Here is a 265,372-nt window from a genome sequence, read left to right as displayed (position 1 = left end):
GTATTTAAAATTTGAACGAATTTTAAAGAGATATAAGGTGTTCTGGGATTGTGTTTTATGGGAATTTTCTTGTGGTTTTTAATATATATTTTTTATATAAAAAAGAAATATTTTTTTAATCGAAAGACCTTCAACTTTCATTGATTTCTAATCCCCATAATATGTCCTAATATATCCCCTTCAATATGTGTATGACTTACCCTAATGGGCATCATTTACATGCAACATGCCCCATACTTGATGCCTTCTATGCCATGCCCGTGGCTGCACCAACGGATGCCCCATCAAAGCCAACAGCATGACTAAAAGAAGAATGGCTCTGTCCGCAGGCTGCAGCCTGCTGGCGAGGCAGCAATGCGTTAATAGATTTGCAGTGCCCCAATACCTGTTCCGTGTCCTGTGCCCCATACCAAATGATTGCATATAATCACAGGATACTCCAGTGATGGCGGCTCGGCCGCTTTGTTGTACTTTTTCTTGGCCAAAAAGTGGCCGTAAATTTTACTTCATTCATGCGAGCCCTGCACAAGGACACAGCGGCGAGATCCTGTGCACAATTTTTGAGTGCACTCGATGCGATATGTTGGCGGCCTGTCCACATGTCAGCCTTGCATTTATTTATTGAATTATGACTCTTGAGAGAGCACAAAAGGTACAAACAAACGGGGATTGTAAATGAAATACGACTGAAGAATGATGGAGAAAATGGCGGAGGATGAGGGATTCATTCCCAAAGTGAGGAGGAATGGGTAAATGGCTTTGTTTAGGAATTTAAATTTGTAGAGCTGAAAGATTTTGCTACAGGGGAGAATTCCTATTAATTTTGATGATGATAGTTTCCTCCCCGCCCCCAAGAAGATCTCATTGCAATCTGTGGCAGCCAACGGATCTGAATTTGGTTCACGCACTGTTTGTCCTCTATGTATGTCTCCCAAGAGTCAACAGACGCGAGGTGGCAGATGAAAGAACAGCAGCCCCAGTAGCGGCAGCAGCTGGCTTCTCTTCTCCAAGATTTTACACAATTTGTGCAAATATTTGAGTCGGCGCTGCCTTTTTAATTGTTTCTAATTTCAAATGTTGACACGGGGCCCACACATACACCCATCTGTCCTAGTAGGAAAATGTGTCTAACGCTATCGCACTGTTGACACACACCCATCCCCCTTCCGTAGGTGGGAGATGCATTCCGTTCCATTTAACCGAGTAGTTTTCTTTTCTTTTGTTCAGGTGCCGTGGCTGTTAACGCTTCACGTTTTTGAACAAAGATCCACATTTTAATTAACCAAGAAAAGAGGAGGGCTAAACAAAGTTTTTGAGTGGATTTAGCTCTGGGAATATACTATTTTCTAACTCAACCTGTTGACTTGGCACGCGATGCCGTAGGCCAACAAGCACTTGTGTGGTGCTGTGCGCTGCGGTGAACTTCATAAGACTCTTTGGCTGCATTGTTTTTCATTTTTAGTGGAGTGCAGTTTGTTCTAACATTTCTGTGCAATTAACTGTTTGATCTCTTTCAAAAGCGGTGTGTTTTTGAACTTTTTTTTATGTCAGAAGATTAAATCTGGTATCAAAGTAATTTTCAACACTTATTCAAAATAGTCTCATTAAAATGTTCAACAGTCGACATTTTTAGATGAAATACACTGAAGTTCTGGATGAATAATCAAGATTATTGGCTAATTTACATATTTTTATGGTCTCTGAGCATTAATTCTACCCGTTTTAGTAGAGGTCAAAGTTGTGCGGTTAAAAAAAAAAAACGAGTTTGGTGACCCCAATTAGTTAAAATGATACTTCTTGGTTGATTCCTGGAAATGCAGAACTTTTCTGGCATCTAATTCTGCATTTTTTCAAAGAATTTTCCTGATTTTCTCACCTTGAACTCTTTTAGATAATGAAAATCAAACCAGAAACAATTTGGTGACCCCGAACATTGTAATACGAGGCCTTTAAGGTTCGCCAATTTCATTTAAAAGCTTGTCCTTTTTTGGCCAAATCATGCATTGAAATTTTTCTTCTACGGACGCGTTTTATGTCATTTATTTTAACATCTGAACATTTCCGTGTCATGATTTGCTACGATTTTCGACGAGGAACTTCAAGACCAGTAAGCTTTGATCAACTTAGTTAAACTTTTGGTGACGAGGCACTGCGAAAAATAGTTACATCGCTGGTGAAGAACGATCCTCGTCTAAAAACGGTTGTTGTACCGTAAAAAATGAATGCTGTGCGGGATTATCATACGACATACCATGAAATAGAGGTATCTTTGGGCAATAAAGGGACCAAGATACATTCAACATTTCATGAACAGTTGGCCGTCAAGTTTGACATTTGCCCCTTTTTAGAGGAGTACACAAAAGGTCTTTGAGGATTGGTTTGAACGGAAGCAAAAGTATCCATCATCATGGAGTATATTTTTAAAAGCAGCAGAATCTTTTTTTATCATATTTTATTGGTCCTTCACTATCATGCTCGGACTTTAAAGGCGGTCTATGCAAAAGTTTATTTACAAGACTCTCCAACAAATATTTGTTTCAGTGTGAAACTTCACGCTATGCGGACACAATTCGTCACATTCCGATGGACAGATAAGCCACCCAAATCGATCGGTAGCTTAGCTCTGCTTAACTTTCAGATTCAGTTCTATTTTCAACGCGAAATGAATCACTCACGCGTGCTGAGGGCCACGAATATTGTACTCCTGCTGTCGGGCTATCAGATATATTGGCTGGACTCAAAGACCCAGCGTTTCCGACTGTCCCTGCCCGGGGTTGTCTATATCTTAGCGCTGGGGTGCATATATGCAGCCTGCTTTTCCCAGCACTTTGATGCATCTTCATCGCTGCTGACGATTCTGAAGAATGTATCGTCATTTCTTTTTGGATTGACAAGATTGCAACTTTTGCTGGGTGTCAAAGTGTTTAGTTATGCGGTATACTCATCCATAAGAGCTGTGGGAGTAATCAACCCATTGATGGAGTCTTTGGCTGGAAAGGCAAGTGGATTCCGGAAAGAAGAGGCCATGGCGTATGCCCTCTTGACCTCTACTTTTGGGATACTCCTCTGCTTTGGCTTCTACATTGCCTACGAAATGAAATTCGAGCTGCCTCCCCTTCAAGATGCCATGATTGGAACGGCTCTCCTTATACCACATCTTTGTCTTGCCGGATCCCTGAGAATGTACAACATTTTGGCCTGGCTAACGCGTGGACAGTTGAAGGAGATCAAAACAAATGTGGAGGAAGCACTTGATGCCAACTTAAAGAAAGATGACGAGGAAATTGCTTCCACATCTTTCACCGTGCCTGTCAGTAATTCCAGTCTGGACAGCCTCGAGAGTCTGCATAAGCAATTGGTGCTCCTTGGAACCCGATTTGGTCGTTTTTTCAAGGCCATGCAGCACTCTCTGTTGTTTCTGGTCACCATGAATGGCAATTGTCTTCTAGTTGGGATCTATTCTTACGTTTACTATCGAAATACCTGGTATGTGCTCTTTGAGGATCGCAAACGGAGAATCTTCTATGCGGCGAATGCCTCCATTTATGCCTGCATTGCTTCGGATTATGTGTGTCTTCTTTTGGTGCAGTTTTTTATGGAAAAAGAGGTGAGAAGTGTACTTGAAAATGTTCTCTGGAAATCTTGGCTTCATTTAAACTCTTTCACAGCGTCTTGGCTTTCTGACAAGCCTTGATTCTTTTCTCTCTCAAAGGAATGCTTTGTCGAAACGCATTCGCTGTCTGGCCAAGGATATTAAGGGCACTCTACTCAAAACTTTCCACCACAAATTTCTATCCCTTTGGCGCTTTGATATTATTCATTTCGTTTTGGTAAAGTCACATATGAAATTTAAAACAAGGTTTTTTTTAATATTTTTAAACATTTGTTTTTACAGATGCTATTGTTTCAATGCGTTATTATTGCCCTGATTGTAATGTATCATTACTTGAGTGATGAAATTTTACAATTGAAAGAACAATTAGATTCGGCAGATGATGAATAAAGAATATTGGAAAAATATCAAGTGAGGGCAGTGATTTCTGCTACATAATTCGATATCTACTCTATGCAAAGCCTAATCTATAAATTTATCCGTTCACCTGGGTCAAACAGTCCGAAGAAACAAATCACGATTACGATGCTAATAAAATAGGCCCTGCTCCCTCAATCAAAGTACAATTTTTGTGGCACTCGTTAGAGATGGCCAAACTTAAGAGAAATAACGATAGAACTAAGCAAAAGTTAATTAATAATTCGAAAATATATTTTTTTTTCTTAGAATTAAAATTCTGCAGCAGTATTTTGATCATCATGAAGGATCCCAGTCCCAAGGGGCCCAATAATCTTCTTGATGTGTGCCTGAAAAACAAGTCGTTTGTTATTAAAACGTTTACTGAGTATTTCCAGATCCGCATCCGCTTCAATGACCGATTCGAACATTGCCATTAAGTCATTAAGTATGTAAGTTAACGTACCCAATTCTATTGAGCTCTTATACGAGTTGTAAACAATCTTTGGCTTTCCAAAACGAAAACAATTTCAATCTTGGGCCTCCGCCTAATTGATTTCTAAGATGTACAATCTCAAGGGCTCCCGCCGCAATCCCAATCTTTGACACTCGCCTAAATGGAAAACCAATGTTTGCCCACACCCGGCTTCTCATAAACAATCTCACTCCCGGCTTTCTGCAGATCCTGCACTTTAGGCATTTTACAGTTCTCTCTTTGGATGACGAAATCCAATACTCGGGATGGCGAAATCAATTGAAATGTTTATAGAAAAACTATTCCCGAAAGGGATCAACGATGTAAAGATCAGAAAGTTCAAGTCAGTCTTGATCCAGAAGCGACACCGCAAAGTCGAGCTAAAAATTAAGATCGCGCAAACCCTTTGCCCGGAATCCTTTGTGACCCTCTACTTAAATCTATATCAGTGAAGTTAGAAGTAAAATAAAAACTTTTTAAAAACACAATCCGCTACCGCAGTTATTTAATTTGTACATATCCACCTGAAAACATAGGTAGCTCAGAATTTGTTGTTTGTGAGCCATGATGATGTTATTTTGTCCAGAATGTTTTGGTGGAGTGGCAGCGGCGTGTGAGTGAGTACACTATGCAACAAAATCGAACTTTTTTGACGCTGTTAACCAAACTGATATATTTGGGGCTTTAAAATTGTTTAATATTTTTAAAAAAATATTTCAAGTCTGGTATTTTATTTTGCTTCTTTTTTCAGAGATGGTGATTCTTTTTTTTAACAAACGATACCTTAAACTGGGCGTTAATTAATGTACTTAAACCAAACAATTACAAAAGCCTAAAGAATAAATTTATTCCAACTTTTCCCGAGTTTTAAAAGTTAATTTTTCGGGAAAAAAACTTAAGCTATGTGAAAAAAAGCACTACCTTTGACAAAAATTCCAGATCTCAAATTTTGTTAAATTAAGCTAAACTTTAAAAAGAGAAAAACAATTATTTAACCATTTTAAAGCCCCAAAATCTATCCAAAAAGTAGGTTTGGTTCGCGGCGTCAAAGTGGTGTTGCACAGTGTTATCAACCATCACAATATTTCCGCCCGCACCTGTATTCGGATTGTTGTCAACGGAAAATGGAATACCGCTTAAGCGACGATTTACAGAAGCGAGAGCGAGAATGAAAGACACAAAAAGTCAAGAGCCGCGGCTGCAGCTTTGCAGAGAATGAGAGATTCGACGCTTAAGCTAACGGAATCTCACACGGCCGCACTACCACTGAACTTGCACTTAAAACCGTTTTTTATTGTGCACCAAAGGTATTTGTTGGTAATTAAAGTACACAGCAACGAAAGTTTTGTTCAATTAATAGCGATTAATCAATGTATTTGTATCACGTCGGGTTCACCAATGTTTGAGATGCCAAGCTTTTTTGGCAACTATTTATTTCAAAGTTCGAAAAAAAAACAATAAGGGTTAAATATTATAATGTTTATTTATACCGGCGGCTTAGCTGATGCCGATTGCTTGCTTTTATGCCCTGCCAGATAAATGTTAGTACTCGAGATCGATATGCAATGATAATGCCGTGAGAGATTATCATAGAACTAAATTTGGGCCAGCACTGCAGATCAAAGCAAAAGACTATGCAGAGTGAGAGCAGTTCATAAGTGGTCCATTGTTGCTTTATAAATCTGTAAACTAATTATGCCAATAAACAGCAATCATAATGTTTTGAAGTTAAGATGATTCATCGGCCGCTGGCCCGAACAAGAAGAATCTTTGCAAGAATCTCTTACAAATATTTGTTTCAGTGTGAAACTACACGCTTTGCTTACACAATTCGTCACATGAAAAGATAAAGCCACCCAAATCGATCGGTAGCTTAGCTCTGTTTAACTTTCAGATTCAGTTCTATTTTCAACTCGAAATGAATCACTCACGCGTGCTGAGGGCCACGAATATTGTGCTCCTGCTGTCGGGCTATCAGATATATTGGCTGGACTCCAAGACCCAGCGTTTCCGATTGTCCCTGCCCTGGGTTGTCTATATCTTAGCGCTGGGGTGCATATATGCGGCCTGCTTTGCCCTGCACTTAGATGCATCTTCATCGATGCTGACGATTCTGAAAAATGTATCGTCATTTCTTTTTGGACTGACAAGATTGCAACTTTTCATGGGTGTCAACGTGTTCGTTTATGCGGTATACTCATCCGTAAGGGCTGTGGGAGTAATCAACCCATTGATGGAGTCTTTGGCTGGAAAGGCAAGTGGATTCCGGAAAGAGGAGGCCGTGGCCTATGCTCTCTTGACCTCTACTTTTGGGATATTCCTTTGCTTTGGCTTCTACATTGCCTACGAAATGAATTTCGAGCTGCCTCCACTCCAAGACGCCATGATTGGAACGGCTCTCTTTATTCCACATCTTTGTCTTGCCGGATCCCTGAGAATGTACAACATTTTGGCCTGGCTAACGCGTGGACAGTTGAAGGAGATCCAAACAAATGTGGAGGAGGCACTTGGTGACAGCTTAAAGAAAGATGAAGTGGAAATTTCTTCCACATCCTTCACGGTATCTATCAGTAATTCCAATCTGGACAGCCTCGAGAGTCTGCATAAGCAATTGGTGCTCCTTGGAACCCGATTTGGTCGCTTTTTCAAGGCCATGCAGCACTCTCTGTTGTTTCTGGTCACCATGAATGGCAATTGTCTTCTAGTTGGGATCTATTCTTACGTTTACTATCGAAATACCTGGTATGTGCTCTTTGAGGATCGCAAAAGGAAAATCTTCTATGCGGCGAATGCCTCCATTTATGCCTGCATTGCTTCGGATTATGTGTGTCTTCTTTTGGTGCAGTTCTTTATGGAAAAAGAGGTGAGAAGTGTACTTGAAAATGTTCTCTGGAAATCTTAGCTTCATTTATACTCTTTCACAGCGTCTTGGCTTTCAGACAAGCCTGGATTCTTTTCTCTCTCAAAGAAATGCTTTGTCGAAACGCATTCGCTGTCTGGCCAAGGATATTAAGGGCACTCTACTCAACACTTTCCACCACAAATTTCTCTCCCTTTGGCGCTCTATTCATTTCGTTTTGGTAAAGTCATATATTTGTAAAATGTTTGCTAAAATTTCTAAATAATTGTTCTTTACAGCTGCTATTCTTTCAAGGTCTTATTATTGCCCTGATTGTAATGTATCATTATTTGAGTGATAAAATTCAACAGTTGAAAGAACAATTAGATTCGGCAGATGATGAACTAATAGTATAGGAAAAATATCAAGCTCAAGGCATAATTAGATATCTACTCCATCTACAATCTCTATCTTTCTTTGGGCAACAACTTCATATTAATTATCTTCATATGCAAAGCTTAATCTATAAATTTATCCGTTTGCCTGGGCCAAACAGTCCGGAGCAACAAATCACGATTACGATGCTAATAAAATGGGCTCCGCTCCCCCAATCAAAGTAAAATGTTTGTGGCTTTCGTTAGAGATGACCAAACTTAAGAGAAGTAACGATAAAACTAGCGAAATTTAAATAATAGTTTAAAAATATATTTTTCAATTAATTAAATTGGTTTTCCTTTTGATATTCACTGAACTAGTTCTTTGTACAATTATTTTTCTTCTAACCAAAACTGAGATAACTATATTCTATTCGAGTGTCTTAAAGAAATCCCTACGAAAATATGTTTTATATTCGTTTAATGATAGTGGAATTTTTTGCAAAGGTTATGAATTTGGAAAGAGTTGGTTGTGTATTAATTTTTCTGCTTTTTCATTGCGAGCGCATCTTCCTTGTCCTTCTCGATGATTTTCACATATTCCAGGATGGCATTCCGGTCCAGCATTTTCAGCGGCTTGCTGAACCCCATGATGGCCACCTCCAAGTTGTTCTGGTTTGTCTGCGCCACCTCGAGCAAAGCGCGAATGGCCAGTTTGACGGCACTTTGCTCCGTGATCACATCTTCCTCGCGATAATTCTTCTCGAAGAATTCCATCACAGTCCTGGCCGAGCGACCCGTGGCATTTGCCTTGTATTCATAGAAAATACCAGAAGGCTCCGTTTTGAATAAATGTGGCGAGCCATCGCCATCGAAGCCGCCAATCAGACAAGAAATACCAAAGGGACGGCGACCATTGCTCTGCGTGTACTTCTGCTTCATCTGAGCAATGTAACGCGTGATGTACTCCACAGTGACTTGATCCTCGACATGAAGACGATGGGTCTGGCACTCCACTTGGGCACGATTAATGAGAACGCGCGCATCGGCGGTGAGGCCCGAAAAGGTCATGATAATGTGCTGGTCGAGCAGTAAAATCTTGCGCACTGTGCGATCCTCCTGCAGCTTGGGCACAGACCTTTTCTCCACGGCCAGCACCACACAGGAGCCGCCGCGAACACCAACCTAAGGAAAATAATTGTTTCTTGGGTAAATCCATGCGAATTACTGCTAAAGCGTGGGTTTTACCGCCGTGGAGCCCTTGCGGACGGCCTCTTGGGCATATTCCACCTGCAGCAAATGTCCGTCAGGGGAGAAAATGGTAACGGCGCGATCGTAACTTGAAGACATCTTTAGGAATTATAAAAAAAGCACTTGAGGATTATTATAAACTTGATTCGCTTGCACTGAAATATTTCTGTGCGTTTGTCAATGATGATGCTATTCTGTTCTGTTTCTCTGCTACCCAACACTGGTTTCTTCATTCCGCCCGTGCTGCACAACACTTTGTTAGACGTGTAATTGCCAGCTGATATGTATGTATGTATATGTATTTATTTTCCAGATAGTTACCTTATATTCCATCCAAATCGAACTCCTAGCCATCACTGATTTACAAACACTTACGCGTGGGCGGTGGCAGTGGTTTTCCTTATATGAAACTCCGCCTAGGCACTGTGGATAGCAGCATGCTAAACGCCGGCAAATGAACATAACTCGTATAGGGAAATCTACATAATATTTACAATGATGCCAGGCAGAGGCAGCACACAAACCACCCAGACACACAGACACACACTATCCTCCTTCCCCCAATACGGTGGGTGGCAGTGCCGGGGCCATGCATGCAACTCTGTGGAGATGCTGATGAGCAGATAAATTCATTAGGCAAAACCATGTAATTGTTCCACCAGGGCGACGACGAGGACGACGAGGACGACGAGGACTATGGCAAACAAGCAAGGATGCGGCGGACATTTGGCTCAGCTGGCAGCAGCAGTGCAACCCGGCCAGCCGGCAGCCCGGCGAAAGGCAACCCAGACGACCGCAGATCTTAAGTTTTGCTTTGCAGCGAGAGAGTTGGGAGTCACGAAGCGTTACTAAATACAAATTAAACAAATCCATAAATAATGTTTAATAATATTAACAAGGATATTAGCAGAGTATACACCCACACACAGAGAGAGAGAGAGAGAGACCGAGAGGAGCTACAGATGCGCTCTCAGTTATAGTTGTTCCTGTTTTGAGTTGTGCCCCCTCTGGCCCCCCCGCCTGCCTTCCTGCCGTTGCTCGGTGTCTGCAGTCCTTGTGTGGTTTATGGGAATGTTTCTTCTGCCACCTGGGCAGGTCATACATGGGTGTTTACGTGGCTTTCATCCCAGGCATCGTTATGGATTTATTCTTTGATACAATTCTAATTCCTAAGCAACAAAAATCTTTGGTTATTCGTTGCGTTTTAGTTTTTGAATCTGGGATCCAAATTAGATGATAGTTTCATCATCTTCATTTGTCGTAACTTTTTCGCTGCCTCAATTTTTTCATTCAAAAGCAAAAGCTTGTTTAGTAGGAACTTCTTTCGAGACTTTGATGCGTCTTCGGGTGGCGGGGAATCTGGTGGGGTTTTCGGCCCTTTTTTAAGTGTCTTCTCACGCCGTAAAGCACGCTTGAAGCTCGAATCGCTCGAAGATGCTGAATCGTCTGTGGCATTGTATGAGTTGCTCGATGAGGTGCTGATCTTTCGCTTTCGCGGTGCCATGTTCGATGCGTTTTGAATAGTTGGACGGACCAAGCCTCGGGATTGTTTGGAAGCATGAGGCGAACGACGTCGTGCGGGAGGACTGCGGGAGCGACAGCGTGCCAAAGGACTGGGCGAGCGACGGCGTGCCAAAGGACTGGGCGAGCGACGGCGCACGAAAGGACTACGGGAGCGACGACGCATGGGCGGGCTGCTTGAGCGACGGGAACGACGGCGTGTGGGATTCCCGTGTATTTTCCGTCGTCGACTCGGACTTCTCTTCGGTGAACGGGATGAACTGGTACTGGGGGAAAAGCGACGACTACGACTGCGACAACGACGGCGCTTGCTGTAGCCATATCTAGGGGGAGACACGCTGGGGGACAAGAATCTGGAGCGGGATCTCTTCAAAGTGATTAGCGGCGAGCGGTTTCTCTTTCGAATGCGTGGCGATGAGTCCCCAGAGATTGATTTCTTTCCAAGATTCGAGAAGGACGACGAACCCTCGGCCTCCTTCGTGGTGTCGCCTCCTGCGCTTTGGCACGAGATCGGTGCCCCAACAATTTCCGTGGTCTTGCGCGTATACGTCTCATTCCGATTGGGAGCCTCTGTCAGGTCAAAGGGCAATGACTTGATGAACAATGGTGTCGGTAGCAGGGGACCAATCCTCATATGTGACTTGGCCTGTGAGTAGAATGGATCTGCATCCGGCTGCTGCATTCCAGCTTTGAAGGCATGAGGCATTTTTTGTAGTCCCATCAAAAAATTGCTCGCACCTGAATAAATAAAACATAAGCAATGAATGATTCACGATGAGGAGTACGCACCTTCGAGATTCGGCATTGGCAGCTGCTTCTTCTCAAACATCCGATAGTTGTTTTCCTTGGTAAACGGCGTCGAATGACAGATGTCCTTTTTGCCGGAATTGTAGAATGAATCATCATCGTCATTGTCATCGGTAAGAACTTCTCCTTCTTCGCAGTCACAGTACAGTGCGTTACAAACTTCTCCTTCTTCTGCGGATGATAGTACTGTTTCAAGGGATTGAAATTGATTGAGATCCTCTAATGGCAAATCCACAGGCCCATCATTCATCACTTCTATGAAATCCTGGAGATCCTCCGATGATGTAATGGATGCAGCGTCCGGCATCTTCTTGTGATCTTCGAACGGAGGCACATCCCCCGCATTCTCATCGCTAATAGCTTTGTCTTTCAAATTTATTCCTTTAGCTGAGGAAGCATTCTCCTGCTCCAGATCCCCACCGTACTGCTTATTGTCGCACAATTCAGGGTCGTCATGTGTATAGAGCCCCTGGTTTGCATCCTCAGAACCCGACCCATCAGAGGATTCACGCCTTCCCTGTATATCTTTGGGCCACTGGCCACTGGAATCCCCTGACGGTTTCTGATTTGGTTGCTGAGTGTCGCCGCTTTCCAATTCTTTTGGTGAATTTTGGTGCCCCTGATTGGGAGCCTCCAATGATGGCAGATCGGCCTGCTCAATGCCTCCAATTTGTGGTTCTTCTGGTGCATCTTCGGGCCCCTGATTGAGAGCCTCCAGTGATGCCTGATTGGCCTGTTCAATTTCTCCGCTTTCTGGTTCTTCTAGTGCATCTTCGGGCTCCTGATTGAGAGCCTCCAATAAAGGCTGATCGGTCTGCTCAATGTCTCCGCTTTCTGCTTCTATTGGTGCATCTTCGGGCCCCTGATTGAGAGCCTCCAGTGATGCCTGATTGGCCTGTTCAATTTCTCCGCTTTCTGGTTCATCTAGTGCATCTTCGGGCTCCTGATTGAGAGCCTCCAATAAAGGCTGATCGGTCTGCTCAATGCCTCCAATTTGTGGTTCTTCTGGTGCATCTTCGGGCTCCTGAATGAGAGCCTCTAGTGATGCCTGATTGGCCTGTTCAATTTCTCCGCTTTCTGGTTCTTCTAGTGCATCTTCGGGCTCCTGATTGAGAGCCTCCAATGATGGCTGATCGGTCTGCTCAATGCCTCCAATTTGTGGTTCTTCTGGTGCATCTTCGGGCTCCTGATTGAGAGCCCCCAATGATGCCTGATTGGCCGGCTCAATGCCTCCAATTTGTGGTTCATCTGGTGCATCTTCAGGCTCCTGATCGAGAACCCCCAATGATGGCAGATCGGCCTGCTCAATGCCTCCAATTTGTGGTTCTTCTGGTGCATCTTCTGGCCCCTGATTGAGAGCCTCCAATGATTCCTGATCGGCCTGTTCAATGTCACTGAGATCAGGATCATCCTCTAAAACTTCGTGCCCCTGATTGATATCGTCAGACGATGCCCCATCGAGCTGCTTAATTATGTTGCTGCTTTCCGCTTTGTTTCGAGCGGAAGCGAGGAGAGCAAGCTGCCTGTCAAAATTTGCACGCGATTTCGGAATTCCTGTGGAAATATCCCTCGCAAAATAACGACTAATTTCATACTCATCTGTATGAGAAACAATATAGGTACCTGGCTGGTCTTCCTCCATCTTGGAACTTGAAAGCCAATTTCCCATCAAATATATGATCTCTAAAGTCGTCGAGGTTTTGAACAATATTAAAATACAATATCTCAAAAATCTAAATAATTAATAAAATAGCAAACCTTTTATGTAGATCCGTATGAGTTGTCTTTTTTTTTTGGTGGCGGTGGACTGAAAAAAAAAAAACAAACAAGAAAATCATTTGTTCTGAAAAAATGATGAAAACGTCTTCCCGATAACACATACACGAATTTAACAAAAGATTTCACAAATTTCTTTGAAATATTTGTTCCTTGAGCTTTGCGCACTTTATATTTCACAAAAATTCAACAAAAACGTATAAAAAAAAATTTTTTTTGCAATTTAATTCCAGACGGCGTGTTGTCGCTTCCCGGAATTTTTGTTCACGAAGCTCTGTGCAGAGTTGCCAGATTGCTGTAATTGAAAGATATGACCAGACTACTACAAATATATTTTTATAAGTCACAGAATCACAATTAATGTAGGGCTGGAAAACTTTTATAAATTAAACTATTTTGGTTTAGTTCAGAAACAAACCATTTCCATAACAGTTTTGCGAAAAGAAATTATAGTCTGACCCCGAAATCGGGGATTTGGGATCGCGGAATTAGTAACCAATGCACCAATTAGTAACCGTTAGATGTCCCAAAAGCGCTTGCTATTTCGACGATGCAGCTATCAGCACATTTTGCGCATCTTTGTTGCACATCTATTTCAGAATCTTAGCCCGAAAGCGGCTGCTCTCTCGCCACTCGTTATTATGTCACTCGCCGGTCATAGTTTTCAACGATTAAACGGGGACATGGAGAGATGCGTCAGCAGCATCGCTGTTTACAACCGATTCAAATTGGCATTCCAAATCAAATCTCTAAACAGAAAAGTCGTACTAAGGAGTGCTCGTACGCTGGGAATCGTATGAATGTATCCTCGTTTCTCTAGTCTTCAGATTTTGTATGCTTTATATCTTTTATAATCTCTAAAAAAACACAGAGATATTTGTTCTCTGCAATATACGGGAGGATTTTGTCCACGTTTTTATGTTGTTTTCTTAGGATTTCTTGGGGGTTCCACGCGGACGGCTAACATGATGTTGCCTCTGCTAAAGGAGACCTTGTAGATGGGTCCCTCGTAGCTGTCGTACGATTTTAGTAGCAGCTCTTCTGATGCCAATTTGGAAGACGAGGATTTACGGGATCCAGACTGCTGGACGAGGCGGTCAAAGTCCCAGACGGACAGGCGAGCATCCCCGCCGGCCACAACCAGGAGATTATTGTCCATGTCGAATACGGAGGAGTAGATGGTGGCCGTGTGGTGACTCAGGTAACGGATCATTCGCTCGGCGGGCAGGTCCCAGACAATTACCAGATGATCGTCGCCTCCTGAGGCCAAGTAGCTCCCGCACGTGGAGAAGGCCAGAGACGTGACTCTCGCCTTGTGGCCGCTGAGCATACGCACCTGGCGGCCCTTCACTACGTGCCAGATGCGGACAGTGCAGTCCGACGACCCGGAGGCCAGGTAGTACCTGTTCGGGTGGAACAGACACACTTCCACGCTGGCCAAGTGGCCGGATAAGAGGCGCGCTGCTTGCTTTCTAGTCTGGGCCCAGATACGAGCCGTGCCATCCGCCGAGGCGGTGGCAAAGTAGAAGCCCAGGGGGGCAAACACTACGCAGTAGACTGGAGCCAGGTGACCCGTATAGATAACCATACAGTTCCAGGAGCGGAGGCACCACAGCCGCACGTTGGTGTCCCTCGAGCAGCTGATAATGTAGCGGTCGTCGGGGGAAAAGGAGCAGCCGTAGACAGCCCCCTGGTGGCCGTACAAGGTGCGCTTTCCCCGCTTGTCCGACGCTCCCTTTTCGAGCGTCAAATCCACCAGATGCTTCGAGGGATCCACCGAGAAGACGTGCACCACGGAGACGGACGTGCCCAGTGCCAACATGTTGAACTCCTCGGAGAAGGTCGCACACAGAATTTTCTCCTGCCCAGGCATGGCCGTGTATAGGTAGACCGAGGGCAGATGTTCCCGACTAAGCTTCTTGCGCTGCTCATCTTCCTTCCGGCGCTTAATCTCATCATCAAGACACGGAGGGGGCGTGTACAATTGTTGCAGATTGGCGTTGTGCCGGCGTCGAGAGTGCTTCAAGGGCTCTCCGCGCGTCCCGGGAAGAGTCCACAGCATGGTCTCCAGCTGAGCATGTCCCAGGAGGTAACGTTGCTTGGGCAGCTCCTCGTCGTCGTATTTCCGGAGGCGGATGTGGCCCATGATTTTGTCCTGTTGCCAAAACGGAATGCGCGCCAAGTGGATCAGGCACTGCGTATAGGCGTCCCGGGCCATCAGGATGTCCACCTTGTAGTGACCGTTCAGCAGCCCTTGCGCTCTGGATGGTACCTCCGCTGGCCTGAGGATTTTCTTCAGCGTTGCAAGCCGCGGCCTGTAGGAGTCATCCAAGTACTTGCCGCAGTTCTTCACGAGGGTCGCGGCCCCGTCTACGTTGTCGCTGGCCACCATTTGCAAATAGGCCAGGACCAGCAGAGGATACAGCAGCTGCGAGATGTCGTATCTGAAGCGATCGCACACCGCCTCAACCATGGACTGCACGGCGTGGAAAGCCTGCTCGTACTGCTCGAACACCTCGTTCTGCTTGATGACCTTGAAAACGGGCTTCCCGGTGGGTTCCTGGCAGTGTCCGGTGGCACTGTCATCGTAGAACTCAGTTGCCTGCCTGCCAACCGTCTCCCTCCCACTTGGGGTCGATCGTCTGCCAGCATTCTTCGAGCTGGTATACCCAAAAGGCACCTCGACTGTGTGCAGCGGCAGGTGCAACCAACTTTCCTTTCCTTTTCTGCAAATAGGATAAAGACTTTCCTCCTTGTCCTCCACATCACTGAAGTCGAATTCCCAACTGTGTGTGTCGTCAGAAAAGCAATGCAAGTCCTCGTCATAATCCGTGCTGGGTTCCTTGGGAGGTTTGCTGGAGTTTGATTGAGTAGAGGTGATAAAGATATCCTGGTGATATCTGAGATATTTAAACTGAATTGCGTCCTCATTTGTGTCCTCGAACAGAGGCATTGACGGCATCGAGCCACTATGCTCGTCCACGTCCATGGACGACGATACCCCAATTAATTTTGCAATGCTACATGAAATTGGAATCGTATAATACATATGTATCTCGTAAATATGATCTGAAAACATTACCCCATCGACTGTCCTTCACGGGATGCTTTGTCACGTTTTGGGGAAGAGCCCAAGTTGGGAAATGTCAGCTTACTCCATTCTTGAGGTTCATCTTGCATTTCGGACTTGCCATCGGAGCTGGATTCCAGTGAAGTGCTGTCGTGATCGCTTGAGAAGTCAGATTCTCTTGCGCGCACTTTGGCTTTCAATTTTTCCATATTCTGATTGGTTTCAATATTGTTGCACTCCATCTCGAAATCCACCTCCGGCGCTTCTCGGACCTGTTTTTTCGCCTTGGACTTCTGTACTGACATTCGCTTTAATCTAATCCATTTATGGGATCTTCTTTTCGTTTCGCTTTAACAACGGAAAATGCCAGAGTCATTCCCACCAGTGTGACCAGGAATTATGGTCTCAATAGGGGTATTCCAGGACGTATTGAATCGTTGAACTTTGGGCAGGAGAAATTTAATCAGTCTAATGATATTTGAAAAACATTTTAAATGATGCAGAGGCGCATTCAGGCTGAAAAAAGGGGCGGAAAGCCGAGCTGAGCTGAAGAGGCTTTCAAAATTAAGAGCTTAGCTGAAACATTATCTGTATCTATATAAGCAAGGTGTTCTATGCAAAACTTTTTTTGTTTTTTTGTTTTTTTAATATAATCAGCTCAAAAATTCCCATTGGGTAATTAGTTTTACAAAATCCTAATTATGGATAAATATGCACAAATACCTGTAAAGCTCAATGAAGTACTACCACTAAAAATATACCCTTCTTTTAATAAAAAATAAATAAATATTAAGCCCCAAATCTATCCGAAAAATTCGGTTTGGTTCGTCGAGTAAAAATGCTGTTGCATAATGATAGAGATATGTGATATCGTAGAACCTGCAGAGGCATAGATGTCTTGTACTTTAAATACGATTATTATATAATTATATTTTATTTAAATAAATATTTAAATTAAAATGTAAGCAATAGTGAATCCTTTATCAGACTACACTAAAACTTCACTCACTTACAAATGTCATTTAAGGGAATATTTCGTATATTTCAACAGCATTTCTGTAGCACTTTCCCACACCATTATCTCATCTCAAATGGAAGACTTAACATTGTAAAATCAAATGACAGTGGCGCATAGCATACCGTTTTTGTACACACATTTAAATGCTTATTAAAATGCATGTTTCCAGATGAAAATTAGACAACCCCACACCAAAATGCCAATCCTGGCAATGGTCAGAGTGGGTCGTGGGGTGGAAAAACGCTTGGAGCAACAGCATCAATTTCCGCAAAATTGCGCCACTAAATTACCATAACGGTTTGGGGTCCACCGAAACCACCTCAAGCCACCCCACATTCCCTGCCTCAAAGCAGCCCCAAAAACCAAACGAAGACGAGCCAAAACTAACGGAAACATATTACGGCAACTTGAGAGAACCGAAACCCACAAAAAGGCGACAAGTGAGAGACAAAGACGAAGACGGAGACGAGGGCTCCAGACAAATGCCGAGGAATGCCCAGAAAAACCGCCACAAACAAAGAAGAACATCGCGGAAAAACGCAAACATCAGCGCAATGCGGCAATGGAGTTACCTGAAGCGCCGCCACCGCTACGACAGATGGAATGGGGCATGGGGATGGGTCCTGGGTCCTGGGCGATGAGGTAGTGCTGGTAGGTGGTGGCGGGAGGGTATGTCCCACAGGACTTGTAAATAGCAACATGGCAAACAAGTTAAAAAGTTTTCCTCTTGTTCTTTGGCATTTCTTTATGCCACACGGATGCCACGAGGGCCCCCGGTCCCCGGCCCCCGGCCCGGGCCGAAAACATAATCGTTTCTCATTTCAATGCTGGCGGTACACCCCACATACCCCAGATCCTGGTCCTGTTTTCTGGTCGTGCTGCTGGCCCCGCAATTTAGTTTTGAGCGTAATTTCTTTTAATAGCGCCAGTCGACAGATAAAATTCAGCAAACCCAAAGAAGATGTCCTGTCCTGACACCTGACATTGCGCCCAGTGCGCCCAGTACGCCCCCTCCTTGGTGGCAGGTCAAAGGTGGGGGGCCGGGGCCGGATATCGCAAGTAAATTGCTTAATTTTGGCCATGTCTCCAAGGTCTGGGCGTTAGGGTTTTTGTTTTGTTTTATTGGAGGGCAGGAGGCCGGCGGCAGGCAGCTTGACGTTTTCCGGGCCATGACGATTTCATTTGCATTTTATGATAATTGAACTTCATAAATATGTCACGCGGCAGCATCTTAAAAGTGCCAGAAGGTGAAGGTAAGCGACAAGAACCCCAAGAACCCCATTCATTGCCTCCTCACCCCCCTGGAATGGTGTTGGTTTTCGTGTGGCATGTGCTTCATAATTATTTTGAAGTGTTGCCATTAATTTGAAATACTTATGGTCGTGTGGGAGGCCGGACGATAAACTGCTAAACAAGAGTGGATAACGATGGTTACAATTTAAATATGTTAAATAAGTATATAATATGTACGAAGAGGGTGTATCGTTACCAGCGATCGTTAAGTTGGTTGACACTCCAGTCCACTCCAGTGGTGGTTGCCCCGAGAGATTAACTAAGATTTGAATAAAGGTTTTGCTTAGAAAAAAGGTCGCTCTAGAAGTGACCTGGGGGCTGGCTTCGAAGGTACCACTGAGATCCAAATCGAAGCTAATTTGGGATTCACTTTAGTCAAGTATCCTCTATTAACCTACTTCCAGGAAATCTCAAACCGAACACCACTTCAACGCTGAGGTTCCCATACAATATGTCCCCCACAACTCTTTGTCAAGGAAAAAAGGAAACATTTAACGCCTCATTAGAATCAGGACAGCCCGGCAATCCAACGAAGCAACGGCAAGGCATCCATCTTGAGGCAAACACACACAAAGGGGGATCGGGGGCCAGGGACAATGAATAAACTCTGGCATAAACAGGATATATGGAGGAATCCAGAAGAGAATCCCAGAGTGCGCGCCTGGCAGTAGCACGGCAATGAATATTAATGAGGTGTCATCAGTCTTTCGTCAAATTAAAACGCACAGCGCCAGCGGCCCAGAACAAAGGAGTACGAGAACGTGAACGGTGAGACCTGGAGACCTGTCAGGCGAAGCAGCCGACGCCACCAGACGGCAAAGACATCTCTCTCCTTGAGTCCTTGGGTGCTGTGTTGTGTTTTGTGCACATCCTGCGGTAACTTTTCTAATTGTTGCCAACACAACGCGAATAAATCAGCAGCCCAGCCAGAAAAGTGCCTGGAAACTAGCTCTACTCCACTCCAGGGGTGAGAGGATTTTAAGCAATTTGTTTTGCCAGTAGTTGAGTATTCCATCAGTGTGCTGTCGGGGGGTGGAAACCAGAGGGCTGCACGGAGTCCGGGATAGGTAAGAAGTCACGGCTTAACCCTTTCCGGGGCCAGGGCCAGGGCCAGGGAAACGCGTCGTCAGCAGTCAGCATCATCGTCACACGTCAGCGCACTATCATCACGCTTGTTTACACGCATAATTATGTGTGCCGGGATTCCGGGAATATTCATCCATCCAGCTCCAGGAGACACAGGGGCACAGGAGCACAGGATACTTGCGGCTTTTGGGGGCTGCCTCAGCAAACGATTTAATGCCTCGTGACAGATTTCTCACTTGAACTTAAGATGACGGGCGGTGTCACAATTTGAGGCTGATAATATGTTAATGAGGTTTGTTTATTTGATTTATATTCCCCTTGTCACGCGCCCTGCCTTCTCGTGCAAAAGGTGTCGAAGCCCCAGGGCAAACACAGGAGGGTCCTCGTTCTCGTTGCGGTTGTGGCCCATTGCCTCCTGTGACTGATGTTCATTCAAATCACAGTCAAGTGGAAGTTAATCGCTTGTCCGGTAGAGATTTTCCCACTCACAATTGTATAAATAAATTTATAAGATTTTGTTATGGTAAATAATGTGGCTTTTCCACTCAATGATCGAATGGGAGCGCCCTGAACGGGCTTCCTAATCGATGAAGGGAATCTATGTAACTGTATCTGCTTGGTACCCCTTATGTTTATTATAAACGAGTGCTTAGATAATTAACAAATGCATTATGTCTGAATTGAATCTCTGGTAGTGAACATTTTGTGTCAGTGTGGATTATGAATTTCGAATATTGTACTCTCAGCCGCGCCCTCCAGTGTATGATCTCTAAAAGACCTCTAAAAGATCTTGCATATGATTTTTGGCACAAAGCGTATCAGGGCACAGGTCAGAACAAATAAGAAAATATTTGCTTGAACTTCTTTTTTGGCCACCTCTTCGACCGCACGCATATCAGGCTGCAAGGGGCGAATCATTTTGATTGTAGAACTGCAGAATATTTAAATTTTAGACCACCATTCACTATCATATATTATTTTTGTACTTACGTTTGAAATTTTATTTCAATCGAATTTTAGTTGTATTTTTAGTTCCGAAGTTCTCTGTAGACTTTGACACATAAAACTGGGCTGCCTTATACCAGGGATACAATTGAAAAACGATGTTTTTGGATAGGAACGTAGGTTAGAATAGGTGGGATATGGAGCGTACTATTTTTACTCTCCATCTGATGCACCTCCAAGTTGAATAGAGAAAGAATATTGCGGAGCTGAAAATTAATGAATATTAATTGTTAATAAAGCCAATGCGGACCCACTTTGAACAGAAATATACTGAAGTATTAATTTGTATTAACTGGCGAGGAGGTGTGCACTCTGTTCCTGCAACTCAAGTCAGCTTGAGTACATCCTTTGATTTTGTAGCACCTAAATAGACGCCCAATAAAGAAAATATGATGAATATGTAAATTTAAATTTTCCAGAAATTATATCTAATGCGCATACAAATCGGGTATGCTGGATTGTTTGGAATTGTTGAGAAGATATTTGTCTTTTATGCACGCCCGCTCCAGTTCCTTGCCTGACGGCCTTTTTCTGAACAGGGTCATCTAAGAAACACTACGGCCGTTTAGGTATCTGGTTATGACCTCCCTGAGTTCCAGCAAGCCATACATAGTGGCCAAATCGAGCAATTGCACGATAGCATCCGTATCCAAGGATAAGGGCACAGGGCCCGAGTAAACGTAGCGCAGTATTACTTTGAATGCCTCCAGCGGCACCTCCAGCGGAATCAGTTTACCCTTTGAATTGCACATGCCACCGAAGAGCAGTTCCCCGAAGTACTGACTGCGATTCGCTAGAATATGGCGGTGCGCCGGCAGGCGCTGCCCCTCCACGAGGAAAGACACGTCCGAGAAGAGATTGTTCATGCAGAGGCTCTCCATGTGATGCAAACCATAGATGTGCGCCGGGTCTGGCTCGGCGATGCGGCGTCTCTCATTGAAAGGGGCTATGTAGGCGGCCCAGTCGTTCATATTCGTTGCTGAATTTCTATGCGAACGGACCGGTAGTGTAGTTGTCATTTAATTTATTTTGTTAACTTACTTTTCTCCTGTTCTTTACTAATTCTTTTTTTTTAAGCACAATTTCACTTGGCCCTCTTCGATGATAAGTTGGCGGTGCAAAATATATTGATTGAACTTATCGATACATTGAATAAACTGCGATAGTATGTGCATACATTTTAATAAATATTTATAATGTTTTGATCACCTGCTACTCTGTAATAAACTCCTCAACAATTGTTGCTTTTTGCATTTATTATTTACTGCTTTTATTTTATTGAATTTAAAATACTACACAGATCTCTATCGCAAAACCCCCATCCTTATTTATGTGTTGTTCATTTCAGAGACTGTTTTTATTCAAAATTCTAGTCTATCGAGTCTTGTTGAGAGAAATCTGCATCTTTGTGCGATCCTCGCAGGAAGAACAAGTTTCTGGAGATCATTCGAGTTCCCCTTTTGGCCGAGGCCTAAGCCAAATATCATGTTCTGCACCCATTAGTCCAAGCAGATTCCAGTGCACATTATTTCTGGCCAACGGCACGTGTTTGGACCGCAAACAGATGAATTCCTGCAGCAGTAGAGCACACAGGAGAGTGGTGGACCTGGAAGGACAACGAATTATGAGGCAGCAGGCAGCAGGCAGCAGGCAGCGGCAGCGGCCACTCAGAGAGCAGTTGCGCATTCCGCCGGGAGGTCGGACTGGGGCTCAGGCTCCAAAGCAAAACTGCAATTCGTCCTCGGGGTCTTTTTTGTGTTAATAATAAATAAACGGGCCTTGCAACCGCCCCGCCCGTAGACGAGGCTGCCTCTGGCTGCTGCTGCTTGTGTTTTGGACACACCGGAGCGCATTTTAATGGACGAATGCAGGCGGCAGTGCAGACCCATAACACAGGCCCAGGACCAGGCCCAGACCCCGGAGCAGAGCACACCTTTGCCCGGGGTGCATGTGTGACACCCGTAGTCTGTAGCCGGTAGCCGTACCGTACCGTACCGTACAGTACCCCTCTGCGGCCAGGACTCTCGCTTGAAATACGGCATTTGCTCGTCCATCTTTTGATTTAGCACCGACATAAAAATGATTTATCAGTGACATTAAAATAATGCACACTGTGGCGCATTTTATGTGCGAATGGATTTTCGCGCCTTTTTGTTCTCGTTGCAAGTCCGTCGTCCTCTGCAGCAGCAGCAGCAGCAGCAGCAGCGGCTGGTGGGTTTGGGGTCTGCTGCACATCGCACACATTTACCACTAGACCTAGAGAGCCATAGAGCTTTCATACACAGGCCACCAACCAACCCCTGCTGCATCCGCACTCATAGTTGGCCCTCTCAAACAGCTGTCCGTCCGTCCGTCCTTTCGTCCGCTCGTGGGGTCTGTGTCAGTCTTTGTATGCTGCCGTCAGCCGAATGTTTTACGGCCGAGGTGTTTGTGACTGAGTCTCCTCCGGGTTGCCGAGGGGGTGCGGCACCTATCCGAGAAGCCCCTAGCCCCTGCCCGGGGGCCTCCCTGCCCCGCTGCTGCCGCTGCTGCTGGAGCATCATAAATGTAAACTTTTATGCGATTATCGCGCTCTCTTTCTGGCTGCCAGGCCAGGCGGAGTGTGCACCGCCAGTGTGTGGACGGTGCACTGGGGAAAGTCTTTGGAAGACTTGAAGAGATCTGTACAGCCTGGGAAGGGTAATTGTGATGAGAAAGGGGATCTATAGAAAAGAGCTATTTGTTTCTTTTGAATTTGAACTGGGAATCGGTTTGGAAATTCAAAAATAACGACAGATTTTCTGTCGTTAGGTACTCAAGCTCAGAAACTATAATTAAATCGAAATCTGGCGTTAAAGAACAGAGATTATCAAAGTATGATCCCTATTTAGGACTTCAAATTAATGTTCTGATACGATAAGGATACGATTTCTTCAGGCTTAAATATTTCGTATCTTCTGGTATCATTTCTACTTTCTTCATGTTTAAAGTTTGCTTTACATTCTTTTCAGCAAAGATCCCTTGTAAATTTTCTCTCAGTGTAGTTTTTGTGCTATTTGAAATGTGCCATAATTTGCACCCAGATGTGTGACACAGCAGCAGCAGCAGCGCGCGAGAGACGGCTGGCTGGCTATCAACTGGAACGCGGCTAGGGTGTGCCACCATGCCACACACACACACACACAGACACACACACACACGCGGAATAGACGACAACATATGCCCCCGTGCGGAGCCTGGAACTCATTAGAGCGGGCGTCCCTCATCCTGCCCCTCTCCCTTTCCCTGTGTGTGTGTGGGGGGGTTTAATGAGGACACAACATGAGCCATGGAGACGGCGCAGGCGCCTGCACACACAGAGAGAGGAGTAGCAGCAGGACGGACAGTAGATAGGACATGGACATGTGCATGCACATCTGCAGACGTCGCTGATTGCCTGGGCTCCCAATCTCAGTGGCCCATGGCCATTCCCCATGCCCGAGACCAGTTGGCAGCGTCAGCATAATTTCCTGATGCTAAATGCCAAACGCAGGACGAACAGGACGAACCAACGAGCCAGCCGAGCACTTAAGCCCATCCGCCGCCGTTTGCCATTCGACGACTCTCGACTGACCGACTGCCACCGCACCGAAAACTGGGGAAAAGTACGAGTAGATTGGGTCTGGGATTGGGCCAGGGCCAGGGATTGGGAGTAACCCGAATGGGAACAGAGGGGGGGGGGGGGACAGGCACAGGATAAGGGCAGAGGAACAGAGTGATAGCCAGCCTGCCTGCATGCCTGCTGTAGTTGTAGTTGTGGCTCTGTGTCATTGTCTCGCTTTGGGGCACAGGAGCACCAAGAGGAGGCAGACGGAGGGCGGGCAGGACCCACCAGCATCAGGGCAATTTAGAGAACGGCGCACACACACACCGACACACCTGTTTTTGGGTAATTTATCTCGAAGAATTATTATTTCAAATATTTTGGTGGGCAGGAGGCGGGAGAGCCGAGAGATCCCAGAGAGAACACAGAGACGGTAGGGCGACGCACCGAAATAAAAGGATTTTAAAATGGTCATTTGATATGAATTATGCGCGTTGGTGCAATTACAGGAACTCCCAGACCCAGACCCAGACCCAGCCCCAGACCGAGACCCCCGCTGGAATCCCATATACTCGCATAGAGAGACAGACCCTTAGCCATGGCCTCCACCATTCCTCACTTCATTTCCTCCCCCACCCCCACCCACTCGGGTTTGTGTGATGCCTTTTGTCTGACGCTGTGATGCGGTTGTCTGACGCTTAAAAGAGGCGGATCCTGCTCCTGTTTGGCTTGTTTACTGGCCTCGTCCTCCTCTTCCCTCCCAGCTGGGTGGCCGCGACTTGGACTTCATCGTTAAATAATTAAATCAGCTGCTAGACTAATATATTTCTCTTAATTGCGAGTAGCTCATGGCCGAGAGAGGGAGAGCGAGAGCCATTTGGCCACCCATTTCTGATTTATGTGCCATATAAATAGCGCCAATAGCTAATATCGCTGATGGGATGCATATGCAGGCGGCTGTAATGGATTGCTAGGGGTTGTTCTAGGGAGCACATAATGGGAGCCATAAAGAGGCCAAGTGAATGGAAAATCTGCTAATATTTTGGGTTTTGTGAAAGAGTTAGAAGGTTTTTTTTTTAATTTTAAGCTTAATTTTTTTTCTCTACTTTTATGAATCTTTAATTTGGCAAAACTTCTACTCAAATCCGAAATCAATGAAAAATCAACAAAAATGTTAAAAATAATTGCCGCGACACCCAGAATTTCTGTCCTCCCCACGAAAATGTCCTGCCAAACGGGTGGAAACAAAAATAGGAAAAAATTGAAAAAGAAGGAAATGTAAAAATAATCGGCAATAAATTTAGCAAAAGTGTCGAAAACGGCACACACACACTCACAGAAAGACCAGAAAGTAGAGAGTGAAAGGAGTGGAAGGAAGTCTCAAACGGAGCAGAAATTCGGCCACGCCAAGAACTCATAGTTCAATGTCCTGGGCAGGCGATGCCTGATGCCTGCTGAATCCTGCTGGCTTCCTGGGGTGGAAGCGTACTGGCGGCAGGGGACAGGGCACAGGCGACAGGGGCCAGGTTCGGGTTCGTGGCAACCGCATTTATAATAAATTGAATTGCAATAACTCAACTTCAATCAAAAATCATAATTCATGGCGTTCGACAGGCCAGAACCAGAACCGAACCGAACAGCAGACTGAGAGAGAGACGCCTTCGTCGACGACGACGACGACGACGACGACGACTGGTGGCGAATCCTGAGCTCTGGTTCTGGTTTTCGATCCTCCTGCTGTCCTGCTAGAGGATGTGTGTGTGTGTTTGCTTACGTACGAGTAGTTTCTTTGCTTTTTTATATACACTTTCTATACGGTATTATAACTTTTGGTAGAAGCTAGAACTATCCCTAGGTCTGGTCTTTGTCTGGACCTTTCTCGAGGAATCACTGGATCTTTCCAGTGTATCCCAACCTTCGGTCCTTGAAACATAGCCTCCTTGTTGCTCGTTCTTTTTTTTATTGCCCCGCAAGTTGCATTGGCGACGCAGCCGAAAATTATAAATCTACGATTTGACATGAAGACGCGCGCACATGGTGGCATGGTGGCATGGTGGCGGCATGGGTGCGCTGTGTGTGTGAGGAGTGGTTGCAAGACATGGATTTATAGACGAAGACATAAATACAAGTGCCACATCGGAGCAGGAGCTGGAGCTGGAGCTGGAGTGGAGTGCTCCTGCATCGAATCGACTGGCCAAAGACACTGGCAAAAACATTGAAAGTGCCTGGCCCTGGGCCCCTCCCCACCACTCGCCCCCGGCAAAGGCGGAACACGCTCAAAGCCCATAAATATCCTGCCAGTTTTCCTCCTGCAACCTCCCAGATCCTTGCCACTGGGAGGGGGAACGCATTTTAGGTGAAAATAATCACCGCTTCACATGAAATCATTTGGCCCAGAACCGAATGCCAAAAAGGAAATGCAAGCGGCGCCAAAATGGGATACTACCAAGGACCATCTACCATCTACAAGAAGAGTGAAATAAATTCAAAGTTCGCCCCCATATCAAGGGCAAACAAATCAAAAGTGACAATTTTCTGCTTTCTGTGTGGGCCGGCCGGGGGGGGTGTGGAAATCGTTTAAATGATTTTTAGCCTTGATTTGTGGAGAACACAAGAGGAACGACATTTTAATGTTGGAGTTCAATGTGTCCAAAGATTGTCCCAGCAAAAAATTTATGAGGATCTCCCCAGGAAGTTCCTCGCAGCAAAAGGCGATTTTGATTTGGAATAGTTTCTCTTATTTTATTTGGTATTCATGAATCATAAACATGGCCAAATAAATCTTTAACTATCAACAAAAGAAAGGAAAGAATCTCCTGCTAAAAAGAAATGTGGAATATTTTAGTGGGCAAAAGAAGTACGAAAAGAAAGAACAATTTTGTCAAACTTCCGTTGGTTTCTTGAATGGGAAAAAGGGCTTTAGTTTTTGTTCAACGAAGTCTGTATTCTCTACGGTTGAAATGGGTGCAAAATGGAGGGTTATCCAAGGATTATAACCCGATTGGAAAGGTTCCTCAAATGAAGTTAATGAATCTATAGACTTTAAAGTGTATTCTTTATGATTTTTAAACACTTGAAGCCTTTCACATATCGCTTCCCCTGCTTCAGTGTAGCGTTTATTCTGTCCCTTATTCTGAAATCGTAATAATTAAATCCTTGCCAAAAAGTAAAGGTTAGGGTAACGCACATAATGGCAAACAAACCATTTTTCAATGTTACCCAACTTTTAGCAAACATAAAATGTTATTACATATCTTTCTTTTTTTGTTGATACCCTGGACTTGTAGAGTTTGAGGGTGTACGCGTACTTTAAGCGTTCTTTTCAGATGTAAAATATTTTAAAAATCTTCAACAAATATATGTATATTAATCTTGTTTATTTCATTTAATTTAATTGAAATCAAAACTTGTCCCTTGGTGGCGTTCGATTTCAAAGATAATCGGCACGAAGAGAATTAGGGAAACTGCGAATATCATCCATGAGGCGTTGCACACTTTCTTGACGCCGGCTGCGGTTACTTTGGCGACTGTAGAGATCGCGTTACGAAGCGATTCCGGCACCAATCCCCCGCTACGCTCTCCAGCTGACTCGTTGTGGTTCTGCCGTTCATCGGATGCATTTTCCACTGGTTCGGACATTTTCTTTTAATTTTACAATTTGGTTTACTGTCTACCAAAAATGTCTTAATATTTGTAACAAAACAATTGAGGAGTGTTGTCAGAATTTTGTCGAATCCATAACACAAATGCTCGAATATAATTTAAAACTCGAAGGTAACTTTGTGGGAAAAATATCAATAGTGGATTTATACACAATATATAAATATCTGTCTATATATCCAATCACGGTTGCCATATGACAAAATTGGAATTCACCAAGAAATAAAATAAAGTTCGCAAATTTTACTAAAAAATTATCAAAATATTTATCTTTCCATCTTAGTAAGGATATATTAGTATTAATAACGTCGTGTCCTAAAATTCACTCTTCTATGAGACTGGGTCAAACACTATTTATGTCCAAAATCTTTCAAATCTGTAAAATATAAGGCCTGCAGAATTTTTCAAACTGGCCTGCTTTTGTTTTCCAGTAAATTAAGTTTACTTAATACGTTTTCCAAGACGTATTGAAAGTCAATATTAAGTTTAGGTAAAGCTGAAAATATAAGAAGCTGAAGTGGCTTTTGAGCGCGTTTCAGCAACAATTTTAGAGAGCCTGGAGCCACTGTCAAATGCCACAAAAATGTTTGGCCGTTACTCTTCTTGCTATTTATATTTTCTTTTATTCAAAGGGTATCCTAGAGTCCCAAGACTGTTCAAACTTTTATTTTTTTTACTCAGTCTCCAAAGTATTTTAATGTTTATTTATATGTAGATTTTTTTTGTTGCTGTATTATTGCAAAAAGGACGCGACCCCAAAGGGGAATTTTGGTCAAAAAGGTGGCGGATGTTCGTCGCCGGATTTCGGGATACTCGTATATTTTTTCTAGTGTCATAAAAAAAAAAAAGGAAAGCCCAAGCCCAAGTACGCAACACCTTTGGCCCTGAAAGGACATTCAACAAAAGAGCAGGCGGAAGTAATTTACAATTTGGTAAAAGAAATGAAAATCAGACATAAAAGCAAACACAGAAGCGGGCAGGATCACAGGATGTGTCTGGCCGCGACGTAAATTGACAAGATTTATTTTCAATTAAAACAAGCGCAGCGCATTATCCTTTTTGCAGGAGGACGACGACGACGACGACGACGGCACGACGACGTGGCTGCTTCCAACACTTTTATTGGCAGGCAGCATTTTATGTTTCATCTCAATTGACAATAAATCAAAAGCAGTCGACGCATTTCAACATTTTGCACATTTTGGGGAAGAACATTTTATGCGCAAAAGGTGGCAGGGAGGGGGGGACGGGACGCCTGCCACCCCTAAGCCGCAACCGCATACACAGCGGCAGCGTTGATGAATGACGAAGGACATGCACATGCAGGCCGAACCGGGCAGCAGGCAATGTCATGTCAGTGTGTGTGCGCGTATATACGAGTATGTGTGGCCGCAAGGACACGCACAACGATTGGCTGCACGTCGACGTGCAATAATTTCATATGTCCTGGCGAGTAGCACCCAACAAAAGAAGCAAGAAATGAAAGTGCCATCCCTTGAAAGTCGAAGTCGGATACCCTTTGTAAGCTTTTGCTGTCTTTTTGACCAAACTCGAGGCACTGCCAACATATAGGGGAAAACATACTACCCCCTGTAAGGGTATGAAAAACAGTATAAAAATAAAAAGAAAAGAGAGCACACAGTGGCAGAATGGGAGGGAGGGAGAGATGCTGAGGTGGGATGCAGTGCAGCCGCCTCTCATTGTTGTCCCTGGTTATTTATGGCCCATTAAGGCAAGCGGCAATTGCACATGTGTTCTTCACACTGACAATCCACCGCGTGCGCCACTCTCCTGCTGCCACCGTGCCTCTCGTGTGTGTGTCCTTCTTGTTCTTTGATTCGAACTGCTTTCCCTTTTAATTGTTTCGGCCCAAGAGAAGCAGCAGCAGAAGCAGCACAAATGTTAATAATTACACCTTCCCAAAGGCTAACTGCAACGCCTGATTCGGCATGAGTGTTCAAGGGGATGTCCCTTTGTCTAATAACCATAAGATATAATTCATTTCAAATCGTGTTTCTCCACTGGAATTTATGACAGTTCCCCAGCCACATCTACATCCACATCCCATCCTCCTGTCCCGCATTCACGCACGCAAAAAACAATTATGACTCTTACTCCTACTGCTGCCACTCTCTATGCCCCATTCCGTGGCACATTTAATTGCCTTTGGCCAAAGGATTCGAATGGAGACATTAGAAAAATCTGTCGCCGTCAGGACACAGGACACAGGACACACGTCGTTCTGCTCAGGCTGAAGGTCGTTAAAATGTTTGAATTACATGGGGAACGTAAGGCGGAAATGGATCCATGGATCGTGCTCTCATACAATGTGTGCTCCAGAAGTTTATTGGATTTGGCAGCAGAGACAGCTGGTAGTAAGCCATTGATTGGCCAGGAATGAAATGGATACTTGGCCTGAAGAGGAGACTGCAAGTCATACTCCCAACATAGCTACAGAATTTTGAAAGTAAAGAGTTTTCCTCCTATACCCAAGTCCCAACCACCTATCAGAGTCCTGGGAGCCCCTGTTACGCTGTTCAAATCATTGCTAAATGACAGAATAAATAACAAAGTAAATAAATTTGACCAAGAGACAGCGACTCGAAGGACATAAGCCACTGTAGTCTCCAGTCTTGCAACGCTTTGGTCTGCCCCGTCCTGTTGCAGGACACAAATTTATGCGACATCCAAGTGTAGCGCAAGCTGCGTTTCACTGTCGTGACACAAGGATATACCCAAGACGGCGAGCTGTCCTATGCATTATCCTTGTCAAGTGTGTGGCCAGGAGACAGACAGTCTAAAGGAGCACATCAGAGGCACTCCTTTGAAGATTTCCTTAGAATGAAAACATGCTCCAGGCTCCATCCAGCTTGTATATCGATCAGGCACATCCAGATCAGAGCTAAAATACCGACTTTTATTGAAATGAATCCCTGAACTAATGGAAATGGATAAAACTTACCATTAGAAGGCTGTTCGGGTAGGTAGTCCTTGCTTTCAGCCTCCTTGGCGCTGAATGTTTAATTCTGCCAGCTGAAAAATGCATAAATACCATTTTAATTAGAAAATTAGCTGAAAATATGCAGCTCACGTTAATCGCATGACATCGTTGTCGTTGTTGTTGCAAAATGGAGCTACCATTGCCAGGGCGAAATGGAAAAGAGGTTGCTGGCTGTTGGGTGCGGGGTTCGGGGTTCGGGATGCTGCTGGGAGCTCATGCAATATCCAGGAGACGCGACAACAACCGACTGCATGGCTCTGTTCTGGTGTGTCCTCGCAAACCCATTGCCTCGTCCTGACACTGGAAATCATTGCCACTCGCAGGAGTGGCTTTGGGTTCCTGCCTCTGTGCCGCTCTCTGGCTGTTTGTTGCGACAAATGCCGTTATAATTATTTATACCGTAAGCACATTTTATGGTGTCGCAATTTTAAAATGCAATTAGAAGCGCTCACTCTCCCGCTCTAGTATAGAGCTCCCCCTCCAGGGGAGGCAGAGTGCCAAAACAAAGCGAAAAAAGGGAATCGGAAATGTAATAAAAGGTTAGACGGGAAATTGTAATTCTTAATGGAGTTTTGTCATTTTAGTCCAAAACAACAAAAAAAAAAAGGAAACCAAAATAAGGATGTTATGCAGGCATCACCTGGAGCTCTTCCACTCATCCCAGGTGTATCTACCACTCATTGGCTTGTATCTTTATCTGTGTATTCCCCACTCTAGCACCTGTATCTGCTCTGCTCCTGGCTTATTGGGTTTCCTTATTGAACAGCCGCCACACACCTTTGCCATATAAAAACTCATCTCTCCGCCAGCGGAATCGTTCGAATCGAATCGAACGAGCGGCAAAACCAGCAGCTGTCGCGATTCTGGAATATTACAAAATATGTGTACAGTATGTTGCAATTTTTATATTTAGTGAAACTTACATACATTTTCGGCAGTGTTCCTTCCTACTCGTAATGCTGTGGACATCTGGAGGATGATTGAACCAAATTTTACTATAAATTTGCATACAATTTGGTTGGAAATTGGGTAGCGGCCTGTGTTTCATCCCAAAATATAAGGCATTTCTGTGAAATATCAAAAAAAAATCAAACATTTGCATTAGAAATGAATTTTTAAACCCAATTCCGTACCAAAATCTATCGCTTATTGAGTTCCAAAGGCAAACCCTAGCATTTCTCCTATAAGTAAATGAAATTTCTTTTGTCCAAAAGATTCCAGGCTCCATCCCAACTACGACAAACATTTATCGGCTGCGGTCGTAAACCATTTGCAGCAATTATCTTCGTTAAGTTCGTTCGATGCCTTCGGGGAAATATGCGGCAAATTAATATGGGATGGGGGCCCCCCTGCCGGACGAAAGGAGTCCCGTAAGAAAACCCTTTCTCGCCTGCCGAATACTGCCAATGGGTTTTTAAGCGCAAGTTTTGCTTAATTTATAACGAGGATTACAATAAACAAACTAATCTACGGCAATAAACACTAAAAATCCCCCGAAAAACTGCTGTCGCAGTAGCCGAAGCCCAAGACAGGACCAGGACCAGGGACAGGGACAGAGACAGAGACACTATCACGGGGCAGGACTCTTGGGCATTGGATTTGCTTCGTCTTGTTTTTTTTTTCTTTTATAAGTTAAATCGCAGGGAATCCTTTGGCCTTTTAAATATGCCATTTCCGTTGTGAGATTATTTTTCGATATCGTATGATTCGAGATGTTTACGAGTGTCCAGTGTCCAGTGTCCAGAGGGGATCCCGGTCCCGGTCCCGGATGCGGCTGCAATGACCACCACCAGATAGGCATCGTCAACCCCATCGCCACCACCATCGCATCGCTGGACGGGCAGAGGGTTAATGTGCGTGCTTCACCCGCTCGAGCCCTTTTTCTATTAACAATAAATTTGTACGATTTTTATTTTCGACCGCAATGAGGTTCTGCTTAAGGCTGAGGTGTGGAAGGGACATTCTTCAAGGAGATATAGAAGAGACAAGGGAAACCCGCTCAGATTTCATCAATCTGAAGCCCATAGTTGTGGTTTTTCAATGCAGAAAGGGTGTTCCCTCTTTAAATGTATTTATTTTAATAATCAAAATATGAACAGAAAGTACAATATGCTCCGAATACATTGCAAAACCTTTGCTAACTTTCTTTACTGCAATTTTCCTTCAAGAAACTATAATATTTTCCATGTTCCATGTTCCATGATCTCTTCAGCTTCTAATATGTAATTATCCAAATGCAATGCCTAAAGAAAAGTTTAGAGGCAAAGCTATCTCTTCGTTCCATCATAGATAGGAGAGTACTTGTGTACTAAACCCATGACCAATGGACCGATGGACCATGGGACAGGGATTGGGATTGGGGCACAGATGAGGGACAAAACAAATCGACAAAACGGGATGCGATGCGCGTGATGCCCAAAAGGATGCCATTAAGGACAACGGTTACAATCGTTAGTGAAGCCATTAGTTTGTAGCGCCAATATGCGAAAATCACACACCCAGAAGGACACATGGGGCAGGCAGCGTGCGGTGTGGGAGGGGGGCAGAGCGGACGGACAATGTTGCAGAGTAAGTGTATAATTGCAAGTGGCACACACAGCTTTTTCGGGGCAAAAAGCGAGATATAACATGTAATAACTTTGGCAGGAGAGAGACCCACAACCGGACACGGGACACGGGACATGGGACGGCACAGAAATGTCCATCTTCCACTAATGTGTCCCGGGCTTGGATTGGATACGAATCTGGACAGCAGGATGAACGGAGAAAGAGAGTCCGTAGTGAGAGTCACGAAGTTGGCAACGACAATGGCCCCAGCAACGAAACAATAACAATAAAACAAAGGCCGAGGCCACTGGGCAACGGGGCAACGGGGCTGGCAACCAATGTACGAGTAACTGAAAATAATTTCAGGGATATTATCGCCACCGTCGGCAGATGTCCCAAGTGCGATATGAGGAGAGTCCAGTCGGCCCGAGAGCCGCAACTGGATCTCGATGTGGAGTTGGAGTTGGAGCACAGCTAAAGGACACGGGCGCATCAACATAATGTCTACTTTACAATGTGGATAAAGTTGCAAAGAAAACGAAATCACATCCATATCGTCAGAGAGAGAGAGGGAGTTGGTGGGAGGACAATCGACTCAGCCCACACCTGGAACAAAACTCCGGGAGTGGAGTGCGACAGGACATCCAATTGTCTGATGGTCGAATCGAAGCACAACCCCCTTTGGAGCACTCACTGGCCACTCGCACGCCACGTTGCAATAAGTTACCTCTGCCTTGACCATTACGACGATGCCACGGATGGTGCTGCTCCCTGCTGCCTGCCTGGGTCCTGGACACTCTCCACTGGCATGGCACAGCCGGAGACAAATCCGAAATCCATACTCGTAAACAAATGCAACTAATCGCCGTTCATGTTGAACGTGTTCACGGCTAGGCAAACGTGAAATTGTGGTCAGCCACAGTTCCAGCTTCCACAGCCCACAGCCCACATCCCAAATCCTCATCCACTCGTGGATATTCCTTCCACTTGCAGCATCCATTTTGTACGGGGCTTATGGCTTTGATTTTGATGGCAGTTTTTAGAGTGAAACAAGCCAACATCTAGCCCAGCTTAGGCCACAGATGAATTATGGCTTAAATAAACCAAGACATGTATACAAGGCGAGAACGTTGAAAAGCCTTGGCTTGGGTTTTTCTTTGTAAATTATAAATTACTACGTTATTCGCTGTTCCAATTTCCCACAAGCAAATAGACTCTTTTTCCATGCGAATGACAGGAAAGACTTCTTCACGCTTTTCTTTGCCAAGAAAGCCTTGAAATTAATGTCTTATATTCGATTTACGGTTTTGTGCCACGAAATAAAATATATTTCATTAGTAATCCTGATTTTCAAGGGATAACAGCTAGGGGAGAAACGTTTCTATAATTCCCAGGTAATATTTTTTGTAAATTTGATCTTCTCCTAATCTAAATTTCAAATACCACAAGTTAAAATGTCGACAGAAGACTTGGACGGCTGGGACGATTTTGAAGCATGGTTGGCTAAGCAGCATACCAATGATGATGCTTTGAATGAAGATGCCGCGGATCGTGAATGCCAGCAGAAGGGGGAAGAAGAGCTTCAACAGAGCAAGGAAATCCTGCCAAAGGCCGATGATGGCTCTGACGAAAGTGATTTAGATGTGGCGGAGTTTAACGACCCCTCACAGATGACACTAGAGCAGCTGGAGAAGGCACAAAGAATATACTTACGCCGCTTGAAGCGCGAGGAATCTAAGGAGGGAACTTGCTTGAAGCAGCAAGAGTGTCTGGAGCAGAAAGAGTCTTTGGAGCAGGAAGAGTCTTTGGAACAGGAAGAGTCTTTGGAGCAGGAAGAGTCTTTGGAACAGGAAGAGTCTTTGGAGCAGGAAGAGTCTTTGGAACAGGATGAGTGTTTGGGGCAAGAGCGCTTCCAGATGCGTCGCATAAATCTGAAGCGCCAGCGATCAATTAATGATGGTACCACTGCCCTCCAGCGCTTGCACAACGATCGTCTTCAAACATCAGAAAATAAACCCAATGCCCAGCGCCAGAAGGACAGAATCTTCAAATGGTTGGAAGATGACCGCCGGGATCGGGCTAAGCTCAGCAATAACAAAAGGCTTCCGCGAGTGTCGAAAGTGAAGCTAAGGGCATCAGATATCTACTCTGACAACTCCAGCGATTCGTCCTCGTCAAATGAGGCAGACGACAACGAAAAACGGCAGCCCATGAATGCCAGTCCAACATTGCTCAGCACTTTGGATCAGCTTAACAACGTGGTGCTTAAACGTAGCCAGCTAATAAGTTTTGTCGACAAGCCCATATTCGGGCAGACGGTGATCGATTGCTTTATACTAATGCACAATAACAATCTACGGTCGACCATCTACCAGATTACTGGCCTGGTTCACACGGATGTGACGTACCAACTGGGCCACAAGACAACGGATTACCAGTTGAACGTACGTCACGGTAGACTGGAGAGATCGACCCGCTTGGGCGCCGTTTCCAATAGTCCAGTACCAACTGTGGCATTCCGAAATTGGATTGATAGCTGTGCGAAGGATAACTGGATCCTGCCGGAGCTCTCGCTGATCACGAAGAAGGAGCAAGACATCAAAAAGGCCACCAATTACATTTTTACCGAAGACGATGTGGCTGATATAATTAAAAAGAAACGCGAGTCGGGCCTGAGTCAGGAGAAGGTCGCTGTGCGGAAAATACGTCTGTTCGAGGAACGCGACTTGGCTCTTACCAACAACGACCACGAGAAGGTCGTTCGCTTGGATAAGGAGATTAAGGAGATCGACCAGGATCAGGACAAGGCGAATTTTGGACAGAAGGTGCCACGATTCGGGGGTTCATTGCGTAGTGGTCTTACCTCATATGTTCCAAAAAATCCAGTACAAAAATCGGAACAGCGCCGTGAAGCCGCTCTTGTTCCTGCGTTGCAGCGACGTCAAACAGCTCCTGTGCGCAAAGGCATCTCAGCTGCTGCTGGCCGTCCACTGCCTTTGCCTGCCAAAAGATGCTTTCCTGAGAGTGCTCCCAAGCCACTAGATACCAGTCTGGAGCGCTGTATAAAGCGCAAATACAAGAAAAGTGCCCTGGGGAAACGCAGTCCAGAGCCCGTTGCCCAAGTCCCTGAAGTTGTGGCGCCGCAGGAAGCGAAGAAAGATCCCAGCCTTTACGATTTGCACGATTTTCATGTGGACGTAGATACCTCGGCATTAGGTAGGTAGTATAAGAGAAGCGGGATATATGTATATATATGTATACTTGTATAAGCCTTGCTTTATTTGTAGCTCCTTTCGATTCGCTGTTTGGAAAAGAGGAAAGTCCGGACCCAGCTTTGGAGTAGCCTACAATTTGAGACCAGATGTATAATATATGCTTAATCATTAATAATATTACCAGCTTTCCAATCCAGAACGAAAAAATACGCTTCCTTCGGAGTTCTCCCGCAGTAGATGCTAATTGAACAACAAGTAAGCCAACAAACTAGTCCTCTCTCTATCCTTCCAATAGACACGCCGCAGCCTGTCAACACTGCTGCGTGGTTGCGGTGGGACGCTGCTCCGAATTAATCCAATCGAGTGCGGTTGTTAGGCAATTGGGGGACTGGCTTCATGGGCAGTCTACAATGGGCGTTGTTTTTATACACACTTTTAATTCACTGATTCCCTTGCGAAGCGCGATTTCGATAATGGAAATGAATATCGATAGCCCTATCGAACCTTGGAAGCTTGGAATGTTTGCCGATGTCGGTATTGGAAAGGAGTATCGATAGGTAGTTATTTTTCCATGCGCTTGAGCACGCGGCTTTTTTTAATTATCTGTGATTTCGCGTTTTATAAAATAATAATAAGAAGAATTACCCATGAGTGATTAGTGTTTAAATATGTTTTTTATTGTTTTCAAGTCTGAGGTTTTGGTAGCTTAAATCGCGCGTGTGTGTGTGTAAGTGAAATGAGCAGCAGCCCAGCAACGAGTTTTTTTGTTGTTTGTTTTGATTAAAACAAACACAAACAGATAAAAAGGGGTTAAAATATTAATATTTAGTGGTTTTGTTGCAATAAAGTGTGCTTTATTTAATGTAAAATGATCAAAACACGTAAAAATTTGATGGCGCAAGGGGCCTGTATGTAATAACTGTGTATATACATACATATGTATACAATATACATACATATGTACTTCCTGTACGCATTAAGTGTGTATTTGCATATAAAATCAATCTTCCAACCACTTGAAGGTTGATTTTGATCATTTTTTGGCACTTGCGGGACTTGATAGATGGTTAATATTACATTTGTCACACACTCCCGCACACATACTATCATCCACTATATGAAGAGAAAACCAGAGGTAAATATCACCAGAAGAACTGAGAGCAGAGCAGAATCATTAATAATACAAATAGGAACTCATTCATAGTCTGTGCATCATCGACGACAACGACTGCCCCGGCATCAGAGGGCATCAAAGTGGAATTGGATTCATCTGAAAGAGGTGGGTCATAATTGAAGATATGATGCTCCATGCGCCATGCCCCATGCCCCAGCCATGAGCAAAGGTGACACCAGAGGAAAGAACTTCGACTGGCAATAAAATAAATGCCATTTACTGATGAGTCATCAGCATAATTTTTACGATTTGTCCCATTCGATGAATAAACAAATAAACCAATGGACACGGGAGCTGGGACCCGGGACTGAGGACCCTCTGGATTGGACTCTAGTTTGAGCGTGTCACGAAAACATTTCGCATGCATTGACTTTTTATGGCAGCCCCAAAATCGAGTGAACCGAACGCACGAATCGAAAAGCCACATGGACCGACGAAAGAGAGGCGGAGAGGGGCACTGGGTATCCACAAATAATGCAAAATCATTTAGTGGAACTCCTAGGCACACACACCGTACAGATGCTCGCACCCCTCCCGCCTTAAAGTCATAAAATCCGGCACCGAATGAAATTCTCATCAAGACGCAAGTTGGCACAATTTCAGTTTGGCGCTGAAGCAACTTGAAAACACGACCAAAATGAGCCCGAATCGCAGTAGGAGTCGTTGCCGCAGCCAGGACTCTCGGCAGTGGTCAGGCATGGGGCCAGCATCGTGCTTCTGCTGCTGCTGCTACTCCTGCTCCTGGCAATCGCGCGTGACTAACGTAATCAGCTCACGTAACGCCTGAATGAGATGAGATGAAATCAGCATACACTCCGGGCCACGCAGGACTATGCTCTCCTACGCTGCCGTCGCTCCGCACCGATTCCGACTGCATAAATGTCGAATTTATACGAAAATGAAGCGGCGCAGGCCATTCGACCAGCTGCTGGGGCATCATTCACACGGCCACCAGATGCTTTGAGGGGTAAGTACTACCCCCCTAACGAAATGTTTTGTAGATCTTTGACACGCGATACTGGCCTGGCCTGGCTGTCTTTGGTGGGTGTTCGGATGGTAATGCTTTCATTGGTTAATTTACAAACAAATGGCTTCTAAATCTGTTTTCCATAAACATAACATTTCAGCAAAACGATCGTTGGAGCTGGGGATCTTGGGAGCTTAAAGGAGGAACAATGGAGAGATCTATAAATGGGATTCTTGGACATTAACGAAAGAGGAGATTTGTAAATGGGAACCTTTTGGAAGCCTATAAGATATATCTAATCGTATCTACTGGCAGGACTCAAGTACTTATATGATTACTGCCTTCGAACAAGCGAGCAGAGCGGATTCCATTTAAATTCAAAGACCTATCATTAGTAAGTGAACCCCGGACATAAAAACGTAGAGAACGGCTAACCCAATGAGACCGGAGACCAGAGACCGATACCGAGAACCCTGCAAAACATCACGCATAAGTTTCATTTTATTTTGATTTTTATGACTGCACCATGGACTGTGACACTGTCTCCGACTCGGGCAGTGTCCCACCTGGATCACTTGCTAAATAACCCACAACAACAAAAAACAAAAAAAAAGAATCACCAAAAACAAGAGGGAGGTACATGGGTGGCCCTCTGGGGGTGTGGTGTGCGGTCCGAGGTAGATGATGTGTCCATGAGAACTAAAGCAGGGAAAATGCCTATTTACGAGCTTGCATGCGGCCGGACAGGACAGCAGGCAGGCAGGCAGCAGGACACATGGTAATCATATATTTTGGTCATATCTGTGGACCATAAAACCAGTGTCCTTATGTGCCTGTCAATGAGTTGTTTCATGACATTTATTTCGCTTGTTCCCCCGCACACACACACACAACCATCCCCTTCGTCCTTTTGGATACGGGACATGGGCTCTCCTGCGTGCAGATGGAAAATATTTTAGTGTCCATTTAATGTCCAATCTAAGATGAGCTCGTAACTTTTGATCGAATAAACGGGCAGCCCACACACATCCCACGGCCCATAGGTAAAGGTCAAAAGGAAAGGTAGGAAGGGTTCTGTTTTTGGTTCTGCTTCTGGACACGCACACCTCTTGCGGATGTGGGGGTCTCTTGGGATAATTCTTTAATTTTCTCACCGCTGTCAGCCGCATCCCAGTGCCATCGGACCGATAAGAGGAAGTTATTTCCTCAGATATTTGCTTATTTTATTAGTGGGATTTTGCTCGTTCGTGCTCTCGAAAGCCCTTTCTACAGCCCGTACCCGGGAGTCATAAATATTTAATTAAAATCAAAATTAGTTTTTCCAACTTGGCCGCCCCCCCCCCCGTGACCTGGCGTCTTGCGGATTCCATCAAGCGATTCGCGTGGCCTAGAAATAATGTCATGCCTCCGACTTTCGACTAAATGTAAAAAGAGCTTTTCGCCGAGCACCTGGCGGCTTGTTTAAAAATTAAAATCGCACGCTCTCTACGCCTTACCGCGCTTTCATATGGGACTCAAGCACCCCCTCTCCACCATCCGCAGGACTCTTACATCTACAATTCCCCAACGCGCGCGCGAGAGTGAGAGATCAACAATTGTGGTGGTTTCAGCGGCGATTTAAGCGCTGGGCACACGCAATCCCCTGCCCCGTCCATGGAGAGCCTGCCCTATAAAGTAGATTTGCATGCGACGCCCCAGAGACCCCTCTTGGCTGTAGGGGGGGCTGGCATCCCCAATTGAATGGGGGACTGGCGCGAATCCGTTGATGTGATGACAGGAGTGGCTGCAAATGGGGAAAAACGCACAGAACACAAGGTAAAATGGAATACTTTTAATAGAAAGACTTGCATTAATATTGCATTGTATTTTCTCTAGAAATCACTGGCGTGTCGTCCTAGCAGGCTGTTTACTGAAGCCTCCGCCGAAGTACTGCTGAGTAGCGATGGATCTCCCGCAGGAAGGCCTTCAAATCTAAGACCTGGATATCATGATTGTTGCTTGGCCAGCGGCTCAGGGCAAAGTTGTTTTCCGGATCTTGGATACATGGCATTTCGATCCCTGCCCACGACCACCACGCGGCACAAATTCCTATTGAGGTTGTAGAGATTCTTCTGTCCATCCACCATTCATTGATATCTGGGATCGTGGCTTCCAGCAGAAGAAGGGCAGTGATGCCTGCTCCTAGCTCTGCTCTGCACAAAGAAGTCCAAGCCAAGACGATTCTTGCAGCACCAGCCCGTCTGGATCGTGGATCGCCAGGACCAGGGTATACGGTGGCTGGATGTAGGACGGCTTCACAGACATTGGCTCCTCCAGCATTTTCCGAGAATACTGCAGGGAAAGCCACATCCTCTCCAAGTATTCCCAGACCCAAGGCAAGTGACTAAATTCAAACTCGATGGCAAGACCATGCTGATCCACCTCTGGCTTTCCCAATTCGTAGATGGCCCAAAGACCGGCGCTGAAGAAGCTAGTGGCCTTTGGATCTTCAGATTTGAATAGCCACCAAAACATTCTTTGTCCTTGTTAGATTTCAAAGCTTTGCTGGCATGCCGCAACGTTTCGTCCCACTGTCTCTTTCATGCAAATACTTGGGCTTAATTTTCACAAATTGCATTGCTGTTGGGGGTTGAGGGAGGGCCCCTGGAACTGGTCCCATCATCATTTAAATGCCGCATTATCAGTGGCCAGCAGCGAACGGGCCAGTCACCTCGTCGAATTGTCATAAACAATCAAAATCCATTTAAAATTGTACATGCAATTTGGTCGAATCGAGTCGGGAATCCACCTGCCAGCCAGACGCAAGCGATGGAGGAGGACGAGCACCAGCAGCAGTAGAAGGAGTTGCAGGACGAGCTGCCAGATGCCGACACCATCAACGCCTCGTCAAGTGTGTGGGCGGAGTACTGGAGTATGCTGGAGTCTGTTCATTGGCTTGACTCCCATCCACAGACCAGACAGAGAGAGAGAGAGAGAGAGAGCAGCGCCACTTGTCAGCCATGTGCCATGTCCTGGGCATGTCCTGCGTGCCAGTGTGCGTGCATGTGCCTGTGCCGGTGCCTGGGCCTGGGCCTGTATATCGTTGATATGATAATTGGCATGAGGTAATAATCCACTTGGATACGTTGACAATCGTTTATATCGCAATCAGTGTCATGCCGTCTGCCTTCTGTATGGCTCTGCCTCTGCCTCTGACTGTGGCTCTCGTCCTGCTGCTGCACCAGCAATCCAGTGTCCTGCCTGCATAAAGTATAATTTCCCAGCCATGTTCTCTCTTCGTTGCTGTGGCTGCTGCTCCATGCCACTCCATGCCACTCGGGCTCTGCTCCATCGACGAACAGTACGGCGACATATTAAATAACAATGAACTGCAATTGCCCAACGAGTCTCGTAATTCGTTTGTAATGCGTGCAGACGCACAGATTTTGAGTAGTCACAGGCGCTCGCTCTGTGTGGCACCCATCCACATGTCCTGCTGCATGTCCTTACACACAGCTCTCCAACTGCTCAACCGCTCTATGGCTGGAGTCGGTCTCTCGTGTCTGTCCGTCTGTCTGGCCTGTTTCTTTGTCACTTGTTTTGTTTTATGTCCTCTCTCTCGCCGGGCAATTGTCCTTCGCATTGCTGCATATAATTCCTGATTTCCGAGTTTAACTCCGTTGTCGGCTGTTAAATTTAATCACTTTTTGGAATCGTTTCGGTCTGCATCGACCATATATGGGGGGAATTGAGAGTCTGGTTTGGGGAAATGGAAAGCGGAAAGTAGAGACAAAGTCAATTTTGTGGAAATGACAAACCCACGCGGTAAAATCTAATTGAAAGGATTTCGATTTCGTAGCATTTATGCTTTTACCTGCTTCGTTCGGTGTGTTGTTTGGGAATATTATTTAGAAAAACAGAGCGTGAATTTTCATTAGTTTTTTTTGGTGTGTTTTTTAAGCAGTTCCTAGAACAGGAGTGGTTCTGTCGGGGATTTGGAATACTTTTGAACTTGGAATAATAAATATAATGATAGTACCTGGAAATATCTAAAAATACTTAAAATATAATGATTCGAATTTAATTACTTGATGATTTCTAGTTGTATTTAAAAATTTGTTTGACTATTGTTTCACCTTAAATCGCTCTTATTTTGAAAATTCATGTTTAATTAGGTTTATGATTGAATTAATATTTTTTTAAGCTGTTCCTAGAACAGGACTTGTTCTCTTATGGATTTGGTTCACTTTAGAATTGGGAATATATAATTTAAATTTAATGATAACACCCGAAAATATCTCAAGATACTTCAAATATAATGATTAGAATTTTATTACTCGATTATTTCGAGTTTTAAATTTAAAATTTTAATTTATTTAAACGAATTTTCGACTTTTGTTTCACATTTATTCGCTCTTATTTGAAAAGAAGCGTTAGGTTTATTTTTGAATCCATATTTGGAGTTGATTTGCCTTTGATTTGGAGTTGAAAGTGTAAAAAATGAAAGTGTTAGGATTAGACCGGAAAATATTGAAAATATGACGATAAGAATTTCCTTGCTAGATGATTTTGAGTTGTATTTAAAGAAATCCTCTTCGTTTCTTTCACTATTTTGATTTCTAAATAAGAATTTGATGAGGAAAGATGTTGATCTACGAGTGACAGCTCTTTTTTTTACAATAAAGCTGGCCAAAAGTAGATCCTTCCCTGGTTTAATTCAAAAATAATCATGTACTTTCTCTCTTTTATTCAAAAAACAAGAGAGAATGTTCCACTGATTGGTTCCACTGTACCCTTCTGCCTCTTTATTTTGTTCAAACAAATTATCATCTGGCTCTTCTGGCCAGCCCACAAAGAAGACAAGAAATATATTTCATTAAAAACACTGCAAAATCAGATAAAATAATTATTATTGAAAGGTTTGCCAGGCGGACACCCCAACCATTCCCGAGATGAGCAGAGAGGCGGAGAGTGTGTTTATTATGGGAACAGCAAACCGTATTAGACAAACGACAGCACACACATGGAACTGTGTACCAGCCAGAACCTCCTCTGGCACCACATTTTTCGAGGACACTTTGCGATGCAAAGAGGCGAAAATTTATGCGCACCGAGCGGCGAGGAGGCGCTCTTTAGATGAGGGAGGAGCAGGAAGCCAGGAAAGCGAGGAGGTCTTTAGGAAGCCGGAGGCTGAGGGCGTCAGATGGACATCCGGCTGGAAGGAGCGCGGCACTTTCACGCTTGACCTCACTCCCACGGCCTGCTTAGCCTCTTGACCAGGCCCTAAATGTGGGCGGGGAATTACCAGCGTGTGGAACCGACCGACCCGTGTGTGGGCGCCTCTTGTGCGTTACTTTTTTTTTATTATTATGGTAGCCACCACTTGCAATGAAAGCATTTCCGGATCCGGCAGCGATGCTTCCGAGGCACAGCCATAACGCGCCAGCGGCAGCGGCACCCAAAGCCAAAAGGATCCCAAGGAGCCGCTGGCCCCAGCGTGGAGTCCACTTTAATTTTTGTTTTGTTTATAATTTACGCGACACAACATCAATTAAGTGCTTGGCCGGAAAAGCGCATACTACTCGTGCTACCTGCAGCTGAAAAAAGCAGTCATAAATTCTCGCCCTAAAGTGTTGGCGAGTGTCGGTCGGAGTCGGTGTCGGAGTCGGAGTCCCCTCCAGAGGTGGGAGGTGGGGCGTACCGGTACACCGGTCCACCGACAGACCAGCTGCAATGTCCTGGAACATAAATAGCCAACGCCATTTTGGTATGCGTTCCTTTTTTTATGTATCACACAAATCATTTTATTGAATACACACTGTATACGGGTGTACGGTGTATTTAAGCTCTGAAAATGTTACAAAATGGAGAGGTAGGGGTGAGAGTTGATCTTTTGGGTTCTTTACTATAAGAACTGAAGGGAAAAGTATTCGATGGGGCAGTTTTTTGGGACCTTACAGCAATATTTGATATATGCTTTGAAGCCTATACCAATTATTGGAAATTCCTCTTGGTTTTATTTAAGTATGGATAGTTTTGAACCAAGATTTGTAGCTCTTTTTAGAAACTGATTACCAGGTATCATGGTGTTGAGGTACGTGTGCCTCGATATAATACTATTTCCACTGGTTTAAGCATTTATTGGTGCGAAATTTGAAGTTTTCTTTTCAATGAATATAAAATGAGTTTTAGATCGTTTTTTGTATCTATAAAATACCATAATTCATCTTTGAAAGAATTTATGTATTTCTGTCACCTTTTAACCCAAAATCCCTCTTCCCTGTGGACAAATCTATAAATTTATCAGCTTAATAGCAAAATGGAACCCATATAAATTCTAGACCCTTGAATGGAAATCAATTTCCAACTTTGAAACCAGACGCGAGCCGTAAAAATGACTGCAACGAGCACGGGCATACGGGCAGCAGACACACTCGTATGTACGTGCAAAGATGCCTTCTAATTGGAATTAACGAAAACAATTTATGGTCCAAGTTGGTGTGATTTGTTGGAGTGACATTACGATGCGGTAAACGGACGATGGCCCAGACTCGGAGCCGAACGAACGAACCCCCAAAAACGGTTAACGATAGCAACGCCAAGTGCGCCATAAACTCTACGGAAGGAATATGGAGATGGGTCTTGGACAAGTTTCTGGCTCTGTGTGTGTGCGTGTGTGATGGCACTTGCAGACGCAATTTGTTACAACAAAAAAGGGTCCAAGAAGACATTAGACGGCAGCATAAACAAAACTCCAGACGGACCCTCGAAACAACCATTGGGAGGGGGTAAACACACACACCCACACACATAAGAAAGTGCCCACCAAGTGTGGGGAGGGGGTGAAGTTACAACTCACTTAAAGTTAATTTTTGTGGAAATAAGTGTCTCGGATTAAATTGGGGGATAAGTCAATTGATTGAGAGACAATTGATTAAGGATTAATGTGGATGGGTACTTGATTTATTTCGAATACAGATTGAAAACAATTAAGACTCATCTATGCGTCTATCGATGTAATAGTTGTATCGGCCAGGACATCGATTAGTTTCGATAACAAACGATAGATGAATCTTTCTTAGCTCTAAGTCGACTCAAGAGAAATTAGAGGACAAGGATGGGTACTTGATTTAGTTGGATTATTCTTCGGTGGATCTCCGGATTGAAAATCATTAAAACTTATCTATTCGTTTATCGAAGTGCATCGATTAGTTCCGATAAAAAAGGTGGTTAGATCTTTTAGGTATTGCTAATTTTCTTAACTCTAACTCGACTCCAGGGAAATTAGAGGATATGGATGGTTTCTTAATTCATTTGGATTATTCTTCGGTGGAAGATTCAATTAAGGCTTATCTATGCATCTATCGAAGTAATAGTTGTATCGGCCAGGGCATCGATTTGTTTCGATAACAAACGATAGATGAATCTTTAAATTGTTTGTAATTTTCTTTTCTCTACATTGCCTCAAGGTACTCTAATATTTATGTACTTAAATCTTTGTCTTAACAAATTATGAAGCTTTTATGGTCTTCAAAGCTATGGCTATCGATACAAGGCAGCAAGTCTCTGGAAACGTGTCCTTATTGCCCAAAAGAACTCGGTTTCTCATTCCTTTTTAACGCTATTCAGGTCCAGCCATTCAATTAGCAAATAATGCAGTGCAGTTCATTGTAAAATAAAACAAAAATCAATCTTAAGCTCGGAGTGGGGGCGAGTGAATTTATTTATTGGCTTAGCCGTGTGCAGTGGATGCGACATTCAAATGAATCGAAATGAATGTTTTGCTGCATTCATCCATTTATTCACGCACCATAAACTAAGGACGAATTTATACCAAAGGACATAAAAATAATAAAATTAATGGGGGTACCATGGCGGGGCTATGGCCCGAACCCGAACAAGTGAGAGGCGACTTTTATTCCAATTCCAATCGGGAGGAGAGGCCAGGCCGGGCCCCCATGGATGATGTTCAAACAGGTATTCGACGCGACTCTCTCTCGTTTCAGAATTAAATATACATTTCATTTCAAATTGGTTCACAGAATGAGCATTTTTGGACAATCGGAGCAGGAATCGGAGGAGACGGAACACGGCGGGGGACACGACCGCGACCAAAATAATTTCCAACCATTTGCCAGATTTTGAATGCAGCTGCCGCCAATGCCACTGCCACTGCCGCCTCTGCATAGATTTTGGGCAATGCATTGTAATTTACGCGACAATTGCAATAAACATTAGTTCATTTGTTACGCAATGTACTGCACCCAGAAGTACCCTTCTGGCCCGTGCCCCATGCCACATGCCCCACCTACTCGCTGGCTGTGCTGTTTGTGGGTTTGCGGCTGGCACATTAAATTAATTACTCATGTTATTATTTTGGCCGAAATGAAGTACGCAACAATTTATAATCGGCGGCTACATGAGATTAGAAGTACCTGCGGTGCATGGTGCAACTCCTGGGCGCTGCAACCATTTTGCTTTATTAGTCCAAAAACTGCATACATATATTTCCAAATCAAAATTCCACGAATTTTCCACGAATGCTTGCCTCTGTTTGCAATAAACGCTAATTTATGAACAACTAATTTCCACAAAATGTTGCGCCTCCAAATGGTTTGTCTTTTTTGTCATTGCAGGACTAACGCTTCCAAAAATGGCAATTTCCATTCGAGAGAGATCGTAGAGGGGGTCAAAGGAGGATCTCCCCGTACTAACAGAGTATCTGTTTTTGATGATTATCGACTCTTTAATGTACTCTTATGATTCCATATTTCATCATCTAACTAATTTCCATTACTATCTCTATTTCCTAGTCTTAATCCCAAGGATTTCTGTACACTCGGAGAGCCAAGAATCCTAACAACTGCATTACATTTAATGCCCCGCCCGAAGGCGACTAAATTTAGTTGGAAAATTTATGGCAATTGCTCAAGCAAAGCATTAATCCCATTTAAATGTCCTCCGACTTGTGGAATCAACAGGCGGTTGCAACACAATCACAACCTAATGCATCCGCCGAGGCAGAGAGAGAGAGAGAAAGGAAGGAAGGATGTACCAGAGCTGCAGTCGGTCGTCCCCCTCCTGTTTTCTGGGGGGGGTTCCTAATGTATGATTATGTCCGAAACACAAAGCATACGCCAAGGACAACGAGGAGGAGTCGGAGGAGGAGGTGGCAGGGTGCGGAGTGTGGCTGGCGATTGGTCAACGAGGCGAGGCGAGGCGCTGTGTTGCATCCTCCATGTAAGCAAAGTACCGTCCGCCCGGTTCAGCCCCATTTATTTGCATCCGAAATTTGCACATGTTCAAATCGAGATTTACGATGGCGAGTGACATCATTAATCAAGCGCCTGATTGGTGATCCTGTTCCTGTTAATTAATACAATAATGGATAGCGTGGCTTCTACCAGGGGACGACTCTCTTCGGAGTCCTTCGAAAGACGACAAAAGGCTGCTGCTTCGCAGGATTTACGGCAAACGGAGAAGGCAAGTGCGCACCGCAAGTGCGTGTAGCCGGCCAAAAAGGATAAAAGCTAGAACTTACAGGACAGCAAAGGAAAAAAGACTAACGCATCTCCGTCCCTCGCCTGAAACATTGATTTAAAATTTACAACGGTCATGGCAAAGGTTGCTGCAACATGGCCATATGTTGCATTGATTTATCATTGGGATAGGCGATGTGGCAGCCAAAATGGAAATCTGTTGCAGCTGCTACCGGTACAATGTCTCCTAGATAAATTCTCAGCCAAAACAAAACATCAGAGCAGGTGATGGGATGGGATGGGACGGAATGGGATGGTGGCTGCCTCCCTCACACACAAATTTCAATTAACAATTTTACCCTTAATTTTGGACCAAAAAAGCCACACAAAAATCAGCCAAAAAGTCAACAGGGGATGAGGTGTTTTTTGGGGGGGTTGGGCCAGCAAACTAAATTACAATTTTGTTAAGACTAAGGACGGTAGCTGGAACCCTCCTCTATCCTATTTTTGGTCTATGCTCTGGAGCATCAATTATGATTATCGTCACGTTTTATGAGACGTTCACTCGACAACTTTATGACTTGGGCCACGCCACGAGGCTTGTCAAGCGGCAGAAAGTATGCACACTCGTATAATGAATATTGACAAAGGATACTACTAGCTGCCCCATGCCCCGTGCCCCATGAGGTATAAGGGCGGTGTGTAGGCCAGGTAACACTTTGTTTGCTGTCCTCATTTATTCATTAGGGGAACACATTTGTTAGATGAAAGAAGAACAAACGGTGGGTGTACGTGAAAGCTAAGGGGAATCCAACGCAATTCGGATCAAATGCAGAGTCAGCAGGGGGCTAAAGTTGGGGGAAAAACTAGGATATATTCAAGAACTACTTCCAAAGTCTTTGACTTGCAATAAGCCCAACACTCGAGAGATACAAGCGCTGAAATTTTAATATTTACACTAAGATTTAAAAATGTAAACCAAAAGATATGCCCCGAGTGTGGAGTCTGCAAAAAGAAAGTGTATTCCCGTATAAGTAAAGTATTTAAATATATTTAATTTTTAAAATAATTATATTTCATATATAAATTAAATATTTTCACGCATATATTAAATACATCTCCTACAAATTTAATTCATTAATATTATATAAACGTTCGCGACCGATACCTAACTCAATTTAAAAAAACATTAGGAGATTTAATTTACTGTGTAAATACTCGTTAGAAACCTACATTAATCCTCTTTTAAAATAAATTTACTGATTTGGAATATTCTGTTCCGTTTCGTAGATTTTTCCATTTTACTAGATTAAGCCAAAGTCGACTTCTATTTCGCGTATCTTCGCATCCACATGTTTATTGCTATTATTGAGAAAACTAAAAATTGGATGAACCCCATCTTTTGTACTAAATATAGAGCTAACCAAATTCTATCGAATCGTCTAAAAAACCTGGGTAAATTTTTGTTTTATTTTTTTTGCCCATATTTAAATTAAATAATAATGAAATATTTAATTAAATTCATATTAAGATGAAATATATTTCCTAAATTTATTTTAATGTGATTTTATTTAGATCAAATATAATCCATATTAATAACTGTTACATTTAGTAAATTTATGCTGAATTTTATGATAATTTTAAATAATTCCACTTTTTGCATTTAACAACCAAATATTTAATTTAAATATAGTTTCCTTCTGTTTACCATTCCAGTTTTCTCTGAGTGTATAGATAATACAATATAATTATAATATAATAGATATTTTATAATATTCGACGAGTCAAAGCTAAATAGCTTAGCAATAACATTATTGCACTTTCAGTCAAAATTCATAGTTATTTGAATTTTAATCAAACTTAATCAAAACTTAGACTAATATTGTTTTTAAATATAAGAAACATATTGGAGACCTATTAGAAATGCAGAGATTAGAAGTATTCCCTTTTTTTAAGGGAATTGCTTTTTTAAATTATGTACTCTCTACGCTTTACATTTAATATTTGTATCTTGGATAAGCATATATTTTTACTATTTTATAAGTTAATATTCTTTCACAAATAGTTTTCTTTAAACTCTATTAAAATTCATGTGGAATTGTCTTGATTATAGTTTATTGGAGAACTCACGTAAATCCTTAAATAATACGTTGTTTCAACCAGAAAAAGATTGATTTATCTAAAGATCCCATCAATCAACACCGAATGTCAAATTTTCTTTATAAAAAATGATTTTAGCTATTATGAATTTAGACGAATTAGAGCTTTAGGCGGCTAATAGTAGGTGGCTGTGATGTCAAGCCTCTTATTTTTAGGGTTTTTCTCCTCGAAAACTCAAAGAAAAAATCCCACCAATCCTAGCTCTCCCTACAGGTTCTCTACTTGGCTTTCAAAAATCCCTCCACAGTTGCTTCTAATTGTTCTACACAAAAAAATATTAATAAGCAAATTTATAAAAAAAAAGGGGTAAGAAAGGGAAAACCTCCTCTCCAATCTAGAAAAACCCCAAGCCCCAAGTCCCAAAAGCGGAGGACAATTACAACCCAAAACGAAATTTCAATTAGCGGCACTTAGCGTCAGCTGCCAGTGGAAAAACCCCAGCGGAAAACTGCCAAAAGAAAAGAAAAGGAGTATCTAATAACAACTAAATGATATTAGAGATGAAATTAGCTGTGGCTGTGGCTGCAAGAGTCAAGAAATTGAAGGCAATGCCACAAACCGCAGCCAAAAGAAAGACACTTCTGATGATGTTTTTTTTTTTTTGGTTTGGTGGCACATTAGACAGAAAAACAATTTTCATTTGCAAATTGCGTGTGTTGTTCCGTTCAGACGCTTTTTGTCTGTATTTTGCATTTTCCATTAGATTTTTACATTCGAAATCGTTTTTTGAATCGCAATTTTGCTTAGTGATTTCTTTAGCATTTTCTAATTGCTGCGGACAAAACAGCAAAACTACTGCAAATATGCACGAGTATGTCTGCAATTTGGTAAAGTTGTTTTCGGGTTAACCAGAGCTTGGAAAATTGTCTACTTAATTGTTATTTAGAGCAGTGATATCTGGAAATTGTCTAATTATAGAGTGAGTTTTGTCTAAATGGGGCTTAGAAAATCGGTTTACAGAGCGGCAGTTAACTAAAATGAAAGGAGAGTGCTTAAGATTTGAATGGAGAAGAGTTTGAGTTTGTTTAAGGAGAGAGAATTCATAAAAGAAATGAAACTATAATTATTTATAAATGTTTTTACTTTGGATGTATATTATTTTAAGCAAAATGGTTCTTGGAAATCTTCATACTTATTTTATTAATTAATGTATCTTTTATTTATTATTCTTATAATTCATTATTCATTTTTATTGATTTTATTAATTAATGTATCTTTTATTTTGTTATAGATTCATATACAATGGTGCAATGATCTATTGACATCAGTTAAAGGATTCTCAGCATCAGGGTAAGTGCTTTTGTGATTCTAAATAACATTCAAAGAGCTTTTATATTTTATTTCATTGATAAAATATATTGAAATAAAAAAAAGCCTTAAACGAAGTCAAAGAACTCTATAGAATATTCAAAGCAGTTCAAGTTTATTGTGAACAAAAACTATTTCAAAATTTAGATTTATTAATTTATTTAAATTCAGAGCAAATTAAATATAGGTTTTTGCTTAAAGGTATTTTTACTGCTGTAAGGTATTAATTTGGGCTAATAATATTAAGTTAAATTTTTTGATTTACTTTATTTTATTATTTTATTGATTTCGAATTAATGCATTAAATTTCTTAGAAGAAACCATCTCCTAGAAATATTATTTTCAACCAGATAAAGCTCTCAAATTTCGTATAATTTTCAAAAATATATATTTGAATATATCTGCAGATATTTTTCTATATTTTAATTGCATTTCCCCTCTATAAATACCCTGCACCGAAATTATCTCTGATTTGAGCACACAAAAATCTCGAATCCTTTCTATAACTCTTTTTATTTTGGCCCAAAAGTTTTTGGGTTCAAACATCAAAACATTCCATGCCATTACACAAATCCAAACGTATCCTTTATGAAAGGATACCCTGCCCTGGCTTCCTGTACTGCATTGCCCCCCTCCCTGGCCCGAATGTTGACCGAGTATTTTGGATGATTGTCGAGCATGTGAAACTTCTTGAAGATAATAATAATTTAGTGCTGTTGAAATGACTTTTGACCATCACACACAATTGATACGATCCCCCGGCTCTCCCTACCGCCCCTCCCTTCCTCCCACACACACACACACGAACACACGAACACACGTGTGTGCTCAAATAGGTTCGTGCCACAAAACCTTGGAATGCAACTGCCGCAGAGTCGAGTACCGGAGTACCAAGTCGACTCTCGGAGTAGTAGTTTGCACAATCAAAAACTGGCGGAGGAGAGAGAGGGAAGCAGGGGCGGCAGGCCATTTGTTCGTTGCCGCATCTCAAAGAAATAAACAAAAGGGGCATGCCGCCAAAATGCCGGAAAATCCACACATCCTGCAGCATTAAGGGAGGGGGGCATGGAAGATGGTGGGATCTGTGGCAGCCACTTTGCATGCAGTCCGTACAACTTTCAAGCCACTGTTTTGTTGGCGGCTGGGATTCCTCTCTGGCAGGGCACAAGTGGAAAATGAATTTGTAAAAATTCACTCGTAATAATTTCTCGATTTTTGGTAAATTATTTGATTACACACACGTGTGTGTGGCACGAACCAACACCCAAGGATCCCAGCTCCAGCACTGATGCAATGTCTGGCCGGGAAGAGGACTCCCGTATCCCATATCCCCGATCCTTCTTTTGGCCCGGGTGCCAGGGTCATAAAATAAACTTCATCTTCAGTTCGTGCCGCCTTGCACTTGGCGTTTGTCTTGTACTCCTCGGCAGTTGGGATGCGCATTCATTGGCAAAATTCACAAAACAAATAAAATAGTTTGTGTTTATCCCCCTCCGAATACTCGTGGCATCGTGTGGCATCTAGAAGGCGATTATATATGATGTGATTTGCTGGAACAATGGCTGAGGATTTTATCTTTTGAGGAGAATTCGATTTGGTGGAAGAAGAAAACTTTTGAATTTTCACTGGCGCAGAGATGCAAAAATAAAGGAACAAATAGGAATAGGAACAATAGGAAAACATAAGACTTGGAAAGGATAGATATAGAAATCTTTCCCATAGATATTTCTATTTATGATATATCGATAATCTTAGATCGATAGGTATAAAGATTTGTGCATAGATATATAGATGGATTTATGGTCGAAAGAGAGTTAAATCAGAGGGAGCCTGAAGCCACTTTCAAAAGCCACTTTCTCCATATATATAACACCTTCAGTGAAATATCTATTGAAGAAAGTTTTCTAGTAGATTCCGCTCTTCAAGTCCCCCTAGAACCCACTTACAAATCCCAATTCTAAGCCACTGTCTCGCCTATCCCCCATTCGGGCGGTGGGATGCCTTTATTAGCCATCTCTGAAAGCAGTAATCATATCAGGGCAAGGTTCTGTCTCTTCCCCCTCTGGCAAATGTTTCTTGGACAATTTTCCATATTAACCGCATATTTTTATGAACCAATTTGTTTGTCCAGCCTCCAAATGGAGTTCCACTGCAATGCCATGGAAAAAAAGGGAAAGAAAAGTGTACGTTTTGGAATTAACTTAAGTTTTGCGTATAAATTTGTGTATTTAAAGATTGCAAGGATCGGCATCGGGGATTGGATGGACGGAAAGGGAACCCCGAGACTGGCTCTGGTCTACGGCAGGAAATAGATTAAACTGAGGCAACACTTGCGCTATTTTGGTTTCCTCTTCCTTCCGCTTGTTAAATATTCAGAGGGAGAGAGAGGGGGAGAGAGCGAAAGGGGACGCAGGTCGTTGAGGGTACTCCCCTTTTGGCTTCATCTTCGCACCGCATCGTGACAGCCAGCGGCATAAACTTTTCGAATCTTATTTGTAGAAAGAGAAAAAAATACCAGGACTACTGTTGTTGCGGTTGGCCCCCGTCCGGCATCGGGTAACAATTTCCGCAGCCAGCAGCAGCTCCCAAAAGGCCCCCATAGGCCACGACACCACCAGACCCCACCTCACCCCCACCACACCACACCACACCCTTGGCTCTGGTGTCTTCCCGACCTTTTGCCTTAAATAACTTTCAATTTGAGCCAAGAAGAACCGACCCGCGGTGCGGTTCTGTGCCTATTAACCGTATGCCAGCTCTCTCCTCCTCCTCCTCTCTCTGTGTCTCTCCATCAACTCCTGGGGTCGGGGAGGGGGCTGTGCGGTGCACAAGTCGACAATTTGTTGACTCGGGTTCCGGTGTGTTTATTAGTTCTTAGCCTCGGACTCACTCGCGAATGCAAATTACATGACTCCTCCTGCTCCCCTGCCCCCACCCAACAGATGGAGTGGCGACCTGGAGATCCCAACATGCTGCCAGTTTTCTTTTCTAAACGGAAATATTTTTATGAGAGGTGAAAGAAGAGGGGACAAGTTGATATAAGGAACTATTTTTAATTGGGACTGTACTTTTCAAAGAAGAAAGAAACAGTACCAAGGCAGTAATATAGATAGATCGATCTTCAGCATTTTTTGTGACTTTTAAATCTAATTTTAAAATATGAAATCTGTCCATAGAGGATTAGTTTTCTAGATTTAAGCGAAAGGTTCAATGAAACGTGAAACGTCGATAACATTTCACCACTATCGATTTTTAATCGAAATCAAATAAAAGGTACGTATAAATAATTCTCTTATTAGTGTTAATCCTTCCATATTCCTTCCCGTTCTTCGTGTATCCCATTTTAAAAGCCATGTGACCTCCACTAAAAACTGGACACTCAGAACTTTGAATGGGGATGGATCCTTCATGACAATGGAAATTGTAAAGATGAAAGACTGAAAGCGTTTCTTGAACCCCCAAAAAGTGCAGTGAAGAAGGCGGCAGCAGCAGCAGTGGCAGCGGCAGCTGCAGCGGCGACAATGGCCAGAGATATCCTGTTTAAGGACGCTCCCTATTCGCTCATATTTGGCTTGTCGTTCCCCGTATAGAAAGTGGCGGTGTCATAAATTAAAACTTAAACTTTTGGAAATGTCAAGTATAAAACGGTAAATCTCCGCACACACACCACACACATACACTCTCCTGCCTCTGCCTGGAAATGAATTGCAGTAAAAGAGAGGAGCGAAGAGTGGGAGAGAGAGCGAGAGAGATTTGGGGGACTTGGAGGAGGCTTCGGCTTCGGCTACGGCTACGGCTGCCACCCATTGAATGCGCATGTTTTAGTTGCGGGCTGCGTTTTTCACTTGCTGTTGGTGCCACACAGTCAGGGGTTGGGGGGGGAGAGGAAAAACTATATGGAGGGGCAGTGGCAGACCCAAGAAAAAGCACAACAACAGCAGCAGCAGCAGCAGCAGCAGTGGTGGTGGTGGTGGTGGTGGTGGTGGTGGTGGTGGTGGTGGGGTAATATATAGGGAAAACTCCACCCGTTTCACATAAATTTGGGCAAAAGGCAAACTTACAGATTATCCGCATTTAGTTGTAAAGGTTTTCCCAACCCCCAGGCCCCCACCGCCCACAAGCCCCCCTTCGGACAAAATGTGTTGTATTTCATTTTTGGCTCCATCTACCAGCAGCCAGGGATCCTTCCACCTTCCATCCAGAGGAAAGTTTGTCTGGGATCCAAGGACTAGCGCCCTGTCGATGATTTACATTTGATTTACTTTCGCTGGACACTGGATTTACCTCCCCCCCTCCCTCGCAGGGTTCCTCCCACTCTAGCGTTTGAGTTTTTCCTCATTTACAATAAATTCTCATTCTCTAAATTTCTAATTTCTAATCATCATAAAATCTGATTATCATTTGCATAACTCCACGCCACGCCACGGCACGCCACTCCGCCCTTGGCCAAGCACAAAACTTTGACACATTAAGCAGTCGGGCCCACGGAATCGACAAATTTAAGAACAAGAACCCAAAAAAATATTTAAGTTAAATTTATGAAAATTAAAAAACTGGCAACAACTTTTCGGTCATTTGAAGAAATTTAATTGATCGCATAAATTCCTTTCGAAGGGCAGACAACAATTTGGGGAACTCCAGAGGGAGGAAGGGGAGGGGAACAACAAACAATTTATGTCAAATATTCCAAGGGGGGAGAGAAAAGACTGCAGGTCCAGGTGAAGGGAGGGTTTTGACATCAGGATGAATGAAGTGTAACCTCGCGGTTATAATCAAATTTCCAGCATAGGTTTCCACTCCTCGCCCTCTTGGGGGTTTCCCCCTTGTAGTTGGGGGAAATTGCCATCTTAATTTAAAAACAATTTTGTAACTTGCTTTTGGCTTGGATTTCTCTTATTTTCTGTTGCTGTTTTTAGGCCATTTTTACGCATAAACATTCATTTCCCTCGGGGCTGGCACAAAAAGTTGTGACCAAGAAATATATAACAAAATTCTAGAGGAATACAGGAAAAGTCTGGTGGATTGTCTGCTTATTGTTTATTAATTAATGGATACTTAAGGGCAGTCGATAATTGTAGAGTTAACAGAGAGTTATTTAGTAAGGATCGAAGGAGGGAAAGATCTGGTGTTCCTTCAATGTTTCGACTATTACATTTATAAGGAATGGCTCTTGGATGATAATGTTAGATGTATTTAGAAGTATTTGATTCGGAAAATCATTCCAACTAAATTAGGAAAAAATAAAAATAAATTAAATGAAGATTTTTGTTCTACTAATAAACATGCTGAAAGCATTCCCCCCTAAGTACGCCCTTGTGCTGATGTATTTTCATTCCATAATTATGTATACTTCAAGGAATTCTTTGTAAAGATTTGTTAAAAAAATACGAATTAATAATTCATTGTTTGTAGCATTAGGAGCATTTTTTTCTATCAAATTATACCTAAAACGTTTTCAAAAACCTTTCAGAACCTCGTAAGTTGATTTCAATAAATTATTCTCATTCCACAATGAGTTTTAAATAAATCCCCATTTAATCCGCATATAATAAGCTTACAGTTAGAGAATGATTCCCGATCCTACTTGGCAGACTTCTTTCATCACCGAAAATTCTGTAATTTACTAATGAAGAGTGCTTGAAGCACTAACACATCTTCCAAGACCCAGGGGGAGTCCACATGAAAGCCAAATCCCTTAACTCTTGGTCACATGACCAAACAGAACTCCAATCCCTGGCTACTGGCTCCGCTCCCTGGTTGCCACACAGTCAATGCCAACACACAAAGATGATGAATTTGGACATTTTGTGTGCGTTGCAAAGTCACTTGCTTAAAAGTTATTAGGGATTAAAGAGTTGAGGCAGCGGCAGCGGGGGGAGGCTGCTTCATTAGAGTGGAGGAGGGCCAAGGATTCGGACTCGGGGATTCACATGTGGCAAACAGACGGCAGAAGGCAGAAGGACACCCCAAGTCAGGGCCTGTGCAATGTTTACTTACCTTTGGTGCAAAGTTTTTGAAAATCCTAAAAGGAAATCACTTTAGACGCGTCCAAAGAGATGCTGTAAAGTTTCGTTAAACCATCTCTGGCCTCTCACCAAGTCCAACTCCTCTGCTCTCCTCCCCTCTCCAGCCACAAAGCCAAAGTTCTTCCATACCCTGAGCCAGAGAGAGGGAAACAGAGAGGGGGAAGTGTGAACGATTATGAGGAGCTGATAGAAGAAAGATGGGACTGGGGGATTCTCTCTCTTCTTGGGATGATGTTTTAATGTGTGCGGCCCCCGCTGCCGCCCGTTTGGAACTTTTGAGACATCTTAATTCCTTTCGAGATAAATCAGAAATTTCCAAAACGAAAACCTCCCTTAATTTTTCTTGTTTTTTTTTTCCACGAAAATTTGTATTTTTATTTACAGTATTTTCTCTTTTTTTTTTGCGGAGAACGAACTTATGCATTTTTATGAGCTGCAAGGATCCCGCTCTCCCTCTCTTTCTGTCTCTGTCTGCCTCATTCTCTCTGTGGGTGGGTTTTATCCTTTCATAAATGGGTCCAACGGCAAACTGATTTATGCCACCGCAAGCTGCAGCTCTCTTGTTCTTCTGTTGCAGCTTCTGGCACTCTCGCCTCCTGCACACCGGAGCAGCTTTAGCTTTCCTCTGGATGTCGACGGCGGTGGGGCAGCAACAAAATAGCAAAACGACAAAACAGAAATTCCAGAAAACAACATAAAACCGATTGATTTATTTTGACAATGCTACCATGCAGTGTCGACCCCTATCCCAGGACTCATGGGCCCCATCCCATCCCATTCCCAGAGCGTCGCCACGATCCCCCAAGCGGTAGAATACCCGTCCGACGGCGGCTGCCATTGTTTGCTCCCCATCCTCTTGTCTGTGCATCCGTCTCTTTCTGCTGTCTGTGTCCCCAGTCCTCAGTCCCCACTCTCCACATCGACATGTTCCGTTCGCATTTCGGACTCCCAGCACCCTTCTCCGGCCCCAAACCCAATCTCTGGGCAAAAAGTTGTCCTCGTTGTCCGCTTTGTAAAATATTTTATTTGCACATCTTTCTTATTTTAATCCTTCATTGCATTCTGTTTGGTTTGGGGGCCTTGAGCCTTGGAGCTCAAACCTTCTCCTCCTGCTACCGCTGCTACCTCCTCCCCCCGATGCCTCCTGTGGGTGGGTGGAATCTGTGATGTGGTAGTGCTGTCGGGTAGGGTATGTGGGTGCTGGTGGCGCTGCGTGTGTTTCTATGCTGTGGCAAATGGCCATAAAACACACGTTAATTACCCTCAAAGCAGCGTCAACTATTGCTGCTGCTCTTCTCTCTCTCATCTCTACAAGTGTGGCTCTTTGTAGAAAGAAAGGACAGAGAGATGTGGAGAAATGTTTAAGATCGAATAAGGGATTATACCTTTCGAGGTCCTTAGAAGATTTGCTGAAAAAAAAATGAAGAGACTACAATTCTCTTAAGATACAAATTGGTCTAAATAAGTAAAGAATTTTCGGAAATAAAGCTAGGATTACAGGATTCCCAGATTCCAGATTTTCTAAACAACAAAAACCACCAATCAGATAGAAAAGAAATATTTAAGAATGTTTTCAACACAAAAATTGAATCATAGAAGATTGATTTCAAAGAACCCAAAATATTTCTTTAAATTACGTTTTGAAAAGGTATTTGACTAATGTCTGTGCCAGGAAGTACCCCTTTCAAAGAGGAAGCTGTACTTCTCTTAAGAGAAATTCCATTGGTGCTTTAGCTTTTAAAATGGCTTCATATAATGGGTTCCACTATATCTGGTTTTTCTATAAAGAGTAGATTTTTTTTTTTATTTATCTGATGTCAGGAACCACTTACAAAGCCAAGTCACTAACAAGCCAAGTTTTTTCAGAATACAGCATTGCAGTGTTATGCTAATAAATTCGTTATATAGAAGACTTCGTTGTACGGAAGTACGTAATAGAGAAGCTGTAGTACTAGTTTCCGAATTCATCGACTAAGGAATAAAAATTCCATCAATTGTTTATAAGCAGATAAGATATAAGATTCAAAATCTATCATTCAAAACACCAACTAATTTCCTTAAATCTCTTTGCACATTTAATTTATTTTCGAACTAGTACGATTTGATTAATTTTGATTCTACAATCAAGCAGCTAATCATCTTGTCAAATGACTTTACCAAAAGGTTCTACGTCGACTACCACGAGGTCCAGCATTTGGGTTGTGACCTGCAGAAGACAAAGATCATTACAGATCGATCTCTTGAGATGCCGTTGAGGATGACTTACGTTCAGGAACGGGAAACGTAATACCAGCATCGCCGCCACTGAAACGTGGGATATCATTAGGGGCACTATGGGTATAAGGCTTGGATTAATGGATATCGCATATTAAAGGGGTTTCTAGGACGACTTACTGCAATCCATTGCGAGCCAACATTTGACGGGCCCGCTGTTGCATGATGGCCATTCGGCGGTACTGTTCCGGGCTTATGGGCTGACGGAACATTCGGCCATTGGGATTGGCACGGAAGTTGTCGGAGAGGTCCTCCAGTCCCATGGGAATATTGGGATCGTTGTGGAAACCCATCGGATTGGGATTGCTGAAGATCTGTCTGGGACTTCCATGGCCTTGGCCAAAGTTGAGACTTTCTTGAGGGAAATTCATGTTGTTTTGATGGCCAAAAGAACTGTCATTAACGGTGCCTCCCTGACCAAAGTTCGCGACGTTTCCCTGACCAAAGTTCGCGACGTTTCCCTGACCAAAGTTCGCGACGTTTCCCTGACCAAAGTTCGCGACGTTTCCCTGAGCAAAGAGTCCATTGTTTCCTTGATCCAAGTGCCCGGCAAGTGGCATGCCGCCCATCTGTGCGGGTGGGTAGAACACCTCAGGGGGCAGCAGGTTCATCGAGTCCGTAAGCTGGGCGTATGTGGCAAAGTCTATCTCCATGCTTTGGTTCATAATTTGTTATTCAAAGAAAACAAATTTTCTTATTTTAAAACTACGAAAGATTTTCGAATATATTGTGGAAATTTGTTCAAGATTTTTGAACGTACGGAGGGTTCGAATTGGAATGAGAATAAGCTAAAACTGTGAGAGTGCAAAGAGAAAGGAATGCTGATGTGAATAAAGTGAAACAAAGATGAGGATACGAAAGAGGGAAATATTTTCATCATGTAGGCGAATGGAAAAATGTCAAATAGAAAAATTCGTCAAAAAATCGTTCCTTTTCAGAGGGAAGAAAAGCAGGGCAGTCTTTCCACAGAAGACCAAGAATGCACGTCTAAAAGAAGCCCAGCCCCTTCGTAAAGTAACCTTTGACAAGAAATTCTACTTAGATGCATTATTTAATTGTTAATAACCAAAATATCGAATACAATTTCCAAAGACTTGTATAAAAGCACGGCAGTTCTAGCTTTTTTTTTTTTTTAGAAGTACGTATTGCCATTTCCTTGGGACTGATGGTAGCCTTGGGACTCGTTACCGCCCAGACCAGGCAAAGAGTTGTAACCGTAGTCGCCTTGGCCACTGCTTTGGCCGCGACGCTGTTGTTCCATGGGAGAACTGCAAGAGGGGATAAAATAAACGTGGGAGCTGGTAAATACCCAAGATCCCAGACTTACTATAGACCATTGCGAGAGTTCATCTCTTTGAGCATCTTATTGTATCGCAGGGGACTGCGATAGCCGGGTCCACCAAAGGCAGCGCTGCCCGCCTGGCCGCGGGACTCCTCCTGTCCATAGCCATTGGACTGGACATACTCCTGGCCACCTCCCGACATCTGGCCCATGCCATCGAAGCTCATGCCGTAGCCCTATGGACGGGATAGATTAGGGTTTCCCTGAAGCGCAACCTTCGGGTCTTACCTCCGGGGGCTGGCCATCGGGAATGGACATGCCATAGCCCTGCATCGATTGGTAGTTGGTGCCGTTACCATTTCCGTACTCCATGACTAGTATTTTTTTTTTTTTTTTCGGTAAAATTTACGAAACTTTTGTTTTGTTACTAAAAAATTTTGATGTTTTTAGAATTTTATCTAGAGGTCTTTACACTCCGAAATCTGGATTACGAATGAGCATTTTTGTTACACAATTCGGTTGGTCGAATGTACGGAGAGTTTGTTCGATTTCATGGATGGTTTGATGTGGAAATTTTGACGAAAAATATGGTTTCCTTTTGACAAAGTGTTTGAGAATTTCTTTGGGTTTACTGCTGCCCAAAACGAGATAAAAGTTCCTCAAGAAAGAGGTGAATCCTAACCGATTTGGACACCTTATCTGGGCCAACCACATTGCAGACGAAGTTTCTACTGAGCAAAAAAAAAAATAGTGGAATCGCCATAATGGAAATCAAAGCAAAGGGAAGCGACCTCCTACCTCCAGGAGCAGCAGCAATGAATATGCAAACGGCTGAACGTCGCCGAATAATTTAAATCGAGAAGCAGCCGGAGCCTTGCCTTGCCGGTTCTTTGCTAGCCGGATTAGAGATACCGGCAAACACTTTACGGCGGACAATTAAGTGCGCCTCCGTAATCTGTCTGTCGTAATTATGGCGACGCGGCGTGTATTTATCTGCGGCAATTAACGCCAAGTCCCAGACCCAGACCCAGTCCTAGCCCCAGACCCATTCCAAGCTTCTGGAAACTCCTCGCATATTTCACATCTCCGAAGATGGCCCCCAGACACTTGAGAACTTTAATTAAAACTAGATAAAAGACCATTGCAGCGGCAGCGAACATAGTTTATTCAACGTATTGCTGCATTCAAAAATGATTCATTCATTCGAAAGGCTTCTGCACCACAACGATGAAGAAATTCTCTTCGGGTACAATCATCAGCTCGTGGTTGAGGGTGCGCAAGCGTAGAGCTGTCAATTCGTTCGAGGAATCCAGGTTCTGGACCATCTTGGAGCCCTTCGCCAGCAGATTGTTGGCCAGCGCAGCATAGTGAACGGTCAGGGTGTACTCCATTGTGGTCTTGATGGGTATGGCAAACGAATCCACGATAATGATGCCCGACACATTCGGATAGTTTGAGTAGCGCTTGAGGATCTCCTCGATTTCAGCCGACATCTTGTAGGAAAATATATATATACATATATTATTTAGGGGCTCGACTTAGACAAATATCTGTCCATTGCTACGATTTCGATTTTCTCTTATAACTTTCCCCAATCTAGCAAGCCTTAGATCCCATGAAAACCCATGGAACCAGCCTCCAAAATGACAACATTTTTCATTCGCAAACGTACAATATTTCAAAATTAGTACAACAAATTCGAAATATCGTAATATGTATTTAAATTTGATAGCTTGTGTATATGGCTTTAATACATTAATCTTTTTTTGGTCCGAATTCTTTCTTACTTTTAAAGTATACAATAAAATCAAAGTCGGGTTCAGCCAGGTAATCAACCCAACCCAATCTTTTGTTATCCAAACATAGAAGGCTCCGCTGTAAGTACCGATGTATGATCATTCTCTTGAGGTATTCTTAATATGGCTTTCCTCATTGGACCTCCTCATGCACCCGGCTATCACAGTTCCCTGAGACTCTCGTAATGGACTCTAGTAAGTGGAATCTAGTTAGCATACTCGGGGATACTTGTATTTTTAACTTTATCTCGTCTTTACCTTAAGTTCAGCCCACCAGTTGCTCTTAGAACTGCATGCAATCACAGAAGAAGTATAGTTCTTTACCAGTTATTGGGGACCATGTCGGACACAACGGAGGAGCAGCTGCCGCTGTATTTAACGCACTCTCGGGGACGGCCTGCAGCAGTAGGATCTAAAGCTTCTCGAGATCCATCTGACGTGGCGATAAGAACTCTTGCAGCAACATTTATAGGGTCTCCATAAAGTATAGGAATGAGGATGGGAGGAATGTGGAGACATCGCTGATTGTGAAATCCATGCAGGAAGAAAAGTAGGCCATTCTGGCCATTCTGCACGTCTACAACAAGGAGACTCATAAAACAAAAGCTGAAGACGCTCATGTGGGGCAGAAACGATGCCACAGAGCCCTGGACTCTGGGTGCCAGGTGACATATGAGACAGCCTCTTCAGCGCTTGCAGATCCTTTGATTTCCCTTCATTTGCAGCCACTCAGCCGGAGCACCGGAGATCTCTGCTTTGAGGGATAACAATTGTAATTCTCTCAACCAGGCCTGGACATGGATCATGCCACGCTGGTGAAAACTAGCTCAATGTCATGACCTAACCATGGTGATGGCCGAACACGAGACGAGAGACCATCATCGACCGCTATCCCTCTGGACTCCTGCGCATGGATGCCGTCAATTCGGGGCCATTCTTGCTCCTTTGGAACTCAACTCCTGAAACTGCCAGCTCTCGTGGGCGATAGCTCGGGACTTGGTGCAAAAACCTCAAAGCTTTATTGCTGCCACGAACACTGTACAGTGCGGATCCTCAAGTCAGTGTAACTTTTGAAGGGAAATCTGAATATATACTTGAAATACAATCGGAAATGCAAAGTGGACCAGGAGAAGATTGTAAGTCATCGCAGATCGATTTCCATCTATGGTTAGCTATGGCAGCCTGAGTTTAGGCATCAACTTCTTAGCGAACAGCCACCTGGAGCTAGAGGTGCTTCGTAGCGCCTCATCTACTTCGAGGCTTTGGTGGGGTGTTTGGAGCAGCTTCCTTGGTACAAGCTGGTGTCTGTTAACCTTTTTAACGGCAAGAGCGGTCTCGATCATGCTCTCGTTGAATACGGACGCGTTCCAACATCGCTGTGAAAGACTTTGCAAAAGCAATAAAAACGGACAAGCCCACTACAGTGGCAACAACAAACAACTTACTTGTGCGAAAACGTTTAAGCTCGCGGTACTCGTGAAACTAAGTGCCGCTCGTGAATCTAAGCGCGCGGTACCAGTGGGACTAAGCGCCGCTCGGGTTCCTTAGCGCGCGGTACTCGTGTTTGGCCCCGTCGCTCGCGGGCCCCCAAAGCGGGCGCGACCTACGGTCAGTGCACGCGCCTACAGACTAGACCTCAACTTCGTCTGGGTTAAACGCCCAAATCTACCTGACTTAAAAATGGAACTACGTTCATCTAAGTCCCTTACTAAAGTCTCTCGTAGCATTAACAAACCGTCAACTGCTGATCCAATGAGTTCTGCTACTGCCTCAGCTCTTAAAGCCCAGCTCACTTCAGAACTGACAATACTTAATTCTACGCAAAAGCAAGTTAACGACCAACGTGCTACGGATGGTCCCAATAACATTCCCCACTACCATGCCCCACAGCCAACTGACGACCCTCATGTTTCTTGGCAGGACAGAGGAGCTCTCCCTCCTCCAAAAAAGAAACTTCACTCAACTGAACGCAGTCTCCCAAGTAGTCGAAACCCTTCTTTCGCAAACTACTATGCGCCACTCGCGGACACTGACGACTCAACTGCCGACGGTACCGAAGATATGGACCTCAGCCCTCACAAGGAATGTAATGAATCCCCTATAACCAAACGCAACCCTCTGCCTCCTCCAATCATCATACCCGGGGTAAACGACATCGCAATGTTCTGGTCAATGCTGGATACGTTGGCAAGCCCCGAAAATTACCGTATAAAAACAAGCACTGGAGGACAAATTAGACTCCTATGCAACGACTCAACCACTTACCGCAAAATCGCCTCCGCGTTGATGGCTAAAGGCGTTCTCTGTCATAGCTACCAGTTGAAAGAAGAACGGTCATATAGAGTAGTAATCAAAAATCTTCACCACTCCACCCCAACTGATTATATTAAGCAAGATCTCATGGCCAAGGGGCATCTAGCCCGATTCATCCACAATCCTCTTAACAGAGCGACCAAGAAGCAGCTCAACTTATTTTTCGTGGACTTAGAGCCAAATGAAAATAATAAAGAGATTTTCAAAGTATCAGACCTCTGCAGACAAAAGATAACTGTTGAGCAGCCACAACGCAAACAGGAGATATCACAGTGTCACCGTTGTCAAGAATACGAACACACCAAAAGATATTGCAACAAAAAATTTGTTTGTGTTAAATGCGGGGGTCCGCATGCCACCATAGAATGCTCAAAGCCACCAGACGTCGAGCCCAAGTGTGCCAACTGTCTTGGCTCCCACACTGCCAATTATAGAGGTTGTAGGGTCTACCAACAGCTTCTATTGAAATTTTACCCACAACCACCACAGGTAAATTGGGAAAACACTCATCAGGCGCAACCTAGGGGAAAGAATACTTCCGGGCGCACCCAGAAAAACTCTCGCTCGCTCTCGAGAAGCAGCAGACAGAGGGACATGCCACGCAACGATATGTCCATTTCCCAGCCAAAAAGTCAGGAAAAACATATATCCTATGCTGAAGTCGCTAGAGGAGCCCAGCACCGATCAAGGAGTATAGCAAGAGAACCAGGAAACCGGAACCCATCCCGTACTCGTACCCAACCAGAATCACCTCACAACACGCCTCTTGAGAACAAGCTAATGAATCTTGCAGATAAGCTAGACCAATTCATGCTAATGCAAAACAGGCTTATGAAAATGCAAGAGCAGATCCTCAACATTCTCTCAGCCACTAGCCTCTCAAAATGCCTTACCGTATAGGTATTTGGAATGCGTCGGGCATAGCCAACAAAAGCCTAGAACTCAAAAACTTCATTGCATCGAATCAAATCGACATAATGCTTCTCTCGGAAACGCACTTCTGCAGCAGAACAACATTCAAACTAATAGGATACGAACTCTACACTGCAAATCATCCCTCCGATAGTTTTAGAGGAGGATCTGCTATCCTCATCCGCAGCAGCCTCAAGCACTTCCCAATCAACCCCATTACAGATGGCCAAATTCAAGCCGCTAACATGGTGCTAAGCACCTCTCTAGGAGAAATAACTATCTCGGCTATCTACTGTCCTCCTGCTACCTTATGGACAAGTTCTCAGTTCCGCTCTTTATTATCTAGTTTTGGGCCAAAATACATTGCAGCTGGGGACTGGAATGCGAAGCACCAATGGTGGGGAAACCCTCGCTCCTGCCCTAGAGGTCGCGAAATCCACGACTATATAGTCTCAAGTGGAGCCAACATTCTTGCCACTGGCTCTGCAACCCACTACCCATACGACTCCAACAGATCGCCTAGTGCCTTGGATTTCGCTATCTACAAAGGCGTTCCCCATAGATTCCTGCACATACAAGCGAACTTCGACCTTCCCTCCGATCACCTACCGCTTCTCATAGAAATGCACTTATCCCCTGTCAACTACCCCACTAAACAGAAGCTCCTGCACAGTCGAGCAAACATTGAGATTTTTCAAACCCATTTGGAAGATCACATCCGACTTAACGAGAGATTCGAGTCTCCAGAAGACATTGACGCGGCTGTACGCTCGCTTAATAGCCTCATTCAGGAAGCAGCTCTCTCCGCAGAACCACCCACGTCCGAGGAGCGCTCGACCCGACCTGCTGCATCACCTGACCCTCACATCGAAAACCTTGTGCGTATCAAGAGAAGACTAAGGAAAGCTTTCATAAGAACTCACGACCCAGACACTAAAGCTTAGATGCACAGAGCGGGCAGAAACTTAAAAAAGGCCCTCGCTGAGAAAAGCAGCAAACACTTCGACGAAATGCTAAAAAGAGCCGATACAACCGAAAGTAGCCAGGTCAATCTCTGGAAACTCACCCGTGGCATCAAGAGGCAGCCACTGTGCAGCTTTCCATTAAGAAACGACAACGGTACCTGGGTGAAGTCTGACTTGGAAAAAGCAGAAGCGTTCGCTAGAAATTTAGAGACCAGATTCACTCCAGCCGATGTAGCACCTCAAGATCACACGCGAGCACTCTCCTGGTACTTAGAAGCGCCCCTACAGATGTCGATACCAACCAAGCCAGTTTCACCTTCTGAAGTCCAAGCGGAAATAAAAGCTCTTGTGAACAACAAAGCTCCTGGGCACGATTTAATAGATGCCCGCATCGCAAAACTGCTTCCACGCAAGGGAGTTATGTTTCTAGTTGCACTCTACAACGCCATCCTCCGCATCGGCCACTTCCCCACCCAATGGAAGTGTGCAATGATTGTGATGATACTAAAGCCAGGTAAACCAACGTCAGCCCTAGAATCATACAGACCAATAAGCCTACTGCCAGTTTTCTCCAAGATATTCGAAAGAATATTCTTGAGCAGAATGGTGGCTGAAAGCTGCGTCAAGGAAGCTATTCCACAGCACCAATTCGGTTTCAGAAGACAGCACGGGACTCCGGAACAAGTACACAGAGTGGCTCAACACATCCTCAACGCTTATGAAACTAAGCAATACTGCTCAGGGGTGTTTCTCGACGTGAAACAAGCTTTCGACAAAGTCTGGCACAAGGGACTTTTATATAAATTAAAGATGCTACTACCCGCCCCCCAGTATTCAGTCATAAAGTCATTTTTGGGAGAAAGAACGTTTATTGTCACAATCAAGGACGCTATTTCAGACATAAAAATTATCAGAGCTGGAGTTCCACAAGGCAGCGTCCTTGGGCCAATCCTGTACACATTGTTTACACGCGACATGCCGCTACAGCACGTCAACCCAAGCAACTTCCTGGTCGCCACTTACGCTGACGATACTGCTATTCTTTCGTCATCCACCTGCTACAGAGCCGTTGCTGAACAACTTCAAATCTACCTCGAATCCGTGGAAAAATGGGCAAAAAAATGGAACATCACAATTAACGAAACAAAGTCAGTTAACGTAAATTTTACTCTAAGAAGCAAGCGCCCACCAGACCTAACCTTCAACGGAAATATAATTCCGCGCAAGAGCAGTCACTGCTACCTCGGTGTCCACTTCGATAAAAGCCTAACTTGGGGACCGCATATCAGAGCTACAGTCATCAAATGTCAAAACAAACTCAAAAAGTTGCACTGGCTCATGAACTCAAAAAGTAAGCTTCCCCTACGCAATAAAGTCATATTGTACAAGGCAATTATAATCCCTATATGGACATATGCCATTCAAGTCTGGGGATGTGCAGCGAAGACGCATCTGAATAAAATCAGAGTCATGCAAGCGAAGGCTCTAAGGGCGATGACAGGTGCCCCGTGGTTTGTTCGGACCACAATGCTGGAAAGAGATCTCCTCATCCCAAAAATTGGAGATCAAATAAACCATCATAGCAGTCGATACAACGATAGGCTCATTAACCATCCAAATGAAACAGCTAGAGGATTACTGCACCTCCAAATCCCACGCAGACTCAAACGTCTCCACCCATTGAACATAAAAAATAGAAAAATTTGCTGAATAACACATCATTAAAATGTATATATAAACCTAATCATTAAACTCTTATAATATGTAGTAAGCCAATGTAAATATCACTAATATTAGATCATAGTTTAAGTAAAGCTGATTTCTAATAAAATAAAATTAAAAAAAAACAAAAAAAAAAAAAAAAAAAACGGCAAGAGCAGTATGTAGTATGTCCAATTTTCAACCAGGAAATTACAGAAGTCTTTAGAAGAGAAGTTGACACATTTTCTTCGGTTCCACGCGGTTGCTAAGTCATTCCGGAGCTGTCTTGCCTTTGAAAGTCCCTGAAGAAGGAAGAATTGCAGCACATTTCGAATCAAAAGCAGACTTCTTTGTGCCTTAATTTCAATTTCTGTATGCTCTCTTGGTGGAGATATGTGTGTATTTTGTTGTTGATGTTGCTTTGAAGAGCTATTCCTTGGTATAATGGTATTTTTTTCAATGAACTTTCTTTCAAGAGAGTGGAGCATTTATAATTCTTAAAGATAATTTGTATTTGTCTTAGTTGCAAGACTTCAATCACATTTTGCATTAATTTAAATCGTAAATCTATTTCAGAAGTTTGGATCTATTCCCTGCCCAAAGCGAAAGGATCACTCGCCGAGGTCTTCACGTAGAAAATGCCCCTCTTATGCAGCGCTGGTTCTCCAGCCATTTGGACGGTCTGTCGCTGGCTCTGGTCGCACTGCCACCGACCATTGTCCCGCGTGCAGGGCGTGCCCCAGAATCCCTTGGGGGAATTGATGGACTCGGCGAACATCGCGTAGGAGCGGATGTGCGAGCATCCCAGATAGTAGCAGCTCGGCTGAATGGTGCCATGGTTCGGATAAAAAGTCGCACTGCCTGTGGGCCGGCGGAAGCCGAAGTTGACACTCGTGTGCATGGACTCCACGTATTTGGCGTCCGTGGGATCGATGCGGAACTCGGCGCTGCGATGCCGGAACTTGGGACCCGCCGGATCCAAGGCGAAGATGGTGTTGACCTGGTCGGGCTTCAGTCGCTTCCCCGCGGATCCGGCAATCTGGGCGCCCAGCGAGTGGCCGATGAGGTACATGCTGTCGAAGCTGGCGCCGTACTGGCGGTTCAGGTTCCTCGTAAACTGCGCCAATTGGGCGCCAAAAACCTCGATTAGGCCCACCACCGAAAAGTAGTTTACATTCGCTGAAGAGGCACTCCAGTCGGCCACAATCACATTGTATTCTCCGCGCTTCAGATAGGCGTTCTTCACGTCCCGATTGAAGGAGCCACGCGACTGACTCATCCAGCCGTGAATCATCAGCCTGGTGGGCAGGGAGGCATTGAAACCGGAGTGGCGCCACTTCTTCTCGCTGCTGAAGTCCAGCTCTCGGCCGCACTCGGGAAACTCCCGCTTGAACAGGTAGAACTGCATGCGGGGCTTGTGGCTGCCGAACGGGTTCAGATTGCCAGCAATCTTCTTGATGAAACTCAGATCCAAGAACGATCCAATGCCCCGGGACTCACTTAGATCCTTGTCGCAGGTGTTCCACTCACAGTGCTCGGCGCCCTCGTACTCATCGTCCAACGAGGCCAAGATATCATCCGATTCTGGCTCCTCGGAGAAGGACGATCGCGAACCGATACCATCTGGCATTTCATCCTCCGCTGGCAGCATATCCATAAATGTACTCATCTCCGTGTCATAGTCGCCCCCGAGCTCGTTCTGGCCGATGGAAGGTTTGCCTTGAGCTACAGATCAGATAGGTTAGCATATTGCCTTTCATATTCCCACGCAGATAATGCTTACCATATTGTGCTGCCAGCAGCAGTACTGCAAATAGTTGGGTCCACATTCTAAGTCGATTTATTAGATCAGCTGCAACGATCGAAGCTATTAGTTCCACTGACAATTGCACTCTGTTGCTCGGCTCTAATTTGCCAGTTCGTTTTATAGGAGTGTGCCTCCATCGCCAGAGAGAGCCCCGATGCATTCCGATAGTTCAACACGTCACTCCGCGACATTAGCATCAGATCAAATCGATTGGGAAAAAGAGCGCCAGCCCAGGTTAATGGCAGTGCTGTGGTCTGAGAAGGGGGCTTTCGCGAGGAATATTGAAAGGTTTATTGCAATAATATATTTACGGTTGTTCTTAATGGCTCCCTCTTGAGTCCTTGGGAGAGGGAGAGAGGTTTATACCTCTCAATTTTCATTGGAAAAGACTACTGCTTACCCATGGCTAGTCGAACGAGCAGACCCCCTCCAATGCAGCCACTGCCTAACGTTTAGTTCCCAGCTGTTCTGAGGCATTGCCCACTGATTTTTTTGTAGCATTCATACTCTAATGGCACGCGTTTCTTCCCATTCAGTAAGCTCAACGATAACGTGTTCAGCTTTTTGTATTACCGGTTCCACATGCATTTGATGACGTAGCACTGGGCACCAGATCGTATGGGAAATTCTCAGCGAACTCAAAAAGTAGCTGCGAAGTGGGCAAAAAAGCGTCGGCTATTGGCAATTACAATTATCATCTGGGCGTTTACATCCACTGATTATAGAATCACATTTTCAGAGTCACCTAACTCGCAAAGTGAATTGCCGCTATTTAAAGTCAATTGCGCGGGTCATCTAATTGGATTATGTACAAATCGGGGAAATATCACTTGGGGCGCTTAATTAGAGTGATATTTCGTCTGTGAGACTTGGGTATATGTCACAGATTGCATTGTATGTTGTACTTATGTGCATTTGTATATGTATTTTGATTGCAATTTTAGTTTATGGCGATCATTTACCGAAAATATCAAATATCTGCTATCGAGATCTACCGAAAAATGGTGGCTACCAACATTAGTTGCTTTTCTCCTGATAGAATCTATGTAGATTTAGAAGTTAATCTGGAATTAATATACACGGTGTCTAAGCTGGAAATTGTTTCTACATCATTTTTCAGAAACACGCGCAAACATCTCCAAACGCAACTCATTTAAATTAAACAAATCGGAATACAATAGAAATTTATTCGTATCTAAAACAATATAAAGTCTCTTCTAAAAACAAACCTCAAAAAACCTAAAACTCTTAAAACTGGAATGGGCACGCTACCATCGGGACGATCCACAGGACATACCGGATGAGCAGCCAGGGACAAAGGAGAAGTGAGTTGGCGGTGGAGAAAGAGTCGATGGCGCAGTGGGATTCTTCAAGGTGGACCAGGCTATCGTCTATGATAGATGGATGGACATCAAGTGCAATTATTAAGGGCAAGACTCCCTGAGCTGTACAAGATTATCAACATCAAGAAGGAGGACCTTTAGGCTAAACAGGAGAAAATTATGAGCCTGGGGATCTAGCGGAGCACATCATACAATACCTGAACGTACAAAAAAACAATCACACACAGCGCTGAAAACCTGCTGCCTCTAACAAAGGAAATATGTGACCATATCATTGTAATTGCCTTTAAATAAAAAGCGCTATTACAGCCTATAGGGTATGAGCAGTAAATAAGCGGATGATCTTAAATGCAAACAGTAACAAATTTTGCGGAATGGTAAATAATTACAGCAATATAAATATTTATTAAAATGTACGCACACACTATCGCAGTCTATTCAATGTATCGATAAGATCAATCGACATATTTTATCACAGCCAACTTAACATTGAAGAGAGTGACATGAAATTGTGCTTAAAATAAATAAATTGCTGAAGAAAAGGAGAAAAGTAAGTAAACAAAGTATATGGAATAGAAATATAAGCAAACATCTACACTACCGGTCCACTCACAGAGAAATACAGTAACGAAAATGAACAACCAGGCAAGCCACGCAACCTCTTCGTCTTCCGTCGCCGCTAAGAGACGCCACACCGACGAGCAGGTGTCGGTGAACATCTTTACTAAACAACTCGTGACTGACATGAAGAGCCTCTGCATGGACCAGCTCTTCTCGGACATCACTTTCCTCGTGGAGGATCAGAGCCTGCCCGCGCACCGCATGATTCTAGGAAAGCGCAGCAATTACTTCTACGGCCTACTCTACGGTGGCATGTCCGAGTCAAAAAAAGATCTGATTCGGCTGGACGTGCCGTTGGAGGCATTCAAAATAATCCTGGGCTACCTTTACTCGGGCACTCTGCCCTTATCCCAACTGGACCTGAATGCCATTTTCAAAGTGCTCGGTTTGGCCAATATGTATTGCTTGCTGGAAGTCGAGAAGGCCATAGCCAAACATCTGCACCAGAATCTGGACGTCAGCAATGTGTGCATGATCCTGGATACAGCGCGCCAATTCAATCTTGCAGACCTGACCATGAAATGCCTCGATTTCGTGGACAGACATACGGGCCAACTGTTCGCGCGCGAATCTTTCCAAATGCTCTCGAAGGAATCGCTTGAAGAAGTCCTGCGACGGGACACTTTCCTTGCCCACGAACTGCAAATTTTTCATATGGTATGCAAATGGAGCCGCCACAATCATAGCGTGGACATCAAGTCGTTGCTCTCGCTTGTACGTCTCCCTCTCATTTCTGTGAAAGACCTGGTGAATGTGGTGCGTCCATCTGGAATTATCCACCCGGATGCAATATTCGACGCCATCAAAACAGCGTTCAATCCTTCGAATCTGGCCTACCGTGCCGTCCTACATCCATGGTTAAATGTGGCCTCAGGAACCCATGGGGCACGTAGTTTAACTGTGAGCTCGTATGAGATCTTAATCAAGCTGAAGTTCTGGTGCATAATCAATAATATCAGAGTCGTGAATACTCTAACTGCATTCTCGCTCAACTGCACCGTACTGATCTCTTGCAACTTTACCCACTGGGTGCGCATGGGAAATATCAGATTTACAGCATCAAAACCATCCCACAATATCCGCTTCACGCGCAGGCCTGTTCGCTACATTCGCATCGTACATTCAGAGAGTGGACGCAAGGACATTTTAAAGAATATGCGTATTTCAGCCATTTTGAGCCCCCTGCTTGCAATATAACAACATTTCCTAGATGATCGATCGACCTGAAGACTGTTGGAAGTAGCGACCCCTGACTGAAGATCTAACGACTTGTTCCTTTTCTTTTTCCTTTAAATGGATTTTTGTTATTTTAACTTACTTTAACTTTAATTAATTTCTCCCAATGGATTAAATTCGTATAACTATAGAGATATACATACAGCATTTTTGTTACTTAATATAAGATTTGTCTTGTTCGATTTCCAAGAATGCGAGGAAGTTGACCCACACCCCCTCCAAGTCCTATCGGCATCGTAGGACATTTTTATTTATTTATTTATTTATTAAATTAACAAATTATCTGTTAATAATGGTAATTAGTTACTAAAGGCAGAAAAAGATAAGTTAAAAGTTAACTAAATTTAAATGATTATAAATATTGCATGCAATTAGTTTAAGAGACAGTTCAGGGGATAGGGTTAGACAGAGGGAGTTATAATTATGGCATAAAACCCTAAAAGGTTCATGATCGGCATAATTAGACCTACATATGGGTAGACGGATAGGCCTAAAAGTACGGGTAGGTCTGGATGGAACGGCCAAGTCAATCTGACCCAAGAGAGTTTGGGAGTCAACAGTCCCAAGAAGGAGCTTGTGCACGAACATTGCGCCATTGCATATTCTGCGATGGTGCAACGACGGCAGGTCAATAAGATTTAGCCTAGACCGGTAGGGTGGCAAGATTCTACCCGAGTCCCAGTTAAAGTTCCGAAGGGCAAAAATTAAAAATTGCTTTTGCACGGATTCAATAACAGCCTGCTGCTCTTTATACTGCGGGCTCCACACACAAGAACAATACTCCAATATAGGACGTACTAACGAGATGTACAATTGTTTCGTAACGTACGGGTCGTCAAACTCCTTGGACCAACGCTTGATGAACGCTAAAACACCCTTAGCTTTATTTACAGTTGCAGCTATATGGGTGTTGAAACACATCTTATGATCAAAAAGGACTCCGAGGTCATTTGAACTCGAAATTCGCTCAAGGACATGATTTCCTAGAACATATGAGACAAAATGAGGAGCGCGACGGTAAAATGTCATAAGTTTGCATTTGGAAAGGTTCAGAAAAAGAAGATTAGTTGAACACCACAATAGTAGTTCACTTAGATCAAGTTGAAGGCGTGTGTGCAAATACCAATCAGAGTAAGAAAGACAGATTTTGACATCATCAGCATACATTAGTGTAGTAGAGTATGTTATAACTTGAGGAAGGTCGTTCACAAATAAAATAAACAGAAGCGGGCCCAGATGACTTCCCTGTGGCACACCTGAAGTAACATTAACAGTATTTGACAACACGTTAGAAAACAAAACACGTTGAGTACGGTTAGAGAGATAGGACAAAATCCAATCTAGAAGATTCGTTGGGAACCCTAATAAGGAGAGCTTTTGAATAAGCAGAGCATGGTTCACAGAATCGAATGCCTTGCTGAAGTCCGTAAAAACTACATCCGTCTGCAAACCAATTTGAAAACCACGGTGGATTAGGTTAGAAAACTCAAGAAGGTTAGTCGATGTTGAACGATGTCTGAAAAAACCGTGTTGCGACGGAGATATCAAGCTGCAACAAAGATGTTGCAGTTGCCGGGTGACCAGGAACTCAAGAAGCTTCGGGATGGCGGAAAGCTTTGCGATACCACGATAGTTTTCAATGTTTGATCTTGAACCTTTTTTGTGAAGCGGAATGATGTAGGACTCATTCCAAATTACTGGGAGACAAGACTGTGCCAAGGAGAGGTTGAAGAGAAAGGTCAAGGGTTTGCAAAGGGACTGGGCACAGTGTTTTAAGATGCAACTTGGTACCTTATCTGGACCCGCAGAAAACGATATGTCCATAGATGACAAACCTTCAAGAACAACGCTTTCCTCGAAAAAGGGCAGAAAAATACTGTTAGCTTGAGGTAGCTGGTACGGATACGGAGTGGATGCGTTGTAAATATGAGACGAGTACGTTGTTTGGAAAAAGTTAGCGAATAAATTTGCAATACCAACAGCCGAAGCTTCTGTTTTGTTCTGGTAATGAAGGGACGGAGGAAAAACGTTTGACTTGCGCTTAGAATTAACGAACGAATAGAATTTTTTAGGATCACTACGAAAATTACTACTACATTGTGAAAGGTAATGATTATAACACTGACTATTGACGGCAAGGAACAGAGAGCGAGCGGAGGAGTATAGAGCTAAGGCCAACGTGGAGCCCGACTTCTGGTACTTTTTATAGAGCCGGGATTTATTATTTTTTAAGTATGACAAATACTTGGAGAATACTTGGTTGACATTTTCTTGTGGAGATGAATATGTGTTGTCAATGGCTGCGCTAAAGTATGTCAAAATAATTTGCCATTAATACAAGAAATAAATTAAATTACAATCTTATTATTTTATATGTTTACAGTTATTTCGCCCATTTTGTTTGGCAACGGCAACGAAATTATTAATTACTAAAACGTTTTCCTATGTATGTAACTAGCTAAAACTACTTTAAGTTATTCACTACACCCACTACTCTCCAAGACAGTCAAGTTCCCTTGGAACTCCTTTCGCGATTGCTACAGATGGCTGCGGATGGCCTCTTCTACAGCAGCTGAACTAGGGGCCATGGATTGTTTGGCCTTATTTTGCTGGAAAGTATGTCAGGTCCAGGTGCGGAACAATGACCGTCAGCCGAGCAGGTTGGGCAGTTACCAATACCATCCAAGATCCAATCGTCTTCACCTGTTGCCTTGAGACGCCTCCAAACTGTTTTTGCTGAAATTTCGAAGGAACTTTTTGGAACGCCGTCTTACTTGTAATTTCAAATCCCAACCGTACTTCCCAATACGCCCGCAAAATCCGATTTGTATACCAATCAGCTGTTGTGCACTAGCACTAACAGGTGCTTTGTTAGTGTTAAACGCAACGCTGTTAACCTATATCAGTATTTATGTGGTGACTGTTAGGCGCGGTAATATATGGTTTTTACTGGCTAAGGGGTGTCGTTTTACAGCACTCGTTTTCTCGTACCAACAACAACATAAACAAAAACAAAGAACGATTTTCCAGGGAGATAGCCGCAACGCAACGCGGCTGCCAAATCAATATAGAAAATGAGCATAGACGACGTCATCTATGTAATCTGCCTGCTGGCCTGCATCGGGGCCGGCAATTATGTGCGGAAGGTGCGCGATGAGGCCCAACGCAAAATGGTATCTACGGCACTGGGTGTGATTGTGGTGGTCATTGTGTCGGGCCCGCTCCACAGCCTGCATTGCATTGCATCCTTGGCCTTGGGCACCGCCAGTGTGCTGCTAGTGCATCCAAGGTGAGTTTCTGCATAGATAAACGCATCTAATTATGATAATTACTTGGGAATTTATCCTCCAGCAAATGCCATTTGGTTACATTTCTCATAATGTTTGGCTACCTGGTGTTCTTCCGGCTGTTTGACTTCTACTGGAGCATTCCTGGGCACACGAACATGATACAAATGATACTTACACTTAAGGTTAGTTGCATAATAATGAGGTGATTGATTTCACGCTTCACTTTCTGCGCCAGGTCTCGGGTATTGCCTTTGAAAAAACAGCCGCCTGGAAACGCATACGCGAAAAGGATGAACAGGACAAGAACGCTCAGCGGGACGTGAACAGCGAAAGTCCCATTGAGATCACCGACTACGATCTGGAGCTGCAGCAATTGACAGCCGCTGAAATAGTGCACTATAGCTTCAATTACATCGGGGTTCTAACAGGTAGAGAACATTTCCAATCATTTGAATTCACTGTGTGCTGATATCAAAGTCCGCCTTATTGAGTGGCTGCCGCAATTACTGATAGAAAACGTGTATCTGGCATAAGAACACGACTTCCACAAGTGCTGTAAACGATGATCAAACGATAGACTAATCTCAAAATTCTTCTTACCAGGCCCCTACTATCGCTATCGCACATATAGGGACTACTTCGATATGCCATTTAAGACGCATGCCCCGTGCATTGATGCCACCATTGAGAAGCTCAAATGTGCCTCCTTCTACTGCGCCCTGTATCTGGCCACCAACTACGTTTGGCCCCTGGATGTGAGTCCTTTTACGCCTCTATTCACAGCCCATTTAATACATTTTCCCCTTTCCAGTATGCTTTGAGCGATGAGTTCTACAATGATCGCTCATTTGTCTACCGGCTGCTGTATGTGTGGCCCACCTTCTTCACATTCCGGGCACGAATCTACACGGGTCTGACCCTCAGTGAGTGCGTCTGCACAATGGCCGGGTTTGGGGCCTATCCGGACGAGGCTGATGCCAACAATGGCGAGGGACCCCGCAAGCGCTATCAGCACTTGAAACGCGATGCCGACAAGCATACCTACAACTTTACCACGATTGTCAATACCCGAGTGATGGAAGTGGAGCGATGCTGGACCTTCCGCGAGGGCATGAAGCACTGGAATGTCTGCGTGCAGTACTGGCTGGCCGTCAATGTCTACAAGCTGTTTCCCAGCAAGAAGTACAGGTGGGTGATGAGGGTTCTGTGGTTATATGATGCTATGAAAATGCATTGGTACTGTTCCAATGATAATTTCATAGCGCTGTAGACCGCTTTTGTGGCTTTATTGCTAGTTGTATTGTATACTCGCTATTGTAATTGTTCTTTCCATTGCCACTGATCGCAGGGTTGGCAGGTATTCAACCGTAGTGTTGATATTTATAGATCTCTCGTTCAGTTTCCGTATTAACATGCTCTCGAAAACCTTTTAGAACGGGTGCCACTTTGCTCTGCTCGGCCTACTGGCACGGATTCCGGCCGGGACACTATTTCTGCATCATGGGCGCTCCCTTCTATGTCTCCCTGGAGGATATGTGGAACAAGCTGGTGCGCAAGGATGCCACTGGCCCGGTACGGACCGTCATCGATGTGCTCTTCTGGATATTCAAGTGGTTCGCCTTCAGCTACTTGGGCGTGGCCTTCCTGCTCTCCTCGTTCGGCAACATTTGGCGTTTCTATAGCTCTGTGTATCACATTGGATACATCTGCTGGGCGGCGATGATTGGACTCGGCTTTATCCTCACAAACCAAAGGAAGGCAGCCGAACGTCGCAGGCAGAAGCGTGCAGCTGGTGGAGACACTGCTGCAGTGGAGGAAAAGAAAGCGCAGTGATTTCTATTGGATTAGCTTTAAAAGGCAGTTCAAATACAAAAGAAGTCACCCAATTGTTAAGTGTTCCATTAAGTCCAATGGTAGAGACTGCAAACGTCTTCGCCACTACATGGCTAAATATCTATTATAAACGACACCGATCAAGGCACCATTTGCTTGTTAAAGTTCTAAAGTTATATTCAACAATATCAGGCCCAACTATGTACATTTATGTAACTACTTCCATGTCTAACAGTTGAAGCCTACCTTCCATATGCATAACCATCCATATTTTATCCGGGAAAAGATGATGATATTAAATGAAATTAGTTTGTAGATCACATATGTTAACCAAAATAAAGTGAATCCTAATGTAACAAAAATCGCTTCTGCTTGGGTTACCCCAATCCATAATCGATTTACTCATTATTTAGCTTAAGTTCTCTTCTTTTTTTTATTGAAAATACTCGTAAGTAAGTAATTCTATGATTTTACACAAGTCTTGCTTATCGAAAAATTCGAGATTTACACAAATGGATTTGTTTTTGCGGTCAGGATAAAGTTAAAATTCGAGAGTAAATTTAATTAATTTTCTTGGAAATTTTAGGTGTAAGTGTAACTATAATTGTAAAATGATTTAGGGAGCCTTTTTGTGGGTGTGTGTATGTGTGTGTATTATATTCGATACCAGCTCGAATTTGGTCTAAATTCAATGCGTTACGATTTCAGTTTGTGTGTAATAACAATTTAGTTCGAATATGGGTAGCATGGCAAGAGATTTCCTGTTGCTGTTGTTGCGGATGGGGCTGCTGCGGAAGGATATCATGCCGAGGATGGCTCATCGGTGACCAGAGAGAGGCGACGCTTTACATCCTGTGTGGTGTTGTAGGCGCCGCAGTGCACGCACTTGAGTCCGATGAAATGAAATTTGGTTTTGCAAGTCTGCAATACAAAATAGAGATAGAGATATCCCTACCTTAGGTAGACACTCGACGCTCACCTTGTGACAATCGTTGCAGAAGATATGCACTCGCTGGTTCTCGTACTTGAGCGTCACGGGCATGCGTAGGGCCTGATCGTCCAGATACTCCCACAGCGCCGTCATGTCGATCAGCGAGGTCTGGCAGGTGGGGCAGGTGTAGTGGCCTGAGGCCAGGAGCTGATCGAAACACATCTTGTGCAGCAGATGGCCGCAGTCGGGAATGTGGCAAGGAATGCGCGAGGTGTGTATGTCGCCCAAGCAAACAGGACAGTGCGACCGGGAGATGTTTTCCACGCACTGGAAAACAAAAACCAAAACAAGGAACGCTCCATTAATTAAAGATTCAAATCTTCAGCGAATTGCTGGCCAATTAATTAAGTTATCTGTTGAACAGTTTTGACATTCATAACCACTCAACTAAATCGCGAGCCACAAAAAGCAATTAGGCAACCGGTTTCGGCTATGAATTGACACAAAATTAATATGCAAGCTGGCGATTTCTTTAATCGGCTTTCAAATTACGCGGAGGTCAATCCACATGTATCTATACTTGGCGCTGAAAGTGCTCTTAATTTGGGGGAGTGGACTCACCCGATGGCCATCGATCTTCAGCTGGATGGGCAGACACATGTTGCAGACCTCGCAGTGAAAGAAATTGTCAGCGCCGCCAATGCGACAGATGCCACAGCCATGACAATGATATTGCTGCTTGTCCGCGTCATCAAATAGATTGCATATGAGGCATGTATACTGCAAAAGAGGAGCATGGTTATCCAAGGAATCACTTAGAGTAAGGCACAGCCAGTGAGTGACCCGTTACCTTGCCAAATCTCACGCCACAGTTCTCGCATTGCTCTTGCACCGTCTGCCGCGTGTTGCACTCGGAGCAGATGAGTTCTGTGAGTGTCTTCCGATCGAAGTGATGGGTCTCGTTCTCATCGTGGCAGAACCGGCACTTGTAGAACTTATTGCAGCACGGAGTCTAAAAGAAAGCGAAGAAATCGATTATGGAATGAAAAATTAGTTATCCTACAGTAAATCTGAAAATATTCCGCCTTGAGTTTCCACAGTCAAGGACTGAACAAACATAATTCATTAGCAGGCGTCGCGGTGACACATGTACTAATTCTCAAATTGAGTTGCTAATCAAAGAAATCTGCCTGGAAACGGAGCACAAAATGAGTGACGTCTGAGGGCTTAAAAGCAAATCAATCGTCGTTTGGCGTCGGAGCTACTGGTCTGCTCTTAGCATTATCATAAATATTGCAGTCGAAAGCAAAGGCTCTCCTGCGTTGTAGGAATTATGGAGCCCTAATCAAATCACTTGTAAAGACCCCATACGATACCCCAAAGCTACCCGTGTCGTCGGTTCATTAGATGTTTGCTAATTGATTCGCCCGACCAATTATCAACATTTGGTTATGATAAAGATAAAGACCAAACGTATTTGGTATTTGTGTGTTCATATGGATCAGGTTTCGGACTTTGTCGTGGAGTAGGGTTAAAGATGGATTTAATTTATAATTTATCTGTTATCTACCCCTCGTCACACGTTTCTACGTGTCTGCTCTGTAACTTACAAAACCCAAGAACTCTTGCATTTGTTCTATTTATACTATGTCAAAAGTGAGACGCCCACAATCGTAATGCTATATCTGGTACAGCTCTCCACCTCGTACTATCTTTGAGGATTATTTATAACTTTAACAACCTTTTTTTTCGTATATGTCTGTATGTATTCTGGTATTCTTTCAACTTTGCTGTGATGATAACACTTGAAATACAGAAAACGGAGTAGAAGCATCTTTAAATCCGGTTTCTTTGTGTGTTTCTCCTCCATCCCAAAAAAAAAAGTGGGATTTTATGGCTGTGTTTCACTAATGATCATATTATTTCTTTCCAGAATACATATATTTGGCCCAGACAAAGACAGAAGTTAAGTAACAGCAAGGTTCTATGATAAATTAATACAAGATCTCTGAAGAATATATACAGACTCGTACTCGTACTTTTGTTTGAGGGGTAAGTAAAGGCGGGCATTGCTCCACTTGTGTTCTTAACATTGAGCTTAAATCCACAGGTATGCATAAATTAATTTCACGCATTGTTCAGCTTACAAAAACACACACACACACACACCCACCCAGTATAAATATTAAGTATTTAAAACAAAACAAAAACTCCACCTGATTCAACATTTCAGTAAAATGCAAATACTGTACGGCTTCTCATACGTTGGAAAATTCTGTCTCCTGGAATATTACGAGTGTTAGTATCACATTATTCCACTGGTTGTAATACGTGTACATACAAAAGCAGAAGTAGATCGAAAGACCCTTAAAATTGTGAGATATTTAGGACAGATTTGGGCGCAGTACGGCTATACGTGACTTTTTTTTTAGGGAGCTATAAAGCTTGGAAGTAAATTTCTGTTATATCAGACAAAATTCTTCATTTTTACGATGGGTTGTACTCAGGAATTTGTATAGCAATTTCATGTTTGGAGATGCTTCTCTGAATATTACTTGAAATTGTGAAGATCTCCCCCCAAAATCATGATGATCAAAAACTTTTCCATTTCCTATACGTGGCATTTATTTAGAGAGCTATAAAGCTTGGAAATAAATTTCTGCTTTATGATGAAAAATTATAGTGTACTACAGAAATTTGTACAGCAATTTTTATTCTTGAAGATGCTATTCTGGATCTTACTTGGAACTCTAAATATCTCCACCCTCATTATGATCATCTTCCTAATTGAATTTTGAAAACTTTTCCATTTCCTTTCATATTTTCCAAAATTTTCCTGCCTGTACTTCTACTTTCCCTTGCATTGAGTCATTTTTTCTCCATCGCCTACATAAATATTATCGTATATCAACTGTACGAGTATCCCATACCCTACTTATCACCTCTCAATAATTATGTCTCTGGTGCCTCCTAATTGGCAGAGTAAAGACCTGGGATATTACCGGGGGAACGATTGCTTTATGTGCATACACAATTTCACATTGTTCATAATTTCTTAGACCCACCAGCAACAACTACAAAAAGTAAAGAAGATATACACGCATTATTTGCCCAGATCAATGGAGAATGGAGGTGTTAAATGGGCGCTCGCCTCACTTGCCGGCCTGCCCAGTGGAAATTCTTTCACTGTGAATCGGAGCAGACGGAGGGCCGATCCGGTTTAATTTGTTGCCAGACCAGTGTCTACTTATATCCGATAGACAGACCTTCCCCCTTGGCTGTCCGCGCCATTTCCGTGCAAATAGTAATTCCATTCAATTGAAATTACATCAAACACTGGAGGTACTCGTTTCTGTTTAGACTTCAGACACTTTATTTGCTTGGTTTGTTTAAAAACATATAAATAAAGCTTTGAATACCATTTTGGGGGCTGGAGCTACAACAGCACTTGGACGACAGCAAAAGTACCAGATGGCTTCTGGCGCCAAAATTACTTTCCCTCAAAATGTGCGAAATTCTTAGACTTTTAACGGGAATTTGATGGGAATTTCTTGCCCGCAAATATATAGAAATGGATATTGGGAATAATAATAATAATTCAAATGGTTATCCATGGAAAGCCGAGTTCCCCGAAAGAATTCTCGATAAGTAGGGGTATTTTTATGCCATGGTTAATCCCTGGGAGCCAAGCTCTTGTTCAATTCTAATCGAATGACTAAGAGCACCCTTTGATAAAGAATTGTTTCAAAATTCTTTGGTAACTTTTTTTACTGTCGCGTTAGACCCGCATATTGAGTCAATTTATATTAATGTGAATCGCATTTCGTTATTAATACGGATAGCGTGGGGAAATATTTATTGAGACATTTATTTCCACTGAGGCCTAACGAATTTTCCTCTTCTAGAAAAAGTGTTCTTTTTATTGAGCAACAGGGAATTCCATTATATCTAGAGAGTTGTTTCATTTAGAAACTTTTCTTTCAGAGGTTTCTAAGCTCTTCATCAATCACTGGCTCTGAAGACCCTCTGAACTCTAAAGTATTCTTTCAGTTAATGAAACAAAAAAGATGAATGTATTCCTTACTTTCTGGGCATTTTTTCCACTAGCAATTCCACTATTTCGTTTGGTATCTATTCTCTCAGAGATTCCTGAACGTGTTCATAGTTTTTCGAATGATTTTTTTTCCTCTATAGTCAGTATGATAGAGACACTTACCACAAACATGGCACGTCGCTTATAGTGTGCACATCCAAAGCGCAATGACTCCGGTGTTGTTGGCGTCGCATTGCTGCACTTGTTGTTGCAACTATCGTTATTGCCGCTGCTGGTGGTGAAGCGTGAAAATTGTTCATGTTGCTGGGGTTCCACTTCCATGCAGTGGCTGCTGTCGACTGTAGCGACAGTTTCGGTAGCCTCCGAGGCGGTTTTTGGCTGGGAGATGATGTGGCGACGCCAGACAATGGCCGGCGGCTCCTCTTCGAGAAGGAGACTTGGCGTGGACTTGGATTTTCGCATCTTCACGTATGTTGGAAAATCGCCCGTCATGATTGTAGGCGGCATAATCAGCTGTAGACGTTGCTCTTGTTGTGTTGCTGCTGCTATCTGGGAAACAGGAACAGTAACAGGCGGGGACAGAGACGGAGACGGAGACGTACGCGGAGCATCATCAGCAGCAGCAGCCTCCAGTGAGTTCGCTCTCGACGACAGCTTTGACGATGAATTTAAATTGACTTGATTGGGTTCTTTTGTATTGGTAGATATTTGTACATCAATGTGGTTGTACTTGTTGTGGCTTTCATTGAGAGATATTCGGCGCTGCCTCTGGCGATTCTTCATTCTGTTGCAGGAGCACGGAATCGAAATCTACAGATACTTTTGTATGTATGTATGTATATTGTATCTTCTTCTCTTTGTTTTCCTACAAGTATGCTGCCGTTGCAGTTGTCTTTGTTAATTGTTGCCTCTTCAATTGCTGCCGTAGCATTTAAATTATTTTCTGCTTCTTCTGCTGCCGCGGCTGCTGTTGTGACATAGACTTTGTATCCGCCTCATCGATGGCCGGCCGCAACGTGAGTGGACTCCAATCCTCTCTCTCTCGTTCTGTCTGTGTGTGCTATCCACTGGTATTATCCAAAAACTTTCATTTATGCAACAGCTCCGCTCCTCCTTAGGCATGCAAAGCGCGTAGTTGTCAAATTTTTCTGCATCTGAGACAGTGGTTGGTTGGAAAGCGAACGATGATTAAAAGGTTTGTGGGAAAGTGTTAACTGCCTGTTATTTCCCCGCCCCATTGTTTAAGCACAGATTAAGCAAATTAAGCAAAGTGAAGCGTTCAAAACCACAAAAAATACTAGATTGATGTATTCATCAATCGGTGAATCCCCGCGGGACAACTTTAATGTTTGACTAAATAAACGTATTACAAAAAGCGTAAAAAGCAATAAATCTAACTTTCAATGTTTCCCAGCCCCGTATTTGTATGGAAAGGCCATCAAAATTAGATAAGAATTATCTTGATTTTAGACGCTTTTCTGTGGCTTTACGTAGTATATGCAAATGGAACGGGGACCCTGAGCCATGTGAGCTCTGGGGGATTTAAACGTCTAAGCTAAATGGGTTTTTAGATATTTTTCACACTGCCTTGACACACAGTGCAGCTGTAGGGATCTCGGATCGGGGATCCATACACCAAACACTTGTTAACATAAACCGGCGCACGACTCTGCAAAACTTTCGCTCTGCTAATATTATGCTACGGCTGAAAGGAGGAAGAGGCACGGAAAACACTACACCGCCAGATGAGCTTTTAGTGGTGGTGGTAGTACTATCTGGGTGTGCATCTGTATCTCTCTCGCCCTCTCTCTCTGCCTGTGGGTCTCTGTTGTCATTATCGTATTGTGGTTATTCCTATTTGCATAGCCGCTGAGAGCAGAAAAATCGTTGTTGAATCTCTTGTTTATTCAGTTTGTTTTTCGCAATTATCAAAAAGGGGAGCACAGCCGCCAGCGACAATAAATATTGAAAGTGTGCGAAATATTACACACGTAAACCAGTCCCGCCAAAGAATCGCAAAACGAAAACGAAACTCTAAACTTGATTTTGGTTTTCAATTATTAAACATTTCATGGTTTACGCACGAACACGCACAGTAGACACACTCACACACACACAATTGACACACAAATTGCAGTCGATCAAACAAGACAAACGCATTAAATAAATGGTCACGATTTCAATGTAAACGGTTTCCAAAAGTTTCCAATACAATCCAATCCGCAAAATCCAAATCGCCTTCAACATGAAGTTTGGCAGTACATGCGAGTACGAGTACGGCTCTGAATGCGTGCAGTATATATTGGTTTTGTGTTTTTTTTGAAAAACCGATTTCTTGTCTAACGTGTTTTTTTTTTTATTTGATTCGCGACTTCTTCGCTTAACCGCTTATTGTGATTTTTGCTGAAATTCAGCCTTTAATTATAATTTTGCTCATTCGTTAATTATAATTAATTAGCAATAACAGATATACTTGAAAGTTAGACAAAACGCACATCACAGCACAAAACAACACACCACACAGATCCGCAGATCGTCAATTGAATTGAATAGCCACGGCGACGGCAACGCCAACGGAGACGGCACGGCGACGACAGTAATACAGATCCGCGTTCAACGACTCCCGCAGATCCGCTTCGAGCGCGGCGAGCTTCGATTCTCTACTGAACAGAGCCGCCACGCCACCGTGGGGCTTCAAACACACTTGTTGCTGCGTCCCGACCGTCCGTCCCCACAAAAAAAGCTTTCTCTCGCTTCGCTTGTGCTTAAAGCTACATGCGTTGCCAGCTTATGTTGGGGTATATTTGAAAAGATCGTTGAAGGATTAAAGTGCAATATATATTGAATATATATATATATATAAATATACTATATATGAGCCTCTGGGCAGGTTGCAGGCTGAGTGTGAGGTTGTCGTTAAAATCACAGCTAAATGCTTAGGCATAGACTAAATAGTAATTGCATTAATTATGTCATAAATAGGTCACTAGCAAATGCCAAGCCGTGTTCTATCCAGTGTCCAGACTAGATCTAGACCTTCTCAATTTGTACAAATCTCTCGCGCTTGTACTGATCGTAATAGCTGCCCACAAAGTTGAGGCGACCCTCGTACTTGAGATGCATTATCGTTTTAACCAGCGGCGGATGCTCGTTGCCCAGCTCCAGCCAGAGTTTGCCCCCGGAATGCAAATGCCGGCAGGCCAGATCAAAGACCAGGCGAGCCACTCTCAAACCATCCGAGCCGCCATCCAAGGCATTGAGGTTCTCATACCTAACAAGAGAATGAAAGCTATAGCTTTATATAATCATCATTAAGCTGAGGCTTGGACTCACACAACCACTTCGGGGTGGAGAAACTGAAACTCCTCGGTCTTCACGTAGGGCGGATTCGATATGATCAAATCGTACTTCTTGTCCTTCAGTGGCGCTGGCATGTACTGGTCCTCCTCCATGGTGTGATTGTGCACCTGGAAACGGTCCTGAAGACCCAACAACTTGGCATTCTCCGCAGCCAAAACAGTGGCCGCCTTACTCCGCTCAATGGCCGTGGCCTCAACCTGCGGCAGTGCATGCAGCATGGACAGTGACATGGCGCCCGACCCACAGCCCACTTCCAGCATATTCACATGCTTCACATCTTTGTAGTTCTCAATGACCAGACGCACAAACTCCTCCGTCTCGGGGCGTGGAATGAACACAGTGGGCGCTGTCTTTAAGGTAATGTCTAAGAAATCCCATTCGCCGATAATGTGCTGCAGCGGCATACGGGCACAGCGAGCCTCCAGAAAGCGCTCAAAGTCTGCCAGTTGTTTCTGATCGAATTGCAGCTGGGAAAAGTTGTCGGGAACAGTGTTCTGTGAAGGGGGGGATAAGTGAGGTTAGTTGTGGCCATCCAATGTGTCTTGAATGCTATTTTCTGACTGATACTTTACAAATTTACGCTTCAGCACATGCGACACAATACATTTCAAATTGAATTCGGTGTCTGAGACGCCAGCGTCCTGCAGCTTCTGCGACCATCCCTCCATAGCCTTGGTTACGGCAACCAATTGTCCGCTAGTGGAATTTTTCCCACTTCCGCTGGTGCTGCCGCTGCTGGTAGCATAATTATAATGCGTGAGTGCCCGCGAGGTCAGGCGCACTGACCGTGTCAAGTATTTAAACATAATTTAGCCTTATTATCTAATTTCTATTTTATCAACAAATTTTGACTGCAATGCAGTCCAGTGTTACCTTATCGATATGATATACGGTCCGACCCTCAGAAATACGTCTCATTTTTAAAATATTCCGTAAATATACTGACGAATTCAAGTTCTATTTTACATATTACTCGTTTTTGATCTTCCGTGGAATATGACTAGCTATATAGAATATTTAGCCATGCCCACATAATTTTATCCGATTAAAACATGAATTTTCTATTTGACTGGACTACTTTAAATAATTGCTTTTATTGCATTTTGCGTAAAAAAAGGTTTTAGCGAAGTAGTTTTAACTTTTCATTTACCAGCACTGGTTAGTCGTTGATGTCTTTTCGATTTCTTGCCAGTCGGCTGACAACCATCATTAAATGTGACCGTACTGCAGAAGGTAGGGCTGTTTTGCTGAAACTATTGGAACAATTGGTTAATGGCCGTTATTTTGTTTAATACAAAAATCGCATTAAATTCGCAATATCCTTTGAAAGGGTTTTATAATTTGTCAGAAATAAACTTACTTTACAATTGATGCCTCCCCTATACATTCTTTTCCAAGGCTGATAAAAATTATGGATGGCAATTGTCAAGTGCAATATTTATTTACTCTATGATCAAATAAACCATTTAACAGCGTTGTAAATAGTTAAAGACACTTGTGCACACATATATATATGCGGTCGGTGTAGAGTGTAGTTCCGTTTCATTTACACTTCCTATCTCGATTGATTTCCAGAGAATTGAAAAACGTATCTTTGTTTTGCCGTACTTATCAGTGTTTATTTTACAACATATTAAAATATTCATACCATTATATGTGTATTGTATATATTCACATTACTATTGCACAATTTTTACCGAAAAACGAAAAAACAACAGAAAAATTAAGCAACAAAATTTTACAAGTTTCCTTTAAGTACTGAAATTTTATGGAATTTCCGTTGCTGCTCTATCTGATTGATGGAACGCAACATTCTAATTGAAACGAAAAAAAGAACGAAAATCTATCATCCTCAGTCTATATAGCGATGCTGCGCAGTCAGAGATGTCCGTGCAGGGGATCGCGTGTGTCCCTCAGATAAACAGGACTGGTGAACGATTTGCCCTCGACCTGCGAGGCGAGATTCTCCCCGGCGTACGTGACGAACGGCGAGATCTCACAGATGTCACCGTGCACAATGCCGCCGGCGTTTTCAATGTACTTCTTGTGCAGGCGGTGCAGGTCCGACCGGGCCGTGCTGGGGCAGTCCTTGCCGGCCACATCGGCATTCTTCAGAGCGCTAAACTCCTCGTCACGCGGCACTTCCATGGCCACAAACTTTTGGGCAAACTCGAACACATCGAACACAAACTTCTCGATCTTTATGCCATTGGGCTTGTCCGGGGTCAGGCGCTTCCCGGCATTGTCCACAAAGGGGATCTTCTTTTTGGCCACGTGCAGCTTCAGCTCTTGCTCGAATTTGTTGCCGATATCCTGCAGGAAGCTCGAGCTGAAGAAGTGATTGCAAATATTCCCAGCACTGAAGGTCAGCCGTCCGTCTGAGTTGCGCATCTCCGCTGTCTTGGCGGAGATCTCACTGTACTCGACCACCTGGTACTTGCCATCGACAATGGCCACCACGCCCACGGGCTCATTGGGGGCTGCCTTCTCCACCACCTTGGCAGCGCAATCGGCCTTCTCCTGCACACAGAAGCCAATGAAGACGGGATCGGCCACCTTGATCAGTATATTGTCGACACTATGGGCATGCAAGTAGAGCACTCCGCGCTTCTGCAAGTCCTCCAGTATGCCCTGGCGCTTCATGGCCCTGAAGATGCCTCCGTTTCCGTCCGGGGCACGTGCCACTCGATGCTTCTCGTCCAGAATGATGCGTCCATCGTATTCGAAGCATGGAAGTGAGCCCTGCTCGAAGAGCAACACATTCTCCGGCTTCAATCCGAAGAAGTTGTTGGCCACAAAGTAGTCGTACGTCGGCTGGACTGTGTGCTCCGACGTCATGATATACCAGATAATGTGTCCAAGCTTTCCGTTCGCCTCCTGGGCCAACTCCTCCAGCTTCAGAATGCGTTCGGCCTGGATGCGGAACAGAGATTTTCTCGACTGCAGTCCAACATCGTACATTCCCTTGGGATGATCGAAGCCAAGTCGTGTGCCTGCAAAGAGTAGTGGGAAGAGTATTAGAAAGGGAAACTCTAGACATACGAGGAAACCTGCCTGATCCATCATCCAATAACAAGAAGTGCAACATATTCGATTTCCTACCCTGTTGGCCTTAAAAACATGTTTCGGTTTTTTGGGCTTTACGCTTTGTCTTTTGTCCCAACATCACAGTCACACTCGAGCCACATTTGTACACCCATTTTAACATTTAAGCGGCTCCACAGAAGGTCAGCCCCACTACCGGTTTTTAATTATCAGTTGATATAAGCAATTTATCGGTTGGCGAACCATACATACTCCGCCATGGACTCCTCTGGGGAGTCCATACCAGCCAGAGCCCGGGTTCTAGCCAGGGAATGGCAGCATTATTCCTACTCGTACGAGCAGTACCGTTGAGCGTTGTCTACGTGCAATAAATACTACAAATATAAGGTACAACGCCCCTTCCCCTACCACTGACGCTGCCCCGGCCAGGCTTTTATCTCTGTTTCGTTTGATTTCTTTCAAGTCAATTACGTGATTCGACTGCACCTCTTTGCTGGGGCTTTCTGCTGCTTGCTTTGGGGCTCGGTTCACTCCCTCGCACACACACAAAACAGGAAAGGAAATGTCAAATGCCGCTAACATTTCAATATGGCGCTTGGAACAGAAGTGCCCGAGCCAGAGCAAGGTAAAACGAATAAGAACGATGCAGCCCAGACTTAAGGAATACCCAGTACACAGATTCATCTGTTGTTTATTGAGCGGAAACGATCTTGTGGTAGAACTAATCCCTCAAAGGTCACTCTTTAAAGGAGGGAAAATGATTGCAGAATGCATTGAATTTATAGCCATATATGGCTCTTAGTGACTTTCGAAATTCGATTATGGTTGTTCCTTCTGGCTGTTTCACATACCCTTCTCCTCTAGGGTACTACTACAAAAAAAAAGAAAGGCAGTGACTGGCCATAAGAATGGCTTACATTTTGTTGCAGGAGGCGTGTGGTTGTGTCTTGCACATGGAATTACAATTACAACAAAAGCCAGCAACAATCATGCAGCTGCTTGAGTGGGCAGCTGATTGAGATTGAACGAACCGCGTGCGTCCCTCTATGTCTGTATTCTGTATTCCGCGCTGTGCTGTGGCACGATTTTTATATCAAGTTAATTAGTTTTTTCACACCACCACACAGACATATCCCGCACTGACAGTGCTGCTGCTGTTGCTGCTCTGGTCTAATGTTGGAAGTTGTTGGTTTTTCTCTTTATTTTGAGTTTACATTTTGTTTATTGCACATCAAGGCAGAAATGTGAGTGGAGTGGTGTGTGGGTGGGAGGTATGGTGGTCTGTCTGATTAAAAACATCTCATATCAGAGGGAAGCAAATAGAACAGAGCAAATTTCTCTTAACATCCAGAAAGGGTTAGTCATCGCTGCTGCTGCCCTTGAGATGCAAAAGTTTTGGTGGAATTTCAAATAAAATAAAAATAAAAATTTACACGAAAATATCCACTATTTCTGTATAATTCTGTAAAATAATTGCCACATTCTATTTAATGTTTCCGAGGCAGTAATCACAAATCTGAATTTTCTTTCATTAGAGCTGTCATTGTTCCTGCTTTTTTAAGATAATTCTTTAGGCAGATAATCCATATAATCGACAAAGCCCAAAGGACTGATATAAATACAAACATTAATGTTTATATTATCATTCCAAGCCAAGAAAAAACACCTTTGGCTAATCATTTGTGCTAATTAAACACAAGTGTTTGTTGGGTTCGTTGGGTCTGTTTGGCTTTTCCCCCCTAGCGCCCCCTTTGTGATTGTGTGACCTTCACTTACCTTGTCCGCCCGCCATAAGCAGCACAGCGACATGTCCGTTGCTGATCTGACGCAGTCCCTCATCCCGATAGGAGGCCAGCTTATCCTCAGGGGTCCGTGCAATGGATATCACCTTGCCCTCGGGTATGGGCTGAAGGCGATCGTCCAACTTAATGCCGTTCTCGTTCATCGAGACGGTGGCCCGATCGAAATACTGTTTGATCTCATCCAGATTCAGTTCCTCCATGTCCCGCACCAAATCGGCGCGTTTGTCAGGTGTCAGCTCGTCCCAAAACTTCAGCAGATGCTCCTGGTGCACCGGGTCGAGTCGCATCCTCAGCGACTGGTAGTCCGTCATGGTTGGTGTGGGTATTACTGGTGTGGATTTTGTGGTGCCAACAACGCTGGCTGGGGGAACAGAGATCGGGGTAGATGGGGAGCAGTTAGTGGATGTTGATTTAGCTAATGGAGTAGTAGTCGGGTGGAGAAGTGGGCTGGCTGGTTCATGTACTTTTCTGTCCAACTGTTGTCTCTCCCCCCGTGTTCCGTGAGTGAGTGGAGTGATAATATGACGAGAGAGTGCGATAAAAAACAGCAGAGCCAGAGCCAGAAAACGTTTCGTTTCGTTTCAATCTGGTATGGGTGGTTTTTTTTTCGGGCTTCAGAGCGCCTTCGCGAACCGTTATACGTGGTAGCCAAAGCGCAACTGAGAGCCAAGCGATCGCCCTCTGTGGTTTTTCTTGTTCAAAGTGGAGCTGCCCCAATGCCTCGGCCTTCCGTCTGTGTCTCGTTGTCTCTCTGTCTTTGTCGCTGTCTTTGAATGGCAGGCGCGCATGTGTCTTGGTTTGTGGAATGTGCGAGTGTTTGTGTCTCTGTTTTGACGTATTTGCAGGCGCGTTATTAACATGGCTATGGCTATGGCTATGCCAGTGGTTAATGATACCCTGTAAAACTATGGGATTGAGAAATGCTGCTGAAACAGTCATAAGAAACCCAATAATCTTTTTGGTTCTTTCTCACAAGTAAATCTTCTTCTAGGGCATTCCACAGCCCATCCTCCGATGGCCTCGTTATGGTTTTTGGGCACTACTACTGCAATCGTCTGGCTGCGGGGCAAAATTTGCACAAACCTCCCTCCCTCCCTCCAGAGTGGTGTTGCAAATGCAAAACCAAACGGCCCTGAACGAACAGTGGCTCAAGTGAAAGTAAGAGGTGCCCCTGGGCGCCAGATACCACCTCAATTGGCAACAAGGAAACACTTAAGGGCAGGCGGGCTGGCCAGTTCCTGATAAACAAGTTCCCACTGGAGGCCTACAGAAACTAGTTGAATGGGTTAGGCCGTAAGTTATTGGAAAGGTTATGGATATGGCATTTAAATAAGCCAAGAATTGACCAAAAATGTTATACGAGCCACTCGACGGTGACTCCGATCTGCTCGTTTCGTTGGCCGGTTTGTTTGGTTTTTGTTTTTGCCACGAAGCGAGAGAGCTAGAGTGATCCAAGGTATATTAAACACAAGGCGAGGCGGAGCATGTATTAGCCACCGTTCTCTCGGAATGCCTGACCTGTCATGTAATCTACTTTGGACTGCTCAGCAGCTCAGCTGCTGCAGAAATACACACGTAGCCATAAAAAACAGCAAATACCCCCACATACACAGGCCCCCAAAACAAAAACAAAAAACGGAAAGAAACGGCGATAGCACACAATTTGTTTTCCGCTGCTGCGGACTCTTATCGCGGACGTTAGGCCTTGCCGTTTCGTTTTATCATTATCAATATATGTATTCTCCACTTTTTATATACTCACCATTGCGATGGCGCCGCACATTAGTGTGCTGGTGCTGCAGCAAATTGTAATTGTGGCGACCCATTTATAAAGGGAGGCACTTGACACAGAAGAAAACAACACCCTATATTATGGTGGAGCTTGCACTTGCACTTGCACTGCCCTGCCCTATGCCAATATCTTGCTATGCAGTTGCTTTCACTGGGTTTCGCTATGCCATAATTTTGTGGGACATGTACTCATTCGCAAATTCACTAATTTAAAACCTAATGTGACACCAGGCCCTCTTTAAATTAACTTAAAAATAAAATTTTTGGAATAACAAGACTTGGCCCGAAGCAGTGTGACCCGCGCACTTATTGATTAAATATACGGTCTGACCCTCAGAAATATACCGTCTCATTTCCAAAATATACCGTAAATATACCGATGAAATACAAACTTAGCCCACTTAGCCCCCCTCTATTTAAACAAGTGAACAACTTGAGTTAAACCGTTTTTAAATTGTTCTTGTAGATCCATCCTGCCTCTTTCTTTAGAATCAAAGTTTTTACGATATCTTTCACCTGATCTGCGATAAAGTTCTCAAAGTTTCATCATTTCGTGGAGTGTTGTTCAATATCCACTGGTCGACAATGGGCTAATCGTACTCCGCCCATGATCGGAAATCATATTTCTTGATTTTGATATTCGGTTTAATATTACTACTAATAGTTTAAGCCAGGTTCCTTTAGGACTATCTTGCAGCACTGCTTTTTTGCAAAACAAAATTTTCAAATTATAAAATTAAATGAACTAAATTTTTTTTAATGCTAAAATTAGCTAATTAAACTTTCTTGGATCACTCTAATTTATACAATTGTTGGGGCGTTTAAAAACAAAAACTCTAATTGGGTTTTTGGCTTTTTTTTTAAATATATTTACAATTATGAACTAAATAAAGCATCATTTTCAATTACATGTAAGAACTACAACAGAAAGTATGCATCTATGTATAGGCTCTAGTTATTCTCAAATTTCCTGGAAGGTTTTATCTCTCATATTTCACGGTTCTTAGGAGCACGGACCGCGGTGTGCGCAGCAAGCAAGCGTTAATTCAATCTAAAGGACTCTACAATTTCACGAACGAGCGGTAATTACAAGAGGGGCGAGGGGAGGTACGTACTTGATGCAGAATCATACAAAAATGGGGGTAAATCATTAATTAGATCATTCTTTTAAATATCAAAAAAGTTCGTATATGTTCAAAACGAAACACTGTCTAAGCCGATGACGACGTCGTCGGGACGTCGTCCAAGTTAATTAGCGTGGCTCCACCATCTTGAGGATCCGTTCGAGCCGCAGCACCGGTGCCATCTTTCAGTGGCGGAGCCGGCATTGGTATTGCAATGGTACTCATAGTGCTTATCATACGCGGCTCGGCCCGCGACGTTGTGATGGGCATCTGTGCGGAATTGCTGGCTGGCTTGAGGAAGTCGGGCTGCGGTGTCTGAGCCGGCCCAGGGCCATGACTATGACCAGCTCCACTATGACTATGACTGTGTCCAGCTCCGTGGCTGTGATGCTTCTGCTGCTGGTGATGCTGATGCTGTTGGTGTTGGTGATGCTGCAGCTGCGGCTGCTGGGGATAGGACTTCGGCAGCTGGGAATGCCGCGTGGAATCGGTGGCCTTCAAGCGTTCACTCAAAGCCTTCAAAGCAATTTGTCTGGAAGCGAAACAATATTTAGAACAGTTTGAGTTATCGGCATCGTCGTTTCACTTACCGCCTGCGCTCAATATCATGCGGATCCGCACCGGGCATTTGCACTGAGATCGACGTTAGACTGGCCGTTGATATCGTGCGCAATGGCGTGGGCGTTTTGACCACGCCTGCCCGCAAACAGCAGTTGTAAATGGGATTAACCAAAACGCTGATAAACGGCTGCGAAACGTTCGGAAAGAAGCTAACAAATGTGAAGCTTTCAGAGCTGTCGCCACGCCCATTCGGATGATGCTGATAAAAACGCAAGTAGATCCAGGAGACCAGAGAGCCCGAGGCAAACATGGCCGGATATGTGCCATCCAGTAGACCGATAGCCCAAGAAATAATTGCCATTATGAGCACGGTAAGAGGAACGTTCCTTTAGGAGAAATATAAACATTAAGAAAATCAATCAGCATTCAATCATCTTTTGATTACTCACCTATTGGTCAGACGTCCATAGCGGGTCTTGAAGATCAAATGATCGGGCATTATTTGTCTCACGGCCACACAAATGCCAGCCACATACCCGGCCAGGCCATGTATATGCACATCGAATAGAATGGTTGGATTCTTGGTCACCATATAGTAGAATAAATAGTAGATGGTGGTCAGCAGCGAGACGCCGAAATTGCTCAAGGCGAAGAACTTGAACATCTCCAGTTGGCCCCAAAGCGGCTCGAGCATCTTGCCACACAGCCCGACAGTGACGACATCAACGGCCACCTCCCACCAGTGCAGCTCGATGAAGCAGAAAGTGAATGCAGTCCATATCCAGAACTTTCCATTGGGTAATATATAGCCCGGTGTGACGCTCAAGAGAAGGATTGCCTGGTCCGAGAAGGAGAGCAGGTAGCCGAACGTCGTCACCACACAGATGAGCGTTATCACCGGCGAGGTGTTATGAAGCAGGGCGTTCAGCTGTTGCCATATATAGGGCCAGTTTCTGGCGAGTGGAGCTGACATGGCAACTCGAACTGCGGCTGGAGAGTCTGATGATTTTTTTGCCTGGAGAACTTCAATTGTTGTCTGATCTGTTGTTATTCAGCCTGCTGCATGCGAGTCCCGATGCTGTGGTGGGTTAAATGCGTATCGGGTTTCGTGTGAGTCGCGATTCAAGACTTTCTTGTGGCCCCCAATTTGCACAAATTTTGTTTTATTTACGATTTTGTTTCACTTTATTTCTCATTTTGTTGCACCAGTGTGACCAATCGCTAAACTACTCAGAATACCTCCAGTGATGACCTTATTTTTTTAGTAAAATACGGCTAGATTGAATGAATAGGAAATCCAAAAAAAAGGCAGGAATTATATACAATTAAATGTATGTAACTGCCAGAAGGATATTCCGATTCCTTAAAACATATAAATTCTTGATCAGCACAACAGCCTTGACATATCTCGCGGCCGACTTCTCTGCTACACTCCATCTCCTTCCATCGTTCAATGTATCCGCCCCCTGGCTATTGAAGGGACAAAAACTTTGACTTTGAAACGTAGTTCTGACGGAAAAAAGCTGGCTTGGCAACACTGAATACTATTGACATAGTAGCTATTGACACCGATAATCTGGTAGGGCGCGTAGTTTCCGTTTTAGCTTCATTCAAAATAATTCGCATTGATTGATAAAGAGACCTTTTTAATTAAAAAAGTTATCTAATTTACGTTTTATTATGACAATTTGTATGCATGTGTTCGTTTGATGTACATCTTCGTTTTAATAATTTCAGTAATCTCCCTCTTGTCTTGGTTTTAAATATAATGCATTTGATTTAATATTTAAACAATTATTGCATTGACATTCAATCGATTCGCAGAAATATTGAACTCAAGCAACGTAGTCTCACAATTGAATAAAACTAAAAACTATTCAAAATAAAGTTTCTCTCGTTATATACGCTTCGGGTAGGAAACGCCTTTAAGGTATGCTGATTGTGGGAATTCGGACGTAAAAAAAAACAAAATATGGAATTTAGATTGTTTTTTTTTAATGGGCGTGTGAGAAATATGATGAAAAATTGGTTGATTGCATTTCGGATTGACTGCTTAGAACAGCAGCGTGCCCATGCCGCCCATTTCAGATTGTTCCTTGACGAAAATCTCAAAGTACTGATAGATGATGGTCACAGCCAGCAGGATACCCGTGCCGGAGCCGATGGCGCCGAGGAAATCGGCCATCACGGACAGTGCACCGATGCAGAGACCGCCGAAGGCAGCCGCCGTCGGGATGTAACGATTAAGCTCGTGGATCATGGAGTTCTCGCGATGGCCGCGCATCACCATGTGCTGCTCCTTCAGCTGCTTGGCAACCTGCAGAGAGCAAAGAAACCACGTTAGTTTTTCCTTGATTAGGAGTGCCAAATATCAGGGATACTTACATCCTTCGCTGAGCTGCCGGACACATCGATCCAGGTCTTGGAGAAGAACGCACAGGAGCCCAACATGAAGACAATGTAGAGCAGGGCATGAATGGGGTCAGTGAGTATATGGCCGACGCTCTCAGGCGGCGACAGATAGTAGCACAGACCACCGATGGGGTAGGAGCGGGCTGGGCCGCCGCCTCCAACATCGGCCCACACGCCGAGCAGATTGATGAAGAAGTTGCCGTTGAACTTGACGGCCAACATCTGGGAAATCACGTACAAGTTGGAGACCAAAGCCGACTGCAGAATGATGGGAATGTTGGAGGTGTAGAACAGCTTGATGGGATAGCTGCTGTACTGGCCGCGGTAGCGGGCGCTCTTGATGGGTAGATCCACACGGAAGCCTTGGAAGTAGATGACGACAGCGAACACCAGAATAGTGGCCAGCAGGTTCATCAGGTTGGGCAGGTTCTGGCGGTAGAAGGCCTCGCGCAGAGCACGAACCTTATCGTTCCTGGTTGCCATCAGGTGGAACAAGGCAATCACAGCGCCCTCGAACTCGGTGCCACGTCCCGTCGTCACCGTGGTGGGGGAGAATGCCTTCCACACGATCGTCTCGCAAATGTTAGTGGCAATGAAAAGGGAGATACCGGATCCCAAGCCATAGCCCTTCTGCAGCAGCTCGTCCAGCAGCAGCACAATCAGACCGGCGGCAAACAGTTGGATGATGATGAGCAGGCAAACGCCAGCTCCAATTTCCGCTGGATCACCGTACATGCCAGTCATCACATACACGATGGCCTGGCCAATGGTGATCACCATGCCGAACAGCTTCTGGGCTCCGTTGAACAGGGCGCGATCCTTGGGCGTGTCACCGACCTCAATGATCTTCGCTCCGGCCAGCAGCTGCATGATCAGGCCCGAGGTGACAATGGGCGAGATACCCAGCTCCATGAGGGTACCACGGTTGGAGGCCAGGATGACACGAATCCAGTAGAAGGGATCCGCAGAGTCGGAGCTCATGATGCCGAATAGTGGGATCTGACAGCACACCAGGAAAATGAACAGTGTGATGGCGGTCCATAGTACTTTTTCTCTGAATTGGATCTGGGAAAGGAAACGACGATAATTATTAATTAATTATAAACCCTTTCATTAATTAGCCTTGAACCTAAACTAGGCAAACACTCGTACAATTGCCGCTATGTTGACCTAAATGTGCCGCCGGCGTGTATGTACGTGGGGCAAATGTTTAAACAAAATCAGGTTTACTCATCGGCATCGTCATCGTCGGCTCCCTTCCCCGTCATATGTTTAACAACAAAAACACACGAGGCTGACGTCGACAGTGCTCGGCTCGCAGCTTCGGCGGCCCGAAGTTTGACGTTTCCACGTAGCGTTTGTTTTCGCTGTATGCGCGAGTGTATGTGTATGGGAAAAGTACTCTGGCAACAAGTAGCACGCGAAAGTAGTGGCCGTGATAAGAAAAGTAGCAGATTCGATGATGTGGAAATTGGACGATTCATCAATGAAAATGTTTGGCAAAGTCAAAATAATTTAAGGACCTTATTCAACACAAACTCTTTTTCCAAGATAATTAACAAGAATACGTTTTAACCGATTCTGTTGCAGACTAAGACACGTTAAAGTCAAGTGAAAGGTGGAATTTGACTTTTTAAAGCATCTCTGAAAACTTGCGAGCTAATTTCAAGCATATTATTTGCCTTTACCCATCTTTTCTGTCATTACTTTATGCAGAAGCAAACTGTTTGCGTGGCGCTTTGCTTACATTTTTTGACAAGTGAAAGCCGAACGCGTGCGCTGGCAACACTGGCAGCCGACCAATTGTTTAATATGAAAATTAAGCTAAAATGAAACAAATCACTTTCATTCCACTCCCCCCACATTGAACTTGACTTAAACTTTAGTTACAACTATATTATACACACCTTGCGCTCGGGCTTTGCAATTTCCGGCAGTATACTGCAGAAGGGTTTAATAACTTCGAGGAATTTGACTGCAAATAATGAATGGAAAGGGCTGTGGTTAGACGCGAAACTCAACTTTCAATTCAATTGGTGGCTTCCACAGCACACAAATCACACAATAAGAAGTGCACACCGACATTTTTTGTATACGTAAGCAAAGAGCCACCCCCGGTGCTCGCGGTGCCCCTGGAAGCGGCACTTTACTTTTACAAAAATCGCACTCTTTTCAAATATGCAGTAGCTATAAACGATCCACTTACTTCCCATTGTGTTTCACTTGTCTTATGTCTGGTTGAACTGTTGCACTTTCTATACAAAAATTACAAAGTTATACTATTTATCTGCGCCACGAGTGAAAACCGAATGGGAGCCGAACAATTTTTGACACGACGACTAAAATTTTACTGACACGACGTGCAAATATACCAAAATATACCGAATAATTTCAAAATATACCGTAAATATACTGAAGAATTCAAGTTCTATTTTACTTATTCCTCGTTTTTGATATTCGGTTGAATATTACTATCTATATAGAACATTTAGCCATGCCCACTCAATTTTGTACGATTTATGAATCAATTCTATACATGATTGGCCTATTCGAAATACTTGCTTTTATTGGATTTCTACATAACATTGAAAATAAAATTAATATTAAATGTCAGCGATGTTTTTTGAACTAGAGTTGGAGAACTATCGATTGCACTATCGATAGTATCGATGGTTTTGCTACTATTCATGATACTATCGAGCTTGTAGCTGTCGTTTGCCCATTTCTACTTTGATTTTGTCTATTGTATATATATATATGGTAGCTGACATCATTAACAAAGTTATAGGCTCTGCACACTGAGCCCATCCCGGGGGAATGGTGGGATTTTTTGACAGATGTGAAACTCCGATTCACACTGCCACCATCCACCATCCACCATCCGTCAAAAACAGCTGATGCCAATAACAAGTTCATTAAATTTGCGCGGAAGATTTATTAATTCTTGGTTCTTATAATGGATGATGAAGATATAGCAATTATTTCGGCTGTGGTTCAACAGCAAAATATTTTCTTGCACCAACTAATAATGTTGCTGTCAATGAATAATGATGATGACTTTAACATTGACGAGGATGAGATGACCCAGATGACTGCCATAAAAACACAAAAGCCAGGAAGATTATGGTCGTTTGTGACTACTTCTTCTAACTTCAACCATAGTTTAAAGTACAAGGACATATTTTATGGTTTTAGAAGCGGTTCGGGACATTTTGGGAGAAAGATGTACCAGAAAACAACGAGGCGTTTTTCAAAGAGAGTTTCCGAATGGAGAGGCCCTGCTTTGATATTTTAGTGAATCGGCTTGAAGTGCTGCGAAAGAAGGACACCAACTGCCGAGCTGCAATTCCTTTGGAAAAGCGCATCGCCATTGCGCTATACACTTTGGGCTCGTCCTCTGAGTACCGAACAGTTGGCAGGCTTTTCGGTGTAGCTCCAAACAGTGTGTGTAATATCCTGCACGAGTTTTGCAGAGCACTTATCGACGAGTTTTCGAAGGAGTACATGTCCTAACTTCCGACAAAATTGATGAGTGCGTAAAGGGATTCGAGGCAATTGGGTTTCCTCAGTGCCTAGGTGCAATTGGTAGGAAATCAATAAGAACTTCAGCAATATGTTTACATATAAATTGGTTTTTTAACTTCCTTTTTATTCTAGATGGATGCCACATCGAAATAAAACCACCAGCAGCTGAGGCAGTAGACCACCATAACTATAAGGGCTGGTATTCCACAGTCTTGTTTGCCCTAGTGGATTATAGGTATGCAAATATCTTGCACAAAAATATGTATTTAGCAAGTTGGTTTAATGTCCTAAATTATTTAAATCCGATTCTTTTTAGATACAGATTTACATATGTAAATATCGGCTCTGCAGGAAGGTGCAATGACTCGATGATATACCAGAAGTCAAGCCTTGCAAAACATATCGAAGCATCGACATTACTCCAAGAGAAAGCCAAGGAAATAAGCGGAGTAAACATCCCTGTAATGCTTATCGGGGACTCGGCATTTAGGTTTTCTAAAAAGCTGATGAAACCTTACGCGTTTTCCACAGTCGCCTCTTTGGAACAGCGCACGTTTAACTACAACCTTTCCAAAGCTAGGCGAGTGGTGGAAAATGCATTTGGGCATTTAAAAGCCAGATTTCGAATAATCGGAAAAGGTCTTGATAGCCACCACAAAAATAATAGCGCCATAATAATGAGCTGTTGTATTTTACACAATATATTAAATATGCACAACAGCGCGATTAATGAAAATTGGGAGCTTGCAACAAATGAGCGGACCATCCCCGAAATGGATGGTGGATGGTGGATGGTCGTCAGTGTGAATAGCCTATTACGTTTTAATTTGAACTTACTAATATGAACTTATCTTGGAAAATAAACGTCATGAATTTATATTTTCAGACTGATTTATGAAACATTTCTTAGTTTTTGAGTTTTGAAAAGGAATATTATGAATAAAACGTTTAATTTTGAACAATTTTTATTTAATTTCGCTTGAAAAATAGCCGTTAAAAGACTTTTTCAATATTAATATATGAGCCCGATACTATCGATAGTATTCGATTTTTTAAACCATTCCATTCAAAACTATCGAGTGGCGCCACTATCGATGGTTTGACAGCTTATACCAATATACCATCTCATTTAAAAAATCTACCGTATACTTATTCATATTCCTCGTTTTTGATATTCCATTGAATATTACCAGCTATATAGAACATTTAACCATGCCCACATAATTTTATCCGATTAATTAAACTATTCTCAACTTGACTGGCTTATTTTAAATACTTGCTTTTATTGCATTTTGCGTAAAAAAAGGTTTAAACAAAATAGTTCAACAAAAAAAACAGTCGCAATGTTGCTAGTATTTGAAGACATGATGCGTATAGGCCTTTGTGCACCCTATTTTGTTAATTTTATATGAAGATGAAACGTGATTTATAAAGACCTTTTCTCAAATTGATATTCTTTAGACATATTCAAGTATATTATTAGTATCTTGTATATATTTATAGCGATCCTGATACCTACTGAGCCTTGTAAGACAAACATTTTCACAATTCTATAACATCCATTTCCCCCAGGGTATGTGTGCATGGAATTAGCAACATGTTTGCGTATAGATTGAGACTCATTGTTGCAATAGCGAAACTGCGGCGAATCGGGTATTGCCTATATTTCAAGCTATAGATGCCCACTTAGCTTTATCCCATAGATAAATGCATTTTCTACAAGATTGCTTCTTTTAATTACCTTTACGTAATTTATTTTGACTAAAATACGGTTTTCAAGGAAATGTTGCCGCAACAGTGTGTATGGAATGTGCAACATTGTGTATGGAACGAGACTCATTGTTGCTAAAACGAAACTGCGGCGAACTGCGGCGAACTCAAATTCGATTCAAAAAACGACCAATTCTTTGTTCCGTTGAATAATACTATCTATATGGAACATTTAGCCATGCCCACTCAATTTTGTACGATTGATGAATCAATTCTATACATGATTGGACTATTCGAAATACTTGCTTTTATTGGATTTTTATATAACATTGAAAATTAAATTAATAGATGACAAAAATACCATTTAGCACTAAAAAACACCACATGGGAGCGCGGCGAAAACCAGTTTCTACAGTATGACCCTCAGAACAGCACCGAAATATACGGTCTCATTTCAAAAATATACCGAGAGGTGCGCGCCAAATCTAACTTTTTTGAATCTGAGCGACAAGGATTTAAATGTTGTCAACCGGGCCTTTATCTATGCCCACATAATTTTATAATTAATGAATCAATTTTCTACACAATTGGTTAGTTTTTAGTCCTTGCTTTTATTGTATTTTGACTAAAAAACGGGTTTCAAGTAAATGTTGCCGCAACAGTGTGTATGGAATGTGCAACATTGTGTATGGAACGAGACTCATTGTTGCTAAAGCGAAACTGCGGCGATCTGCGGCGATCTGCGGCGAACTGCGGCGAACTGCGGCGAACTCAAATTCGATTCAAAAAACGACCAATTCTTTGTTCCGTTGAATAATACTATCTATATAGAACATTTAGTCATGCCCACTCAATTTTGTACGATTGATGAATCAATTCTATACATGATTGGACTATTCGAAATACTTGCTTTTATTGGATTTTTATATAACATTGAAATTTAAATTAATAGATGACAAAAATACCATTTAGCACTAAAAAACACCACATGGGAGCGCGGCGAAAACCAGTTTCTACAGTATGACCCTCAGAACAGCACCGAAATATACGGTCTCATTTCAAAAATATACCGAGAGGTGCGCGCCAAATCGAACTTTTTTGAATGTGAGCGACAAGGATTTAAATGTTGTCAACCGGGCCTTTATCTATGCCCACATAATTTTATACGATTAATGAATCAATTTTCTACTTAACTGGCCTATTAAATACTTGCTTTTATTGGATTTCCATACCCTTTGAAAAAGAAATTTAATAGATTGATGAAATTGATCAAATATTACCATTTTATACCGATATACGGTCGGCTCAATTTTGACGTCAAAAAATACCGGTAAAAGTCTGACACGTTGTGACGGTTGCAGTGTCACCGTATTGAAATATTCAGTATGCAGTTAAATACTTAAATCTGAATTCGATAAAATATTTTTCTCAGCTGATTTGTAGCTCGATACACAAATAAAAACTCCATTAAAAGGACTCGTTACGCATTGTTTTTACATTCCGGAGCAAGCTTATTGGGAAAATATACCGTCTGACCGCCAGAAATATACCGAAATATACAATCGTATTTCAAAACATATCGTAAACATACTAATGAAAACAAGAACTTATGCAACTTAAGCCACCTTTATTTAAAAAGTTTAAGTCCGTAAGCTAAACCGAGAAATAAAAAACTTTGTAAATTCATCAAGATTCATAATTTTCGTGAATATATTTTAAGCCCCACTGGTCGACAATGGGTAAATTATTCTCTGATCAGAACATATTCCTTAACAAGGATTTCAGGTGCAGAAAATATTATGTATCAAATGTGGTACCAGCATCTAATAACAGTACGCGGATGACAGTTTTAAAAGCACAAAAATAAACATATTTTATCATTAAATGAATTTGGTTAGTTTAAACCGTCTTTCATTATTGACTACACTACCTATTAAATTATCTTTAAATAATATACAATTTTATATGACCTTTGGTCTTATCATCATTTGAGTACTTATGCCAAATAAGCCAATGAATGCCGTGAGATTGACCGTTACTCTTTTACCATCTTCATAATATTTTCCATTGAAGAAACTGTAACATTAAGAAAAAATCTTCATATTACACTTGACTCTCACACTGTCGACTCGAAAACAAACAGAGGGGAATGGATCTGATGTTCATTTAAAAGTAAAAATTCTTTCTATGTTTGGAAGCACAATTAAAAGAGTGCAACTGATAGCACATTCATGATAAGAATTATCCCTACCGCTACGGTGTGATCTCAAACTATCAACTCAGTGAGTAATATTCTCTGTATTCGTTATATCATTATTAAATTTGCATCTTTGACCCATGCAATCTATAAAAAATTCACGGGAACTTCTTGAGATTGCAAACAAAATCCGTAAACCATTCTGTCCTTCTACTCTTATTATTGGTAATAAAATCAAGAAAAAAAATAATATAATAAAGCCATAGAAAAGTTCTTAAAATCAAAATCAAATCTTTTTAGAATTAATTTCAATTTTAAAGGTAATGTGTAGAACATAACGTCCGCTCGTGCGAATTTTTAAGCCCGCAGTCATCGATCCATGAGCTATATCGATAGATAAACTATAAATTGTACAAATTATGACATTTGAGTTTTTAGCCCCAAATGTATTGCGTTTTTTTCTGCCCACCTCCCTCTTGAATTAACTGTTTTAGTGTTGATATTTTTAGTGTTGCGTTTTCCGATTATTGTGTTATTTTATTGTAATTGTAAACTAATATTTATTTAAGCCTCTTACTAAACATATTATTAAGGATTTCGATTAATTATAATAAATTAATTAATTAATAATAAATGTAATATTAATTAACCCTTATTTATGTTCCCTAACCTGTTTTTCAATTCGGTCCAAGATACCTCCGTAGATATCTTCGTAAATATTCGTTTCTATTCCATTTAATTAACATCTTACAAAGTACATGACATGACATGACATGACATTCGACACGTTTAAACATCGCGCTTACTTCTCTACTTACAGTTAAAATATTCGATATCAAAATAGACGAATATCGAATATAGTATCGCCATGAGACTCAAAAATGACACGGCAACGCCGCAAATGTCAGAGCTATCCAAGCTCTCCACACTCTCCAAAAAACAAATGCAAAGCAACAATACAAACACACACGCACAGGCAATTTAAGCAGGCGTATATATGGATCGTCATATAATAGAGAGCGTTCAGTCGACACAGACACAGCATACACATATGCGTGAAAAACTAGCTGGCAACAACGATAGTATGTCAAGTAAAAACTATCAAAACGCTGAGAACAGATATTATAAATTGAGTGCAAGTATTTAAAGCAAAACCATGGCTGCGTCGCTTATCTGTGTGGATATAAGCTCGGAATCGGAGGATGAGGTAAAGCTATAAACGGTCGATTTTGTGTGTTGAAAAGTACAGTTGTATTTTAAATAGGGTTTGTGCGTACGTGTGTGTGTGTATTACAATGTATGGGAAATAAATTTTTTTCGCGCTGCTTTTATTGAGAGCGAAACACACATACCAGTGCAAATGTGCAGAGTGCTGCCAGACCAGGGGTGTAGAGTTTTGATGTCTTGCACTTGCAATGGGCCCAATAATGTTAATTACGTTAGCTAAAACCAGTTGATTGTGTGCGTGCAGTAGTCTCTCTCTCTCTCTCCCCCGGAGTAACTTTATTTAAGGCGTAATTTATGAGGAGAACCCTCGAATCCGCGAAACAGTTTCGGAATTCAAAGAATTGCACATTACGCGCGCTTTCTCACTCTACACAACTCATACAGTCACGTTGTCACGTCACCCATACGCACACATCTGAAAGCATGCTCAACACTGCATCCGGCGCCAGTTCTCTGCGGGTTTGTTTTCAATCAAAATTTAAAAACTCCCAGCCAACAGGTAGCCTAATTCTTAGGCAAGGTCTTTTTTGGATCCATCTAATTCAACCATTTAACACTTGCAGTCACCCCCTGGTGCCAAGCGACGACGCCTGGAGAAGCCCCGGAATGGGACAGCAAAACAGAACCTGCCGCAAAAGCTTGCGAACCTACCGAAATCGTCCGTGTCGGGAGGCGGAGGAGTGGGCGGCAAACTGGGATCACTGGGCGGAACAACATCAGTAGAAACAGCATCCACTCCGATCGAATTGCACCCTCTCAAACCTATGCACATACCCAGTGGCATAACAATCACAAAGCACGGCAAAAACGCTACCGCCAGCAGCAATGGGATGGTGATCACTTCGATTGCCTCCATGCATGAATTTAACAACAACAGCAATATCTTTAACAACAATAATAAGAATAAACCACAGAAAACGCCAATGGCTCAGAAAGCTGGCTGGCCGCCGAACAGCAAGCCCCTCGGACAGAGCATTATGATAACCAGTGTGCCGCCCAATCACCAAGTGAAGCCGGCAACGCCCACTCTGCCGGTGAAGATTGCGCCTGGTCAGCAGGTGAAGCTGACGACCGCCCAACAAGTTAAGCTGTCGCCCATTCACCAGGTGAAGCCAACACCTACGTCTACGCCTTCGCCTAACCTCCAGGCGAAGCCAGCGCTCGGTTACCAGGCGAAGCCGACGCCCAATTTCCAGGTGCAGCAGACTTCCATTTATCGCATGAAGGGGACACCTCTTCCCGGCTACCAGATGATGGCGTTGCCGATAAACCAGGCTAGGATGACGCCCACAAACCAGTTGAAACCGATGCCCAGTAATCAGATAACAGTTTCGGCAGTGGCCCCCAAGCCAATAGCTCACAAAGCCGTTGCCCCCAATCCAGTAGCGCCCAAGCCGGTGGCCCTTAAGACAATAGTCCCCAAGCCAGTGGTCTCCCAACAGCACTTGGTAACGCCCCAAAAGCAGTTGCCACTGGCGGCTGGGCCTCCAAAAAATCAGCTCAATTCCACGACCGGCCTCCAAGAGAAAACCACGGTCAGGCTTCCGCAGCAAAAGATGACGTTGGGACAAATGCATCAACATCTGCAGCAGCAAAAGAAGCAGCTCATGGCTCAGCAACTTCAGCAGGCTATCCTGAGCGGTTCGCAGTATCAGACGCAGCGGGTGTCCATGATTCAACAGCAGCAGAAACCACAGCCGGCGTCTCCGCCGGCTCAGAAACCGCAGGTGACACAGAAACCACTGCCCACACTGCAGAAGGCGCCGGCGAAAGCAGGAACGCTTCAGATGCAGCAAAAGCAACAGCCGCAGCAGATGCAGCGGGCGCCACCACCTGCTCATCTCGTCCAGAAGAAGACACCACCGCCACTGCAGATGATTTCATCGCCTCCCCCGCCAGCCCACAGTCCTGCGGCCAAGATCAATCCACCAGCAGGCCGAGCTTCATCCGCTCTACAGATTACACCCGTTCCCCGTGTTCATCCGGGCCTCACAATGAAGCAAGTACCCAACCCGGTTGCCAGTGCCGCTCGCACGTTGCCATATAAGAGCTCCGGTAGCAAGTCAGGCACGCCTCCGATGACATCCCAACTGCAGTCGTTTACGGCCAGTTCCGCGCCACCGCAACGGCTGCTGGCCACACCACCGCACTGTCCAGCGTCGCTCAACGAGCCGCTGCTGGTGAATCTTCCGCCCACCACAAGCATTACGCCCCAGCTAACGCCGACAACCACACCGCCGCCGGCAGCGACAGCCTTGCAGCACCAGCAGCTGCCGAAGGGGTCCGCCTTTAAGCTGAACTCCCTGCCAGGCGCGAGCATCTCGCCAGTGCCCGCTAAGCCGGCTAACAACATCAAGCGAATCCAGCCGATCACTGTGCTCAAGAAATCCGACGAGGACTGGCGCCGGCATCTGGCGCAGCAACAACTGCAGAACCAACAGCAACTCCAGATGCAGCAAAGGCAACGCGACCAGCGGCCGGCGACTCCAACCATTGTTCTGGTGGAGTCACCGCCCACCACGCCGCCCACAGAGAAACAGGAGATGGAAACCAGAACAAATCACACAGAGAACGCGCTGATACAGACAATGACGGCGGTGCAGAAAAAACCGATTTGGATTAAGCCAGCGGTCTCCAGACTCAATTCCCCAACAGTCATACCAACACCACTAAACCAGGTGAAAAAGGCTACTCCACCCGCGGAAATAGTCGTCGACCTGGACGAGCTGCCTGAGACGACATCCACTAAGCAGCCATCCGAGAAGAAGCCATCCGAGAAGCAGCCATCGGAGAAGAAGCCAACACCACCGCGAGAGAAACCTGCAGAACGTGATCCCTTTGTTCCGGAATACGCGGCACTTCTTAAACTCTGCGCAGAAACGGATAAATCAAAGGAAATGACGAAACTTATTGAAACAAAGCTAACAAAATATTATTACAGTGTACACGAGAGTTTTGTAAGGTCGCGCGGGTTCCGGAAACTACTAGAATCGGCAATGGAAAGGATCAAAGCCGAGTCGGATCTGGTCTATATGCACCTCAGCGGTGTGGTGGATGAGCTAAAGGCAAGGCGCAAGGCGAAGGTGGTGACTACATCAGAGCCAGAGCCAGAGGAGGCTCCAGTCAAGGAAGTCGCTCCAATCAACCCGTCCACACGCGCTACGCTCGAGGCAGGAAAAGAGTCAAAGCAGGAACGCGAGCAGCAGCATGAACAGAAGCCCAATGATGCTGGCCAAGAGTCTGTATCCCCTGCCATCGACAAACGCACCGATGAACGCATCAGGAGAATGAACATCGCACTGCATAGGATAAACAAGAGAATCCAGGCGCTGGAGAACTCTGAAGTAGACTGGGATGATGATGACAACTCCAGCTATTTGACGGTGGAGCGCTACAAGAAGCGCGCCTGCGAAATCTATGAGAAAATCTGTGATCTAACCGGCGAGAGCAAGAGTGCCTTTCGCCAGCTGAAGCAACCGATCCGATTCGAGGATAGTCCCTACCCCCAGTTCAATCGTATGCTATCGTCCTTTGTTAATCGAATGCAGGAGTTCCCCGACTACCACGACGTCTTGCAGCTGCTCGAGCACTGCAACAAAATGAATGAAATGGGTCTGGCCACCTTCGAGATGAAGCTAATAGGTAAGACCGCAGACCGCCTCAAGCTACGAAAAGTCTGAATCTCTATCTCCCTTCGCTCGTTTCCAGCCAGTGATGCCTTCCTTTCGGTGGGACGACTGCTGCAGTCCAAACGCAAAAGGGATCTGTACGAAACCGCTAACCACTTTACGGGCAGTGTCAAGGATCCGGCTGCCACGGACCCGGAGCTGATGGCCAAGCTAAAGGAGAACACCAAGAAGCATACCAAAATTAGTGATGTACTGGCAAAGTGAGCAATTCGAGTAATACCTTCCTTCCACTTTCGTTGCTAATTCGGAGAGATATTCCTATTTTTAGATATTCCCGGGAGCAGGATCTCAATGCGGACAATATGCGCGAGGCTCGTCTCAAAAAGCAAAAGGAAGCGGCAGCTGCTGCAGCTGTGATAGAGGAAGACGATGACAAGCCATGTACCAGTGCCCAGGCAGCAGCCAAGGCCGCCTTGCTCAATGGTTCTTTAGAAGGCCCCCCCGATGCTGCTGTTGCTACTGCTGCCAGCGATGATAAGGATGAGGCTGATAACGATGATGAAGAGGAGGACTCCGAATCGGAAGAGGAGGAGGAAGAGGATCTTGATGATTTTGTGGAAAAATTCAAGACAAATGGCGACATAAGCGATGCCGATTCGGAGATTGAAGCGGAAACATTGACTGAAACAGCAACTGAGACAACACCAAAGACAGATGCGCCGGTGGGTTCGAAGGATGTGATAGATATAACGAGAGATGAGACTGCCGACAGCGATGTGAAGGCAAACCCCAAGTCCAATTCAAAGCCCAATGATGTCCCGCCCAATGGCATACTGAAAATTATATCCGTTTCTAGTTTGAATGCCAGCGTCATCAACGAGAAGGCACAGGCACAGAAAAGCAAACAAAGCTCGAATGCGTTACCGAAACGCGTTATTGCCGCTGAGATTATCATTTCCGATGAAGAGTCATAGTCCCGTTGCGGACGCGCATCTGCAGGACAGCCACAGCCGCCTGCCACCTAAATTTTGTTTATTATAAATAATTTATTCGTTTTAACACCCCCAATATTAGTTGATTATTTTCTAATTCTTTTCCACTCTTACCCAGAATGGCATTGTATTATAAATTATATTGTATGTTCTGCCCAGCCCCCCTGGTACACCCTCACTTTCCCGAGGTGTATGGTGTTTTTGTAACCCGCAGCAACACAAAATCCACAACACATTGTACATATTTACGAGAGCATACTATTAAGTTAAGATTGTTTTATAAAAACACTAAGAAACAATAATTGAGAATAATTCACTTAGGAGTCGACCTATCTGTTCAAAGTTTAAGGATCTCCTGCAGATTCTTGGCTATAATCGAGTCATCGATGGCCGTTTCCTCGATAATATCAAAGTGATCGTATCCCTGCATCACCTTGAAACTTGTGGGAAAGCCAGCCTTCTCCAAAACCTGCTCAAAGACGCGACTTTGTTCAATGAATGTCAAGCTTTCGTGCTCTGCGGCCATCACATGGAATTTAATGGAACTCCAAGACTTGGCATCCGGATATTTCCACAAAATGGGCGACAGGGCCGCGGCCTTTTCCGCGTTAAGGCCGAGAATATTATTGGGATTCACATTTTCCAAGGACCACAGCTCGCGTAGATCATAGACACCACACATGAAGATCAACGAGCGGATATTCCTTCGCCTCTCGGGGGTTACCACTTTGGGTGCGTTTAGAATCTGTGCCAGCATATGTCCGCCCGCCGAATGCCCAGCAAAATGTATCTCTGTGGTCTTTATAGTCTCGGCATATGCGAAAATCCAGTTAAGGAAATTGGTAAACTCCAGCATCAGCTGTTCCAGGGTCACCTGTGGGCACAGATTGTAGTCCATGACAGCCACGCGGTAGCCACGACGCACCAACGGACCGACAATGGAGCACGACTGGGTTATGTTCAGCATTTGCCAGTAGCCCCCGTGAACATACACAAAGAGGGGAGAGGAATCAGTGGTGGAATCGTTGTAGAAGACGTCCACGATTTGACGATCGTCTTGGCCGCCATATCGTAAATGGTCCACTTTAATTCCCTGCTTGGTAGTCAGATCTTTACCCTCTGGAATGGTATCAGCATCGTTGAATAATATGATCATCATTTAAATCTTAATTAATTTCTCGATTGCTTACGTTGCTCTGTTAGCTGTAAGAAATGGTCTTGCACGGCCAAATTAGGTGCGGGCTGGTCCTGGAACCGTATGGTGTGATAACTGGGAAAGTAATCGCGTTCCAGGTCAGTGCTTTTGGGATTATACATGGTGATAAGAATATCTCTCTTCTCGGTTCGAGGTCAAATGATAACTGAAAAAGTACAGGAAATTTGTTTCGCAAATTGTCGATCCAAATTGAGTGTTATAATGCAGATTGCTTAAGTAATGTGCAGTTTTCAGATTTGAGATGTTTTTAGAACAAGTCTAACCGGCTTTGAACTTCAAAGATTGCATTGAACGTTAAATTGAGTACTTTTGTATGCCAAACTGATCCCAGTGGAAAGTATTTTACAGCCCTGGGAAGATCTGAGAAGAGTTGGCGTCCCTGAAAAACACCGATACTATCGATGTTTACATCGATGTTGAGTCGATTTTCTCTGAATCGTTTCTTTATTTTAAAAAAGATCGAAGAATTGTTTCGAGATGCATTCTTTTTATTTCTCAAGAACATTCTGCTTTAATATTTAAATCTTCATTAATTTAATTTTCTTTTTCCTGTTTGTCGTTTGAATTTCTTTCGGTTTTCACTTTTTTCCATTTCCAACTGTCAAACAGTGCGAGCTTAATAGCACTTGAGTTGTTTTTTTCTCGAACAGTGCCATGGAATCCATGATTTTTTTTGCACGGTTTCAATGGTTTTTCAAAATTGATTGAATGATGCGAGAAAGCCGGCTAGAAGGCAGTCAAATGAAGTATTTTTACATAGAAATTATAATTGATTAGTTTTATTAATCTATAAATGACGTGGTATAAATTCATTTTAATTTTTTGATTATTTTGTGATTATTAGGCTTAAACATCTAGAAAAAGGAAACATCATACCTTAGTTATTTATTTTCCTTATTTATCCAGTTTCCGCGTCTTCGAAATCAGACCGAAAAACTGTGGATATTTCATTTATCATATCACTAGCTAGCAAACTTCGACCAAACTTTTTAAATGCAGTCGAATTTGCTCTCTTCACGAGATAGCTTGAAGCACAAGCTGCTACATATGCGGGATTGGGCTGATTGGATTGCAGTGACCAATAAAAAAACGTTGCTAGAGATCCGCTAAGTAAGTCCCCTTGACCTCCACATCTGCGACCAGAACCGCCCGTGGGCATGGAGTAAACTTCGTTGGTGTGAGGAATATGAATCTTATCATTTACGCCCTTTTCCAGGACCACAACACCATCTCCCAAACAGGACATTTTTTGACGCACAGAATTCACGTCCTCTCCAAACAGTCTACGAAATTCCATAGCGTTCGGGGTCAGTATGATATTCCGTTGCCCGCTCACCAGGTCAATATTATCATTCAGAATAAACAGCCCATCAGCGTCTATTACAATTGGCTTCTGTAACTTTGTGCACAATTTCAGCACATTTGTTACAGTCTTCAAAATAAGCGGTTCTCGACCCAATCCAGGGCCAATAACCTTTAAAGCACAAACATGAGAATATCAATCAATTAATTTGAAACAACATTCAAGGATTTACTCACAATCACGTGTAAACGCTCTAACCACGGCTGAATTTTATCAACAGCATCTAAGCAGTCCAATACTGGATGAACAATCAAGTCGGGGCTGTAAGATTTAATAACTGGGGCCGCGTTTGCTTGACAGAAGACATGCGATAGGTCAGCTCCAACTTTCATGGAACTTATAGCCGCAAAGAAGGGGGCCCCGGTATATTCCAATGAGCCTCCGATAACGCCAATTCGACCATATTGTCCTTTATATTTGTCGTTTGTCAGTTTCGGCACAATTGTCTTGAACAAAGTCAGCAATTTTGGCAAATTTACAGGGATCTCTTTAATTGCTGACATTGTTTTGACTTTCTTCATATACTATTTATAAATGGGTATCGATAACACAAAACACTATTAAATCGGTACTAATCATTTTGCAATCAGCTTAATCACTAACCATACAGATGGATGTGTCATAAGGAACGAACACTTTTCAAAACATTGTTGTTGTTAATTATGTTGGATTATGTGTGAAATTTAAATCCGATTCCCAAAAATAGAAGCGATGTTTTCACAGAAACCAAAGAATGACATCGATATTTATGCATCGCTATTTCCCACCTCTAAAAGCCAACTCAGAGGTTTACATTTTCAATTTTCTGTCAAATAAATCCAGGAAAATCTCATCAACATGAGCAGGGGCCAGCAAAACGAAGAGGATACCAATGCGGTGCTGTTCGATGCCCGAAACGAGTACTACATTGGCAACTTTATGGGCTCCATCAACTTTGTACTGCCCGAGCAGGGAACGGCTGGAGCGGAGCTGCTATCCTACATGTACCTGTCGTACCTGGCCATTGACTCGGGCCGCATCATTGCCTCGGACATCAAGGAGGGAAGCTCGACACCGCTGCAGGCCTTGCGTCTGGTCCACGAGGCCTTCGAGCAGCCGTCGCGGTGCGAGGAAGTGCTGGAGAAGCTAACCGACAAGGTGGCCGGCGATGAGGATGAGACCAATCTCTGGCACATTGCCACCGCCATTGTGTACTGCTACGACGGGCAGTTCGAAAACGCTCTAAAAATCCTGCATGGCTCCACTAATCTCGAGTCGATGGCTCTCTCTGTGCAATGCCTGCTGCGTCTCCAGCGTGTCGATCTGGCCAAGCAGCTGGTGGCCAAAATGCAGGAGATCAGCGATGATGCCACCCTAACACAGCTTGCTCAGGCCTGGGTGGCCCTAGCGCAGGGTACGGAACAGATGCAAGACGCCTTCCACATCTACCAGGAGTTCTGCGAGAAGTTCAAGCCCACGCCGGCACTGCTCAATGGCCAGGCGGTGGTCCACTTGGGCCTGGAGCGCTACGAAGAAGCCGACGTTGTTCTGCGCGAGTCACTGATAAAGAAGCACAACGACTACGACACTCTGATTAATCTCATGGTTTTGTCGCACCTGACGGGCAAGCCCTCGGAGAACATAACGCGGTATCTGGAGCAGCTGCGTCAATTCTACCCAAAGAGCGACTTCATCACGGACCTGGACAAGAAGTCGACAGAGTTCGATCGCCTCTGTCTGCAGTATGATCTGGGTGCCGAGGAGAAGCTCTTGGCCGTCTAATAATTCCAGGTTTATATCAAAACTTTCTATGTGTATTCATTAAATTACAATAAAAATTGATTAGAAATGTATAAGAGGTATCCAGTAGGAGCAAATTAGTAGCTGCAAAGGGAAAGAAATGTTATTAAAATCACAAAGATGGGGATTCTTTTGGGATAATTACTTTTGTTTGAAGCCATATTTCTTTCGCTCGTAGAACAAATCAGTCTTGGAGCTGCCCAGATTGACGATTTTGGGGCAGCCATCGCGCTGAAAAGAACACACCACACAATTAATGAAACCCCCTCCCTATCCATGAATTGCAGGTTCTACTCACATCCTTCTCCTGCATGGTGCAGGACTTGCAGTAGTAGGCATCGGACACTCCAGGTCCTCCGCAGATGACACATCTTCCCTGATAGGATCCGTAGTTACACTCATCGCAGATCCGCACCAGGGTGCAGGGACGCACATAGGAATCGCAAATCACGCATTTTCCATCATCCTTCTCGCAAAGGCGTCCAATGGCTGCCGCGCGTGGTAGATGAAACATTGCAATTGCACAGGAAATGGCTATAAATCGAAAAGGTCTTACCCACGCCAGGTTGTTTGCGGCAAAAAATCAAATCGGGATGATGCTTGGCCATGTTTTATTTACGATTTTATTAAAAATTCGATTAAAAACAATTTTAGCGAAAAAACTAGCGGCGTTGCAGTGTGACCGTTTCGATTTTCTTCTTTTTGTCATTCTATCGGATGTTGGCTGCTAGAGGTGGAAAAACATCGATGTTAGTTGTTTTCGATGCAATTTATTTTCTGTATTCGCTTTGTTAAATAAAAAGTGCAAAAAACAACTTAAATATAACAGATGTAACCGAAACACACCAAGAATCCTAGAAAATGTCACAGGCAGCGTCTACCACGCAGAGTGCAGCTGCTGCACCGGTGGGTGGCGGCAGTCGACGGCTGCCCAGCGATGGCGTGGGCGGCGTTGGCGTCATGGGGAATACCATTTCTGCGAGATTCGGTGAGACCGAATGGGAGGCCCGAGAGGTGAGTACAGCCCAACGACAACAAGTTTTCCATATTAATGATTTCCGTTCCCTTCGGAAAAAGTCGCAACGCCAACGCGAACTGCATGAGGCGCGTGCCAGGGCGGCGCAGATGGAGAAGACCATGAAGTGGTGGTAAGTGGAGAGCCAGAGAGCTACTTGCCGACCGTCTGTTAATCACTAAACTCTTTTTGCAGGTCTGATTGCACTGCCAACTGGCGCGAGAAATGGAGTAAGGTAATGGTTGCCATGGCGGCTGTTGAATCAATAAGCTGCACGGATTTGTTTGATAACAAAAAACATTTCTTTCGCAGGTGCGCAACGAGCGGAACAAGGCCCGGGAAGAATCCAAACAGTTAAGCGTTAAACTGGACGTCGCCATGAAGGAGGCACATTCGCTGAAGCGCGAGAAGAATGATCTTGAGGTGCAGATCACGCAGCTGAAGAAGGAAATGGAGAAGGTGCACACGCTGATGATGAAGCATGCGGGCCAGTTCCATCGGGCCGACACCAACGAGGATGCCGAAGCCAACGGACGCGACGCCAACTGCTCGCCGGACATTTCTTCGGATGGCCTGAAGAATATCAATAGCGAGGATGGTTTGGTCACCAAACTAACCAACGATGTGAAAGATCTGGACATTGAGGAGTTTGCCATGAAGGGAGCCATGCCCAAGCATTTGACGGATCTGGATGAGGCCGCGGCCGCCGAAGAGAAGCGTCTGATACAGCAGTTGTCCAAGGATGACTTTGACGAAGATTACCTGCTGCAAAAAATATCCATGCTGCAGTTGCGACTCGATGAAGCGCAGAAAACTCTACAGGCCGAAAGAGAGTAAGTCAATAGATGGCCTCCCCCCTTCTTTTTGTTTGCTGAAACTTTGGTTTTTTTTACCAGTGAAAAGCACGATCTTCACAAGAGCATTGAGAAGCTGACACTGGAGATACAGGACGTGCGCGGACGTCACGAGGAGATGCGTTCAGCCAAGCAGGAAGCGGTTCGCGAGCTCTTGACACTACAGGAGCAGCATCGGGCAGAGATGCGCATCGTGAACAACTCGCTGCAGGAGGAGATTGCGGCACGTGAGAACCTAGAGCGCCGTCTCACAGAACTGCGAACCGAACTGGAGCATCTGCAGGCAGAAAACGCCTCCGAATGGGGCAAGCGGGAGCGCCTGGAGTCTGAGAAGTTGGCGTTGGAGCGCGACAACAAAAAGCTGCGCGCCGAGCTGCGTGACTATCAGGAGCGTTCGGATCGCAAGTGTCGCCCTATGCAGGCCAACGATGTGGAGCTTCGCGCGCTGCAGCAGGAGCTCTCGGAGCGCAACAAGGAGATCAGCGAGGTGAAAATGTCGCATGCCAAGCTGAAGAAACTGTTGGCCGAGACCAACACGGAGCTGAGCCACGCAGTGCGCCGGGCAGAGCAATACGAGGCAGAGGTAAGTAAATCTATACCTTATCTGATGATATAAATGATTATGGAGTAGCTGTAGCTGTAGCTAGAACGAGATTAGGCATATCAGCTTATCAATGGCAAGAAAATTTAAAAGTGAGATGTTTATTTGGACAAGGGAACATTTTTAGACAAAGATACTTTTATTCCATATGACACGTAACAATCTAACGATTCTGTAAATGCAATTCTCTCCATCGCTCCGTTCTCTCCATCAATCAGTTGGCAAAGGCCGCCAGTCCGGTGATTGCACGTCCGAGAATCAGAGCGTGAATGTCGTGGGTGCCCTCGTAGGTGTTGACCGACTCCAGGTTCATCACATGCCTGATCACATGGTACTCATCGCTGATTCCATTGCCACCCAGCATGTCTCGCATTTGACGAGCAATGTCCAGAGACTTGCCCGTATTGTTCCGCTTCAGAAGGGAGATCATCTCGGGTGTGTGCAGCTTCTGGTCCTTGAGGCGACCCACCTGCAGACAGCCCTGTAGGCCCAAGGCAATCTCTGTTGTGGCATCGGCCAGCTTCTTCTGGATCAACTGATTCGCCGCCAATGGGCGTCCGAACTGTTTGCGATCGAGGGTGTACTGACGGGCTATCTCCACACAGGCCTCGGCGGCGCCCAAGGCTCCCCACGCGATGCCATAGCGGGCATTGTTCAGGCAGTTGAAGGGGCCACTGAAGCCACTTGCCTTGGGCAGCAGCTGCTCCTCGGGCACCCGCACATCGTCCATGAGGATCATCCCAGTGGGTGAGGCGCGCAGCGAGAATTTGCCTTCGATCTTGGGGGTGTCCAGGCCCTTACCGGATATCTTGCGATCCACTAGAAAGCCGCGCAGCTTGCCATCTTCGCACTTGGCCCACACAACTAGCACATCGGCAATGGGGGCGCTGGTGATCCATGTCTTGGATCCATTCAAGATGTACGTCTTCGTTTTGCTGTCGTACTTGGCATTGGTTTCCATGCCGGCCGGATCGCTGCCATGGTTGGGCTCGGTCAAGCCAAAGCCCCCTGTGGGGAAGAAGAAACAAAATAGTTATTCCGTTGTAAGAAGGCAGTCCCCCTGTTTGGGCACTCACCTATCAGTTTGCCCTGCGCCATGCTGGGTAAATATCTCTCTTTTTGCTCCTCTGAGCCGTAGTCGTAGATGGCTCCCATGGCCAGCGAGCTCTGTACACTCACTGCCGAACGGTAGGCGGAGTCAACGCGCTCCACCTCGCGGGTGAGCAGGCCATAGGCCACACTGGACACTCCGGCACAGCCGTAGCCCTTCAGGGTGCATCCCAACACGCCCAGACTGCCGATCTCCTCCATGATCTTCTTGTCAAACTGCTCCAGTCGATTGGCCATCTTCACGCGGGGCAGCAGCTCCGCCTGGCAATAGCCGCGGAAGGCGTCGCGAATGGCCACCTCCTCTTCGGTCAGCTGGCTCTCCAGGTTGAGGGGATCCTGCCAGTTGAATTTGGGAGCTGCAGCCTTGCTGCTGGCCAAGCGGCGAGCACACGGATTTATTAGTTTTCCTATCACACTTTGCGCAATCATTTTTCTATATTTTGCGTGTTTTGCTTTCCTTTTCGTACGAAATTCGCAGCTACAGCTGCTCCGGTTGAATAAATGAATTGAAATGAAGAAAGCTCCCAAGAAGCTTCGAAGCTTTCATAACAGCTGCAACAGGTTTACTCTCTCCAATCTCGGGTTTTTTCAAAGTTTATTAAAATAGGGTTCGACGTGCCTGAAGCTTGCTCTCAATTTAGGCGGCATATTATCTTTCACATGGCGAAAACGAGTGACCACAATATAAGCCACTCGGAGAGCGAGAGTGGCACACCTTGGGACTTGTTTACCCCGAAAATACTGTTGTTGTGACCGGATGATCATAATCTGCGGCCCCTAAATATTCGCACAATCATACATTTTATTTTGGACTTGACGATAGAACCTAAACATAACGTGGAGCTAGAAAAGTTTCCAATTGTTATCGCATCTGTCCTAGCGGGGGTCGGAAGCTTATCTGCGCACGCCCATTGTGGTTATATTTAAGCATGGATCGTGGAACGAATGGAATAGTGATAGTGGGGCGTGCATGTTTGTGTAGACTGGAATGGAAACCCAATTTCCAATGCAACGGACAACATCACTTATCTCTTTTCCTCCTTTCCAGGTCAAACGCCTACGGCAGCGCGTGGAGGAGCTAAAAAGGGAATTAGCGGGCGCCGAAGATGAGCTGGATTCGGCGGTGAATCAGGTGCGGCGTCTGCAGCGCTCCAACGATGAACTAGTGGGCCAAACTGAGGGCTTTCAGGTGCAAATCCAACATCTACAGAACAGGTGAGACTCGCACAAGAACAAGCATACCCAAGTACATGTAAATATTTGTAAGTCTTTCCCCTAAAACAACTAACTTTTCATTGGTGCCGGTGCCTGCTAATCTACTCTACTCCACTCCTAACACCCTCTCGTAACCAACTAAACTACAGACGAGCCCCCAGTCCGCAGCTGCGCGGCATGGGTGGCGTTCAGTTGAGGAACAAAATAGCCGTGGAGCTACCCAACGATTGTCTGCCGAATATCAATGATCTGCGCCAGATCTTTGATGATTCTCAGGCGGGAATGCGCAGCTCCCACAATGGCAGCGACGCTGCTGTCCATCATGCGGCTTCTGTAAAGCGTTCCAGTCACACGGAGCGCACGCTGCTGCAGCAGCAACAGAGCAGTGCAGCTGCCTCGGCTGCGGCAGCGGCGGCGGCAGCAGCGGCCTTCTACGATGCAAAGCCCACGCATTTGGAGGAGAACATCTTCGAGTCAAAGTCCCGGAACCTGGAGTTTGAGCGGGCCAAGCAGAAGTTTGACAATCCCCATGGATCGCATCACCACCACCAGAGGCAGCGGTCCGGCAACGGACATGGCCGATATGGTAGTGCCGGGAGCAGCAGCAACTGCAGCAGCGCCAATCGCTCGAATCTCGTGCTGCCCCTCAAGTGCATGACCAATGGGGGTACTCCTTCCTCGGCGTCCAGCAAGGACGAGATGAACAGGCAGCTGTACGAGGCGCACGAGAAGGAGCAGGGCTATGCCAGGAATAGTATCAATCTGGATGGTCTCAAGGTATCCGACGATGAGGTGAGCCGCACGGAACCATGTTCTCTTCGCATCTTTTACTAACTTTTTTCATTTATGGTATTATTTTGGTAGTATTTATTCCGTCTAGAATTGTAGAGTGGAGGACCTAATTTCTGTCTTTTATGTTTGCAGACTCCGTAGCTATGGTTCGACAAGCTTACTGCTGGACGATGAGACCGAAGGAAATAGCGATTGAAGACAAATTCGATTGAAGGCTATGGTATTAAATGCTAGTATTAATTTCACCCCAAAATGCGTAAGTACTTTAAAGTTGGTGGAGCACAGGTCTCAACGTACAATCCATGATCCTAGGCTATGTTTGAGGACCACCATCAACTTGTTCCTTAGTTGATTCAATTCATAAGTTTACCTAAGTACTTTTATGTGAACAAGAGGTAACCACTCTTTCGGCACACGAATCCTAATAGATCAGCAGTAAACTATGTCATTTAATAAGCTTTTATCTTCACAAATATTCCATTTATACTAAGCATTACTATCAGACATTTTAGCTGGCCATATCTCGTTTCTCTATGAGCTTAACTCGCAGATAATACAGTTGTTAGGATCCCTTACATCTCAATCGCCATTGGAATCCCTTGCCTTCTTGAACAACATAGACTAAACCACATTAACAGACTTACTACCAGATTTATATACGTATTGACTCATAATACAGGTTCGATTTTTGAGTGCCAGAAATCCCATAGGAATTTTACAAAATTTAATCGGAACAGAGTCCAGTATGCTGCTGGCTGTGAATCGGAAATAATTTAATATATATCAAAATCTCGAGATCTGTGCGTTTGTCTAGTCCCAAATCCTTTTCGCTTATTTTTCCAAACGATTGCACTTTGATTCGCAGCAGCGGCATATTGAATCTTATCTAGAATATATAGTATATACATATTTGAAAGAAGAATATTATACGTATTATAATTTAGCAATATTAGTATTCTAGTGTTTTAAAAATACCAATTTATAATTAACTATTAAAATTACATAAATAACAAATATTTATACATATATACATATATAACGAACTACAACTGATATTCCAATAAAGTTTTTGGATGTTACCATTGATTGAATACTGGAGTGTGTGACTGGCAGATCCAGCGTTTCGGCATGTTTTTGGATTAAGATATTATTTGTGTCTAAGAATTGAGCGGACCATTAAATACATAGCGCACTTCGTGTCCTGCGACCATTCAATTTCCTCCATCAGCGGTAAAAAAACAAAAAAAGAAAAGAAAATATGTATAAACTCAAATTTAAAAACTTGTGTGAACTCAGATCACAGTCGACTTTTGCCCAGGCTTTCTTTTTCATAGTATTCTACGTAAATCATTTGTGAGAACACTAACCAGCAAAAGTTTGAGATTTATACAAAATTTTTCTGTTAATCAAATAAAAAATTTTTAGTTTTCAATCATGGTTCAGTTATCGCGTAGTACAAAATTTACCTGCATTTGCTTTGCCATCTATTTGTCGTATGCCGTGTTCATATTCCTGCTGTTGCCCATGCTGATGCCCGATCCGGTGACACTACAACGGTCGATGCTCGCCTACAAGACCCGCCACCTGGGCAACTTGACCAAATTCACGCTGGAGACAGGCGGTGAGCCTGTGCGCTCGCTGCTGGTCACATTCCGGGGCTCGGGGGCCCTGAAGCTGCTGGATAACTTGTCCTTTCAGCCGGGCTGCTATCAGCACTATGCCCCACTGATTGCCTATCAGAACCGTTTGAATGCGGGGCAGAGGTATAAGGAGGCGCTGGAGGAGATGGTGGCATTGTACAATTGCGACTACAACAAGTCGGCGCCGATGCTCAGCTGGGGCCTGCAATCGTCCACCTTCCGACGCTTCTATGGCGTGCAGTGGAAGAACAGTTTGATTTATCCGAGCGAGGTCTGCTGGGACCCGAAAGTCATGTCCGATATCTGCAAAATCTATCCGTTCCTCAATATGGCCGTGTACAATCTGAGGCTCGAGTATCTGAGTACCCTGCTGGAGCGAGAGGAGTAAGTACATCGAATACCTTTGAATGATTTCGATATTGATTGGTTTCTTCCCCATCCCACAGTCTCAACATAAAGATTATGTTGCTGATACGCGATCCCCGCGGCACGATGCACACACGTGCCAACAGCGCTTGGTGTGCCAACAATCCAGACTGTATGCCGGCGAGTCTGTGCAGTGATATGGTCAGTGATTATAACACGGCTCTGCGTCTATTGAAACAATATCCGCATCGCTTCGGGTATGTCTTTAATTGTACACTCTAAGCATTCAATAGAGCACACCCAGAATGTCCAACAGAGTCATACGATACGAAGACCTGGTCCATGATCCCGAAGAGATCATGCTGAATGTTTTCAACTTTTACGGTCTGCCGATGAAGCGGTCCAAAGAGGTTAGCCGCGGTGTCCATCCACGCATTGCTCACCGTGAGGGCGATGGCTGGGAGTTTCCCTGGAGGCATGCAAATGAACCGGCCTACGATTGGATGTACAACATGAAGATCGAGGATGTGAAAAACATTCAGAGTGTCTGCAAGCAAGCAATGAGTGTGTGGGGCTATCGTATCATCAAAGACTTTGAAGGCTTCTTACCCGAGGCCTTTGAGCCGTTGACCGCCCAGAATTGAATTTCAAATTCGAAATTTATGCGCCAACACTTGACCCAAAAGTGCTATTGTGCTAATCAGATGTTGTACCACCATTTTCGAATAGGAATATGTATTTGCATTTATGGGATGAGATAAAACCGCAAAACAGAAATTATCCTTAAAAGTAATATTCTGCCACTGCTATTAGTTAGGACCCCCTCGTTCTGGTAGCAAGTTCAAAGTTTATTTGTTAATAATATTAAGTTTCGTAATGTAATAATCGATAGGCCGAAAATTGAGGGAATCGTCGTATTTGTTGAATCGGTAATGGCCCGGTTGACAACATTTTAATTCTTGTCGCTCACATTCAAAAAAGTTAGATTTGGCGCGCACCACTCGTAACCAGTCGATAGTATCGATAACCGAACTTGAATCGGGTAAGGACCTCTTTTACCCGATTGACAACAATGAGTCCCATTCCATACACAAACATGCTGCTAATTCCATGATACCCTGGGGGAAATGGATGATATAGAATTGCGGAAATGTGTGTCATTCCAGGCTCTAATTAATGCAGAAACTAGATAGTCTCTGTTTTAAACGATATTTAGCAGCTCATCGTCTGTCTACAGAGACCAAAAACTGGTACTGGGATCAGGATTTATTTACAAACACCTAATCAAATGCATGAATAGACCAAAAAAATGCAATCTAAGATAAGGTCTTTACTAATTACGTTTGAAAGCAGGTTGGAAAACAGTATCTTTATATAATATTCACGAAATAGGGTATACAAATGACCACACTCTGGTTGACAAGAAATGAGTCTGCAAATACCAGCAACATTGACGTCACAACCTGCGACTATTGAACATTTTTGTTGAAATTGTGTTTTTGTCAAAACAAAAAACATGAAAGTACTTAAAAGTAGTTAATCCTGATTAAAATTGATTCAACAATCATATAAAATTATCTGGGCTAAACTGAGAGATCTATATAGCTGGGAATATTCGACGGAAGAAAGAATAACCAGGAATTAGTCGTCATAACCGGTTGACAACAATAAGTCCCCTTCCATGCACACATACCCTGGGGGAATATGTTAGTCATCCCAGGCAAAAACAATTTATTTTCAATATATTTTAATATTATTCAATATTATTTAATATTATTTTCATTATATCAACGATATTTTAAAGCTTATTGTCTTCTTGTAGGGACCATGAATAGGTATCAGGATCGAGATATATATACAAAGCACTCATCATATACATGACTAGGTCTTAAAAATGTTAATTTGAGAAAAGGTCTTTATTAGTTACGTTTTATCTTCATATCAATATTTATACTTTCATATAAAATTAACAAAATAGGGTATACAAAGGCCTACACGCAACATGTCTTCAAATACCAGCAACATTGCGACTGTTTTTTTTGTTGAACTATTTTGTTTAAACCTTGTTTTAATCAAAATACAATAAAAGCAAGGACTAAAAACTGGCCAGTTAAGTAGAAAATTGATTCATTAATCGTATTAAATTATGTGGGCATAGACAAAGGCCCGGTTGACAACATTTAAATCCTTGTCGCTCACATTCAAAAAAGTTAGATTTGGCGCGCACCACTCGGTATATTTTGAAAATGAGACCGTATATTTTGGTATTTATTTGAATCGGGTAGAATCGGTAATAACCGCCTGACAACAATGAGTCTCATTCCATACACACTGTTGCGGCAACATTTCCTTGAAAACCGTATATTAGTCAAAATAAAATACATAAAGGTAATTAAAAGAAGCAATCTTGTAGAAAATGCATTTATCTATGGGATAAAGCTAAGTGGGCATCTATAGCTTGAAATATAGGCAATACCCGATTCACCGCAGTTTCGCTATTGCAACAATGAGTCTCATTCCATACGCAAACATGTTGCTAATTCCATGCACACATACCCTGGGGGAAATGGATGTTATAGAATTGTGAAAATGTTTGTCTTACAAGGCTCAGTAGGTATCAGGATCGCTATAAATATATACAAGATACTAATAATATACTTGAATATGTCTAAAGAATATCAATTTGAGAAAAGGTCTTTATAAATCACGTTTCATCTTCATATAAAATTAACAAAATAGGGTATACAAAGGCCTACACGCAACATGTCTTCAAATACCAGCAACATTGCGACTGTTTTTTTTGTTGAACTATTTTGCTTAAACCTTGTTTTAGTCAAAATACAATGAAAGCAAGGACTAAAAATTAACCAATTGTATAGAAAATGGATTCATCAATCGTATAAAACTATGATGGCATGGCTAAATGTTCTATATAGCTAGTTATATTCGACGGAATATCAAAAACGAGGAATATGTAAAATAGAACTTGAATTCGTCAGTATATTTACGGTATATTTTGAAAATGAGGTGGTATGTCACGGTATATTTCTGAGGGTCACACTGATCGCTATATTTTGGACCCGACCGGACGTGTGCTAACGGAGAGTTTTGTTTAGAGCGCGTAAAAATTGTTAATAAAAGCGTCTGCAACAATAACAATTGCAATGTCCTCCAGCTAAGGGGGCCCGCGGTATGTGCGAGTGCGAGCGTGTCAGGGGGAATGTGTAAAGTGTCCGAGTGCAAAGTGTGTTTATTGTTAAATTGCCAGCAATTAGTGGAGCATTAACTGCCACAAATGAGCACAGCGGAACTGGATGCGGACTTGGAGTCGTGTGCGCTACTGAACGCTGGTGATACCACCGTCGATCCTGGCAGGACACGCGCTAAGCAGCGCGTCAGTTTGAACTCGAAGCGTCGACGCAGCAGAATGTCGCGGCGGGCGAACCTCATTGGCATCTGTGGCGTGGGCAGTCTGTGCATCCTGCTGCTGATAGCCACCACCCAGCATCGTCCTCTCACGACGCCCTTCAACCAGGGATCGGGCGGCGGACCGGCGGGGGCAGCGGCCTCGCTCAGCCAGGCGGCTGCCTATGGCGTCGATGGAGGTCCCTCCAACAGCCTAGGCCGCAACTCCTTCTACGAACGCCTGCAGCAGCAGATGCAGCAGCAGCCCTCGCAGACTGTCGTCTACAACCTGACAGCTACTATAGCGGATGTCCTGTCGGCTCAACGGTCGCGCATCCTCACCGAAATGGAGAACTTCGAGTACCCGCGCGGCGGGGCCGAGCGGCTCAGCGACATGACGCCCGCCACAAACGGCACGCCCGTCCGCAGTGTGGTCGTCACCTCCTGGCGGTCGGGCTCCACCTTCCTGGGGGACATACTCAACTCCATTCCAGGCAACTACTACCACTACGAGCCGCTGCTCGACTTTGGCATCAAGCAGGTTCGCGATCCCGATGACCAGGACCTGGCCGTCCAGAATCTCAAGAATCTCCTCAACTGCGACTACGCCGACATGACGGACTACCTGAACTTCGGAAAGACGCACACATATCTCTTCGAGCACAACACCCGACTGTGGGACGTCTGTCGGGAGTATCCGCGCTTCTGCTGGCGGCCCCACTTCCTCACGCGCTTCTGTCGTCTCTTCCCCATTCAAAGCATGAAAACGGTGCGGCTGCGCCTGTCGCAGGCCGAGAAACTGCTGGAGGACCAAAGGTGAGTGCTCCACGACACATACTATTGGGGGAGGCCAGGCTATAGAAAGTGAAAGGCGATAGATAACCAGGCGATATATAATGTCGTGATGCGTTTATGCGGTGTCCCAAGCTCGTGATGAATGGAACAATAGAGAAACTGCAGTCGTACTGTTTGGGCACTTATCTTGATACAATTTCTTTGTGTGCTTCTCTCATCTACATTTCATTTCATTTCATTTCGATTATCTTGGAGCAGGCCAAGGCTCCCGCCTTTTGTGATAATTACTGAGGCATACATTCAGATTTTGTTATGTGGTTTTTCTAAGTTTCTCCGCCTGGGACTTGCTCAACTTGTATACTGCTTATCGTACGAGTATTTGCTGGCATATAGAACCCTTGAGAGCTTATCAAAATGTTGCGGAACTTTGCTTAAGACTGAAGTAAAATGTGAACTATTTATCACCGAAGAATTTACAAATTAATGGGCTCTACAAAAAGTGGTTTTAGATACGATTGGTCTATTAAGGCTGATAATATATATTTTTCGAATGAATCCATTGATAAACTGATCGGCGGATGGCTCGGCTGCCATATCAAATGTTGGCTTCCTGACACTCGCCTATCTTACCATTTTACTGCCGCAATAGATTCTAGAGACTACTTAAGCGCGTTTAAACAGATGTTTACCCGAAGGTAGTAAAGATTATACAGGTTACTGGGTTACTCGAAGCGGATACTCCATACATTTATGACGTTGGCTGTCTTATCAGCGGTATTCCCGTCACATTCACTCTGAAGTGATTGCTCAGACTCACTTGAGTCTGGACGAGTATTCCGCTTCCATTTGCACTCGAGGGAAATACCTGGAAATCAACCCAATCTTTGTCTAGTGCTCAGAGCAAATAACATATTAGGTAATTAAGTTATCTTTGGGTTGAAAAAAAAATATTCCCGAACTACATACACACAAATATTTCACATTTATTCCCTTCCTTAATGCAAGATAAGATTTAAATCACTTATGTTCTCATTAATCAATCAGCAATTACGAACATTTGGTAGGCTCATTGCAGTTCCAACAATTGTTCTTAAAGGTTTCTTGGGCGGATCAACTTTCATCGCCTCACCATAAAAGCGAAGCCCCAACAAAGTGTCTCTCTCCTTCAAGCTATTTACTCGAACATTTGGCAGCGTGGAAAACCCTTTGGCACACACAGAGAATCGCACAAGTCCAATCCTCTGCCAATAGTTGAGGAAATCGAATCCCTTGTAAGCGTTTCCTGCCCCCAAAAAGTTTCATTTACATAATTTCCCATTTAAAATGTAAGCCAAACAAACAAACAAGCCAGCAAACAGCAGCAGCAACAACGGAGCACAGAAATCGATAAAATTAGTGTATAGAACAATCTCTGGCCAAGCAAACAGAAAAAGGAAAATGTATTTGATTGATGTGATGGTGGGGTCCTCCCGTTGCTACAGCCCTGCTCTCGCTGCCCCTGCTACTGGCTTTTGTGGTTTCGATTACATTTAGAACTGCCACTGGCCCCCCAGCTCCACCTCCGGCTCTATCTCTCTCTCGGTCTGCCTTTTTCTCTATAAGGACATTAGGGATTCTATGTATTGGATTTTGGCTTTTGTCAATGTTATGCAAAAGATTCCATCCCCCCCCTTGCCCCATTCCCCTCTTTCACCAAACTAAACAAATTTCAATCAAATCGAGAGGGAAACTAACGTTTTTGTACACAGAATTTCGGTTCAATAAATAAATAGAAACCGAATCGACGGAGATGTCATTTATGGGCATGCTCTCGTTACATATGTCCCTATGTCCCGTCCCGGGGCTTGTAAATGTCAAAAGAAAATGCTTGATTTCCCCTAATGGATGTTCTTTTGAGTGCTCCTCCTGGGTTGAGCTTTCACCCGCTCTCCCATCTCTGGCTAAAAACAATTAACACACTAAATCATGAACATGAACCCGGACCAAACACAAGAGTAACTTAAGACGGAAAAAGCGGTGGGGCCTGGCCAGCTAACTAAATTAACAGACACTTGAAAATAGAGCTTGCGGAATAGTTTCTCTTACATTTTTGCAACCTTAAGAAGTGATGGGGTATGTTCCTGGACTGTAAAACCAAAATAACCCCCGAGACTCCTTTTAAGTTAAGGAATGATAGAATTTCTTTATTTATTTTGGAGTTATTTTGAACTAAATCGAAATATCATGCATTTCTTACCATTTTTCCCCACTTAAATCGAGTTATTTTCTCATTATTCTTGACCATTTTCGGGGGAGAGAGAGAGATAGAGAGAGAGATGCCAGTAAGTAGCTCTAGAAAGGGCACTTAAGCTTCGTCTGGCACATAATTGTTGGCCTGGCCTGGCCTTCTTCTCCGCTTGCAGCAGCAAACATTCTTTCACACTCTATTAACGCAAAGTCTTGCCACAGTTCCCGGCCTCAGAGTGAAATGCATCAAAATTCCGGAAATGTTGCCCAGCACTTGGATTTATGGCCCTAACTTCTCCTACCCTCCCACCCTCCCCCGGCCACTGCTTAAGCACGGCTTTTCGACCACAATTTGGGTCAGAGCGCGCATTGTGTGGGGCTGGCCGGAGTGTGGAGCGTGGAGTGTGGAGTGTTGGCTGAGTCATTCGCTCAAACACTCGCTCTCTAAGCGTCCCGCTAACTGGGCTTCTAATTGTCGATGGGGACTGTCCACGAGACTGGTGGTCGGTCGGCTCTGGCAGCTCTGGATGGGTGTGCCCAGAACACAGCACAACCTCTGGCCCAGGCTCTTAAATTTAATGCCAAGTAGGCATTTTATTTATAAATCACACATTATTTTTATGTGATTTTTCATGGGGCCGATAAGGAAGGGAATGTGCTGGATAATTAAATGGAATGGTAAATGGAGGGCATTTTTGTTTATTTTTATATATTTTATTAAGGGAAATAATAGAGAATTCTATTAGAGGAAAATCCTATTTTATAGGCCTCTTTCTGGATGGTTTTCTATGGTAAAACTAACCCGCAATCTCTGTGCCTTATATGCCTTATATTTAGTTTCCCGATAGAGCCACCCCGCTCTGGTTTTTGTGGCCGCTAACTTTGTGCGGCTTTTCCGGCTTGAAGTAGATTAAAATTTGTGAAAATTGAAAGGCACCCACAACGGCAGCCACACAATGGAGGGGCAGCTCCTCCTTCGTCGGGCTTTTGCCATAGAAAAGCCATAAATACCGCAGCAGCCACAAAGAGTTTTGGCCGTTAGTTGGCTTATAATGAGCCAAGTGGCCATTAAGTCGAAAACTTTCCTCAGCTGCGTTTCCCAAAAGCGGGGGCAAAGGCAATGCAAGATAGAGACGACTACCCGCTGGATGTCAAGACCCCCCGAAAGCTTCTTTTGAAGCGTTCTGAAGCGATTATTGCACCATAGACGACCCCCATTCAGGGGCTGGGAGTGGGGCTGGGACTGCGGCCTGTTTAACATTTTTCGCTTGTGAACTTTTGACTTGACAGCTTTGACAATAAACCAGAAACCAGCAGCAGCCAAAGGAAGGGGGGGAGGAGGGACCAGGTACTCGCAGATAGAGCCATCGTGGGTTCAGTGAACGTTCAAGTAGCATAATTTTCCTCTCAGTGCTCTCAGTGCGGGTGTCCTCCTCCCCCCAGACGTTGTCTCTGGCTTTTGCATTCGAAATAAAAAGCGAAACTGGTTTCGGTTGTGAATTGGCGATAAACCTTCTTTTTTTGTGCGGAATACCCTAACCAAAGAGCGTACTATACATTTGAAGAAGTAATTGGAATAGAATGGAGAATAGTCAGTAATCGTGGGTCTTCCTACAGTCCATTTAAAGGGTATCACAAATTAGCCTTCTTTTATTTTTTTAACTATTATTTACGTTTGTTTTTGTGCTTTGTGGTACGTGGTAGAGATTGGTTTTGTGGCGTAAATGGATGAAAAGCAGCAACAAAAATTGTCGGCCAAGAGACAGAGAGAGAGACACCAGACCCAAAGCCAAACCCGAATAGACTCCTCTACGGCTATGACAAACCTCTCTCTCTACGGCCTGGCCGGCAGTGAAAGTGATTGATTTTTTTCGTACCTCTTTCTCCAGAGCGGCAGCAGGGGCAGTGGCAGTGGCAGTGGCAGGGGCAGCAGCAGTAGCTGGTACTCGAAGTTTCGCTTTTTTCTGTGTTTGCTGTTTGCTGTTTTTGGTGTTTGGGTGTACAAATAATTTCTAAAAAATGTGTAGCCCCAAGACGACTGCGTTTTGGTTTGTTTTGGGGATTTTTTTTTTGCGCGTTTTTATGATCTTGGCGTGGAAGTCTGATGATGGCGTTGGGTGGATGATAATGGCACATAATAATGATAAGTATAGAAATTTCGACTGGAAACCAGTTAAGCCAGAAAACCAGTTGGAGTCGCAGACAGTCGCTGGCCCATGCATGGCATGGCCTGGTAAATAAACATTGAAACATTAGCTAAAAATCCATCCAATTAAGAGGAAATATTCATTTGATTGGTACTGTTTAAGCTTCTTGAAAATTCCCTAAATATCATAGAAAAAGTGTTTCAAAACCTATAAAGTTATGTCTTTGTTTTAAACCTTTCAATTCTTCAAAGAACCCAAAGCCCGATCACAGCCAACTGCTTTGTGGCTTTCTTCATTGGTTCTGCCAACTCTCCTTCAATCATAAACCATTTTCCCCCTTTTAAGTTGTAAAAACCAGAACAAAGGCCCAGTCCAGTCTGCAACGCTTCGGGGAGCCGGAGCCTCTTCTAATAACTCTGTGATCTCTGGGTACGAGTGGCTCCCCCTTGTTCTCTGGGAGCGTGTGAAAATTACAATGATTTAGTGGCTGAAAGCAGGCCCATCGATCAATGGCATCGATCCGTCTAATGCAGCTAACGATGCCGCAGTCGCAGTGGCAGTGGCGGCCTCTGATGCCCCGAAACGCACCGCAAATTGATGAGCCATAGATGGAAGAGGGTCTACAGTCTGCACTCCAGCAACCAGGCCCAAAACCACAACCAAAACGAATGTCATAAAGCTGCAGTGAGGTCTGTCCCCGCCCCGTCCCCCGCCCCTCGAAGAAGTGGTGGGCCAAATCGCATTAGGCGATGCGAACCTTGTCTGTGGGGTATGGGGATGGGGGATTGGGCATGGGGCATGGGGCATGGGCTACTGCCTTGACTACTTAAAGATTTACACCGCGACGCTCCGGCCATAAATTCTGCCCAGTAATTGTGTAGCAAAGAAACAGAAACGGATTCTGAAAAGTACAAAAACCAGAAAGCAAATAGTTCTCCTCAAGGCTGATCGAAGTTCTGGCCAACTGGCGAGATACTCGTACTTCTTCTGCCATTCATTCTGCGAGTATCTTTTAGATACTTTTTTCTATCAGCGTTTGCAAATACCCAAACAAGCGATGATTGGATTGCTTTGGTTTGGTGTGTGGCCCAAAAAAATCCCTGCACCATTATCTAATCGGCAAGAAAAGAAAATTCTGTATTTTACGAAAAATTAATAATGGGAAAAACATAAGGCGTTTAACAAGTGTTTTAATTGGGAAACTAATCTTAAGATGGACCCCAGAAATAAAGTAAGAGAACTACAAGTAAAGAGATAGAGATTCCGATATTTTATCCCCATTTTTTCTTCAGAACATCCTTGAACCGTGTTCTCCCAGCCATGGCTTTAATTAAACTAAGCCAAAAACTTTGCAAGCCCCCCATAAAAACGGGTATTTAACAACTTTTTCGTTGCTCCCGTGATTCCTGGGCTGCTGGCTGACCTTAGCCCTTTGCCACGCTGGAGGGCGCTGTGTGGACTCCGTTTTCACACCTAGGCCCCCAACGCCACTCACCTCCTGCTTTCGGGTGTGATTTAATAAATATGTAATTTAGTGGAAAACCAGAGGATGACACCAGGCTGCTGGTTGTTTCAAAGTTTGCTTGTTTGTGGAATTTGTGATGTCTTTTTTTAGACGCTTGAAAAATTAATTTTTATTGGAGTTTCTTTCTTTCTTGTAGTCTCTCTATTTTAAAAAATATTAAAAATATTTAGCACATTTATAACTAAATAAAAGTGAATTCTATTTAATTTAAATTGAATTTGAATATGTGTTTCCTTCTTTTCACTATGCTCCTTTTCTCTCAGTGTTATTACTTTATAATCGAAGTTTCAACTGCAATCCTTGGACTCGTAAAACTTTCAGGACACATTTCCTGGAGTTTCATTGGTTTTCCCTTTTCCTTTGCCTTTCCCTTTGCCCTCCACATCTGCCATTCGAACCATTAACACGTGAGTCCGTGAGGGAAATGCCTCAACCATCGCCATCGCCATCGCCATCTCCATTCGATAGTAAAAGTATTTTGTTTTACTTTTAATGACCGGGAAAAAGTTGTGCAGTTTTGTTTTTGGTTTTGTTTTGCTTCTTTGCTGCTCAATTCCTCACCTTGTGCTGGCTTTTAATTTCCTATAAAGAGATACAGAGAGAGACAGAGAGAGCGAGCGAGAGGGAATGAAGTGCCGGTAGAAAGTCTTTAATTTCTTTTCTGTGGAAATTTGTAGCGGGAAAATTGCAATCGTCAGTGTCATTGTGTTCCAAGCGTTTGCTTTTCTTTCTGCTTCTTTCTGTTTGTTTGAGTTTTTCCCCGCGATCTTTCCTTTTAATAATTGTGTGAATTTTCGCCGAGAGTTGTTAAGTAAAGTTTTCTTTTGAATCTATCTAAACCAAAGCCGGAACTTTTCTGCTTTTCTGCGGCTGCCTCCAAACTCGAACAATTTTCACTCTCTCAAAAGTTGTTTGCATCGTTTATCATCTCTCTCTCCCCCCTCCCCCCCCTCTCTCTATGTCTCCTTCTCTAGCGAAGGCTCTTGGTGGTTCTCTGTTTGAAGAAATTGATAGTTTTTATTCCCGCTGTTAAAGTCGGTTAACTGTGGGGGGGCCTGTGGGAAAGTTTTTCAATTGGGTTTCGGTTAGGTAAGATTTTATGGGCCATAAAAACAGCAGTAGAACTGTCGTTTCGGTTCTTTTGAAGATTCGCAGGCAACTGCAGTGAGACGGAAGCGCATCGGGAAATTAACGATGAATCTGAAGCATGGGAAATGGTCTGAAAATTGTGTCTAACAACATGCCTAATTGCCATGTAACTGCACGGCCACGACGACTGTGAAATTTACAAGCGTTGCACAGCAAACAGCTTCAGCAGTGGCGTAGCAGTCAGCATTCGCAGGATTATATCAATGAGCTTAAACAGTGAATAGTAAAACGTTAACAGTGGGAGCACTAACAGCGGCATTGGAGAATTTTTTTAACACTTTCACAGAAAGGATTGGGAGTATTATGACATTCAGCTTGGACAGTGTCAGCTGCCAGCTGCCAGCTGCCAGCTGCCAGCTTTAACAGCGTCATAGCAGACGGTGTTAATAGTTTGTAACAGTGTCACAGCAGCTAGCTCTTAGTGTCACAGCAGCCAGCTCTTAGTTTCATAGCAGCAAAGTTGGAATTTTAAAGCTTCTATTAATCTTCCCAGCCCAAATATTTATTATTTATTATTATTTCATTCTGCTTTTTCTTTAAATTCTGTCCATCAGAGGACACTCATTAAATTTCGTGCCATTCAAAAACATTTAAATCCCAACAATTCCACATTTTACGTTGTGAAACTATTTATTAGTTGGCTGTAATTCAATCTAATTTCCCACGGTAATAAATAATGTGTTTACGTTTCTGCCATATGGCTTCCATATGCGAATGTAAATCATGGCCTAATTCCAGGGATTATTTGGGGAATTAAACAACCAATTAGCAATAGATTGTAGCACGCATTGATTCCCATCGATCAACTCTTTCCCCCCCGTCCCCTCTGGGTATCCATAATAAATAAACATTTTCCACAGAAACATTTTGTGCTGCATAAACATTTTGCACTTTTTTTTCGTTTGGGAACTTTTTCTATTTCTGTTTTTTTTTTCCTTGACTCTATTTCGGGCAGGGGGGGGGGGGGTGGGGGAGGCTCTATATAATTCTTTGCCGTGCCCTGCCATTTCCCATATTTCCGTAACATTTTTGCTAAGCTCATTTTTTGTTGTTGTTTTATGCTTTATAGCCCCACCCCCCTGCCTCAGTTTAACTTTTTAAGGAGCCAACGCGAAACAAATTTCCTGTCTTCAGTTTTCGTTTTTGGTAACTAAAGCCCAGTGCTGGCGGAGGTTCTGTTCTGTCGGAAGTCCGCTGCAGTCGGGTTACAGCCACCCACAGACACATCCGACCCCGCCATCGCCTCCCGCCGCCCTCCTGCGGCCCTCTGCTCCCACTGCTGGTTGTTGGAACATTTTAAGTCGAGTCGAGTCGAGTCTGTGGCCATTTATTTATGCATGTGGAGCAAGTTTTTGCTCGCTCCTCCACTTTTTAAATGATCCTTGCTGTTGGAGAGAAGGAACGAAAAATCCGATTCGACATTGTCTGAGTGGGGGTGGAGTGGGTGCAGGGATGGCCTGTCCGCCATGTGGGCGTCTCCTATGGCAGGCTTTCGACAGAGTTTTACGTAAGTAAGAGTCGAGCCGTAGTTGAGCCTCGCAGAGGGAGAGAGGGACACACAGAGAGTGCCGTAGTCGAAGCAACGTCAAGTGAAGCGTAGTGAAGTGCCTTTGATTGCATAAGAACATTTTCCCAGTCTGCCCCCTGGGTTAAAACCATAGTTAAAACAAGAGACTGTAGAAGCAGGAGCAGGGAGCAAGTTGCTCAAAGATTAATGGCCACTGGCTGAATTATACTCTTGGCATAAACTAAATGAAATAATTGAACTATGTGTGTACCTGTACCAGTCCATGCAAGGACTTAAGGTGCTTCCAAGGGTCCTGGACTATGGATAAACTTTCAGTGGAGGCCCCAAAAGGCCCCATTTGGAATGTGAGAGAGGGAAGCCTTTGAAAGTGGCTTCCCTTAACAACTAGAGCTATTTCTACCTCTGCACTACATCTATAATCTCCCTCCATAAACCATAAACCATTCCATCGTTATGGTATATCACTTTTTTGCAACATTCTCTTGTATCTAGAGCTAATACACTTATCCCTGACCCCGTTAGCTCTTTATACCGTCCAAGTAAAAAATTCCTTGGGCTTTCGTAGACACATTAAAGGCAAGAAAAGGTGCTCTAAGAGCTGCCTGCCCCCCCTAGAGGCACTCATTTCATAGAGCTACCCATCTAAATTACCACCAAATCCCAGATGCTCTGCCCCCCGCCCCCCTTTGTGCCCGGCTGTTCTTTGACAGCTTTGTGGCTATCATTAGCACAAGGTACAGATCCTGACCTCCCTCACTGGCACTGGCACGGCCACTGCCCCTCTCAGATGCCCCAAAAGCCACTGTTAAAGACTGTAATCTGTTGGCTGCACTATTTTTGCCGCTCTGGCTCGTACCTTTCGGGTAGGAGATATATTAGCCTAATTTATGCGCGAAAGTTTCCCGTCCGCTGCTGGAGGGAGCCCCAACAACAACAAGTCTCTCTCAATGGCTGGGCAATTTGAGCGTCCATGACTGTTAATGATTGAGTGGGGAGTGTGGAGTGAGGGGTGGGGAGCGGAGAGTGGAGTCTGCTACAGTGAAGGGAAAAAATAGACGGAGAAGGCGGAGAAGCAGGCCCCAGTTTCGATTGAAAGCCGGGCCAACTGCAGGCCGCATTATAAATTGTTTCTAGTCATGACACGCATTTCTACCTCTCCCTCCAACTGCAGTTACCTTATCCCTCCAATCAGTCAGTCAGTCAGTGAGTGGGGGAGTGGGGGTATTGGGGGGAGTGGGACTTTCTCTTTTGGGGCTCTTCGTTTTAGGCCCGGGCTCATTAAATTCCGTTCACACTCTTGTACTCTCGTACGACTTCTGACTGCCTTTCGTACGACTTCTGACTGCCTGCCTGTCTGTCTGTCGGCCTCTTCCCTGCCGTCTGCCGTCTTCTGTCTCGTGTCTGCTCTCTGCTCTCTACTGTCTCTTCTGCAGTTAATCACAATTTAACTCGAGCTTTAAACTGGGTTATGGTGATACGAAGGAGTAACAGCAGCAGCCAGCAGCAGCCAGCAGCCATGTGAAATCTTCTTTCTGTCACTGTGGCTCTGGCTCGGGCTGTCTTTGTTTTTAATTTTTCCATTTTCCATTTTCCATTTGCCATTTGCCATTGCCTCGAGAGTGCGGTATGTGTGGTCCGGTTCGTTTTTCTCTAATATGCCTCTCTTCTATGTAGCTTTTGCCACTGCTGCCACCGCTGCCACTGCTGCTGCTTTCCTATTACCAACTTTAAAGATTGTCATGCCGCGCTCGTTTTCCATTGTTGTTTAGATGTTTTTGCACTCGTTGTTTGTATCCGCTTACATCAAACAGAAAGAGCATCAAACGGGGGAACACAACTAACATGATGGAGATCCTGCTTGATATTGCGACTGTGGTATACCCATTCAACCGATTGTGGCTGGGGGAAGACTTTGAAACTACAAAAGAAATGAGAGAATAATACTTTTAGGAAATATTGGGGCATTCAACAGGGCTACAATTTGGTCCCTGATCACAGAAATACATATTTATTTCGGAGAAAAAACGAGCTTGAGAGAAGGAAGATCTTAAACAAAGTCAAAATACGAATAAAAAGAATACTTTAAGTACAGTGCGATGGTAGGGAATGCAGCAAGATACCTGCTACATGATCACTGATACGTTTTCCTGGTGGATGTGCCATTGCTATTATGGATTTTCGATTAGATCTCTGGTCTCAAGATCCTTTTTATGATATTTTGATATTAAATGATATCTGGCTGATTGGTAGATAATAGATTTATATTAAACTCCACGGAATATCAGTTTTATAGCTTGGAAATTGCGGAAATTACATTGAAAATGTTTGAACCTCTATCCAAGATCTCAGAACCTACTCCTCAATCCTCAATCCTTACCTTAACCGACTGTTCATTCAGAGCACGATCTTCAGTATATTCCCCATATCTTTCTACTACACAGCACACCCTTGCCTGCTCCGCGATTACTGGGTATCCGAAAAAAAACAACAATAGCAAAAAGTACAACAAACACATTGGAATACTTCCGTTGTAACGGCTCTAGATACTCGTATTTTTATGCCCATTCTTCTTTATGCTTGCTGTTAATTTTTTCTGCCCCCCTCCCGCCCCTGCTTCCCTGCTCCGCTGCCTTTGCATACACACACACATACTTATGCTCAAAAAGCATAAAGATATAGAAGAACTTCGGCGGAGGAAGGAGGGGGGTGTGGTGTAGGGGGGGCTTGTAGTCTCTTCGCGTCAGACACACACAGTGGCACACAAAAGTGTGTCGCCATGTTCATTAAAAAGCAAATGGGCAAGCACTTGTTAAATTAATAAACGACAAAAAACGCCGACGGACGGAAGAGCAGACGACGAAAAGCAGAACGCGATGGATGCCATGGAAACCCTGCTCTCAAGGAAGTGCTTTCCTCTCCAACGGAAGGGCCGGGGGCACCCAGTGGGAGATGGAATTCCTTCTGGGACGGGGACAAAGAATGCTTTTATGTTCCTTCCGAACTCCGAGCTCCGAGCTCCGATTTCCATTGTTCTTTTGCTCATCAAAACAGAAAAATAACTTCATTAATTTTGATTACTTTTTTAAGATGGATAGAAAATGTGAAATGGCAGAGGAATATACGCTTAAAGTCGGGGTAATTCTAGAGAATAACACCTTTCGATAGTTGGAACAACTTTTTGGTAACTATTTCGCTCAAGAAGTTTTGATTCTTTTAATTTCCAAGAATTGTCTGTTCGTTTCCATAGCTTTTCTTGAATACTCTCCACTATTCCGCTTTCAATGCCAGCCCAAAGGTTTTTCCTTTACTTTTTTCCCCGTTTCAGAACCAAAAACTTCTTTCTCCTGCAAAAGTACTCTCCATTTCGGCTCACACCAGCCTTGACCTTCCACAGGCCCCCCCAGGCAATAAATTGATTTTTTTTTCTGTTGTATTTTACAAGCTGTTCCATTTCGCTGGCGGATTTGCAAAACAGTTTGTCCACATTTAACCTCCAAACGGGGGAGACACAAGGATACCTGCTCCAGATCCTGCCTCCGGAGGAGGGGAGGGGCATCTCCTGCCATGCCCCGGAAGATGCACAACATTCCGGGCTTTAGTTTCCGTGGAATTTGGTTTGTCAACGCCGCCGGTCGGTAATATATATTGTTATAAAATAATACAAATGCCGGGAGCGCTTCTGTGGATGGATGCGGGGGGAGGGGGGTGTGGGTTGGGTGTCTGCTCACCCCGCTCTCTTTCTCCTTGGGGCTGGCCTGATGCCGTGGCCTTTATATTTTTTACTCGGCCTTTTGGCTCTTGGCCAAAAAGAAAATGTTGTCTTTGCCACACGTTTTTTCGCTTTTCTTTTCTGTCTTTCCTTCTCTGTTGTGTGCGTGTGCGTGTCCGTGTGTGAGAGAGAGTGTGGCGTTGCCCCCCGCCTAAAGCCCGCACTTGAACCACTCTGCCCCCGGATTCCATGCCCCATACATATTTCATTTCGTTTGCGTTTTAGTTTTTCCTCCTCTCTTTTTTTGCGGCACACGCAAAGCAGGAAGGAAGGAAGGGATGTTGTGGGATGGGGGGGAGGGGCCACAGCCTACTCCAGGAACTAATTCCCATAACTATAAGACCGCCCCACGCCATATGCCATATACATATACATCTGTCGATCGCACGTGTGGAGGTCCTGACCTGACCCCAAGGCCTGTTCCTTTCCTTTTCATTCTTCACAGGTAACTGAATTAGCAGGCAGGCCTGCCCCACACATAGATACAGATACAGATACAGACATTAGCCAGTACATATATTATGAGGTTTTGAGTGGCTTTCGTAGTCTGTAACTCTGTCATACATTTGTGCGGATGTCTATCTTGGGATGTCACGACATTTTCCAGCTTTTTAAATATTGAAAAGATCTAGGGGATATGCAGATGTAAGGAAGCCACCTATTGAGGTTATTATATATTATTATTTTTTATTTTTATACTTTTTTTATTTGTTTTGTTTAGAGAACGTGGAATTTTAAATCCTACACCTATTTGCATGAAATATTTATTCTATGAAAGTGTGGTAGCACTTTCCATAAAAATGTATCAATTGTTTGCATAAATCCAGTGGAAACAAAGCTATTATTAAGGAATTTTTGAGAGAAAATACTTCTGCATACTGCTTATCAGATATAACGAGGGGGAACGTTGTGAGTTGCTGCGGACACCGCAACTCTACAGTTATACCCGATACTAAGTCAGTATGGCTCTCCTCCGGCAGACGCCGCTAATGTTAAACGACACGACAAAGAGTGCGTGCGAGAGAGACAGAAAATCAGTCTGAGCGTGACGTCGGGCGCTGCGTAGCCAGTGCAAATTGATTTGTTCCTATTGGCTATAAAAATGATCTGATCTGATCCAGATTCAGCAATCTGATAGATATGGTCATTATCTATGATTCTGCGTTTTTAGTTTTCTCTAATGTGCAATATTGTGGATGCAACAGATTTTCGTCCTTTGTGTGGGCGGAAGGGGGTGGGGCGAAATTTTGAGATACTCGTTTTATAGTAAGATCTAACAGGAGTGCGGATACTAAATTTGGTTACTCTAGCGTTAATAGTCTTTGAGATTTGTGAATATCCCCAGATTTTCGTCCTTTGCGGGGGCGGAAGGGGGTGTGGCGAAATTTTGAAACAAACTCGTCTCGGTCCGATATATTAGGAGTGTGGATACCAAATTTGGTTGCTCTAGCTTTTGTAGTCTCTGAGATCTTGGCGCTAATGTTTTACTCTAAGCAAAGCCGCCTATGCTACGTGTGTGTTAGAGAGAGACAGGGCGAGAAAAAATGAAATTGTTTTCTTGATGCTGGCTATAATAATAATACGATCCAATTCAGATTCTGCAGTCTAAAAGATATGGTCATTCTCTACGATTCTGCGTTTTTGGTTTTCTCATATCTTTAAAATTGTGGATGCCACAGATTGTCGTCCTTTGTGGGGGCGGAAGTGGGCGGGGCGAAGTTTTGAAATATTTTTGTAGCAGTGACATATCACAGAAGTCTGGATCCAAAACATCGTTGCTCTAGCTCTTATAGTCTTTGAGCACTAGGCGCTAATAGGGACGGACAGACGGACAGACAGACATGGCTCAATCGACTCGGCTATTGATGCTGATCAAGAATATATATACTTTATGGGGTCGGAAACGATTCCTTCTGGACGTTACACACATCCATTTTCACCACAAATCTAATATACCCCAATACTCATTTTGAGTATCGGGTATAAAAAGGCTATGGAGCATATTCACAGAAAAGATACAACGCTTCCGAGGTTGGGCTATAAGTCTTTATAATGCAATAACTACCTCCTTCTGTGTACTAGTACTCATCGGATAGTATTTGCATAAATTGTGTTTTAGTTAGGCCATAAAGTATATTTCTAGAGAGGATATGCCACGGTAGGGAGTTACAAAACGCTGCCAGGGATATGCGATCCTACAGCAGTAGGAACTTTAACCATATTTGAGTTTCCAGTCAAGAATATTATTAGATGTTTACTCATGGTTTATCATTATAGTAAAATAGCTAAATAAATAATAAATATGAATATAATAAAAAAAATATATATAATAAAAAAATAAATATAATAAAAAAAAAAAAATTTAATAAAATAAAGAAATATAATAATATATAAATAAATAATAAATATAATAAAACAAATAAATATAATGAAATAAAAATAAACAAATAATAAAATAAAAATAGTACACAATAAATAATAATTAATTCAAGCTCCAGTTTCTATCTTAAAAAAAAGAAATCTAACAAATTTCATAATTTACTCTTGACCCTGTCTGGCCCTCTGGCACCTGCTTTTTGGCCGCGTTTATAGCACCTAGTTTATCAGTAAATTTATGGCATTCCTCAATAGATATTTGTATTGGATTTATTTATGGCATGGGCCTCAAAATAAAAATAGTACACAATAAATAATAATTAATTCAAGCTCCAGTTTCTATCTTAAAAAAAAGAAATCTAACAAATTTCATAATTTACTCTTGACCCTGTCTGGCCCTCTGGCACCTGCTTTTTGGCGACGTTTATAGCACCTAGTTTATCAGTAAATTTATGGCATTCCTCAATAGATATTTGTATTGGATTTATTTATGGCATGGGCCTCAAAATAAAAATAGTACACAATAAATAATAATTAATTCAAGCTCCAGTTTCTATCTTAAAAAAAAGAAATCTAACAAATTTCATAATTTACTCTTGACCCTGTCTGGCCCTCTGGCACCTGCTTTTTGGCCGCGTTTATAGCACCTAGTTTATCAGTAAATTTATGGCATTCCTCAATAGATATTTTTATTGGATTTATTTATGGCATGGGCCTCATGCCATGAATTTAGCACAAATTTTCTCTTCTTTTTTTGTAGCACCTAAACAAAAAGGGAAGCCTCGTACGTAAACAGCTGTGGTTCCATCTATTACTATTACTTTTGTATAATTAGTTGTGGCTTTCCACCGGCCATAAATGGGTCACGGAGGGAGACCCATCTTTGGGCCTTTGGGGGGCTCCAGCTTGTCTCATTTCTCTCGCTCATTTCCACTCTGTGTAAGCCTTTGCGATGACAAGCTGCTGACAGGCTGCGACTCTCCAGCGATTTTTCGTATGGGCTCCGGGGTGCGGGGTCCGGGGTCTCTTAGTTCCGCCACTCATTATGTAAGCCTGCCACATGGCATTGCATAATGGCGCACTGTGCCTGAGACCTCGTCCCTCCCGTCCCGCCTTTTGTTGCTTCAAATTAAGCATTTAAGCATCGTCGAGCGGGACGATGACGCTCTTTCGCTGTCAGGCGTTGCTCGTTAGTACGTGTCAGCCGCACTATGCCCTCCCTGCGCCCCCTGAAGCCCCTCCGCCTCCCACGACCCACGAGAGTATCTGCACAGAAAATCCTCAGTTGCCTCCCCTTACAGCCGCCTCCCAGTCACGTCCTTTTGTTGCAGAACCACAAAATCTTTGGAGCTGCGACGGAGGGGACACTAGTCTAACGCTCCTCCTGGTGTGTTATTTTTTCCTGTTTGCAATTTCATTATTTCACAAAAATACTCTGTAGTCAGCGGAAATATTTTGGCATCGCGATAGGGAAAGGGTGGGGAGAGCTTCCTTTGAGAAGGATTGGAGTTGAGAGAGAACTATCTCTTCCAGGAAAATCTCTTTCAATTAAAAGAGAAGAGAAGAGCAGAAGAGAAGCTCTTGTGTCCATTGCACTAGACGGAATCCCCTTCGAGTGAGCCATCTTCTGGGGATAATCTGCCACCAAATACCTGCACCATGCAGGCATCTCCTCCTGCTAGAGTATCGCCACAATCGGCAATGCCACAGATTTGTCTCCTCCGTTCATTCCTCATCCACTTTATGCCGAGACACACAATTTGTTTAAATATTTCAAGCAGCCAGCAGAGAGAGACACGGAACGTACAACTTTTGGCATTCTATCCATGGAAGCAGGAGAACGCTCCTTGGAGGAGGTGGAGCCTCCCTGCCCGTTCGGCGGGAAACTAGTTTGGTTTTACCTGCGAAATTTTCCATTTCATTTGCTTTGGCCAACATTTTGTTGCATGTTATTTGGGTTGCTGTTGCCTGCCTGCCCTGCCTCTTGACGGAATGAACAACTGGCACATTGAGCTCAAATTCTATTAGCCAATAGTCCGTGTTGCAATTTTCTCCGACATGTTTCGCTCAAGTTCTCCAACGTCTGTGTGTGGCACGTGCAGCCCGGGAACAGCAAAAAGATAGCCCTGAACTAATGGTCGCAACTCTTCAAAGGGAAAATTGGAAAGATAAAGCCACCATTGGGGATTGTTTTTTTTGCACTATTACAAATTATTTAAGCCAACGGAATTGGTCTCAGAAAGCACAGAAAACTGTCCACTAAAGGGGGAAATATCTAATCATATTTAAGGAATGCTCGTTGAATATCTCGGATAAAAGTCGATCGAATCCATGCTCTGGAATGGGCTTAATAGACCGCAACTGTGGCCTCGATCTCTCGGCTCTCTGAGGAGGCTCTCTGCACTCCGCAGTCCGCACTCCGCTTCCCGTATCGAATTTCAGTTATAATGGATCCGCAGATCGCCGCAGAACAAGGTTGTCATGGCTCTGGCTCTGCTTCTGGCTCTGTCGTTGTCATTATTGGCTCATTATAATTATCAAGTTGCAGTTTCTCGTTGCTCGTTGCTTTCCGCTCTCCAGACAATTCATTCTGCTCTAAATTATTTCCCCCCCACCCCCCTCTCTCTTGCGGCTATGCCACACGCCTTTGCCGTTGGCTGCAACATTCGAAAACTGTAAATTGTTGCCACAATAATCGCAATAATTAAAAGCGAGCCACGGCCACAAATCATGAAAAGAGCAGGAGCTGCGCAGCGTGAAAAGCAGCCGAGGGGAAAGGCGTCAGCGGCACTGGAGGAAAATCTAGAACGGAGCGCCTGGGAGCGCCTGGGGAGGCCGGGGCCCAGGGATCGTTGTGGGGCGTTCTTTGTGAAAGGGTTCGGCCGTTCGGCCGATCCGCAATTAAAGTAAACGACTCGACGGCACTCGGAGGCGCTTTCCTTTTGATGTGTGCCATGGATACTCCTCGAGTGAGTGTCTGGCGGAGGAAATTGCATTTGCTCGATAAAACCGAGACATTGAGTGCCGCCAATACGGAAAGTGGCAAGAGGAAAGGTGGCCAGAGATACGTTCTCTATATGTCTCCCATTTCACCCGAATTTCCCCCCCCCTCCAATATGCCATTACCATTACCTAATCACGGCCAAAAGCCGAGGAGAGATTTGCATTTCGAGGTAACTTTTAATCTCGTTTTCGCTGTCGACTTTTGTGGTAAACAGATGCCCGGAATTTTTTACGATATTCATACATATATATTCGTGTATTTTGTTGCTGCTTCGGCTGGGGCTTATCTCCCCACTTGGAGACTTGGAGACTTGCTTTGTTTGCCGGAGCTTTCTGCCACTTAACCTTGGGATTGGCGCCCAACGTGACTTTTGCTTAACAACCCGAACCAACGGCAGATGTGGCACTGTGGCACTCCCCCCCCTCCTTAGACCTGCTCCTCACTGCGGCAACAAAGACAAACAACAGTGTCAACTCGTTGGGACGAACACAGCAGGTGGGGCGGCGGATGGGGCACTGCGGTCGCATAAAAAGTTACGCAGTTCACTTTTCCTTTTTCCGTTTTCTGGGGATTTCTTGGCGGGGATTGTGAGGAGATTTTCGCAGAGTACAAAGAAAGCAGGGATTTATCTTGTGCCTGCCAAGGCAACAGTCGGCGGGAAGGCCGTAGTATCCCCCCTTGGAGTGTATAGAAAAAAACAACCTTAAAGGGTATTGCCAGATTCGTTACGAGAAACTCTCCTTCCTTCGTCGCCCTGGGGTGTGGGGGCAGAAACCGGTACCGGTGCAGAGGCGTGACACCTGGGTCTGGGGCTGAGTGTGTCACCAAGTGGCTGTTCCGCCGATTGCTCCTCGAAGTTTAATTAAGGCGCAAAGTCAAGGATTCGCAGGCATTCAGAAAGGGGAAATGAATACGGAACGAAGAGGAAAGTAAAAAGAATAAAAACCCGGTTGTTAAATCGAAACCGAACATGCAAAAAAGTGAATGGAAGTGGAATGGAAAGTTTCGGATGAGTCAAGGAGAGGCATCGCGAAAAGGCATTACAAAATGCATCTCTGTTGTTCCAACTGCCGGTTCGTGCACATATAAAAAAAAAATAGTGTCTCGATCATGTGGGGTCTCCATTCTTCGCCAAACACTTGTTGCAATATCATCACCAGGTCGTGGCTTCGAGCAAATATTTAGCTATTTATTTTATGTCAGGCCTTTGCTAAAAGGTTCTTAAAACCCAATGAAGGCTTCCTGCTTTCGCTTGTCTCTTCCACGGACATTCCGTCAGAGTATCTCCTGCGGCCATCCCAAAGAAACCAAGAAACAATGGGAGTACGAGTATCTATCAGATACAATCTCTCTCTGGCTGAACATGAGCACAATGCAATTGAAAAGCGCCGACCAACCGACAGACACTCATCAAATGCATCTCCTATTGAGATTTGCGGGCAGGGAGGAGGCGAATGGAGACTGGAGGCTGGGCCGAGACGTACATACAGTTTATTGTATAATTTTTATTACCTTTGCAACAGCTACAGAGCGAGAGCTTGAGGGGAAAAAGATACAGATACAGCGTGAAGAGGGGAACGAAACGGAACGAGTGGACGGGGCAGGGGCAGGGGGTAGGGGTTTACGGATACAACCTTGCGCCGCATATCTGCAAGTTGTTTAAATTAGTTCTATTCTTGTGCAATTTTCTACGTGGCACCTTTTGTGCGGCATCGTCGTCGTCGTCGTTGCTGGGGCTATGGCTATGTCTCTGGCAGTCGCATTCTTCGTTGCATTGTTAGCCACGCTTTCCTCCAACCCATCCCCCATGGCCCGACCCTGCCCCTCTGGCCTCTGCTGAGGCATCGGACAATTGCATTCGCCAGTACGTTTTGTATCTGTATCTCTGTAGCTGGCGAAGCGTGCCCGCTCTTCCTCTGCCTCATCGCGATATGAATGCACTCTAGTACCTATGCCTCCCGCCCGTCCGTCCCTCTGTCCCCCTGTCCCCGTGCATTGTGTACTGTGTATCTATATAATTTGCGCACAGTTTGCCGTCTGTAATAAACGCGAAATTAGTTTTAGCTCTGCCCGATTCTTGCTCGTTCCAATGGGAAAATAATGTACTCAAAATTGATTTTATTATGTGAAGATTTGATTCGCTTACCGCCCGCCGCCCCCCACCTGCATCTACCCCCTTCCTTGTGGTATTCCTGGATGATGCTGCAGTATTTTTGCCTGCAATGGAGAGGCGAGGAGTTCCTTTGTTGCAGTCCGTTCTTTTTACCACGATATTTGTCCATAAATTGAGTGTGATTATCCTGTCTTTTCGAGCGAATTGTAAAGCTGGTATTTACCATTTACCATTTACCCTGCTATTACTTGGGGTATTTTATATGGAAATATTTTTGGTATTTTTTTCTTGTTTTTTCATACGAGATTTTCTTTAATATGTTTTTTTTGTGTACTATTTTGAACAATTTTTAATTTAATTTTTAATTTTTTGTTGTATCTGGTATATTTGTTAGTATTTTTGGTATTTTTAGTATTTTTCTGGTATTTGTTAGTATATCGTGAACTTTCTATTTCCAAGTATGTTTAGTATTTTCTAGTATGTTAGGTATTTCCAAGTAAGTTTAGTATTTTCTAGTAAGTTTAGTTTTTTCTTGTACATCTAGAAATGTATAGTATTTTTTTTATAGCATATTCAAGTATTTTTGGTTGGTATTTTCTAGTATTTACTACATTTTTAGCTGTTTTTCGTTTGTGTATAGTTTTGCCTTGGTTTCCTTTAAATATTCCTATAGATACTGTTGAAATATTTGCCTTTCCATGTGGTACCTGCTACGGGCTCCTTGTTTCTCCTACTTTCTGTTCCAGTTTTCCCTCCCAACTGCAGCTGCATTCTTGGGCTGCAATTGCAGTTCCGTTTCGTTCCCTTTGCATTCATTTTTCCTGTGGTTCGCCTTTCACGTGGGTCCGGGGCTGGGGCTGGGGCTGGAACTGGGGCTATTTGTCACAGATCTGCAGCAATTTATCGCTCGCTTTTGCTCCAAATAATGGCAACGTCCACACGGGTTACGTTGCCCTTTCGTGCTCCATAAACAACGCTGGTCACACTCCAGCGCCCCACCGCCCCGCCGCTGTGTGCTGGCCCGTACCTTCTCTTATGCGAGGCCCCGTACCTTCTCGCATGTACACAAGTACACATGTAGTACCTTCTCCTGCCACATGCAGATGTGTCTGTGGGGCTCTCTGCGTGGAGGAGGAGATCGGAGGAGGACCAGACGTGCTCTGCATTGATTTTGGGGCAGACCTTGGCTCGGATTCGGATATTTATGATTGTTTTAATTCATTTCCGTGGGCGTTTCCCTTCTATGAATTGGCCCCCAATTGTAATTGCCTTTCCCTTGGCTGCAATCCGACTTTATTAACTTTATTCCCTTTTGTATTTCCAGGTATGGTACCAAGAACGAGCTTGAAACTAGCTTAAGACTCAAGATATTCGTGGAAAGTGTTTACTGATCAAGATATTTAAGTGCCCATTCGCTCGAGTAAGTATTCTTCAGAGAAACCAGAAACAAAACACAAAAGGGAAGATAAGTAAGCGTTGGCTTTGTTTTATCAGCTGTACTTTATCTGTGAGATACAGTACTCGTCGTACTACTTGCTTGGAAACGAATGCAATTTACACGAAAACTTCATTAATAAATCACAGGGACAGAGAGAGAGAGAGAGAGCGCACTAGAGCCGTCCAGGGGGTGTGGCGACAAGCCCACACACGAAAGAGGGATGGGGGAACATTTTTAACTGAAATAAAATGAAGTGTCAAAATGTAGGGAGCGGCCACGCCCCAGCATGTCGAGAGCATCGGCGTTTCCTGACAGCAAGTGCTGCAATTTACTTAAGAGCCGAGGAGACGGAGCAAAAAAAGGGGAAAAAAGTTACCCATTTACATGAGAATCAGACGACGGGGCGGGACTGCCAGAGAAGGTTCAGGGAAGGTTCCATGCACTCCATGTACTTGTAGTTGTATCCCCCAGCGGTGGGTCTGTCTGTTTTTCATGATGTTATTGAATGCGGAAACAAAAGGACGAAGCATAGGGAAGTGGCGTGCTGTAAGGGCGCCTCCAAAGGGAGTTCTCGTCTACATTTAATAATATTTTAGTTCCCAGGAGCATATTTATTCCAGCATATAGTCTAGAGCTACGCAAACATCTATGTTCATGCACCTCTGCCTTCTTTTAAAGCACTTCCTGAAGCACTGCAAGCTAATTCTGCAAAAGAGACTGCCCGAAAACAACATACATTACATGTGCATGACGCGGTTTCAAAGAAAACACAAAACCTCGCAAAAAGTGTAGACCATTTTCCACACTTTGCGCGATCTCCCACATATTTTTTGTATGTACTCCTCTCCGGTTACATTTAATTGCATTTTGGCCTTAGCCGAAGGCAAAGTGAGAGAAAGGTCTTAGATCCGACTGGATTTATGTGGGTGATGCGCGTACAGTTCTTGAATACGTCGCCCTCTTCACTCTTGCGCCGCTGAATATGAATCGGTGTTGCGCTCCAGCAGCGGAGGCACTTGCCTGCCAGCTGGCTGCCACTCGCGCGTCGAGTGGCAAAAGTCTTTCACTTTACGCTTTCTTAGCCGCAGCCCAAAAGTCGCTTCGAGTCGCGCAGCCAGCGAGGCATAATGACGGCGATAAGTCATTAAGTAGCTCAGCGCTGGAGCGGGCCGAACCGACCATTCAGCTTAGCCTCTCAGCTCCTCAGCTCCTCGACACGGAACAGAGAGCTAGCTCTCTTCAGATGACGTCGTTAAGAGGCAAAGCCAAGTCAATAGATGGAAAAGGATGAGGAGGATGAGGAGGAGGCATCCATTGAGGAAAGGAAACTGAGAACGCGAGGCCCTATTCGTGGGAGAACTTTACGGAAATCAATAGGCAGAAAAAGAGTTTAGAAACTGCTGAATTGGCAAAGAAAACCTCCAGGAATTTCCTCCTCCGCCCTAATCACTTCTGGGGGCATCCATAAACAAACTTTCCACCGCTTGGGCTTGCAGTTTTCCTGCAAACAAAAACCTCTTCTCTCTCGTGCATAAATCATTTCACTTGATTTCATTTGCCATAGGCCCTGCCTCCGCGCCCCTCGGCGCCTACGAGTGCGGGTATTCCCTCGATTTTAATTAAAAGTTTCAAGTGCCGCCTCACATAAATTCCAATCAAGATTTTAGTGTCCCTCCAGTGGCTGCACTCGCAGGAGTACGTAGGAGTGTTTTCCCAGGAGCAGGCGCTGTGCGAAATTCAATTAGATCAGAAGTCAATCAGGTTCAGGCTCTGCCATTAAAGGACAATTTCTGAATGCACTAATTATTCCCTATTCCCCCGTAGAACTTTTATTTACGGGGGGACTGGGGGAGGGGGCATAATTGCACAAGTTTTTTGGGAAATTAGTTTGATAATCGAATAAATTACGGCCAGGCATTGGACTGATGAATACCGATTAGAAAGGGTCGCATTAGTGTGTATATCGTATATATTCTATTTTCGGCAAGCAATAGAAAAGCTTTGCTTAAGTCATTATATAATATACATATCGTAGCCAACAAAATGCCTCCCCCGACCACACAATGCAGCGTCCCCTCCGTCATCATCATCATCATCATCATCAGCAGCAGCACACACCCGGGTTTTTGGGGCCCCTTTCGGGGCTTTCGGGGGGTTTTCTGGGGTTGCCTATCAAAAGCATCGCCCTAAAGGCTTCATGTCAAATGCACGAACCCAATAAATTTCATACTCTGCTGAAAAAACAGGCAAAAAGTGTAGAACAAACCTCCACAGACAATGGGGAGCAACGGCACAGTGGGTCGAAAGATGTGGCGAAATGTTTTTAGTTGGATTTTAGGGAAATGAAATTTCATTGGAATTTCGGGGATTACAATTCAAATAAAATCAAACTAAAAGAAATTGATTATAAAATGTTGATAAAAAATATAAAATAAAAAAGCAATATAAATAATATATAAATAAAATAATAAATCATAAAAAATTATAATAATAAAAAATAATGGTAATACAAAATAATAACAATAAAAAATATAGATAATAATAATAACAATAAAAAAAAATAATAATTATTATAAATATAATAAAATCTATTATTAATAAAATAATAAATCATAAAAAATTATAATAATAGAAAAATAAAATTAATACAAAATTTATAAAACAAAAGGAAAAAGTAATACAAAATAATAACAATAACAAAAAAAGGTAGTAATAGATAATAAAAATACAATATAATAATACAAAAAATAATAATGAATGATTAAAAAGAATAATATGAATTAATAATTTGTACACAGTTAGTATGTTTTTATAAAGTGAAAGAAAATATGCTTAAAAGTGGATTTAAAGACTTAAATGTTTTTTTTTTAATGGAAATGGTATAGAAATATGTTAAGGCTCCTATAGTTAAAGCCTTGAAGTCTTCTCCTACATTGTGCTACCATCCTCTGGGATACTTTGTGCTTCTTAAACTCAACTGTTTTAGATCCCATTCAAATCTTTAAAGTATACTACCAAGAATTCATCATAAATGACTTCAGAATTAAAATATTTCAATAATAAAATATATCCTAAAAAGTAAATAGTTCTTGGGTCACTTATTTTCTGTTTCTCAACAATTTCCATCTCGTTTTTAGTTGAAACTCGGACCACAGTGGCCCCCACTCGGATTGGTTTTGGTTCTGTTCGGTACCGTTCCGTTGAGTTCTTTCCGTTCCCATACCCGTTGCCCGTTCCCGTTGCCGTTCCGTCAACGTGCCTTGCGGTTTGTTTGCCGAGAGACCTTCAGACAGTTGCCTGTCATATGTTCGTGCCCCGCGTGCCCCCCGTATCCCCCCCGTATATTGGGCATGTGTGCTCTGCTCTGCGGATAGGCATATCCCTGGTGTTATGGACCTCCTCTGCTTTGTTTGTTATTAATGAAGTTTCCAGGCGGCTTTTTGCACCTTGGCTCCTTTAACTTCTAACGGGAACCCCCCTCCCCCCACCCCAAAGGGGCAGGCTCAGTGGATAGTTAGTGCACAACGCCCCCGACAGCCCACTAGCCTACGACTGTGGTGCTGCCTCCAGGTCCAACTGTGACTGCGGCTATGACTGTGACTGTGACTGCGACTGTGGTTCCATCTCTCCCAGCATTTCTCTCTGGCTGCCGCCTTTCTCTTTTGCCACTCGAGTTGGCTTTGACTCTTCTGACTGCCGCCGCATCCCCGGGTGACTTTGATTGACATTTGCTGTTGTTTGCATTTGCCGGAACAATTTTGCTTTTTCTGCTCTGTGCCTCCTCTGTCTCTGTGCTGTGTGCTGTGCCATGATTCCATTTCGACCACCTTTGGGTGGCCCATTGGCTGGAAATTGATCAGCTGCTGCGCTTTGTGCCGCACCAGTGCTCTCCTCTGGGCTTTGACCCACTTGCGGATCACACAAAACACAACGAGGCAGAACATTATCCTTGGGATTCCGCCTCCTTTGATTCCTCGTAAGTCACTCAATTTCCCTTCGTGGGTGAATGGGGGAGACAACTTTGTTTTGGTGGGGCCTCTGAAAGGTTCCGAATAGCTGGATAGAGGTACAAGTTGTGGCAAGTTCAAGGTCTTTCTGGTCTGGCATATCCTAATGGGCTGTTATGGGAACTTAGTTCCCAATCGCAAGTTTATCTGAGGCAAATTTGCCTTCCCTTCTCTTACAGCGCTAAAAGCTTCCAACTTTTCAGTGGCTGGCTCAGTGCCGGACATCCCTTGACCCCGTTTCCCTCCTTGGACAAGAGATCCTCCAGATAGACATTAAAATAATGCACTTTGTGAGTTAGAGCCGGCCTCAACAAGCTCCCTAATTGCCTCTTAGAGGGAGAATCCCACGCTGCCCCCACGCTCCCCCACTCGGTGGCATGTCGCTTGTAATTAAAGTTGAAAATTATTACTTTTCGGAGGCAGTGGGTGGACCCGGGAGAAACCCGTGTACTGTCATTCCGAAATCAGAGTTAAAGCTTTCTTGTTTTTTTCCCTTTCAGGCGGGACTCATTTTCCGCATTTTCTGACTTCATTCGAGGGAGCCATCGCTCTGGCGATTTGCATGTTTTTCCGAGTTTTCTATTTGTGCTGTTGCTGCCACTGCCACTGCCGCTGCCACTGCTGCTGCTTCTTGTTGTAAACACAAGAATTGGGCGGCCATCAGTGGGTGGCATTCTGCATACTTCTGGCCGGGCACTGGCTAAAGTTTTGCCTCTGAAGTTGTTTTCTGTGTTGGCCTGACCTGGCCCTCTGTGGATGTACAGAGTGGGCCAAGTGGCTAGAGAGAGAGGGAGGGAGAGAGGGGGACTTACGTGCCTGCATTTCTGCGTTTTGTTGGGCAATTGTTAAATCGATAAAAATTCTTTCTTTTTTGTAGTTTATTTCCCAAAAAAAAACACACAAATACATTGTTGTCCCACATTCTGTCTGGGTTTCTATTGTAGTAATGTAGGGCACTCGTTTTGGGGGACTTACTTGGGGATTATCTTCATTTCTCTGTATTTTTTGGGGATTTGCATAGATTAAATCGTGCCTTGCCTTATAATTGAATATAAATCAGTTTTATTAGCCTTTTATTTAATTATTTAATCAGTTTGTTTGTAGTTTGTGCGGTTTTGATTTCATTTTAAATTCAATTAAAAGTTTTTGCAGCGTTCGATTAAATTAGCAGTAATTTGTTTTTTGTTTTAATTAAATTACGACTGGAAATCTGTCCATCTGCGACCACAGTTGATCCACTTTTGTGGATGCAGGCGAGCCCCAATAAAAGAGTTTGTACTAAAAAACTCCTTTCTTTATATTTATATAGATTATATATTGGAGAGTTCCTCAGAATTAGAGCTAGGATTGAAGCCTTGTCTCAACATAGCCCATTAAAAACTACAATAATTGTACCAGGATATTTTACAAAATATTTTAATAGCCTTGGGCTCACAAAAATGAAGAAATCTCATAGAAAATTGATTCATTTATCTGCTGAAATTATATCCCTTTTGAAAACGGCGATAAATTCGCACTTAAAATATCAGTAGACTGAAATTGTATTACTTTTACCTAGTATATCGTTAAAATATCACTCGTGCCCCATAAATACTCGTATGCATCATATTTATATGAATATTTTCTCCTCTTAAAATGGCAGCCATTTATGGTTGACCTCCGTACTCTCATATTTTCCTACCTTATCCTTCGCTGCCTTCGGGCCTTGCATATATTTCTAGGTAATTGCCGAGGCTCTGCTGAATTTTTAATTTAATATTTTGGCAATTTTAATTTTCGGCCCTTGGAGTGGAATAAATTTCCGCCATTCTCATGGTTTTTCCGCCTCTCTTTTTCCCTCTCTGTGTGTGCTTTTCCTTTCCCTCTCTTTGGTTTACTTATTTTTTGTGTTATTTTAACAATTTTTCGAAGCTGAAATTTTCATTGTTTTTTATTGACGCTCTTTGTTCTGGCTCGTTTCCTTTTCGCTCTTTTTCTGCCTCCCTCCACCCCTCCCCCCTACCGCCTCTTTCTCTCGAGTGTTTTTTAACCCGCACGCGACAATTATGCATATTTATATAAATAAATATATGTACACACACACACATTCGCGCATAACAGGCCTTTGTCCAACGGAGCGTATGCGTAACATTTTTTCCAGCTCTTTTCAAAGTGGCTTTCCCCTCCTTGTCCCCTCCCCCGGCCGTTGGACGCTAAAAAATGCGATGAAAAAATTCTTGAAATATGTATATTTTTTTGCGCTTTTCTATATATAAAACATTCCCCTTGGGGAAGAGGCAAAGCAGCTGAATAAAAAGGGATGTATGTAGCTTTTAAAAATTGCCTAATTGATTGAAAAAACTTGTGAAATTCATGTAGCGTACGCGGGAGTCCATTGAAATTAATTAAGAATAGTTTTCCACAGGGAAAGCGGCGAAAAAGAGCCATGAAAAATCCGCTAGTGTGATCGCAGAAAGAAAGAAAGAAAGTCTTCACCCTAGGCACTGGGTGGAAAGCCATTTCGGATTTTCCTTTCCACTCTCCAATCCACAAGCAGTTGGCTTTTCCGTGGCGCCATTAATCAACATTATCGGCTTATGTCCGGGCCTAAAGCCTCGCGGAGACCCCTAAAAATAATTACCCCGTACTTAGCATGAATATGGGAGATTGAGGAGACATCTGCACACGCATGACAGCCAACAGAACCCCATCCAACCGCCAAGCCAGCAGGCACTCGAATGGGAAGGGTAATGGGACTTGGCCAGGCCAAAAACTGGCACAGACAGACAGACAGACGGACAGAAAAGTTTATGAAAGAGATTCGGGTAAATCGCTTAATGGGTCACACAGTTCCCATTGGGCCATTGGGGAACACTTTTGTGGCGGATCCACATACAAAACCACTAGGAAATCTGTGCTGCGGATTGACTAATGATTCGGGCGCCAAGAAGTTCATCTCCGTCCACGAACACGGCTCGGTTCAAGGCCTCCGAGGTGCACACGTGAGCAACTTTTACTTTTTTTTCGGGTGGACGGGGGGAGGATTAGAGTTATGTAAATACGTATTGGTTTGGGGGTCAGTCGAGTCACCGAATCGGTTATGGATGGGCCCCCGAGAGAGCACAAAAGAGGGGGACCGGACCGGACCGTAGCCATTATATTGATTAATCGTCTCTGAGGTTGAGGTTCGCCGCTGCTCTCGCATTTGGCTTGACCCCGAAAGAGTCGACAAAAGTCGACAAGAGAGCAGCCGTAACGCCGCGTCGTCTTGTCGTCTAGCGACTAGCTGTAAACGTATCTATCCATCATCATCCAGCCACATACCTATACGAAACCCATTTCTGTGGGTATTCCATTGATTTGGGGCTTCGCTCCAACAATTTTTACGTATTTTTTGTGCAAATTTTCTCCCTTTGATCTGTGAAAACTGTGTCAGAATGCCGCAAAACTGCCGCAGTCCAAACGAATTTCGAATACAAATAAAAACAAACGAATATGACTCAGAGATACAGATACGGATACACACGTCTACTGTAGATACACGGATACTTTGTGTGTGTGTGTGTGTGTGTTTCAGTGGCAAAAGCCTCTGTCAGCGGGTCAAAGTGTTGGTTGTGTTTGTACTTATCTCTTGACAGATTCTTTTTCACTCTTCAGATCGCATCAGAGTTTCGGTATTTTATAGCACAATATTTGTCCAGGGTTAAATGCATTCAACAAGCTCTGCTCTTGATATATCTGCGCCATTTAGCCATTAGCCATTGTCCGTTGGCCATTGGCCATTAAAGTTAAATTAAAAGCCCTCTTAAATTATGGCCAGCAAGTGTTAAAGAGGCTCATTGAAAACATCGGCCACAGATGAAATGAAAATAATTGCATTCATTAAATGCCACGAGGCGGCAGCGCGACATAAATAACAATTAAAAAATGTACAAATTTAGGGGAAGCCTTTCTACGATGCCATTGAAGTATTGGACTTTCTTTCTTGTAAAACAAAGACTTTTATGAACTTTTTCTGGACCAACTCTCTGTCGAAATCCACTTGACATCCACTTGAAGAACTCTTCATCGCGTGGGACCTTATGCAAAAACTTTTCGGGCATATTTATAGCCCTCCCCCCCACAAGTGCCTGTCGATCTTTTATTTTCGCATAATTACCGAATACAAAATGAAAAGAAAACATCTCGAGTTACTTGGCCAAATCGAAAGTGAAATTCATGGCCTGGCCTTGTGGCCGAGTTTTACGGGCTTCCATTATTGTTTGTATTTGTATTTTATTTTTGTATTGCTATTTCTGTTACACCATCTGGTCCGGTCCATCGTCAAGTGCACTTTGTCGTAAATTATTCAGCTTGAAATGCAATTATAAAGAAATTCATTTTCAACTCAATTTCTTTGTGATGTAATGCCGAATGTCAGTTCGGTTCGTGTCCAATTCGCGTTTTCCACAGCTCTGCGCTACGCTGTTTGCTCAAAACTGATTAGCATATATTTCGAATTAGATGTATACACAATTTATACGAATTTGTACATTCGTATATTTAGACGGAGGCTCTGTCAATGTGTCATAAATGATTGGTGGCTCGTTGGCTTGGTTTTGGGGAGGGGGGGAATATTCGAAACTGTATGTCCCCACGTATTTAAATCCAATTTGTATTTATAGCATAATTAGAGCGCATGAATATGTTTCGAAAAATGTCCACAAAATGTGTTCCAAATTAGTGAAATTTATTTTTATTTATTTTTTGTATTTTTCCTTAAGTGTATCACAGCGCCATAAGTTTAAAATTATTATTATTGCGCTCTTTCTATTTATATTATTATTATATTATATTTATATTTAGAATTCGTGTATAAATTTATTTTCTTAAATCAAATACTTAAACTTAAAATTGTAATAAACTTTTTTTGTATAAAACACTGCAGTATTTTTAATTTTAAATCAAATAATTCAACTTAACATTTTCATTCAATTATTTTTTATAAAACATTGCAATATTTTGGTCCTCATACAAATTTAGCACAGTTTAAAAATGTTTTCTTTTATTTTATTATTAATTTTATATTTATTAATTTGATTTATTGATTTAAATCAAAATTTCACTGCTTAGAAATATTTGTTTTTGTAACTCAGTAATTTTGTATTTATTTATTTAACATTTTTTTGTTTTAGTTTTTACAAAGTTGCCGAAACCTAAAACTATTCACTCAAGGAATGTTCATGCAGAAATGCCAAATTACAGCCCAACTATTTATTGGTTTCGTGGGAAGAGTCCTTGCTGGGCTGCAGTCGTGTGTGGCATGTACCCCATCTGCCCCAATTCTCGTTCTGGAACATTTTATAAAAATTAAAGTTCGCGGAATTCGGTTTCCTTCTGGTTTTGTTCTGTTTGTGGCTTTGGAAGAAACTTTTTTGGTATTCGGAATTTCTGCAGCTGTTGCTGCCTGCCAGTAAGCCATCGACTATGGCTTTGACTGGCACTGGGTCTCTATGGCCGTGGCAGTGGCAGTGGCAGTAAAGCCCCCTGTTATTTGTTAGTGTTACGGTTATTATTTTTTGCCTGCCACACAGTGTCGGCTACAGCCCTTCCTCCAAAGTAATTGCTGGAGCATCAGCAGCAGCTGGCAATCTTTTTTCAGTTCTGTGCAACGCAAGGTTTCATCTATTGTTCCGATATTTTTGCAGCTTAACGACAAGCGAACGGACAACTTTATTCGAATGTTTTCCCTCGTTTCCATTTTACCCATTTTCGAGAATGAACTCTGCGGAATGGAATGCACGTTTCCATTTATCACATTCGGGTGCTCGTTGCGGATGCGGATACGGATACGTATAGTAATACTCTGTGTAAGCTGTAGATGTGGCTCCGTATTATGTATGTATGTATATCCGTCTGTAGATGTGGCTGCCAGATATACATATGTACATATGCTTGGCGCTATATACTCTACAGGGCTTGTGCAGTTATAGATGTTTACATTGTTTCCAATCCGCCACAAACTCATTAGCATTGTGGTTAAGTGGGTGCAGAGGAAAACCCCTCGGTGGAAGGAAGGGAAAAGTGTTTTCATGCCCTGCGGCTGCCTCTGCTGATGATGCTCCTCTCTCTGGGTGGGTGCTGGGGGGAGTTCATGATCTGAATATATGCATGGCGGCTGTTGGTTTTTGGGGAGTGCCCTGGAGTGCCCTGGAGTGCCCCCCAGACAATCGCTGCTAATGAAATTTGAAGTGGAAATGAAATTTAACAAATTTAATCAAAAGATAGGAACTATTTGTCGCATCCTATATATTTACTATACTTTTTGATTAGATCATGTCATTTGCTGAAAACTTTCCGCAGAAAGCCGGCTAAATGATTAAAATTTATTGCCCCTTTCCGTTGAGATAACTTCATGTGGAATCTGCTATCTATCGCTGACTTGTAGGCCCCACTGTAGCTGTTGGTTATTTTAGGCAGCTCTACGGCCGGCCCTCGGGTCCGCAGTACGACCCCATTAGCGACCCCCAGCTTCAGCTCCAGCTCCAGCTTCAGCTCCAACAACCACAATCAACAACAACCGACCACGTACCCTCGCCGTTTCCGCTGCTGCCATTTTATCAGCATTATGTAGTATCCGCTTAGGCAAAACATTTTCATGAAATAATTCAGCAAATGCATTTGCCAGTGCCAGTGCCAGTGCCAGTAGCTGGAGAGGATGGAGCATCGTTTGAGTGTTGTAATTAGAAACAGTTTCCAGTTGGCGGGATACGAAGATAGATTACATTTGGCTGGAAACCCATCTGGAACCCGGCTCGTGCTGGGCTCCATTAAAACACTAATTATGCGGCCTTTATAGAAGCTTTAATTCGATTTAATTGAAAGCCAATTTCCGACTCCGACTCCAAGTCCGACTGCGACTCCAACTATTGTTATGCCAAAGTGAACTTCACGGCTCCATGCACAACTATTACGCCAGCAATTATACATCATCCTACCATATGATTACTGATTCTATCATTCTATCTTCTCCCTCTCTCTCCCTCTTCCAATAGTCTGTCCAATGTGCGGATTGTGCTGCTGGTGAGGGATCCGCGCGGAACGATGCAGTCGCGACGTCATCGCGTGTGGTGCGCTGGCCACGAGGACTGCGAGGATGCGCGACTGGTGTGCCAGGATCTGCAGGATGACTACAAGACAGCCGAGCTGCTGCTGGAGAAGTATCCCTCGCGTTTCAGGTGAGTCCATTTGTGGATTTCCCCCAAACTAAACAACTAATGCCAGATCGTTTTTGTTTCTGTAGAACCCTACGCTATGAGGATCTGTCATTGAATCCCAGTGAAATGACCCAGGACATACTGCAGTTCTATGGCCTGCCGTTCGATCCCGCTGTGGAGGAGTTCTTGGATACGCACACCAAGGTGAACATTGGCGGCGTCAGCTCCACATATCGTGATTCCAGATCAGCGCCATTCCATTGGATGCAGGATCTAAAGCCCGACGACGTGAGTACCTCATGGATACATTTTCCGATCATTACTCACACCTCCCTTCGCACAGATCAAGCAAATCCAGGATGTTTGCGTCGAAGCCATGGATCTGTGGGGCTATCGTCGGATCGATAGCTTCAGCAACTTCTCCAGCCTCCAGCAGACCTTCGATCCGATGGTGCTGCCGCCGCCGTTCACGTGAAGCGTCCACGGCACTAGTGTTAGCTGATCTATCTATAGCGATAACTGATAATGATAACTAATTCTTCTACTTGGTACATTTTGTTGTGATATCGTCGTGTTGAGCGAGCAAAAAGAAAAATAGGCAAAGAGCGGAAGGAACGGAAGGAGGGGAAAGGAAAGGCGAGGCGGGATTAAGGGAGGAGAACGCATTGTGGAAACTCGATTCATAGCTGGCACATTTTTGCAAGACACGCAAACACACTTAACTGAGCAATAGTTATTAAAAATATATACTGAATATACAATATGAAATGCATAATTTTAGTAATTGGCGAATTTTGTGTAGAGCGTAATAGCGTAAAGCGTAACAGCGTAACAGTCGAATATCAGATTTACACTTAGGCCTAGCATTTAAGCTAACCAATAACGGAGAAGAGAACTTAGTCTATTTAGGGCTGCGTATTGAGTATTGTTTACCTGGCTTTTTGATGTAAATTATTTAGGCAATGAACTTTTGTAATTCAGCTTGACAAGTGCGTAGAGAATCCAGTGATTTAGCGTCTAACACAAAAACAAACACAAACACAAACGTATCTAAACGTATCAGCATCGGTCGGTAACTAACTACAAAAAATACAGATCAGTTCAGTTCAGTTCAGTCCGGTTCTGTTCTGTTCTGGAGAGTAGACAGGAACTGTATTATACAACAACTGTTTGGCAAACACAAAAATTGTGCAATATTATAATCAAAACGTAACTCACGCTAAAACCAATTTAGACACGAATTTCCTTAACTGATCAAATGAAAACGAAACAAGAGCAATGGGCACTCGACTCCTAAGCATAAGTTTCCCTAGGCGTACAATATATTATTTTTATGGTTATTTAGTTGTAATTGTAATTAAATTGTACTATACTTTACTTGTCCTTAATGTCTACAACTAAGTTCGATTCGTTTTCCTTTTCAAAAACGAAGGCCCAGTAACGTGCGCGATCAAATTGGCAACAAGAAAATGGCTACAAATTGGATAATTTGATAAACGATAAAGAATCCAGCAATATTTGCATAACTTACACTTATTAAGCAAATTACCAACTGAATAAACAATGAAATTTAAAATTAATTTAATTAACGATTTCTCAATCGCAATTTGTATGCAGATTAGGTATAAATGTATATACTAAATGTATATACTGTATATACTATCAAATCAAGGACATTCCCGCGATCACAGGAAGTTATTAAAGTAAGTGGAAACGTAATATATAATATTCTTTACCGCTTGATACCAGATTAAACAACACTCTCTCTAATATGAATATTCTAAGGTGCATTTATTGCCAAAAAAGTGGCCACACTCGACAAAGGGATTCTGCCAAAATTGGGAAGCTTTCGGCCAAAAGTAGAGAAAGCTGTTGACTGGAATGACACTCAAATGGGGCATCTTCGCTTCATCCACGAGGCCCGCGCAGCGTTCTCCTCTCCGTCGACGTTCTTCTTTCTTTGACGGACCTCTGACGAGTGGTGCCACTGGGATTCAACTTGCTTCCAATTTAGTTACCACCAGAAATGTGCCCAACAAATACTTCGCCAACATGTCCGTGTCATTGGAATAACAAACTGCTTTTTTGTTTTGATTAAAGCTTGGAATGGTCGAGGACCAGGGATGGAGTGTTTTATCGAAGAGTGTGTGCTCCGTCCTAGCCACTCCTAGACCAGGGTGAGCGCTAGTCCGATCCTAGAAGCCACCTGTGGGAAGTAGAGGATAAGCAAGATTACGGGATGCGGATACAGATACAGGTAGAGGTCCATGCCTAAGGCGGACGAGAACTCACATGGATAGGTTAGCGGGGTGTTCCAATAGTTCCAGACCCGTGGATCGGGTATGCCGCCCTCGGGCAACGGGGGACAGCAACAGCCCGGCGCCGGAGAGCATGGAATGGGCGAGGGAGCTCCGCATGGGGGACTGTGCGGGCCACAGCACGGACAAGTTGTTCCACAGGGACCGCATGATCTACAGGGTCCGCAGGATCCACAAGGGTAGCACATTTTCGATCCGTAAAATATTAAAAAAAAACGAATTTTTTAATTTTGTGAGAAAAGTCACTGAAACCCGAAAACCAAACCGAAGCTCTAAAACTAAACAAAATTTTTTGTTCCGTGCTAGTCGGAGTGTGATGAGCAACTGAAAATATACAGCAGTAGAAAATATTACAAGATCTTGACAGCTATATTTGGTATTCCTAGGGTAATGTGATTGGCCCAACATACAATATAAATAATCGAAACCAATCCATCAAGTCATCTGTGATAATTTCTTAATTTTCGCCCATTCGTGAGATCTAATTTTCATACTTTCTTTGCAGCCAAATGATTTCAAATTTGATGATTTGATTTCAAATTACCCGTTTGTCTGTTGCCGGATCGATACTAAATCCACGATCGCGTGCATCGCGCCAGCAGCTGATAAATTATTTATTTACCTGCACTTCTTACGACGTTTTTCTTGTTTCCCACCTTATTCATCTATTCCATTGACTGTTTTTTCTTGGTTCTTCTTTTTTTTTTTATTCCCTCCAGCTCTATTGGCCGACACCCTCTCTAGCCACAAACGGCTTACCCCTCCAGGTAAAGCTATCAAGTTATTATTTATCCATTTACCTTATTTAACTCTTCCTTTCATTTTAACAGACCGCTCCTTCAGGTGGCCGCGGACACCGATATGCCCACCATCGTTTACCAGCGGCTTCACCCATCTGGTCTTCCGGTTCATATGCTCGATGCGGCGTCCACTCCAGTCGCCTGACCGGCTGACATCGCAAACTCCCCGCCGGCTCCTGCGCTCCTGTGGCAGCCACTGGCTGCTACGAACATGCTACGGGCCACAGTCGACAACGTGGCGTCCCATCCGCTGCAGCAAGGACCCGTAATCGACGGCGGAATTGTTGGTTCACGTCCACGGGATATATTGTGAGCATGCAGCCTCTTTATACGCCGAATCAAACATTGAGTTTCATCTTCGACACGCGTAGGTGAATCAGTATATATAATTGTGGATATATTCTAAAATATATATATCTTCCTTCACAGAGGACTATGTTTTGCCACAAACCGGATCGTGTCCGACAGCAGGACAGAAGCGCACCCCTTGCACCATCGGAACCTAACAATCCATCTTTATTCTTCGACATGGTAATCGACAACAAGGACTTTGACTATGGCAACCAATGAAGAAGCTACGCCGGCTACTAGACTCCAGATAGATATCGTTGTTGTTAGGTTTAAGGATATAGGCACCCATATATTTCTATAGTAGATATAAATGTTTTCAACTTGTTTATTTATTAAAGAAGAATAATCCTTGCTGTATCCTGTATTAGGAAAACTATCCAGATTACGACAAATCCAGTTACGGAAAAAACTAAATATTTTTGATTGGAGAAAAGGTCCTTGATCCTTGATAAGGATTCCATTAAATCAGGGACATTTTTCCAATCAAAGGAAGCCGTCGCACGTCCCAATCGGGCCGCAAATAGCCGAGTTAACTAAGTATGGATGGTGCGTGTTTTTTGAGTCCTTACCGAAGGATCAAGGATATTGTTCTGATCACGGGGGGCCATGCCGCGTCCCGATCGGGCGACAAATAAGGGAGAAAACAAGATATATATGTCTGCAGTAAACATCCTTGATCCTTGGTCCTTTATAAGGACTTCATTAAACCAGGGACATTTTTCCGAGCACAGGAAGCCATCGCAAGTCCTAATCGGGCGACAAATAAGGGAAAAAAAGGTATATATGTCTCGAGAAAACATCCTTGATCCTTGGTCCTTGATAAGGACTCCATCAAATCAGGGACATTTTGCCGATCACAGGAAGCCGTCGCACACTCAGATCGGTCCATAAATAGCGGAGAAAATTAATATTTTTGATCCCTGATATCCTTGGTCCTTGAAAAGGACTACATAAAATCAGGGACATTTTTCCGATCACAGGAAGTCATCGCATGTCCCGATCGGGCTACAAATAAGGGAGAAAACAAGATATATATGTCTGGAGTAAATATCCTTGATCCTTGGTCCTTGAAAATGACTCCATCAAATCAAGGACATTTTGCCGATCACATCGGTCCATAAATAGCGGAGAAAATGAATATTTTTGATCCCTGATATCCTTGGTCCTTGAAAAGGACTTCATAAAATCAGGGACATTTTTCCGATCACAGAAAGCCATCGCATGTCCCGATCGGGCCTCAAATGACGGAGAAAACATAACGGGTTTGTTATTTGTTATTTTTGAAAATGTAGTTCACGAAATCACCGATAGGAGCGCCACCGTACAAAAAAATAAAACTCGCGTCAAATGGCCAAAATCTGGATGGGATACCAGGCAAACAGAAATCAGCAGCAAGCAACTGTAGCAAATGCAAAAAAAACATTGTGGCATACTTTTGGGGGACAATAAATTTAAAAAAAATTCAGTTACCTTCTGCTGATTTCTGTTCGCCTGGTATCCCATCCAGATTTTGGCCATTTGACGCGAGTTTTATTTTTTTGTACGGTGGCGCCCCTTTCGGTGATTTCTTGAACTACATTTTTAGGGCCAGTTACAAGCCAGTTTTTTTTCTCCGTTATTTGAGGCCCGATCGGGACATGCGACGGCTTCCTGTCTTCGGAAAAATGTCCCTGATTTGATGGAGTCCTTATCAAGGACCAAGGATCAAGGATGTTTACTCCAGACATATATATCTTGTTTTCTCCCTTATTTGTCGCCCGATCGGGACGTGGCATGGCCCCCCGTGATCAAAACAATATCCTTGATCCTTCGGTAAGGACTCAAAAAACCCCCATCATCCATATATAGTTTTCTCTGCTATTTGCGGCCCGATCGGGAGGAGCGACGGCTTCCTTTGATTGGAAAAATGTCCCGGATTTAATGAAGACCTTATCAAGGATCAAGGACATTTTCCCCAATCAAAAATGTTTAGTTTTCTCCGTAACTTGTGAATACTCTAAATAGTTTCCCTGATACAGCAAGGATTATTTTTCAATAGTTTTATTCATCATATCTTAACTTAATATAAGCAAATAAACAAGTTGAAAAAATGTATATCTACTATATAAATATATGGGCGCTTATATCCTTAAAACTATCAACAATGATATTTATCTAGAGTCTAGTAGCCGGTGTAGCCCCTTCCTTGGTTGCCATAGTCAAAGTCCTTGTTGTCGATGGCCAGGTGGACAGATGACAATGGCTTGTTAGGTTCCGATCTTGTAAGTGGTGTGCTTGTGTCCTGCTGTGATAGGCGGGGGAAAATCTAATCCAGAAAGTTCGCTTGCGACATGTTCAGTGTATGAACTGCCACTTCTATACACTTTATTGGTACTGGCAGGACCAATGCCATTCTATAAATAAGGTAAAGTTTGATTGTTAGTGAAAGGATATTACTAATTTGCATTTAAATATACAAAAACGTTAAGTTTCTTTTCATTTTCATATCATGAAAGTACTTTTAAAATATAGTTTTAGTACACCGAACTGCCGCTGACACCATGAGGGCGCCACGTAGATGCCATGTTCAGTTTCATGACGGCGAGCTTTTGTCAGAGTGACATTCGATATTTGTGTGTCATGCCTAGAAATATTGAATTTTAGTCTTTTCTCAGTAGGCGCGATGTTCAAATGTGCGGACTATGTGTGATAACTGTGCACCCCTGCTTGTTTTCATTTTTTTTTTTAAGCTTTTAATACCCTTTTTGACATCGCCATTATTTCGGTGTCAGATAGGCGAAAACGCAAGAACAGGACGATTGTTGTTCCGTTGATATTGATGCTCCTTTGGGGTTGGTTTTGCTCTTTTATTAATGTTTTTTATATTTTAAATATAGTTTAATATATGCAGCTATATAATAGTTATTTAAAATTTGAATACTACAGTTTGTCGAATTATTTATAATTATGTTTACTCCGCCTCTGAAGGCGTTTGCTTTAAACTAAGGACTTTAAACTAATTTTTGTTGTGTTTGCTCCGATCGATCTGCGAGGCTCCTGCTACTTACTTTCTCGATCCGATCCGCTTCGGTCTGGTATTGATTGCTACTCTAAGGTGCTAGATACGTATATCGTTAATTCATTAATTATACAATTGAAACAATTTAGTGCGGCTGCTTGCCGGCGAGAACAGAACTGCTGCGATCGTTGATTAGTTGTTTTTTAAAACTATATAATACAATAAAGTCTTGGCGTTAAAATATAAATTGTTTAAACAAAATAATTAAATTATTTTGCGCTGGTTTTCTTATCTCACACACATGCACACACATTCAATAAATTAGTTAAACATTTTTCTGTTTGTACTCAAAACTGCTTCGAGCCTGCGGCTGCCGGTGCATAGATACAGATGACAGACAATATCGATTCTGTTTCCATTTCCATTTCCGCTCCGATTCATAGTTTGGCCTTTCATAAGAAGCCCATGTCGAGGGCAGTGTATAGGGCGCGTATGTCGCTGTGGGCGGAGATGCGCCAGAAGGGGAAGTTCATGGCCTTGGCGGCGGACTCCTCTTCGGCGCCATCGCCAATCACCACGTAGGTGCTTTTGCGCCCGAAGCGTGTCACGATACGCTCGTAGCAGGTTTCCTGGCCTACAGCAAAAAAAAAAAAGAAGACTGGCTAGTACTCGATTCCACTTGGAATGAATCCCTCTCTCGCTGTTCACTCACCGATTTTGTGCGCGCTGTAGATGTTCTCGATGTTGAAGATGCTGCCCAGACCGAAGAGCAGCACCTTGGCCAGCGCCGGGGCCAGCTGTGTGGAGGTTACCAGCACGTTGACGCAGTTCTCGCGTTGGGAAATCATGCTGAGGCACTTGAGCGCCAACGTGGCCCAATTGTCGGTGGCCACCTCGATCTCTGAGCGTATCTGCAGCCAGGCCTCACGCTTACCGGGTCCCAACAGCGTTCCGACACTGCAATAGAAGGGAAAAGATTTTGCGTAAGTGAAAATTTCCTGTTAAATGTGGATAATATTGGACTCAAATCGATTACTTACTTTCCCCTGTAGCTATTGTAGATATCCTTGATCTTGCGATAGCGAAACGCCAGCTTGCGCATCCAGTCCACGCCGCCGCGTACTCCCGTGGGTAGGCAGAGATTGGGAGGCGCTCCCGGAGGAGTGCCCGTGTGGAAGCCGTCGGTGGCAAAGTTGTAGGCGCTCAGGTCCTGGCCGTTGTCGTCGGAGCTGACGTCGTCGATGTGCACCTGATCGCACTCCTCGATCTCGTTGAAGAAGAAGTGCGTATCGGCCATGTTGAAGACCATTTCCTCCATGCGGAAGGCGATGGTCATCAGAGTGCTGTGGTCTTTGGTATAGCGATTCGCGTAGCTGCCCGAGAGCAGTGTGTGGAAGATGATCAGGGTCTCGTCCAGGTCCCAAACGAACACCCGCTCCGGCGGCTTCACCGCCTCGCTGTTGCCCGTATCCGAGGCTGTGCTTCTTGTGGGGCTCGGCTGCTGGTGGCGTCTGCCGCGGGCACGTCCCGTCTTGCCGGTGGGCGTGGTCTTGGTGGCCGATGCATTGGAGGAGCCCGCCGTGCCAACGCTGCTTCCCCCGCTGGAATTGAGAGCGGCTGCGGCAGCTGCAATAGCCGCAGCGGAGGTGGCCGTACCGCCGCTGGCCAGGCCCGAGGCGGCGTTGGGTGAGATCGGCAGCGGGGAGTGCGGCGAGTGGGTGGCGTGGTGCACGGGAGTCGTCGAGTGCGTGTCCGTGGGACTTTCAGAGAGGTTGGATGAGGCGGCCACATGGAAGCCGTGCCCGTGGCTGGCACTCGAGCTCGGGGAGCTAACGGCGTACGGCGAGTAGTTGGCCGGATTGTAGTAGTTCCCGTACTGCTCGTTGTAGTATCCGCCGTAGTCCTGCTGCGCGAAGTTGTTGTAGCCCGCGTAGGGGTTGCTGTACAGCTGCGAGTTGTTGTTCCCCCCGCTGGCGTAGGTGGGGGTCAGGTAGGCAGCCGCCGCAGCTGCTGCTCCCGGCTCCATCTTGGCCTGGCGGGCAGCCGTGGTAGCCGCATAGGGGGCTCCGTACCCGGAATAGAAAGGCGGCGGCGTATACTGCTGCATGCTGTTGTAGTAGTAGTAGTCGTGCTTTCCGTCGTACACGGCCGCAGCCGCGGCGGCCACTGCCGACGAGTTGACAGCCGCCACCGTGCTGCTGTCCAGCGGATTGGAGGCAGTGCATCCGTAGAGATTCGGTCCGCTGCTGACTGACGTCACCACGCCGTTGTCCAGCGCCGCATGCACTTGGCCGGGACTGCGGGACTCCGACTTGACAGCTGCTCCCGATCCACTGCCGTCGTGCGTCCAGTGCGACATCACAGATCCTCCGGTGACTCCATCCTCGACTCCAGCCCCGCCGCTGGCCTGCTGATATGTGGAGAAGCTGCTGCTGGCCGACTGGGCGAAGCTGGAGGCGGCCGCCAGGCTGCAGCTGCTCGGATTCGGATTGGGGTTCCCGTTCACGTGCGGATTACTGGCCGCGTAGTGGCCGCTCAGCGAGGCCAAGGAGCTGATTGTCGGCTGAAGTGGCTGGCTCTGGGGCGGCAGTCCGAGCGGACTGCACTGTCCTACCACGCCCACACCCACCCCAACGCCGACACCCACTCCCACACCGACGCTCATGGTGGCCCCGGCGCTACTGGGTCCATTGCTGGCCAACACGGTGCCGGGATGTGTCTGCTGCTGCTGTTGGCTCTGTTGTTGCTGTTGCTGCTGTTGCTGCTGCTGTTGTTGCTGTTGGGTGAGGGGCTGGTTCTGCTGTTGTTGTTGCTGTTGCTGTTGCGAGAGATTGCAGAGTCTGTAAAAAAGATAGATGATGGGGATAGATGATGAGTAAGGAGAGCCATTGATAGATGGGTATCTATGGGGAGTTCCAAATAAGTGGCAGCAGTTTCCTTCCACTCTTTATCCCGAGATACCTGAGCAGCAAAAGAGGGAAAGATAATCTTAGAGCAGAGTTACGGCCATAGATCCTTCAATCCCACTTCAAGTAGAGCTGCTAAAGATTCTGTAATGACTCACAAAACCTCTCAAAACATGGAACCCCAACACATGTACGTATACTCGTATGAATTCTGGATATCCATCAAATGCACATCCAAGAAAGAGAGGGAGGACGAGGGAGAGTGAGAGCCCCCGAACGAACCTTTGGCTCGTTAAGGAAACTCATAAAATGATTTCCAATAATCTTTAAACAACCATAAAATTAACGGCACGTTGTTCGTTGTTCCCTATGGGTATTGCCTGCCCCATAACCGAAGTCAAGTGTGTCCCAGTTCCAGTCTCAGTGGCAGGGCCAGACCCAGAGTCAGTCCCAGACTAAAGAGCTCTTTAAAATCTTGTCAAGTGTTATAAATATTTTTCTACGATCTCTCGCTGGCCTTTTTGCGTTCTGTTCTGCGTTGTTTACTTGGATTTGTGCAGAGAGGAAATCGTTTTCGGGATGCCTTTTCGGGGCACTTGAGAGGCTCGTTCTTGCCGCCTCCGCCTCTGCCGCTGCCCTTGCCCCTGCCCCTGGCATGTGCGGACAATCCCCGGACAAGTCCCGTTCATCTGCGTGCCCCTACGCCCCCACCCCTTGCCACGGGGACATGTGTGCAGCAAATGTCGAATGCCCAAAAGAGTGGCGACAAATATTTTCTTATTTTTTATTTTACGATTCGTGTTCTTGTTGTTTCTTCTGTGTTTTCCCCCTCCTCGCTATTATTATTTGTATTATTATTGTTTAAGTAGAAACGATTGCCGGACAAACGAGAAGTGCACTAATTGTAAAATCCTAAAGGGCCCCCAATAAAAATCAAATAAAAACCGAAAACTGAAGAATAAATCACCGAAAAAATACAAACACAACGAGACAATCAAAAAAATTAAAAATGCTCAGACACACAAATTATAGAACAACGAGTGGAGGAGGAGTAGGGGCAGTAGGGGGAGCGATGCGATAGACAAATGGGGGAGTATTTCTGGTAATACAATCCTTTTCGTTAGCAATTAAATGGAGTTGCCACCGCCACCCCCACTCTCGGCCCCACCCGCATACCACACAAAACACCGTTATACGACAATCAGATGGGTGGACCAGAGAGAGAGAGAGATAGCGAGAGAGAGAGGGGGAGAATGTGGGTATGTGTGTCTGTGACCTCTTCTTGTCATTGGAAGAGATTCACTCTATCGCAGTTCTTTGTGAATAACTCGTATGACTCGTATAAGTTCCCATCACTTGTGTGTAGAATGCGTTTCATGAAATTGTTAAACATTTAAGAGCTAGATGATATATTCCATGCCAAATGCTCAACGACTTAAACGATTCTTTAAAGAGCTCTGCTGAATAGGTTCTTAATTTTGTTTGCAAATATATCTACTGCCCTACTAAATATTCCTACAAATATCTTTAATATATTTAATTATCCCCAATTTCCTTTAATCAAAACTTCTTCTGTTTCAATTGAAAATCTTTGGAGCATACTTTATATAATAATAAAGAGATGATTTGGAACCCCTTTCTCATGAATTTACATCATTTCCAATTCTTCTATTCTTTACCCCTTATGTTGTCCCTTTTTTGCTTCCGCCGTAACAATTTTTCATAATTTTAATAGGAAGGTAAATTAAGTGCCCAATTTCCAGAGGAATCTGACACCTCGAGATGATTTTCTTTGGTGGGGCGGCCAGGGGAGGGGAGGGGAGACATTTATCTTGCGAGCAGAAGACGTGCCCAAAGGGGAGCAGCTGGGGAAAAGCATATTTTCCCTGTGAAAAACGACGCGTGCGCTGAGTTTGTGCCGGGGGTTTGAGTGCTCCCACATTTTGAGTGAATTTTCGCCCTCCGAATCTTGTGCGTTGTTGGTGTGGTGGCCAATGGGAGATTTACACAAATTATAATGAACATCATTGAAGAGCCAGAGAGTGGGAGGGAGGGGGGCGAGGTCTTTAAGATTAAGCCGCAACTGTTGCCGCCCCGAAGCCCCTTTAAGCAGTTGGGCCGCAGTGAAACCCCTGCTCTGGCCAGGCCCTGCCCCTTGGCAAGTGTTAAGTGCTCTGACACTTTTCCGCTCATCTTCTTTGTCTCTGGGGTCGGCTCTCTTCAGAATCACATCTGAAGCGTGCACCGAATTCCTTGAATCGTTCGAAACGAGGCATGTGTCAGGTTGTGAGGGCCACATGCAAAATACTTGTGAGCGTATGCCCCTGCCTCTCGCCTCGTTTCAATTGAAACCAATTGAAGATGGTTTTGTCCCCGTCTCCGTCTCCGTCCCTGACCAAGTGTGAGGGGTTTCCTTTCCTTTCCGCTCCGTTCTGTTCTGTTCTGTTACAAATTGTCTACGCTTACAGCTGCGAACCTTTTGGAGGTCCTCGAGTGGGAAACAGTTGTGGGAGGAGTACCTACCGATTGCGATCATGTGTATCCGTGTGCTCTGTCTTGGGACGTTTAACCTGCAAATCAGACGGGAAAAATACTCAAAATTTAGTTAAGAAAATACACAGAATAAAAGAATTATTTTATCTCGTACGAGCTATATATAAAGCGGAATAATTGTTTATAAACAACTCTCCACCTCAGACACTGATCGGTCTGGTCTGCTGTCTGTTGTCTCTCCTGTTGCCAGCAAATGCTGACTCCTGCACTTCCAGCAAGTGAAACTTTATTTGGGTTATATTATGGACTGTCTTGACCGAAAAAAACAGCGAATTTTACATAATTTTCCACCGCCACTTGCTGCCGCGACAGCGAATTTCGAATTGGCAACCCCAGGGCCAACGTGCGTGGGAAAAAGTTTTACGGGCTCAGAATTTCCTACTCAGAACTTGTCGGATGTACGGCGCCATTTAAGGGGCAGCACAAGAGGGGGAGCGGTAAAGAGTGCTGGAGCAGCAGGTGGTGCGACAGATAGCATGGGCAGAGCTTTCGATAAGGAAATGTCAGAGAAGCACATAGCTTTAGGTGATAAGAAGTGCGCAATGGCAGGAAGTGTTTGGGAGAAGGCAGAGAGGATAATGATGGAATGAAGAGGAATCTTTAAGGAGAAGAAGCTCGAGTTTATACAAGATATACTTCGAGGAGTTTGTATCGAGAGTAGATAGGAAAGTACAAAGAACTGAGAGGTTATACGAGGAAAACTGCTGGACTCTCCAACCCTAAAATAATGGACACTCCATCCCTTAAAAAACTCAAGTATTAAGCGGCTAAGTAAGTTTGACAAATGCCAAATACAGCGAAAGGAAGTCCGAAGGCAAACAAATTTATGCAAATCGAACGGAAGCCAGATAAATCTACAGACAGAGCCCACTCCACGCCTTCCCCGGAGCCCCGACCCAATCCAGGTGCTGGAATGTGTCCTGCCCTTCCGTCCCACCCTCTGAGTGTAGCAGCAGCAGCAGCATTCCAAAAAAAAAGTTGAGCTCCTTTCGGCTGACAGCTTCTCCGGGGCGAACAGATCTCCCGATGGCCACACGCACGCACTGTCCATCATCTGGCGATCCGTTGGTGGCGGATGGCGGATGGCGGATGGGGGATGGGGGCGTGCAAATTTGTCGTCGGGCAACACGCGCATGCGCGACGACCGCTCCAACGGTAGCGTTTCAGCGCGCATCGCCTGGAGGCCGACCCGTGAGCATCGGCCTCGAGAGCATCGAGCATTGCGTGTTGCACGAGCATCCGAATGCGAATCCGAATTCGAATCTCAATCTCCTTCTTCGTATGCAAAAAAGGCAGAAAGGAGTGGAAAGGGGGGAGCAAGGGAGAGGTGTTGTGGGGTGGGGTGCTTGCAGGAGATGAAGAAAAGATCCAAATGCAACCTTTTACTAAACTAATTTATGGCACAAGCTGACAACGTAAACATTAACACAGACAACGGACAAGAGCAGAGAGCAGCGCTGGGAGTGCGCGAGAGCCAGGGGGCTGGTCAAAGCTGGAGAGATCTGCAGAGCGAGCGGGAGAGACACACATACAGACAGAGAGAGAGAGAGAGGGATAGGGCGAGCTCTCTGTAGACCTGTTTTCGAGCATCTTTAACGAAATTCCTGTGATCGTAATCTCTTTGTCTCTTCTGCTGCTTTAGAAGAAGATTAAAACACACACAGACGGACGGACAGGGAGACAGAGAGACGGATACAGAGAGGAACAGGCACAGCCACAGGCAAACAAAAGACGACAAGAAGACGGCGACAAATTTTTTATTAACCTGGCCCTAAGCCTGCCCCTGCCCTTGCCCCCGACCCTGATTTCGACTCGACTTCGACTCCGACTCGGGGGATGCCCCCATCCTCAGGGCCGCCTGCTCGATAAGCATCAAAATTTGTTTCTTCTTCTTCGGGCCCTATCCCCTATCCCCTAACCTCACTGACCGACCATCCTTTAACACTTTGGCACGTTAATTACGTTCGGGGCCACAATCGTCGCATCGTCGAATCATCGTATAATCAACAATCGCCAAGTGTCAATCGCTGGGGCCATAATCAATATTTTGACTCTCCAAAGTCCCCTCCTAAGCCCAGCTCTTCGACAGAGCTCTTCTCTTTGTCATAAATTACATGCAGCGCGTATTGTCGCAGTTGAATTATGGCGTGTTAATTTTTACGATTACGGCTTAAACTTAATTAAAATGTGATTAATGTCGCTGCTCGAGCCGAAGCCCAGCGTCCGGCTTTTGTGGGCCAGGCTCTTTAAATTCTCATAAACCCAGTCCCAGCCAGACCCGGAACACAGAGAGCGTGAGAGAGAGAGAGTGGAGTGGAGTGCGAGTGGCAGGGACCTGTGCGAGTGCTGTAATTTATGCTCTATTAATATTTCTCCTTAAACATTCAACATCCAGCTGTACTTTCTGTGGAACCCCCTGCCTCCACTCCACCAATAAACCCATGGAAGTCGTCTACGTTCGACGTTCGTGATGTTTCCCCAAAGATTTTACTTTGTCTTAGACCTAGGCTCATGCCTCCATAAAAGCTGGTTGATACTCGTAGTATGTCTGGTATGTGGTTCCATTAAATCTTATTGAGATGCTGATTTGGGAAAGAGTTATGCCTATAGGAAATGTCGAAACGGGATAATCAACAGATGATGTTGTTATTGACAGATCTTCAAAATTGTAGTAGTGCCATAAAGAAGATTGCCTGCTTTTGAGGGATATGTATATAAGATCCCCAACATGACTAGAGTTTTTATAGTTGTCACATCCCAATTTAAGCCGATTATTGGATTGTATGGTGGTCAGGTGCACAATGTATATAATCTTAATCCCCATTTAGGTATTCCTGGACATCATCGAGGGAGTCTATTAAATGCTTGTCTTCTTATAATCGGGATTATTCTCAAAGAATAATAAATATTCTATAAAAGGGTGGATCTAAAGGGTTGTCGAAGTCTGTTTAATCTTTAAGAAGTATTATAATGGGAGTTATCTCTAAAAAAGTCATAAAACTAAACGATGTCCAAACATGTTCTAGCATTTAAGCTAACTTTGATTTATGTGTCAAGTTTTCCATGACATCTAACCAACTAATAGATCACTAGCCCCCCAATAAACAACCTCAAACTCTTGGATCAATAACCATAACCAGTATCCACATCTCCTTTGAAAGCTAAAGTTGGTTACTCCACGGCTAGGGGAAGCCCCACAATCGCACCACCAAGGAAGCTGCCAATAGCAATAATAACAAAAACCATAGCAATGGGAATAGCAATAACATTAACATTAACCGACGGCACAGCCACAGACTGAAAGTGGTTTTCCACATCACTTGTAGAGCTTCTCTTGTTCATAGAGTTAGTAGTAGTAGATGCTTAGAGATATTGGAAATCTCAGCAATATGATTATTTGATTACCTTTGGCTCGATCATTTTGTCAATTAATCCGCAGCGCGGGGCTGCATAGTTGTAGGGCATGAGGGTGACCATTCTGAAGAACTTTCACTAGGAACACACACACGAATATTGGGAGGATTCCGATGATCCGGTGATAAAGATGTTTTGGAATCAAATGCCTTTTCAGTGGATTAACACGAGGCACAAAGCACACATCACAAGAGGAGAATTAGTGGAGGTATACACGGGAAATATCTATTCGATTTTCGGGTTCTAGAGACTCGACGACCACCGACTCGACCGGTTCCCGTAGCGTACGCTTTGAATGGCTCGAATCGAATGAATGTGAATGTGGATGAAGCACCACCAGCAGCCCCGGGGAAACACTCAGCACTCAGCGCTCAGCACTCAACCGCTCAGTGCCGATGTTTGAGTGAAAATCGCAGCATTGGATGGCGGCGGGCACTCGGAACGAGTTCGTGCGAGCAGTCGGCGCGCATATGGCCGACTCTTTTCCGCACACACACGCTGCTGGGCAGACTCCGCCCCGTCGGCACAGGGGTGGTCGGCCGGTCCTCCACAGCCAGCAACCACTTTTCCGTGCGTAAAGTTTTGTTTGGAGTTTTTTTGGAGTTTGGAGATGCGGGCGAACAATGCCCATTGTCAATGGGGATTTGCCGCTGGCTCTCCAGCGCCATTCGAAAGCCGTGTTCCTATGCGCATAAATTAATTACCAATACGAGGGCCTCTCCGGTCCCTCTGGTGCTCTGGTGGGCCATCCATCCATTGCGGCACATTATACAAATTAATAAACTAATCAGATGAGTATTCCGAATACTCCCATTTTCAATGGGAACCGACAGCCATAAAATCATCAACAACAAAAATCTCGGGTAATTCAAGACGCTCCAAAAAGTTATTGGTTTCGGCGGTTTCTGTTTTTTGTTTTTTTTTTTTGTGTGCCGTTCAATGCGGACGGATCCGTAAAGTATTAGAAAAGGAGATCCCCGAATACGAATAGTATTAAATACAGTCATGTATGGGCATGTAAGGCGAGACGAAGCGTGCTGGCTATGGCCAGCCGATACACGATATCTCCTCGTACTCTGTCGGGTATGTCTGATGTCTGACCCGCGAGTGCCACAAAACAAATTGGCATCTAATTAAAATCACAGAGAGGCTAAACCATTCGTGAATCACTTTCGCTGATAATTGGGAACCGCAAACAGGATGGCAGGGTTTTAAACTAAAGATGGGTTCAGCTTTAATTTGTGTGGAATTTTGTGGGATATTTGAGACTATAATTGAAGATATATTTCCCTTTAAAGCATGGCTATCATTGGCTGTATGCAAAGATGTATCCATAGACCAGATTGCATGGTTTCAGCAATGAATATCGACCCTTCTCATAATCAGTTCTGGGTACAGTTTAAAACCAAAGCTTAAAGCCCTCAATATAACATTACTAATCCAGAAACACTCCTGTGTCCTATCACACACAATCCACAATTGCACGTTTATTTATATACAAAAGCCCGACGCCGTTGTTCCAAGCAAGTTGCAAACGATTTTTATTGATTTAACACTTAATTTTTGCTCCGCTCAATCGTCTAAACAAACATTGTCGGGGAGTCCAGTCGCCTGAGCCTCTCGCCTCTCGCCTCTCGCTCCGGGCGCCTGCAGATGAGGTTTCACGTAAACACAGAAGCAGATTGCAGTTGGAAAAACAAAATTCGACTCATATGCAGTGGAATTCTGGCCAGAAGCTTACTCACTCACTCGGGAGGAAAAGTGAAAACAAAAGTCGGGCGAAAGTAATTCGAATCGAAGGGCATCAAGGGGCAATCTTAATTATCGATTTCAGGATGGGAGGGTATCGTTTGTATCCTTTGTTTTTCCTTAAAACAGCTTCAAAAGTGTTTAATGGCGCAGGACCCCCGATGACCTCTTGAGGAAATGGTTAGCTGACTTGGGCATTAAATTTGCCTTAATCGCTTTAGCACGATCGTGAGACAACATGTCGTCAATTATATCTACGATGATCAGCAGCGCATACCCTGCTCCTACTGCTGCTCCTGCTCCTGCGCCTGCGCCTGCTCCTGTCCTCAGTATAAACTCGTATCTCCCCCTAAATATCCCCCCACTTTGAGCATCTTCTGTAAACAAATCTGCGCACAATTTGCTGCATTTGCAGATATTTCTTGCGGCCTCGGTCTGGTATGGTCTGGCATGTTGCTGAGACTTGCACATTTGTCGTGGACCGGTTGCCGATCGTCCATCCTGTTCTCCTCCATAGAGACCCCTGCCTCTGCCTCTGCCTCTGCCCCCTGCCCCCTCCGTTTTGGTTGAACGTGCTGATCGTGCGACTGCCGCACAATGGTGGCTCAGAGATCGGCTAGGGGGGGCTGGGCCCGAAAGTGTTTAAGATTTACGTTCGGTTTTGATCGGCCTGGACCTCCCCGAGTGTTGTATTAATTTTACACAGCTCTCGGCCCAGAGGAGGAGGCACTAAGGATTGGCTCGGAGATCGGGGATCGGGGATCGCAAGGCCTGTTGCGGGCGCCATTTTAATGCCAAAGTTTTAACACCTGAGTCGAGCACATTTGTTGCCATGTTCGCATTCTTACAACTTGATCTGGGCCCTGGCTCTGGCTCTGGCTGTTCCTGTTGCACATCTAGATAAGGACTTCAGACTCTAAAACATTGAATGGCTTGTTTCTTGTCATTTTGTTGTGGTCTCCCTGCGCAACGCTAGTCTGCCTCTTCTGTTCTTTTTTTGCTGTTCTGATAGATTTCCCAGTTCAAAAGTCAACGGGGAATGCGTCATTCGAGTTGGCATAAGCCTAGGAAGTGGGTCAATTTTGGCTGATTACAGAGACATTTTTTATGTGTCAGCACATGCCAATGTTGTGAGGCATCCATCCATTCATTTGGCAATTTTTCGAGTGCACTCCACTCCAGGCGAATCGCTGAGCCATGGAACCACACAAAAATTAAAAAAAAAAGTAGAGAACAAAATGCAGGGAGCCACAGAAAAATACTTCATAAATACTTCATTTGCATGTTGGCACGAAGCAAAGAATTATTCCATTATTCCACCGCCTCCTCCTCCGAATAGAGTAGAACGTTTATGCTGATTCTTTGCTTGGGGTTTCTTCGTTTTGTCAGGGAATTCTCTTCAATGAAAAGAACAAAAGATTGTGTAACCGAAACGCTTTATAGACAGAATCAACAGAATACTGTATGCACTTCCCCTTGATCCGCTTTCCACACAGTTCCATCAATTCCCCAGAAACTTGCGAAAACCCATAGCTTTGCCGGTACATATTGTATTTTCTTTGGAAAACACACACATATTTTCCACTTGTGTAAATATTGGTATTAAAACACTCACTTCTCCAGTGAAATCTCAGACAATCAGCTGTTCAGCCGATCGGCCGCTGATAAATACGATCGTAAATCATTCAAATGTTGTATGTCCGGCCGCTTCCAGCTGAGAAATATATAGATTTCAGATTTGAGACAACTATTTTATGGTCGGGCGATCGTTAAAGTGTGGATATAACACTGGGGCCGCCAACTACTGTGCTGGTTCCATAAAAAAGATGAACATAAACTTTTCTTTAATGAATAAAACCCCCAGAGGAGGAGAATGAAAACAAAGACTTGAACTGTGGGCGTTTTGCTGGTTCTTGCTGGGTCCCCGATAAAGAACAAAAATAAACCGCGTCAGGAATTGCATTCTACGATTCACTTGCCCCCCACCCCAATCCCGATCATGAGGCTGATTGAAGCTGATTATGATGATGATGATGGCCACCAGGGTAGAGCCCGAAACGGTTCGTTTATGCTTTCATTCTGGAGAAAAAATTATGCGGAACCTGTGTTTGTGCTCCGGGCACGTGCCGATCCGGGAGTGTTACAGATGGAGGTCATGCCCAGGGGGGAGCCGGGAGGGGGTTGGGCAAGAGAGAATCGCCATGGTGACCCAAGTAAAACAAACATTGGTCAGGAATTTCATTAAAAGCCAGACCCCCACACCACATAGCTGCTTCGGGAGCATAACGACTCTATGTGGCGTTCTCTTGGCAACCAATCCCCTCGCTCCCCATCCCCTCGTGCCACCCAACAACCTGCTGGCCCACCCACAGAGAGAAGTGTGTCGCCTGTCACTGCGAATGAGCATCAAAACTCTTGGCCTGGAGTATGGGGAGAGCAGGAGCAGGAGCAGCAGCAGCAGCAGCAGTACGGTAAGGTACGGTACGTGATGGAGTGGTGATTGCTGTGCGGTGCGGTGCGGTGCGATAGAGTGTGGGTGTGGAGTGGAGGGGTGCAAGGGGTGTACGGTGCACTGGTGTAGGTGTACAGCACGGTTTACCTGTGGGAACGACTCTCTAATTAATTTAATTATGCGCTCTCGTCTAGCGCGTGTCAAAACGCGAAACAACCAACAACAAAATTAAATACTCACGCCTCGCTGAGCCCTAATCAAATGCGCCCTCAACTATGCAACGCGAACATATGCTATGGATAAGCCCAGTACCCTGGAGGCCAAGGGGTGGCAGGGTGTGTTGGACTAGAGAGCACACCCACTCTGATGGTCGAAAGAGGGTGCTCCGAGAAAGCTAGAGGGGTCGAGTATGTTATTGGCCACAGTTCCTGCAGGAATTTCAGAATGTTTCAACAGATGAGTATAAAGTATTGGAATAATCATTCAAAGAAGGAACTATTACTAATGTTTCCAAATATATCTTTTTCTGTAAGGTTTCAAACTTCAAGCAACAATTAAAGCCTTACAAACCTTCTTAAAAGTGCCATCTTCTTTACAGAGTAATCCGTTGTCGACTCCTCTGCTATCGACCCTTAACGATATGGCGTTGGTTCCCTTCTTTTTTAAGCGTTGCCAAGCCTATGAAATTGTGTGCTCTCATCCCAATCGGAATCCTCACGGCAACGACAACGGCCACGATGAGGCATCGCTGACAAATTGAATTTGTAAACTTGCCCCCGCAACAACAACAAATCATCGGAGACCCCCAGGGATGCTGCTGCTGCGGACGCGGACGCGGATGCGTATGCTGCGAATGTTATGGATGATGGTAATCCTACACCTATACTCGTGCACGTACTCGCACCCTATCCATGTTACGCTCCTCTGGACGGACTTTCTAACTCGGTTTCAGCTCGCTGAGTTCTCCACATCCAACCCCTCCCATCATCGCACCCTTACTGCCCGCTCATCTCCCACTCCCACTCCAACCCCCCTCACATTCGCTTTTCCGAAAGTGATGTGAAATTATAGAAGACCCGCTTTTTGGGTGGTTTTCTGTCCTCGAGGGGGGCGTGTCAATCCAGTTTGGAAAAAAAATAACATATACACAATTATTAACACTTATTAATGTTGAGGTTTTTGCGTATATGGCACCCCAGGGCTTAAATTAAAGTCATCCCAAGTGCCAAACAGCTGCCTCAAGTGCCGCACTTGAGTCTCGCTCCTCGAAAAGGGGGTTGCAGCAATATGGGGCAGGAGTCCCCGTACCGTCCCCGTTCCGTCCCCGGCGGACTCTGGGCTTTGTCGTTGTTTAAGTAGTCATTAAGATTGAGTGTGGATAAGATTTTTTCACAGCTGGCAGTCCGCACACACCCCGCGTTTCCCTCACGTCCTGCAATTAGCCCACAACCTTTGACTTTTCGCAACTGCCTGCACGGCTACGGATCTGGATCTGGATCTGGATCTAGGGGGGCTAGGGGCCATCCTATTGACAGCTATTGTCTTCTAATTAAACAACAATGTTGACCTTATTCCCAAGATGTCACGGTTCGGGTTCAACGATTCCGAAAGTTCCTATAATTTTCCACGATTTTTTGGTTGGAAAAATCCTTGCAAATTATTACAGAAAATGTTGGGAAAATTTCGGTTTCTTTGTTTGTTAATTAAAAACGTTGATTGCAACCCTTCAAGGAGGCGATGGTTAACCCCTTGAGTTGTCCTTCAGGTGTGTCTTAACCCTTCCAAGGGTATTCCACCCTTCCGAGGGATAATCATCTGACAAGAAGAGTTCTTTGTCGCAGGGAAGACGTTACGGAGGGTAGTGTGTGAACAATTTAAATCAAAGCAATGAAACCTGCTGAATAACCAACCAAATGATTGCCCAAGTTAGCCAGAAATCACTCCATTAAAGCCAGAAAGAGGGGGAGAGGGATTCCCTTCTGAACCGCAAACTGTGCCAACTGTGTGCAACACTTCGACCGGCAACTGGCAACCGAATACTTGCACCTCCCTCCCCTCCCCTCCCCCCCGGAACGACTATCAATTTCAACGTATGTGGCAGCCCTAAAGTTGCAGCAGATCGGTTTCATCCAGCAGACCTTGGCCACATTTAACTTTTGTGCTGCTTCTGTTCCACAACTGTGCAAAAAATAGCAACGAAATGGTGTAAAAAACTATCCATAAAGACAGTTGACTATTTCCGCTCCGAATAGCTTAAAAATCTAATTGCAAGAGGGAAATCCACTTCAGATATGCGAAAGAAAAGCTGAAGAGCAAGAACCAACTGCTGATGGGACAACTTTCCATCAGCGACCAGCCACGAGGAACAGGTGCTCCCTGGGATTGAACCGGAATCGACATCTTTATCGAAATCGGAGGCTAAACCCCTCAGCCCCCCACTCCACACACGCCGCACGGCACTCGGAGCTCTCAGCACTCTCTCCTCTAGAGTCTAGACGATCCCGAATATCGGAATATCGAATTTCGTTTTACCGCCTCGCCAATCAATGGGCAAAATGTGAATGATTTGTTTGTTGGCATTTTGGCTGCCAATTGTCCAAAGTCTGCTTCTGCCGCTGCCGCTGCCACTGCCACTGCCACTGCACTTTTTCCCAAGCCCCGGGAAATGGAAGGAAAATCTGCAATGAGGAAATCTGATATTTTTTTTGTGCTGCTTAAAGGGCCTGGAAAATTGCTCGGGACCGGGTCAGGCCCCTGAACGGGCCATGCATTTCGTGGTAAAAATTATGAAAAAAATTCAAGAAAAAGAGAAAAAAAAAACTGTCACGATTGCTAACGAGCAATGGCTTCCCTTCCCCTTCCCCTTCCCCTTCCGCATCCCCATTATCCCTAGGATTGTCTCCCATCCGCTCGTCGCTCCTGTCTCCCATTCACCCCGTCGAGTCAAAGGTCGCACAAATTTGTCTCAGAAAAAAACCGCTTAATTGGTAGGGGTATGGGGAAGGGGTAGGGCTGAAGGATGGGGTGTGTGGGAAGGGCAGCTGCCTGTCTGCGCCTGTGACTGACAACAGCCACACCTAAGTGATCCCGCGGACGAGGAGGAGTAGAGGAGGCCCCAGCCGGAATCTTATCATGCTCCAAGCTGTCTGCCACTTGATTGAACCGGAAATGAGGCGCAACCGCAAGATGGAGTCTTGTTTTCACAGGCTGCGACCACTTGACCCCGCTCAACCCTCTGGCAGTGACACTGTAAAGGAGATTCAAAGTGAACCGAATCGGATACCTCGGAGCACAGGGAACCCCTTTTCTTCCACCGCATCGTATATATAGCCAGCCATTCTCCTACAAAATGTTTTACATCAATTTTTTTGTTGCTTAAAGTGCCGCCGAACGGAGGAGAGCAGCACCAGCGGCAGCGGCAGCATCACTTTTACCCCAACTGTCAAATAATTATGACAAGTTCATTTCGTCGCACTTTTGCTCATTTGTTTAGCTCCCATTTATATCTATTTTTTCCACAATTTTAAGAAGAATTTTCCTGTAAGCATCAGCAGAATCAGAGCCATCTCTCCACCAATTACCGGAGCGTTGTAAGATTCCGTGATGCTTTTTGATGTGACAGATGCGTCTCCGTATCGGCTGTGAGGTGTGCTTTGCTCCACAGATCGTATTGCTATATACAAAGCAGTTTCTTGACTCTTTGGAGGGTTTTTTTTTACTGCTGTTACTCAAAAGTATGCTAGGATTTATGGAGGATCCATTAATTGCAATTGCTAAAAAGACATGCAATATTTTATAAAGAATACCTTCACTTCTTGTTACCCAAACGACAAAACATACTAGCTTTCTCTAAAAAGATAGTCCCAAAGAATTTTGGGGACTGAAGATCGTCTTTAAAAAGTACATTTTTACTAATAAAACAAATTTTCATGAGAACACATTAGATCACTCCTCAGTCACTGTCGATCACTAATCTGCTGATCTATTCGGAGCAATTATTCATCGAAATCTGCCCCGCAAAGAGTTCTGTACTATATATAGGAAAGTGCTGGGCTATCTATAGACGAACGGCAGCTCAAAATATGCTGTCGAAAGTGACAATTGATTGCGTACAGACCTTTTGTCATTTCTGGTTTATTTCTGGACAGCTACCATTCAAATTTAGACCAAACTAAAACAAACCAAGCCAAAAGGCGAACAATGAGTCATGAGACAGGGACCTGGGACCTGGGATCTGGGACACGGGATCCGGGGGCAGAGACAAAGCAAATCCCTCTCTTGAGGTACAAATATTTGCAATCATTAGTGAGCATTAGAGATCGGAATCCAGCGGAAAGGAAAGGACAACCATCAGCCATCAGGTTGCTCTAATTTTCTGTACATCTTCCTTCCACAGTAGAAAGGCTGCTGCTGCTGCTGCTGACAGGCGACATAAAACAGGATAAAAAGGACTAAGCAGCGTCGCCAGTTGAGCGGATTATGAACAAAAGGAAATCACTCTCTTTCTCTAGGAGTGGGCCCAAGGTATAAACCTGCTGCTCGGCTCTCCCAAGCCTCGTATTTTGTTCCTGAATGTAATTCAAGTATTATTCATGCAAATTTATGCCATACTTTTTGTGGTTTTCTTAAGGAATCAGGAATTATGTCATGCGTAAAGTAGGCGATAAGCTTCGACATGCAAAGGTTATCCGAAAGGAGAGCTCCACTGTTCTTCACCTCTAAACAAAATAAAAAGAATAAGCACAAAGTTAGGTAACTTTTTCGCAATCTAAAAATTGATTATTCAGTGAAATTCCGTAGGGAACTTTTGCGGCAGTTCTTTTGTGCTTCTTCTCTGTGCAAATAAACAGAGAACAGATGCAAGGAAGTCCCCGAAATCACGTTGACAACGAGCATAATCATCATAATCCGATACAAAACTCGTGCCAGAGCTCTCCAGTGAAGAGCTCCTCCATTTTCGAGATCTGTTTATTGATCTAATCGGCAGAGCATTGACCATGGCTACCGAAATATTGCGCAGATTCGCTGCCGAAATAACAGCTTGGCGAAACTTTTGAATAAACAAACAAACAAGTTCATTTTCTGGAGCATATTGGACACCACTTCGATCGATCTCAGTCTCAGAGAACTGCTATGCCGTAACAGGTAGCCAGAGATACAGAAAGGGAGATTCTGCACTTCCTGTGCCACGCCCCAGGCAAACATTTGCCACTTAAGCCGGAGGCAGCGCACACAGGACATTCAGCGGAGGACAAAGCGGATTAACAGCAGGCGGAGAAAGATGTCCGGGGGATAAACAGATTCACAGATTCACAGATTATGCCGTAAAAATGTCGCCGGACATTTGCAGACCACATACCCGTATAATGAGCTGGAGTCCCGGGTCGCAGGACTTCCCCAAAAAGGTATTCCCTCCGCCATACCCGAAATAACATTTAAATTTAAGTTTTGGGCGTGGCTGTAATGGAGAGCGCCCACAAAATGAGCAGCGGAAAACGAATTAAAATCCTTATTTCATCTGAAAAACCCGCAGAGGCAAAAGTCCTGCGGGCCCACGCCCTTAAAGACGGGGGCTACGAGGGACCGGGGACCGAGGACCAGGGACCCCCAGCTGAAATGTTTCTGCTCCCTGGTGCCTGTTTGAGGTCCTTCCCCTGATCCATCCTGCATTGTTTGTTGTTATAATGGAAGCAGCAGCACCGAAAAGCGCAAGGCATCTGCACGGCACGGTATGTCCTTTTGTACATTTTGCTGCTCCTTTCCGTCTACTCAAATTTCAATGAAATTATCCTCACGGCATTTCACGTCTGGCCCTCTCTTTCTGGCATGCTGTACCTTTCTCTTTCTATCCCTATACCTCCCTCTCTCTCTCTGTGTTTGTGTGGAACAATGCCGAATAACATTTTTCGCTGAATTTATTTGCTAATGGCCTCGACCAACACTCTGGCGCTGTCTGTGCTCTGCCTCTACTGCTGATGTCCTTTCGCTTCGTCCTTTTTTGCATTTGCATTTATGAGATTTTTGTGTTGTCTCTGTTTTCTGTCAAATAGATAAACAAAAATGGCGGCAAGCGACGCTTTTTTGTGTGTGTTTGTTTTCCTTTGGCTTAGTGCCTTCCACATCGGATCGATGGAAGCCATTTTGTTGGATGGCAGGAATGGAAAAGGAAAACTTTTGTTTGTCCCTGGCAACGCCGGCAGCGACGACAACGCTGGCAACGCCAACAACCTCGCAAATTGCTTTGCTCCAAAACTTTGCTCAAGTTACGCGGGCGGCGGGGGGCACCTCACTCGTAAATGGGATGCCAAAATGGGATGAGAGAGAGAGAGAGAGAGAGCGCTGGAGCTGCCCTGGCAACCCTGGCAATCAATAGACAGAACTCCAGAACTCGCACAAAGACAGACAGAACTCCAGGACTCGTACAGAGACAGACGGAACTGTCAATCAAGCGAGCCAGCACTGAAAGACGACGGAGGATTCATGGATACGTGAAAAATTCCGATCTAAAGATCTTCAATCTCTGCAGCTCTTGACCTACTGCCTTTTTGGGCTCAGGATCCTTTTTGTGGTTTTATTTCTGGTCAGATGATTCCCACTCGATCGACAGGATACTTCTGTGTTGTGTGCCTTTTGTGCGCACTTAAGCTGAAAATTCCCTTTTGACTACTGTCCTGCATTGTCTGCTGCTCCTGGCATTTAAAGGATCAGAAATGGCCAAATGCGCAGTAGCATCTTTGATTTCTTACAGTTCACTGTACAGTGGAACTTATCTGAAGCAATCTTTCAGCCAGAAGCATCTCTCAGAACTAGAGGTTTGTAATTATGAATAATTGATGCGGAAAATATGATCTGGAGTACTCGGAGTCAGGTTTTAAGAGCCTATAGCTCTTTCTTTGGCTTCTGCTTTGGCTGTAACGTGTAGGTTATGCAATGTGTGTGTGTGGTCTATGGAAAATATAGTTCCCGAGCTAATACTTGAGAGAAGCTATGCTGCGATATTTAATTGTATCAAAATTCTTAAAATTTCTACTCACTTTGTAGTAATCCAGTGTTGAAAAGTTCTGACAGGGTACATTATACAACATATTCCAGGTGTTGTAGTTGCTGCTGGGACACTGTCGAAAGCTGCACATTGGAAATGTTAGAATTCACAGTTTAAAAGTTTCCTTGCCATGGCACAGACTTTTTTGTTGGATAGATAATGCACACACACAGACACAGATCAATTATAAATATGATCGTTTGATTGAAGTGTTGAATAATTATTCTGTTTTATTGCACGGCGCACGACACTCGTCGAATGAGCGATGAATGGACATTAAATTGTGTTAATCGAGCAGTTCCGTTACGCAAATTAATTTGTGCCAAATTAATTTTTTACGATGTGAATGAATGAATGTTTTTTTTTGCAATGACGCTGGAGCTCTACGGCTGGCTCTGGTTCTGTTTCTGTTTGCGGTTTCTCTGAGCCGACGGGTCGGAAGCTTTTTTCGTACCGATGTCGAATGTCGTTGTGTTCCACTATGACTCTCGCCCGAAATATGACTTAAAGCTGCATGTTCAATGCTCGGTGCTCGGTGCTCGGTGCTCGTCGCCTCGGACCCACAAAGCTGTCGACGTCGTCGCCGTCGTTCGCTCTCTCTCCCTTGCTCCCCGACGAACTCGAGATCGCGGTGCCCTGTTGCCGTCTCGCTTCGCGCGCTGCCTGCCCTTCGGCAGTGGCATTTCTGGCTCTCGCTCTAACCTTAGGGCAGGCACAGGCACACCGTTTTGAGTGAGTTTTCGTTCCACTCAGGGGGCGGCGCATCAGGACTTTCACTCCATCTTGCAGCTCTCCAAGCGTAACGGAACATTTTGCGAGAGGAAGGCAGGCAATGCGCGGAGTTGGCAGTCCTGGCTGCGGGGCTAGTGCTAGGGCTTCCTGGAAGGCGACCGACTCCCGACTCCGGACTCTCGGGCACTCTGCTTGGGGACCCTTCCACGAAGCCCCAAGTGGGACTGCGGTGGCCGGGGCTAACCCAATTTGGAAACACTTGATTGGGCGCCAGGCAAAATGTCGACTCGAATTAGTCCGGCCAGACTCTGATACCATGGACAGCTACCAAGCCGCTGGTCTTTAGCCAAAAAAATCACAGTCCAGACTAGGAGACACAAAGGAAATTTTGTCTCCTCTTTTTTTGGGTTTCTTGGGGACTGGCTGGCGTCTGGACGACGACGACAACGATCTTTGGAGCAAGTTATCCCTGCACGGCTCACCGCATCGCGACAGTTGTTAACGTGTTTAATTAGCCCTGCAAATTCAATGAATTGCGACAGTAACAGTTAGGCTTAACAACACAGCAAACGGAACAGCAGAGCAACAGCAGTTTGTGCAGCAACCCTCCGTGCACCACTCCCTTTCCAAATATTTGTGCAGCCATTTTGAATTGGAGTCCTGTCCCAGGGAGAACCTGGCAGGGCAATCCTCCCCCAGACGCATGCGTGGGCAAAAAGCACTCAAACAATCGGGAGGGGGGGCGTGGTGCTCTGGCACCCTCTGGGGCGTGTTCCTCTAATGCCATCTATATCCGACTTAAAGCCGTAAACTAGAGTATAGCTTTAAATTGTTTCCTTCAACTTCCTTTAATGAGATAGATTGTATTTGATGGCCTCAGTATGATTGGCGATTTATGCGAGAAGGGAGAAGGGAGATTGGAGAAGGGGAATCGTTATGGTTAGGCATTTGTGGGTCCTTGTGGAGTAAATTAGGATTGTGCTCGATTTAAATTTCATAGTTGTGTGAATGATGATTAAATAATTACGTTTAATTCATAGGGAAATTCTGCATTTGCCTTGAAAGTATTTAATTATACGGCAATGTGGATGGAAATGGAAGTTATTATGTATTTAGAAGAGAAATTTGAATTATCCATAGAATAATAGGCTTGTTGGACGTATTTACGTAAGTTTCTTTGATTTCTTTACAATTTATTTCTATATTTCCGCTAGTATTTCTGGCATTCCATAAGGTCAAAATTTGTAGCTTCCTCTCTTCGCTTGGATTTGTCTTAATTTAATTTCAACAAGAATTTATTTTGTGGTCGTGTCAGAACATTTTCATTCACAAATACCCCATCGACAACGTCTGCTGGGTAATAGGATTATTGAGGCAGCACACACGTGCCCCAGACCCGCCTGCAGCTTCAGGGTAAATGCAGAAATGCATCAGCAAAATGTCCAACGCGGACGTCTCAAATGCTCGCTGCCTTTTATAGCCCTGGCTTTTATTATTAGTGACGGATTTCCGAGTCATTAGACAAAGTTATGCCCGGGACCACCGCGTCTGTTTAAGCTACTTAAATGCGCCGCCCGTCCACGGACCACGGACCATGGCCCACGCCCACAGTACCGAGATCAGATCTGGAAGTGGTCTTGAAACTGGTACTGGTACGGGTACTGGGATGTGGATGTGGATGCGGTTTGGGTGGAGGAGCGTACGTGACTTGCTCATGTCGCAATTGACAGGCGTCAGCTTAAGGCCTTAAACAGCTCAGCATTTAATAAAAACAAATAAATTGATAAACTGATAAATGCCAACGGGTGGAGGTCCGTCCGAGTGCGAGGCATTTATTTCCCCCCTGGAAAGACTTTCCTTCTTTTGGGTACCTTTATTTCGGTTCTTAGAGGGTCACCCACGCCACTTAAACACAAATCAATAACTTTATTATAAAACAGTCCCTTCCCCCTTCCACCGGAGTGTGGTGGCCTGTTTTACGAGCTGAAAAGCGTCTTGTTTAACTGCCGGGACAATGGGCGCCCGCTGGGAGCGCGTTAAGAAAAAATCACTTGGCATCGGAGCTGGCGACAGTGAGAAGGAGGCCCCGAACGGGGATACAACACCGAGGACCGAAGGGTTCTCCTCCAGCTCCCCCGCGTTTACATTGCATCGATCCAAGCGATGGGCGAACCAGGCGCCGTGTGTGCTTATATAATTTATGGGCAACGGGTTCGTTCCAAGCGCCAGTTGACAGTAAGTCACCCCCGGGAAGAGCCCGATGAGGTAGGAGGTGAGAGGTAAGAGGTTCGGTTGCCTGCCAGCTGTCCTGTCCGGATGAGTCAGAGGTAGCTGGGAAAGTGGTGGGTTGGTTTCCAAAGGGTTCATGTAGGACGCGTAAAGGGGTAGGGAATGGGGAATGAGGGTTGGGAGGGGAGGGGAGGCGAGTGTGAAGTAGATGCTGAGGGCAAACTTTAAAGATAACTTTAAATGGAAAACAGTTATGGAGAATATCGGGGAAAACCGAATCATGAGTACTAATCTTTCCAAATCTAAAAGATATTTCAATGCTAATGATGAAAGACCACCATTTTTCAATCAAATGTTCTATCTAGAAATTATAGAGAATGGACAGAGCTGTATATCTATCTACACCTATGACAGTCCCTTTGATAAACTTTGTTGAAAGTAAAGTTTGTAAACTGAGACACAAACTTTACAAATCCATGAATTGTTGTATACTTAAGGAATACCTTACGATATTCCCTTACTTTAGAATAAGCAATGATATCACATTTAATATAAACACTCTCTTTTCTGGATTGTAACAGTATATTCCATCTGTTGATATGAACTCCATAGCTACCTGTAAGGAAACTCCCATTGTTTATCCCTTTCTGGCGATACGCCCCCCGTGGTCGTAGAGACCGTTGCAAGCCTCTACACATACGGAATACCTATCGTATCCAAGTTTATTGACTTTTGTATAGACATACTATTCCCATTCTCATTTCTCGATTGTACATTTGGCTGATGTTTCTTTTTTGTTTGGCCGCGAGCAATGTAAACGGCGCCAGATTTCGATTCGATTTCGAGACAGTCACCAATATGCACCCCATCAACAGCCAACAGTCAACAGACTCTCACACAAGTATGCGCCCAGCCAGCAGACACACAACTGGTTATTTTCTGATAGGGTCAAGTGTCAGACAGTAGAAAAGCAGAGAGGCAGAGCGTCACGAGGAGAGGGTGTAGGAATGTGGCAAATTACACACATGAATATGTATAAATAAATATAAATAAATGTCTGGAGACATAACAATGACAAATCGAAGAGGTGCTTTATATAAAAAATGCATACGTTTGTATGAGGGAGAGGCATCTAATTAATGGCAGATTAGTGGCTTCTTTGAAGGATAATTGGAGACATGTGCTAGGTTGAAGATAATCACATTTTGATAACCATTTATCAAGACAGTTGAATGGTGTGATGTGGTAGAGGGTTATTATGTTTACTTATTATGTTAGTAGTATTACAAATCAGATAGAGTACTCACCAGCTAAAACCTTCTTTAGCCACATGATATTTTATAACTTATAACTGCTCTTAACCAATTTCTTCTTTTTTGATGGACGACACATTTTGGGAACTAGAAAGAAATGAGAATGAGTTAATTTTAGATATTTAATAGTGCATTCCATCTGAACATTCCTGAGCCTAAGATCATCAGGAACCCTTTTTCTGTGTGAATATAAAACCCAATCAAATATGTAAACTTTCGGATTCCGCCACTGTCACAGTCGCAGCACCACCCTCTCTCTCTCTCTCTCTCTCTGTGGAAATGCATATCATGCCACATTCCGAGATGAAGCGATAAAGCCAAGACCCAACACTCGACTCATCATCATCTTGATGAGCCTCATCAGTGTCAGAGAGTGTCGAGAGAGTGTCTCTGGGTTGGATTGGATTTTGGACGAGTGGTGTGGTGGGGCTGTCTCTGAGAGGTGATCTTGGCACGTGTAAACGACACCCAAATTAGAAGGAGATTATTTTATGGTGTGTATGGGTTCGAGTCGTGTGCAGCTCTCATTCGGCCCCTTATCTGAGGCCCTTCCAAGAAATGAGTTAACCCGAGATTGCGGAGGAGCGCTACCTCTGCAGTGGCCTCTTCTCTGGGCAGTCAGTCAGTGGTCATATGATAAGAGACAAATCGTACCGCAGTCTCCTGCCCCTCCCCCTTAGTCTTGGCAGCTTTGTCATGTAAATGGTTCGTCTGTTCGGGCCAAAAATCAATTTGGAACGTGGCGCCAGCCTAATGAGGAAAAAGCAACAAACGCAGCATGCTGCGTCCCCCCATTTTCCTCTTTGCCCCCTCCACCGAGTAAAGCTCGAGTTAATTAAGTTATAAAAATTATACTTTATGCATACAATTTGCATTTTTATGAGTCTCGAATGTAACGTGCAGCGATTTGATTTATCGAACAAGTCGCAGACCCCGGAGCCCAGACCCCAGACCCCAGATCTCCCTCCTTCTCTGTGGGCGGCTGCTAGAAATCTGACAAATTGCTAGGTGTGACTTATAACATTTTAGGTGACGATCATTCGGATCGAGAATCGAGATAAGCCCGAAAAGATTTCCCTCTCTCACACATCTACAGTTTCAAGGGATGGTAGATGGTTTTCGAAATGTCAGCATCACGAAAGATTCGCATGCGCCTCCTCTTCCTTTACTCACAAAAAAAAAGGCGAAACAAAACAGGTAAAACTTAAAAAAAATAAATGAGTTATAAAACCATAAAAACCGCAAAATCAGCAGCGCATCAAACTGGTAACAAGCCAGTGGATGGAAAAAGTCACAATTTTTTCTTTTGTTTGCTGGATTTTATATAGAAAACTAAATATCAAGTGAGATTCCGGCGATGGAACAGAATGGTGGACCTTTTGATGCCCTGACAAAGGAGATCTCACTTAAGAGAGATAAAGATCTAGGTATTTCAAGTGTCAAGTATTGTCATAAATCGGCTCATGTCTTGAAATATCGGGACTTACTATTTAGGACTTTAAAACTTAACTTAGACGATCGGGAGTCAGTAAAAAACTTATGGTATTCAAAAAAAACTTTGAAGCGAGCCTTAAAACTCTTTAGATTTTAGAGTTCAGGATATTGGATAATTTCCAACACTCAGAGAAAAGAAACATGTCCATATTTATATGAAATATTCATTTTGAAAGTACAAAAGTAGTGAAATTAAATAGAATTTACTTGTATTTCAACATATATGTTTTAAGGAGGGTAATTTTTTTAAAGAAATTAATTTAAATATTAAATATTTATTTTTAAATATAAAATCTATTTATATCTATGTATCTATTATCAATATATCTATCTATTTAAATATATATTTAAAAATCGAAAAATGAATCAATAAAAGTTACAAGTGAGATTCACATCTCATGACAAGAGATCATCCAAAAAGGGAACAACTTTTGCATCTCTGCTGCATCTATAGAGAAGTGACTTTGTTGCCGACTGCTTAAAAGGACACAACAGACGGACAGACGGACGGACGGACTGATGTTGCTTACAGAACGAGTATGTGTGCGTGTGTGTGTGCTTTATATGATTTTTGCTCTCACTAGATTTCTTTATAATTCTTCTTTATTTGTTGCACGCTTTGACATTTTTATAGCTTCAGCGATGGGCGACGACAACAACGACATTGCACATTTCTGCTTAGCTGCACATAGAAACCGAGACAAAGAGAGAGAGAGAGAGAGACGGAAAGAGAGAGAGATATAGAGATGTGGGGGCACTTTCAAAATGGCGTCTTGCTGTTAAAACTTTGACAAACATACGTCAAAATTGATGGGGCATGGGGCCATGGGGGCTCTGTCTGGCCAGCTGCTGCCGCTGCCGCTGCTGCTGCTGTTGCTGTCTTATCGGGCCAACACGTTTTGTCTTTAAACGTTTTTGCAGCTACCAATTCGAAAGGGGTCCGGACTCGGGCCAGAGACAGAGACAGAGACAACCACAAGGACTGGGGACTCCTCTCTGCCATGTGGCTGGAACACCCATTTAACAAGTCAGCCCGACCAGGCAAAACCATAAATATTGGCAATTTAACAGAGTCAACAGTATGGCACTCGACGGCACAGCGTTCGACTCGGGCTTCGACACTGGGCATTCGAACACTGGGACCTGCAGGAGGCAGGGGGCTTTTGGGGAGTTTGGGGCTCGAGGATTGGGGGTCCATAATACACCTTGTCGTACACGATCCTTATCTCTTGGAATTTCTCGTGCGTGTCTGGCGTGCCAAAAAATATAAAAATAAAACACAAGCGACTGGCAATCAATGGGAGGATGAACGAATTCTGGATGCACTTTTGGGGAAGGGAAGTGTCTTCCGAATGGAAGGATGGTGGGAACCTTTGGGAGATAACATAATTCTGAATCAAACTCTAAGGAACACCTTTCCTGACTCTAAATGAGTCTTTCATGGTATAAAACCATTAATAAACCAAGTAAAACCCCCCAGCAAAGACCAAGGACCACCCAATAGTGATTATACTCTCGACGGGAAGTTTGGCAAGTGATAGCCTGGTCAGGAGCTGTCGCTGTCGGTTGCCGACTTTGGCAACGGGAATGGAGTGCGCGTGAAAAATTAGCCGTGGAAATGCATGTTGTTCCTGTTCTTCGTGTCGTTGTGGTTGCTGTTGTTGTTGCTGTTTCTGTTGCTTGTTGGTTGTTGGTGGTGTTGTGGCCTGTCGCCATTTCTCGTGGTGCGACTAATAAGCACAACAAGCTCATAAAATTTCGAAAGCTGCCCCGCCGTCCGTCCGATTTTATTTCATTTTAAATTGTACACGCGCTTCGAGCATTTCCTTTGCATATGGTTTACGATTTTCAACAGGGGTTCGATCTCGAAGCGGAGGGGCTAGGATAGTGGAGGGCCAGACTTGTCATTTGTTTAGCATTTACACGCATCATTAGAGCTTGTTGTACAACACCGACTTAATGATGAATTAATAACAATGCCAGAACATAAAAGACAAGCTTTCTATTTCAATGATGGTCAACTATGTCCCCGCCATAGAGACATTGACAGGGCCCCACAACGACACCAAAAATATAAAAAAAAACAAACAACAACACCAGCAACAGCCACAAGAACAAAGAGCGAGGGCAGACGTCGAAGACGAAGACGAAGACGACGACGACGACGAAGCGTGCCAAGAGACGACTTGGGTCAACGGCTGCTCTGAAGCTCTTTAACCCTCGCATGGGTCGAAGGGGAAACAAAGATGACAGATGACAACATTCTGGGATACCAGTTGATTCAAGGCTCTTAAGTTCCTAAAGGCATAGGAAACCACTAAGAATTTAAGAAAACTATTAGAAAATTTTTATATTTGGAGCTAAATCAATATGAATGAATGAATATCTCAGTATAATACAATTGCACAGGGCATAAAAAGCATTGAGATTTGGAAAACCATAGAAAATTCTTAAATATCAAAAGCATTCATAATTGCAATATAACAAAGTTCGTATTTGAATCTCTCCTCATATTATTATCATCTAGTAAAACATATGTATATTCAAAATTCATCCCAAAAATCGCACTTTAGAGCGCTCCAAGTAGTAAGTCCCTGTAGCAACAGCCACTCACACGCACGGGTTAATTCGAGTCTGCAACCTTAACCTATCTGCCCTGTTAATTGATTGTTACATTCTCTTTCAGGGGGAGGGGAATGCATGTGGGAGCAGCATGTGTGTGTGCCCCGAGGGTGTCGTCTGCTGACCAGACATCTCGCCCTGCCTCCCACCCCTTTCCCCTTCTGTCTTAAGCGGCTGCGATGCAGACGTGTTGTTTTTTATGATTGCCCATTTTTGACAATGAATACAAATTATTATAGTGTCGCACGTTTTGGTTGCTGTAATTTAATTAAAATGATGTCGCGACGACCCGCATCAAGCCACCATGAGGGTTTTCCCGGAATTTCCCCCCCTAACACACACACAGGTGACAAATGTTGGACAGTTTGGAAACATAACTAATTTATAAATAAGGAAAAAATCCCAGCTGGAGGGCGGCAGACACCAAACAAAGGGATGCCCTGCACTGCTCCGATGAAAAGTCAAACAAACCTCTTGAAAAGTCAAGACTTTTCCTCATTCACATATTTGCAGAGTGTTTTGGCTGGAACGGAAGTGATGCCGCAAATACAGCTGGGTTCGTTGGGTTGGCCAATGGATTTGCTCGATAAACAAAATCGATCGATGGACGAAAATCGCCCAGACAGTAAATGGAAATGCATTCCGCAGGCAGATGGCTGAGGGAGGAGACTGGAGTCGCAGTTGGAGTTGGAGGAACCTTTGCTGGTGGAAATACTTGTGCGGCTTCTGTGCGGAGAGAGAACGCTAGCTCTGGCTCTGAGCCTGTGAACCTGTTTGCTTTGGTGGCCTGAAACCATGAATGAACTGCAACTTGGACTTGCGACGGGCATTGTCACTGTCAATACGTGCGACTACGTATAGAAATGCACTCAAGGTAACTTCCTACTTGCCCCATATCGGATTTCAGCCTAACCTCTTTTACACTGACAGATTACTGCACCCCCGAAGCCAGCACCGAGCCGATTCGAACCGAACCGCGTACCGTACTGCTCCTCGGCAGCAGCACGGCAGCAGCGGTTCCACGGCTTAACTGTCCAACGTTATACGTTATACGTTATATTTAGCGGTCAACTTGAGACAAGAAAAAACTGAACAGAAATAGCAAACAAAATGGCGAACCACCGCAGATGGAGCTCCCGTCCGTCTGAGGTGTGGGAATTTCCAATATTGATTGATTGAACAGCCGTCGTTTGTGGATCCACAACTGCCAGAACAGGGCCAGAAGATAGTTAATGGATGGGGAAATATAAGGTTATTGCAGGTAACAGATTAAAACATCCCATGAGTTTCTATAAATTTAACCATTAAAACACGATTCTTTACAGTTCCACAACTGTTCTACAACATCCACATCCTCGTAAGCTCCAGAGAATTGATGTCCACATTTGGAATAGAAAAAGAGAATTTACAACCGCCAGTTGTGCAATGATTTTTTTACAGGATTCTTTCGCTCTGTCTATCGGTGGGCCCCTGGGGATCGGCTCCCAGATTGATGACAACATTTGTTGTGACATGCATTAACTAGTGGTTTCACACACACATTTCCCTTCCCCTCCTTAGACGGCCATCCCCTCGCTCAATTAGCAGAGTCGTCCCCTCTGGCAGACGGAAACAAATTGTCGACACCTAAAAGCAGAAGAGGAGCAACAGAGCCTCTCTCGAGGCCTCCTGAGGGGAGCGAGTGCATCCGGGGGGAAATATTAATAAATATAATTAATTGTGTTAAGCAAACAACAATTTTTGTAGTAAATGATGGGAGAGCATTTCATAATCGCAGCTATATAGCTTTACTTCCCACAGGTTTAGTGTTTCCCCACTCTAAAAATTTTGGGTGTAATTCAAGTAGAAGTCGCGGCCAAGAGGTGGAGTGCAGTAGTGGAGGACCGTTCTGAAGGAAGGTTCTTGGCTTTCGCCCGCCATGTTTGAATACGAGTCGCCAACATGTTTACATAAAACGTACTTGGTTTTCATTATTTTATAATTCAAATTAACAAAATTTCTGCTGATTTGCCCGAAATGCACCAGTCCAGTCGTTGCGCGGAATGTGCCGCTCTGGCTGGATGGCAGATGGGTAATCGGATCACCGCTGTCTGGTCTGGCGAGCTAATCCTCCGCATATGGCCTGTAGCTGACTATCTGGCGGGCCACAATGTTGAGTATCTCGCGGGCTGGCATGTCTTGCTGTTCCTCCACAATGGCCGTTATCCTGGCGCACTCTTTCACGTAGTTCTCCAGTTCCCGTTGGTTGAGGCTGCGCCGCGCTGGCTCCTTGGACTGGAGGGCCTGCATGCACTGGCCCGTCATGTGTGCCAACTGTGAGCGTGCCCCACTGAAGGTCTCATCCAGATCGTACAGCTCCAGCGGTGGGGCTGGCGGCTCGCTGAAGATGGGCGGAAATGTGGCCAACTGGAGGTTGGGCAATGGGATCTCAAACTGCGGCTTGATGATCCTCAGCGGCTCGTATTTCACGTGCAGTTGCTCGTACGTATCGATGACATCCTTCAGCAGGCGGTTGCTCAGCGCGCACATCTCCATGTCGAACATTTGCTTGAAGTCCGTGGGCATTTCGGTGCCGATCGAGTCGATCAGACAGGCCTTGGGCATGTCCGCCAGGAAGGCCAGATCCGTAAAGTGCTTGTTGTCGCTGAGCTGCAGACGGAATCGAGATTTAGAACTAGGTGTACACTCCACACACAGCTTTCTCCGCTCACCTCCACATCGTTAAAGTCCAAGTGCGTGTAGCTTATCCCATCTCCTCCCAAGAGCTTCAATATATACTCCAGCATGGCGTCATTCGTCTTGTCCTGCAAATACTTATCATGCCAGATGTAGCCCGAGCCAATGGCCAAGATCTTTCCGCCTTTGCCATTGGTATAGTAGCCCGCCAGTGGACGATTGAAGGGATACACCACGGGGCCTGTGGTGAGCAGGACATTGGCTGGCTCGGAGATATTCAGGGTGGCTCCGTAGGGATACTGAAAGTGTATCTTGTACTTCTCGTCGCTGAAGTCGTAGTCGACCTTCTCAATGTCCAGCTTGATGAGGTGTCGCCACATGGACTCGCAGACCACTCCACCACCCACAATGCACTCTTTGGGATGAAAATTCTTGTAGTAGTGCGGTCGCACCACATTGTCCCCGTTGATGTAGATCCCGTACTGCTCCAGAAAAAAATTTACGTTCGTGTTGAACTCCTGTTCGCCGCCCTCGCCAAGGAGAACCAACAGACTGCCTCCGTCCACCTCCACATAGTGTTTGAGCACTTCGAACTCATCCTCGGTGAAGCGATCCTGGGGGCCAGCCAGGACGAATATCTTGGCACGCGAAAGGTGCCCTTTTTGCAGTTCGGCATCGCTTCTAAGGGTGTTCAATATTTTTTGTTTACCATTTAAATTCGAATCTTTTGCCGTTATACTGACTGTTCCACGTTCCAGTTGACCTTCAGCTTGCGGTGAAGCATTTTATAGTTGTCCGATATTTGAAATCGCTCATTTTTGGATGTATCAAAGCAGATAATGGGTTTATTAGACATCTTTACTCTCAGATTATAATAAATTTCCTTTTCGTTTGTTTTGCATTTTTCCGTTGCCCGGACAACTGTGCGCCATCTAGCGGTTCAAGTGGCAGCACAGTGTCCTGCCAGTCTGGTAACCTCTGAACACTGTTGAGCGTTTCACAACACCTGCCATCGCGGTACTGCTGCACACTGTCCTTAAGTCTCGCTGTGTGAAAAATTACGAAAGAATTTTTGGTGTTCAATTTTTAGGAACCACAAATTTTCGCGAAACGAACTATGGCATCGATCTGTGGACGCATGGCGCTTCGTGCCGCTGCACGCCAAAATGTTACATACGCGCCCGTGCGTTTTTGCAAAAGTAAGTGCAGAAATCAAAGCGAAATCCCCTGCGCTGCCGTCACGTCCGCCCGTCGTGGTGTGTAGATTTTGGTGTGAAGGCACTTCTGCATCCGAGTTTCATGGCTAGGATTGCATAATATGACAACCAATGCAATGCCAGAACACAATCTGCGGCAGCCCCCTGCATCTGGAGCAGCAGTTTTTGGCAATTGAAAATGCGCCTGCTTCGGTGGGGAGGTTATGTAATAACTATGCGCAGGGAAATGTGTTTTATGTACACACGGTGGGGGAAAGACGCGACGGCAACGGAACGGCAGTGATACGCAGTTCGCACCTCGACTCTGCACTGTAACTCTATCGGGGGCTAAGCTAATGACATCTAATAGTTAGCCGATGACACAGCCGCAGAGGTTCGGGCGTTTGCCGTTTATGTAACCTCGCGCCGGATCGCTGCTGCACAGCTGATCCGAGTCGTAGACGAAGAAGCTTATCAATCGAGGACACAATCAGTTAATTGCCATTCCATTTCCAATTGCAGTGATGAACGACCCCTTGGAGCATGCCACGGGTATCGAGAAGCGTGAGCTGCTCGCCAAAGCCGCCGGCAATGAGAATCCCTTCGACATGAAGGTGTTCAAGCGCGGTGCTGGCACCAAGGAGAACCCCAACTTAATTCCATCGGCCTTCGATGCCAGAATTGTTGGCTGCATCTGTGAGTAAATGCCATCCCGAAACAAGGAAACCCATGCTAACTTTATTCCAACTTTATTTTGCAGGCGAAGAGGATCAGACATACGTGCAATGGATGTGGCTGCAGAAGGGCAACCAGAAGCGTTGCGAGTGCGGCCATTGGTTCAAGCTGGTGGAGAAGGCAGCTGTTTAAAGTTATTATTAATTAATTAAATAAACCAATTAATAACAAGAACACACCACACAACAACTACAAAGCTAAAAGTCAACCAACACCTTAGCTGTCCAAATAAAAACAGACATAAAATCCAGAAAAAACAACCAAATAACCAACCTCGGCGGCGATCAAGGGGGCAGGCAGCAGCTCTTCCCGTTTTCAGTTTTAAATCTTTCATTTCCACCGCAGTCAACGTTAATCCAAGAAGCGATGCTTAAGTATATATCAGATAAACGAACAATAAAGGCAACAAAGTGATTTTGAGCGAAAGTAAATCGGAAATGAGTCTCAATGAGTCGCAAGGAAAACATTTTAGATCCCAGTAGGTCTTTCTTTACAACCAAACAAATGTCCTATCGACTGTTTAGAATCATTCCATTCGAAACTGTGAAACAGACAGCTTTCATTCCCAAGCAAAACAAAAAAAATTATTTATTTTTGAGATATTCCGTGAGTAAATTGCAATTTTTCGTCAGAATGTCATCGTATTTGGCACGTCTGTTGAAGGCTAAGACCGCCTCCAAGCGACTCGTCTCGAAATTGGGGCAGCGCAAGGGAAAACTCAGTTCCCTGCTGCAGCGTATGGGACTGCAGAAGTGGGCGGATACCGTCGCCGCACGAGCAATCTCCACAACTCCAGTACTAAAGGCGGGTAAGTGGAACCTGCTGGTGCAGCCTGAGATAAAAGAACAACAGAGCTCAAGCCACAACCCACCCGTCAGAAATGGCCGATGACATGGAACTGGCCACCGGTATCGCCAAGCGTGAGATGCAGCTAAAGGAGCAGGGCTGCGGTGATCCCTGGGGTCTAGGCAAGATTCTAAAGCGGGGCTCTGGCAGGCTGAACGATCCTACCGAAATACCCTCGGCATTTGATGGTCGCCTCGTGGGCTGCCTGTGCCTGGACGACCGTTTCGCCAAGTGGATGTGGCTAGAGGAGGGACCACCGAAGCGTTGCGAATGCGGGCACTACTTTGTGCTGAAGAAAGTGCCACCCGTTTAGTGACAAACAACCAAACACACAACACACTCCAATACACTCTAACGCACACAACACTGAACACCGTCTGCCATTCACAGGTCCTTTCTTCCATTTAACGTAACCCGTAACCCGTAACCCGTAACCACGCACACACCGAGCATTGTAATCCAGTGATAAAACATGATATTATCAAAAACAGAATGCTTACATGTATATTTCGTCTGCCGCATAACTCTCTACTTTACTTTAGGGTAAAGCCCGTCAGGAGGTAGCCGCTATTGCCACTCATATTCACCTCCGGATGCGTGCGATTCGGAAGTATTTGATAGGTCCGCAACCAATTCGAGGTCACGTGCAGAGCGGTGACCTTGCCGGAGGTCTTTAGCTCCATGTAGGTTTCCTGCAGCAGCTCCTTGCAGGTGCTAAAGACAACAACGGGTCGCGAGGGCCTCACAAGGGGCAGGAGGGCCTGCAGTATGCTCGATGGATGCTCTTTAGCTGCCACCACCAGGCTGTCGAACTTTCCGTGCATCAGCGCGGACGCTCGTTTGTTCTCTATCTGCCACCGCAGGGGGCCTTTGTTATTGCCTGCAAACGGTAGATAAATGAGAAATCAGTCGGTGCATGGAAAACATTAACTCCCTTACCACTTGGAGGAGCTTCGTCTAGCTTGGGCTTCTTGGTGCTTGGTTCAACGGCCTCCGGCTGCTCCTCGTTGGGCGTCTCTGGCAGCGTTTCCTCCGCCTCGACTTCAGAGGGGGCGACATTTGCGGTTGCTGACTCTCCCTGATAGAACTCCCTCAGCACCGAATATAGATTCACAGACACGCAACGTTGCTGCTGTTCGAGCGGTAGTTTCAGAGCGAGCAGTGCCTGTTTCTGGGGCACATTCCCGGGATGCATGTGCACCAAGGTGCCCTCAGTGCCGGCGCCAATGGAGTTCATCATGGCCGCCGGGAGCAGCCCATTGGTGCCGCTCTCGTACAGCAAATAGCTGCCAAAGCCGCAGACTCCAGAGTAGGATATGATTTGGGAGAGCGTGTCCACGCGTATGCCCATGATTTTCTCCGCATCCTGTCGATAGAATATGTCAACCATCAGCCGTATCGTCGGCTGTCGTATCTGGACAAATTCAAAGTACTTTTTCTCTTTTTTCAGGAGGTACTTCTCCTGGGAGTACTCAGTGCGGGTGTGGAACGTCTTAGAGTTCTCTACGAGCTTCTCAATGATTTTGCTCGACTCATTGCAGGCCTCGCGCAGCTGTTCAATGTCTGAGGATTTGAGGGCCTGCGCCTCCCCATTGTCGCATATATCACGATTGTCGGCTCCACTGCTGGAGATGCCCAGAACCTCGCGCGTGCTTCTCAGCTCCGTGTCGCTGCACAGCTCCAGGGTGTGCTGGCGTTGGGCGCCACGCTTTCCTGTTTTTGTTTCCTTAACGCACATCTTGAACGTGGAGCCGTACGGCTGATCCAGCAGAGACTTCAGCTCGAGTGTCTCCTTGCCCAATGTGGACGTCGTGTCTAAGCTGCCGAATTTCTGCAGCTTTGTGTACTTTTGGCGCTGTATGACGATGTAGTCGCCCAGCTGAATGTTGGGGTGCTCATCGGTGCTCATTGTCGCCGTTTTCTTTAATAATTAGAATAAACAACGTGTTTTAACGCACAAATAAAACGCCGCCGCGCGAAGAGGAAGACTAGTCTAGTGCTGCAAAGCTGCCAACTACAGGTGTCAAACCTATCGATAGTATCGATGGTTTTGCTACTATTTATGATACTATCGAGCTCTTATCGGTCGCTTCCCCTTCTATACTTTGATTTTGAAAAGTGCAGTGGTGTCAACCGAAAAACTTGAAGATCCCTTTATTCATTCATTAAAAAACATAGCCAACTCATTACAAAAGGTTCAGGTTCAGTGGGTGTTATTGTAACTGACAATGCGAGTGCCATGGTTAAGACATGTGACATGCTTCAAAATCGACACCTACAGTTAGGGCTGACAAAAGTGCAAGCGCGTGGTTATCTTTTTTAAAAGTAGCACGATCGCATATAAATAGTTCAATGTTCAAATGTTGGCAGGCAGGTCTGCTTTTTTTTGCAAGAGAAATATAAAAAAGGCTTTTGGCTATATAAGATCCTCGATAAAAGAAATAAGGATTTATTTTATTTTATTTGAAAAATAGCCTTTAAAAGACTTATAATCTTAGTTATATGAGCCCGATACTATCGACAGTATCGATGTTTTGAATCATTCTATTCAAAACTATCAACTGGCGCCACTATCGCCACTACTGCCAAAGTGAGTGGCGCTGGGCTTGGGAAAATATCGAAATGATTTTAAGGCGATGGATATTTTCAATAACATTCCAGCCAGACTTCCTGTAAATCTTTAGATCCCACTTGTTTTTTTTTCTACTTATAGTGGGAATCTAAGGACATATCGATAGCCAAACACAGTTTTTTTTTCCTAATTCTAGTTCCTTGCCACCTGTTGCAGCAGTGTTGCGTTACATAAAAAAATGTTGTATTTGTATTGAAAATAGAGTGTTTTTATTATTATTCACTGATGTGGCAGCTCCATTGTAGTTCCATTCCGATCGATTCCGATGTTCTAATACATAGCGATTACACGAAACGCGTGCCTACAGCGGGTAGCACGTAACCTTTGAGACTGCAATCTGTTTTGTAATCGCGGAAATCAGGTACAGATAGTTGTGAAGGCATTGCGATTGCCGCCTAAGATTGGACCACGTGACGAGAAATCGCATAACCCCCCGGACACCAGTCGACAAGCAGGCGCAGATTCCAGAGGGGAAAAGGGAAAATCAAACCTTCCCGCCCTTCTACTGGCTTGGCGTCCCTCACTACTTAACAAAATACTGACCCTGCAAGTTTTTGTGCTTGGGTATACGCCCCAATAATTGCCATCGCCCGCATAACAAGAGCCGCGTCGAGCAGAACATAACAGAAGCCACGCAGCAATGGCCGAAGGAAAATCGGAGAAACTGCCTTTTATTGGCAAGCAGGCACCAAAGCCCGTGACACTAAATCCGTCGTGGGAGTCCGAACTGCCGCCGGCGGATTCGAATGGGAAGGGCTCGGTGCTGGCCAAGTTGGGTCTGCCGCCCAAGGATAGATACAAGATAGTTTTCTTTATCTTTATGTTGCACGGACTGGGCACACTGATGCCCTGGAACATGTTCATTACAGCCAAGTCCTACTTCGAGGACTTCAAGCTGGGCGCGAACAACACGGTACCCACGGAGGTAAACTACAGAAGTACCTTCATGCAGAATATGGGCTTTGCCTCGCAGATTCCCAATCTCCTCTTCAACTGGCTGAACATCTTCGTCAACTTTGGCGGCGACCTGACCAGCAGGATAGTGTACAGCATCATCTTTGAGGTTGTCATTCTGCTGGTAACCATTGTCCTGGCTATGATGGATTCGTCCCAGTGGCCGGGCATATTCTTCTGGGCCACCATGGTAAGCATTGTGCTGCTGAACATTTGCAATGGTATCTACCAGAACACCATATACGGCATCGTTGCTTCGCTACCCATCAAGTACACGGGAGCCGTGGTCCTGGGATCCAACATTAGTGGGGTCTTCACCACCGTGATGTCCATCATTTGCACCGCATTCTTCGACTCAAAGAGAACGTCGGCCATCTATTATTTTGTAACAGCGATTGTGATTCTCCTTCTGTGCTTCGACACCTATTTCGCGTTGCCGGTGACTAAATTCTTTAGGCACTACGATCAGATCTGCCAGAGCAATGAGAAAAAGTCCGACTCGAGGGCGGAGCTGAATGTTCCCTACTGGCAGATCTTCAAGAAGGCATCGCCTCAGCTCTTCAACATCTTTCTGACGTTCTTTGTGACTCTCTCCGTCTTCCCGGCCATCCACGCGAACATTAAAGCCTCGGACAATGACTTTTTCATCTCCAAGGACTACTTCACCTTGTTCACTTGTTTCCTCACATTCAACGTGTTCGCCATGCTGGGCAGCCTGACCACCTCGTGGGTGCAATGGCCCGGTCCGAAGTTCCTAGTGGTTCCGGTGGCTCTGCGCCTGGTGTTCATTCCCCTGTTCATCATGTGCAACTATATACCACCAGATATGACCAGGACCCTCGAAGTCTACTTCCCCAATGAGTGGGTCTATTGGGGCATTGCCGTCATAATGTCCTACAGCTCGGGTTACTTGAGTTCGTTGGGCATGATGTATGCCCCGCAGACGGTTCATGCAAAGTTTCAAACAACCGCTGGAATGTATGCAGCTGCAATGCTGATTACGGGCATTTTCTCGGGCGTCATGTTCTCGTATCTGGGTCCGTTGTTCTTATAACCTCGGTCATAGCTTCAATACATAGCATGCTGACATATACTAAAATGATCTTGTTAAATTCGTATCATATATTATTGACCTTCATTGAATTTATTTTCGTTGTGACTACTCATTTTATACTAACTTCATTGAATAATAAAGATTTGTACTGGTTATTTACAAAACAGATGCTGCATTTTACACGCAAATAGATTTGTGTTTCATTCTTAAAGATTACAGCAAAAAACGAGGGGGAACGTTGTGAGTTGCTGCGGACACCGCAACTCTACGGTTATACCCGATACTAAGTCAGTATGGCTCTCCTCCGGCAGACGCCGCTAATATTAAACGACACGACAAAGAGTGCGTGCGAGAGAGACAGAAAATCAGTCTGAGCGTGACGTCGGGCGCTGCGTAGCCACTGCAAATTGATTTGTTCCTATTGGCTATAAAAATGATCTGATCTGATCCAGATTCAGCAATCTGATAGATATGGTCATTATCTATGATTCTGCGTTTTTAGTTTTCTCGAATGTGCAATATTGTGGATGCAACAGATTTTCGTCCTTTGTGTGGGCGGAAGGGGGTGGGGCGAAATTTTGAGATACACGTTTTATAGTAAGATCTAACAGGAGTGCGGATACCAAATTTGGTTACTCTAGCCTTAATAGTCTCTGAGATTTTTGAATATCCCCAGATTTTCGTCCTTCCTATTGGCTATAAAAATGATCTGATCTGATCCAGATTCAGCAATCTGATAGATATGGTCATTATCTATGATTCTGCGTTTTTAGTTTTCTCGAATGTGCAATATTGTGGATGCAACAGATTTTCGTCCTTTGTGTTGGCGGAAGGGGGTGTGGCGAAATTTTGAAAAAAACTCGTCTCGGTCCGATATATTAGGAGTGTGGATACCAAATTTGGTTGCTCTAGCTTTTGTAGTCTCTGAGATCTTGGCGCTAATGTTTTACTCTAAGCAAAGCCGCCTATGCTACGTGTGTGTTAGAGAGAGACAGGGCGAGAAAAAATGAAATTGTTTTCTTGATGCTGGCTATAATAATAATACGATCCAATTCAGATTCCGCAGTCTTAATGATATGGTCATTCTCTACAATTCTACGTTTTTGGTTTTCTCATATCTTTAAAATTGTGGATGCCACAGATTTTCGTCCTTTGTGGGGGCGGAAGTGGGCGGGGCGAAGTTTTGAAATATTTTTGTAGCAGTGACATACCACAGAAGTCTGGATCCAAAACATCGTTGCTCTAGCTCTTATAGTCTTTGAGCACTAGGCGCTGAAGGGGACGGACAGACTGACAGACGGACGGACGGACAGACAGGCAGGGCTCAATCGACTCGGCTATTGATGCTGATCAAGAATATATATACTTTATGGGGTCGGAAACGATTCCTTCTGGACGTTACACACATCCACTTTTACCACAAATCTAATATACCCCAATACTAATTTTGAGTATCGGGTATAAAAAACTTATTTACATGCAAATTTTCGCAGAGAATAACGAATATAAATACATATGTTTGTATGCATTCCTATTTTTAGCGATTCGCGAAGTATGTCCTAATTGGATACAATGCATGTATGTATACATAGTATATATTCGTCTGTACCAATTAGTGGAAAGGTCTGACGAGTCAATGAAATACTGACTTTCACAGCTTCATCTGACAGAGTTCCTCCGCCCATCACAACAATCCCAACTAACAAAGGCGCCGTAAACATAAAAAATACAACTTAAAAAAACCTTATCAATAGAGACAAACAATTAGGCGGGGAAATTGCCGGCACGGCACAGTAGTCAGCAGATACGACATACTCCTATCAAGGGGGCTCATCGTGTGAGTGAAATGTATCTGTTAGCATGGGCAAACATCTAAACAATCTCAAAGGGGCGTCGTCTTATCGCTACCCAATGAATTGGACAAGTAATACATAATTATCAACATATCTGGGATGGCGCTTCTCGAGCTGCCGCTATCTTCTCGAGGGTCGCACTCCATAACCACTAAATTATACAATATCGATTGCAGTAGCTTGGGAAATTCGCCGGAATACGAAATATGGCGGATCTAGATAGTACATACTCTACCCATAATCCCAATCCCGTACCACCTACGTGTCAATGGGATGAATGGCACTCCATTGGTGAGTCTTTTGACAGTGTACCGTCTTAGCGAGGTATAAGACTTAAAACATACTAATCCGAGGGACACGCGCTATTGCGCTGCCTGCTGGCAAGGACTATACAATACCAAGATGCGGCAAGCATAGGCAAACATTTATTTTTTTCAGCGTTTAAAACTAGGCACATTCATTTTTGTGCTGCTGCTACAACCAGGCACTAGTTTGTTAATCATAAATAATTCATCTAAAATTATACTGCCGATCTCTGCCTATTATGGATAAAAGGTATACGTGCTGATTATTAAGTATGGGGAATACAAAATTAGTTTTTAGGTATGTTGGTTTCAAGAAGAATGTTACGAATGAGTTTAAAACGCAAAGGAAACTCCCCATAATTTAACCAACCGTTCAGGGTGATTGGCGAAAGATTAAGCAAAGAAAGATCCGGAGAACCCATTTCTTTCAATCGGCAGACTAGCCCCAGTTTTTCTTTCTCCTCTTGGTGTTTCGAGAACTAAATTGTGGTCCCAGAAAATCAATGTGACTAAACGTGTTCATAGCCAAGGTGTGGGATTAATACCTAATACCTATTCTGGCCCCGTTGGCCAACAGGACCGAATATGTACATTGATGCTTCTGCAAATCCCTGGAGAAAGAAAGAAGAAGTAAATATTGCGGTATAATTTTCTATTTTCAGTTAACTAAAATCTATATTATCTATCTATATTGCTTTTTAGTTATTACTATATGCTCTATTACTTATGTATGTATTTGTAATTATTTATATTTATATTATCTATTTGTATGGTTATTTTTAGTATATTCGGTCAATTTAATTTTGATTTGAGGGTTCTTAATAGTTTTGGCAAGTATGCGTTTAAATGAATTTAGTGTATACAAAAATATTTGTTACTATGGCTATGTGGTAGAAAAGTACGTTAATTGGCGAACCATGCCGCCCGGGAACAAAGTAGGCTAGCGAATACAGGACACTCCAGGGATTATTATTATGAATTATCTCGGCTTTTCAGGGTCATGATAGGTCATGGTAGATTCTACCTTCTACCCTCTAATAATTTCCAGTGTACCGTATCCCTAGGCAGTACGCGAAACTAATAAAATAGTAACACTAGGAGCGAAGCAAATAATGTGAATTCCCCGAGGAGCTCATACACATATTCGACCAGAAACAAGCCGTAGAAGCAAGAGCGTACTCCTTCACAATTCCAAAATGTTTTAGCAACAAATACAATTTTTAGCGACGCCTAACGAACCTTCTAGGCCGCAAAATGGCAAAAACAACTACATTTCTTGGGCTAGATTCAGCACATTGATGAGAACACACATACACAACTACATACATATTTCTGGGCTTTGAAATAACATTTTTTTCTGATGCAATATCTTGGTATTGCATAGTCTTTGCTGCAGGTTAAAAAAAAATGGTTAGTAGGTAGCAAGTGGCAACACAGAAGACTTACCAGTGGCGGGCCGCCCCGGTCCCTGGGACGGCCCCTCTTTGCGCAAACAATCCGAATGCATGCCCGCCGGAGAGAGGTGAGAAGACCACATTGCTGCTTCAGAATACACACATATATATACACTATATGCATATTTCTGGGTTATGGTCGAACGAAAATTGAAATTAAATTTGTTTCTAATGCAATATCTTGATATTGCAGTTTAAAAAAAAGTGGTTAGAAGGTAGGCCTTACCAGTTACGGGCCGGCACGGACTCTAGGACGCGCCTTCTTTGCACGAACAATCCGGATCCGCTGGAGGGACGTGGGAAGACAAATTTTGTCCTTTTTTACCTTCCATTCTTGTGTGTAAAAAAATCACCACAAAATATAAAAAAAATATTACAAAATACATCAGCTGGTCCACTATCGATACTATCGATGTTTTAACTCATTCCATTCAAAACTATCGAGTGGCGCCACTATTACCCTCAGCTCTAAAATCATAATTTTATCCATTTATTAAATCAATTTCCTGCAAGACTGGTTAAATTAAAGTTTTCATCTTTAATGCATTGCTTATAAAATAAGGTTTAAGCAAAAACAGTGTGCAACAATTTCCACTAAATGCATTTCTAGAAATTGTAACTACACGCCAACTACACATTTGCTACATTTTAAGTACGTTCTAATGTATTTAGCGGGTTGGATAATATATGTATGCATATCTGGCAGATCTGGCATCTTGATCTGAGATCAGTGTTGCTGAGGGGCTGCGATCCGGGCTGCCACATGTAATTACCAAAGGCGACACCTGAAGGGGAAATGTGTACGTTTCAAAAATTGCTTACCCTTTTTTTTCAGTGTGAAAAACCTCCAAATTATGCTGTGGACGGGCCAGAACTGACGTACACATCTGATCTGATCCTTCATCTGAAAAAGTATTCTGCGCTCTAGAACTTGCAAGAAAAATCAATTCAATATTTTAGTTTTTGAAACTGTTCAAATATTTAAAATTTAATAAGTAAAAAACCAATATGTAATCTGCATTGTGTGGCCTGTCGGTGGACCCGTATATGGTCAAGGGCTCTGGTAATGGAACAACAAACTTGACGAAAAACGACGGCTCATGTGGCATTGGTATGTGCTGCAACGAACGCAAATACTTGTGCACGTCCCTGAGCTTCTTGAATTGTGCGTTATCCAGCAGGTTGCTGCAGGATGAACTGGCTGACAGCATCACCATCTTGCTACCATCATCGGAAACTATAGACGGGGCTGTTCCCCCGTGTGGTAGCGTCTCCTCTTGGCGGGAGACCAGCGTGGCCGCCATTTGACATACAGATCTACGTGGCATCTGATGCTGCTGGTGGAGCAGATTCCGTCCTGCGTGGCTGATGCTAATTCTGATGGTCGCCGATGGCACACCGTCGAGGAAGATTGGAGTAACCACAAAATACAAGAGAAATTAAAAGAATTTCCTTTTGCTTTTATGTTTTTATTTGACGTTTCGATTCCAACTCCGATGAATGTCTCCATCAAAACCAGGAAATTTTTCCGATCATAGGAAGCCATGGCACGCATGGCATTTTTAACGTTTAATCGCTATACGAGTAATATCCTTGATCGTTTGATACCAGGTGTTACAACACTCTCTAAAATGAACATTGTACATATATGCTGAATAATGCTAAAATAATAAAGAACATAACTTTTTAGTGAATTTATTGCCAAAAAGGTGCCCAAACTTCTACCAAAATTGAGAGAAAGACTGAAAGAAGCCTGAGCAGCGTTCTCCTCTCCGTCGATGTTCTCCATTCTTTGAAAGACCTCTGACGAGTGGTGCCACTGGGTTCCTTGCCGATTTTAGTTACCAATTTAGTTACCATCAGAAATGTGCCCAACAAATACTTCGCCAACATGTCCGTGTCATTGGAATCCCAAACTGCTTTTTTGTTTTGATTAAAGCTTGGAATGGTCGAGGACACGGGATGGAGTGTTTTATCGAAGAGTGTGTGCTTCCTCCTAGCCCACTCCTAGACCAGGGTGAGAGCTAGTCCGATCCTAGAAGCCACCTGTGGGAAGAGGAGGATAAGCATGAATACGGGATGCAGATACAGATACAGGTAGAGGTCCATTCCTAAGGCGGACGAGAACTCACATGGATAGGTTAGCGGGGTGTTCCAATAGTTCCAGACCCGTGGATCGGGTATGCCGCCCTCGGGCAACGGGGGACAGCAACAGCCCGGCGCCGGAGAACATGGAATGGGCGAGGGAGCTCCGCATGGGGGACTGTGCGGGCCACAGCACGGACAGGTAGTTCCACAGGGACCGCATGATCCACAGGGTCCGCAGGATCCACAAGGGTAGCACATTTTCGATCCGTAAAATTTCTGGAAAATATTAAAAAAAAACTTTAATTTTTTAATTTTGTGAGAAAAGTCAAAGTTGTTACGACACTGAAACCCGAAAACCAAACCGAAGCTCTAAACTAAACAAAATTTTTTGTTCCGTGCTAGTCGGAGTGTGATGAGCAACTGAAAATATACAGCAGTAGAAAATATTACAAGATCTTGACAGCTATATTTGGTATTCCTAGGGTATTGTGATTGGCCCAACATACAATATAAATAATCGAAACAAATCCATCAAGTCATCTGTGAAAATATTGTAGAATTCATTTAAGCTCTCAAGGCTTAAAAGCGAGTTAGGAACAAAAAAAAACCGATTACCTTTAATTGTTGTTGGTATGCTTTTTAATATTCGGAAAATTGCTAAAAACAGTTAATTATTTAACAATTACAATCTGATGGGCACTTTTTAGACTGTAATAGGCGCTTGTCGGACTGGAGGTCAAACTCTTTCTTCACCGCCTGGCTATTTGTGCTAATACCCGAAAGTCTTGGCGAGTTGTCATTAGCCATGACAAGTACTGATCGGGCCAACAATTACGGGGAAAACAAAAAACAAAACTTGCTATTTAATGAACTTATTCTCCGTTCTGGCTAAAACCATGTAAAAGTCATGTAGAAATGCCATTTAGAGGCATGTCCATAGAAAAATCATGTAAAAAAGGATAATTTTTCATACTGCAGCTGTGGGAGTTGTAGTCTCTACGTAGTTGATACCACTAAGCAAATAACACAGGAAAGGAAGATCAGGAAAACCCAGACTAAGTCGAGAGTTCGGTCAGACCAATCATGCGCTCAGACATTGCTGCTAGAGTGTGCTGTTTCAGATTATCTAAGTATCGCCGCTGATAGAACCTCAGTTCGGGGCGCATGGGAGGGCGACTCAGGCGCATGCCTTTTTGATTGCACATTCGTTGAACTCCTCAAAGCTCAAAAACAGACAAAGCAAGCGGGAACGTTGAGAGCCGCCACTAGGGCCACGGCTCTACGTTTATACCCGATACTCCGTCATCGGCTATTGATGCTGATCAATAATATACTTTATATACTCTATGGGGTCGAAAACGCTCACTTTTGGGTGCTCACTTCTGGGTGCTCACTTCTGGGTTCTCACTTCTCCTATACTCTTTGAGTATCGAATATATAACACAATCCGGCAGAGCAGCTCCCGGAAACGTAATGACTGACGCGGCTTACATTCTTAAAACCATCTTAGACGAATGAAATTATACACATAGCTTGCATTCCAGAGTCGTCCTCCTTCATTAAAGGGATTTTCGACTTAAACACACCATTTAAAACCAATAAAACCACAAAAATGTTTTGAAAATAAAAGGAATTGATGATTGGCAGTTTCTTATCTTTCGTTAGAAATTAAAAGTGTATCGTCATGTGGCGCTGGGCATGATTACGACAGGAACTCTACTTAAGATAGCTCACAGTAGCCTTGCACTCAGAGTCTTCGCAAATGTCGCAGAGCTTCGATTCTATTTGATAATATTCGGTGGCCTTCTTGTTTGTATCATAATAGTCGTAGAGGACAACGGGAGCGGGTTTCTGGTTGGCCACCGCATGGGTTCTAAAAGCGTCGAAGGGTATGCATTTGAGTTCACCCCTCAGCAGATTCTCGAAGTAGACAACAATCACAGAATCGCCGTTTTTGGTTTCCACCAACTGCAAAAGGAACGAAACAATTTAGGTTACAGGCGATCTATCTGAATGCAATGAATGACGAACTACTTACCCTGACACGCTCAATGTCTTTTATGTCCTTGAAGCTATCTTCATCGGCGGTATACCCAGACGGCAAGGATACCTCTAGTATGGCCATGTTGGAGGCCTTCGCTTTGCCCTCCTCCACGTACTCCACACACACGCTCAGTTCCAGCTTGGCTGGCGAGGATTCTGGCTTGACAATTGTTTGTATCTTAAAGCTGGGCTTTGTTTCCTTCTCTACCACATTGTATTGATAGCTAATCTGAATCAGAGCTGCTCCTGTGCCCTTAGCATCGAACTCCAGCGACTGGGTACCCTGTGGAAACTCGACAGTCTGCAGCACCAGATCGTTTTCCTCCGTGGCGCTCAGTTTCTCGGTCTTCTCACGCTTTCCCTTGTTAGAGACACTCACCTCCCACTTGGCTGCTTCATAGCCCGACTTCTCAGCGAACTTGATCAGGGCTTGCAGACCTACAACTGTGTCCTGGCTGGAGGCAAACCCTCCAAAACTATTGCGCTGCGCCACTAGCCAGCGGATAGTGTTCAAAACCGAGTCCGGTGTCTCCTGCTCTGTTTCCAGCAGTGTGAGGAGCGCATAGGAAGTGATCTCCACGTCGTGGCTCCACACCCAACACCACCAACGGCGGCAGCCCCTGGAAGCCCGCAGCTTCTCTGTGTCCTCCGTCCACCATGTGCGGTCGTCTTCCTGCTGTGCTAGGGCCTTGAGGCTTGCCACATGTTTAGCGGCGTCTGGAGCCTTTGATTTTTGCAATGCATAGACGGCTATAGATTTGGGCAGCAATTCCTCAGACTCCTCTGTGTTGGCACTCAGATAGGCCACGGCCTTGTCTATGGCTGTCTGGTTCTTCTTGTCCTGCTCGAGTAGTGCCAGCAGGGCGTTGGCTGTAAGAGTCAGTGAAGAGCGCTGCGATCCGTAGAAGTATTCTCCTGCGTCGGTGAAGCTGCCATTCTCTGCCTGACGGCTCAGCAGGAATTTGTATGCACTGGTAAACAAATTCTCATTCAAATAAATGATATCTTTGATAATACGGAAGGATCGCAAGACATAGGATGTCAGCCAGGTAGAGCCCTTGCGGTCAGGATCTTCCTCTCTCCATTTGCCAGGGCCGAAGGAACTAAAGCTCCCATCATCGTGACGATAGTGCAGCATATTCTGATAGCCTTCTTGTAAGTTTCTCTTGATGCGTGTTTCAATGGCAGGAGTTAGTTTCTTGATGCTCTTCAGGTAGTCTCTTACTAAATAGTTGGGAACCAATCTAAACATGGTCTGCACGCCACAGCCGCTGGGCAATCTCAGGAGATTCTCTAGGTTTTTGATCACTGGGCCGAGCAGATCGCCTACAAGTCCGAATTCCACTCGCTGCGAATCTGGAACTATGTCCTCCGGCACTTCCAGTTCAAAGGTGTTTTTATACTCTCCAACATCCTTGAGATTGACGAAGAAGGCTCGATTCTGATATTTTGTAATTCCTTCTGGGATTACCTTAAGCGACTTGTGGACAGCATCGCCAGCCAAAGGAGAGATGGCTGAAAACTTTAGCAGAATATTGCCAATGACCTTCGGACGAATCAGGAATGATGCACCGGCTGCCTCATTGGCTCCCACACGGATGACCTGAGTGAGATTCTGTCCTTGATTGGATGCTTCTGCGAAATCGAATTTCGCATCTGGATTGTCCAGTGTGACCTCCATATCGAACTCTTGGGGAGCATAGTTGTCGACGATCACTGGCACCCTGATCCATTCTCCACGTTTCATTGAGTGGGGCAGGCGTATGGAGATGAAATACGGGATAGATGTCGAGATCACTGTCATTTTGCTATTTGGGGGGACACCCAGTCCCTTCTCGGGATGTAGGGAAAAGCCATTTATTACCCATCTGCCCAATGCGTCCGGCAGCGTACAGCTCAACTTTGAGACAGCCGTCTCCGTTCTTTCAATGTCCGTAAAGAACCAAGACTCTGCAGAGCTCCAAGAAAAACCGAATGCATTAAAGGTTCTTTTTGGTATACCAGAGGCAGGGGGTCCTGAAGTGTTCGTGGGATAGGTGCTGTCTGATAAGTAAATGTTAGAAAAAATATATGATTATTATTATTGTTGGGAACTTTACCGCGAGTGAATAAATATTAACCTGAATTGATGGCTCGATAACCGTTTTTTGACGAAAAATTGGCATTGGTCATAGTGACCAAGCCAGAACTTGATCCGGGGCAGTGACAGTACGTTCTCGAACTAAATTGGTCCAAGCGCCAATCTAGATCGCTATGTGGCATTTCATTACGTATTTTATTACTTTGAATCAACCTCTCATCAACAGCAAAGAGACCAACGAAGGAGGTGGGCTCCGTAGTGATTTCCACATCGACTTTGTCTCCGGGTTTGCCAGCCAATGGCGCAGAAATGACAAGTTCGTTTGAAAAACACAAAAGTACCAGGTAGTTTGTCTCAGTGTAATATAAAACACCGTCTTCGCTTATGTAGTATGCGTATATATATACTCTGGGGGCGTTCAGGAAAGTGGTTTTCACGGTGAAGTTATGCGCCGTTTTGGGCTGCTCGAGCTCAATGCGTTTGGTGTGCAGGATGTTTCCGCGGCCAATAATTGTGTATATGTAGTATTTAAAAGGGATAATGGAGCTTAGTGTCACCTCGAACTCATCTCCGACTCGCAGACCCTCAAACGACCCTTTGCTGTCCCTGGGTCCATGTACATAAAGGGAGAACCGTTGTGTCTTTCTCCACGCAATATTTTTCCCCAGTTTAAACCCACCGCCCCATAAGTTAACTGGAAACGCTTGCCTGAGTTCATACTGTTCACCGGCATATAACAAAGTAAGGTCATAGGGCCAAAAACGCATCTTATTTGGAAACCCAGGTAGAGTTACCTTAAAAACAACCAGGCCAGACGTATTTAAATGGCCATCGAAGATGAAGGTTCTGTTTTTGTTCTCGGACAGACGGTTATAGACACCGAAAAAGTCCTGTTTTCCCTCTGAATACTTGAGCTGTAAAGAAAAATCAAATTAGCTCCAGATCAATGCTAGCTATTGGTCCTAAGTACATACCTTCACCACTGAATCAGTGTCAGTTAGAAGGGTGCCGTCTAATTTGGTTATGCTGATGATCACCTCCTTTTCCTTATCTTTCGAATATGTATAACACTCATGCATATCCACACAGGATACCAGATGGCGATTAAGAACTAATTTTAGCTCTCCAGTTTCTGTGATCTTTTTTCGCGTAAGATGGTCCTCCACCGTTGCGTTAATTGCAACCAAATACTTGGAATTTTGTTTGGTTACCCAACTGGCAAACTGATTAAGGTTAATCACAAACGTGGCCTTTCCTTTGACCATATCTTGCGCTACTATTACTGTGTGATTGGTAAGTTTTTTCTCACTTTCCTCCGAAAATAGTTCAATATTTACTACGACCTTTCCCTCTACACGAGTGCCGTAGCTGTACCTTGAAAGAGGAGAAGGAAAAGCATAGGATCAAGAGACCCGAAGTCCCACCAAGTAGATAGTAGACAGTACTCACTTAGCTAATACAAATATCTGCATAACACCATCCTTGACGGATACGAGCTTCGGAGCATCTATCCTCACTAAGTACTTGGGCTCAACATACCGCTCCACGTTAAAGAAGGTGAATGTGTAGACATCGGATCTATATGGTTCCCCGTCGGTGTCCTCGAAATCAATTGTCCATTCGCCCAGACTGGCAAGCTTGGATAGATGGAATTTTCCCGTATGTACCCCGGTTGTCGTCCTTGCTGGCCTAGCTTTATCGATGTAAAAATCCTTTGGATCCCTCAGACAGACTACAATGTCCTCGGCGTTAAGATTCGGTCGCAGCTGTTCATCCAAGATCATAACGCGATAATTGACAGTATCGCCGGGTATGTATTCAAACTTATCAATGTGGAGAAATAACATTGGATTTGGTGAGTCCCAATTTAGACGCACTGAATCATTAAACACCAAGCCCGATACGCCCTCAGCCGTCAGATCGTAGTCACCTGGCTGTAGGAGGGGTAATTCAAAGGAGAGCTGCTTGAAGACGTTAGACTTGGTGAACTCGACAGTTCGGGTCTCATTATGTGATGGTCCAGTAATCCCGATCTTCACAGTTACCGGTTCCTTAGTATAGTGCACTGCAATGGCCACATTGTAGTCGCGGTAAGATTTAATGCTGCCAGGGCCAACAACGGTGTATTTGCTGCCAAAAGAATCATTCAAGAGAACTATTAGTTATAGCTGGCTTTAACTAAAACCAAATACGATACAAGACTAAGTCATTGCATCTGAAGCGTCATGCCCAAGCGACCAAAGACAGTGTGTGTGGAGTGATAGGGAAAGAGTTGTGTGGAGAATTCATAGTTTTGTAGGACTTACACTTCGGCTGTTACTTGTCCGACCACATGCAGCAGCGTCAAAATTGCACCAACGGCCACAGTAAATGAGTCCGTCAACAGCATTTTCATTAAAACATAATCAAATATATAATATGTATATGTGTCTCTTTAGTTATGCTTTAAATTGTATAAAAACCCGGCAACCGATGACACTTGCAGCATAGCTGTGACTGGTACGTCGTCTCACGATCATCAATGAATCGACCATACCATCCTGTTGCATTTACTTGAACCAGTCGTTCCTGTTCTTCTTGTTTATAAAGAGGAAGAATACATATACAAATGCAGTAATTTCTAGCTCTTTCTAGCTTGCATTCATGCAAGGACACAGATCGGAAAGAATTCTGCAAGTCAGGAAACATGGAACAAAATCTATGCGGATTCCCTGGACTCTATGGAAAGAGATCTCAACATTTTCAACTATGCCCCCCCACAGGATTTACGAAAGAAGATCAACCAAAGTACATAACTTCATTAAAAGCAAGCCAGTAGAAACCAGTTGGTCGGTCGAAAAGATCTTCGTGTATCGAAGTGCAATAATTATGATTAATGTTGCTTATACAATAGTCCTGCACTGCGTCTATCCTCTTTCCACTTAATGACAAATCTCGCTCACTCCGCAAGGGAGCGCCACTGCACATTTTGTTACTCTAACTTTTATAGTCTCTGAGAATTGGGCATCCAACAAGATGGACGGACGGACAAACACACAGAAATGTATACCTGATGGATTCGAGTACTCTTCGAGTACACAGTATACAAAATAATGTATAAATAAGCGCATGCATTCCGTCTATCAACTGTCCCTTAACCCGACACTCTGTATTTGCTGTACTCTATATAATTTTTATTTAAATTGAGGAAAATATGTTGGTAAAAACAAAAGAGGAATGCAGACATTTAGAACTTTATACATGAACTGGTTAGAAATTAATTACCAAACAGAAAGTAAACGTCTCCCATATAATCACATTATTGCACTTTTTATTTATTAGTGACGGAAAAAGTAATCAGTAATTTTGGTTTAGATAGCTTAACACTTGCTCTTGCACTCAGAGTCTTCGCAAATGTCGCAGAGCTTCGATTCTATTTGATAATATTCGGTGGCCTTCTTGTTCGTATCATAATAGTCGTAGAGGACAACGGGAGCGGGTTTCTGGTTGGCCACCGCATGGGTTCTAAAAGCGTCGAAGGGTATGCATTTGAGTTCACCCCTCAGCAGATTCTCGAAGTAGACAACAATCACAGAATCGCCGTTTTTGGTTTCCACCAACTGCAAAAGGAACGAAACAATTTAGGTTACAGGCGATCTATCAGAATGGAATAAATGACGAACTACTTACCCTGACACGCTCAATGTCTTTTATGTCCTTGAAGCTATCTTCATCGGCGGTATACCCAGACGGCAAGGATACCTCTAGTATGGCCATGTTGGAGGCCTTCGCTTTGCCCTCCTCCACGTACTCCACACACACGCTCAGTTCCAGCTTGGCTGGCGAGGATTCTGGCTTGACAATTGTTTGTATCTTAAAGCTGGGCTTTGTTTCCTTCTCTACCACATTGTATTGATAGCTAATCTGAATCAGAGCTGCTCCTGTGCCCTTAGCATCGAACTCCAGCGACTGGGTACCCTGTGGAAACTCGACAGTCTGCAGCACCAGATCGTTTTCCTCCGTGGCGCTCAGTTTCTCGGTCTTCTCTCGCTTTCCCTTGTTAGAGACACTCACCTCCCACTTGGCTGCTTCATAGCCCGACTTCTCAGCGAACTTGATCAGGGCTTGCAGACCTACAACTGTGTCCTGGCTGGAGGCAAACCCTCCAAAACTATTGCGCTGCGCCACTAGCCAGCGGATAGTGTTCAAAACCGAGTCCGGTGTCTCCTGCTCTGTTTCCAACAGTGTGAGGAGCGCATAGGAAGTGATCTCCACGTCGTGGCTCCACACCCAACACCACCAACGGCGGCAGCCCCTGGAAGCCCGCAGCTTCTCTGTGTCCTCCGTCCACCATGTGCGGTCGTCTTCCTGCTGTGCTAGGGCCTTGAGGCTTGCCACATGTTTAGCGGCGTCTGGAGCCTTTGATTTTTGCAATGCATAGACGGCTATAGATTTGGGCAGCAATTCCTCAGACTCCTCTGTGTTGGCACTCAGATAGGCCACGGCCTTGTCTATGGCTGTCTGGTTCTTCTTGTCCTGCTCGAGTAGTGCCAGCAGGGCGTTGGCTGTAAGAGTCAGTGAAGAGCGCTGCGATCCGTAGAAGTATTCTCCTGCGTCGGTGAAGCTGCCATTCTCTGCCTGACGGCTCAGCAGGAATTCATAACCACTTTCCAAGCCTTTTTCATCCAAATCAATGATGTCTTTGATTTTACTGAAGGAGCGCAAGACATAGGATGTCAGCCAGGTAGAGCCCTTGCGGTCAGGATCTTCCTCTCTCCATTTGCCAGGGCCGAAGGAACTAAAGCTCCCATCATCGTGACGATAGTGCAGCATATTCTGATAGCCTTCTTGTAAGTTTCTCTTGATGCGTGTTTCAATGGCAGGAGTTAGTTTCTTGATGCTCTTCAGGTAGTCTCTTACTAAATAGTTGGGAACCAATTTAGACATAGTCTGCTCGCCACAGCCGCTGGGCAATCTCAGGAGATTCTCTAGGTTTTTGATCACTGGGCCGAGCAGATCGCCTACAAGTCCGAATTCCACTCGCTGCGAATCTGGAACTATGTCCTCCGGCACTTCCAGTTCAAAGGTGTTTTTATACTCTCCAACATCCTTGAGATTGACGAAGAAGGCTCGATTCTGATATTTTGTAATTCCTTCTGGGATTACCTTAAGCGACTTGTGGACAGCATCGCCAGCCAAAGGAGAGATGGCTGAAAACTTTAGCAGAATATTGCCAATGACCTTCGGACGAATCAGGAATGATGCACCGGCTGCCTCATTGGCTCCCACACGGATGACCTGAGTACGCTTCTGATCGCCAATAACCTCATTGGAGGCATCGACGAATTCGAATTCATCATCTTGATTGTCTAACGTCAGCTCCACATCCAGATTCTTGGGCAAATAGTTGAAGACCAAGGCTGGGACATTAATGAGCTCGCCACGTTTCACCGAGTAAGGCAAACGGATGGAGACGAAGAAGGGCTGGAACGTCTTAATGTTCACCTTATGGTCGGTCACACCTAGTCCCTTCTCTGTGTTCAGGGAGAATCCAGTGACCACCCAATTGGTGATTGTGTCGGGTATGGTCTTCACCCACTTGAAGATCTCTGTCTCTGTGTTTTCAATATCTGCGAAAATCCAAGTTTCTGCAAAGTTCTTACGGACCACTGGTGCAGCAGCAGCGGCACCGGATTCTGCAGAAAATCCTGCAGTTGGAACAGCACCCAATGCTGCGGTTGTTGTATGGTAGACAGGAGCGTCTTGCGCGATAGCAGTCTTCCGCATGGCCGAAACGGTTCCACCACCAAAACCAAAAGTTTCTGTCGATGATAATATGTTTGTAAGAATAAACGTAAGCACTGATGTTATGTAGAAACTACTTACGTGGATAGCTAATAGGAGCGGTGCGATTATAGAAGAAATAGGCATTGGTCATGGTCACAACACCGCTGCGTTCGCCGGGATAGTAGGAATAGCCACCTTGCCAAGGTGTGGACGTGTCATAGCCGCCTAAGCGCCAGTTGAACGAATCCTTGTCCAGATCGTTATTACCGCCCAAGAGCAGAACGCTCTGATCCACAGCCAGAAGGCCAACAAAAGACTTGGGCGGTGTCTTTATTTCCAGCTCAACATCGGCACCTGGCTTCACTTCCTCCGGGGCCGTGATCTCAATCTTGTTTTGCAGTTCAACCTCGACGCTAAAGGTGTCCTCGGCATAGCGGAATTCGCCCGATTCATCCACGTAATACACATAGATGCGACCATGGGGCGCGGTCAAGAATGTGGGTTTTAGTGTGATGTTGTAGACCTTCTGGGGTTCGGCCAGATCCACTCGCTCAGTGTTCAGGACATTGCCGCGACCAATGATGTTGTAGAAAAAGTACTTGAGTGGACGACTGGAGTTCAAGGTTACCTGGTACTCCTGGCCTATCTTCAGGCTGTAAAAAAGGGACAGGTTAGGACATTAGTTAGTATGATAATTATCCCACGTACTTCCAGGTGTCCTTCGGTCTCTTCACTTCGGCCCTAAACCATTCCTTCTCCTTTTCCTCCTCGCTGGGGTCGGTCGTGTCGATTTTCTTCGGCTCCCTATAGGGATAGGTGGTGTAAAGCTCCCGCTTCTCGTCCGCATATTCCAGCTCAATGCTATAGTAGCGCGTATAGTTTTCCATGTCCGGCAGATCGGGAAGAGTGACCTTAAAAGGCACCAGACTAGACTCATTCAAATGACTCTCGAACTCGAACGTTTTCTTCTCAATCTCAGGCAATTCTGGCTGCTTTTCCTCACTGCCATAGTGATAGAAGCCATAGGTATGCCGTATTCCTTCGGTGAACTTTGCCTGCAAGTAGAATAAGCTGGATTTGCCAGAAATAAAAGATGACTTTAAACTGTACCCACCTTGACAACCGACTTGGTGTCTGTCAGCAGAGAGCCATCGACCAGCGTTATCTTGAAGACAAGCTCCTGCTCCTTATCGGGCTTGAACGAATAGCAAGACGAAAAGTCCGGGCAAGACATCTCATAGCGATACGGATACAGTTGAACACCACCAGTTTCGTTGAGTTTCACGCCCGTAAAGTTCTCCTCGAGAGTTGCCGTAATCTGGGCATATGCCGATGACGTTTTGTGTGGCAAATAACTAGCGAACTCCTTAAGATTCAGATCAAACTTGGCTTTGCCATTGACCATGTCCGCGGTGGCAATCAGCGAGTGGCCGGGGAAGTCATTGCGCACGGTTTTGCCATCGACATTCTCCCACACACTGGTCTCATCCATGTGAACATTGACCAAAACCTTGCCATTGACGGGCTTGCCATAGGTATAGCTACACCAAGACAAGAAGTACAACAATTATTTACGAGAATATTCTCGGAGTAGAAACATTTACATACTTGGCCTTCAGCACTATGTTTATATCACCATCTCTGACTGACACTTGCTGGGTGGCATCCATTTTGATGGTGTATTTGGGCAGGACATATTTCTCCACCTCGAAGGAGACACGTTCATCGGAACGAAAGTGGCCAAAGTGTCGTCCGCCTGGATAAAATGAGCGTCCCTGCTGATTTTCGCCATTATGAACCAGTAGAGTCCACGTGCCGAGCGTGGCAAACTCGGAGAGCTCGAACTTCCCGGTGTACACTCCACTGGTGGTCTTGATGTGCTTCTCCTGCTTAATGCGGTTGCGCTTGGAGTCTTCGAACCAGACAACGACCCCGTCCTCAGCTGTGTCCGGTCGCAGGTTCTCATCCAGGAAGATGACGCGATAGTTGATCGTATCGCCGGGCTTGTACTTCCCCTTATCGGTTTGTATCTTAATGTACGGCCTGAAGTCATCATAGTTAAGCTTCGTTGTATTGACAAATTTCAGCCCCGATATGCCCTCGGCGGTTAGATTGTAATCCCCCGTCTCCAGAGGCGGCAGCTTGAAGGTGATCTGCTTGAACTCATCTGACTTGGCCAGTTCCACCGTTTGGGTCTCATTGAATGAGGGTCCTGTGATGCCAATTTTGAGGGTCACCGGCTCCTTGGTTTGATGAACGGCAACGGCCACATTGTAGTCGCGATGAGAATGTATGGTTCCGGGGCCAACAATGGTGTATTTACTGTAATCGAAGAACAGAATCGTTAATTATGTTTCTATTGGTAAATCACAAAAGTTGATCTCAGAATTTAATGTTTATGATGGAGCCGTGAACTACGCTTTTTCTTAAATAACACAAATTTTTGATTAGCCCTTCCATTAACCTCAGGATTATCAATTCCCCGAAGGTAATCATCAAATACCGAGATGGGTTTTTTTGTCGTATATGAATAAAGTATATGTATTTATACATGAATTTCATTAGAATACTGGAGATAACGGTAAATGTTCCAAAAACCTGATTCTACGCTGAATCAGAATCCAAAATCTCAAAAACCGGATGGCTTTATGATTATATAACGAACAATTTGTTTACGAACTTTTTGTTATTTTTTTAGCACTTACAAACCCGTAAAACGAACTGGCCCCCAGGAGAGCTTCTCCGTTGTTTGGGTTTTGATTAGTTTTAACATTCAAGCTTGAATGGCAGTAGGTTATTACAACTTCTCAACTTAATATCGCATTTCGTATTTAGCCTTTATATTCGTTTCTAATTATTAGTAATTATCCAGCTTGTCTCGATAGAGCAACATGATCGTGTCAGTGATTAATGAGTTGTAATCAACAAAAACCACAATAAACCAAACAAAAGATGCGATGTGTGAGCAATATATAAAATGTGGTTTACTAAAAAACTCAATTAGCAGCACAAGTTTGATCGAAAAAAAACATTGTAGAGAGCCGATGGATGATATACGAGTATGTGCATATACATATATAAATATTATGCCATCACCTATTTCTTATTATTGATCGACAAAATATAGGCAATTTTTTTATTTGATACACAATTCAAATTAGAACATTGTCCTTTTAATCATTCAAGGGCAAAATGGCTATAAATCAACAAATATACTACTTTGCACTCGTAATAATAACTAACAGCGAACCAGGTACTAAATAAATATATATACATATGTGCATATATTAGTACATATGTATGTATGTATATATGAACATAGAAAACACACCATATACTTAATTACCTTGAAGCCTAATTAAATGCTGCGATGCCCTACCTGCCCATATACATATTCATTAAATTATAACTTTTTTTGACCGATCTCATTGGCCATATCTACCGAAAATGGAATGGACTTACCCCTCGCATTTTACCGGTTCCATCATCTGCAGCAGCGCGAGAGTCGCACAGACGGTGACAGCAAAGGCGTCTGCGCGAAGCATTTTGTGTGTGTGGCGGCCGAAAGGGGACAAGGAGGAGCAAAATAAAAATAAAATTACAAAAGGGGAAACACTTTGAACGGGGGTGCTGGGGGTTTTCGATTATTGTGAACAGATATTGCAAGCGCGGATACAACCGACGGGTCTCAGAGCTGAGCTGAGACTGGTTCAGTGGGAAGCCTCACAGATTTGTTATAGCATCGACGACACCAACAACCAACAACAAAGATTCAAAGCCGGGCCTGGCGACGCCGACGTCGACAGTGGCGCGAGTCATACAAAAATAAATACTGATAAAAATTATAAGCAAATAAATGTATGCTTGTGTGAGTGCCTAGATGTACATATGTACATAATGTACAAGGACTGCAAATGTATTTTGTACAGTACATACAAATCTATTAGCAAATCGATGATAAGTCAGAACAGACAAACAAACAAAACCAGAAATAATAATAACAATATACAGAAAAAACGCCGGCAATCGCAGCTTGAACATCAAAAGGTTGGGCCAGCCAACTATAATGTTATCATGTACGTATGGATTTATATATACGAGTATGTATGTACATACATACTGGCCAATGTACATATATAACATTTTTCAATACGTATAGATAGAAAAGATCTTACATCCATAAATAAATATATAGCTTGGACTAGCGAAGTATTTCGTCATAGAAAGCAATGGCTGAACGTTAATGATATCATACACCCACAAAACATTTTGCAGGTTTATTGAACAAGTGATATACACAGTAATACACGCAAATAGGGTTTGCCCCTGAATTATCTGATTGTTCTATGGAATGAATTAGAAGTGCGATATTTCAGGTGTTGGTCGCTGAACTTTAGCCATGCGAAAATCAAATTAATTAATGTACATATGGATATACCATATATCTCTGAAATAATATATTTCATCTTGGTTTTTTTTCAGATATTAACACTTTAATTGTCTCTAATAACTGTCGCTTCGTGCCTTAAAAGCTAGTTTTTATCGAAATTCGCTTTTAGTACGCTAATGGACACGGTTCTACACTTTGACTATGGTTATACATACGTCAACACATTACGTACATGGGCTGGGGACAGTTTGGGGAATTCCTGAGAATACTTAGTTTCCGCAGAACCACAGATATTTTGTAGTTTGTTGATGCCTTTAATATTTGGAAAATCCCAACATCAAAAGTTTCAGTAAATGATGGGTGTCATCTCTCTTTATTTTGTTTAAATTACTTATTAGCAGCAAACACCAACCGAAGCCGGCGTACGGATGGGAAATACAGCGTTCTACGGTTTTGCTGTGGGACTTATAAATATATCAAACTCTCTCTTGCTCTCTACTTTGCAATATTAACCTCTCTCCATAGCGCCGCGTCAGCTGTTGTTGTTTTGTATCTCTCGCTCTTTGGGCCAAACAATGACGTCACCTGTATGTATTTCACATATGTAACTTTGCAAAAGAGAAAAGTATATAGGCAGTATGACTAATTTACGAAAGATACACATACAAAAGATATTCGCTAAACCGGATTTTTTGCGGTGAACCCCCTGTGGTATAGATAATCTACTTGTATAATTATACCTTGTTCGACTTACACAAAGATACATTTGTAAATATGTAAATAGAAGCGAGATTCTCGGATCTGGAGTGATATGGATATGACCCAAGTAAATTCACGGTTGTACGACTTCCTATTCAACAAGCATGGGTTATCGCGCACCCAAGCAGTAAATACTTGTGCATGTACATATTTAGAGCTATTATCTCCTCAGAAACAGTTCCAATTCCACACAAACAGCTACAGATACACGCCCAAGTGACCATACCCAAAGGTGGTTTCCCCAAGAGAAACATTTTCTTCCATTCCATTCACTCATTCATCAGGCAATTTCTTTGGGACGCAATTTCACAACACTCGTTGCTCGTTTTGGACAGTTTCTTAGGTCGGACCCAAACTATTATCAGAAGAGCTGCAACACGAGTAGAGTATTATTGATGGCCAAAGTTGGAAAGTTTTTGCATGAATAATACCGGATAATAATTTGGCAGGGCTAATGATAAAAACTGGTTTTAGAATGCTCCAAAAATAACAATAATCGCACAAAATCACAGCCCAGCCGGAGCAATGGCAATCATCGCCACCACACCTGGCTGCTGCTGCCGCCTTTTACGCGCCAAGGTAAAGCACGTGAACGAACAGCTGACTCACCATGAAAACACCGCGCTCTACTTGTTTTGAAAGTGTAATTCTTTTTTTGTTTTCTCGAAAATTGGGAATTCTCTGAGAGAACAGCGATCGATCCGCTGGTCACTTTTTCCAGCTGTTTCGTGGCGTGAACGAGTCAAACGCTGCCTAACATCCAAAGCGATCAGACGTCACCAGTTGCTCTCGGTTTATAGTGCCACTCAACTTATCACCCGAACGTGCGCATCTCACGTACCAGATAAGGACTAATATCAACAGCATGGCCATCAATGAATTACAAGGCTGTCTAGGCGATGTCTGCGAGACGGGAGATCATCAGAATGATTCCAGTAGCTATGCAGGATTTTACTTTAACTTCTGCACCCTCATCTCGCACGTTCTGCTAACTGGGATCACCGTGGCCATCGTCTACAAGTGCTTGGTCCTGAAGCTGGCGCACACGGCTGGACATGCTTTCTACTGCACAATTGCTGTGAGTATATTGTGGCTTGGATCGTGTACATATTTCTAAAGAAACATACCAATTATCCCCGCAGTTTGTTTTCTTAATGGGCGAGGCTTTGTTGGTGAGAAACAGCAGGAGCCTGGAGGCATGGATCGGACAAACCAACTTGAATCGCTTGCATGCGATTCTGGGGCTGCTGGCGTTCCTGGTCGGGGTCGGAGGCATTGCGATCAAGACATGGCAGAAGCTGGAACGGAAACGAGAAGATCCCAACGCTACGGTACGGCACTTCCGCAGCAATCACGGCTTCTTTGGTAAGTTCGTCAGCACTCGCCCGAAACTCGTGTACAAATGTTTAATTTATTGTCTCCCTCAGGCATAGTCGGTTGTGCTCTTCTGCTTGGCAGCGTGCTAAGCGGTCTACCTCTGTATTTCATCAGCAGTAGCATTACTTTGAAATTCCTCCATCGTTTCTTCGGCCTGATCGGATTCCTCGCATTGATGGTCTCGCAAATGTTTGGCTATAATACGGGCTTCGGGCGGCGCCAATGGAAACGTCACCACCAGAATCTGTTCAAGTTCTTTACATTTATTGCCACCATAACTACCTCAAATTACGAATTACGAAGATTTGTACGGGATATTTTTGTCTTGATATCAAATAGTCTCTTCCAGGCAGAGCCAGTACAAGCGAGAGAAGACCTTTAGGTGAACTTTTTGAAAGAAACGATCTTTAAGGGTGCATTAGGACATTTAGAACTGCGCTATAAAGTATTGTAGATTTCTTAAATACTTAACTATTAGATAGTACAAATAGAAATATAACTGGAAACCATCAGGAAATGAATAATAATTACAACTTCTTTAGAAATCTTTCAAGAGCAATTTTTTTATTATTGTTGTGCCTTTATTGGTATTTTACATAATAGTGCTGCATGTGATAATATACTTTTGATTAATTGAAAGATAAAATACATAACATTCTCTATATATTGTTGTTATTAAGCAATCACCAAAGGATCAAATCCTAGAACTACATTTAAATTGCCACTTTTTAATTGGATGCTACAGTTATTGAATATACGATTATAATTAATATGTGTACGTTTATTTAATATATGTAAATTTAGTTACTACGCTGCGAATTGTGCATAATGTCAAGAGCAGCTGGTATATTGCCCTGGACCGACTCCAGTAGCTGTGTCAACCAGGCGCCCTCATTGCTGAAGCCCATGGCCATCATTGCGTGTATGGAGTCGTTGATGCGTTCATCTAAGCAAAATGGAAAGGATAAGTATACGAATAATAATATAATATTCGTCTGGAGACTTACCGGTATGATAGACTGTCGGAGTGGTCTTTTCCTGGGGGGATGCTGGTGAGGTGCCGACGCTATTGGTGGAAACCGACGTGGAAGTGGAAGTGCTCACCGTATCCACCTGAGAAGTCTGGGTGTTGGCTGTAGCCTGCTCGCGTTGCTCTTCCTCTTGCATATGCTGCCGCATCATTTGTCCCAACTGACCAAAATCGCGCACTGGCTGCTGTGGTGCAGCAGTGGGCTCGAGTGGGTCCAGAGTGATTAGCGAATCAATCACTTGCCAATCGGGATCCAAGCTTTCTGAGCGACGCTGCTTCTCCGGCTCGGCGGCCGGTGGTGGTGGTGGTGTATCAGCAGGCTTGGGCAGCAAGGGTTCCGTTTCAAGAGAAGCCTGACCTGACGACGAGACAGAAGACCCCGCAGTCGATTGGTTAGCAAATTCGGGCTGCTTAGTTGCGGGCTCTTCTGGTTTCTTTGCCTCAGTGGATGAGGATGTCGAGGCTGCACAGCTTCCTGAATTGGGCGACTCAGTGGGATCAATCATCTTGGCAAACATCTCGCTGAAATTGTTCAAGATTTCAATGCCTGCACGCATGTACTCAGGTGGCACCATTTGCGAAATGCTGTCCAGATTAATAACCGGAGTAGTTGGAGTACTGGACTGGGCCTGGGTATGCTCTGATTCCTTAGAGCGTGGAGCAGCCACTGGCTCTTCGGTTTGGTGGTCTTCCTTCGTTGGAGCAGCAGTGTTGGTCTCCTTGTTTTTAGTTGGATTTGATTCGGTCTCGGTGGCCTTCTGTGCTGTTGCTGTTGGTTCAGCAGTTGAAGCCTTTTCCTTTGGTTGTTGTGCTGGCGACGCACAAGTGGCTGGAGTGTTGTTCTCCGGCATGTTGATCATCATGTCCACAAACTGGGATAATACGTTGCCATGACGACGGGCATGACGACGCTCGCGGCGACCCTCCCTGGGCGAATCAGCTGTTCCTGCTGGAGCCGCAGCTGCTGCCTGAGCAGCCTCTCCGAATGGGCAGTGGCCACGGAAGCGGTGGCCCGAGCGCCGACCACATCTATTCGCACCGCTTATCCAAGCCTCCACAACACTTGGTCCGTTATTGGTGGGCATGCGGACCATCAAATGCTCCGGATGCTTGTGAGCTGCCTCACATCTTTGGCAAAGGTCATAGTTCGGGCATTGGACACACTTGTAGCGGAAGCCAACCAATGGCGACAGGCCACAGCCGTCACACTCTACACCGTCATGGATGGTGAAATTGCTCGGATCGTCAGCAGAGGGAGGAGCAGCCGTGGTGGCAGCCGCGGACTTGGCCGTTTGAGGCTCCTCCACCATAGCAACAAGAGGTGCAATTTGCAGATGCATATTCTGCTCACGTTTGGCCAGGAAGATTTCATAATCATTTTGGTTGATAATTTCGATTTCATCGTGATCGTGATCTGGGAACAAAGGAAATGATAGCAAAACAATTATAATGAGTCATATATGTTGTCTAGTTTTTTTCTTATCAAAGGTATTTTCTAGGTGATTCACATTGAGGACAGCTGGGCATATATTGCCAAAAAAAAACTAGCTAGCATTAATGGCTAAACTGTCAACACTGTCGTATGGGTTGCAATTACATTGAGCAATATGCATTTGCCATTTGCAAATTTCGATCTGTGGCCGTCCGTGCCCTAGATGCAAATTAGTTGCACTTCCATCGAACTAGAATGCAATTGTTGAGTTATATAACAGCACTCACCAATCCAGAAGGTCCTGATCTCACACATGGCCAGCTGGCGCTCCTGGAACAGATACATATCAATTTCGCGACGCAATACATTGAAATTCTGAGAGGGCATTCTCAAGTATGCATTCAGCTTCTTTTGGTGTCCAGCCACGTCTGGGCCCTGATAGGTGATTTTCAACAATTTCTCCGTCATTTTCGCAGTATTTTTATTTGTTTCTGACAATCTGTTAATTTTGTTATCTGTTTATTTTTGTTTTATTTCGCGAAGGTAGTTTGCTTGTCGAGTTGTTTTTTTTCCTGCACGTCTACTGCGTCGTAGCTGTTCGAGTGTTCGATTGTTTTTAAACTGCAAGTGGTCCGGCGATCAACTTTTATACTGGTTAATGGAATGTTCTTGATGGTTCGGGCCCAAAATTTTGCAACTCACGCCTCTGCTGATGCCTGAGTTTTAGTACAAAAAAATTGTAGTGTAATGCTAAAGCTGGTCTTCAAATGATTTATCGACTTATCGATAATGAGTTAAAGAATTATAGCTTAGTGTTTGGTACGCTGATGTTAGCCCACTTAAGCCCTCTATATTTAAATAATTCAACTAATTGAGGTAAATGACCGAAAATATTAACGACTGTAAGTTCTTCTTGTAGATCTATCCTATCCTTTTAACTTCCAAAAAACCCCACGAATCTTTCTCCTGAACTGCTCTTAAATAAGTAAATTTTCATTATTTTCGCTGGAAAACTGAAATACCCCCTTGGCTTATAATAGGTTAATCGTTCTCTGTCAAGGATTGGAAACCAAATTGCTCAATTTTGATGTTCCGTCATGTATTATTAGCTAGATAGAACATTTTGCCATGCCCACATAGGTTTCTACGGTGGATGAATCAATTTTCTACTTCACTGGCTTATTCTTAATTCTTGCTTTTATTGGATCTTGTCTAAAAAAAGGATTTAGCGAAAATGGTCAAACAAAAAAAGGATTTAGAGAAATGGGTCATTCAAAAAAACGAAAGAGGATAGTCGTTCCAGTTGCTCAATTCTTTATTCCGTTGAATAATTCTGACTAACTAACTCCTTTAGTTTTGCCCACATAATTTTAGGCCATTGATGAATCAATTTTCTACTTGACTGGCTTATTTTAAATACTTGCTTTTATTACATTTTGCGTCAAAAAAGGTTTTAGCGAAAAAGGTCAAACAAATGAAACGTAATAAAACGTAAGAGAAAAATCGTTCCAATTGCTCATTTTCTTAATTCCGTTGAATAATGGTGCCTAACTAAAACCTTTAGCCTTGCCCATATAATTTCAGGCCGTTAATGAATAAATTTTCTACAAGATTGGGTAGTTTTTAGTTCTCCCATTTATTGTATTTTGACTGCAGCAAGGTTTAAACAAAAAAGGTCAACAAAAAAACAGTGGCAACGTAAGTGAGTGTGAAATGTCACGTCAACCGGAGTTTGGGCACAGGTATACCCTATTTCGTTGATATATATGAAGAAACTGTTTTTCAAACTGTTTTAAAACGTTTTAGACATATTCATGCATATTATTATTAGTCTTGGTCTCTGGAGAAAGACGATGAGCTGCAAAATATCGTTGAAATAGGTTTAAAACAGGGACTAAATTGTTTTTGCATTAATTGGAGACTGGGATGATAAACATAAAAAAAATCATAATCAATTAAATTCGGAAATATTCATTATTCAATAAAAATCAAGAATAATAATTATTCAATAAAAATCAAGAATAATAATTATTCAATAAAATTCAACAATAATAATTATAATAATATTTATTCAATAAAAATCAAAAATAATAATTATAATAACAATTATTCAATAATAAAAATCAGGAATAACAATTATTCAATAAAAATCAAGAATAACAATTATAATAATAGTTATTCAATAAAAATCAAGAATACCAATTATAATAATAAAAATCAAGAATAACAATTATAATAATAGCTATTCCATAAAAATTAAAATAACAATTATAATAATAGTTATTCAATCAAAATCAAGAATAACAATTATAATAATAGTTATTCAATAAAAATCAAGAGTAATAATAATAATATTAGTTATTCAATAATAATCAAGAATAACAATTATAATAATAGTTATTCCATAAAAATTAAAATAACAATTATAATAGTTATTCAATAAAAATCAAGAATAACAATTATAATAATAGTTATTCAATAAAAATCAAAAATAATAGTTATAATAATAATTATTCAATAAAAATCAAAAATAATAATTATAATAATAGTTATTCCATAAAAATCAAAAATAACAATTATAATAATAGTTATTCAATAAAAATCAAAAATAACAATTATAATAATAGTTATTCAATAAAAATCAAGAATAACAATTATAATAATAGTTATTCAATAAAAATCAAAAATACCAATTATAATAATAAAAATCAAGAATAACAATTATAATAATAGTTATTCCATAAAAATTAAAATAACAATTATAATAATAGTTATTCAATCAAAATCAAGAATAACAATTATAATAATAGTTATTCCATAAAAATCAAAAATAACAATTATAATAATAGTTATTCAATAAAAATCAAGAATAACAATTATAACAACAATTATTCAATAAAAACCAAGAATAATAATTTTAATAATAATTATTCAATAAAAATCAAGAATAATAATTATAGTAATATTTATTCAATAAAAATCAAAAATAATAATTATAATAATAATTATTTAATAAAAATCAAGAATAATAATTATACAATAAAAATCGAAATTATAATTAAAATAATAATTATTCAATAAAAATCAAGAAAAAAATTATATTAATAATTATACAATAAAAATCAAAAATCCTAATTATTCAAGAAATGTTTTGATCCAAAAATAATGATTATTTAATAAAAATCAAAAATAATAATTATTCAATAAAAATCATGAATAATAATATATGGAATGCGGCTAATTGTCGTCAACCGGTTATGACCAATAAATATTCGTTTTTGATATTCCGTGGAATATTACTAGCTATATAGATCTCACAGTTTTGCCCACATAATTTTATATTATTAATGAATCAATTTGGTTCAAGATTAACTATATTTTGACTAAAACACTGTTTAAAAATTAATGTAGCCAGCAACATTGGGATTCATTGTTGTCAACCGGTTAAAGACCCGATTCCAGTTCGGTAATCGATATGAGTGGTGCCCGCCAAATAGAAATTGTTTGAAAGTGAATGAGCGAAAAGGAGTTAAATGCAATCTATTGGAATATATGATACACGTAAGTACGATTTGAGAGCGAAAATTAAAAAAGCCTGCGTATTAAGGTTTCTATACCCTTTGTTCTTAAAAATACATTAGAAAATTAGATTTAATAGATTGATGAAATTGACAAAATACATACATATATACCGTAAATATACCGTAGGTTAAATGTTGACCTAACAAAAGTTTTTTGTACAAGGTAACTACACGGTAACTACATTTTGTCACAACTGAACTACATATTTATGTAAAAACGTAAGCGTGTATGGAATGTAACGTAGTGAGCATGAAATGGTACGTCAGATTTCTCAGATTTGATTAGTTTCCCGTACGTATATTTCAATCCCGATACCTATTCTATCGATTTCTATCCGCGCCAGTGTAAAAATAATATTACGGTCTATTACAGTCATGTAGAATGTCATGTAGAACTATACGTTATTAAATTTACGAATTTAATAACCGTTTAAGCTAAACAATTATTTTTTTTTAAATAATGCTTCAGAGCTACCAATTTACCAGAAAATTGATTCATTGATAGGATAAAGTGGTGAGTTTCTTTGATTCATATATTTATTTATATATCCTAAATTAGTTTTTAAAATTTTCTTTGTTTTTAAGAATAACGTTAGATTTTTCTGCTTTTAAGCTTCTTCAGCATTTCAAGCAATTGAGAAGGTGAACTGGAAATAGCATAAAAAAATGTATTATGTTATGAAAGAAATTTATTCGATTTTAGATACATACCGGCTAGCGTTCTGCGGTGTCACAACATGATGCTGTCGGCTTTCCATATCAGTTTTGGGATCTGGAATTCTAGTATGCTCCTCTGAATCGGTTGATTCTGGCTCTCTGACTGGAACCTTTTCGTACAATTGGGTTTCATCTGGCTCTGGAGTAGAATGTTGGAGAAGCATTTCCCTCATATCTGCAAGTTCAAAGGAATGTTAGTATCTTTTGTTGTACATTTGATTAAATCTTACTGAAATACTGATCGGCCATCATATACAACGAATGGTAACTCATCTCGGGTGCCAGAGCTACGACCAGACCATCCATCTTCAGCTGCAAATTTTCAGCTCCCTTTTGCCGCTGATCATAATAGATTTCCTCCTGTTGATACCCGTTATCGTTGTAGTCGTCATACAAGACCTCCAGCAGATCGCTGATCACATTTCGTGGGCCACCGGGATGAGCCTTGTCGGATACGGGCTGGGCCAGCACCACGCCCAGAGCCAGCAGCAGCAGGGCAAAGACAAACAATCGATTGGTAAATTTGCACATACTCGTACTCGTAGTGCTGTTCAGCGCAGACAGGACCGTTGTGCTCTGACAGCGTGCGACGAATGACCATTCTGGTCGTGGTTCTACCACATAGACCAGAATGAACCTGGACCGTGGACCAATGGATACTGGGATGCTGAGACGCTGGGAGAAAAAAACCCGATTTCTGGACACAGTTCAATGTCCGTCGACCAAAGACTTCCGCATTGCAAGGGAACTGTGGGAATATTTACTGAGGCTGGGATGCACATCTAATGCTTCCTAGCTGCCAGATAGGAAAATGCTTTCTATACCTTAGACTCTGGATTTCTCGCCAGTATCACATTTCAGACCCCACCCAAATGGGTTCATTCTGAAAGTAGTAGCTAACCTAATAACCTCGATTCGATCTAAGCTCAATAGAAATCGTAAATCATCAAAAATATACTAATTTCTGGGGGATGTAATATACATATGTATGTTTGACGAAAATCTGTTGACTCTTCGAGTTAACGGCGCCCCACCGTGTGTTTTATTGTGTGTGATCAGGTGTGTCGTCTGGTAGATCTATTGAACCAGGTTCAATGACCAATGATCAATCTCAGGCCCAGTCTGCATGGAGAATGCACTGCTCCCCACAGGAAGAGGCTGTGTGGATGTGGCTCTGCTGGAGCTTGAAGCTACAATTCAGAGTCTTTCTAACTGGAAACTGGTTTCGAATAGAAAAACCTGCAAAAACTATGGAGTTGCTGGCCTTTGTCTCTGGGTAATTGCTAATGCACGGCCTGTCCCTGCGCCTGTCCCAGTCCCCTGGCTCTGGGCTGTCAAGATTATATCTAGACTTATCCTTCAGCGCATCATCATTGAACCGTTAGACGGGTGCCCCGACTATTGCTTCCGCATTTGCCTAAGGCAAGCAATCATCATGGAGATTTGCAAATGTCATTAGCAGCTCGGGATTACGTTTTTGTATTTATTTGTTGGATGATAGGCTCAGCTCAGCTTAATTCTAGAGTGTGCAAAAGTATGTTGTTGTATGTAGTTGTATGTATTTAATCTAAAACTAACATTTAGGCTTTCATTTAGCAGCAGTCTGGAAGTTCTCATTCGCGTCAGTAGCCCTCGATCTGGCGGCACGCCCCGTAGCTGTCGCGCCTTTCGCCCCGGGCACAGCGTGCCAGACCATCCCTGAGAAGGGTCTTGGAGTCGCCCAGATCATCGGACAGCAGATCGAAGCTGATGATATCCGTTTCCAGCAAATGCTTCGGCTCCACCTGGGTGGGCTCTTCATCCAGCTGCCAGCTTCGGGCTTCGTTCAGGACATAGGCCGGGGCATCGATGGGCGGATACAGGGCATTGGCCTGGCCACTAAGATCGCTCCGATAGATGGGCACGCTAATGGAGCGTGGGTGGGCTGCCTGGGGGTACTCGCCGCCAGCCAGGCGGTTGGTCTCCAAGTAGGTGTCGCCTCTCAGGGCGCGCGAGTTGCGAAAGTAATGGGAACCGGGCTGATTGTAGCTCTCGAGTAGGTTCGATCCTGCAGCACTGCTCGTGGCTGGCACAGGCGGCAGAGCTTGGATAAGCTCGGGCTCTGCCTCCAGGTGGAAGGGCTTGATCAGCTGCGGCATGTGTATCAGTTGCGGGGGCAACACATCCACCTGTTGGCGCTGCAGACGCTGCGCCTGCTCCGTGTCACTGGCCGAGATGTCCACATGATAGGGCGTGCGTCCCTCAATGAACTCGGGCAGGGCCACCAATGGCTGCGATGTCTGCTGCTGCTGCTGTTGCTGCAGCCTCTGGAGTTGGTTTCTTTGGTAGAAAGACTTCAGCGAGGGGCCTCGTTGTGGGCTCTTGCGTTTGCTGCTCTTGGTCGCTGCTCCACGGCTAAGCAAATCCAGTAGACTGAGGCTCTCCTGCGGTCCCGGTGGGATAAGTAGTATCATGAAGTTCTCCAGGTCGGCCCGAATGTTGTATTGCCCCTCCTGTCGCTGATCGTAAGTGACAGTGCGACGACGCAGTGCCTCATCGTCCCCACTGCCGCCGGCAATCGGCGGTGGCTGCAGTAGAATCGACTGGGACGACTCGGCCGCTTGAGCTGGGGCAATTGCCGGAAATTGCTCTTCCTTGATCAAAGTGCTCTGCTCCACCACACTGGCGGTGGTGGTGGTCGGGGACAGCTTCTCTGTGGTGCTGGAGACTAAGTGGGACGCAGTCGTCGCTGCCACCAGCAGCAGCAGCAGCAGCAGCGTGAAAGTCTTCCAGATCATATTGGGATGTGGGATGTTCTTTGCCAGGTTCCGCCTCACGTTCTTAACTCTCGCGCTTCTGCCTCGCAACTGATTCCACGATCGTCGGGAGCGCTTCGACGTTGTATCGCCGCAAGCGCAGGCGCAACTTTCATATCTGGCTCTGCCGACTTCGCTGCTACTGTGGCTGACTGGCTGGCTTTCTTCTCTCGCTCGATTCTCGATGCCCGATCTCGATCTGATGTTTGCTTTTGTCCATTCCACTTACTTATTCCTTGTTTCTTTTTGTTCTGCCGTGCCCATTTCGGCTGCGTGACTTGGGAGCTCTCTGTTTATTGATATTGCTCAGCGGTCAGCCGTTAGCCGATGGTGCGGGCGAGGCGGTGGAGGCGTCTTCTTGGTTCTCACCGGCCCGACTCGCACAGTGGGACGTGAATTCAATTTTCACGCCAATTAGCTAATGAGGAAGCATTCCGTTCGAAGCTTCGGCTAATAGCCAAAGCACGTACTCAAGTTGGTCAGTGTCAGCTGAGCAAATGATTCCAAAAACCGAACGTGGGGGTTCGGTTAAAACGAGCTTTATGGAAACAACAAATATAGGAGCAGCGTACACATATCATAGCATAGAAAATTAAAATAAATATTTGTAACTGCGCCAAGCTTCAAATTGAAACCCAGAGAGAACGTTCTGGATCATAGGATATCCGCTAGTCCGATGTGTTTGACATAGTATATGTATATAATTGCATTTCATTATTGAGGGTAGACTATTTGAATCCGATTTGATGGATTTCGCAATTTACATATATACATATTGCATACAACAAAATATGAGCATGTCTGGTACTTTTAGGTATCTTTAAAGTGATTAGTTTTGTAAAGAAACTGACTGCTCATAAAGCTGTCTCGCCAAGGAACCATAAAATACCACTTAAAAACAGTGTGATTCATATAAAAAAATATGCTTGGTATTCACAAGTACTAGGGAACCATGCCTCCCATTCTGGAATTTCAATGATAATCCTTACTCAGATCGACACTCCTATTTGGGTGCATTTCAAAGCAGAATTGCTGGGTACGAAAACCTCTCAAATTGTTAGCTCTGTGATCTGAACTCTAGATAAAAGTCATATATCATACCGAGCGAGCTCTCAAGCATCTCAAAACACAGTTTGGGATTTTGAACATATTGTGTTTTATTTTTACTGTCTTACCTTTTACACACAATGTGATAGAGGGGTGTGGTGTGGTGGGGGCGTAGGTTTCATACCATAAGCGTGCAGTGGCGCTATGGACGACGTCACATTACAGTTGAATGACATTGAGGTTTGTTTTTTAAGAATAATAAATACCTTTGTTTTTCTAAGTAATTAGAGGTCTTTGCGGTTATTTGTTGTTAGAAATAGTACATATTGCTGTGTTGCGTGTGTCTATGTGTACAGTATAGTGTAGTGTATAGCAGAACAATTACAAAATAATGGAACAATGGAAATAAATTAAGCTAGCACATAGAAGTCATTCGATTATGTCTAGTCGAATAAAACAACGCTGGACATATCGGTTACCTATCAGGGGTCAAAGGAAGCGAATTCTTTCTTTTTTATGTTTGAAATTAGGTCTTAAGTAGTAGTATACGTGAAATAAAATAATTGTAAATGTCTAACCTAGATGATGTTGTATACTGGTCTGTTCGGTGTTGCGTTAAGGTTTTGATTAGTGGAGTTAATGCACTGGAACTTGTATGGCCTATCAGATATACGTGTACGAGTAACATTTGGGTCAAATCTTATCAGCGGATTAGACCACTTGTCATGATTAATAGTTTGGTCCAAATAAAGCTAAAAATGCTGCTCTAAGTGAATGGGAGAGTTGCAATTGTGCGACTTTTGAAAGAGAGCATTACACAAATAATTGCTGAATAAAACACCAAAACAAGTTCCAACATTAGGATGGATAATACTAGGATCAAGAAAATTTTTAAATTAAATTCTAACTATGAAAAAATATACATAATCTCGGAAATCGTTTAACTAAACAGCCTCCATGATGAACAGAAGAACATTAAAAAGAACTCTTGACCGAAAACAAAATGAGCAAACAATTTGACATAAGCACGCGCACAAGGAGCCGACAACTAATCCTCCTTCTTGAGTGGTTCCTCAGGTTTCAGATGCAATTCCGGTTCCAGCATCTTCTTCCGTTTCAGGAATTCCTCTTCCGGCTGCCGTTTGTGCACCGTGAAGCAGACGCGATTGAAGTGGTCGCACATTTGGTTGACAACACTGGCCCCGTAGTGCCAATGGGTCAGTGTGGTCACAATCAGCAATAGGTAGAGCAGCGGCCTCTCTAGCAGCGGTATCCACATGCTCAACAGTAGGGAGAAGGCAAACATGGGTGTCTGCCAGTGCCAGGCCTCGCAGCGCGTCACCGACATTTGCGAGACAATCAAGCGGCACTATAATTAAGAGAGAGTGTGAAAAACAATAAGCAAATGTTTTGGCCTGGATCACATCTAATTATTATAATTATTCTTCAAACAGACTTAAATTTGTGGAATTATTTCGTTTTTTTTTTTGTCGAGTTTCTTGCAAGGGCACTATCGAGTTTTGCTCAATTTCTTACTTAGAATCTGTTGAATAAATGGATCATTCTCGTGTGGAAAGACGAAGATGCCACGATCACGCTTTAGGTAACGATAGGCGCGATCTTGATACCAGCCATAGATTTGATTTTCGGTCATTGGCTGTGCCGTGGGATGATCTACTTTCTGAGTCAGCACAACGTCCTCGCTGCTGCTTTGTCTCCTGGCGTCCGTCAGTCTGCCAGCTACCTTTAACGACTCCGGATCGAGCTTCTCACGAATTTGCCGAATCTCCTCCGGAGTGCAATTAAAATACGGCCAATCGTGACGAGCGTAGAACTTGAGGGTCAACGGACGCTCATAGCCGGCGGCCGTCGTGTAAATAGTATCCTTAGTGTTGGCTTCATCACCCTCCATTAGCCCCTCCTTTTGTGCAGCATCATTTGCACATCGCCGACCACCGCAACAAAAGGGCGGCATTGCAAATAGTTTTTGTTTTTTGCGTGTTTTTATCGACTTGACGTCGGTATGAATGTCGTTTTGGGGAAATTCGAATGGCTCATTAAAGGCCTGTTACTGCGCTGACAGTAAACACAGGGGCTCCAGTGACTAACAACTAACAACCGATGTTGACACACCCGTCGTCGCTTATCTAAATGATTCAACGCACACGCGACATAGTTCGATAAGAGCCAATGGCAGTAGATGGAGAGGTGGAATGACTTACGCTGACATTCGAGAAGATGGTGCCGCTGAGCATGAATATGGCTCGAGGATCCGTCTCCATGATGTTGTTGGGCGAGATGTATGGCCAGAGCAGCAGGATGATGAAATATGAGACAAATGGCCACATGGGACGAATTGCTTCCCATGGGGATAACAGGCGGCCTGTGCGTTGGGCATAGGAGCTGTGTAAAACACGGGAATTACGAATTACTGAATGCCTTAAGAAGATCTCTAGATCTCAAGTCTCACTTGTAAACGTTGATGATGACTAGCGGGAGATTGGCCATGGCACTCACATGGAGTACGGCTTCCATAACATTGCCCAACGGCAGGGTTCCGTAGGAGCCCAAGGACAGCTCGAACTTCCAACGCTCGAAGCCCAACCACCAGGTGATCAAGTACATTGCAGTGCTGCCCCACATGCTGAGGTCGTAGCCCCAGGGGAGATACAATATACCCGTATTGTACTTCTCCCAATGGGAAACAAAGAAGTTGAAGTAGACCGTCAGGCAGACATAGTACATTCGCATCGGTCGCACGGAATAGACCCTGCTCCGACCGAATATGCTGTAGAGGCATGTGGGTATCAGCATGGCTGTGTACGAGTCCAGGCCATGATCGAAAAGTTCGCCCAGTGGCCCAGACAGTCCGATCCGGCGCGCCTGCTTGCCATCAATCCCGTCCAGAGTGTAGGCGAGGAAGATGTTCACTGCCGTGCACAGCCAGACCCATGATGGTATCGGGGTTGTGTCCTCCTCCCCCGAGCTGGCCTCGAAATTCCAATCATAATAGGAGAGCAGGACCAGATTCATGGCACTAAACAGGAAGCCCAGGAACGTCATTAAATTGGGCGCAAACCAGCGCGGGAAGAACTGAAATAGGCCGTCGAGTGGCATTAGTCGATTAAAAATATTGATTTTTTTGTAATCAAGCAATGCCTGTTGGCTACAAACCTTGACGAGCCAATCCCAGAATGGATGCATTACGTACTGGCTCAGCGGGGAGGTGTCTATGGCGCTGTACTGTAAGAAATATGTACATAAGCGTACAGAAATGGTTAATGAGAATGATATTACAATGCATTCGTATGTTCATCAGGTACACGAACTATAAATAGATGGTCTATAAAGAACTGGTTTTGATCCATCCTTCTTCACATTCTCTACCTACCTTATAGTTGTCGAATCCATTGATTTGCGACCGGCTCAGGTATTTGTAATCCATAATTCTCTTGAATAATTCGTGCATTTTATGGGTCTTGGGTGGCGTGACGCACGTGCAGCCAGGGTAGTACCAAATCGGGAATCTAAACTATTTTAATCTACTCCGAAAACACGCGAGCCAAGACGCTGAGAGAAGCGGCGGAGTGGAGTGGGGTTTGATAATAGCAGCGCCTGATGTTAATTAAATGATTTTTAGCACATTTTTGTAAAGATTTGCACCGTACACCGAGTGAAAATGAATTGAAATAACTATAGCGCAGGCTCCGGTTCAGCTTGCATTTTTATTGTTTTTAAAAATTGTTATTTATTGCAAAAAAAAACTACGCTGCCGCCGGCTGCAGTGTGGCTGACCCTCAGAAATGTACCGCCTCATTTTTAAAATATACCAAAAAATATACCGATGACAGACACAAACTAGCCCATTTAACCCCCCTTGATTTAAACAGCTCAACGACTTGAGGTAAATGGCGGAATGTAATAGTGTATGTAAGTTTTTCTCGTAGATCCATGCCAACCTTCTTCTGAACTTTAAAAAAAATATAATATCTTTCAACTGAAGTGCGTTAGAATGATTCAATTTTCATTAATTTCGGTAGAATCTTAAAATACACACTTGGTCTACAATGGGTTAATCGTTGTCTGTCAAGAATTGGAAACCATATTCCTCGATTTTTATATTCGATTTGATATTTCTAGCTAGCTAGGACTTCCATGCCTGTACACATAATTTTATTCGATTGACAGATAAATTTTCTTCAAGATTTGAATTACTCCTTTTAATTGAATTTTTGTTCTGAAATAAAATTTCAACAAACAAAGTCAAAGCACTAAAATGTAAGTGTGCCTGGAATGTTTCGTCATTGTTGCTGCTCAACAGGTATCCGCTACGAGGATGGACCTCTTTACACCCTATTTTATTTAAGTAACATTAAAATTCTGTTTTCCAAGCTTATTTGGAACATTTCTAATGACATTTTCTCAGATTGACATGTCTTAGACCTATTTAGTCATTTGATAGTTTCCTATATACATATGTATATGTATGTATCTCGATCCCGATATGTACTTATTCTTGTTCTGACTTGTTTCGGCATTTATTAGATTTCTATAATATCCTTTTCCCTAGGGTATGCAGAATGTTGCCCATGTCGCGGGATTAATTAACAATTGTTAATTAATTTGTCTTTCATGTAGTGTTATTTTAATACCGATGTATTTTATTTGCTGGACTTGTATGCAAAATAATTTATTCTTATTAATTGGCAGAATAGCTACTCGACAACTTATTCAACTGGCGATTAGTTATCTCCAAATGGAAAATTCCAATTTTTGATTTAAAACTGTTTGGATGGGCTGTATTTATTGTAAGGACGTTTCAAAAATTCGTGTTAGGTATACTTAACAAATCACAATGCGTAAAAAACATATAAAAGAAACTACACATAAGCTAATTGTATTTTTGAATTAACTAATTCCCATAACAAAATGTGTCTAAAAGAAATTTAGGGTCTTAAAACAAATTGATTTAAATAACGCTTAACGCCACTGCAGCTGGAACTTGTGTATATATAATTATATATATATATATTTATCGTACGCATCCTGGTTAGTTTAGTTGCTCTAGTAAATTCGCTACATATGCCGATTAATCGAGTAGATTGACTTAGATTCAGTTTGATTTCTTTGGATTTTTTTTGCGTATATTCCCGGGACACCCGGCGGCGCTAAGGAGATGCAACTTCCAGCCGCCATCCAGAGGTAAGTGCACATCGTCATGGCAGAGTGGACACCGAGCCGAACCAGTTTTCAGTTCTAAAGAGCGAAACATTATCAGTATTAAACGATCGTAATAGACTGGTTGAATGCGCATTCTTACCACGACAATAATCCTCCATCTGATGCAGCTCGTAGAGTTGCTTGTGCACCGATTCCGTACAGCGGGCGCAGACCACATAGCTCTCCTTGGCATCGCATTCCGCTGTGCAATAAAATGAATATCAACCCATTGGATCTGATGGATGTCTGATTTCTGTTACTTACTGGTCAGGTGATAGTTGAGCGCAGCTACCTCCAGCACTTGACTGCATTGTGGGCACTTGGTGAGAAACGGACAGGCCTTCCAGTAGTGTCGATCCAGTTGGGTGGCATCACTTCCAGCACACGACCAGTTACAAAAAGGACAATGTCTGAAAGAATAAGATCTATGTATTACCATTAAAAAAAAGGAAAGGCAGCTCTCATTACGTACATCTTGGGTGTGTTGTCCTCGGTGGATTCCGAATTGGAGGCAGACCCCTTTCGAGAATTCGATGCGGATAGCATGGAACGTTTCAGCTGCTCATTGTATTGCTGTTTTCCGTTGCAACTGGCATATCCGTTGCTAGAACTGGCAGCAAGGCCCAGCCCCTGGCCGCTTTTACTCTTAAGCAGACGCGAGGCATCCGAACTGGTTGTGGGCTTGTCTGTCGGTGGAGTGGCTGCATCTCCGGAACTGTGTCCCCCCACATATTTACTGGCCTCGAGCAGCTCCTGCTTGCGGTCCAGGTCCAGCTTGTCAAATTCGGTGAAAAGTTGTCTGTAGAGGAGATTGCGACGAGTGATGTCGTCGTCGGGAGGCAGCTGCTTGCGCACCATGCGAGGATTGATCTTGTAGACAAGAAGGAGAATGCGTTCTGCCACCTTGCGCACGGGCTCGGCTGGATGATGGATACCAGAACAGCCGCATTCTGAGAGTGCCCGGCAGGTCAGTCCACTGTGCTTGTCCGTGCTGATGCCCTGAGTGTGCACCAACTGCTCGAGCATTTGAAGGCGGCTCATGGCCAAACGCTGATGGGTGCCGGAGCCTACGCTGCGTGAGAGGGCCGGAGCCACCAGACTCTGCTCGGCCACTTCCGGACAGGCGGCAATGCTGAGTATGGTGTGTTGGGCCAGGGTGTGCAGGCGGGCCGAAGGATCGCCGGACTTGGCCAGCAGCTCGGGCAGCAGGCGGTCCACACAGCGTGCCACCTCACTGGGCGAGACACGTCCTGGCACATATTCCAGGAACAGGACGCGGACCGTTTCTGTGGCTTGGCTAAAGACGGAATAGACTGCGTCTCGCACGGCTCGATGAAGCAGCAGGGCAGCACTGCGTGCCACCTTATTCGGACTGGCTGCGTGCTCATTGCTGGCTACCTCTACCACCTCCAGCTCCTTTAGAAAGTTTCGCAGTCGCATTAAACCATCCTCTCGATCCTGAAACTGCCGCGAATAGAATTGCTCCACCTAAACGAAACATTTAGCTTAAACGGTGTTTTGTGATTTGTCGTGGGTGCAAATATTCTTACCAGCTCACTGCCAAAGACCAGAATAGGAAGGGCTGCCTGGCGACGTTCGCGATCGTTGAGGCGCGAACGTCCCCGGTTTGGATCGGCTTCCAGCAGGGCATTGCCTTGACACTCCCTTAAAAATTCATTAGTATTTGAACTTAACGATTTTTTTTTGTGGTTACGGAATGGCAAGGTTTACGGTTTACAGTTTACGGTTACGGTTAGAAACGCATTAGAAAAAAAGATAGTAAAACGTACATCAATCAACAAAAGATTCCAAAACATCGACTCTCGATGGTCTATCATGCAACACTGTATTTGGAAAACTTCGATAGATATCTAAATTATTGACAGTTATTTGTTTAAATCTTATCTACGCACAAGAACTGCCTATAATAAAGTTGCACTGCGTTACTCACTGTCTTAATGTAGGTATGGCGCGCTCCTCGTAGTCCTCGTATGAGTTGCGCGGAACACTCTTGTTGCGTCGCCGCAGGGATCCCTGCCGGCTGCACATCGGCGAACTGTGGCGCGATGGTAGGCGCGGCGATTGAGGTATCTCGTCATGGGACTTCCGCCAACCACCAGTATGTGTGGGCGTGGCATGCAGGGTTGATGGTACTGTTGGGACTGGGACAGATGACGCTGGCACGGCCACCACACTCTCATTGCTAGCCTGTCCCAAAGAACCATCTGTCGAAGATTTGTCGTCCTGACTCTGGCTGGTAATGCTCTTGGGACTTAGGGCCGCCTCAGCCAAGGCGTGAGCTACTTCCTGAAGGCTCGGAGCTGGCGGCAGACTGGGCTTTCCTCCGGCATAGATCTCACAGCTCTGATCATTCGAGCTCTGGACGCCCTGGGACTCCAGGAGCTGCTGCACTTGCAGCTGCCTGAGAACAGATGCTCGATACATTTCCATCTGCTCTTTCCTTAGCTTGGCTGTAGTGAAGTCCTCCTGCTGCACCGCTTGTCTTTTGGCCAGCGAATAGCGTCCCAAACGCTCTCCCGCTGTGCGCAGTGCTGTCATGCAGAGCTTCAGCTTCCGAGCGTATTCAAATCTTTCCGAGCTGACCGCCAGAGTTTTGCGCTGTTCCAGTTCCCTGATGTACTTCACAATGGACTCCTCCACGTACATCGAGAAGAGCAGGTCATCACAAATGGAGGCCAGCGCCAATTCCCCGGTGGCCGTGTCCAGGGGTGGGGCCTCGCTGCCAATGTGATCCTCGCCATTACCGTTGCCGTTGCCATTGCTACTAGTGCCCACGTCCAGATCCTCGCCCAGCACATTGACGGCCAGCAGGGAGATCTGCCCCGTTCTGTTGTACTCATTGTCTTGGGATCCGATGAGGCGCAGCTTCAGATGTGTGCCCCGCCTCGGCGTGACGGTAACGCTCTGCAACTCCCGGGACTTGTAGTTTGTGTTGGCGTTATCGGCCAGAGCCACAAAACCAAGGAAATCAAAGTATTGCGACGACGGTGTGCTGGGCAAAGACTTGGGTGAATAGTGCAGCCAGAGCTCAACCTTCTCAGCTGTCAATGGAAAGAGAACATCATCAGTTCCGTTCCGTTCCCTCAAAAGAGAACTTTGCACTTCAACTTACGTATGAGATACTGGTGGGCTAGCAGTTGTATGCGGTAGATCTTGGCCGGCTGCTGGAAACGTAGAATTATGTCATGCGTGGTCAAGCTGCCGTCCACCGTACTCCTCCAGCCGTGCACAGTGGGTCCATGTGTATTCAGTTCGCTGGCCGGAAAGTTAACATCCTCATCTAAAAATATCAATAAAATTATTATCAATTACAAAGTCAGCATTACTGTGCAGTGGACGGGAGAGCGGCTGAGCTGCTCAACAGCTGCTCGAAGAGCACGCTCTCTTTGGTGCCTCTCTCTTAGTGTGAGCCACGCACACCTAAAAACGCTTATCTCTCTGCTCTTTCTATACCTATTACAAATGGAGTGCAAGGGTATGTTCGTTTGTTCATAGTCACTGCTGCATGTCCGTTTCTCGTCCCCTGGATTGTGGTACTACAATATACCTTGGCTGTTATGTACTGTTCCAATCGAGTATCTATATAATTAGCGTTGTTTAGATAGTCCGCGTGGGCTTTGTTCTACATATTAGTCTGGTTAGAGGATATCCCATAGTCGGAATGGCGATAATTCTCTTCGAACTCACTTCCAAATTGTTTATTCTGTTTTGTATTTAAGCAACGTGCCAGCCTTTTGTGGATTTAGTCGCTCTTTAGTCGCTCTGCGCAACAAATTTAAGCAAAAAATCATGGCAGAGGGATCCACCGGAGCCACCGCCTGGCTGCAGGTACAAAGTCTGTTGAACAGCATTAATCATATGCTGATCTTCTTGGTGGCCACCTTCTTCTTTGTCCTGGCCCGCAGCCTGGACTTCAAGGATACGGCAATGCACATGTTTATGACCGGAATTGGTGTGAGTACCGCCTTGACAAGTACCTGAACACTATAATCCCCACTTTTCAAAGTGGACATGCCGTCATATCAGCGATTATCTTATCGATCCAACTTAATATTCTGTTCACTTCTCTTGGGACAGTTCCACGTCCTTATCGCTCAGGCCATGATGTCCCACTATAAGGTTAACCCCATCACCCGCTGGCTGTCACACCGCAACAAGTCGCGTTTCCATGGCATTCTGCAAATCATCGGCGGCGCAATGGTCCTACTGGGGGGCCTGGGCAAGTTCTCCAACAAGGAGGTTCACTTCAACACCTGGCATGGGAGAGTTGGTGAGTGGCTTTCGGTTAAACTTTGTGGCTCATTGACTTGTTGGCGCTAATCGGTGTATGTTTCTTGTGCTGCAGGCTCCGCTGCTACCTTTTTTTGCGCCGCCAGTATTGTGGGTGGTCTGGCCAACTATTTCCAGCCAAAGTTGGCCCTAAAGTTGTTCCCCCCCTCGGAGCTGCGTTTCCGCCACAATCTGTTCGGCCTGGTCACCTATTCCCTGGGCATGGGAGCCATCTACCTGGGCTACTACTCGAAATTCTTCACGAAACATGTAGACAATGACTTCATTCCCGGCATGATGCTGGTCACATCGTTGGTCTATGTTTTGACCATAATTTCCCCCGTTTCATCGCTGTTGAGCAAGCTGAAGTATAGGCGGCAGAAAAAGCAGGAGAAGGCCAAGTAAATAACTCTGTCACATCTGCTGAAGGCAAAGGGAAAGGCTACGGAGGCTATTTGGGAGTACCTAGCAAAATAAAACGCTTGGCCCAGTGCCAATAGTAAATCCATGTCCGCATCTCTAATTGAATATGCAGACACCGAAAAGACCCAGACATATTATGACAATCTGTCAAAATGACCATGATATATGGCGGTTGCAGTGGGTTTATACCCTTTCAAAGGTAATGTCAGTCAATTTTTTATAGGAAACAAAACACAAGGTAGTTCTTTTTCATATTTAGACTTGATCTAGAGTATTTAAAGTGTAGTTGCTAGCTAGCTTTCTCGATTCTCTGTGCAATGTTCCATAACAAATTATCTGGAACTGTGAATAATTGAAAACTTTGCTTGGATTCCCCCAAACTAATCTGGTTTCCATAATGTCTTTAAGTCTGTCCAAAATTCTCCTTAATATCTAACGTCCTGCATGACCAGACGCACATAGTTTTTGCGAGCTGTATTGATTTCTCAAGTGCACCCAAATGCGAATACGACATGGTTAAAGGGGGCGGGGCGGTGAACGGATGCTTACATGCAGAACAGCAGCAGTCGCTAAAACAAAATGAAAGAAAAACAAAAATCATATAACAAAAGATAAAATAAACAAAATTATATTAAGAAAGTATAGCAGGTAAAATGTATTGTTATGCTTGGGAGTATTCCACGGCGCCGCTTGTTTACCTGAGGCAAATACTACATTAAATGGTATTTTCTTGGCCATTCTGAAGATTTAAAATCACACGAAACTATGTTGCGGGACATGCACACCGCCACGTCCAGGCGCACACGGCAGACTTTATAAATAACGTTAAATAAGTTTAAAAAAACTTAAAGCAATCACGACCCTAGAGCAGACGGACAGTGCTGTAGAGCTGCAAAAACAATTGATGGTGCTATCGATACTCGATGTTTTCGCAATTTCAGGACAAAATTTAAGTTTAAAGCAGTTTTTAATTTGTAAAGCTTCTGCCATTTTTATGTTTTACTGTTTATATTATAATGCATTTTTTTTAAATAACAATTTTCTTTAATTTTGTTAAAACACGATATAGACATATCGATACATCTTTAGGCGGTCAGCTGTTTGGCACAGCCAGTTTCCAGCACTGCTCTAATTGGCTCAAGAATTTTATTTACACGGCTTAAAAATGCCAACAAATTCTCACAAATACAGCATTTTGCTGCCCACCTACAATGAAAGGGACAATTTACCAATTATAATCTGGCTGATTGTGAAATACATGAAGGCCAGGTGAGTAGCTGTGCCAAAACGGTCTAAAACAGCCTTTACAAAGTTCACTCTCTCTGTGCAGCGGCTACGAATACGAGGTGATTGTGATAGACGATGGCAGTCCGGACGGAACATTGGATGTGGCCAAGGATCTGCAGGGTATCTACGGCGAGGATAAGATTATACTCCGGCCACGTGGCTCCAAGCTGGGCTTGGGGACAGCCTATATTCATGGTATTAAACATGCCACTGGAGATTTTATAATTATCATCGATGCGGATTTGAGTCATCATGTGAGCATAGATAACACCACCCTCCGTGTGACGTGTACGTGAAAGTGTAAACGAATCTAACCCCACACAGCCCAAGTTTATACCGGAGTTCATCGAGCTGCAACAGAAGGGCGACTATGACATAGTTTCGGGCACTCGTTATGCCGGAGACGGCGGTGTCTATGGCTGGGACTTCAAGCGCAAGCTCATCTCACGCGGCGCCAACTACCTTTCGCAAGTTCTGCTGCGCCCCAATGCCAGTGACCTGACCGGCTCATTCCGTCTCTACAAAAAGGATGTCCTAGAGAAGTGCATCGCGAGCTGCGTGTCGAAGGGCTACGTATTTCAAATGGAAATGTTGGTACGAGCGCGACAGCACGGCTACACCATTGCCGAGGTGCCCATCACATTCGTGGATCGCATCTATGGTACATCCAAGCTGGGCGGCACCGAGATCGTTCAATTTGCTAAGAATCTGTTGTATCTGTTTGCTACCACATAAGCCAGAAGTCGAGAAACCATAAATGAAACATGCGCCGGACTGATTGGATTTTTAAATTAATAATTTCTTTGGATTTTCTTTGCATTGTTTGTACATTTGGTAAGATTTGTTTAAAGAATTTTACATACAACTAATGAATTATGCATGAGAAATTTGTTTGCCGTATTTATAATAGTTCAAAATTCTGTTTTCCTTTGGTTTCCTTTCTTGTAGGAGGAGCTTCATTTATAATTTGAATAATGATAACTAACTTTAATTGATTTAATTTAATTACTCAAGTCGAAAACTTTGTGCTGGTTATCTGGATTGCCATACAATGTGCCACAGTCATCCTCCAGAGCGTCGCCGCAGCCGCCGCCGTAGTTCTTCAGCGCCAACGTAAGCAGAGCATTGCGATCTTTGAGGGCCAGAACGACGTAGGCTCCGTTGGGCAGTATCTCGCAGGTGCTCACCTTCGAGGGTGGCTTAAACACTGCCAGCGATTTGGCTGCCACAAAAACGAGCAATGTAGTGAAATTCGGCATAAGAAATTGTAAAGACAAAGACACACCTGAGTTCAGTTCCCACATGCGTATGGCACTGTCGCGTCCCTCCTTGTCATAGGAGACCAGCACCTTGCCGAGTGGATCCAGTTTCAAGAACGTCACCGGTGCATTGTGGCCAATCAAAGTGGACTTGCAGTTGCCTGTGACCAGATCCCAGATGACTATTTTGGCATCTTCTAGACCAGCTATAACACAGGCATTCAGCTGCGATATGGCCAGGGAGACGGTATTGCAGCTTGGCTTCCACTTTTTGAACAGAGTTCCACTCTGAAGATCATAGACCACAATGAAGTTCGGTGTTGTCGGCTCATTCAGTTCCTTGGCCACCACGCACACATAGGAACCCTCATGGGTAATGGCCGAGAGTGAGGTCATAAAGTCATGGTGGGGTATGCGGAGATCGTAGAGCAGTTTTCGCTGCGACAGATGCCAGACGAGCAGAGGGAAGGGCTTCTGTGTCTCATCGCCACAGACAAGGATGCTGCAGATAAATAATGTTTCCACTCAAGATTCAAAAGATTTAAACGTATACCACTTACCGCCCATCTCCGGAGACCAGCAAGGAGTTGAGGAAACGATCTTCTCCAGCCTTAAAGGTGGTCACGCAATCCCCCGAATCGAGATTCATGAGATTCACGTACATCCGATTGCGAGAGAGGCAAACCAAATGATTCTGATCATGCAGACCGAAGTAGGGCATCTTCTGGTTCATCACGCCCTTGAGTGTGACCTGATCACGGAAAGGAGCGCATCATCAATCACACGACTTTGAGTACAGATTTCAGATGAAAGACTCACCTTAAACTTCCCCTCATCAAGATTGATGACACGAATCTCGCGGCGACAAAGCACTGCCGCCTCGTAGCTGCCAACGGGACACATCGCCGTCGGCTGCTGTATGCCCTGGAGCTCTCTGATGCGACAGCAGTTCTTGACATCCCAGATGCAGATCTCAGCCCGTTCCGTGCACATAGAGGCCACATAGCAGCCTGGCTGGGGTAGATTCATCAGCAGATCGTATCCCTTGACAGGAGCGACAGCCGGAGCATCGCTGTCACCAGCACCATCGGCCTGCTCTGGCCTCTCATTGCCATTCTCGGTGTCTAGGTCCGCATTGAGTATCTCGAGGAAGGCAAACTCTAGCTCATTGGTGCACTCCCACCAGGAACGTATCTTCTGATCGTCCTTGAGGGCGGGCGACTCCCTGAAGCTCGTCTTCAGATAGTACTTCATAAGCGTATAGAACTGTTGGCCGTCGTAGCTCAGCTCGTGCAGATACTGGACGAGAAACTGTTTGAGGAAATTGATATGCACATAGCCGTTGGATCCATCGCTGCCAACGGAGGCTAGCCACTCGGCATGAAGGATGTCGTGCATCAGATGATTCGGCCCAGTGGCATGCACCTTGTTGGCAATCCATTGGAGGTCCGTAAAGTAAAAGCAATTGAAGAGTATGTCGATCTTGTGCGCCGCCGGCTTGTCTTCAATCACGGCACAGAAGTGATGATAAGGCAGTTTTAAGTACTTCTGGTAATTGTAGCTGCAATGTGAGATTCTTCATATAACAGAACGCGAATCCTGTGTGTGTAAGAGCGTGGAAACTTACGTGTTGGCACCCTGGCTACCCTTGAACTCGCTGTCCTGCCGATCGAAGTAGTCCCGCAGCGCTTCATGTACCAGCCACTGCTTCTGCGCATACCTCGCCAGGACGGCACGTCCAAAGCTTCTGTCCGCTATCCTAATATTCTTAAGACCTAATAGCATTGGTCCCATCAGCCAGCAGAACTTGGACCATATCTTGAAGGCGACCTGCGCCTCCAGCTGCGTCATCTTTTGGAAAACACCCAGGCAGTCGCTCTCCCTGATGCCCCACGGCGACAGCCGCACTATCAGCAGCAGCAACTCCACCTGATCCGCCGCAAACTTCGTCTCCAGCACCTGCAGTATCCGACTGGATATGTCGCCGATCTCCCTGATCGGCTGCGCCACGTGCCCCAGCCATGCCAGCCACCACAGGGACTTGGCATGGTAGGGCGTCTTGCCGTGCAGCGATTTCCACTCGTCGGGCAACTTGAGTGCTCCGTTGGCCGCGTAGAAGTCGCCGCCTCCGGAGCTGAGTATATCGTGCCACTGGCGCTCAGTAAACTGGCGTAGGCGCAGAAAGCAGCGCTGCGGTATGCCCAGCTGCGCCAGCGCGCCGAGCATATCAAAGGAATCTTCATCCTGCTCCGCCTCCTCCCCCTTTTGCTCTTCCTCCAGCTCGCTGACGGTCAGGATGAGCTTCGAGTTGCCCAGCTGTAGTGGCAGCCAGTCCAATGCCGCATCGCGCTGCAGCTCGTCCACTCCATCGATTATGAGGACAAAGAGGCGCTGCTGGCGTGCCAGAATATCCCGAATGACTCCAGCATAGCCCTCGAGGGTCTGTGGATGGAATTGATTTTTCAGATGATAACTCCTGATTATTTAAGCTGTTTATTCACTTACGTGTGGCACCTGGCACTGTTGGCCCGTCTCCAGCACCGACATCTGATTGGCCATGGAACCCAGCAGCGAGGTGAGATCCGATGAGCGAGCACTAAGGTTGGCATATCTGTTGTGGAATGTGGAAATGTTAGTAGGAGCTTGGCCTTGATCATGATCTTGCTACTGGGCCTACCTTAATATCAGCTGGGCCTCTGGCTTCCAGCGATGCACATTCTCCATTATCTTGGAGACGAGCACACTCTTGCCACTCCCCCGATCGCCGGACACGACCAGGGGTTGAGCGTTGGAATCGCGTATGTAGCGCTTCACATCGTTCATGATGTCGAAATTGGCAGAGTTTTGGGCAAGCAGTTTGGAGTAGTGGCCGATGAGCTGGAGCTCCTCGAGCAGGACCCTGTCCACGCCCAGCGTGTTGTAGGGTATACTGCTCTTCTGCTGATGCTCCTCGAAGATGGCGGCCAGCGACTTGTCCAGCAGACTCTCGATAACGGCCGACAGCTCCTCGTCCAGGATGTTCATGCTGGGCAGCAGGCGAATCAGATTTTTCTCGCACAGCTGACTCTTGAGCTCCGCATAGATGCGGGTGATGCGACGCAGCACCTCCAGCTCCAGCTGGCTGGCATTCTCCGGCGCCCGAGAGTAGTGGGCACCCGTCTGTATCCATATGCAGCGCTTGGCAAGCTCCTGGCTCATCAGCACCGTATTGTTGATCTCCTGCTCCACCACCGTGGTCAGATAAGAGTCCTTAACGTCGTCCGAGAAGAGGCGCAGCAGCACGGCAAGCAGCTCGTTCAGCTCCCCGTTCGCCTGAGTGGAGTACGGGTCGACCTGCTGTGTGTAAAGGCGATGGCACATCGGCTGGTAAGAATTGTCAATGGTGTACCACTTCTCGAGAAGCAGTTTTTCGGCATCGCTGGCGGTACCCAGCACCGAAGTGAAGTCCTGACTCTCGATCGTCAGCGGCAGCATCGGTGTGCCCAGGGTGGAGCCCAGGAAGAGCACGGGTATGATATACGCTCCGGCAGAATGGCGCGATATCTCGCACAGGCAATTGGCGGCCTCTTCATGGCCGCCCTGGGCCTCCAGCGGGGTCTGCGTCCACCTCTTGACCTCCTGCAGGCGGGAGAAATCCTTCTTGGCATTGCCGTTGGTCTGCTCAATATGCTCCTCGCTGTCATGGACATCGGCAATGATGAAGTCGAATCCCCTGCTTTGGCACTTGCTCTTGAAATGTTTGTACAGGCTGTAGATGACGCGCTTGTGCTTCTTGTACTCGGTGCTGTTGTCAGCCAGTATATAGATGACAATCTTCTTGTCCCGCTCGATCTTACGGCCAGGCGGGGGTTTGCCCTGGAGCATGCTGAGATTTCCCATGCTCGGATTGGCATTGGCCACATCGCTGGGCGCCAGCGCCCCCTGCGGTGTGGTGGTGTTGGAGTCTAACAAATACAGTATCAGTATAAAAGCCTCTCTAAAGTCCATCCGATCGTCCTCCCTACTTACCTTTTTCCGTGGCACCAGGCTTTGCCTGAGCCGGCTGTGCTGCCGACTGTGTCTGATTGCCATTGGCCTCTGGCGCTGGGGTCGTCTCTGGCAGAGCCTCCACAGCGGCTAGTGGGGCTCGCTTTTCATTGCCCATATCATTGGATATCAGTATATCCTTCTTGTCTGCCTCCTGGTAAGGTGGGGAACTGGAAGCAGAATCAATTATGTTGGGTTTTCTTATAGCGTAGGCATGAGGAAGTCACTTACTCATCGGACTTCTCGGAGCCACTGTCCTTGTCCTTCTTTTTCTTCTGGCCGGAACTGCACACGTTGCCCATGATTTGACGGAGTGGAGCCTCTGTTTGATTCTAGTTAACTTAAAATTGACTATGGATGTCCTGCAATGAGTAGCCATATAAGGATGTTCAGAATTGATTGATTAATGGATCGTTAGATATATCTCACAGCTGTTAAGCATTCATGCACAGAGATCTAGTTGTTACCTTCGGTGGTGCTCCCCCCATATCGATTAAGTCCTTGCTGATAAATCTGACATACCTCAGATTTATCAACATTTGAAAATCTTACGTTTTCATTGAAAATCCTTTTTTTCATACATACATATTTGATGGATTGGCATATCTTTTCCCACAACAGGTCAATGACAAAAACAAAGTCTTGCCTGGCACTCGGAGAACATCCTGTGAGAGAGGGGCAGAGAGTGTCAGAGAGCCCGAGAGAGCGGTGGAGAGAGCGAAAGCTCAGGCAGGTAGAACGCATGCTCTCTGCTCTGCTGGAACTAAACTTTATAGAGATTTTCTGCGTTTGAATTGGCATTGGCGTTAATCAAGTGGCCGGGTTGGCCTGGTTGGGTGGATGGGTGGTTGGGTGGTTGGGTGGCTGGGTGGTGGGTCTGTCGGCTGGTCTGGGTCTGGGTCTCGTCTCGGATTTATTGCGGGCAATGCGCTTGGCTGGATTTTTGTGTACACGCTTGAAAATTGTTGACGCGCGAGCTCCCTCTCTTTCTCTCTCGCTCATCGCACTGACGTCTGTCGCTCTCTGTCTTTCCTTCTTTCGAAATCCCTATAGATGCTAAATATGTTCTTTTTTTTTGTAGTTGGATATCAAGTATTTATTGGATATCAAAATATGTTCAATCGCTCGGACAGACACACACATAATTTTATGTCTTTCGCATTCAATTTAAATTCTTTCACAGTGGCTAAAAATACATTTCCCTATATACACAGAAGAGAGATACTTGTATACGTTTTTTTTTGCATCTGCTAGTTCGACATTTTGTCGCAGATGTATTTCGAAATGGTTCAATATCAATTAATTTATCAAACCTTCCGCTTTTTCCCTTTCTTTTGCAGATGCCACACTCACACTGAGAACTATACACACTCGGGCGTACATACACTAATCGCCATGTGTGTGTGTGTGTGTGTGTATGCATCGTTTAGTTGGTTAGTTGATTTATTTTAATACACAAATTTCTGGCACTTACTTTTCTTTACGCGCTTTTCACATGCGCCCCCGCCGTACCGTACTCGTACCCGTACCCGACCCCGAGCACGTTCCCGTTCCCGTACCCGAAACCGAACCCGTAAGCGAACCGAATCTAAAACATTTTCCACCCACTGCACTTGCACTTTGCTCAATTAATTGCTTAATCAAAATGTTTGTTACACTCTTGCTGCCCCGAAGACATTTTCGTCTAAAAAAGTGTCTACTTTTTCAGTGTGTGTGCGTGTTTTACTGGCGTTTTTTTCTTTTGTATTTTTTGTATTTGCTTGTGCGCGCTTTGGATAGTTTTTCCCGTGGCTCTGTGCGTAGTCGTCGGTGCTCGGTGCTGTGCGTTTTCACTGCTTCTGCTTCTGGAAAATTGTATGCCAGCGAGCGAGCGTATAGTGAAAGCTTTTTCAATGCTCTCACAAAAGCTCTGCTGCGAGGGCTGCACAAGCACAACCCCCGTTCGGAAAAAGCGTCATAAAAAAGCAGCCGAAAAATGCTTTCCGAAAATTACCGTTACAGGTAGGGCTAGAGCAAAAGGGATAAATGGGAAATCTTCGTTAAAATCAATGCACAATTTTTCAATAATCTTGGTTAATTATTGATTTTTAATAATATTAATTTTGGTTTTTTCAAATGAATACTTTTTTCATGATATAGTGTTTAAATGATAGGGACCTACATGTGCAATGTAGATACTATTAAAAATAGACAATTTTATTATTTTTAAATTATTAAAATAATGTTTACTATTATCAAAGGCATACCCCTCTTAGGTATGCTATAATTTTGGATAAACTAAATTACCAAATCCCAAACAAATCCATGTTAGAGGGACTTACCACCGGGACCATTGTGAGCTGTCAGAAATTGGCTGCTGCTCTCTTGATCTGTCAAAATGCGAGAGCTGGAACGACTTTCGTCTCGCAGCAGCAGCTGGGCTGGCTGCATTTCGTGTTTTTCCGCCAAAGTGTGAAGTCCCGTGGCTCAGAGCCCAAGCGTAGAAAAAATTTAAAAAGTTCTCCTGCATCCAAGCAAAAAATTTAAAATATCGGTGCGAAAATGCTATAGATCAAAAGCAAAGGGGAAAATCAAAGGAAAAAAACCAATTGGGAATAATCAAAATGAATCGACTGCTGCTGCAGTGTCTGGTGACCACCATTCTGGTGTACAAAGGTTATAATTAATTTAATAAATGAATCTAATTGCTCAAAAGGGAGTGTAGGAAAGGGAAAACAGAATCTGGTGAATGAAAAACTGGCTTGAAATTGTAGAATTTTCCATGTGGATTGGCAGAAAAATGTATATGCTGCTGGGATTATATAAGCAGGCGGACAATGCGCAGGTCCCGAATGATGCTGGAAACGACTCACATCTGGAGCAGGCATCGGGGGAAATAGGTCAATGTTTTTGCCACCAAGCAAGGCGGAACAAAACAAAGACAGGGGCAACGACAACGACAACGACCACGAATCCGGAATCACAACAGAACACTCGATAGGGGGTTGCTGCTGTTGTGCTTGGGGGTTGGCGCTGGCAACAGCTGTCCACGGGCATTTGTTGATCTGTTTTGAACTGTTTTGTTGCAGTGATTTCTGTGCCCACCAGCACGACTGGTACTAGTGTCCAGACCACCACAGAGATCCCCCAACAGGACGACGACGATGACGATTGGGATGAGGACGATGACTCCCTGGAATCCGACGATGACGGACGCGTCTACAAGAACCCTCGCAACTCACCCTCCACCGAGTGTCCCAGGGATGAGGAGCAGGCTACGCTCTTGGGGCAGAAGTGCTTGAGAAAATGCTCCTCGGACGAGGACTGCAAGAGCAAGAAGAAGAAGTGCTTGTGCGACGGCGTCTGCGGCAACTCCTGCATCAAACCGGGTAGGCCATGGACATCCCTTTGGTTTCCGGTTCCATTTCTCACCGTGTCGTTTGTTTTTAGACCGAGAGTGCCCGGAACTGGCTCAACCTACTCTGGGTCAGGTCACCGTGGCCGGTCGCCACTTTGGTGCCCGTGCCTCCTATGCCTGTCCCCACGGCTATCATGTGGTGGGACTACAGAGCCGTCTGTGCCAAGCCGACGGTAACTGGGCGGGCGCCGAGCCAGCCTGCAAGCAGAACAGTAAGTGAAGAAATTGCACTTTTAATTTCAATTTTTGATTCGTGTTTCTTGGGCAGTTTACTGCCTGAAGCCACCACAGATCGAGCATGCACGGAACTCGGCCCTGCCCGAGCAGGAGACATTCGACCTGGACTCGACGGTGCAGTACCATTGCCATACGGGCTATGTGACCAATGGATTTCCTAGGGCCAAGTGTCTGGCCATCGATAACCAGGCCAGTTGGTATGGACCCGATATACAATGTGAACGTAAGTTCAATTTACTCCGTAAGCTACGTTTGATTTAAATACTGTTCTTGGGTTATGCCTTTTTTAGCCCGCTCCTGTGGCCAGCCACCGGATCCGGCCTATGGCTGGCATGCCGGCGAGTGCTATACGTACGGTTGCAAGATCACCTACAATTGTGGCACCGGCTACGAGCTGGTGGGCAAGCACGAGCGCTACTGCCAGTCGGATGGCTCGTGGACGCCCAAGGAGCTGCCAACGTGTGTCTGTGAGTATTTTGTTGGACTTGATTGGATCGGTGGTGATTGTAATTTGAACTCCCTTTGAACTCCATTCCTCCTCTGAAGCGGATAGCGCAAATGTAACCACAACCCAAGCGTCGTTGTCCTAAGCACGAGGCACACCCTTTTGAATTTCCGTAATGCAAGCAAGCAACCAGTTAGAGATCTGGGGAGACGTCCCCGAGCCAATTATTAACACAAAAAGAAAAAATTAACCCGTACTCGTACTTTGATCAGGGCTCCTTTCAGTCTTGTTGAAAACCTTCCTGAATATCCATCTATCTATTGATCCTAGCGTTACCGACAGATTGTTCAAATTTTAATGCAAAAACCTTGTTGTTGTTGTTGGCCTATTAATGTTGATTGAATAAATAAAAGTTACCGCAAATCTTAAGCAAAAACAAAATGAAAATCAAACACTTAAACGAAACCAAAACGCTCACAGTTGTTTTATTTGGTGGATCCTTTCAAGAATGGCTTTTTTCGAAGATTTGTGGTAACTTTTACCCTTAGCCTTGCCCCAACTGTTTCCCTTGCCAGTTCATTGCTAACTTCCTTCTCCACTCTCCAACCCTTTCTCCAGTGGTAACCTCTGTGGTCTGCCCCACGCCGGAGAATCCTAAGAACGGCAAGGCCACCTACACCACCCTGGCCTACAATTCGGTTGTGAGCTACGAGTGCCGCTACGGCTACACCCTGGTCGGCGAGAGCTCCAGTCGCTGCGGTGCTGATCGCAAATGGAGCGGAACCCTGCCCACCTGCAAGGGTAAGCCGTTCATGCTCTCAGAGTACCCAAAGATAATGCTTGAACCTTGAACCTGGCAGAGATCAATTGCGGACATCCTGGAGTCCTGTACAACGGCTGGATCGAGAACATTGAGGCGGGCACTGGCCTCGGCGCCAGCATCATCTTCCGCTGCCAGCCCGAGATGATGATCAACGGCTTGGGGTCGAGTGTCTGTCAGATCGACGGGCGCTGGCGCAATGCCTTGCCCGAGTGTCTGGCTCCCTGCGTGGTTCCCACCATATCCCAGGGCTATGTCATTCCCATCGAAATAACCACAGACGAGAACGGAACGACAATTGTCACGCCCACAACGACTACAACCCAGTCGCCCACCCAAACCCTGGGCGGAGTTGAGAAGGTCAAGCACGGCACTGCGCTGGAGGTAAAGTGCGATGAGAACTACGAGTTTCCCGTCTCATTGTTGAGTCCGCCGACCTGCAACAACGGCACCTGGAGCATCATACCACGCTGCATTCCGGCCCGCTGCAAGAGCATGCCGCGTCCTCCCAAGCATGGCATGGTGATGGCCCCCAAGACGGAGCACGGCATGAAGGCGCGCTTCAAGTGCAAGGATGGGTTCAAGTTAGTCAGCCCAGAGGGCAAGGATGTCACCGATCCGCATGATTATGTGCTCACCTGTTCATTTGGCAATTGGACGGGGGAGACGCCAAAGTGTGATGAGGTCTTCTGCTCGTTTCCGGGCTACATACCCAACGGAAAGGTTCTGCTGGTGGGCAACATGGGGCTCTACGACTACCGGCCATATGTCAAGAAGATTGTCAACAACAAACAGATCATGTATGACTGTGACAAGGGATATGTCCTGGAGGTAAGCCACCAAAAAAACTTTAGATATCAAAGTCCTTTGAAGCTGATGTTCCCCTCTTCTCCAACAGGTTGGTCCGCCGGGTGCCACTTGCGTGGGTGGTAAATGGCGTCCCCTGGATCTGCCGCAGTGTCTACTGGGTCAGCATCCTCGACTCCGTTGGAATCGCCGTCGACGTCGCTCCCTGCAGCTGCGTCAATTGAGATCCGTATATCTGCTGCAAAGACAGCGACAACTGCAACGCGAGCTGGCGGAACACCAAAACCATTTGGAGGGAGGTAAGCATCTCCGATCGCATCTCAAGTAGGTCTCCTCTAGCAGTATTCATTCTAGCTGGGACTTCATCGCACCGGGTAAAGCGCAGCCCCAATCCCACGGACCTGGATCTGGCCTATTCCAAATACTATCAGACCATCAAGGAGCGCTATCAGCGTTATGTGCGCAAAATGCTGGGCCACAACAGGATCTATCAGAAGCTGCACGCCCACGATGGACTCTGGTACGATCACAACAGTGCCAACAGTCCGAACAATCCCGAGATGGTCATGATGCGAGGCAAGACCACGCACAAGTGGCACAGCCCTAACGAGGCCAATGACTTTGAGGATAGAAACGATTATCGAACTGGCGGAGTAGTGCCTCTGCCCAACATCAATCAGAGCTCGCGAATCCACACCCAGTCCATAGACCATAGCTCCAATGAGGCGCCACTAGCCAACGGGTCACCGCCACGAGCGGCATCAAGAAGGTATCACCCGAACACGACACTCTCCTTCATCGAACAGCTAAAGTCCCAGATCGTGGGACGGCGTCGAAAGCGGAGTACGAGCATTGGCTCAGGCTCCCCTCCACCGTCCGCCACGCTGCCCGATGCCGATGTGGACACCAGTGACGGGGGCGAGGCTGGTAAAGGGGCTGGGGGTAAGCGTATTCGCGGACCCTGCGAGGATCTCGACTGGGATTCGTTTGCCAACATTACCACGGTGCGACCGGGCAAGGTGCCGGGACGAAATTCCGTGGGCATCATGCTCCAGCTGGAGTGCAATGCGGGATTCAAGCTGAACATTAAGGGGGAGAATGCCACGGCCCGCTGCATACGCGGAATCTGGAAGCCCGAGACCCCGCGATGTATGTCGGCCCCATGCCTGGTGCCAGCCGTGGAGCATGGCCAGTACTACAAGGTGGAGCCGCACACGAAACAGCTGAGTGATAAACCATCTCTGACGCCGCTGTCCACCTACGAGGAGATCCAGTCCAATGAGTTCGTGACCCTGGAGTGCGAAGATGGCTTCAACATACAGGTGGGTTATCCCATATTTGAGGAGGGTTCAACTCATTTATTTTCCTTGTGTTTTCAGGGTTTGGCTCAGCTGCGTTGTGCTCATGGTTCCTGGTCGGTCGCCGCATTCTCCGAGTGCACCTCCGTGCCCTGCACACTGCCCAACATTCCGGGTGTCATCTATGATGTGAGAGTGCGCCATCAATCATTTGATTTCCGAATAACTGTTCCATAAAATCCCCACAGGGCGGTTACCGGGCAGGTCTTACCATCGGCCATGGGAGCACAGTCAACGTGAGGTGTGAGCTCTCCACCAATGCCAATCCCATTGAGATGTCATGCCACAAGGGCGTCCTCACGCCACCCAGTATACCCTGCGAGTCGGGGATGCGTAGGTCCCGCGAGGAGCTCGAACATGCCACACCAACGCCGCATCCCAAGGAGGAGCACAATGAGCTGGACAACGATCACGACCATCATGACAACAACACGGACGAGCATGACCATGATGACTTGAAGATGTGTGGTCCGCCTATGCTAACCGACGGCGCCCTGGTTTACAAGTGAGTATCGGAATCAATCCAACCCTCAGGCCATCATCAGGTTATCCTCATCTTTGTAGAAATACTGATCCTCATGTTGATATTGATGGAATGTACGAGAGCGGCACAGAGATCTTCTTTAATTGCATACCAAATGCGGCTGGGGATCGGCAGACATGGCGCATTATCTGCGACAACGGACTGTGGATAGGACGATCCTACAATTGCGGTAAGACAGTCCTCTTTGATCTGAGTCCCATATTTATGCATTCTTTTGCCAGAGAACGGCACGTGCGTGTTCAAGAACAACGAAGCGAATGTGGTCAGCTTTTACAATGATCTTGAGATCCGTGAAGATGTTGTAGACTTTCCCCCAGGAGCTACTATTATCTCCAGGTGATACATATACAATTCGATTTCTGGTTGAATACTCACTATACCTCACTATATTTTTCATGCAGGTGTGTCGATATTGGCAAGTTTTCCATGACTGGGAGCCACGAGCGCACTTGCATTCATTCCGAATGGACAAACACAAAGCCCGTGTGCTCAGGCCTGAACCAGGAGAACGACTATGCGAGTAGGTTAACTGCCGGATTTGCCGAGTGCCAGTTCATCTGAATCCTTTTTATTGCAGTGGAAAAGGCACCCACTATCCTGTTTCGCCACCAGAACGGACCCATTGCCCAGAGCAACGATGGCAAACTGATTGTCTATCCGGGCACCACGCTGCACATGGAGTGCCTGTGGATGCGGCGCTTCGGCAATCCCAAATGGAATGTCAGTCACGTGCACAAGTGGGTATCCCGAGGATTGAGCAATTTAGCTTGATGGGATCTGAAAATGGTTGTATTGGTTCTTTCAGGAACTACACGGAGGGCTGGGTGACCGAGGCGGATGCGGGCCGGGACTCATCGCTGGAGTATCGGCTGAGCATTTTCGATGCCAGCCACGACGACACAGGATTCTACTCGTGCATGACCCCGGCGAGGCACGAGCACGCCGTCGAGGTGGTGGTCAAGGCGATCAACTGCCCGGAGATACCGATACGAAGGGGCCTGATCGTGAACACGAACGACACGAAGCTGAGCACACGCGTGCTGTTGTCCTGTGCCAATGGCAACTCGTTGATTGGCGCATCGGAGCTGTTTTGCTTGCCGAGTGGCAATTGGAGCGCACCGTTGCCGGTTTGCGAGAGCGTCGAGTGCGGAGATATACCGCTGCCGAACAATGTGAGCTCGCCGCGCGTCTCCGTGCTGTCGCGGGAGGTGGGCGGGCGCGCGGCGTTCTCGTGCTCGTCGGGTTACGGCTTGCGCGGCCCTTCGGAGGCCATCTGTAACCCGACGGGCGAATGGTCGGCCCCATTCCCCACATGTGTTGAGGTGCAGTGCGATAATCCCGGTGCGCCGCAAAACGGTTACGCCCAGGGCTCGGCACCTTACCGTGCCGGCGATGTGGTCCAGTTCAATTGCAACCCGGAGTACATGATGCAAGGTCAGCCAATAATTGCCTGTCAGGATAACGGCCGCTGGTCGGGCGGTCTGCCGAAGTGCGTACAGGCCTGTTCGTATCCAGGCACCGTCATCAGCGGCCGCATGTCCTCGGTCAAGTTCTACTACGCCATCGGCGAGAGCATCACCTTCACCTGTGACGCTGGCCTCGAGCTGCGCGGCTCCAAGGTCCTCAAGTGCATGAAGAACGGCAAGTGGTCGAGCGCCATACCCACGTGCGTCACCAACGATGCACCTCCACCCGGCACTGTCGGCTCCAACAAGCATGTGTCCAACACCATGGGTTGAGTGGAGGATACCACAACGAAGCAGCAGCTAGCAGCTGAGCGAGCGGCCGTTTAGTAAGTTAATGAGTTAAATCAAAGTGATACTAATACATATGTACTAACTAATGCACATTCAAGGCTCACAGTCTCACGCGTATACTAACTTACTAATACACTGACATTCTTGCGATTCGAAATTTAATTGTAATTGTCTAACGGCCCATCATTTTACTATTAATAAATGTTCGTCGAATAAACAGTTCTTGGGCTGGGGCCAGGGATACCTGCGAGTAGTAATCTCATTCGATTATGTCAAAATGCTTATTCGGCTATTCACAGTGGAATTGTTATCCTTCCTTAACCCAAAAAGCTTTATCCCCATTCTGTAGATGAACTGAAGAACAACAAATTCGAGTACATCTTGCTCAAAGTCCCTTTGGTTATAATGGTTCCCTTTGGTGTGGTGTCTTATTCAATTTCGCCATATTGGTTGGAGTCTCTTGTACGTTCTCCAAAGCATTACATATCAAGCATTTTACTCAATAGTTCTGATTGCTCTTAGTTTATGTATAATACCTTAAAAGGCTTTTTAAAGCGCCTATTAGCTTAAGAAAAAGCTGGCATACGCTTTTAGAACACAAAGTTTTCCCTGATTTTTCAAAGTTCTCTACTCTGCCAAGCTTTTATCAGTCAAAGCTTTGTCCCTTAGAGTCTTTTAGCTTACTAAAAAAATACAAATTAATAATAAGGAATTTATATTATATTTTTAAATGAAATATAAAAGAACCTTCAAAAAATATACAAAAATAAAATATTAAGGAATATTCTTGAAATGTCCGAAAGGGTTGCAAACCAAAGATAACGCAACAAGGACTACGAATTGTTGAATTAATAATTATAATTAAAATCCCATCACTATAATTACTTGTGTAAATATGTATATATTATTTACACTGTCCGGAATTAATATAATTATACAACGCTTAATAGCAACAACAAAAGCATTTAATTAAATCAATTTAAAAATCACACGACAAGCACACGAACTCACAAAAACAACGTGAGGGATGAGAGGAAGTATCGCACAAACACTGGTAAAACACACTCGACTTTTGTATATTTGTTTGATGGTTGTTTTTGGGCTTTATTTGCGCAATACATACAGGAATAAGAGCATCAAGGACGGACGGCGCAGGCGGGATCAACAATACAATAAACATTAATGCTTAAACACAGACAAATAAACATAAACATTTATGTCAATAAAATGAACTGATGCTTGACCCGCTCGGTCAGATAAAGCGTACGGTCGGGCACATGTCCACCCCTACATGGACCCACCAGCGCTCACAGATACACACGGATAAACACCCATCCATGGAAGGGCTGGTTGCAACACTTTAGACGGCTTTTCCCTGGACAGCACTGTCCTGCCCAGGCCAAGGTTGAAATTTGCCAGAGTCTTTGGAGCGTCTAAATATATTTTTTTGTCAAAGACCCCGACATCAATACGCACGAGTGCGGAGTACTTCAGCAAGGCGCTGGCTCTGCCATGTGCATCTACTAGTAATTGCGCCTTTACTTGTACACATGCAGTGCGGCTTATACAACAGGCGTAGTATTTCTGGATAACTAACGTCTAAAAATAGGACCATAACAAACAAAAGAAATGGTTTTAAAATGGCAAAGATTAAGAACAAATGCAAATTTTAGAAAACTTCAAATATCCTGTGAAAGTTCGTACAATTATCTTTTCAATCCATCAACTTTTGTGGATCTTTTGAAAGTGCGCAGAGTCACCAAATCGCGATTTTTA

The 265,372-nt window shown here is 44.4% G+C and overlaps 44 protein-coding genes, 3 long non-coding RNA genes and 1 other non-coding gene across 95 annotated transcripts; 19 read left to right on the top strand and 29 right to left on the bottom strand.

The window, feature by feature from the left end:
• The first annotated feature begins 2,662 nt into the window (after positions 1-2,662).
• Positions 2,663-4,236, top strand: LOC108161203. 2 transcript variants are annotated; one of them, XM_033393431.1, is made up of 3 exons: positions 2,663-3,607; positions 3,669-3,824; positions 3,860-4,236. In XM_033393431.1, exons 1-3 carry the CDS (start codon positions 2,663-2,665, stop codon positions 4,001-4,003), a joined length of 1,245 nt encoding a protein of 414 aa, XP_033249322.1. In that variant the 3' UTR covers positions 4,004-4,236. The 2 variants fall into 2 exon arrangements, with proteins under 2 accessions (XP_033249322.1, XP_017150914.1); XM_017295425.2 differs by having other exon boundaries at positions 3,669-3,830; positions 3,896-4,236.
• A 2,166-nt stretch (positions 4,237-6,402) lies between these two features.
• LOC108161202 lies at positions 6,403-8,042 on the top strand. Its single transcript, XM_017295424.2, has 3 exons — positions 6,403-7,347; positions 7,409-7,564; positions 7,623-8,042. The coding sequence occupies exons 1-3, from the start codon at positions 6,403-6,405 to the stop codon at positions 7,737-7,739; spliced, it is 1,218 nt and encodes a 405-aa protein (XP_017150913.1). The 3' UTR covers positions 7,740-8,042.
• Positions 8,013-9,680, bottom strand: LOC108163960 (proteasome subunit alpha type-7-1-like). Of its 2 annotated transcripts, XM_017299511.2 has the most exons (3): positions 9,270-9,680; positions 8,946-9,047; positions 8,013-8,882 (listed from the first exon to the last, which is right to left on the bottom strand). In XM_017299511.2, exons 1-3 carry the CDS (start codon positions 9,408-9,410, stop codon positions 8,235-8,237), a joined length of 891 nt encoding a protein of 296 aa, XP_017155000.1. In that variant the 5' UTR covers positions 9,411-9,680; the 3' UTR covers positions 8,013-8,234. The 2 variants fall into 2 exon arrangements, with proteins under 2 accessions (XP_017155000.1, XP_017155001.1); XM_017299512.2 differs by lacking the exon at positions 9,270-9,680 and having other exon boundaries at positions 8,946-9,153.
• Positions 9,681-9,801: 121 nt separating this feature from the next.
• Positions 9,802-16,498, bottom strand: LOC108163958 (transcription initiation factor TFIID subunit 5). 6 transcript variants are annotated; one of them, XM_033393429.1, is made up of 5 exons: positions 13,159-13,324; positions 13,035-13,083; positions 12,394-13,000; positions 11,259-12,069; positions 9,802-11,207 (listed from the first exon to the last, which is right to left on the bottom strand). In XM_033393429.1, exons 3-5 carry the CDS (start codon positions 12,943-12,945, stop codon positions 10,153-10,155), a joined length of 2,418 nt encoding a protein of 805 aa, XP_033249320.1. In that variant the 5' UTR covers positions 12,946-13,000; positions 13,035-13,083; positions 13,159-13,324; the 3' UTR covers positions 9,802-10,152. The 6 variants fall into 6 exon arrangements, with proteins under 6 accessions (XP_033249320.1, XP_033249319.1, XP_017154997.1 ...); XM_033393428.1 differs by having other exon boundaries at positions 11,259-12,830; positions 12,900-13,000; positions 13,159-13,323; XM_017299508.2 differs by having other exon boundaries at positions 11,259-12,830; positions 12,900-12,959; positions 13,159-13,323.
• A 3,632-nt stretch (positions 16,499-20,130) lies between these two features.
• LOC108164154 lies at positions 20,131-21,666 on the bottom strand. Of its 6 annotated transcripts, XR_004473083.1 has the most exons (5): positions 21,566-21,666; positions 20,966-21,511; positions 20,796-20,887; positions 20,510-20,730; positions 20,131-20,450 (listed from the first exon to the last, which is right to left on the bottom strand). It is a non-coding gene; the product is annotated as an uncharacterized LOC108164154 (transcript). The 6 variants fall into 6 exon arrangements; XR_004473085.1 differs by lacking the exon at positions 20,966-21,511 and having other exon boundaries at positions 21,566-21,655; XR_004473084.1 differs by lacking the exon at positions 21,566-21,666 and having other exon boundaries at positions 20,779-20,887; positions 20,966-21,546.
• A 12,924-nt stretch (positions 21,667-34,590) lies between these two features.
• Positions 34,591-41,011, top strand: LOC108164174 (RNA polymerase-associated protein Rtf1). Of its 7 annotated transcripts, none has more exons than XR_004472947.1 (8): positions 34,591-34,688; positions 34,744-36,510; positions 36,582-37,644; positions 37,700-38,739; positions 38,811-38,909; positions 38,966-39,044; positions 40,193-40,465; positions 40,526-41,010. XR_004472947.1 is itself a non-coding variant. In XM_017299789.2 (3 exons), exons 2-3 carry the CDS (start codon positions 34,749-34,751, stop codon positions 36,635-36,637), a joined length of 1,818 nt encoding a protein of 605 aa, XP_017155278.1. In that variant the 5' UTR covers positions 34,591-34,688; positions 34,744-34,748; the 3' UTR covers positions 36,638-37,658. The 7 variants fall into 7 exon arrangements, 1 of the variants encoding a protein (XP_017155278.1); XR_004472946.1 differs by having other exon boundaries at positions 38,811-39,044; positions 40,526-40,746; positions 40,809-41,010; XR_004472948.1 differs by having other exon boundaries at positions 36,565-37,644; positions 38,811-39,044; positions 40,526-41,011.
• An 18,643-nt stretch (positions 41,012-59,654) lies between these two features.
• On the bottom strand, positions 59,655-60,680 carry LOC108164019. Of its 2 annotated transcripts, XM_033393313.1 has the most exons (4): positions 60,367-60,680; positions 59,997-60,318; positions 59,869-59,933; positions 59,655-59,808 (listed from the first exon to the last, which is right to left on the bottom strand). In XM_033393313.1, the coding sequence occupies exons 1-4, from the start codon at positions 60,539-60,541 to the stop codon at positions 59,756-59,758; spliced, it is 615 nt and encodes a 204-aa protein (XP_033249204.1). In that variant the 5' UTR covers positions 60,542-60,680; the 3' UTR covers positions 59,655-59,755. The 2 variants fall into 2 exon arrangements, with proteins under 2 accessions (XP_033249204.1, XP_017155083.1); XM_017299594.2 differs by having other exon boundaries at positions 59,997-60,680.
• Positions 60,681-60,949: 269 nt separating this feature from the next.
• Positions 60,950-61,656, bottom strand: LOC108164022 (metacaspase-1). The gene is made up of 3 exons (XM_017299596.2): positions 61,447-61,656; positions 61,204-61,394; positions 60,950-61,144 (listed from the first exon to the last, which is right to left on the bottom strand). Exons 1-3 carry the CDS (start codon positions 61,528-61,530, stop codon positions 61,009-61,011), a joined length of 411 nt encoding a protein of 136 aa, XP_017155085.1. The 5' UTR covers positions 61,531-61,656; the 3' UTR covers positions 60,950-61,008.
• A 630-nt stretch (positions 61,657-62,286) lies between these two features.
• LOC108164023 (dynein light chain roadblock-type 1) lies at positions 62,287-62,745 on the bottom strand. Its single transcript, XM_017299597.2, has one exon. It carries the CDS (start codon positions 62,649-62,651, stop codon positions 62,358-62,360), a length of 294 nt encoding a protein of 97 aa, XP_017155086.1. The 5' UTR covers positions 62,652-62,745; the 3' UTR covers positions 62,287-62,357.
• Positions 62,746-69,206: 6,461 nt separating this feature from the next.
• On the bottom strand, positions 69,207-70,715 carry LOC108164018 (phospholipase A1 2). Its single transcript, XM_017299593.2, has 2 exons — positions 70,629-70,715; positions 69,207-70,570 (listed from the first exon to the last, which is right to left on the bottom strand). Exons 1-2 carry the CDS (start codon positions 70,672-70,674, stop codon positions 69,432-69,434), a joined length of 1,185 nt encoding a protein of 394 aa, XP_017155082.1. The 5' UTR covers positions 70,675-70,715; the 3' UTR covers positions 69,207-69,431.
• A 1,584-nt stretch (positions 70,716-72,299) lies between these two features.
• On the top strand, positions 72,300-74,010 carry LOC108164017 (BTB/POZ domain-containing protein 9-like). Its single transcript, XM_017299592.2, has 3 exons — positions 72,300-72,372; positions 72,429-72,545; positions 72,611-74,010. The coding sequence occupies exon 3, from the start codon at positions 72,629-72,631 to the stop codon at positions 73,811-73,813; it is 1,185 nt and encodes a 394-aa protein (XP_017155081.1). The 5' UTR covers positions 72,300-72,372; positions 72,429-72,545; positions 72,611-72,628; the 3' UTR covers positions 73,814-74,010.
• Positions 74,011-76,829: 2,819 nt separating this feature from the next.
• LOC108163012 (lysophospholipid acyltransferase 7) lies at positions 76,830-79,331 on the top strand. 2 transcript variants are annotated; one of them, XM_033394140.1, is made up of 7 exons: positions 76,830-77,141; positions 77,204-77,324; positions 77,378-77,570; positions 77,746-77,897; positions 77,954-78,330; positions 78,491-78,499; positions 78,576-79,331. In XM_033394140.1, the coding sequence occupies exons 1-7, from the start codon at positions 76,927-76,929 to the stop codon at positions 78,973-78,975; spliced, it is 1,467 nt and encodes a 488-aa protein (XP_033250031.1). In that variant the 5' UTR covers positions 76,830-76,926; the 3' UTR covers positions 78,976-79,331. The 2 variants fall into 2 exon arrangements, with proteins under 2 accessions (XP_033250031.1, XP_017153534.1); XM_017298045.2 differs by lacking the exon at positions 78,491-78,499 and having other exon boundaries at positions 76,832-77,141.
• Positions 79,332-79,683: 352 nt separating this feature from the next.
• LOC108163013 (RING finger and CHY zinc finger domain-containing protein 1) lies at positions 79,684-86,688 on the bottom strand. 3 transcript variants are annotated; one of them, XM_017298046.2, is made up of 6 exons: positions 86,434-86,688; positions 84,123-85,114; positions 80,757-80,918; positions 80,528-80,686; positions 79,955-80,233; positions 79,684-79,896 (listed from the first exon to the last, which is right to left on the bottom strand). In XM_017298046.2, exons 2-6 carry the CDS (start codon positions 84,741-84,743, stop codon positions 79,777-79,779), a joined length of 1,341 nt encoding a protein of 446 aa, XP_017153535.1. In that variant the 5' UTR covers positions 84,744-85,114; positions 86,434-86,688; the 3' UTR covers positions 79,684-79,776. The 3 variants fall into 3 exon arrangements, with proteins under 3 accessions (XP_017153535.1, XP_017153536.1, XP_017153537.1); XM_017298047.2 differs by having other exon boundaries at positions 86,456-86,688; XM_017298048.2 differs by having other exon boundaries at positions 86,478-86,688.
• Positions 86,689-86,776: 88 nt separating this feature from the next.
• On the bottom strand, positions 86,777-88,205 carry LOC108163014 (MTRF1L release factor glutamine methyltransferase). The gene is made up of 3 exons (XM_017298049.2): positions 87,893-88,205; positions 87,294-87,814; positions 86,777-87,231 (listed from the first exon to the last, which is right to left on the bottom strand). Exons 1-3 carry the CDS (start codon positions 88,124-88,126, stop codon positions 86,991-86,993), a joined length of 996 nt encoding a protein of 331 aa, XP_017153538.1. The 5' UTR covers positions 88,127-88,205; the 3' UTR covers positions 86,777-86,990.
• Positions 88,206-88,913: 708 nt separating this feature from the next.
• Positions 88,914-94,265, bottom strand: LOC108163011 (UDP-N-acetylhexosamine pyrophosphorylase). 4 transcript variants are annotated; one of them, XM_017298043.2, is made up of 3 exons: positions 93,930-94,265; positions 92,142-92,528; positions 88,914-90,313 (listed from the first exon to the last, which is right to left on the bottom strand). In XM_017298043.2, exons 1-3 carry the CDS (start codon positions 93,991-93,993, stop codon positions 89,199-89,201), a joined length of 1,566 nt encoding a protein of 521 aa, XP_017153532.1. In that variant the 5' UTR covers positions 93,994-94,265; the 3' UTR covers positions 88,914-89,198. The 4 variants fall into 4 exon arrangements, with proteins under 4 accessions (XP_017153532.1, XP_017153531.1, XP_017153533.1 ...); XM_017298042.2 differs by lacking the exon at positions 93,930-94,265 and adding an exon at positions 92,632-92,825; XM_017298044.2 differs by lacking the exon at positions 92,142-92,528.
• Positions 94,266-94,874: 609 nt separating this feature from the next.
• On the bottom strand, positions 94,875-97,064 carry LOC108163320 (transmembrane protein 115). Its single transcript, XM_017298546.2, has 3 exons — positions 96,093-97,064; positions 95,673-96,029; positions 94,875-95,614 (listed from the first exon to the last, which is right to left on the bottom strand). Exons 1-3 carry the CDS (start codon positions 96,614-96,616, stop codon positions 95,170-95,172), a joined length of 1,326 nt encoding a protein of 441 aa, XP_017154035.1. The 5' UTR covers positions 96,617-97,064; the 3' UTR covers positions 94,875-95,169.
• Positions 97,065-97,293: 229 nt separating this feature from the next.
• LOC108163319 (protein transport protein Sec61 subunit alpha) lies at positions 97,294-100,393 on the bottom strand. The gene is made up of 4 exons (XM_017298544.2): positions 100,262-100,393; positions 99,963-100,030; positions 98,029-99,120; positions 97,294-97,960 (listed from the first exon to the last, which is right to left on the bottom strand). Exons 1-4 carry the CDS (start codon positions 100,266-100,268, stop codon positions 97,697-97,699), a joined length of 1,431 nt encoding a protein of 476 aa, XP_017154033.1. The 5' UTR covers positions 100,269-100,393; the 3' UTR covers positions 97,294-97,696.
• A 436-nt stretch (positions 100,394-100,829) lies between these two features.
• Positions 100,830-102,300, top strand: LOC108164035. Of its 2 annotated transcripts, none has more exons than XR_004473079.1 (4): positions 100,830-101,188; positions 101,251-101,640; positions 101,713-101,815; positions 101,903-102,300. It is a non-coding gene; the product is annotated as an uncharacterized LOC108164035 (long non-coding RNA). The 2 variants fall into 2 exon arrangements; XR_001775768.2 differs by having other exon boundaries at positions 100,832-101,188; positions 101,897-102,300.
• Positions 102,301-106,421: 4,121 nt separating this feature from the next.
• On the top strand, positions 106,422-111,637 carry LOC108163295 (proteoglycan 4). Of its 3 annotated transcripts, none has more exons than XM_017298502.2 (4): positions 106,422-106,694; positions 107,278-110,356; positions 110,423-110,603; positions 110,672-111,317. In XM_017298502.2, the coding sequence occupies exons 1-4, from the start codon at positions 106,644-106,646 to the stop codon at positions 111,315-111,317; spliced, it is 3,957 nt and encodes a 1,318-aa protein (XP_017153991.1). In that variant the 5' UTR covers positions 106,422-106,643. The 3 variants fall into 3 exon arrangements, with proteins under 3 accessions (XP_017153991.1, XP_017153990.1, XP_017153993.1); XM_017298501.2 differs by lacking the exon at positions 106,422-106,694 and adding an exon at positions 106,901-107,173 and having other exon boundaries at positions 110,672-111,637; XM_017298504.2 differs by lacking the exon at positions 106,422-106,694 and adding an exon at positions 107,015-107,213.
• On the bottom strand, positions 111,595-112,909 carry LOC108163296 (kynurenine formamidase). 2 transcript variants are annotated; one of them, XM_017298506.2, is made up of 3 exons: positions 112,815-112,909; positions 112,526-112,696; positions 111,595-112,454 (listed from the first exon to the last, which is right to left on the bottom strand). In XM_017298506.2, the coding sequence occupies exons 2-3, from the start codon at positions 112,650-112,652 to the stop codon at positions 111,673-111,675; spliced, it is 909 nt and encodes a 302-aa protein (XP_017153995.1). In that variant the 5' UTR covers positions 112,653-112,696; positions 112,815-112,909; the 3' UTR covers positions 111,595-111,672. The 2 variants fall into 2 exon arrangements, with proteins under 2 accessions (XP_017153995.1, XP_017153994.1); XM_017298505.2 differs by having other exon boundaries at positions 112,526-112,835.
• A 208-nt stretch (positions 112,910-113,117) lies between these two features.
• On the bottom strand, positions 113,118-114,569 carry LOC108162850 (ATP-dependent (S)-NAD(P)H-hydrate dehydratase). Of its 2 annotated transcripts, XM_033394028.1 has the most exons (3): positions 114,091-114,569; positions 113,428-114,025; positions 113,118-113,277 (listed from the first exon to the last, which is right to left on the bottom strand). In XM_033394028.1, exons 1-2 carry the CDS (start codon positions 114,433-114,435, stop codon positions 113,450-113,452), a joined length of 921 nt encoding a protein of 306 aa, XP_033249919.1. In that variant the 5' UTR covers positions 114,436-114,569; the 3' UTR covers positions 113,118-113,277; positions 113,428-113,449. The 2 variants fall into 2 exon arrangements, with proteins under 2 accessions (XP_033249919.1, XP_017153282.1); XM_017297793.1 differs by lacking the exon at positions 113,118-113,277 and having other exon boundaries at positions 113,370-114,025.
• Positions 114,570-114,661: 92 nt separating this feature from the next.
• On the top strand, positions 114,662-115,746 carry LOC108162849 (coatomer subunit epsilon). Its single transcript, XM_017297792.2, has one exon. The coding sequence runs from the start codon at positions 114,752-114,754 to the stop codon at positions 115,673-115,675; it is 924 nt and encodes a 307-aa protein (XP_017153281.1). The 5' UTR covers positions 114,662-114,751; the 3' UTR covers positions 115,676-115,746.
• Positions 115,686-116,399, bottom strand: LOC108162851 (PHD finger-like domain-containing protein 5A). Its single transcript, XM_017297794.2, has 4 exons — positions 116,250-116,399; positions 115,992-116,182; positions 115,839-115,924; positions 115,686-115,777 (listed from the first exon to the last, which is right to left on the bottom strand). The coding sequence occupies exons 1-4, from the start codon at positions 116,299-116,301 to the stop codon at positions 115,771-115,773; spliced, it is 336 nt and encodes a 111-aa protein (XP_017153283.1). The 5' UTR covers positions 116,302-116,399; the 3' UTR covers positions 115,686-115,770.
• Positions 116,400-116,415: 16 nt separating this feature from the next.
• On the top strand, positions 116,416-122,294 carry LOC108162845 (coiled-coil domain-containing protein 102A). 4 transcript variants are annotated; one of them, XM_033394027.1, is made up of 8 exons: positions 116,416-116,707; positions 116,771-116,841; positions 116,904-116,943; positions 117,021-117,541; positions 117,605-118,145; positions 120,322-120,488; positions 120,638-121,348; positions 121,413-122,294. In XM_033394027.1, exons 1-7 carry the CDS (start codon positions 116,555-116,557, stop codon positions 121,320-121,322), a joined length of 2,178 nt encoding a protein of 725 aa, XP_033249918.1. In that variant the 5' UTR covers positions 116,416-116,554; the 3' UTR covers positions 121,323-121,348; positions 121,413-122,294. The 4 variants fall into 4 exon arrangements, 3 of the variants coding, with proteins under 3 accessions (XP_033249918.1, XP_017153277.1, XP_017153278.1); XM_017297788.2 differs by having other exon boundaries at positions 116,417-116,707; positions 120,638-121,280; XR_001775608.2 differs by lacking the exon at positions 120,638-121,348 and having other exon boundaries at positions 116,423-116,707; positions 121,413-121,536; positions 121,593-122,294.
• LOC108162846 (glutaryl-CoA dehydrogenase, mitochondrial) lies at positions 118,264-119,783 on the bottom strand. The gene is made up of 2 exons (XM_017297790.2): positions 119,240-119,783; positions 118,264-119,171 (listed from the first exon to the last, which is right to left on the bottom strand). Exons 1-2 carry the CDS (start codon positions 119,700-119,702, stop codon positions 118,378-118,380), a joined length of 1,257 nt encoding a protein of 418 aa, XP_017153279.1. The 5' UTR covers positions 119,703-119,783; the 3' UTR covers positions 118,264-118,377.
• Positions 122,295-122,609: 315 nt separating the features above from the next.
• Positions 122,610-124,079, top strand: LOC108162847. Its single transcript, XM_017297791.2, has 3 exons — positions 122,610-123,304; positions 123,367-123,543; positions 123,603-124,079. Exons 1-3 carry the CDS (start codon positions 122,715-122,717, stop codon positions 123,928-123,930), a joined length of 1,095 nt encoding a protein of 364 aa, XP_017153280.1. The 5' UTR covers positions 122,610-122,714; the 3' UTR covers positions 123,931-124,079.
• A 2,258-nt stretch (positions 124,080-126,337) lies between these two features.
• Positions 126,338-161,523, top strand: LOC108163205 (carbohydrate sulfotransferase 4). 2 transcript variants are annotated; one of them, XM_017298356.2, is made up of 4 exons: positions 126,342-127,507; positions 159,782-159,964; positions 160,030-160,231; positions 160,287-161,523. In XM_017298356.2, the coding sequence occupies exons 1-4, from the start codon at positions 126,582-126,584 to the stop codon at positions 160,416-160,418; spliced, it is 1,443 nt and encodes a 480-aa protein (XP_017153845.1). In that variant the 5' UTR covers positions 126,342-126,581; the 3' UTR covers positions 160,419-161,523. The 2 variants fall into 2 exon arrangements, with proteins under 2 accessions (XP_017153846.1, XP_017153845.1); XM_017298357.2 differs by lacking the exons at positions 160,030-160,231; positions 160,287-161,523 and adding an exon at positions 148,648-148,743 and having other exon boundaries at positions 126,338-127,507; positions 159,782-159,868.
• Positions 161,524-161,710: 187 nt separating this feature from the next.
• On the bottom strand, positions 161,711-162,588 carry LOC108163206 (male-specific sperm protein Mst84Da-like). The gene is made up of 2 exons (XM_017298358.2): positions 162,236-162,588; positions 161,711-162,149 (listed from the first exon to the last, which is right to left on the bottom strand). The coding sequence occupies exons 1-2, from the start codon at positions 162,447-162,449 to the stop codon at positions 162,139-162,141; spliced, it is 225 nt and encodes a 74-aa protein (XP_017153847.1). The 5' UTR covers positions 162,450-162,588; the 3' UTR covers positions 161,711-162,138.
• A 3,793-nt stretch (positions 162,589-166,381) lies between these two features.
• Positions 166,382-187,024, bottom strand: LOC108162683 (developmental protein eyes absent). Of its 2 annotated transcripts, none has more exons than XM_017297530.2 (5): positions 186,519-187,024; positions 171,840-171,886; positions 167,451-169,250; positions 167,123-167,367; positions 166,382-167,044 (listed from the first exon to the last, which is right to left on the bottom strand). In XM_017297530.2, exons 1-5 carry the CDS (start codon positions 186,615-186,617, stop codon positions 166,863-166,865), a joined length of 2,373 nt encoding a protein of 790 aa, XP_017153019.1. In that variant the 5' UTR covers positions 186,618-187,024; the 3' UTR covers positions 166,382-166,862. The 2 variants fall into 2 exon arrangements, with proteins under 2 accessions (XP_017153019.1, XP_017153020.1); XM_017297531.2 differs by lacking the exon at positions 186,519-187,024 and adding an exon at positions 175,275-175,605.
• A 3,799-nt stretch (positions 187,025-190,823) lies between these two features.
• Positions 190,824-202,376, bottom strand: LOC108162685 (tRNA (adenine(58)-N(1))-methyltransferase non-catalytic subunit TRM6). 2 transcript variants are annotated; one of them, XM_017297533.2, is made up of 3 exons: positions 201,309-202,376; positions 200,870-201,249; positions 190,824-190,887 (listed from the first exon to the last, which is right to left on the bottom strand). In XM_017297533.2, exons 1-2 carry the CDS (start codon positions 202,276-202,278, stop codon positions 200,903-200,905), a joined length of 1,317 nt encoding a protein of 438 aa, XP_017153022.1. In that variant the 5' UTR covers positions 202,279-202,376; the 3' UTR covers positions 190,824-190,887; positions 200,870-200,902. The 2 variants fall into 2 exon arrangements, with proteins under 2 accessions (XP_017153022.1, XP_017153023.1); XM_017297534.2 differs by lacking the exon at positions 190,824-190,887 and having other exon boundaries at positions 200,848-201,249.
• LOC108162686 (intraflagellar transport protein 52 homolog) lies at positions 196,754-198,515 on the bottom strand. Its single transcript, XM_017297535.2, has 3 exons — positions 198,336-198,515; positions 197,628-198,273; positions 196,754-197,565 (listed from the first exon to the last, which is right to left on the bottom strand). Exons 1-3 carry the CDS (start codon positions 198,446-198,448, stop codon positions 197,020-197,022), a joined length of 1,305 nt encoding a protein of 434 aa, XP_017153024.1. The 5' UTR covers positions 198,449-198,515; the 3' UTR covers positions 196,754-197,019.
• On the top strand, positions 198,607-199,954 carry LOC108162688 (cytochrome c oxidase subunit 5B, mitochondrial). The gene is made up of 3 exons (XM_017297537.1): positions 198,607-198,791; positions 199,311-199,484; positions 199,549-199,954. The coding sequence occupies exons 1-3, from the start codon at positions 198,710-198,712 to the stop codon at positions 199,653-199,655; spliced, it is 363 nt and encodes a 120-aa protein (XP_017153026.1). The 5' UTR covers positions 198,607-198,709; the 3' UTR covers positions 199,656-199,954.
• On the top strand, positions 199,955-200,862 carry LOC108162687 (cytochrome c oxidase subunit 5B, mitochondrial). Its single transcript, XM_017297536.2, has 2 exons — positions 199,955-200,331; positions 200,402-200,862. The coding sequence occupies exons 1-2, from the start codon at positions 199,971-199,973 to the stop codon at positions 200,680-200,682; spliced, it is 642 nt and encodes a 213-aa protein (XP_017153025.1). The 5' UTR covers positions 199,955-199,970; the 3' UTR covers positions 200,683-200,862.
• Positions 202,377-203,260: 884 nt separating the features above from the next.
• LOC108162684 (equilibrative nucleoside transporter 1) lies at positions 203,261-205,197 on the top strand. Its single transcript, XM_017297532.2, has one exon. It carries the CDS (start codon positions 203,642-203,644, stop codon positions 205,007-205,009), a length of 1,368 nt encoding a protein of 455 aa, XP_017153021.1. The 5' UTR covers positions 203,261-203,641; the 3' UTR covers positions 205,010-205,197.
• A 2,068-nt stretch (positions 205,198-207,265) lies between these two features.
• LOC108163822 lies at positions 207,266-209,003 on the bottom strand. 2 transcript variants are annotated; one of them, XR_001775728.2, is made up of 3 exons: positions 208,848-209,003; positions 208,614-208,749; positions 207,266-207,778 (listed from the first exon to the last, which is right to left on the bottom strand). It is a non-coding gene; the product is annotated as an uncharacterized LOC108163822 (long non-coding RNA). The 2 variants fall into 2 exon arrangements; XR_001775727.2 differs by lacking the exon at positions 207,266-207,778 and adding an exon at positions 207,803-208,557 and having other exon boundaries at positions 208,848-208,997.
• Positions 209,004-212,324: 3,321 nt separating this feature from the next.
• LOC108162566 (pregnancy zone protein) lies at positions 212,325-225,317 on the bottom strand. Of its 3 annotated transcripts, XM_033394041.1 has the most exons (9): positions 225,221-225,317; positions 224,061-224,130; positions 222,207-222,920; positions 221,713-222,139; positions 221,307-221,653; positions 220,698-221,251; positions 219,469-220,633; positions 212,748-213,714; positions 212,325-212,677 (listed from the first exon to the last, which is right to left on the bottom strand). In XM_033394041.1, exons 2-9 carry the CDS (start codon positions 224,084-224,086, stop codon positions 212,426-212,428), a joined length of 4,452 nt encoding a protein of 1,483 aa, XP_033249932.1. In that variant the 5' UTR covers positions 224,087-224,130; positions 225,221-225,317; the 3' UTR covers positions 212,325-212,425. The 3 variants fall into 3 exon arrangements, with proteins under 3 accessions (XP_033249932.1, XP_033249930.1, XP_033249931.1); XM_033394039.1 differs by lacking the exon at positions 225,221-225,317 and having other exon boundaries at positions 224,061-224,304; XM_033394040.1 differs by lacking the exons at positions 212,325-212,677; positions 212,748-213,714; positions 225,221-225,317 and adding an exon at positions 218,121-218,431 and having other exon boundaries at positions 218,502-220,633; positions 224,061-224,303.
• Positions 225,318-225,742: 425 nt separating this feature from the next.
• On the top strand, positions 225,743-227,894 carry LOC108162568. Its single transcript, XM_017297368.2, has 3 exons — positions 225,743-226,825; positions 226,890-227,112; positions 227,175-227,894. The coding sequence occupies exons 1-3, from the start codon at positions 226,613-226,615 to the stop codon at positions 227,504-227,506; spliced, it is 768 nt and encodes a 255-aa protein (XP_017152857.1). The 5' UTR covers positions 225,743-226,612; the 3' UTR covers positions 227,507-227,894.
• LOC108162567 (protein ref(2)P) lies at positions 227,775-230,352 on the bottom strand. The gene is made up of 3 exons (XM_017297367.2): positions 229,874-230,352; positions 228,132-229,568; positions 227,775-228,070 (listed from the first exon to the last, which is right to left on the bottom strand). Exons 1-3 carry the CDS (start codon positions 230,052-230,054, stop codon positions 227,925-227,927), a joined length of 1,764 nt encoding a protein of 587 aa, XP_017152856.1. The 5' UTR covers positions 230,055-230,352; the 3' UTR covers positions 227,775-227,924.
• Positions 230,353-233,364: 3,012 nt separating this feature from the next.
• LOC117189141 lies at positions 233,365-233,963 on the top strand. 2 transcript variants are annotated; one of them, XR_004473210.1, is made up of 3 exons: positions 233,365-233,681; positions 233,753-233,809; positions 233,871-233,963. It is a non-coding gene; the product is annotated as an uncharacterized LOC117189141 (long non-coding RNA). The 2 variants fall into 2 exon arrangements; XR_004473211.1 differs by having other exon boundaries at positions 233,367-233,681; positions 233,781-233,809.
• LOC108161576 lies at positions 233,704-234,853 on the bottom strand. The gene is made up of 3 exons (XM_017295864.2): positions 234,115-234,853; positions 233,879-234,059; positions 233,704-233,814 (listed from the first exon to the last, which is right to left on the bottom strand). Exons 1-3 carry the CDS (start codon positions 234,413-234,415, stop codon positions 233,760-233,762), a joined length of 537 nt encoding a protein of 178 aa, XP_017151353.1. The 5' UTR covers positions 234,416-234,853; the 3' UTR covers positions 233,704-233,759.
• A 481-nt stretch (positions 234,854-235,334) lies between these two features.
• On the bottom strand, positions 235,335-236,773 carry LOC108163449. The gene has a single exon (XM_017298737.2). The coding sequence runs from the start codon at positions 236,659-236,661 to the stop codon at positions 235,507-235,509; it is 1,155 nt and encodes a 384-aa protein (XP_017154226.1). The 5' UTR covers positions 236,662-236,773; the 3' UTR covers positions 235,335-235,506.
• Positions 236,774-237,818: 1,045 nt separating this feature from the next.
• LOC108163448 (ethanolaminephosphotransferase 1) lies at positions 237,819-241,539 on the bottom strand. 3 transcript variants are annotated; one of them, XM_017298735.2, is made up of 5 exons: positions 241,118-241,537; positions 240,901-240,969; positions 240,197-240,819; positions 239,949-240,129; positions 237,819-239,095 (listed from the first exon to the last, which is right to left on the bottom strand). In XM_017298735.2, the coding sequence occupies exons 1-5, from the start codon at positions 241,193-241,195 to the stop codon at positions 238,775-238,777; spliced, it is 1,272 nt and encodes a 423-aa protein (XP_017154224.1). In that variant the 5' UTR covers positions 241,196-241,537; the 3' UTR covers positions 237,819-238,774. The 3 variants fall into 3 exon arrangements, with proteins under 3 accessions (XP_017154224.1, XP_033250075.1, XP_017154225.1); XM_033394184.1 differs by having other exon boundaries at positions 240,901-240,964; XM_017298736.2 differs by lacking the exon at positions 237,819-239,095 and adding an exon at positions 239,717-239,873 and having other exon boundaries at positions 241,118-241,539.
• Positions 239,166-239,718, bottom strand: LOC108163450. Its single transcript, XM_017298738.2, has one exon. It carries the CDS (start codon positions 239,699-239,701, stop codon positions 239,237-239,239), a length of 465 nt encoding a protein of 154 aa, XP_017154227.1. The 5' UTR covers positions 239,702-239,718; the 3' UTR covers positions 239,166-239,236.
• Positions 241,540-242,503: 964 nt separating the features above from the next.
• LOC108163617 (centrosomal protein of 104 kDa) lies at positions 242,504-248,562 on the bottom strand. Of its 2 annotated transcripts, none has more exons than XM_017299013.2 (8): positions 248,358-248,562; positions 246,080-246,247; positions 244,898-246,008; positions 244,497-244,635; positions 243,419-244,434; positions 243,211-243,356; positions 243,047-243,148; positions 242,504-242,982 (listed from the first exon to the last, which is right to left on the bottom strand). In XM_017299013.2, the coding sequence occupies exons 1-8, from the start codon at positions 248,395-248,397 to the stop codon at positions 242,840-242,842; spliced, it is 2,865 nt and encodes a 954-aa protein (XP_017154502.1). In that variant the 5' UTR covers positions 248,398-248,562; the 3' UTR covers positions 242,504-242,839. The 2 variants fall into 2 exon arrangements, with proteins under 2 accessions (XP_017154502.1, XP_017154503.1); XM_017299014.2 differs by having other exon boundaries at positions 244,497-244,611; positions 248,358-248,561.
• On the top strand, positions 246,708-247,744 carry LOC108163618 (cytochrome b561 domain-containing protein 2). The gene is made up of 3 exons (XM_017299016.2): positions 246,708-246,921; positions 247,045-247,237; positions 247,313-247,744. The coding sequence occupies exons 1-3, from the start codon at positions 246,757-246,759 to the stop codon at positions 247,639-247,641; spliced, it is 687 nt and encodes a 228-aa protein (XP_017154505.1). The 5' UTR covers positions 246,708-246,756; the 3' UTR covers positions 247,642-247,744.
• A 202-nt stretch (positions 248,563-248,764) lies between the features above and the next one.
• On the top strand, positions 248,765-249,829 carry LOC108163777 (probable dolichol-phosphate mannosyltransferase). Its single transcript, XM_017299256.2, has 3 exons — positions 248,765-248,928; positions 248,990-249,200; positions 249,271-249,829. Exons 1-3 carry the CDS (start codon positions 248,825-248,827, stop codon positions 249,679-249,681), a joined length of 726 nt encoding a protein of 241 aa, XP_017154745.1. The 5' UTR covers positions 248,765-248,824; the 3' UTR covers positions 249,682-249,829.
• Positions 249,725-255,792, bottom strand: LOC108163776. 2 transcript variants are annotated; one of them, XM_017299254.2, is made up of 10 exons: positions 255,706-255,792; positions 254,463-254,593; positions 254,214-254,401; positions 252,883-254,149; positions 252,711-252,816; positions 251,833-252,647; positions 251,025-251,766; positions 250,766-250,956; positions 250,232-250,707; positions 249,725-250,168 (listed from the first exon to the last, which is right to left on the bottom strand). In XM_017299254.2, exons 2-10 carry the CDS (start codon positions 254,531-254,533, stop codon positions 249,948-249,950), a joined length of 4,077 nt encoding a protein of 1,358 aa, XP_017154743.1. In that variant the 5' UTR covers positions 254,534-254,593; positions 255,706-255,792; the 3' UTR covers positions 249,725-249,947. The 2 variants fall into 2 exon arrangements, with proteins under 2 accessions (XP_017154743.1, XP_017154744.1); XM_017299255.2 differs by lacking the exon at positions 255,706-255,792 and adding an exon at positions 254,699-254,804.
• A 275-nt stretch (positions 255,793-256,067) lies between these two features.
• On the top strand, positions 256,068-263,813 carry LOC108163900 (protein lev-9). 4 transcript variants are annotated; one of them, XR_004473209.1, is made up of 17 exons: positions 256,068-256,232; positions 257,300-257,599; positions 257,661-257,840; positions 257,897-258,088; positions 258,156-258,332; positions 258,929-259,111; positions 259,171-259,961; positions 260,029-260,236; positions 260,292-261,259; positions 261,317-261,424; positions 261,484-261,800; positions 261,860-262,008; positions 262,061-262,175; positions 262,241-262,359; positions 262,417-262,576; positions 262,645-263,631; positions 263,695-263,813. XR_004473209.1 is itself a non-coding variant. In XM_033394183.1 (16 exons), exons 1-16 carry the CDS (start codon positions 256,088-256,090, stop codon positions 263,576-263,578), a joined length of 5,046 nt encoding a protein of 1,681 aa, XP_033250074.1. In that variant the 5' UTR covers positions 256,068-256,087; the 3' UTR covers positions 263,579-263,813. The 4 variants fall into 4 exon arrangements, 3 of the variants coding, with proteins under 3 accessions (XP_033250074.1, XP_017154912.1, XP_017154913.1); XM_033394183.1 differs by having other exon boundaries at positions 262,645-263,813; XM_017299423.2 differs by lacking the exon at positions 256,068-256,232 and adding an exon at positions 256,619-256,886 and having other exon boundaries at positions 262,645-263,813.
• Positions 263,814-265,372: the final 1,559 nt, after the last annotated feature.

This window comes from Drosophila miranda, chromosome 4, assembly GCF_003369915.1.
Source record: "Drosophila miranda strain MSH22 chromosome 4, D.miranda_PacBio2.1, whole genome shotgun sequence".
Classification (NCBI taxonomy): domain Eukaryota; kingdom Metazoa; phylum Arthropoda; class Insecta; order Diptera; family Drosophilidae; genus Drosophila; species Drosophila miranda.
This window is presented reverse-complemented; position numbering and strand designations above follow the sequence as displayed.

What these genes read in the sequence shown, in the direction of transcription:
- LOC108163205 (XM_017298356.2), top strand. Translation starts at nt 126,582, where the DNA reads ATGAGCACAGCGGAACTGGATGCGGACTTGGAGTCGTGTGCGCTACTG. An exon ending in AAGTATCCCTCGCGTTTCAG is followed by an intron (nt 159,965 to 160,029) that starts GTGAGTCCATTT and finishes TTGTTTCTGTAG; the next exon opens with AACCCTACGCTATGAGGATC. An exon ending in AGGATCTAAAGCCCGACGAC is followed by an intron (nt 160,232 to 160,286) that starts GTGAGTACCTCA and finishes CCCTTCGCACAG; the next exon opens with ATCAAGCAAATCCAGGATGT.
- LOC108163296 (XM_017298506.2), bottom strand. Translation starts at nt 112,652, where the DNA reads ATGTATAATCCCAAAAGCACTGACCTGGAACGCGATTACTTTCCCAGT. An exon ending in CTTACAGCTAACAGAGCAAC is followed by an intron (nt 112,455 to 112,525) that starts GTAAGCAATCGA and finishes ATACCATTCCAG; the next exon opens with AGGGTAAAGATCTGACTACC.
- LOC108164022 (XM_017299596.2), bottom strand. Translation starts at nt 61,530, where the DNA reads ATGGAGTACGGAAATGGTAACGGCACCAACTACCAATCGATGCAGGGC. An exon ending in CCGATGGCCAGCCCCCGGAG is followed by an intron (nt 61,395 to 61,446) that starts GTAAGACCCGAA and finishes TCCCGTCCATAG; the next exon opens with GGCTACGGCATGAGCTTCGA. An exon ending in AACTCTCGCAATGGTCTATA is followed by an intron (nt 61,145 to 61,203) that starts GTAAGTCTGGGA and finishes CCCCTCTTGCAG; the next exon opens with TTCTCCCATGGAACAACAGC.
- LOC108163206 (XM_017298358.2), bottom strand. Translation starts at nt 162,449, where the DNA reads ATGTGCTACCCTTGTGGATCCTGCGGACCCTGTAGATCATGCGGTCCC.
- LOC108161203 (XM_033393431.1), top strand. Translation starts at nt 2,663, where the DNA reads ATGAATCACTCACGCGTGCTGAGGGCCACGAATATTGTACTCCTGCTG. An exon ending in AGTTTTTTATGGAAAAAGAG is followed by an intron (nt 3,608 to 3,668) that starts GTGAGAAGTGTA and finishes ACTCTTTCACAG; the next exon opens with CGTCTTGGCTTTCTGACAAG. An exon ending in GCTTTGATATTATTCATTTC is followed by an intron (nt 3,825 to 3,859) that starts GTTTTGGTAAAG and finishes ATTTAAAACAAG; the next exon opens with GTTTTTTTTAATATTTTTAA.
- LOC108162845 (XM_033394027.1), top strand. Translation starts at nt 116,555, where the DNA reads ATGTCACAGGCAGCGTCTACCACGCAGAGTGCAGCTGCTGCACCGGTG. An exon ending in GGCGCGAGAAATGGAGTAAG is followed by an intron (nt 116,944 to 117,020) that starts GTAATGGTTGCC and finishes TTTCTTTCGCAG; the next exon opens with GTGCGCAACGAGCGGAACAA. An exon ending in ATCCAACATCTACAGAACAG is followed by an intron (nt 120,489 to 120,637) that starts GTGAGACTCGCA and finishes ACTAAACTACAG; the next exon opens with ACGAGCCCCCAGTCCGCAGC.
- LOC108163777 (XM_017299256.2), top strand. Translation starts at nt 248,825, where the DNA reads ATGCCAACAAATTCTCACAAATACAGCATTTTGCTGCCCACCTACAAT. An exon ending in GTGAAATACATGAAGGCCAG is followed by an intron (nt 248,929 to 248,989) that starts GTGAGTAGCTGT and finishes CTCTCTGTGCAG; the next exon opens with CGGCTACGAATACGAGGTGA. An exon ending in ATGCGGATTTGAGTCATCAT is followed by an intron (nt 249,201 to 249,270) that starts GTGAGCATAGAT and finishes AACCCCACACAG; the next exon opens with CCCAAGTTTATACCGGAGTT.
- LOC108162567 (XM_017297367.2), bottom strand. Translation starts at nt 230,054, where the DNA reads ATGACGGAGAAATTGTTGAAAATCACCTATCAGGGCCCAGACGTGGCT. An exon ending in GATCAGGACCTTCTGGATTG is followed by an intron (nt 229,569 to 229,873) that starts GTGAGTGCTGTT and finishes CTTTGTTCCCAG; the next exon opens with ATCACGATCACGATGAAATC. An exon ending in TCCGACAGTCTATCATACCG is followed by an intron (nt 228,071 to 228,131) that starts GTAAGTCTCCAG and finishes CATTTTGCTTAG; the next exon opens with ATGAACGCATCAACGACTCC.
- LOC108162850 (XM_033394028.1), bottom strand. Translation starts at nt 114,435, where the DNA reads ATGAAGAAAGTCAAAACAATGTCAGCAATTAAAGAGATCCCTGTAAAT. An exon ending in TAGAGCGTTTACACGTGATT is followed by an intron (nt 114,026 to 114,090) that starts GTGAGTAAATCC and finishes TGTGCTTTAAAG; the next exon opens with GTTATTGGCCCTGGATTGGG.
- LOC108162846 (XM_017297790.2), bottom strand. Translation starts at nt 119,702, where the DNA reads ATGATTGCGCAAAGTGTGATAGGAAAACTAATAAATCCGTGTGCTCGC. An exon ending in GGCGCAGGGCAAACTGATAG is followed by an intron (nt 119,172 to 119,239) that starts GTGAGTGCCCAA and finishes TCTTCCCCACAG; the next exon opens with GGGGCTTTGGCTTGACCGAG.
- LOC108162687 (XM_017297536.2), top strand. Translation starts at nt 199,971, where the DNA reads ATGAGTCGCAAGGAAAACATTTTAGATCCCAGTAGGTCTTTCTTTACA. An exon ending in AACTCCAGTACTAAAGGCGG is followed by an intron (nt 200,332 to 200,401) that starts GTAAGTGGAACC and finishes CCCACCCGTCAG; the next exon opens with AAATGGCCGATGACATGGAA.
- LOC108163617 (XM_017299013.2), bottom strand. Translation starts at nt 248,397, where the DNA reads ATGGCCAAGAAAATACCATTTAATGTAGTATTTGCCTCAG. An exon ending in GCCATACCTACATTAAGACA is followed by an intron (nt 244,636 to 244,897) that starts GTGAGTAACGCA and finishes AAAATCGTTAAG; the next exon opens with TTCAAATACTAATGAATTTT. An exon ending in GATGGAGGATTATTGTCGTG is followed by an intron (nt 242,983 to 243,046) that starts GTAAGAATGCGC and finishes TTCGCTCTTTAG; the next exon opens with AACTGAAAACTGGTTCGGCT.
- LOC108162568 (XM_017297368.2), top strand. Translation starts at nt 226,613, where the DNA reads ATGGCCATCAATGAATTACAAGGCTGTCTAGGCGATGTCTGCGAGACG. An exon ending in CTTTCTACTGCACAATTGCT is followed by an intron (nt 226,826 to 226,889) that starts GTGAGTATATTG and finishes TTATCCCCGCAG; the next exon opens with TTTGTTTTCTTAATGGGCGA. An exon ending in CAGCAATCACGGCTTCTTTG is followed by an intron (nt 227,113 to 227,174) that starts GTAAGTTCGTCA and finishes TGTCTCCCTCAG; the next exon opens with GCATAGTCGGTTGTGCTCTT.
- LOC108163013 (XM_017298046.2), bottom strand. Translation starts at nt 84,743, where the DNA reads ATGAAGAATCGCCAGAGGCAGCGCCGAATATCTCTCAATGAAAGCCAC. An exon ending in AGCGACGTGCCATGTTTGTG is followed by an intron (nt 80,919 to 84,122) that starts GTAAGTGTCTCT and finishes GCTTTCTTTTAG; the next exon opens with ACTCCGTGCTGCAATAAGTT. An exon ending in TGAAGATCGATGGCCATCGG is followed by an intron (nt 80,234 to 80,527) that starts GTGAGTCCACTC and finishes TTTGTTTTCCAG; the next exon opens with TGCGTGGAAAACATCTCCCG.
- LOC108162851 (XM_017297794.2), bottom strand. Translation starts at nt 116,301, where the DNA reads ATGGCCAAGCATCATCCCGATTTGATTTTTTGCCGCAAACAACCTGGC. An exon ending in CCGCAAACAACCTGGCGTGG is followed by an intron (nt 116,183 to 116,249) that starts GTAAGACCTTTT and finishes CACGCGCGGCAG; the next exon opens with CCATTGGACGCCTTTGCGAG. An exon ending in GCACCATGCAGGAGAAGGAT is followed by an intron (nt 115,925 to 115,991) that starts GTGAGTAGAACC and finishes TGTTCTTTTCAG; the next exon opens with CGCGATGGCTGCCCCAAAAT.
- LOC108162688 (XM_017297537.1), top strand. Translation starts at nt 198,710, where the DNA reads ATGGCATCGATCTGTGGACGCATGGCGCTTCGTGCCGCTGCACGCCAA. An exon ending in GCCCGTGCGTTTTTGCAAAA is followed by an intron (nt 198,792 to 199,310) that starts GTAAGTGCAGAA and finishes TTCCAATTGCAG; the next exon opens with TGATGAACGACCCCTTGGAG. An exon ending in CAGAATTGTTGGCTGCATCT is followed by an intron (nt 199,485 to 199,548) that starts GTGAGTAAATGC and finishes TTTATTTTGCAG; the next exon opens with GCGAAGAGGATCAGACATAC.
- LOC108164017 (XM_017299592.2), top strand. Translation starts at nt 72,629, where the DNA reads ATGAACAACCAGGCAAGCCACGCAACCTCTTCGTCTTCCGTCGCCGCT.
- LOC108163014 (XM_017298049.2), bottom strand. Translation starts at nt 88,126, where the DNA reads ATGTTTAAATACTTGACACGGTCAGTGCGCCTGACCTCGCGGGCACTC. An exon ending in ATGTGCTGAAGCGTAAATTT is followed by an intron (nt 87,815 to 87,892) that starts GTAAAGTATCAG and finishes CCCCCTTCACAG; the next exon opens with AACACTGTTCCCGACAACTT. An exon ending in CTCCACCCCGAAGTGGTTGT is followed by an intron (nt 87,232 to 87,293) that starts GTGAGTCCAAGC and finishes TTCTCTTGTTAG; the next exon opens with GTATGAGAACCTCAATGCCT.
- LOC108163012 (XM_033394140.1), top strand. Translation starts at nt 76,927, where the DNA reads ATGAGCATAGACGACGTCATCTATGTAATCTGCCTGCTGGCCTGCATC. An exon ending in AAATGATACTTACACTTAAG is followed by an intron (nt 77,325 to 77,377) that starts GTTAGTTGCATA and finishes TTTCTGCGCCAG; the next exon opens with GTCTCGGGTATTGCCTTTGA. An exon ending in TTACATCGGGGTTCTAACAG is followed by an intron (nt 77,571 to 77,745) that starts GTAGAGAACATT and finishes TCTTCTTACCAG; the next exon opens with GCCCCTACTATCGCTATCGC.
- LOC108164018 (XM_017299593.2), bottom strand. Translation starts at nt 70,674, where the DNA reads ATGTGGACCCAACTATTTGCAGTACTGCTGCTGGCAGCACAATATG. An exon ending in GCTGCTGGCAGCACAATATG is followed by an intron (nt 70,571 to 70,628) that starts GTAAGCATTATC and finishes TCTGATCTGTAG; the next exon opens with CTCAAGGCAAACCTTCCATC.
- LOC108163011 (XM_017298043.2), bottom strand. Translation starts at nt 93,993, where the DNA reads ATGGGTCGCCACAATTACAATTTGCTGCAGCACCAGCACACTAATGTG. An exon ending in TGTGCGGCGCCATCGCAATG is followed by an intron (nt 92,529 to 93,929) that starts GTGAGTATATAA and finishes CTGTTCCCCCAG; the next exon opens with CCAGCGTTGTTGGCACCACA. An exon ending in GCTTATGGCGGGCGGACAAG is followed by an intron (nt 90,314 to 92,141) that starts GTAAGTGAAGGT and finishes TACTCTTTGCAG; the next exon opens with GCACACGACTTGGCTTCGAT.
- LOC108163960 (XM_017299511.2), bottom strand. Translation starts at nt 9,410, where the DNA reads ATGTTCATTTGCCGGCGTTTAGCATGCTGCTATCCACAGTGCCTAGGC. An exon ending in CGATTTGGATGGAATATAAG is followed by an intron (nt 9,048 to 9,269) that starts GTAACTATCTGG and finishes TAATTCCTAAAG; the next exon opens with ATGTCTTCAAGTTACGATCG. An exon ending in TCCGCAAGGGCTCCACGGCG is followed by an intron (nt 8,883 to 8,945) that starts GTAAAACCCACG and finishes TATTTTCCTTAG; the next exon opens with GTTGGTGTTCGCGGCGGCTC.
- LOC108163958 (XM_033393427.1), bottom strand. Translation starts at nt 12,945, where the DNA reads ATGGGAAATTGGCTTTCAAGTTCCAAGATGGAGGAAGACCAGCCAGGT. An exon ending in GCCAATGCCGAATCTCGAAG is followed by an intron (nt 11,208 to 11,258) that starts GTGCGTACTCCT and finishes TTATTTATTCAG; the next exon opens with GTGCGAGCAATTTTTTGATG.
- LOC108161202 (XM_017295424.2), top strand. Translation starts at nt 6,403, where the DNA reads ATGAATCACTCACGCGTGCTGAGGGCCACGAATATTGTGCTCCTGCTG. An exon ending in AGTTCTTTATGGAAAAAGAG is followed by an intron (nt 7,348 to 7,408) that starts GTGAGAAGTGTA and finishes ACTCTTTCACAG; the next exon opens with CGTCTTGGCTTTCAGACAAG. An exon ending in GCTCTATTCATTTCGTTTTG is followed by an intron (nt 7,565 to 7,622) that starts GTAAAGTCATAT and finishes TGTTCTTTACAG; the next exon opens with CTGCTATTCTTTCAAGGTCT.
- LOC108163618 (XM_017299016.2), top strand. Translation starts at nt 246,757, where the DNA reads ATGGCAGAGGGATCCACCGGAGCCACCGCCTGGCTGCAGGTACAAAGT. An exon ending in TGTTTATGACCGGAATTGGT is followed by an intron (nt 246,922 to 247,044) that starts GTGAGTACCGCC and finishes CTCTTGGGACAG; the next exon opens with TTCCACGTCCTTATCGCTCA. An exon ending in CACCTGGCATGGGAGAGTTG is followed by an intron (nt 247,238 to 247,312) that starts GTGAGTGGCTTT and finishes CTTGTGCTGCAG; the next exon opens with GCTCCGCTGCTACCTTTTTT.
- LOC108162847 (XM_017297791.2), top strand. Translation starts at nt 122,715, where the DNA reads ATGGTTCAGTTATCGCGTAGTACAAAATTTACCTGCATTTGCTTTGCC. An exon ending in ACCCTGCTGGAGCGAGAGGA is followed by an intron (nt 123,305 to 123,366) that starts GTAAGTACATCG and finishes CCCATCCCACAG; the next exon opens with TCTCAACATAAAGATTATGT. An exon ending in CAATATCCGCATCGCTTCGG is followed by an intron (nt 123,544 to 123,602) that starts GTATGTCTTTAA and finishes AATGTCCAACAG; the next exon opens with AGTCATACGATACGAAGACC.
- LOC108164174 (XM_017299789.2), top strand. Translation starts at nt 34,749, where the DNA reads ATGTCGACAGAAGACTTGGACGGCTGGGACGATTTTGAAGCATGGTTG. An exon ending in CGTAGATACCTCGGCATTAG is followed by an intron (nt 36,511 to 36,581) that starts GTAGGTAGTATA and finishes CTTTATTTGTAG; the next exon opens with CTCCTTTCGATTCGCTGTTT.
- LOC108162686 (XM_017297535.2), bottom strand. Translation starts at nt 198,448, where the DNA reads ATGTCTAATAAACCCATTATCTGCTTTGATACATCCAAAAATGAGCGA. An exon ending in GTCAACTGGAACGTGGAACA is followed by an intron (nt 198,274 to 198,335) that starts GTCAGTATAACG and finishes GAACACCCTTAG; the next exon opens with AAGCGATGCCGAACTGCAAA. An exon ending in TGGACTTTAACGATGTGGAG is followed by an intron (nt 197,566 to 197,627) that starts GTGAGCGGAGAA and finishes TTCCGTCTGCAG; the next exon opens with CTCAGCGACAACAAGCACTT.
- LOC108162684 (XM_017297532.2), top strand. Translation starts at nt 203,642, where the DNA reads ATGGCCGAAGGAAAATCGGAGAAACTGCCTTTTATTGGCAAGCAGGCA.
- LOC108162685 (XM_017297533.2), bottom strand. Translation starts at nt 202,278, where the DNA reads ATGAGCACCGATGAGCACCCCAACATTCAGCTGGGCGACTACATCGTC. An exon ending in AGACGAAGCTCCTCCAAGTG is followed by an intron (nt 201,250 to 201,308) that starts GTAAGGGAGTTA and finishes TACCGTTTGCAG; the next exon opens with GCAATAACAAAGGCCCCCTG.
- LOC108162849 (XM_017297792.2), top strand. Translation starts at nt 114,752, where the DNA reads ATGAGCAGGGGCCAGCAAAACGAAGAGGATACCAATGCGGTGCTGTTC.
- LOC108164019 (XM_017299594.2), bottom strand. Translation starts at nt 60,541, where the DNA reads ATGAACCAAAGCATGGAGATAGACTTTGCCACATACGCCCAGCTTACG. An exon ending in TTGGCTCGCAATGGATTGCA is followed by an intron (nt 59,934 to 59,996) that starts GTAAGTCGTCCT and finishes TTATACCCATAG; the next exon opens with TGCCCCTAATGATATCCCAC. An exon ending in TACGTTTCCCGTTCCTGAAC is followed by an intron (nt 59,809 to 59,868) that starts GTAAGTCATCCT and finishes TGTCTTCTGCAG; the next exon opens with GTCACAACCCAAATGCTGGA.
- LOC108163449 (XM_017298737.2), bottom strand. Translation starts at nt 236,661, where the DNA reads ATGATCTGGAAGACTTTCACGCTGCTGCTGCTGCTGCTGCTGGTGGCA.
- LOC108164023 (XM_017299597.2), bottom strand. Translation starts at nt 62,651, where the DNA reads ATGTCGGCTGAAATCGAGGAGATCCTCAAGCGCTACTCAAACTATCCG.
- LOC108163900 (XM_033394183.1), top strand. Translation starts at nt 256,088, where the DNA reads ATGCCAGCGAGCGAGCGTATAGTGAAAGCTTTTTCAATGCTCTCACAA. An exon ending in TCCGAAAATTACCGTTACAG is followed by an intron (nt 256,233 to 257,299) that starts GTAGGGCTAGAG and finishes GTTTTGTTGCAG; the next exon opens with TGATTTCTGTGCCCACCAGC. An exon ending in ACCCGATATACAATGTGAAC is followed by an intron (nt 258,089 to 258,155) that starts GTAAGTTCAATT and finishes TGCCTTTTTTAG; the next exon opens with CCCGCTCCTGTGGCCAGCCA.
- LOC108163776 (XM_017299254.2), bottom strand. Translation starts at nt 254,533, where the DNA reads ATGGGCAACGTGTGCAGTTCCGGCCAGAAGAAAAAGAAGGACAAGGAC. An exon ending in TTGATGAGGGGAAGTTTAAG is followed by an intron (nt 250,957 to 251,024) that starts GTGAGTCTTTCA and finishes TTCCGTGATCAG; the next exon opens with GTCACACTCAAGGGCGTGAT. An exon ending in CTGGTCTCCGGAGATGGGCG is followed by an intron (nt 250,708 to 250,765) that starts GTAAGTGGTATA and finishes ATTTATCTGCAG; the next exon opens with CATCCTTGTCTGTGGCGATG.
- LOC108163320 (XM_017298546.2), bottom strand. Translation starts at nt 96,616, where the DNA reads ATGTCAGCTCCACTCGCCAGAAACTGGCCCTATATATGGCAACAGCTG. An exon ending in TATGGACGTCTGACCAATAG is followed by an intron (nt 96,030 to 96,092) that starts GTGAGTAATCAA and finishes TTTCTCCTAAAG; the next exon opens with GAACGTTCCTCTTACCGTGC. An exon ending in CATGATATTGAGCGCAGGCG is followed by an intron (nt 95,615 to 95,672) that starts GTAAGTGAAACG and finishes TTTCGCTTCCAG; the next exon opens with ACAAATTGCTTTGAAGGCTT.
- LOC108161576 (XM_017295864.2), bottom strand. Translation starts at nt 234,415, where the DNA reads ATGTGCAAATTTACCAATCGATTGTTTGTCTTTGCCCTGCTGCTGCTG. An exon ending in GATGGCCGATCAGTATTTCA is followed by an intron (nt 234,060 to 234,114) that starts GTAAGATTTAAT and finishes TTGAACTTGCAG; the next exon opens with ATATGAGGGAAATGCTTCTC. An exon ending in ACACCGCAGAACGCTAGCCG is followed by an intron (nt 233,815 to 233,878) that starts GTATGTATCTAA and finishes TGCTATTTCCAG; the next exon opens with TTCACCTTCTCAATTGCTTG.
- LOC108163450 (XM_017298738.2), bottom strand. Translation starts at nt 239,701, where the DNA reads ATGCCGCCCTTTTGTTGCGGTGGTCGGCGATGTGCAAATGATGCTGCA.
- LOC108162566 (XM_033394039.1), bottom strand. Translation starts at nt 224,143, where the DNA reads ATGCTTCGCGCAGACGCCTTTGCTGTCACCGTCTGTGCGACTCTCGCG. An exon ending in ACACCAAGTCGGTTGTCAAG is followed by an intron (nt 221,654 to 221,712) that starts GTGGGTACAGTT and finishes TTCTACTTGCAG; the next exon opens with GCAAAGTTCACCGAAGGAAT. An exon ending in AAGACATTGAGCGTGTCAGG is followed by an intron (nt 212,678 to 212,747) that starts GTAAGTAGTTCG and finishes TTCCTTTTGCAG; the next exon opens with TTGGTGGAAACCAAAAACGG.
- LOC108162683 (XM_017297530.2), bottom strand. Translation starts at nt 186,617, where the DNA reads ATGTGCAGCTTTCGACAGTGTCCCAGCAGCAACTACAACACCTGGAAT. An exon ending in CAACACTGGATTACTACAAA is followed by an intron (nt 171,887 to 186,518) that starts GTGAGTAGAAAT and finishes TCTGATTTGCAG; the next exon opens with GTTAAACGTCCCAAGACAGA. An exon ending in TACAATAGCTACAGGGGAAA is followed by an intron (nt 167,368 to 167,450) that starts GTAAGTAATCGA and finishes CTTCTATTGCAG; the next exon opens with TGTCGGAACGCTGTTGGGAC.
- LOC108163319 (XM_017298544.2), bottom strand. An exon ending in TTGCAAAGCCCGAGCGCAAG is followed by an intron (nt 99,121 to 99,962) that starts GTGTGTATAATA and finishes TTCCTTTCCCAG; the next exon opens with ATCCAATTCAGAGAAAAAGT. An exon ending in CCGGCAGCTCAGCGAAGGAT is followed by an intron (nt 97,961 to 98,028) that starts GTAAGTATCCCT and finishes TGCTCTCTGCAG; the next exon opens with GTTGCCAAGCAGCTGAAGGA.
- LOC108163295 (XM_017298501.2), top strand. Translation starts at nt 107,009, where the DNA reads ATGAGGAGAACCCTCGAATCCGCGAAACAGTTTCGGAATTCAAAGAAT. An exon ending in CCGGCGCCAGTTCTCTGCGG is followed by an intron (nt 107,174 to 107,277) that starts GTTTGTTTTCAA and finishes TAACACTTGCAG; the next exon opens with TCACCCCCTGGTGCCAAGCG. An exon ending in CTTCGAGATGAAGCTAATAG is followed by an intron (nt 110,357 to 110,422) that starts GTAAGACCGCAG and finishes GCTCGTTTCCAG; the next exon opens with CCAGTGATGCCTTCCTTTCG.
- LOC108163448 (XM_017298735.2), bottom strand. Translation starts at nt 241,195, where the DNA reads ATGCACGAATTATTCAAGAGAATTATGGATTACAAATACCTGAGCCGG. An exon ending in TCTGGGATTGGCTCGTCAAG is followed by an intron (nt 240,820 to 240,900) that starts GTTTGTAGCCAA and finishes GGCCTATTTCAG; the next exon opens with TTCTTCCCGCGCTGGTTTGC. An exon ending in CCATCTTCTCGAATGTCAGC is followed by an intron (nt 239,096 to 239,948) that starts GTAAGTCATTCC and finishes TCTTAATTATAG; the next exon opens with TGCCGCTTGATTGTCTCGCA.